General features: G+C 37.9%; 2 protein-coding genes across 4 annotated transcripts; one reads left to right on the plus strand and one right to left on the minus strand.

The window, feature by feature from the left end:
• The first annotated feature begins 65805 nt into the window (after positions 1-65805).
• MCPH1 (microcephalin 1) lies at positions 65806-201287 on the plus strand. Of its 2 annotated transcripts, XM_055810354.1 has the most exons (15): positions 65806-65898; positions 70081-70172; positions 72547-72665; positions 78097-78181; positions 78832-78952; positions 79224-79355; positions 80558-80653; positions 82852-83052; positions 89728-89748; positions 91534-91631; positions 105479-105516; positions 108937-109099; positions 116337-116414; positions 195266-195503; positions 197518-201287. In XM_055810354.1, exons 1-15 carry the CDS (start codon positions 65880-65882, stop codon positions 197571-197573), a joined length of 1557 nt encoding a protein of 518 aa, XP_055666329.1. In that variant the 5' UTR covers positions 65806-65879; the 3' UTR covers positions 197574-201287. The 2 variants fall into 2 exon arrangements, with proteins under 2 accessions (XP_055666329.1, XP_055666328.1); XM_055810353.1 differs by lacking the exon at positions 89728-89748 and having other exon boundaries at positions 82852-83874; positions 91525-91631; positions 195266-201287.
• On the minus strand, positions 117025-163526 carry ANGPT2 (angiopoietin 2). 2 transcript variants are annotated; one of them, XM_005238132.3, is made up of 9 exons: positions 162892-163526; positions 140818-140973; positions 138537-138658; positions 136698-136930; positions 134313-134440; positions 126111-126212; positions 125433-125599; positions 122318-122448; positions 117025-120922 (listed from the first exon to the last, which is right to left on the minus strand). In XM_005238132.3, the coding sequence occupies exons 1-9, from the start codon at positions 163174-163176 to the stop codon at positions 120762-120764; spliced, it is 1485 nt and encodes a 494-aa protein (XP_005238189.1). In that variant the 5' UTR covers positions 163177-163526; the 3' UTR covers positions 117025-120761. The 2 variants fall into 2 exon arrangements, with proteins under 2 accessions (XP_005238189.1, XP_027643605.1); XM_027787804.2 differs by lacking the exon at positions 140818-140973.
• Positions 201288-227485: the final 26198 nt, after the last annotated feature.

Consider the following 227485-nt stretch of genomic DNA (forward strand, 5'->3'; position numbering starts at 1 on the left):
GCACACCATGACAAAGAAGGACTAAATAGGAGGAGTTTTACTGTCTCCCCTCACGGCTCTTTCCTGGTCCAGGGAAGCCACACCTGAAGAACAGCAAATGTTATTGCAATAGCAGAAGAGTCTATCCTACCTGCTTCACCTGTTGTGTAGGAATTAGCACAGTGATATGCCACGTGTTTGTAAATGCTCATAAGATGATTATAAATATAAGAAAGTAAACAGCATGATTATGTGATAAATTACTGTAGTTTGCAGAAAAGGAAGCTGAACTCAGCTAACTTAGGAGTCAATTTTCATGTATGCTTATCCCTGTAAGTACATTGTGTCGCATCTTTCAACTGTTCCTCTGCAGAAGGCTGAAACCTTCGTGAGCAGGTCTAAAAGTTTGGCCTGTTCTGATTATATCATTCCCAAATCTATTGTGCAGCCACTGCTGCTAACTGGCTGACATGATGCATGACCCCACCAGAGGATAATAGCTCAGCATGCTGCATGAAGCCCACTTGAACTGTACTGGCAAGAACAAGTGAGTCATTAATTATCCCACAGTTGAATCTATTGAAGACTTATTAACACTAATTCACAAGAAAGGGGCTTGTTTGATTCCCAGCAGGGATGGAGAAGTTGAATTAGACTGTTATTAAAATGCACCTAATACTAAGGCAGTACCTCCCGAAGTAATACAATTTTAAAGTGATATTAGTAAAATCATCTGAAATATCCTTGACTTCTCTATAAATATTACTATTGTATTACTATGCAATTACTGCTTATTGCCAAACCAAACTTCCCTTAACTATGACATTTAGGATAACCTTTAGAGCACCAAAATTTATCTGAACTTATTCCAGTTGTTCACAGCCAAAAGCTAAATCTTCCTGTTAGGATTTCTTTAATACTTATTTTAGATATTCAAACATTACCATATAGAAATGTGTCGTGAATTTATTCAGAAGGAATTAAAGAACATTTGCAAAGTAATTCAAGGAATAATCAGCTACTCTAAAAAATTACTATCACTGGTAATTTGAAAATTGCTGCCATAGGAAACCAGAAAGCAGAACTGATATTAATTACATTGATGATAGTGAAGAATTCTTCTGGATTATGAAAACCAACAGTAAATAAAAGCTCAAGGTTGAAACTGGAAAAAGAAGCTGGAAAAAATATTTTTTATTCCTTTAGGAAGTTTGAAAATCCAACAAAACACTACAAATGTAGGTTTATTTGTATATTTGCATTACAATAGCAGCTTCCATTCTAGCTGCACCTGTTTCACCTGTGTAAATCTACATGCAGACATTATTTTGCATCATAAAAACATAAAAAGCACCTTTAAATATTTTTTTTCAATCAATAAAAAGGAATCAACAAGAATGATATAGCAACTTGAAAGTCTATAATGAGCTACATTTTCAATTTTTTAAAATACATCTTTAGACCATTAATTTAAAATAAATTTCAAAATATGTAATAATAAAAATAACTTAATTTTACTTTTAAAGTTAGTCATTGCTTAAACAAACTTTGTACTTTTAACTGAAATATTCCTTACCATGATTGTTTAATACAGTTTCGTGCCTGTTGGGATGGTTTGAGAAAAGCTGAAGCATCTAAAATAGTTAGCTGAAAGCTGCAGTCCTGAAAACTGTGTGGATGATGCAGAATCATAAAATTGAAAGTCCTAAAGAAACTGTTAATGCACCTCACTTTTTACTTAAAAGTTTCCCAAATCACTTTTCTGGCCGTAGTCTTTAGTATTCCAGTCTTATGAGCAGCCTGGTACAAAGCTGACACTGCCAATGAAGCATTCCTTTGCTTATATTCATTAACAAAGTATTCTCAGGGTGTCCTTAAATGTTGTTTAGGATAACAGTATCTATCTACATGCAGTGCAGGTTGGGGGTGGGGGTGGGGGTGGGGGGTGTTTCTTTCTCAAAATCCCAAAGTAAAAATAAAAGCCCCCAGAAGAAGATGGGATTCAGACACTTAAACTCTTTTGGTTTCTCCTAGTTCTTGTGCTCCTTCGAACAAGCTGGAAGCATTAGAATACTAAGCACACTATTTCCTGGAATCCTGCCCTGTGATGCCTAACCCCTGCCCTGCTCTGCCTCCATGTCTGACACACGGCTCTGGGGTCCACTTCAGGGAGCAGGCTAAAAGTCCGGCTCTTCAAAACTCACTGACTCAGTTCCTTTTGTTTCTAAATGAGATCGTTTGCCTGACAAAAAGAGAAAATGTTCCTTGTAGGATGAAATGACTTTGTCATTTGAATCACGGGTTTTTTTCACATCCGGATGAAAAGATTTCATAAGGCTCTTAATCATGCCAAAAATGTGGACAAACACTGCAGTTGGCAGCTGGAATGACATAATGCTGTATTATGATATGTGGAGTCAATACTCTGTAACACTCAAAGCACTATTTATACAGTGGAAGGCTGTGGTTCTTTAAGAGAGACAGAATGATCACTTTTAAAATGTGAATATATGGTTAGAGAACAACAAAGCTTTCTCTGAGCTGTTAAAAGCACTTCATAATAAAGTGATTATGTCTGGTTGTCTATTACAAAATCTTCCTGTTACTGAACCACTTTTAACATCCCACACTGAAGCTGCACACTCAGGCTCTGCAAGCATTTCCAAAAGTGGCCATGATTTTCAAACTGATTATAGCACCCTGACAGAAACATTTTTAAAAGCTTGACCCAGCAAAGTGCTAAGCAGTTTTCTAAGGTGTTGGGCAGCCTCAAACCCAATTGGCTTTAGGGAGAGCTGTGGATACTCACTGAATTTTAGAAATACTCAGCGTTTTGCAAGATTTAACTCTGAAGATCCTAATTGAAAGTCAATGAGAGTTAGTTTCCTAAAACTTGGTGTCTCTAAAGAATTTCAGTACTTGAAATCAATGGAGCCAGCTCCCTAAGTGCCTTTGAAGCTCAGTTTTCACCTTGCAGAGCGGCAGTGCCATGATGCCTGGCTCTAACGTAAGTGCCCATAACATCTGAAGGATACACTGATGGATTTCCATGTCTGCCACCTTCTGCAACATTTTTATAAGTGCCAAGGAAACAGTAAATTTGGGGGGGGGGGGGGCCGCAGCTTAGTAATAACTCCAGACAATCTTTTATGTGTGCCACTTGTAGAAGAGATGCCACAATCTTGCAGTCTTAAAGGGAAGTAGAATGGAGAAAAGGAAAAAAAGTTGACATTGGAAGATGACAAAGGAAACCTGGTTTAGCCATCCAAGTGTGTTCGTACTCCTTCTAAAAGCAATACAGATGCATTCCAGTTATTTCATATGGAAATAGTATGCTACTGTTAAAAATATGAGATTTACTTTGAAAAAAAACAAGCATCGCTCCAGTACTTTTTCATAGGTAATACCAGAACTGGGCATTCAGCAGATATCGATCATTGGTCCAAAAGGAGTAAGCATATGAAATCTCTGTACCATTTGGCAGTAGTCAAAACTACCCAAAAAATACCAAAAATACACCATTATCATGTTTGAAGAGCCTGATAAAGCATTCTCTGATGGTCCCAGCTTTGAGTCCCTCATCCTCCATGACTCTCCTCTTCAGCACTTTACCAAGCTGAAGCACTTTACCACTTTACAAAAGGAGAAAAGGAAGAGGCCACCATCAACACGGTATACAATACCTGGAGAAATCTGAAGTCTCTCCAAGATACAGTCTTTAAGGGTCTACTGGGCCAAGCTTTGTCCAGAAGCTTCCTCAAGAACTTCCTCCTCTACTTACACTCCCAGCAGCATAGGCTCCCCCTCACTTCTCTCAAACAAGCGAAAAGGATTCCTTTTCCAAGCATGGGTAACTCCAGCAGTTTCGCCCCCAGGAAGATCGTTATTACTGAGAATATTTTCGAAAATCCTTGTTAGCATGTGCTAATAATCCATGTCATACATGTGCCAAGCCTTAGATAAACAGTTTGTTGTTGCCCCACACTGAGGCACCAAGAGCACTAGCCTTGCTGGAGCTCCAGCGTGGTGGGGCTGCCCTCCTCAGCTTTATCCTTCTGGAGAACCTGTTCAGGAACAAGAAGCACACAGGGAAGCCAGCTGAAGTGATGAGTTTGCAATGCGGTTTTTTTTCTCTACAAAAGCAGAGTTTAGCATTACAGATTTGGACTAATTTGGGGTAGGCGTTTTGTCATGCAATTAAAATACAATTAGACTACTGTCCTCTTGCAACATTGATTTTGTTTATAATCTGCTGCTTAAGTAAAATTGTTTTAATAGGATCTCTCTCTTGACTTTTTCTTCAAATACTACTTTTTATTACCACACATATTTTAGGAAACATTTAATCTCATTTTAAATAAAAGGAAAAGCAACTGCAATACATATAAAAGCAGGCATTAACCATTTACATGGGAAAACCAATCAAGGTACAATCAGGATGACCTCAATAGCTATATTAGGACCATATCAAGGTTTGTCCTACATGGTTAAGTGTGGTTTATTTCTGTCCCATCAATCTTAGCATCTGGACAAAAATGAAAATAGTCTATGCTCTCAGCAGATAAACCCCAGAGCACTCAAAAACAGAAGAAATACTCGGACACCCTAAGCAAAGGAGTGAAGCTATGGTTCCACCTGCCCTACCTCATCAGCCTGCAGAGCATGGGGTTCGCTGTGAAGCGTTCTGGCAGCTGTCAGTGCTCTGTTCTTTCCTTCAAGGACATTGCATTTGATTTCAGATAATGCTTCCATCAGCTGCCACAAGAGCTTCTCTTCACACGATGCATCGCAACCTGGGAAAGTTGTAAAGCTACAATTTATTACTAAGTATTTGTGAGCTTAGGTCTCAGCTGAAGATGATGAGTCAAACGAACCCTAATGGGTGAATCACACCGTTTAATAATTCCAGCCTATATCTAGGTCTGCTGCATATGCTTGGGATTCACCACACAAGCCTCACTAGCTCAAGCCATACCTCATCTTGCAGCCTCATGTGGTTAGAAATTAGGACAAGAAAGAACTCAAATCTTCAGCCTAATTATCTGAAGTTTAATCTCAGCTAGCTTTAGTTCCCTTTCACTTTCAAAACCAGGAACAAATCTTTTCTAACTAATTTAGAGATACTGTTGAGGATTTTCCTTCTCCAGTATAAACAAATCCTGGTGGAACAGGTAGTTTTGTACTGAAGTAATATTTTTAATATGTCCACTATCTTTTTATATGCACAGTTGAAAATATTTATGTAATATAGAGACAATTTAAAAAAATCCAGTTTACCTCTGAACAATATCATCTTTAAATAAGCATACATATTTGTGCATATGCAACTAAGAAAAGCTAAATCTGAAAAGCTTACTGTTTGGGGGGATGACACAGTAATTTTTTATTGCTTTTTCGTATTTTTTGAAATGATTTGAAAAAACAGTTCTCTTGTCAGTATTTATTTACACAGTGCCCAAAACTGTGCTATCTGCTCTTCAGTTGCTTGTCAATATGTTTATTTATTTAAAAATCAATTTTTCACGATTAAATCTACTGATGATGACAGATTTTTGTACATGTAATAGTGTAGTTTGTGTTGCTTACATATTTTTCAGGAAAAAATGGCCATCTCATATTGTTGCAACCATGTTAGTGTCATCTTCTACATAAAGTATTTTTAATAAAACACATTTTAAGGATGGTTTGAATCACATGGGATCAGCAGGTAGTTCATAGTGATGTCTGTGAAGAGATAGCTAGCACACATTGATTTTAACTTCTGCAGTAATAAACATAGTAAAGATCTCGATTGTTAAAAGCCAGGGTACTACAGAAAAAAAGCAAATAAAGTTTAAAAACTATTTACAGATTTTTCAAGGGTAGAGTTCATTGCTTCTGGCGTCAAACACATTTCACCATCCAAAGAAGTTTCACTCCTACTTTACTGTTAGCAAAAATCACGTCTAATAGCCTCTACAGACTGAGGTAACAAATGTAAAACTGCATTCCTAAACAAGTACAGCACATTACAGGAAGGAGTAGTGAACGTTGATTTAGCCGTGACTGAGGCTGAGGTAGGTGCAGAGAAACAGAAAGGAAAAATTCAAGGAAATAACATGCTCATCCCTCTGAAAGTGGAGGTTGGTGTTAAATGAAAGGAGAATACCTTCAGAAATGCCCTTGATAGATGGAGGCCCATGCTTTCAATAAAGCCATAAAACATATTATACAGTGAAAAGTGTTGAGGGGGCATCTGCAAGAGCAAAATATTCCCAGTGTTGCTCATGAGAAATACATTTTCAGAATTGAACACAGAAGGCTCAAAATGTTATACATGCCTTTTTGTACTGGCAAGTGATATCTGGTGTTAGATTTACCCCTATACTATGTCAAGTAATTTCACAGATTTTTGAAGGATTACCTGATAAAATCCTAATTGATAACAAAGACAAATTTTGAAGGGAGCTAGAAGTCACATAGCACAACAGTCTGAAAACCGGTCTAACAGAATATATTTATCTCAGGCATAATATGAGCTGTGGAAGCCGACAATCAGATCACCAAATTAGATGCCAGGGTTAGAGCTGCTGTCAAAGATTGCAAATATTGGCCTTTGTCTGCAGTACCACCTAGTGTCAAAATCTCTTCTCTCTGAGCTGAAAAGAACTGGATTAAACTTCACCTATTGTCCTGTATTTCCTCAGTCCAAAACACCGTCAGACTATGTAGGAAGGGTGCCCCAAGGGCTGCTTCCATGTCGGTGACCCCCAGGAAGTGTCTTTCATACCTTGCTTTATGGAAACAGAATTTAGGGACTAAAAAGGAGTACACAGTTTTGGCACATCAGCTGAAAATTCCCCCAATTCTATGCACAATTTTAAGTATGTTTATATATATATAAGTATGTTTATATATATTAAGTATATTTAATTTTTTCCGCAGTATAAAGCAGAAATGCTGTAGGGCTTCTCTGCACTGTACATGAGAGAAACCCTACAGCGAGCTAGGCTGGGGTGGCACAGTCCACGCACTGCTGTGCATTTCTGGGCAAGCCCCAAAGTGGAATCAGAAAACTTGCAAAGAGCGGCACTCTGCCTGCACACCGGGGGAGTCCTCATGCAGAACAAAACAGAGCCAGAAGCACACTGAAAGTTCATCCTCCTGCTGTCCGCATGGTAATTGCCCTGTGTAAACTTCCTTTCAAAACCAGAATGTTCTCCCAGAGACCCAAGTTCCCAGATTGCCTCGGGAGGTGGCCATGCAAGGAGCCTGCCCATCTGGCAGGGAAGATTGTGCAGCACAGGAGCGGGCAAGCTGGGCCACCCCAGAGCCAAAGCACCTGCCTGCCTGCAAGAACCTGCGTGCCAAAGCTGGGCACCCAGCATTCCCTCTGGAGCAGACAGCTCCCAGGCAGCTGACAGGTTGTGGGAGCAGGGCAGCCCCATGTCCCCAGAACCCTGGGGCTGGAGAAGTGGCAAGTGGAGGGAGCTAGACTTGGTGGCCACCCACTCTGGGGGCTGCCAAGGAGTTGGGCAGCTCCTGAGCCTGGCAGCTGGGAACCAGCCAGGTGGGCAAGGTGGCAGGTTGCACATTAGCCAACCTAACCAGGGCTTTTTGGATCTGTCCCCTCAAACCCTTGCTAGTGGAAAATGGTTTTGCCCCAGAATTTCTTACCTGCTCTGTTTGGGACTTGCCAAAACATGGTATCTAGAAGAAGACAAGATCATGAAGTGACTGTAGGCACAGAAAGCTCACAACGTGAATTCAAATTAAGCTAGAACAGATACAGCAAATGTGAAAGGATACACAGGAGGCACGTTTACTGAACCAGAATGGAGTATGTCGACTGTGAATTCCCTGGAGATGCAGCCAGCCTGTGTACATGGGACTCGTGACTAATGAGTAACTGCCATAGCAGCTCCATGTATAGTTTGTAGAGTTACTTATAAATTTAATACAAGAGCAGTCCAGAGAAACAAGATAAAGATTAAATATATAACAAAAATTTGTAGCAACATCAGCTAATTGCCTAGTTGAGGCAGGAGGTGTTAATTACAATTATAGATGAGCCAGCTAGTAATTCACATTAGTGAGCACAGAGCAATTATCAACCTGCTGGTTTTCTTGCTACTCATAATATACATGTTTTCCCATTTTTGATGGAACATAATTGAACAATGTAGAAGAACAGTAATGGATATAATGCCCATTTAGGTAACTACAGCTGTGATGTGCAATATTATCACAAATATATTCTGTTTCATTTGGAATAAGTCACTACTCAGAAAGCTAAGTATTTCTACTGATAGGCTTGAGTAGAAAAAATGTCATGGGCATTTCACACATGGACAGAAACACTTTGTTTCTTGCATTAAGACTTACAAATACAAATTAACCTTGACTGGACTTGAGGCAAAAGTACAGTTTAAATTATGCACCAGAAAAAAATAAATCTAAGAGTATCAGCATCAGTACATCTGTTTCTAATTGGAAGAATTTCACTAATATTTGATTTAAGAAATACAGTCTCCAAGTCTGGCAAATGTATTATTCCTATGAGCTTCCAACTGACTTGGTTTAACATGGCTCACCCAGGAAAGACCACATCATCGTCGTGTTAGCAGCCTCATCATATAACACATCACTGTATGGGGCACTAGAAAGAAGGCATTAAAGACAAGGTGATCTTCTCAGGAATAGGTCACTTAGTGCTTACAAATCATACCCATATTCTTCACCATGCATCAATTCCATTGTCAAGGCACTGGACACACTGTTAGTGCAGAGCTTCCCAGGGGAAGGCAGAATGTTGGTATAGCCCGAGTCCTATAGATAGAGGACGGGTAAAACTATCCTTTCTCCATTTACAAAGAAACAAGGCTCTGTTTTACTCTACTGAAAGTTTGTGCTTTGTTCTATGTATACACTGCAGTGAAAATCCTTTTCAGTCCAAGGGGAGTTACGCATCTGTAACTAGACTTCTTTGGGATGAACTCTGCACATTTGTACTTACAAGATGCTCCACTGGTATGTTCCTCACAATGCCTTAGACTTGATCACACAAGCCTTAAACATATGGTAAAAAACCAGTATTTGCTTCATACTGAAGCAGAATAAGTCACAATCTGAAGATATAACACTGTAATTTCACATGCTTTTCATATATTTATGCCATTAGTTCAGTCACATTGAAATTCAATACAAGGATTTCAAGCAACTGTGCAATTTTTGTCTGAAAACTAGTATCTTTCTGGGCAGATGTTTATCAATCAACAGGTACAACTGGGATATTATAACTAAGCTACACATTTTCTGCTTGTTTAACAATAATTGAAGCTGAATTGAGTATTGTATGTGCATAGAGAACAAATGAAATCCCTCCTAGGTTCATTTACAAAACAAAACTTCACAGTATTAGCAACATTATTTTCTTACTCGTCATGATTAAGTATTTGTAAACTTCAATGGAAGGAATAATGGCTGGAACCAACAAAATATTTTGAACAAATTTCATAACTATTTGCTCAAATTTTAAAAGAAATTTGTTTTGAGTTGCATCTGTACCACTTCCGTGTTTCATTTCTGGATTATATTCAGCAAAACCACCTGCCCAACAGATTTATGTATTACATAAGTCAACATAGCTGCTATTTTGAGAGCTTAGCTGAGATATAAAGGGAGCATACCCTTTATACTTTCTATGCAGCAATAAATATACCTAGAAATATGATATATCTATGTGTGCTTCTTCCTCCAAGTATATGTAAGTTATCACCCTGTCTTAATCTGGGATTTTCTGATCAGCATGACTGAAAGGAACTGACCAAATAGTTCTGACATTATGTATTGTCCTGGACTTCCTAGATCCCTGAAGGTCTGACAGTGGAATCGGGATCACATTAGTGCCATAAACTGATAAATACTTATGGACAACAGTTAAATATCCAGCAAGACTTTGACACCAAAATTTTCTGTTAACCTGAAAAATAACTGTTCATAGACACACTGTATTTTTCTTAAGAAATTTCCAGATGAGGCACTAGCATTTTCAAACCTTTGAGTCTGAATGTGATTCAAAGCATGTTTCCATCATCCCTGTGCTGAAATTCTCAGTATCTCCGTGATGGCACAGGATTTGTGTGTTGCCAGAGCAGAGGGCAGGACTACAAATGGATTATGATTTTCATCTTTACTTCTTCCTTCTCTAACACTCAGATTTAGCAATGTTTTTACTTTCTTTGTTGTTGTTGAAAGATGTTTTTCTTGACCATAACTCATACATCTCAAGCCTTTCTGATATTACACTCTTAATCCAAGGAATAATTTCAAGTGTAACCTCACTCTATCAACCCACATAAATCAAGCCCCTCTACATTACATTGCACCTCAGATGAGTGATCTGTTAGCAAATGTTAGTGAAATTCAAGTACTGTTGTTGCTAGAAATGATAAAGGCATGGAGACCCTGAGCCACTAAAGCAAAAACTCATCATTGCCTGAGAACCACTTTCCCTGGAGATGGACGAAGGCAGAGGAGTTGTCTTACTCCTAGTTAACCCCAGGTATCTCAAGCTTGCAGTAAGGACAAGTCTAAAGTTTAGAGGAACGTGAGAAGTATCCTGGCTGGCCAGAAGTAAACAAGAAATTTGCCAAATGTAACAACTGCCTTAGGATAACTAAACAGATATTCAATACTCTAAAATACTGAAGAGGACTTTACAGAGTTGAAGTGTGAAGTGCTGTCCCTACACGGGTCACTAGTAAAATCTTCATTGACTTCAGTAGAAGCAATATTTTATCTTCTCTGCTCATGCTTGATATGGACATAACTACATGTCCTATAGAGGCTCATGCACAACTAAAATATAAGGGAACAGTTTCAAATTTAAAATGTCATTGAGACAGAATGAAGTTTTAAAGTAATATTTTGGGCTAGTTATTATTGACAGTCAAGCATAAGAAATGATAAAATATAGTAGAGCTTAGAGATTAGTATTGACTATAGCTCAGATGTAAGTACCTTCCTCTGTAACTAAGCATCAACACTGCCAGTCACTGGAAATCAAACCCCCATCAATATATGTAAGAAAGCAATCATTTATCACTTTTTCCTTAGTGCCTGTTCAGATAGAAGCTACAATTTCCAAGGTATTTAATAGTGAATGAGGTTAACCTTAGCATCCTTGGATGACTCCCTTGATGAAGTTTTGATGTGTATAACTATGCTAAGCTGAGTCCACTCCAGCCATGAGTTCCTTAATGACATTCCCAACAGCTTCTTGTTCCCCTGTCTTTCAGTCCTGTGTAAAATTTTGCCTCTTGTTTCCCTGAAGCTGACAGGCACTTCATATTGCTATGTTCTGTTCCCAGTTCTATTTAGTTTTGCAGACCACCAGATGGTCCTAATTCTGCCCAGCTGAGAATGTGACCCCAAATACAGCTTTTAAGACCACTGCACTCACATACTAGCAGGTACTTGGAAGGGAATAGTCCAAAAGCCATGAGATAGATACACAATTATAAAGCTATCCTAGGACAACAACTAAGTAGATCATCTAATGAGTCCTTAGTTTTGCCACATAGCACAAAGCCTTTGAGGAACTTATGGAGCAAAAAATCAGTAATGGAGCCACTAAAGAAAAGGCAGTTGTCCAGCAATGCATAATAAACAAATTCCTAAAAGCTATCCTGTGATTCAGTTCCAGAAATTCAAGGTGTAAATTCCAGAGCAAGCGTAGATGTCATCAGAGGGTGATGCATGAGAGGCGAGTGGTGCAGAGTCACAGGGAACTTTTCACACAGGCTCTGAGTCATAACACATAGGTATCTTTCACTTGTGAACACACATAAAAACTAGAAAAATTATTTGTGCTTTTTTAAATCAATGCTGCTTTTTGGGAGGTAAGAAGATATCCATTGTTAAGGATAGGTCCAGTGTAATTCTCACGCTGTGAATGATGGATCACCCCAACCTATGTGAGATTATAGAAACCATCTATAGAGACCAGAGAAGACATCTTTGGCATTTTGTTTTTCTGGGCACAGTAGCATTTGGCTTGGCACTGCTAAATGTTACAAAAAGCAGTCGTCCAAGGGCAAAAGCCATACTTGAGGTGATCTGAGGTAGCTGAAACACTGAGCACAACCCACTGCCAAACAGGAATTGCCTGTGTTGAGGAAGTTTTACAGTACCCCTTGAGGCAAACTAAACACATTTGTGCTTAAATATAAAAGAGAAATCTAATGAACAATGCATTGGGCAGAGTCCTACCACAACATGAAGTTCTATGTAGAGTGCAAAGATGCAACACAAGCAGATTCCTTGTATACACTTGCACAAGCACCAACCCCAAGAGTGGTTGCGTGGGGCATTTCAGCCCACGTGGGTACATCCCCAGCACAGCTCTGCCACCCAAAGGTGGCCCCTGAGTTTGGGCCCCTGAGCTTTCCTATTCCAGGATGGCAACAAGATGATGGTGAGGCTATTGCTTATCACCAAGAGAAACTTCACTCCCTTTCGAGGAGTCCTATCTCTGGCATTCCTGCCTCCAGCCAGCCTAACCCCATCTTGCAGTTAGGCCTTCTTCCCGTCCATGCCAGACCATTCCTCAGACAAATTACTACTGCTGAGCAGTTACAATTACTATTTCCCCTTCACCTGAATGTGCCAGGAAAGCACATTCTGAGACACAAAGCAAAACTCTAGGTAGGTTTTAGGTAACCCCTCCTAATTCTGACTCTCTGCTTTATTTAGTTCGTTTGTACTAGCACTCAAATTTAACTTTTCCAGGAGACATCTGTAGATTGAAATCAAGCTCCATGTAAAGATAAAGCATAAAAATATCATACAAAAATTGTCTGTAAATCATCATAGTAGCATTCACTCAAAACAGAAGACCTACTGTCTTCCAAACCTAGAAGACAGAAACAAATGACAAATTAAAGCTGCCCAGAAACCTATATAGCTACAATCAGATCATGCAGAACATGCCTCTTGTTTAAGCATAAAAAGGTTTTGACGTTTTTGAATCCATGTCTTGACAAAGGCATAGTACTGCAAGCACGTATCAGGCAGCACAGCAGTTCAGTGTTGTTTAGATGAACAGAAAAAGAGGAACACAAAATGCGTTAACAGAGAAAATTAGGGCAGACCACACCTGAAAGCTTTTAAATAAATTAGTGGAAAAACCTGATCACAAAACAACAAAAGGGGTAATTTTAAGACTTATTTATACATCCTAGTTACAAAATACATCTCAAACTCAGAGTTACTTACCAGCCTTTTGAAGCCCTTGGTGGTTGAGATTACAAGTGCATCCCTGTAGTGATCCTGCCCAGAAGACCATCGTACCTTGAGGAATTAGTGATCCCACCAACAGTTAATCCAAGTGGGCACCGGCCTGTGCTGTGCTATCATGCAGGTAGAGCCTGACCTTCAGGCCTGTGCTGTGCTGCACATACCCCTTGGCCACAGGATAACTTCATCGTAATAGGGGAGCCTGTGGGCAGCTCCCACGCAGTACCAGCCATTACATCAACTGTGTGACTCTGCCTTTAAAAAGCACAGCAAAACGTTCTCATGTTAACTTTCTTTTTTTTTTTCTGACAGCAGAAATGAATATTTTTTTTTTTTCTTTTAAGAAAGACCTATAAGATCTCAAATGACCAAAAAGGAATGTCCTTTCCACGGATGGCATCTGCACAGTGCGCTGTGCCCTAGCTGGAGACCTGCTTGATGACGTGCAACTAGCAGGTCCCAGCATCAGAAGGGACACTGAAATTATTTACACTATCTTCTTTTCATCTGTAGTGTTAACACCAAAAAATGAGATTTTAAGTAATACTTTAGAGACTCTGAGTGCCTTTCTCAGATCATAAGAAATGAGCGCCTTCTGGTGCAAAAATACCACACTCTCTTTCTATAGCCTGCAGTAGGAAAGTAGGATTGCCTTTCATTTGTTTATGGGGCTTCATTTTGCTTTATTTTCGAACCTTGTAAGATGTATCAGAAGCTAATTCCTGGAATAAGTCAGGTATTAAGGGAGACAGTGGTCCTCAGTGTTTTCTGAGCATCCAAACTTCAGTTTTGTCAGCACTAGGAAATAGAAATCTCATTTTATTTTAGCTCCTTGGCACTTATGATCTCAGCATGTCCAACTGCTGGCAGAAAGACAAGCAACTGAAAAGCCCTGACACGTTGCAGTACAGGCATCCATCATTATGTCACCTTTCACTTTCACCTTTTATTAAAAACTAAATTAGAAGACTGACTTAAATGTTATCAAATTTTGTCAAAAGCTAACCTCTGGCCACAGATCTAGCATGCAAATTTTGAAGTAGAAAGAACAATTTCTAAGGATTTCTTAGGATAGGACATGGAAGGTAGGCTTATAATGAAAAAATACCCCTCTTCAGTAAATGACAGTGGTGTGAAGCATTATTAACAGCTCTATTTATACTATGGGGAAAAAATAGACCAAAAAAAAAAGAAGATGCAGGAAGTTTCAAATAAAAGCTAACATGAGATTTGTACCTAGGATAATTCTATTTCACTCTAAAAGTTTAAAAGTTTAAGTTAAAAGTGGCTGCTAAAATAGGCATTCTTTTGATATAAGACAGGGTGAGAGAAAAGATCTGAAGTAAAACATATTTTCAGATTTTCTGGAGCTTACCATGGTATCATTTTTGCTATTAATAACTATTCAGAGATGCACAGCACAGACACAGAAGCCCTAAGCACTTGACTGAGTGTGCAGAAGAGCATAAACGCCATGTCTCAAGTTATTCTCTTTCCTTCTCTCCTAGTTCATGGGAGAAAGAAAATTAGATTTACTCTGGACCATCATTGGTAGCAGACTATTAGCCCTTTATATTCTTGCTCAGCTGTTCCAGGTAGGACTTAACAGGTAGAGATAAGACTGACTTGTAAGACAGAGCCCCTGCCCCTACCACTGTGCTTACAATACTCACATAAAACTCCGTGATCATTAGCGTAAGTCCAATAGTTTGACCAGGTAGTTTTACAAAGCAGGTCTGAAAAAGCAGCAATTTCATTTTTTTATTTTATCCATTTCCTTTTAGAAAAGTCTGACTATGACATAAAATACTCAAGAGAGGTAAAGAAATGGTTTCCTTCTATCATTAGTGTTTGAAGGGGGGTGGTTTTTTCCAGGTTTTTTTAAATTATTATTTTACATTTTTATATTTATATTTGTATTTATAAATATATTTAAAAATATATTTATATTTAATTTTACTGGTTTTAAAAGAATTTAAAACATTAGAAATCAAAACACTTGTGCTCTTGACTCTTTTGATGCTCTGCAAAATCAGTGAGAGAGGCAGTGACAGAATGGATGCCATCACATGTCTTTGGGGTGTGTGACATCTAACTAAGGGAAGAACAAAGGATCTGCAGTCTGGTTATTTTCCTTGTACTCACGGTGTATTTACATGCTTACCTGTGTGGTTAACTATTACCTTTGACTAACATTAGTTCATCACGCTTTTACATGCAAAGTTACCTGTGCTTTGAAGTGGATTACTGGACCACAGCCTAAGATTCTGTACCTTTAAATGAAAGCAGAGTAGGGACCACATATGCCCTGGAAATGACAGCCATTACCCAGTACCAAGAAATCACTTTGGCTTGCTAGCAATATAAGTTAATAATAAAGAACAGAAAAAATATCTTTTCACTAATATGCTCCTTCCAAATAATGAAATCCACCTTCTTGGGAAAGAAAAATAATGAAATTTTATCTACAAAAATTCAGCCAAATTTTATAGGCACTTATTAGTTTTCCTTAGTCTCTGGAAGCACACAAAGTGTAAGGACCTGTGAAACATTCAGCAACAGGAAAAGTTGAAAGACGAAATCCATAGTCTTCATTACTCCCATCTCCTCAAATATAATGCACACACTTTAGGTAATACAGTTAATAGTTATCTCTTCCTCCAAAGGTCCTAATGACAGCAAGAGAAAATGTGCTATTCCCAGATCTTATGTTGCTATAAGTAACTGTTCAATCACTTAAGCAACTCTAAAATCGGTCTGCTTAAAGAAACTGCTCCTAGCATTTAGTAGTATGTATTACGCACAGGTCCTGCCCCTATCTGAAATGCTACAAATCAGGAATGAGGCTGTGTGCTTTTTTTTTCTAAATTGAGCACAGAAAGCAAAAAAAGTCACTAAAGGCAATCTATATTGTCCCAGTGCTAACACAAACAGCACTTTCAAAATAACCCATTCAGAAAGCTAATGTTCCCTCTAGTACAGGGAAGAGAAAACACAATGAATTGGAACCCTATAAAAAAATCTGATAAATATCTTATTTATTAGACTACTTCAGCAGGATCAATCTTGCCAGAAATCTGAGTGCTTTCAGAATTGGCTGGAACTGCCATTACCTGGCCACCAAGCAGTGAGAAGCAGACCATGTTCGTTAAAGCATGAAGTGCCTATCGGCTTCCCTGTAGTTCACTACAAATATGACCCGAGCTTTCCAAAAGGTCTTCAACCGTTGTTTCACTAAGAAAAACGCAAGCAGATCAGTTCTTAAATGGCTGATGACACTAGTGAAGGGCCTGTTATGTGGCTTGCACTTGACCTGTAATGGGCAATAAGCAGCTGCTTCTTACAGCAGCAATGCCTCCAGATCACGTTTTAGGATAGCTTTTTCTTGCTGAAGGCTGCCCTGTTTTACAGACTCTGTACCATCATAACCATATTGGCACAACAGCATTGGAAACAGATCCCCTTCCAGAGGAGGTGATATAAAAACTATCAGGAAGTCTTTAAGACAAATAGAGGAAGACTGTAGAGTAGAGCGGTTAGTGGTAGGGACTGGATATGTGTGACTTTTGTATTAGAATTGCCTTATACCGGTTCCATAGCCTGCATGCGCCTTTGCAGCTGGACCTCATCTTCCAGGTTTTATTTCATCTAAGCCCAATTCATGTGTACTAAGGACACCCTACAGTGTGAACTGAAGAAAGTAGCTGGGGGATGCCAGGAGGTTAACTTCAGAAGTTCACTCCTGACCTGAAATAAAACACTATGTCCGTATTGTCCATAAAAACAGGTATTTTCCTGATGGTGTAAATTTACTTCCCTTTAAATGATGTAAAGGCCATTATGTTCTTTTCTGCTCAGCTGAGATTTTTCATGCTCATATTCAAAGCCAGCTTGCTTGTACTGGCAGAAGTCTAAGTTTCATAAACCTGGTACATGAGTAGCATCAAAGGCAAATCAGCACAAAGTATTTCTAAACATGAGACAAAGATTCCTTCACGTACATCACTCTTGTAAAAATTATAGATATATTCATCATGTCACAGACAAGCAGAGCTGCTGACATGCAATGCTGTTTCTGTATTTTCTGAATTTATTAACATCATGTAAAATAGAGCATCAACAATTCAATGCATAAAATTTTTATTTGTTGGACATTCAGAAGAAAAAATAGAGAAGACAAAGCCTCTATAGGTATGTGTATGTACATAATTCTTTAAACTATGGCTTGCACAGCAACTATCATTAATTTTAAAGTGATCCTGTCATATTCTTCCACAAAGCTTTAAGAGTGTAAGGGTAAACTCACATTTACACAAGAATGATAAATGTATTCCTCTGCTTCACAGATTTTATATTCACCAGTGCAGTGCCCATTATTTTTATGTAATGCAATGCACTGTAATGACTTCTAAGTAAATAAATACTTTAAAATAAAATAAATCAGAGAACTTCAGGCAATAGCTTGTTGGGATTTTTCAGTTAAACTTTTATTATTTGGGAAAGCCCATTTATCAAAGGTTTTTGTGGGATTAGCAGGAATGATACTGAGAAAGGTTTCTGGTATCTAATATGGACATGCTAAAAATACAGAAAGAATTGTGAGCAACAGAAGCATGAGCAATTGCAGGAGGTCTTTCTATCTACCAGACTCTTAAAAGCCCTTCTTTCTCATGTCTTAAAAGCCCTTCTTTCTCATGATACTTTGTGGTACTTTTCTTACATCTGCAATTAACTATTTATTAGTCCAAAAAGAAAGAAAGGCTACCACACTGTTGTGGCTTAACCCCAGCCAGCAACTGCATACCATACAGCCACCAGCTCAGTGTCCCTCCTCCTGCCTCCAGTGGCATAGGGAGGAAAATCAGAAAAAGGTAAAACCCATGGATGGACAGTAAGAAGGGTTTAATAATTGAAATATAAAAAATAAAAGTAGTAACAGCAACAGCAATAATAATTGTAGTGAAGAGGAGAGGGAGAGGAACAAAACCCAAGGGAAAAAAATAAGTGATGCACAATACAACTGCTCACCACCTGATGACAAATGCCCAGCCAGTCTCTGGTCAGCAACAGGCAGCCCCCAGTCAGCTCCCCCCAGTTTATATAAAGAGCAGGACGATCTACGATATGGAATATCCCTTTGACTAGTCCAGGTCAGTTGTCCTGGGTATGCTCCCTTCAGGCTTCTTGTGCACGTCTTCACTGGCAGAGCATGGGAAATTGAAAAGTCCTTGACTTAGAGTAAGTGTGACTTAGCAACACCTAAAATATCAGTGTTTTTAAATTTAATTTAATTAATTATTTTAATACAGCAATTAACATCATACAATTTAATTAATTGGCTGTTGTCACCCAAAATCAAATTGCATTGAGGTACACATCAGGTTTCTCAGTCCTCCCACATTACCCACCAAGTGCACTCGGGTCCCTGAGCAAAAGCAATCCCACAAATGAGTTTGCCTTTGCCTGAGACAGAAATAACCCAGACTGTTTTCGCCAGCATATCTTTGATGTGCACTACAGGAACTTTAACCCCACTACAGCAGTGGTCTCCAAATTGTCTTGATTGTGCAACCTTATCAGTAAAAAATATATATATATATATATATATATATATACACACACACACACACCCAATATGTGTTTATTTAATCATTTATAGATTATATACATTTACTCCTGTACTAGTATATTACATATATTATAAAACATACACACAAATAGAAATTAAAAAGGATGAGCTAAAGATAAAATAAACATTTTTTACAAAAATATTTTACTTTCTTTATTAATAGTACAAAGTAAGTTTTTTTCCTGCACCCCAATGGGTTGTCTTGAGCACCCCTGAGGTGTGCACACACCCTACTTTGGAGACCACTGAACTAGAGTAACCACCTCGACAACATGAGTCCAGCTCCCTCATCTGAATCTAAAAGAGTGGGGACTTGGTTTCCCACAGAAACTTTTGAGGATTCTTGACTGTGCTATGACACTGAAGATGCTAGTACCACATTCCTTCTGTCCAAATTCTTCTCTCACCACTAGAAGGAACGTGCCTTGTCCTTTCAGCTGTCATGAGTCCCGATCATTTGCAAGACAACTCACTAGATTTTCAGTATTAAATAGTAATGACATGTCTATATTCAGTAAAATGCCATTTTCCAACAGGAGGACTCTAAAAGTTATCTGTCTATACTTCTGTAAGAGCATCAGAATTACTCTCAAATTATTCTTATTACCCAGCCACCATTTACACATATTCAAATAACTCTCAGACACAGATAAAGTTGAACACAAGAGCTTGTTCAGTCTTGTTTAAGCTTAGACATAATTGCTTAATACCCATTTCTAAGCCCCAAACAGAAAGTCCCCAAAAGCATACATGTCTTTCTTCACTGGATGCCTGTCTCTGCTTGCTTGATTTCCTAGACGTGCCATTCAGGTTACTAATACATGTGCAGAGTGCCTTTTTCAAAGAGATATGCACCTCTTTTTTCCTTAATGGGCCACTGCTAACCAGGTTTAGTACGTGGGAACACAACCTCTGTCCATGTTATGAGAAATCTGAAAAATCAGTTGCAGCCAACAATACAATTAATTTCGTCTGCTGTGATGGTAGGTTGTACACCATTTGTATAATGACTAGCTGTTAGATGACTCAGCTAATGGTTAGAAAATAAAGCAGTCTGAGCTCATCCCAGGAGATGTGGGATTACCATCTGGCTTTCGGTTATTGTGAAGTGGAAGATATGCCATCTGCCTTCAGAACTGATCTTCTGAGAAGAGAAAATAGTCAGAAGGTGGGGTAGGCTAGGCTTGCTCTCTAATAGCTAGACAATTCATGGAACAGAAACATTTAAAGCTTTGATTATGGTCTGGACCCATGACTCAAAAGTCTCTTTTTTTTAATAACAAGTGTTCTCACTGCTACAACCAGATTTACCCCTGCTGGGTCTTCATCTGGTTCTGTGATACTTTTCACTACGCAACAGTTCAAGATGCAAGAGAAGACATGGAAAGTTCATTTATTCATATTGGAAAAGAAAATAATGTTACTTTTAGTCACTAAATTTTAAGTCACATAATACTTGAATACAAAAAACTACTGATAAGACCATAGCTATAGCTACCTCTTCAATACATAGTTGTGAAATCCCAGATATGATGCAAAGTCATAATTTAATCACTGCAGTAATAACATTACCTTTTTAATCAATCAACACAATGAATTTTACATTGCTGGTACAAAATCGTTAATATATCTTGTCATTCCAGTGCATCAGCAAATAGTTCATTTTGCTATAGAGTCATCCTACACACCAGCTAAGAGGAAGCTCACACCAGGACTGTATTGTGCACACTGGGTTCTTGCTCCCAACAGAGAGGCTGGTTCCAGGCAGGTATTGAGTACTCTGCCTTCCTCTTAGGTATGTAAACTGTAGAGTTTTCGCTCGAAATACAGAAAAATGGTGCTATTTAGAAATTAAATTCTGCTTCACATAAGTTCACACTGTGTTTACAATTGCCTATGCTAAACATTTGGGTAAGCAAAGCTTCATCTATACAAAGTGTCCACAGACAGCCATTTCTGAATCCATAATATCCAGGTATCTTAGTTTGGTGCCAAAACAATAATTGTCTTAAGTAGAAATCAAAATGGAGACTGGTTATATGCTTCAGAGTGAATCAGAAACAGTAAGATAGGGTTTGGCTGACCAGTCATTGCCTGCATATGATATTTGTGTTCATGAATTCCTAAAAGAAGAAAACACTATTTTTAGTCCTACACAAACTGATCTGATCACATGATCTTTGACCACTCTGAAATACTAAGAATTATGTTGAAAACCACTGGCACGTATAATGGATAAATCATGAACAGGCAAACTGTGCCCTCCCAATAATAAATAATCCAGAATTCACTCTCTGCCACAGAATCTTGTTTAGAATATTATTGTGCAGAAAAACCCTGGAGATATATTTTCAAAATAAGAACTATGGATCACTTTTCTCCCATACCTGACTTCCTGAAGCACCATGAAAGTAAGAGGAGACATGGCCAAAGGCCAGTTGTATCATACAGCTCTTCCAATCCAAAAGCACTTAATAAACATAAATTAATCCCTTCAGACACCATCAGAGTGTAGCAGTGACAGGCCAAAGTCTGGGGTAAGCATTTAAGTGTTTGTGTATTGTCTACCTACAATATTGCAATTAACCACAGTATATTCTTATATATGGATATTTACACAAATTTGCATATGAAGCTATTGCTTATCCTGCTTGCATTGATTCTATGTATTTATTCAATGTAACTCATTTATCATTCACTGAACACTCAGTTTCAATAAATAAAAGCTTTCTTCCACTGACACAATATGTATATATGTTTTCTTGCCACAACTGTCTCTAACTGCTTATCCCATTCACTCCATCTCTCCCATCCACATGTCCCTTGAAGCTAGACTCTGTCTCTGATCTTCCTCACGCCTGTCTCTGATCCTTTTTAAATAATTGAAGTTCTGGTTCCTTCCTACCCAAGGGTTGTGGGGCAGGTGATGAACATGGGATTTACAAATGTTGGAGGTAGAGAAGAGCAGCAAGAAGAAAATAAAAAAAAAAAATAAATGCCAAGGATTTAGAAGATCGCAGGAAGGAAGACAGTCCATCAGGTAAACTGCAAAGTATCAAGGATAATCATGAGTTTATTTTCTAAGCATTCAAATTTTCAGAAATAAAAGTTATGTATTAGTTGCTTTCAGAGTGGATCTCTCAGACTATTGTTCAAAATACATATACATTCCTTTATTCAGGGCAAGAAGCACATTTGCTTTACAGTCTGTGAAGCTCAAAGAAATCCTCAGTGCTGAAAAAAATAAAAGTACCTATTGACACAATCGTGTCTAGTTGATCTCTAGGAATTACCATGACACTTGGTCTCACTGACTGCAGCAGCAGCCTTTATTGAAGAACTAAGAATTCTAAATGTAAGACAAAACCCTGGTTTGTCAAAAATGAGCATGGAGGGAACAGGGGGAAACAGAGCAGGCACAAGCAGCAGACCATTGTTTTAAAACTCTCCTGAGCACTCAGAAATACAGCTAATGACCTTGCCAGTACACACCTCAGGCCTCGACTTGAAAACATCTGAGGCCCCTGTATTGTGTCAGTGCAGATACTGGTGATGTTTTTTTGAACCTGTTCAGGGATATGTCTTCTAATATGGTCTCATCAAACTTTCATGCTTAAAATATCTCATAATACTAAAGTCAGAATATGTTACACGTTATTTCCATTTGTAATGTCACAGTTACACAATAAACCAAAATGACATTTTTCTGTTTTAAAATATTTCTCCAGTAGCAACCCACAGATCTGCAACAGTAACTGGCACTGTGATTTATTTTTAGATCCATTTGCAGAAAATTAACTATGTTTTTTATATCCACTTTTATGCTTAACATAAAGGCAGCTACATCAAAAAGTTAGTACAGCTCTGGTCCAAGCTTTCATACATTAATCTCCAGATGACAGAACCAAGCCCCACAGAAATGTTTTTAAATAAATATAAACATTTATTTAAAGTAGTTACTCACAGGACAGTTTTTTTCCCAGAAATATTACCTGCAGTCTGTTTTTGGAAGCAACATCTTTCCTTTAAGTGGTTTCTGTAGTGTTTGCAAACTCTCCAAACATACAGTCCATTGAGAATACAACTGAAACTGCATGTTGTCTCACCCTACACCAGTTTGTAATATTGCCTACAAAAGTAAAAGTCAGACCAATTATGGCTTGAACACTACCTGTGTCACACTGATAACTGACTACCCTTCTTCATTCTTGTATTTTTCTAACACCTCAAGCATAGGAAATGCTTCCCTTTCAAGCTACAGCCCATTCCCAAGCTAACAGCTCTCATTCAGTTTGACAGTGCTCTCACCCCAATTTGTTCCATGAGTTCCACTGTCCAGTTATTCAATTTTCTAACATTTTCACCTTGTCCCATGCCAAATTCATGTAGAATTTTCACTAAGCATTTGCAAAGACTTTCTCCTCCAAGTCACTTCTTGAAACTTTGAGTTACAGCTAAGATCACTGTCAATCTTACTAATATCTCACTGTGTCTTTATGCTTATCTACTTCAAGCATCCTTCCCCCTGTCCTGTGTATAGATTGTAAACTGCTTGGGAACTAAATTTTTGTACCAGGTTTCTACACTACCTGACACACAGATTATGACTAGCATTGCTATGTGCACATATGAAGATAAAATATGATAAAAAAATAGTAAATTTTGTGAGGAACATTGAGAAGATAGGCATTCATAGAAGAGCAGTACTTCATAATGTCCTACTGAGGCTTTTTATCAGTGTCTACCCAAAAAGAAGAATGCCATCACCTAAGCTGGTAATACAGATGAGTCATTAAAAGCATCCAGGAGTTTTTTAACGGTAGTCATTTGAATTGTCAGGCAAATCTATAGAAGGAGGGGGGGGGGGGGGGGGGGGAGTTCAAGGCAGAAGACACAAAAGGGCGGAGATTTTTGTTGAAAAAAAGAATTCTTTTGTTTATCTAACATAGAGCTACAGCATACAAATCTGAATTCTTCGACAATAGTTATTCTACATTCATATCGAATGACCTGGAACATAAAGAGCTCATTTAATAGTCACTGTTGTTTGCAGTGTTTAAAAATCCATGAGCTCACTGTATAAGCCCACTTGCCGAGATTCATGCTCAATTTTCTTCCCTGAAAACAGTGCCACAGCTGCATGAAAGAAAACTGGGTATAAACTGGGAAAAAAAGGCAAGAAAAATGATGTGCAGAACTATTTCTGTACAATATTTATGTGTCTCAACTTGCACTGAAGAAAATAATTTAATTAAATAACTATGGAGCTTATCAGAGCAATTTATTTTATAACATTAATGTATATCAGACATATGGTGATACATAAGAAGAAGCAGGATGTGCCACAATGCTTATTTCCCATGAGTCTTGGTTAGTATGTATGTTATACAGATTGTTCTGCAGAAAAAATAAAATAGATTCACTGTTTGTTTTCTTCTAAATGGAACACTCCAGATATCAAGCATTCTTTATAGAAAGCACAAAGTTAAAATAATGTTTGAGGGCAGCTCTAGAGTATAATGGTCAATGGGAAGAATAAAAGTTTTTCTCTTTTATTTGTTATTGTAGCATTTGGGGACCCCACACTTGGACAAGAAAATCATTGTGCTTGGAACTGTGCAAGAATATATAAAAAAAAAAAAAAAGAAAGAAAGAGAAGAAAACACTGTTGATCCTGTAACCCCAACTTCATCATTACTTGTTTTTTGATTTTATTAAACATAGATATACTGAGCTTTGGGCTCCACTCAGAATGCAAAGCACAGATGCACTTTGCAGTCAAGTGCAATTTTTTTGCTTTATTCAACCTATAATAGGAAAAGTCTGCTTATATGTACAAGCACTTCCAAAAGGTTCAGATAAAAGCATCTCTCTCAGGTAATTCATAATACTTTTTACACAGCAAGATGAAGATAAAAGAAGTTTGCTTCCTAAAATTGGGACAGAATATCAAGAAAGCATGTAGATTTGGTTCTACATGCAACCCAAACAATTTTTCAGTGTTAAAAGTCACTAAAATCTTTAAAATCTCTGAAACTTTCAAAATATCAGGATACCTCAACACTATTTATTTGGGACATGATAAGAAATTCCAGCCGTGGTAGATCTTCAACTTTGTGATGACATAGCAAAAATATTGAATAAGTAATAGTATGGCACCAACCTCAATGTATTCTTGTCTATGTACAACAAACATTTTAAATACAACTAAGCCTGGGGTTTTCATGATGGCAGAAATATTTGAGAAAAGAAGAATGTAAACAAGATAAGTTCGTCATTGTGTTAGACTGAAAAAGTCCTCCAGAACTTTCATCAGGAATGCTGTTTGCTAAAACGTCTGCCAAAGTGAGAATTTTCATATCCTTGGAGCTTTGCTTACTCTATGCCTGAATGACTCCAGGAAAACAAGATTCTCTGCATATATCTCAGATATCTCAGAATGCAGAAATCATGCAAAAAAGTTATTTTAATTACCATTCCATAAAAATTAATATTCAATTTTGTTGAGGTTTTATTCATGCTCACAATATTCTGATTGCAAATACTGCTCTATCTTACTTACCAAATGTCTCCTTGTCTGTATAAATGCTATTTTCAGTCTGGCCACAAAGAGGAACTGACATTAACTTCAGTAAATAACTTGCCACCAATAAAATAGTTGCTTTCTGGAATTTGGCAGAGCAAAACATTGAAACTATAATCCTCTGCAGTGGTCATAACCTGAATCAGAAAAATCACCATATAGATGTAAACATCCACATGAAATTTATGGCATGTATATCATTTTATTTGCATACTCAGCATAGTAAGCCATGCACTGTTATTAAGTTCCCTTCTTGTATGTGATCAGGCAAAACTATTAACCTGAACTTGTGATATTATACGTTATTTTAATGATCATGTTAACAGAGATATGATTAGGACATTATTTAACTGAATATAATCTGTTCTACTCACTAATTGGGGGAAATGATAAAGGTAATTGTGGTGAAAAGTATCACAGATGAAGAAGAATAGAAGGCTACCTCAAAATCATGGAAGTTCCAATAGTCAAAAGTTATTGCTTCTGAGATACTGATTTCCAAAAGCAGTGTTTGTGTCGCATGATGCTGCAATACTGTCTCCTTAAGGGTTAGGAGAGCGGTAATTATTTTTCTGGTCAAATCAACCAGTCAAGTCTGCAAACCAAATCTTTATTTCTTGCTGCTGGTGTCCCTTGTCACCTTATCTTGGCACATTTCCCTTTCCTTTCCTAGCCAGCAGCTATTTGAATAGCACACTATTGCAAATGCCAATGAGGGTTGTTTTAAACTTTTCCGAAGGTGTTTCTCATTTTTATTTTGCTGGTCAGACAAGTTAATTTGCAAATTTGTAATAAACTATTTAAGTAAGATGGGAGAATAACTGAAAAAGAAATCAAGTGCTAATAGCGTAATTAGCTCTGATACACAGTAATCAAGACAAACCAACTTCTTTCTTCCCACTCTGTGGGACTGATTGGACATTGAGAAGGTTAAGATACTGTTACAGCTGTCTTGTTCACAACTCCTCCTTTGGAGCTGGTAATGATGCTCACTGATACATTCCCAACATCAGCTGGGATGGCTCCCAAGAAATCAGGAAAAAGGTTGCAACACACTCTGTGCTGGCTTCATTCCACTAACAAATGGGAGCTTCTGTCACACACCTTTCTCTCTACTATGAAACCCAAGTGAAGCTGTGCTAGCACTGCTTCTTAGCAAGGTACTTCTCTGGGGTACTGGAAAAGGAAATTTTTGCCTTACGAATGGACTATGTCATCGTTTCCAAACTGAGTTATCTAGGTTTAGCTGAGAAACCCTCCAATGTCTCCCTTATAGATGCCGTGACCCAAGGCAGGGCGAGAAGGCAGGCACATGCACAGCAGAATCCTCTTCTTACCCAGAAAGCCATCTCCAATGGCTCCCCCTTTGCACTTGCATAAAAAGAGGCAGAATGGCTGGGTCACTTATAGTTACATACTTTGACAAAATTATCCAGGCAATGAAATGCAAAAAAATGCCTCTAAGAACTGTGTGGACAACAGTGGGTAAGTTAACATTCTGGATGAATCAAAGCTATGCTTTCTCTGTAAGCTGCTCAGTGAATGCAGGCTGAACACAAGCTGAATACTCAGTAAGAACGTCAGCTAGTTAACTGATGTTTCACTTGAAATGTGTATTCCTTAACTGGTCTATCATTATCAAAGGATTTTGTGAATACTTTTCTTAAATGTCTTGTGAAAGTATCCCTTCCTCTTCTGAATTACTTCTCATCCTTGATTTACATCTTTTGTAGCTGCTAACCAAAATAACTCTGTGATGTTTTAAATATTGCAAAGATATTTTTAAGTCAGGCTTACCGGTGTCTCTCTTTCCTTTCTCCTTTGCCTGTAAGACTCTTTCACTATTATGTATCAAATATCCGTTGTGACCATTTACACAAAACTTGTATTTTTAAATATTTATTAATTTAATAAATTATTTTATTATATATTATATAAAAATATAAAAATAAATTAAATATATTTCAAAATATTTTATAATATTTAAAATTTAAGGAAAAAAACATTTACAAAAAAACCCTGTACTTTATGAATTTACAAAGAAAGATGTGTTAGGCAGCAGACAAAAGCATGTATCTGGCGTATCTATTTCTCTCTAGCTCATGTTAAGAGTGAAGAGCCAGGAACTCAGTGATAAGCATTAGAAGTACTGCATCTGAAATAATTTTGAAAGCAGAAAATTAAAAACTTCAGCTGGAGTTGTGAAGCTTTTAAATTGGTGTCAGAAATCAGACCAGCAGCCCTCACTCGTACTTTGTTTTGTTCTTTTTAAAGATATGCTGCTCAATCCATCTTCCCATGCACAATCACACACACAGAAAAAAAAAATACTCTGCTCCAATGATGGAGTAAATCCCATGGCTAAAAAACCCAATATACAGCTGTGAGCAAGTGCTAAAGCTACCTGCCAGCTCAGCTGTAAAGGCATGTAGGGTGGGTTTTTTTCCCTCCCTCTGGAAAAATGTGAATAGGCTTGTGATTGCTACCTGTGGAGTTTTATCACACAAAGCAAAAAGCCCATGTTGTGTTGCAACATTTCATCAGGGTCTCATCACTCTTTATTGGACATGTAATGACAGTTCAAAACTGCATGGCAACCTTCCTTTGAAATATGATGATGTCAGGAAGCCTGAAACCATGTTGATTCCCTCCCTTTGTTTAAACTGAAAACCCAGTCTGCAGATCTTTCACGGGAAAAACTCTGAATCCAAAGCAAGGGTTTTGTCAAAAAATGTTGATTCACTGAAACAAAAATATTTTGAATGAACATCTTACATTCAGCAATGCATAGCAAAAACATAGACATGCTTTTATTCACAAAAAAGTCTGGTTCTGTTATCCAATCTCTTCCTAGGTAACTTGGAAGGCAACCTTCGGTCACAAGTTTAATGACTTCAAGATGTTAGTAGTATGTGTGTGAAAACTGGAGATCCTAAGGTTTCCAGGCCTGGATCTGAAGAAGGCCCCATTATGTACACAGGACTGGAGTCAGAGATTATGACAATTAATTTCTATTGCAACTGGACTCCTGAAGTCAGTGAGTTCCAATTCACAGCACATAGCTCTATTTTTGTTGCTATTTATTCCGTTTGGTGTTACCAGGCAGGTTTGGATTTACAGAAGACATGTAGGGGATTATACCTGCCCACCTTCTCAGCAGTATGCAGTAAGAGCGAGGCTGCATTGTTGTGTTGATTGTTCTGTCTCATGGGCTGGTAAAGCATCAGCTCTGTCACCAATAGCCCTGATGGATCTGCAGCTTGTCACTGGCAATTATCTTGATTCCTTTTTGTACTTCTTTCAGGGCTGCTAAGGATGCCACTAGCATTAGGACTGCTACCAAGTTTAACAAATATAAAGACTTTCTCTACCCACATTTGTTTATCCACCTGCTTTACAGAATCATAGTCACATGATGCTGGAAAAATAAAGGCAAGAGATTTTACAGCACATTTAATTTTGTATTTTACAACTGTGCAGACGGATACTTTCCGTATCCTTTCAGTTGACATCGTAGTATGGGATTGACTTTTACTCTATTTTCTCTCTGTGCGATACTGTTAATTTGTACTCTAGGTGCTGATTTTTAAATTTAATGTGCATTTCTTTTTGGACTGGGGAGAACACTATCCAAGTTTTATTGCATTCACGTCCTTTTTCTATATTGCAGCCAGAAGAAGGAAAGTCTCATTCTTGCTAACCTCCTCCCTTGTAGGTATTTCCTAACTTTTTGCCTTGTTTATTTTCAACTTTCTCAGTTTCCTTTGTGACACATTTTGTACAGTGTATTGCCCATTTGTGGACTCCGGCAATACCCACCTGAGGTGAAGGGATTGCTTGGAGAAATATTGCAAGAAAACCCTGAAGAGGGATCACAGAATGATTTAGGTTGGAAAAGACCCTTAATATCATAGAGTCCGGTCATCAACCCAGCAGTGCCAAGTCCACCACTAAGCCATGGATGTCCCTAAGTGCCACATCTACATGTCTTTTAAATACCTCCAGGGATGGTGACTCAACCACTTCCATGGGCAGCCTGTTCCAATGCTTGACAGCCCTTTTGGGGAAGAAATTCTTCCTAATATCCAATCTAAACCTGCCCTGGTGCAACTTGAGGCCATTTCTTCATGCCTTATTGCTTGTTCCTTGGAAGAAGAGACTGACGCCCATTTCTGTACAACCAACCACCTTTCAGGTAGTTGTAGAGAGCAATAAGGTCTCCCCTGAACCTCCTTTTCTCCAGGCTAAACAACCCCCGTTCCCTCAGCCACTCCTCGTAAGACTTGTGCTCCAGACCCTTCACCAGCTTCATCGCCCTTCTCTGGACACGCTCCAGCACATCAACGTCTTTCCTGTAGTGAGGGGCTCAAAACTGAGCACATTATTCAAAGTGCGGCCTCACCAGTGCCGAGTACAGGGGGCTGATCGCTTCCTGCTGGCCACACTGTTTCTGACACAAGGCAGGAAGCACCTGGCCTTCTTGGCCACCTGGGCCACTGCTGGCCATCAACCAATACCCCCAGGCCCTTTTCTGCCAGGCAGCTTCCAGCAACTCTTCCCCAAACCTGTAACACTGTCACAGGTTGTGACCCAAGTGCATGACCCAGCATTTCTGCTTGTTGAACCTCATACAGTTGGCCTCAGCCCATCAACCCAGCCTGTCCAGTTCCCTCTGTAGAGCTTTCTGGCCCTCAAGCAGATGAACACTCCCACCCAACTTGGTGTCATCTGCAAACTTACTGAGGGTACACTCAATCCCCTTATCCAGATCATTGATAAAGATATTAAACTGAACTGGCCCCAGTACAGAGCCCTGTGGAATACCACTTGTGATCAGCTGCCAACTGCGTTTAACCCTGTTCACCTGGACTGCTCTTTGGGCCTGGACATCCAGCCAGTTTTATACTCAGCGAACAGTATGCTCGTGTAAGCCATGAGCAGCCAGTTTCTCAAGGAGAATGCTGTAGGAAAATGTGTCAAAGGCTTTACTGAAGTCTAGGTAGACAACACCCACAGCCTTTTCCTCATGCACTAAGCAGGTCACCTTGAAATAGAAGGAGCTCAGGTGAGTCAAGCAGAATCTACCTTTCATAAAGCCATGCTGACTAGGACTGATCACCCGGTTGTCCTGTACATGCTGTGTGATGGCACTAAAGATGACCTGCTCCTTAACATTCCCCAGGACCAAGGTCAGGCTGACAAGCCTGTAGTTCCCCAGGTCTTCCTTCCTGCCCTTCTTGTCAACAGGCATCACATTGGCTAACCTCCAGTCAACTGGGACCTCCCCAGTTAGCCAGAACTGCTCATAAACGATTGAAAGTGGCTCGGTAAGCACTTCCGTCCGCTCCCTCAGGACCCTTGGGTGGATCCCATCCAGTCCCATGGACTTGTGTGTGTTGAGTTGGTGTAGCAGGTCACTGACCATCTCCCCTTGGATTATGGGGGCTTCATTCTGTTCCCTGTCTTCCAGCCTGGGGGGCTGAGTACCTGGAGAACAACTGGTCTTACTATTAGAGACTGAGACAAAGAAGGCATTAAGTACCTCAGCCTTTGTCTCCATGTTTCCCCCTGTGTTGCAGCACAAACAAACTAGTAGACTGCTACAAGGCTTTACCGTCAGTCAAATTCTGCTCTGTGCTGTTTCACCTTCCTCCAGAGGTCAAGCCACACTGCTCCTCGTCCATACAACCCCCTCTCCAACCATCCTCAGGGCTATTTAACTACTTAGCAGGAATGAGCTACAGCTGCACATCATCCATGTCAATCAATCCACTGCCTCTGAGGCAAGGCCACAGCTGTATATCATCAATGCTAATCAACTCACTGCCTTTATTCCTCTACAACCCTGCATCCAATAAAGGATGGAGATTCTCCGTGGCCCTCATTTTGTTGTTCTTTATACTCTCTAGGGATATGGTTAATAATTATCAGTCATGATTGTGCAAGGATAAAGATTTTACAGGGTGGAACCTATCTAAATATAAATAATATGCTGAATTTCATCAGCACAACTGCATATAAAAGTGTACATAGGCCCCAAAGAGAGTAAAATTCATCACGCAGCAGCATACCACCTTATGATGGATACAAATAAATTAATTCTTACACTGTGAATAGGTTGCTTAGCAACAGGCAAACACAAGATAGACTGAGCTGGTATATTATATCCAGTGCTTCAGAAAGGCTGATTTTACAAAGCTCAGGAAAATCTGAACACAAATAGAACTGTTTAAAAGGATTCCAAAAGAGGGTCTCACCTGTGCAGTGAACAATGGCACTAATACTCACCTTTCTCTACTGGAAATACTTTACCAGATACATTCTTGGGTTATGTGCCCTTTTCACAGTGTTGCCCTAATATCACACCCTGGCTGACCCGAATCATTCTCCTTTGTTGTTATTACCAACTGATCAGCCCCGTTTCTGGAAGAAATTCTTGTTATTTGTCCCTAAATGCATGACCTGGCACTTTTCATTATTAAATGTAATCTTATTCTATTACTGCAGTCTTTGAGGTCATCCAATTTTGTCTTTGTATTGATAATACTTCCCAAATCTTGTCAGCAAATTTCATTACCACACTCCTACTATTGCTGCCAAGATCATCAATTAAACTATTATATGAGATCAACCTCCAAAAACAATCCTTGAGGAACTCTACAGGCAATCTCTCTCCATCACAATTCTTTCAACGAATGTGTTGTCATATTGTCTTTAGCCAGTTCTCCTGTTCTATCCATTTTCACTGTTCTTCATTTTAACTATTTTCCCAAATGATGGTGTTGAACGCTCAGATGAAGATCAGATAGCATGTATTGAATTTTCATTACTTTTCAAGTCATCTAAGAGTGATAAAGAGCTTTACATTGGTGTGACTCATAGTCAGGAGTCTTAAACTGGTTAGTTGACAAACCTAGTATGATTTACATTTGTGTAACAAACAAACAGACAGTAGGGAAATTTCAGAAGAATGGATATGTGATCATCTCAGGTAATATCTTTAAGGAAATAAATGGTTTAGACATTTGAATATCTTGGTTGTCATCAAACCCAAGTGAAATAGTGGAGAAACACACAAATTTAAGATAGGAAAACAATTAATGTCTAGAATTTTTATTTTATGGAAAACAGATCGAATGAAACAAAAGTGATTTAATTCTTTCATAAGACTTCTGGATGGTTATATACACTTTATATATACTTGGAAAGCATTTTATGCGCACTGCATTACACTGTGATTAATAAATGAGCATTGTACAGTATCAATAAAGCACATAGCAAACAGGTTAAAAGCTACCATGGATAGTATATATACTGAATCTTAGGCTGACCTTGGAGTCACCCAAAAGGATGTACACTGCCCTCCCTGGTCTGCATTATACATTGTGCTTTTTTATACATATATCATATTCCATGGAGTGGAAACAGAGAGATGAAGTAGGGTGCAAAAATGCCAGAAATCATTGTTACATGGAAACTTTTAATACTCAAAGACTGCATATGCATGTGAGCTTGAAATACCTTTTGAGAATGTATGAACTTATTAAGTACGCAAAGTCAGATTCGTCGTGGCAATTCAAGACAGTCTCTGAAATGGGGTGAACCATCTCTGTGATCAAGCTAAAAGACTGACAGACAAGGCAAAGAGCTTGGCCTCAAGGGTGATATGTTGAGAATATGGTGTAAGATGCTACCTTACTGAAATACCTTCAAGAACTGTCATCACTGAAAAGTTTTCCATTGACTGGGAGTGTTTTTCAGGCACTCCCAAAGGAAGTGGTTCAAAGCCTGATTCTATTCAGCATTTTCATTAGTGAGCTAGTTAAAAATTATTACACATGACCATACAGTTAGCAGAGTAATAAATAATGACGAGGAAAAGGAATAATGCAAAACAATCTGTCTCACTTGCTAAGTCTGGCCTCTATTTAAACAGCATGTAATTTAGCAATACAAAATGCAGAGTTATATTTGTAGAAATCAAGAATAGAGTTAAAACCTACAAGTATAACAGACTGTATCCTGAAAAGCAGTTACTAAAAAGGATCTAAGAATCACAGTAGACTAGCAACCCAACATAAACGCCTGGTGCATTATCACTGTGCTGTATACAGTACTGGTGAGAGTAATCCAAGGAGATTGCATCTAGGTCTAGGAGTTATGTCTAGAAAAAGTTGTTGAAAATTCAGGAGTATAGAAAAAATACAGAATAATTTGACGATTGTAAAAATGCCTTTCAGTGATGGACAATATAGATCCCTCCAGTTTTATCAAAAAGATGAAGCTATGAGATGATTACTGAATATAAGCGCATTTGCAGGGAGAAAACACCAGGTGCTAAGGCTATTTGATTTAGCAGGAGAAAGCAAAGCAGGAACCACTGGCTTGAAGTTCAATCCACAGAAACTCATGTGAAACCTAAGGCACAAAATTTCAGTAATAAGAATGTGTAACCATTGAATTTTCCCATTACTGACAAAAAGCTTCAATTACAGAATTGATCTATTTTCAAAATATGTGCCTTTGAAAAACAATGCAAAATGCAATGACCTGTTATGAGCAAACAGATGATCTAGCAATTTTGGCCTTATATTTATGCACGCCAAGTAAATGACAATGTAATCTCTCTATCATCTGTCAGACATTCTCTGTATTTCTTAGACTTAACCATAAAAGACTATGCAAATATTTTTTGTATTTAAGAAATAATATTAGTGTCATTTTCATCTTACTCCAGCAACAAAATAAATCCTCTAATATCAGGAGTATAACTGTGCAGACTTCTAAAGAAGAGTGAAATGATCACTAACACATTGTAGAAAAGTAATAATTAAATATAACTTGATTTTTCACAAATAATATGACAAGTGCAAGGTCTGATATTTCAGCAATGACATGATTGATAGAAAGTACTGCACACATTCCATTTCCTTTCCAATGATCTGCCCTTCCAATGGTATACAGCTCCCATTTCTACACTGATGGATCACAAAATACTAGATCTTAATCCTGTCACTGGTACATTACAGAATATTGCCTATCCTGGGCTTCAGGCCATATTGAAAGAAATTCAGCATTTGTGGTGGAAGCAGAAAGAATGAAATATTTCTCTAGCAAGATTTTTATTTCCCCTGCTTTTCAAAAGAGAAAGTGCATCTTGAAACTAATCAGTAGCTTAGAATGTTAAAAGAAAACACAGCAGAACTTTATGCATAAAGTGGAGTAACAGAAATAGGTATCAGATGAATATTACAACCACAACATCATCATCTGTGGTATGTAGCAGACTTATGAAAGCATGTGTTTAGACCTTAAAAGAAAGCCTGGGGAGACATCTGAAGTGTAAATGAAGTACAGAATTACTATTGGTTGCAACATTTAGAACAGAACAGAACAGAACAGAATAGAAAAGAATAGAGTAGAATAGAATAGTTTCAGTTGGAAGGAGCCTACAATGATCATTTAGTACCACTGTCTGATTGCCTCAGGGCTGACCAAAAGTTAAAGTATATTTTTAAGGGCATCGTCCAAATGCCTCAGACTCTGACAGGCTTGGGGCATTGACCGCCTCTCTAGGAAGCTTGTTCCAGTGTCTGACCATCCTCGGTAAAGAAATGCTTCCAAATGTCCAGTCTAAACCTCCCCTGGTGCAGCTTTGAACAATTACGTGTCCTATCACTGGATACCAGGGAGAAGAGCTCAGCACCTCGCTCTCCACTTCCCCTCAGGAAGCTGCAGAGACCCATGAGGTCGTACCTCAGCCTCCTTTTCTCCAAACTAGACAAGCCCAAAGTCCTTAGCCACTCCTCACAGGACATTCTTTCCAGCTCTGTCACGGCTTTCTTGCCTTCCTGTGGATGCATTCAGGGACCTTCACATCCTTCTTAAATTGTGGGGCCCAGAACTGCACACACTATTCAAGGTGAAGCCTCACCAGTGCTGAATACAGTGGGATAATCAATTCACCTCTTTTGACTGGCTGATTACACTGTTTGATGCACCCCATCCTACTTGTTAAATGACGCAAAAAATTACACAGATTGTGTGATTTATGCTAGATGCAGGATAAAATCATACAAGTTATTTAAAAAAAAAAAAAGCAACAGATTGTGATGGGATCCACTTCTGAGTGAGATGGCAAACAAACAGTACAAAGGACTGCTTTACTAATCTCTCAAAAATCCTTAGGTCTGTCCTTGACACTGTGCCTGCACGGACAGATAATGTTTGGAAGCAAATGACATTAACGGTTATTTTGCAGCCACTCTAAGAAGCTAGAACTAGTTGTAGAAAGCACTTGCCACTGGTTAGAGAACTTCAGGACTCGTGTTCAAGGAATACTTTATATCAAATATTGATAGTCCACAAAAAAGCATATCGGTCTTGAGCTTGTGTTGGAATAGATTAAAGATGTTAAGACATTGTGAAAATGTATAGGTGTACTTTTATGTTTCTCATGAAAATTCCTCTTCAGTTAAATGCTTTATAATGGGTAAATTAAAGACTATTTTGATTCTTTTTCTAAAGTTAATGTTTGGGGTTTTTTTCTGACAGGTTCACATGTGCAAAGATTAGCAGGGTCTGTATGAAAGGCATATAGCAAAATTAACATCAAAAGTTACTTTTGGGGAACAATGAAAACAAAAAGAGGCACAGGTGAGGCAAAGAGGGGGAAGGGGAAGGGGAAGGGGAAGGGGAAGGGGAAGGGGAAGGGGAAGGGGAAGGGGAAGGGGAAGGGGAAAGGGGAAGGGGAAGGGGAAGGGGAAGGGGAAGGGGAAGGGGAAGGGGAAGGGGAAGGGGAAGGGGAAGGGGAAGGGGAAGGGGAAGGGGAAGGGGAAGGGGAAGGGGAAGGGGAAGGGGAAGGGGAAGGGGAAGGGGAAGGGGAAGGGGAAGGGGAGACTCCCTAGTGGCCAACTGAGAAGTGATGGGAGTTTCCAGGCAACTGTCCTCCCCTAAGAGATGTTCAGCAGCTTGGTTGAAAGTTTACAGAGTTGCAGGCAAAAAGCAGACTATAGAAATGGGAAGAGAAGGCCCTTAGCACTACAGAGGCTAAGGGACCTAAGGCACTGTGCAATATCACCAACACATACCAATATTAAATTATAAAAAAAAAAACTCAGTAATTGTGAGGAGCAACAGAATTTGAACTCAAAGAACGATTCTTGGTTTTATCAATTAATTCAACCATTCCAGTCATGGGGGGAAACGTCTCTTTTCATTTGGCTTCTCAAGGGCTAATCAGTTCTTTAATTGTCCTTAACTGTATTGACTTGCTCCCACTATTTGTGCCATATTAATTTTGTGCCAGATTAATGAATGGCATTCTAAAGAACACAATATCACACTTGGAGAGTGAGGGATTCATGTATTATTCACTCTACATAAATATATACTATTACCCCTTTTTGACCTAAGCAGTTAGCCAGACTTTGGGGCTGGCAGGCAGTTTGTGTGAGGAGATGCTGATGACACAATCTTGTTAATTTACATCAACATTAAAAAATATAAAAACCTTTTATTGTGAACACAGAAAGAAATAAGTCCCTTAATGTACAGCTCTGCTCTGGAGTTCTTGGTCCCAAAAGCTGCCTTTCTCAGGACCACATTCCCAAGACTTGTTCAGGCTATGCCTTGTACTTCATGGGTACTTCCTCTCTTTTCCCCTCTGAGTTTTCTGCCTTAACAACACAGCTCAAAAAACCTCACCAGCCTTTCATCTGCTTTTCTTTCATACCCAGAAATATGTACCCGGGTTTGAGACTGAGGCTTCAGTCTAGTTCTTTGAAGAACTAGCTGGTTGGTTTTTTTCCCCAGTGGTTGTGCTCCTCTCTCTTGATGCAGAAACAATACATTTGGAGGAGGTGAGGGGCTTGAGAGGTCAAAGCACAAAACATAAGAAGGAAAATGCTGTTGTGTAGACAGTGTAGGGAAGAGGACAGAAGGAGTCACTGTAATAAAGAAAAAATATATGCCTCAGGAAAATCCAGGAAAAAAAGAACATAGACTTGAAGAGATGAAACTAAAACTGGAGATTCATTTGAGCACTTACTCATGTTCACAAGCCTTTTCCTCCCATGGTGCCCACAGCCAAGTGCAACAAGCTTGCGGAACACAATTCTTTCTAATATGCTATGCTGAAAAAAAAAAATTCTTAATTTTGCTTGTAGTGCTCAGAAAATGGGGAAGGATATTCTGAATTTGTGCTTTGTTCAGCAGAAGATATAAGTGCCTTTCTGTTTTCTGCAGTCCTTTTTCTAAGCTAAACTAATTTCTCCTGATCAGAGATTGAGTGATTTATTCTGGCTTCTGCCAAATGTCATGGCAGCCAACAATCTGTCAGGGCCTAGCCTCGCTTCTTCCATGCTCTGCTATTCCTATGAGGGCAGCTGGGACAGGTGCTTGGAAAAGGATATTCTGACTCTATGGAAGGAAAAGGTTGAGGTCCTTAAGTCACATTTTTTTCTGCAGCTTTAATGGTTTCATACCAAACAGGAATCTGGCTTCAGAATTATGATGGATGAGTCCTTTGTCTAACTCGCTGATCTGGACAGGAGTGAGGTAAGTGAAAACTGGTCTAGCATTTTAAACCAAGGTCTGTAAAACAAAGAAGCAATTTTTTTTCTGTTGATGTAAATTAAAAAGGTTACATGGAGACACACCAGGTACACAGAATCTTCAGTGATACACCTATAAACGTGCACAGAACGAAAACAACCCCTGCACACAGAAACAAAAAAAAAAACACAACACCATCGTCTAACCTTTATAACTCATTTAGAGCCTGTTTTGATAGATGAGGTGGGATTTGAGTGGGTACTTAAATTCGGTGCATATCCTCTCCTGAGGTCTACTCTAAAAGCGCAGTTACTCTAGTTCTGAGAAGAGTACAAGTGCCGTAACACCTTTCAAAGGCTGCCAGGTAATAATATCGTGCCAGGAGACATGTCACAAATAAAACACTGAATTGAAAGAGCACTTGTAGCATCTTGCTGTATCAAGCATTGATCCAAGTACTTCTCACAGTTTAGAAGTTTAATCCTGAACTGTATATATTTTCAGAATGTAATACTTTCAAAGGGATAAATCCTTCATCAACTGTTGCTTTATTCAAAACCTTGGACTTTTCCAAGGGTAGAAACATATCTTTGTGTGTAGCAACATGAACAGTTTATAAATCCCTCTCCAAAGCAGATATTCTATTCCTTACTATGGATTTTCCAATGTTTTAAGTGTCTTCAGATACTCTGCACCATACAGTCAAATTCCTTACAGGAATATGTCTGCTTATGTAACTTTCTGCATCAGGGTCCATATGCTTGCTATACCTCATGGAAGCAATAATGTACTATTTTAATTCTCTCTCTACTGCTTTCATCTAAAGAACAATATTTTCCCCTTCTGATCCATGGCTAAATACGTAACTAGAGTTACTATAACCTGAACAGAAGTGAAAGCCATGGGGAAGATGAGGATGTGTCCAGCAGAAAACAAGAAGCACGAGGTTCTAACACTCTGCCACTAAGTACAGCATGAGTGGGGGCCTCTATCAAGTGCCTCTACACAAACAGACACAATATGGGAATTAGAACTGCTTGCCTATTTGCAGAGAAGTGATAACACTGGGACAGAGAAATACGGTGGGACAGCTCCCATGACTAAGTGCTGCAACAGCTTTTTGTCCAATTTTTTTGCACCAGAGGACAGACCAACTTGGGTGACATTGTGGTAGGTATCTGTTACATATAACCTGATCAGGAATACAAGAAGATGAAAGCTTCTTTAGACACATCACTTTCATATGCCCTGGGACGCATGGTGCATTGGCAACAAGTTGAGTTCTTCCTGATGAAGAGGACCAACCGACTAGGGGGATGTTCTGCTGGACCTATTACTCTCGTGTAACTAAGAAATGGCCAAGGATGTGAAGGTCAAGGGCATCCTTAGCTGCAGTGACCTTAAGGTCATGGAGTTTAAAATTCATAGGAAAGTGAGTAAAAATCACAACCCTAGACCTAAGGACAGCAAATTTCAGCTTGGCAGGAACCTGCTTGGCAGGATCCCATAGGAAATATTTTCAAACAAAACGCAAAAACTAGGGGAAGCAGCTACTTGCTTTTTTAAATACTTAAAACATTTATGCAACTTCTACTAGGCAATGTCCCTATTTTCATTATAGTGATAAAAGTACAGAGTAGAGATAGAACCATTAATCACAATCTACTCAGCTCTTCAAAAATGTGACCTGAAATTAAAGACTATGCTTGTCTAAATATGAAGATTCAGTGGTTGTTAACATTTGCGTAAGAGATGTAATATAGGCAATATAGACAATATGGATTATATAATGCATATATTTATTATAATGAACAGATATGACATATATAAAATATATATGCCATTTTTAAAAAAATCCATCTATCATACATGGGCCCTAAATGTATATACAATTGTGTATACCAAGGCAGGAAGGCTGTTAAAATTTAACACCTGTAAATGTTCATCAAAGTGAATTTTGGGTTTTCATGATTTCTGAAAGTCTAGCCCTTGTTAAAGTATAGATTAGGAAACACAATCTCAAACAACCAAGAGGGAACAGAAGGTGTGGCAGCCTATACAGAAGTCACAAGAATGTTACTTCTCTAGGCTTGTTGTATACTGTAGAGGGACAACATTTTTCCCTAGAAGTCACCTCACAGCAAACCAAACTAGGCTGCTACTCTGAAGTATTTCATAAAGGGATCTCTACCAAACATTGAGGAAGCCTAGAGAAATTAGCCTCCTGTGTCTGAAGTTAGGCATTGTAAATACCCCCTGATGTCCTGCTTTATACTGTGTCTTTATACAAAAGTAGATCAAATAATTGGACTGTCATAAAATTATGGCAAAGGTACTTGTGCAGATAAGGAAGACTTCTTTGATGTAAATTTGAATTTTGAACTTTAGGAGATGCATGATGAAATCAAACTAAATCAGAAAGAAACCCTGTGGTTGGGAAGACAAAGATAAAAGCAGAGTATGGATTTATTCTGTCTCCATTTCACTCTCTTTGACCATTAGTTGGAATCCTAAACTAATGAGTAAAGGAAAAAAACCTAATGTTAAAATATTAATTCTTTCTTACTTTAAAAAGTGGAGTCTTTTTTTCTTACTTTTATTTACCATTTAATAATTCCATTTGTGTAGGGAACATTCAGACCCTCATTCTAGGATAATTATGAAGACAAGAAATACACATTTAAAATGTGTTTGGGTGCAAACTGCAGGATCCCATTCTTTATGAGTCAGAATTTAAAGTAGAAAAAAAAATTCTGTTGGACTGTAAGACAAGTTATCCAAATGCCTAATGAAACTTGTTTACACAGCACTATAATAAAAATATAGAAGTTATGTATGTGCATACTAAGCACGTCATATCACTAGTCTAAAATACTTTATATCACCCTGAAGGTCCTTTAAACAACGGTTTGAAGCTAAATTTTTGCTTAGTCTGGGTTTTTTCTTAGGTTTTTTTTTTCCTATTTACATGCCTTGAATATGTACAAAGTCAACTTTGAAAGAGGTAATGCATTCCCTCTGTGCTTTCCATATCGGGAAAGATATTTTGGATATGGACCTGTTTTATCTTTATTTGAAAGGATTTCACAAATAGATTGTTTTATACTTCTCTTCATGATCAAAAGAGAAAAAGACCTGGATAAGCCATGATCAAAAGAAATTTAAAAACAATCCCATAATAATTCCTTTGAGCATAAATAAATAAATAAATGCAAGTCAGATAAGACTGAACAGACAAATGGCAAATAAAAATCATAAATAAGTAACAATGAACTTATGCCTGTGCATAAGACCTTTCACGCAGTACAAAGAATCTACAAAGACAAAATCAGCAGCAAATAGTGTTTTTACTTTCTCTATGTAAAATAAAATTTTCTACTTAGAATTGAAAAGATGTTTAGTAAAGATACCTTGTTTCTGCAATTTTGCATGGACTATTGCATATCTATTATAGCTTGATATGCAGAACAATTTTTACAAAGGAAAACCATCAGAATAACCAGCAACTATGTGATAGGGATGTCCTTGGATTCAAAAAAGAAAGGCAAAAAAAGAAATGTTAAAATGTCAGTATCTTTAGTGCAATATTTGGTATAAAATCATTGAAATTAAAATATTGGTAGGTGTTTAAGTTCAGCAATTGTTTCAATATTGAATACTGCTTCAAAGGCTGTGCTTTCTTTGTAGCTTTCTCTGTAGGAAGTATGACAGTGCAGTAGTTTTCAAACCTGTGAAGATTTAGGGATACTTTTTCAGTGAGTAATTGCACAGAATTCCATGGAATTTACAGGATAGAAAAGTTTATTTTACTTACTATGCATGCTCTAAGGCAATTCAATGCTGTAAATATTCTGTAACTTACCACTGGGGCAGAACAATAATTAAGACAACTAATATGAGGTAACAAACTCATTGCCCAGTATTTACTTTCATTTTAAATGATCTCTGATATGCCCTAGAAAACCTATGATGACATAGAAATCACTTAATATCAAATAGGGATGACTTACTCATAAGAGATTAATTTAAAAACTGTGAGAAAAATCCCTATGGATTCTTTCTAAAATCAATAGAGGAAAGAAGTTCTCAAGTGAAAAAACAGAGTAGTTTAATTTGGGTCCAACTCTGAACCATCCATAGAAGGAGGCTTTCAATTAGCTGTAACAAAAGCCTAGGGAAATTAGGGAAAGACACATGTTATGCACACCGTTGTCCTTCAGTACAAAATTGGAACCATGGCTGCTGAATGGTTATTACAGCTTAGGGTATGAAACCTTAAATTATTATTATTAATTACTATAGGTTTGAAAAAGAGAGGGAAAAAAACCCTAAGATTATATCCAAATGGATTAAAGTAGAATGGACAATGAGTGGTTACTCCTACCTTCTAGTCCCAAACTTCAAAATCATGACTAGGGAATGCCTTTCCTGGGATATCCCAAGTGATTTACAAATCATTCTTTTCCAATATTAATATTACCAGCAAACCCTGAGGCCACTGTCAGACAACATCTTCAACGGTTTAAAGACAAGGAAGACAAGTAACATTAGAGTGGGGGTGAAGAAGACTAAAGTCGTATGCTAAATTACTTATCTACATCCGGTGATCTCTTGCATTTTTATAGATAAGATTTGTGGGACTGCCTGTTGTTTGGGTTGGTTGACTCTTCCCATTACAGTGTTCTGCACTTAGCTGCATATAATCTTGCAAAATTGTATTGGTTTCAAATGAAACTTTTTAATTCAGAGGCCAAACTCTTTGGGAAAATCTTTGCTAAACTGATTTAGCTCCTCCTGAGGGTCAATATAGGGTAAGTTATATTGTAAACTCAAAGGAAAAGTACTCTGAGGACTATTTGCCCTGTAAGGATCTGGCAGTCAAATGCTCTGACTTAAAGCATATTTCTAAAACTTGCCTTATCTAACTTCATGCAAATATATCTAAAATTCTCCAGGTCAGAGAACTCGGGATGATGCCATTTACACATTCTTTGTAGAAAAGAAACTTTTGATCTTAACAGGTTTGGCTTGATGTAGATGCTTTTTTTACTGGGTGAGCCTGCTTCAGCCAGTGCACAGTAATACTTTCTATGTAGCTGCCAGTTTGGGTGGCTGCAGGCCACAAGGAGTCCAGGAGCAAATTCTGGACACAGAGGAAATTCTGGACAGAAAGCAGGAGCACTCTCCTCTGCATTCACTGACCACTGAGGAACTGTGAACATTCAAAGCTGGAAAAGAAGCAAGCTGAGCCTAAACAGGTATGAGAGAGTGAATTAGTGTTAAAAAAAGAAAATGCGAGGGAAGGTAGTAAGTAATTGGAACTAGGAGTGCTGTGGGTATCCACTATTGCACAACAGAAACTAGAAAGTGAAACCACAACTGGGTTGGCAAATACACAGCAAGACAGACAGAAAAACAAGAACCAAGGAACAGGATGCAAACAAGTACAAAGAAAGAATCAGAGGGGTTAGTGTCCAAAATTAACTGGCAAGGCATTGGGGATGAGATTGGAAAGGGCATGCGTGAGGCAGTGGCACAGATCTCAGGAAGATCTGGGGTACTGCAGGGAACCAAGGCAAGGTACATACCCTGCTGTGGCTGCAGGAATGCCGGCACGGGAAGAATAGGAAGACTAATTGACAAGCAAAGACACACAGATCTTGGACTAACAAAGAAACTCGGGAACAGATAGGGTCTGACTGCACCAGAAGAGTGGGGTGGAGAGTATAGCAGAAGTCTCGAGTGAGGGGGATAGCTGGATAATGCCCTGCTACATCCTGTCACCATGGAAAAGGCAGAGGAAGAGTTCTGGGTAAAGCCTACCTAGTCAGTTGAATAGTATCCTAGTTATTCAATAAATTACTTAATAAAGAAGTCATTTGATCACCAGGTAATGTAGTCAAGTGGGCAGAGAAGGAATGTCTGTTCTTTATGTGCTAATTTCAAAGCTCTAAGCATAATATCTCAGATCATTAACTTATAAAAAAATGCTGGACCCCAGTGCCAAGATAGGGCTCTATTAAGATTGAAATTAACTTTATTCTCCACATCTGGCAGTGACAAATGACCAGTATGACTAGAAAAACTTAATGTACTACTTAATCACAAATTACTATAAACCATTACTGTGGGGTCACTAAGGAAAAGATGATAGTTTGAGTTTGATTGGTATATGAGCATGATTACTTGACATGGTCATCGGTAAAAACAGGAAGCGCCTTAGTAGCAGCTTGAAAAATTTGCTATTTCTATCTTCTGCTTTTAGTGAATTACACAGAGCTACACTTTTCCTTTGGAAAATAACACACTTCTCAAGCACATGCAGCAACACAGTAGCATTTTCTCATTCTCCTGTTTATACTGGGGACACATTTATCTTTTGGTATGATAAATAACAAATTCTACACAACTGTGCACATTAAATGATGCCAGAGCATAAAAGTGGCAATGCTGCTTCATATTGCAAGAATATAAATAGATAAAATGTACGATACTTCAAAGTATTTTCAGGAACTTTAAATTTTATTATTGATATGTAAATAAGTGGTAAAACATGACAAAGATAAGATAGTGTTCAGTGCTATAAAATTTATACAAACTAAATTATTTTCATGTCAGTGAGAGGAGGAAAAGGCAATGCCTCACAGATCACACGCATTACCATAATTTTCTCCATGCCCTAAGATACCTACACTGACACAGTAACTTTCATTCACTTGCTCAAAACATTTCATCTTTCTGACAAAACAGCTCAGAAATGCATTCCAAATTTCTTTGCAAGATTTCCTTTCTAACCCTGCAAAATACTTTATCTTTCTACTATGAAAAAAGTGGGGTCTGTACATAACTAAGACAATAACGTGAACCTCTGGCCCTTTCTATCAGTCTTCTGCCTTCCATCAGTCTGAGTATCTCTGGTTTTCATCCAGGTGTCCTGGGGTGCATTAGGAGAAGCATGGCCAGCAGGTGGAGGGAGGTGATCCTGCCCCTCTGCTCTGCCCTGGTGAGGCCGCATCTGGGGTGCTGTGTCCAGTGCTGGGCTCCCCAGTTCAAGAGAGACTGGGAACTGCTGGAGAGGGCCCAGCAGAGAACTACAAAGAAGATGAAGGCACTGGAGCACCTCCCTTATGAGGAAAGGCTGAGAGAGCTGGGCCTGCTTAGCTGGGAGAAGAGAAGACTGAGAGGGGATCTGATCAATGTCTACAAATACCTTAAGAACAGGTGTCAAGAGGCTGGGGCTGGGCTCTTTTCAGTGGTGCCCAGAGACAGGAAAAGGGGCAACGGGCACAAACTGCATCACAAGAAGTTCCACCTGAATATGAGGAAAAATTTCTTTACTGAGGGTGACAGAGCACTGGAACAGGCTGCCCAGAGGGGTTGTAGTCTCCTCCTTTCTCTGGAGACATTCAAAACCTGACTGGATGCGATTCTGTGCAACCTGCTCTGGGTGAACCTGCTTTAGCAGGGGGTTGGGCTAGATAATCTCCAGAGGTCCCTCCCAACCCCAACCATTCTGTAATTCTGTGATTCTGTGATCTTGCCTGTTAATGTTGCCACTAAATGCCATGCCTAGCGAAATCTGAGAAAGCAAGCACAACCTCCCAAGTCATAACATATATTTCACATAACATATAACCAGGAGCACATAGTAAATGTTCAGAAAATAGGGAAAAAAAGTTCTCTCATCATACAATGGCCTAGCATTTCAGGAGATACTTGGGAATTGCATAATTTTAAATTGAAATTGTGATTGTCAAGTTAATGGCATACTTTTGCATTTGCTATTTCACTAAAAGATAGTTTAAATTTGGGGCCTTATTCAGATATTGGCACTGTTGCAGGATTTCCCCCCAATTTGTGACTGTCATTGCAACAAGGATTGCTTTATTTGCTAGAACCTGTTAAAGAAAATACTTAAAAGAATGTTTTTAATGTATTTTTAAAAGGAACACTATGAAGTATTATACCTGTGTTCCAATACATATATGTGGGGAGAATTACCCTGCTAAGCACTCAATTTACAATAAGAAAAGGCTGTAACATTTTGCAAAGCAATTATTCTATCTTTGCTAAATTACAATCTTAATTGTAACTCAGCAAATGTTTCTAGGCATCTGTAACAAACATTATAAACAGGATGATTCTTATTACACATTTTTTTTCTAGAGATTATATCTTCCTTCTCTAGTTCACCTGTCTTGCAGCTCTGACAAATTCCAAAGCAGAGGAGCACCATCTAGTTGTTTCTATACCAAAGCTGCTGCCCTTTTCTTTAAAAGAATGTAATGGTTTTGATAGCATTCTTTTCAGACGTTATTAAAAATAAGATGTTAAACAATCATAATTGATTTCAGTATATTTAAGCATGAACTCATTTGCACTGTTTAATATTTATTTCTATATGAATGCAAGAAGACAGTCAAACAAGGAAGAACTTTGCATATTTGATTTGCTTGGCTTCATTGTGTGTGTTTGCAAGTAGGATTTGGTGGATAGACAGAGGTCATCTCAGCATCACACACTGGCAGGAACAATCTCAGGAATTCCTTTGTCCTGTTCTGAGAGATGTGAGCAAGATGTGACCTGCTAGCACAGTCAGCATCTCTCAAAGTCCTCGGCGAAGGGGAAAGTAGCAGATGTCTAACAGCTAGCTAATGTGGGATCCACCCCCATGGCTCTTCAGCCTTTCCTAAAGCAAACACCTATCACTTAGGTAGGTTTACCTTTTTTACTTTTAAATTTAACTGTAATATTTTTTTACAGTGTTTGGGGCAACACAATCAAGATTTTTAGTTCTAATTTTAGCATTATTCTCCTTATTGTACAGCATAGTTATTTTATGCGGACTGCAGAAAAGTACAGTTAAGATCTTTGTTTTAATCAGCTCACCCACAGACTAATACTGCAGACTATCCACTAAAAACTAAAATGGATAATTTTACCTATGAATTTTATAGTTTGCCAGCATGCTTGCATGAAGTATGTGTATTAATACCAGAAGAAAAGAAGGACTTGGCAAAAATGTAATACCTAAAGAGATCTATATAAGTCTGCCTATAAAAGTCCGGCAGGAGAACTAAGAAGGTCATTGTATCATTTTTACAGTTTCCCAAGCGAAAATTATCTTTGTACTGAAAAAATTCCTAAGGCTGCATATCTGAAGGCACCTGGAGACCTACACTATATTCTAGACATTAATTTAAGAAATCCAAAAAGACTGTAATACAGGGAAGAAAAACTGTCTTTTCCTAGGCATATTTCTTTGCCCTTGGTTGTTAAAAAAAAAACCAAACAACAAAAACCAAACAAAAAAAAAACAAACCCACAAAACCAAACATCTCCAAGTTACAAACTAAACAGGCTCAATTGTTGGTCTGGGATGAATAAAATCAGCTATGTACTGACCTATTCTCAGAGACAACAGAATACAAGTAAACCTAAGATAGAGAACTGATCTACAGACTTAATGAGGAAGCTGGTATGGGACAGCAAGGAAAAGCACAAAGCACATTCATGTATGTCTTCAATGTTACAGTAGAGCTTGTAAAGAATCATTGACTGAAGAAAAAAAGGACTAAAGTGCCTGAGAAACAACACTCTAAGTCATTCAAGGTAGAAGTTTGTCTTCACCTGTTACATAATTCACTTTATAAAAGTTGGTACCTTGGGAAACAGATGGATGCTACAAATTCAGTGCTTTGAATGAACTGTTAAAAGCAGCTTTCCATGACTCCTAATGAGATCAAGGCTTACTATGAAATGAGCTAAAGCATTCCAATATTGGAAAAAAACATTTAAAGTTAAAATCTCCAAAAATGTATTTTCTTGAACTAGGGCTAATGACAGGTATGTTGTCCTTCGGCTTTGTTTCTCTAGGAACCACTAAGCTAAAAAGACTGCAGAGACTGAAAGAAAAAAATCCTTTAAAAGAGCAGATGGCATCTCATTTTCTATTCAGACCCTGGAACCCTGCTGAACTTCATAATCTGGATCCTGAAAATTATCCTGACCTGTCAGATAAACATGAATTATAATAAATAAACAAACCAAATAATAATAGTAAGCAAAAATATAGAAGAGTTGGTAATTTCACATTTAGCAAAAGTTTAAACACCCAATACATTTTATAGAACACTATTAGGACCATTATGCCAACACCTACTATGCTTCTCAAATCAAAGCCTGGCAACCCTGAATTAGTTAGAAAGAGCCAGAAAAATAAACAGAGGAAATACTTCAATATCTGTATCAGTCATCTACCCCCACTGAAAGTGGAACAGTGTGTCAGAATATTAAAACAAAGTCACTGGCAAATATCCAAGATAACAGCTGTACCATACCCAGCAAAGTCATACATCATAACAAACAATCTCTGTAGGAACAGAGACCATCCAAATAAAACCTAAAATGGTTCCGATTCTCTGCTTCTTGGGAAGAACACAATGTTAGCCAACACTTTGCTAGATTGCTCTTGACGATCAGCCCAGCCATGGTGCCCCAGATCATGATGTGCTTTCTGTATCCATGCAGCAAGTCCTTTGAACATCTTAAACCCTAAGGAGTGGGGTGTCCTTGTACAAGCAAACTCTTCCACAAAAATCTGTAAGATGCAGCAGGGTCTTCCTACTGCTTTGTCAACGCCTTTTTGTCTTTGCTACACAAATTAGTTGATTCACCTCACTGTCCCAGATGATGCTACCTCTCACCAATTATATCTGACCACATTGTGTCAGTATGTAAAAAGAAGAGGTCATTTGTGAGACTGGGGAAAGTTGAGAGAGTCTGAGCCCCAAGAGAGCTCTAGAGAGAAGCAAAATCCAGCATGGTAATGTCCCATTTCATCCCACTCCAAGTCTTTATTCACAGTGGAAGGTATGAATTGTCCCATGCATCTCCAGTGGGGTGTTAATTCCACATCTACTGTCAAGCTCAGGAATTAATATCAACCTTGTTGCAGGCAAGAGAAGTACCAACACCTCAAGCACTCAGAAATGCCACAGACACTAGAAAAACATTGAAGCCCTCTCTATGGGCAGCAGGTTCTTACCATGGCACAGGGTTGTATTTATTTTGAGGAGGAGAGCTGTCACTCCAGAACTGTGAGACCAGAAAGCCTACTGCTGAGCTGTGCCTATGGCTCCAATTTTTTACCTAAGCTGTGGGCACACCTACCACAAGTGTCTCACTTTTTGTTCACATGACGCAGACTGCTGCAAACTGCTGTTTACTCTTTGGTCCACAGAAGCAGCCTGGGCAAGGAGAATGAATGCTCTAGAACGGACCTCCTCCCTCCCACACCTTCCTCTGACCACCCCCAGTGTGCTGCTGGCCAAGAACCAAGGGACAGGAATCTGCAGAGGAACTGGCATTGCTCCAGCTGCTGTTCCTCATCCAAGATGATGTTTCTGGGCTTTTTTGTTTGCTGGTTTGTTTTTCAGGAGGGAAAAGGCAAGACAATGGTGAGGACAAAAGAGCAGCAAGGGAAATGTTATGAGTGTGTCAAAGGAAAGTAGACACCACATTCTGGCAATGGGGGGTAGTCAGATCTACTCTGTTAGGGAGTAACACTACATTTTTTGGTTGATTTTGGGTTTGGGTAGGGGTTTTTTTCTGGTCTGTACAAATCCTCTGTTAGCTTGGCTTACTGCTACAATGTTTGTTTACAGAAAGATTCAGTTTAGACCTACAGTAGCCGCTATAGCGAGCAGAGACTGATTTCCTTCAGGTGAGAGAGAGAGATGGTGTTGTGGTTGGCAGGAAGCATCAAGGACATCACTGGTGGTGCCAGGCAATATTAGCACGCACAGTTTAACACTTCATTTCCAGTACTGAGGAAAGTCCTTTTTTCTTTCCTTTGTGTAACAGGAATTTAGATGAGAACTCATGCAGTCAGTAAGTAGCGCTGTTGCTTTGTAAATGCAGTTGGCCAATTTGGTAAGTGTACTACACAGCTGATGATTCTAGTAACATACTTTTTTCCCTAAAGATTTTTTTTTTAATGTTTGTGAATAAGCGTGGTAGCCAACAGCCACTGCCAATGACTTGCTTCCTTACTAACAATCTCACCCGGCCTTCAGCCATGTTCCTTCCCTGCTACTCTCTCATTTCCCTGAAACCATCTTGCACTCTCTGTTTCCTTTTTCTCTGTTGCAAATACTGTTGATGAGAGAGGGAAGCATTCTCTCCTTAAAGAATATGTACAACTCCATCCTGTTTACTCCACATTCAGACTGACCTCCTGGTCAAAACAGCAGAGCTGCACCATTTTATCACAATAAATTACAGCCTCTTGAAACAACGAAACTTGAGTTGTAACACTTCTGCTGAGTTTAACAGGACATAAGGGCACCTAGGAAAACAGCAATGAACAACGATTAATTAATTCTTATAGTATTTCTATGCTACAAGGAAGTAGGAATGATTAAATCAGACTGAGAAAACAGATGTATCTCCTGACGTCTTGAAAATATATCATTGCAGATCTCTCACTAAAAAGTAAAAACGTTTACATGAACTCCCCACACACTACTTTGTTGGTACCTGTTTGTATTCAGAAATGAACCCATTTGGTCATTATCTATGAATCACTTTGGTTATCCTTGAATTTAGTAAATAATATCTTTATCTCTGTTGGTCAGATAGCCTGCTTTCAGAGCAGGAGAGCAAAAGCAATACTCCTATGACGTAAAACAAATCTACTGCAAAAATTGCTACCTATGTTTCCTTTTTAGTTTCTAGGTGACTTCCGAAACTCAACTGAAGTTGAAAAGTTATGTAAGAATAGTTTTAAAAAATGAAGAAACTGCGTTCCCTGCAGCATTTCAGATTAATGATGCTCCTGATTTTCTCTTTGCAACCAGAAGCATTGATCAGCTTTGATTCATGTAAAGATCATCTTCTGGCGTGCTTTTTTCTTGTGATGTGATGACTATAACCTAATTCTCTAAGACTCAGTATGCTTGTTTTACTAGCAGAAGGTTTTTTTTCCTTGATTCTTGCTCTTATCCCCCCCAAATTACATACATTTCCTGTCATCACCAATCAAACATAACTTTTGCAGCAATACTTTCTATATCCTGGCTTCATGATCCTGATGTTATGCTCACAGACAGGTCTGCGACAAGAACATGATTTCCCTTTTTATCTCTGGGGCCAGATATGAAAAAGTCCTGAATTTTCTTCCCATACAACCCAGGGTCACAGTCTGGTGAAAGCAAGGATCACCACTGAATAATGCAAAAAAGAGAGGCCATGTATAACGCAGCTGTCAAGAATGAGGCTTTAGTTCATAAAATGCTGTCTTTAACAATTAACACACTTAAGAAGTTTCTCACCCTCAAGAAAAAATGAAGTAACATTGTTCAAGAAATGGGTCTTGGAGGAGAAGACACTACCTTCAACCTGAACACAGCCAACAATGCATCAGGAACATCTAACAGCTTACTGTCACTAAAAGGGGAGAGTAAACAATGGTATTACTGTGTGTGTATGGAAGGGATAATTTCTTAAGCCTGTTTCACCTTCAAAGATATTTTATCATGGATGTACTGCATGAAAATTGTGTGCCCAACTACTTAAGGTCTCTGCATTTAAAACAAGAGGATTCAAATGTTATCCTTGGTGTTGTTCAAAATCCTCCCTGACATTTATCATACTGAGAATTACGATGAGCCTAATTTGTAGTAGATTTGTTAAACTTCTGGAAAACATACATCATCACAGTAATATTTTCTTCTTGCTTCTAATAAGACATACATATACTACATCCAAAGTTCTCCCCTAACTGGGAGACAAAAAGAAGTAGACGTCACTCAAAAAGACATAGACCTCACTCATCCTATTGTTTCTCCTGAGCTTTGCTGCTCCTGAAGTTTCCCTCTGTAAGAACAATTGGCTCTTCCTCAGAATCAAGAGACATGCAAATCCTTTTTACAACCCAATATATTTCCAGTAAGAACTCCTTGTTCCTACAGGAAGGCAAAGCAGATGAATTCCACATCACTGACTATATTCCTAGAGCATGAATCCTTTTACAATCCTATTTCAGACTTTATATACTACTTTTTATTTGAGCAAGTATAGTGATACAACTTCTTTCCTAATAAATACATTCCCTTCCTTTTTGTCTGACACAATTTTGCTGCTATCTGCAAGTCCTACACAACAATGCAATGAACTATTTCTTTGCCTCAATGGTCTGCTATTTTTGAGAATGTTAGGTTTAGACCTATTTTTTCCAAACCAATTAGCAGTTTTAGATGCTGAATCCAAACGTTTCTACAAGTCTTGTTTCAGAGGAAGGCAGATGATATTTTCTAAGATATTAACAACTTATCAAGATAAAAGAAGTGAACATGCAAGAACATGCAATGAATTTGTCATTCCACTGCAACGATTCCTGTACATACTTTGCCTCTTGTAAACATTTTCTCGCTAGTCAGTGAGAAAGGGTTATCAGTTATTCACTTGCTTCTAGGTAAGAGCAGTTACTTTTTGGCAATTATTGGACACGCTGCTGTGCTGTAAATTAACAGATGAATTCCACGGTGACTTCCCTATAAGCCTGTACCTTAACAACAAGAGTGTTCTATACAGTAGCCACACTGAAATTTAGGCACCCAAAATTATCATAAAAAATCTAATCACGGGTCTGGAGCTTACCACTCATGCCCAAAGTGCTTTCACTGCTAGCCATATCCTTGTGAGCCTCAGGCCTTTTTGCTAGACAACAAAAAGTGATGTGAAATTTTCAACAATATGAACGGAAATCAACTTCAGAAAAGTTTAAGGCTGCTGGGCTACATGAAAGAATATCACAGGCATGCAGAAATGTAACATGTGTGGCAAATTAACATGATACAGCAAGAACAAGGTAATCTTTCAGTTTATATGGTGTCTAGCTTTGTGTAACACAATATATCTGAACTGCATTATGTGAAAGAATACAGAAACTAAAGTAGCTAGATAACCACCTCAACATTACCTCATTCTTGGACTTTGTCCAAAACAATCTTTGCTTTAAAACTTTGGGATGCCTTATAAAAGTCAAATTACAGTCCTGTTATCATTCTGTGGCTTTCACTATTTTCCAGTCTGTGTATCACTACAGCTCTTCCAGTAGATCTATATGTCACTTTACATTTTCACATCCATTGGATTATTGCATAACAAATACTGTTCATATTGCAAATCCCTAATAAGTAACCTATGTATCTGTAGTTCACAGGGTAGAAACACTAGCATAATAAACATAGTTCATGTAAGTGTTCTGCAAGCATTACATAATGACACTGATCACTCCTAACTGGGGAGCACGCTTTTAGCTTGTTTTGTTATGTTTTGAACAGTCTGACAAAGTTGCTTGCTCTTCTGATGGTTTTGTTGTATTCTGATGATCCAAATATACTCCACCTCTGCCTTGCTGAAACAGAAATTTGAATCCAACTTCAAAAAGCTGAAAAGCAAATGGGCTAATCTTTAGCCATCCCAAGTCTCCCATCTGCCATTTACCTTCTTCCTTGTAATTAATTTCTGAATTTTATTACATTTAATATTAGATGAGCCATATTATTTACTGGCTTCACTAGAATTGCATAAAAGATTAGTTTGATTCCTGATGACTAAAAACATACAATGAGCAACAGAAAAAACCAAAATGGGTTTGTTCTACTTGAACATAAATGGATGTTTATCTAACATTTTTCATTTGTTCTTTTTCTACTTGCCTAGAGTCTGCTTGCACATGTAACAATACTGAGAGTTATACTTAGTTCTGTTGCACTTCTTCCATCCAATTACTGTGATAACAGATTCACTAAGCAGAGTTAGAGGCATGCAAAACAATTTTGGAGCTCTTATTCTAGATACGGTTTAAACATATTTGAACAGGAGGGGGGAAATGGACAAACAGAATAATAAAATAAAAAAAACAAACCAATAAACCTACCAGATCAATCATTTTATTAGAATCTACATCACGGTAGATGGATTAGATAATGAGTCATATAGACTCCATCAATAATTTCTATAAATACTGCGTTAAAAAGTGTTCCATAATATCCTGGAAGACAGCATTCCCAATGGTGATCTGTTCATGGAAGCACAGAATATCTCAAGTTGGAAGGGACCCATAAGGATCACCAAGTTCAACGCCCTGCTCCTCGCAGGACTACCTAAAACCAAACCATATGACTAAGAGTGTCATTCAGACACTCCATGAACTCTTGACAGGCTTAGTGCTGTGACCACTTCAATGGGGAGCCTGTTCCAGCGACCAACCACTCTCTCAGTGAAGAACCTTTCCAATCTGAGCTTCCCCTGATGCAGCTTCATTCCATTTCCTTGCATCCTATCACTGGTCACCCGAGAGAGGAGATCAGCACCTCCCCCACCACTGTCCCCCTTAAGGAAGCTGTAGACTGCAGTGAGGTCACCCCTCAGCCTTCCCTTCTCCAAGCTGAACAAAGCAAGTGACCTCAGCTGCTGCCTGTAAGTCTTGCCCTTGAGACCTTTCAGTATCCTGGTTGCCCTCCTCTGGACACACTGTAATAGTTTGATGTCACTCTATAGTGAGGTACCCAAAACCACGCACAGTACTCGAGGTGGAGCTGCACCAGTGCAGTGTAGAGTGGGACAACAAAGTCCCTCGACCAGCCAACTGTGCTGTGCTTGATGCACCCCAGGACACGGTTGGCCCTTTTGGCTGCCAGGGCACACTGTTGACTCATATGCAACTTGCCTTCAACCCAAACCCCCAGATGTCTTTCCACGGGGCTGTTTTCCAGCCTCTCATCCCCCAGTTTGTATGTGTAAGTAGGATCACCTCACTGCAGAATCCAGCACTTGCTCTTGTTACATTTTGTGTTTGGTGATTGCTCGGTTCTCTAGTATATCCAGATCTCTCTGTAAAGGCCTCTTTACCCTCAAGGGAGTTCACAGCTCCTCCTAGTTTAGTATTGTTGGAAAACTTACTTAATATACATGCAAATCTTGCATCCAGAGCACTTTATAAAAACATTAAAAGGCACTGGCCCTAAAATTGAGCACTGGGGAACACCATTGGTGACTGGCTGCCAGCCTGATGGTTAACCCCCTTTATAACACCTGTAACACCTTGAGCCTGACCGATCAGTCAATCGCTCACCCAACATATTAGGACTTGTCTAGCTGTTTGCTGGACATTTTATCCAGAAGGATACAGTGTGAGCCACTATGAAAAGCTTTGCTAAAGTCCAAACCACCACATCTACTGGCTTTCCTTGGTCAACTACATGGCTGACATAAAAGGAAATTAATTTGGTTAAGCAGGACTTTCCCCTCATGAACCCATGCTGGCTATGACCAGTGAAGGCATTCTCTCAAGTGTTTTTCAATAACTCCCAGAATAACCTTCTCCATAATTTTACCAGGCACTGAAGTGACACTGCCAAGCCTGTAATTACCAGGGTCTTTCTTCTTTCCCTTCCTGAAAACTGGGACAAGATTTGCCAGCTTCCAGTTGACTGGGACCTCTCCAGACTCCCAAGACCACTGGAAAATAACAGAGATACTCTGCGATAACATCAGCCAGCTCATTTAGTACCCTGGGATGAATCCCATTGGGCCCAATAGATTCATGCACATCCAGCTGGAGCAGCAGGTTTTGAGCAAGTTCAGGGTGAGCTGGGAGTTTATCATCCCCCGAGTCACAGTCTTCTAACACAGGGCTCTGGGGGTCCCAGGGCCCTTCATCAATGTTGAAGACAGAGGCAAAGAAGGCATTAAAATGCTTTGTCTACATTCCTGTTTGTGAGGTGACCAAACCCATCAAGCAACAGACCAATGTTCACCCTGATTCTCCTTTTGCTATTAACGTATCTTGAAAAAGCACTTTTTGTTGTCCTTCACAGTGCTGGCCAGCTTGAACTCTAATTAAGCTTTGGCCACAAGAATTTTCTCCCTAGAGTGGCGAACAGCATCTCTGTAGCTGTCCCATGTCACCTGTCCTTGCTTCCAGTGTCCATACACTCCCCTTTTCTACCTAAGCTCTAGAAGAAAGTCCTTGCTCAGCCAAGCCAGCCTTTTGCACCACTTGCTCTTCCAACACTTTGGAATTGCCTGCTCCTGCACTCTTAAGAGATAGCTGTTAAAAAGTGACCAGCATTCATGGACCCCAATACCTTCAAAAGCAGATTCTAAGGTGGCCTTATTAACTAGCTCCTTCAGCAGCCCCAAGTCCTTTCTCCCCATATCCAGGGTTGAAGTTTTGCTGGCAGTTTTTCTCCTATTGCCAACAATTTGAAACTCAACTACTTCATGGTCACTGTCACCAAGACAGCCACCAACTACCACTTCACCCACAGTCCCTCTCTGTTTACAAACAACAAATATAGGAGGGCACCTTTCCTAGTCAGCTGCCTTAGTACCTGCACCAAGAAGTTACCTTCAACATGCTTCAGAAATTTCCTGGTCCTGTTTGTGTCAGCTGTATATTTCAAGTTGATGTCTGGGAAGTTAAAATCACCCATAAGGACAAGGGCAGTTGATCTAGAGATATCTCTTAATTCCTTGTAGAACAATTCATTGGTGCTGTCATCCTGGCTGAGTGGTCAATAGCAGACTCCCACAACAACATCCACTTTATGTGCTTTCCACTTCACCCTTACCTCAAAGGCTGTGAGCACCATAGAGTCGAACCCCTCCCTCACAGCACCACCCACTTGCCTCGCCTGCTCTGCCCATCCATCCTGAAGAGCCTATAACTATCCATCACAGCACACCAGTCACAGGACTCATCCCACCAAGTTTTGCTTATGCCAGTGATGTCAAATCTCTGGGACTGGGCCAAGGCTTCTAGCTCCTCTTGCTTATTCCTTATGCTGTGTGAATTAGTATAAAGACATTTCAAATGTGCTCCAGTGTACTGAGTACACTATGGACCTCGCTGGCACACCATCCCTCAAACATTGGCATGCCACCCCCAAGGCTTATCTCTAGTGAGCCTGGTTTTATCCCTTTCCCCCTTCAAATCTAGTTTAAAGCCCTTTCAATGAACCCTGCTAACCTCTGTGCAAAGCTGCTTTTCTCCCTTTAAGACAGGTGTACCCCATCTGTTGCCAGCAGGTGTCATGTAAAGCACCCCATGATCAAAAAACCCAAAATTCTGCCAGTGACACCAGGCTTGGAGACAGGTATTGATCTGCTGATTAGATGTGCTTCATCCCCTCCCTCAATCATATGGCTCTGTCCCCTGCTTCGCACAGACTCTGTTGCTCAGAAATCACGTGGTGACCTAGCTCCGGGGGGGATATAGCTCAAAATTCATAGAATTAAAGAATAAATCCACTTGGAAGGGATCTTGGGGGGTTATTTAGTCAGGCGCAACACTGAACCGAGACAATGTTTACTTGGGTCTTTGTTCATTTGGCTCTTGAAAACCTCCAAGAACTGGTATTCCACAACCCCTCTGGGCAACCTGCTCCATTGCTCAGCTGCACAGCTCCCTCAGTCTCTCCTCAAAGGACACATGCTCTAGCCTTCCTAATGGCCCTTAACTGAGCATGCTCCAGTTTACCTATGTCTTTCTTCTACAGAAAGAACCCAAGCCAGCCTTATTACTGCCAGAGATTCTTCCTGTCCAGGTGTAGGACTTTGGATATACCTTGTTGAATTTAATGAGGTTCCCATCAGCCCATTCAGGTCCCTCTGAATGGCAGTCCTACGCTCCAGAATACTACCCCACTCCCCAGTTGGAATAATTCACAAACATAATGGATTCCTTCCTTAACGGCATCAAGGCTCTCACAAACTGGAACTTTAGAAACTAAGTGCTCTGTGTCAGTTTACATAACCCAGTAGCCTGTCTCAGATGGAGTCTCAGCCTATTTATGGCTTCAGGATTTCCTGAACTAGGCATATTTGTGATGCATTTAGCAGCCCCCAGCGTATTTTCCTTCTAGCCTCCATCTGAATTCTGTGACTGCTTCTGTCATTCACAACACCTGGCTGCCAGGAGTTCTACAGTTTAAGTTCTTCTTGTGTGGAAAAAAACCACTTTTGTTATGAATCTGCCTTCTGCTGATTTCTTTTGATGCCCCTACTTCTTTATTGGGGAAAAAAAAAAGAGTAAACAGCCTCTCCCCAGCTGCCCTCTCCAGGCCACTCATCATTTTGCACACCCCTTTTTATAACCCACCCCCCTCAGCTGATTGTTCTCCAATCCATTACGAGGCCCACTTACTTATAAGAATCTGTTGCATACATTTGATCACACCAGTCACACTTGTCTGGACCAGAACTCTACTGTACTCTAATTAACTTGGGAGGCAAGATCTCCTGACAGGATGTGGGCAAACTATAGTCAAAAGTGTAGCAGCATTCTGTGTTTTGCTGTCTATTCCTGAAGAAATAGTAACAGAGAGCTCCTTTCCTGTGTGTACCACTTCATCCTTAATACATGTCAAAAGCTCTGGTCAGCAAGTAAAGCACTTCAGATGCCCTCAAATGAGCTTTGGTCATTCATGTCAGGGAGAGATAAGAAGTTTACACACACCTTTGTTCCCATTGCCACTTGCACTGCTTCAGGAGCTGAGTCAGCTGTAGCAAATGTGATTCAGCACCTTTCTTGCCTAAGTTCACAGCCTAAACTCCAAATTAACCCTACTGTTAACTTTTCCTGAGACTCACATAAACTGTGGAGCTCACAGCAGGAGCCAGAAACTTCTTAAATTGCTCTCACATGTATCACCAAGACCTGCCTGAACACACACAACAGGACACTGTTTATAAACAGTATCTTTTGGGCTGCTTTACCAAGTGAGAATAGGATCATGAAGCAATTTGGACACTATTTCTTCCATAGTCCAGATATGCATCTCCATGAAGAGCTGTATGAAAAGCAAGCAGCCTGTATTCAGTATTCCAGTTCTGCATTGCTTGGGAAAATCACAAATTTTCAGCACAGAATTTTAGTACAGAGGTCAGATAAACTGGCTTTCCCACCCCTCCACAGCTGCAGTCATAGCCCAAACTGCAAGCACTGAAAACTATTCAGAGGGCAGATATATGAACCTTCCGCACCAGCATGAAAAACACAAGACACCTGCTTATTAGCATATTGTCCAGTTATGCTCTCAATTACATGATGGGCTGTTATTTCTCAGCATGGTGCTGAGTTTTTCTTCCGTGATAGGCCTTTGGGGTCAGAGTATGCCAAAGTTATTGTCTTATTGGGTGAGTTAAAACTTAACAAGAGTAAGTCTCTATCCTATTATCAGTGTTTCACAAACTCAAAATAAAGCTACTTCTGTGTCAGCAGATTAGCTGTGGATCTAAACGGTGTGTTTTCTTAAATTACAGGGTAGAAAGAGAAAATAAAATTGGTGTCACTGCCTCAGCTGAAAGAAAAAAATTAACTGCTTTTTCCTTTCCTGAAGAAGGTCTCATAATTACTTCATGTTATTTTCTTGATCATGAACATCAGCATTGGAAAATGAACGGTCATCTCACTGTTGAGAACATTTAACAATTTTGTAAGACTACATGATCCATAATATTATGTTTTCCTTTTGACAAGAAAGAAATGTCCCTCATAATTTTTTCCATATTCCATCAAGCACAAATAGATACTATCAGTAAAGATCATTGACAATGATAAATACACATCCATCTGACAAGTTTATGCAACTTTTTTCCCAATATTGCTAACAATGGCTATTAAAAAAACTCTAATTTTTTTCTTTGCTTGTTTTACTAATATATACTAATAGTCTACGTAACATATACTAAAATAAACAGAGGAAATATGAGATAAGAATTTCCCCTTGTCTCTTTAGAGTGAATTACTCTGCAAAACAGAAGAGCTTTCATTGTTCTGTGGAACAGAAGTAGAAGGCTAAAACATGCCTTTTTAAGCATCAGTCAAAGGAGGAAAACAGAAAAACAAACAAGCCACTGCTAGTAATCTCAGGAGGCATTCTGCTTGTGGAGAAGCAATGAGACTAGAATGCCTCTGAGACTACTGAGGCGTGACTCCTATATCTTATTTACAACAGTTCAACACAAACAACTGCCAGCATGTGTGTCAGATTACTATGTGGCACAAAAAATGGCTGCTTCAGTTTCCTTTAACTAGTATGGTCCCAATTCTGGGCTATATTAGCACCACTTTCAGCTGGTTTCCTGGCCTGTTAATTCCACTGTGTGTCATCAAAATTCAGTTCTAACCAGCTGGAGGTGGCCATTCCTGGCATCAAAGATGGCTTCCTGGTGCTAACTGCTCAGAAACTATTGTGATGACTTTTATACCAACTAGGATAGAAGAAAAGGCATTTAGGGGCAATGTATGGCACAGGGAAAGGACAGTAACTCTCAGTTGCACAAATCAGGATTCCTGAGATCATGCTAGCATATATCTCTTTTTCATTAGAAAACTGTTTTCTAGACAAGGTAGCAAAGATCAAATCTATGTTGCTTTAATAAACCATTTGATATATGTTATTACTGCACATGAAGAAGAAGGGTTTTCTCTAAGAAGTCCTAAGTAGGGAAGGTATATAGGGATAATAAGAGAGGTCACAGCAGAGGGAGAAGTAAGATTCTAATGGAGATCCTGAATGAGCAGTTAAGACCCAGTTGTAGCTCCCGTTAAGTCTCACCCCATCTTACTTGCTATTTTAATTATGAGCTTGGAAATAAAGAAAGTGTGTGCTAATGAAATTTGCAGATTGCCTGAACAGAGGCTCTGTTAAAACAGAGGCAGACCAGAATACAGAAGCAATTGGATGAGCTCACACATTGGAATGCAATGAAATTAGAAACTAATAAACAAGCAGCCACAATGTTAAGAGTGCATCACCTGGAAATACTAGTCTATAGCAGAATAATTATGTAGCTCTGAGAAAAGGCACAAACGATCCTAGGGTGGATTATATTAAAGTATATCTAGAAGTCCACTATTAATGTCATGGTACATGGCAGCTGAAACACTGTACAATTTTCTACGCTAGTTAAGAAAGCAACATTCAAACCGAATCAGGCACAGACAAGAACTGTTAGGGTTACTGGGAAAATGAGAAGTCTACTTTGTCAGAGGAGACTATGATGGTTGACATGGACAATCAGAGCTGCTTTCTGGGGCTTCCTCCATGAACACCACACAAGTCTGCATCTCCTCCAAGCACTTCTTCCCATCTCTACACCTGTAATGGCCAAGTAGCATTGCAGAGAAGATAACTCCAAGTATGTTTTGGTATGTAAGTATTCAGGTGTTAAATACACAGATTGACTGACTGGGATTTACTGCTTGAGGAGAAGTAATGCACCCCAACATTTTAAGTTTAGCTGGGATTCATGGCTCACACTTGGAAATTTAAAAACGAAAAAAAAAATAATACAGAAGGTTAAAACTGTTGTTTGTCCAAACTAGAAATAGGTCCGCAAAGCCAACCAATCAATGACAAACCCAAACATCTACCAATAATCAATACACAAAATTAGACTATACTTAACAACAAACCTCCTTCATTTTTCTAGGTGTCTTCCACATGCTTAGTCAAGTTTGAGGGAGTAATTCATAGCTCACCACCTGAACTCTGTTTCTGAGAAATTAACCTTGCCTCTGTTACAGCCTTACAAAATAGCACCTCAAAGATCCCTTCCATTTTATATGAATCAGTTAAGGATTTCTCTCAGATGGCTGAGAGAAAATCTTTTGTATTGCCAAATAAATACTTGAGAATACAGCTCCTTTTGATATTTACTTAATTTTGGAAAACTACTGCATTGTACAGTTTTTCAAGATTGTTTGGATGACTAGGAAACACTTTGGTGTTCATAGGACTCTTACTTCGTTGGGACAACCACTTCTTTGGGACAATTACTTATTTGGGAGTATTACTTCTTTTTGATTAGGAGGTTAACTGAAATCTAAGTTTCACTGGTCTTCCTTTTTCAACACAATATAACCTTAAAATTCTTTCTTCCCAGTGCAGCACCTGTATTTCCTAGTAAGTACTGACTGTACAGAAACCATGTCAATCTAACAGTTTATGCTATAGTCTTAGCTTTATAGACACCATGAAATTGCGTATCATCAAGCCAAACAACAAGGCTATGAAGAAGGCATTTACATTAAGTTTGCCTCCACCCTATTTGTTGTCATTTACAGCAGTTCATTACGTCACAAAAGTTAAAACAGTATTCAAAATGTATTCAAACTGGTAAAATAGCAGCTGTAAAAATATATTGCTGCTTTCTGCAACTACTACAGGGCAATAAATGCTACAAAGGAACTGACAGCAAGACAATGCTGGCACAAGAACAGACAGTTATTAACTACCATTGGAATGTTGCAGTTTTGTCACCATCTGAGAATTAAGTTCTTGTAAAGCTTGCAGTAACTGTGAGGTCAAAATTCAACAGTTTAAGACAAAATTGTAAATTTATGAGACACTTTTGGTATTGTGTGTATGTCTTTCAGTAATTAAAAAGGTGGGTATCCCAAGTCCAATCTTCTCACGAGCAGTCCTAGTCTGCTCCGATAATGAGCTGTACCATCTTCTTGCAGCTACTACTCAACATTGTCCCTACCAGTGTAGAATCAGAGCACACATGTATAACTGTACATTTAGCATACTTCCTTTTAGTGTCTATAAAATGTGCTACTACTTTTCAGTTAAAGGCTCAAACAGAGCCTGTGGTTTTCTTACTGAAGGTCTTCAGTCTCGTATCCTAGATTAAGTATTATGCCTGGACACGCACGTACAGATTGATGGATTTTAATTATGCTGAAATTTCCCTCTCTCTGGATTTTACTATTATTAGAACCGCTGGCTGCAGGATCCTGTTGTTTTGTGTCAGCTTGGGTGATGTGGATTGAGTTGAATTATCCCACTGACACAGCTGGAAACCATTCACAAAAACATGTAGTTTCCATGGATATGGTGAATATAGCACCACCAATTTCCTATGGTGGTACTATCTTAGCTGTCTCACTTTAGACAGTTTCCTACCCCATACCAAGCCAAAGAGATTGCGCTGAGCAGAATTTGATCTGCTTGCTAATTTCCTGAGCATCCCAGTTTCAGTATGTGTGTTTCCAAACTCCACTGAAAGCTCACAGCTACTTTTTCTACCCATAATCACTAATTTAGAAATGGGTCTGAATCTAAGGAAGCACTAACTCAGTGACAAGACTCCCATTGCAGCGGGGCCAGAGTTTCAGAGATTAAATGCTGCCTCTTCAATGTTACCATTTCTAAATCCCCATACACGACAGAACTCTCACCAAGCAGAAGGTTATCTCCAAGACAGCTGAGAACTGAATCTCTCTGGCAGTATACATTTAAATCTCCTCTTCTCCTCCACCTCTGGAATTGCCTTCAGACCAATGTTCACATGGACACTGAATTAAGGCTAGACTCCCTTTTCCTTGACCCAAGGTTGAGAACCCTTGTAAAAATATTTCCCTATTGCCTACCAATGAGCTGTGTAACACAATGACCGAAATACAAAAGATAAATACATAAAATAATATATATGTAGATTGACTGGTCGCTTTATTCACATAGCAAATACATAAATGATAGGAAGTCTGCCACAGGTTCAGAAGATGGAGGACCCAAGAGCATGTGCTCAACACACTCTAGGGTCATATTAAACTCTGGAAATTAAACAAACTGTATCATTGCTAAAATATTAAATACTATATTAAGATATCTTAAATAGCATTGGTACAGCCATCTACATGGCTATACCAATGGCTCAGTAGACTCCTAGAGGTCAAGACTTAAGTTTCAAGCCTGTACATGAAAGTCAGAATGGGCATAATGGATCACACCAAAGACTTTTAGGTCAGCACTATCTCTGCAGTGGAAGATGACTGAAGAAAGTCTGAAAGAAAATAAAAACTCCAAAGTGTTCGCTATACCTTCACAAGAGCCCAGAAATCTGCAATTCAGGGCTTTACTGAGGTAAAGGTAGATTTCTACATTTTTGACCGTCCTAAGATGAGTTTCCCAAATCTGCAGAATTTGCTTCTAGAAACAATGTGGTTTGCCAGTGCTCAGAACAACTTCCACACCCTGATAAGGCACAATGTGGAAACAGAAAACCCTACCTGCTAGTTTCATTGGTACCCACTAGCTCTCACTGGGAACACACCACCCCACATTCAACTTCTCCACACTCTTGTGATTTTAGAGACCTCTAGCACATCCACTTCTACCATTCCTTTTCCAGGCTGACAAGCCTTTGTCTAAATAGCTAATTCTAATATGGAAATCATGCAGTACCCTTGGTTTGCATCTCTATTGTTTCTCCATTTCTGCTGCATTATTTTTCAGACAAACAAATGAGAATTGCATGTTAGAGATTTCAGAACAGCACTGATTTATATAACCATATAGCAATGCCTGTGTGTCTGAGCTGTGTTGCTGTACTGTATGCAGGTTCATTACCCAGTGCACAGCACCAATTCACACAGAGTCAAGGTATTTCTATTCTTTTATTCCAGTTTGTTAAAATAATAGGGAGCTAGGTGGTAACCCAGAAAAGCCCAGCTCCCCAACTGTCAAAACTTAACAATATGATACAATTTAGCAAGCAAAGACAGCAGCCTTCATTGGTTACAAGTTACATAACTCTTTCATTACTTAGTACTCAGTTTGTTAAGCTATCTGTTAAGCAATTATCTTCCTGCTTCTGTTCATTAGTCCGCATGCTCAGTCTCTGCCTCTCTTTGGGTTAGGTTTGTGTTGTGTTTCTTGAGTCGGTGGCTGTGATCTCCCCCTGCCAGAATTACCTTTCCCCTAGTTAGTGCTCAGTTTTACTGATCTCATTACTTGTGGTAAACAGCCAGTCAGCCGATCTATATTCTAGTGGTATTTCCTTTAAACAAAGGATTTTCTGGTGCTTAACAGAGTATATAAAACTACTTATAACCTGAACGAACTATTAACAGATAGTTTGTCCTGTTTTCCTAAAGATAAGCTACTAACGATCTTTTTAGATGAGTAATAAAGCTGTGCAACATCATTTTACTTTAAAGAAAGATGTGCTCTTTCTTCCTCACTATAGATCTCCTTATACTTACTAATTCCATTATTTTATTATATCTTTTATCAGTGTTTCCTGGGGAAGACACCAAGTTTTCTCTTACTTCCCTCGGGTATTGCATTTGCTACACCCCAGGCTTCTAGCACACAGCTATTTCACATAAAGGTGAGCTTGCTGTAGTTAATACTACAATGGCCCTCAAGTGATTTTCGATGCTTTCGTAAAAGCCACCTGGCTGTGTCCATTTCCCAAGCCCCGTTTTGTGGCTTTCTCTGTTGTCTGGTTTTTTCACTTCAGACACTGCAGTTTGAGCCATTGGAGTTCAGAACACTGGCTCTGAGATGCCTTCCTACAAATTCTTCAGAGAAGCCTCCTGAGGACTCCTCATGGCGAACACTGACCCAGAACACTGACTTATTGTTTGGCTTTTCAAGACCCTCTTCAGCAGTATTCAGCTGCCCCAAGACTCCCCAGCGCTAGGCTCGGCTAGAGCTAGCTAGACAGAGCACATCTACTCCTGAAAAAGGCCTCAAGGCGCCAGAACTGCTTCTACAGCCACGACACCAGCGACGCTCGAGCACCGTGCCTCACGCTTCCCGCCTCACGCCCGGCTCCGCGTGCAGGCTGCCGCCCCCCGCCCGCCACAGCCGCCCAAGCGCCGCACAACCAACGCGCTCCTGCGCCACAGGCGGCGCCCGGGCACAACGCGCAGGCGCGGTGGGGGCCAGGCGCAGCGCGCAGGTCTGACGCTGGTGCGTGGAGGCGGGTTTGAACGGTGGCGGGTACCGGAGCCTCTCTGTGCTGCGCCGCGCCACGCCGCTAATGGAGCCTATCCTGAAAGGTACTGGCTCGTTTGCTGTGCGGGGGTAGGGCTCACAGCCGGGCGTCGCTTCTCCCGGCGCGGCCGAGGGGAGCCACCGAGCTGGAGCCGGCCCTGTTTACAACGCAGCCCCTGCACCCTGTCGCCTTGTGGCCCTTTCCCTGCAGCTTCCTGGCTGGTCCGCCTGCGGAGAGCGGTCGGGCCTGGCGGGTGAGGGGCCGCTGGGAGGTGGCTAGCCCCGGGGGCTGCTCGCCTCCTTCCCGTCCGGTTCTCTCTTCTGAGGGGCGGCCCACCGCCGGGTCTGGCGTGGGGCACGGCGCTCGGGGCGTGTCGGTTTCCAGCTCGATGCGGTGTCCCCGCGGGTGGGAAGCCCTCCGTGGGCGCGGGAGTGGGGCGGGACGAAGCTTGGCTGCGGGGCTGCTCTGGCTAATGGCGAATCCGCTTGAAACGGGTGGTGCGGCCGGGCGGCCCTCGGCCTGCCCTGGCGACAGCTTATGGCCGGCCTCAGGCCCGCCGGCGGCGTGTCACTGCAGCTGGGGCGGGCACGGCTGGAGGCCTCCCTCAGGCAGGGGAGGGAGCCACGGCCCCCCGAGGTGGCTCGGTACGGCCCTGGGCGCTGCCACTGCCGCCGTGCATCGGTGCCCGCTGGGCTCCTGCTTTCCTCGTCAGTCATGGCTTGATCTTGTCTGGTTTCTTCTTAATCATTCTAAATGTCTGCCTTCCTAGGTTGCCCTCTGATGTCTCTTTTTCCCTGTTATCACTGCCTTCTCTGAGACCTGGCATAAGTTGGCCTTTACAAGAATCAAACTTTACTCAGAGCCTTTCTAGTTCAAACAAGCTCCAAACCCTTTCACACTTTCCTTTCCGTCAACTGTTTCAAAACTGCAGAGTGCCTTGTCTTTTATTAGAATATATTTGATTAGCTGAAAATGGCTAATTATTGTAAAATATACCTTAGATCCTACTGCAGGTGCATGCAGCTTTGAATGTTCCTCCGAGTTCGTAATTTGACCTTCACTGAAATCCTCCAACCTGTTTTTCTAAGATAATTATAACTATGGAAGCTCTAAAATATTTGATGTAAGAGGAAAGGTTGTTTTTTGGTGGTGTTTGTTTTTTTTTAATGCAAGTGCAGTATTTTTCACAATAGAACAATCAAGAAAAAAAGCAACTCTGGCAAAAGCTGCCCTGGTCCAGTAGTAGGATGAGCACAATTAAAAGCATGTTGGAGTAGACTTATATTAGGCTCTTATCTGTATCTGAAGTCATAGGACTGTTACTGAAATCTCGGAATGAAACCAACACCAATGTGATGTAGATAAGCAGACACTTCTTTATTGACGGCCGGGTGCATGAGTGAGTCCTCTCACGATCAACGCACACCAAGTTTCAAAATCATACACCTCATATAGAACTTATTCATACATATTCATTAAATATTCATGCATAAACATAGTATTTCCCGAAAATCAAATCATTAACATACTCTCGCTTCGTATGTTAATCAGCTTATCAGTCCTTTGCGCCTGCGCAAACCCTTCCAATAATTGTGGGCAGGGGTCTTTGGGAGGAAGATCGTAGGTCTTCCTCATGGTGTGCTTTTCACCTTTTGTCTGGAATGTGATGGTCTTGCAAGTTTGCAGTGTTCTTACCGTCTGAGCTAATTTATGTCCTTGTCGACCATCTGTGTCTTCTGCTTGTTTCTTTTAGTCGCTCCCTCTAGATAACTTATAAACAGGCCCCCTGTTAGAGAAAGTTAACGAAAGAGAAACAGACTACTTCTTTCATCAGTTATTTCATTAATTATTTCTTTCAAACTATGGTTACATGACCTAATTACTATACTTGCATTCTTTGAGTAAATTTGTGTATTGTGTGTCTACAGACACCTTGTGAGGCTGTGGACATCCTGTTATCTGATGGCATCTTAACACCCAAGGAGGAAAGACAGATAGCAAAAGCTGATTGAAAACAGCCAGCTCAGCATTTTCTGGCAAAAGGTGAAAAGCACACCTTGAGGAAGACCTACGGCCTTCCTCCCAAAGACCACCGCCCACGTCCCGAGGACCCCTGCCCACAATTCTTGGAAGAATTTGGGCAGGCAAAGGACTGATAAGCTAATTAACATACGAAGCGAGAGTAGGCGGGTTTAGGTAATGACTATGTATAGGCGTTAATTGAATAGTCATTGTTTTATGGTATAAATATAAGATAGTTAGTTACTTCAGACATGCACATTAGGCGGAAGGATCCCCCGTGCATCCAGCGCTGCCAGTAAAGGATACTTAGTCACCAAGAAATTTTGACTTCATTCTTTAAATCACAATGCAGAGTTTCATCTGCGCATTCCATTACAAGTCACTGTCATGGTAAAACACACATATTTACATGAGTAGAACTACTACAGAGTGTATTTTATTTTAGAAGCTCAACATTTTAATTAATTGATCATTTTTAACTTTTGGTTTCATTTCCCCTTCTTTAAACGTCTAGATGGTCTAATAAATCTCATCCCAACAAAGATTTTGGTGAATTTGGCATTATTATTTGTTTTGTTAGTTTGTACTTTAAAGGTTTCAGGAGGTTTTCCTGGTGGCCAGCAGTCCCCACAACTGTAACAAGTTCTTTTCACTGAAGTTTTAACACCAAATAAGTTGTTTTTGTATTCACCAACTTTTCTACATCACAATTACCTAGTAACAATCAACTCGAATCTTTATCCAGTCCTATTCACAACCAGCTTTCAAACATCTAAATTTCGCCATCAAAGATTCACCTTTATTCTGCTCAGACCCACTGCCTGCCCTAAAGGGGCCGTTATCGGTCCTGTTGTACTGCAAATGCTGCAGCAATTGGGGTGACGTTGTCAGGTCCTTCTGCTCAATTGTCAGCAACAGCAACCCCCTCCTCACCATCAGGATTGGAGCAGGAGGTGCTCTTCCTGCTCTGTAGGTTACAAATACCTGCCTCTGCAACAGCACTTCTGTTTTAACTCGTTCTTAACCTGAATGCAAATCTGCTACTTGTTGCTTGTTGTTTTGTTTCTTATTCCTCTATATTTCTATTAAAATGATTTTAGCAAATCTGTAACAGGACTGCTAAGATTTTTCCCTGTGGTTTGACTAAGAAGGTGTTTTATGTATCAAGTTTCTCTTTTATGTTAAGAGTATTTCTAGCAATTATGAAAATACGCTAATCTTCATAAAAGTACTACTGTTAAGAGTGTTAGGATTTTCATTTAGAAAGAAGACAGGTGATGCTACATAATAATTAAATGGAAGGACACACGTAGTAACTAAGATAATTAAGCAGTGTTTGCCAAGGATGACCCTCTTAAATTGTTATTTATGAGTTCTGGGAGTTGTCTGGCCTGCAGAGAGTTTGTGTAAAGTTGTTTTTGGTGAAATAGCATTTCTCCACATTTTTGGGACTTTACTGATTCATCATTCAAATTTTGAAATTGTCATAGTGGAGCTGTAGGTCATTTTAGTGCTTGTCCTAAGTAAAATTAATGCAGGAATTGTTACGAGTTTCATTTACTTATCCCTCCTTGTCAATATTTCTGGGTTGGTTTGTTTAAAGACCTTCTCACCCATGGCTGATTTCATTCCTTGGAGAGATTATTAATCTGGTTGGTAAAGGAAGCTACTTAAATGTGATATACCTAGAGTTTCATAAACCACCTGGCATGAGATTGTATTAGCCCCTGTGATATGTATTCAGTTTGGGGTGATTCAGTGTAAATAAAGTGGAATTTGAAGTCAACTGGAAATTGTTAAGTAATATTTCTGCAGTTTTCTGGGGTTTTGGGGAAGGAATAATTCTGTTTATTTCGTTATGTTCTGTAACTTGTGTTACATCAACTTGTCTTAACATTTTTATTAGCCTGAAGATTAGCAGTGATTAAATAATGATAAAGGCAAGCAGTCATGTAAAGATACTGCATTACTTGTAAGCTGGTAGTGTGTTTTAAACTGACAGTAGTTAAACAACTTTTCACTTTGTCTAACTTCTAAGGTTGTTCCACTACAGCAATATAAGGGATAGAAATACTCTAAAAAGAACATCTGATACTCAGTTTATTAAAAGCTGTATTTGCTACTGAATGCAGTATGTATAAAAGCAAAATTTTGCTGGAAAGTCAGTTTAACCAGTTTTACCGTACTATATACTTAATTAGCTGCTTGTTGTTTTCTGATCAAGGTATTTCTGCATTTGTAGAAGTTTGGTCATCTAACAGAACAGAAAATTATTCAAACACATTTGAACAGCAACTTCTTGATATGGGAGCAAAAGTAAGTAAGCTATTTTGAAATAAATACAATAGGAAAGCTATTAGTGCTATTAGTTACGAACTAGCTTGCTTGTTCTGCTTGTCATGCGTATTTGTTCGTAGTATGAGTTTTTAAGGTACAGGAAGGAAGATAAACACAGGCCTGAGAAAAGACAGATATGCTGTAAAATTCATGCTAGTGACAGGTGGAAGATGTATTTAAAGCCTCCTTATATCTCTAAACATCTTTGTATATTAATATGATAGCATGCACTTGTGTATGGGGCTTGCCACATAGTGTGGGCAAGCCAAATCTCAGTGTTAAAAACCTTTGGTGTACAAGTATGTACCTTATGGGTTTTATGTTTTTTTTCTTGAACTTGTAGGCAGCTTAACTTGTAGGCAGCTGCTCTGTTGTTATTACAGTATTTTCTAACCCAGGTACCATGAAATTTTATTCTTCCATTCACTCTGCCACAAATGTGGTTAAACTCCAGAAAGTGTTAGTAGAAATACATCTGTCTTTGTATAAGTATCAGTGATTTTTTTCTGTATCAAGTATAGTTGACTTGTAGGTGCAAAGTATGTTTAATTGCCAGCTGTAAAATTTCCGTCAGAGATGAAAGTCAAACTGGCATCTTCCCTTCTTGTACATTATTACTGGTTAATGGAGATTTTTACAATCCACATCATGCTCTAAACATTTGTGTGAACTCCCAGTGCTTTTTAAGTGGGCATGTGTAGGTCTCCCCAAAGCCTCTTCTTGTATGAATTTAGCTGAGATAGTGTGACAGAACAGTAAATTAACTGTTTTTACTATAAAGCAAATACAGCTCTCACTAAGTACAGCACAAAAGAACAAGAAATATTTCTTACTTGAGTTATTATCAGATCTATGTAATTCTGTTCTGTTGGTACTAGATTTTTCTCACAGAAAATAGGAAAAAGCATAAGGCTCCAAAATACTTCAAGTTGATGAAAAACTAGCTGGATATGGTAGAAGGTGCAGGCAGATGATACAGATGAGCCTATTTAGAAAATCCCTGTGACTGAAAAGGTGTGGTCCTGCCTCTTCACTATTCCAGATGCTTCCCTTTTTATTGCATTGAGCACATGATAATAAGCTGGCTTGGCTCACTGTGTCAGGAAATAAAATTCTAAGTTAGTTTTTCACTAGATTTTTGATTCAGACATCTCAAGTGAGCTGAGCAGCAGAGGACATCCAGGGTAAGGGAGGAGATGTGAGGTTAGAAAGAGGTGTAAGGTAGTGCTCCTGCATCATTTGGAGGCAAAGCTCTATCAAGCATCTGTCTCCTTAGGACATGGGCTGTGAGTGGGATACTAGCATATGTGAGTAAGCAACTGTATCTGGAGTCATAATACCAAAAGAGATTCATTGGTCTCTATACCTAGACACTTAAATATCATGGCTTTTTGTCTTCCAAGAAGTAATAAATCAGCTCACCACCATAAATTTTTGGAAAAGCTGAATAGTTTTCTTAAAGCCAAATACAGATCCAATATGTTGGGTGCCAAGTATAGTGGTGCAATTGAGAGCACAACAGAAAGCTACAGAGCTGTTTCCATTTGCTGTGCTGAGAAGATGCTGCTGTAAAATGAGTTGTATTGATCTCACCATGTCAACAGTCAAAACAGCTGATAAGTTTTATGTGTAGGATGTTGAGTCTTCACAAAAGGAACCTTTGGTTGTGAAGAATGGGGTATCTAGAACTAAAAAATTATTGCTTAGTTGTCAATAGAGGCTGATAACTGAAAATTTGATCAGTTGTACAACATAATGAAAACATTAGGTATGATGTTTGTTGTACTGACTTAAGTTTTCTGTATTTCTCACTTTTTAAAATGTTTCCATGGGGATTTTTTTTTAGTACCTTCAGCCTTACCTCAAAACTAGAAGTGATCATCTTTATTGATGAGAATTAGTTTAAAGGATGAGGTTAATTGTACTCTTTAAGCCTGTGAGTTTTTTGCAAAATAAAAGACGTCATTTGGGCATTTCTTTGAATAGTGGCATCTGCTCTTACTAGCTGTTGCATAAAAAATTAAGTTGGGCTACATAAATAAAAATGTGGTAAGATGAATGATGCAGCTAGAGTAGGGAGATGAAAATGTTAACTTAAGAGAAAAGAAGTTTGAAAACAAAAGGCTAGTCTAGCCTTCTAGCATACTTGCATTGGCTTGATCAATGATCCTTGAGTTTCTATTGCTTGAGGCTTCTTGCAAAGGTGGGAAAGGTCAAAAGAGTCCTTGACATAATGTTTAGAATGTGTTTTTATGCTAATGGTTAATACATTGTAAAAGGACTATGCTAACTAGTTTCATTAGGTTTCTTCTGATTATCAGACTTAAAGATGAGCTCTTTGTGTATTTTGCAGGTTTCAAAAACTTTGAACAAGCATGTGACCCATGTAGTCTTCAAAGATGGACATCTGGCCACATGGAGAAAAGCACAGAAGATGGGTGTAAAAACAGTTTCTGTACTCTGGGTGGAGAAGTGAGTGCTCATGGATATAATGAATGTGACCTGTTCCAGAGAGAATGGATTGTAGTAGTGTTATTTCAAAACTAAAGTACAGTACTTTTTGGGTGGTTTTTTTAATGTACTTGTGATAGTGATTAATCTAAGTAAATGATAACTTTTCTATGACTGTTCCTATTACAAAGAATGTTACTTGCATAAAAAGGTAAAATGTTAACTCTTGAAAAATGAATGTGTTGAAGTAGTTCTGTAGTATATTTGTTAACCATCCAGTGTTCCACTCCTTTGCTCTCAGATGGCATGCATAGGCAAGTGAAGACAAGATATTTATGTTGAATAGAGTTCTTCCATTTTCATATGGAAAAACACATTTCATCAGGGACATTGTACTGTTTCTGTACTTAACTCCTGTAGTCAGAATATCTCCTTTCCAGAAAGAAAAAGATCTATATGTAGTCTGGTTTTGAAGACATTTGGCAGGTTCAGAACAGCACTGCTTGAAGAGTCTCAACTACCATATGGAAAAAGTTAAATTAAAAAAAAAAAAAGAAAAAGAAAAAAAACCCCACAAATTTCAGCTGTGCAGCCAGTCCATAAGAATTTGCTAGTCCATAGCTGCTTCTCTGAGTTTACAAAGTGCTTTTGAGGTCTAACTCAGATTTCAGATGAAGCGCAAAACGCAGTGTTAAGAATATGCATGTGTTATACTTGAACACTCCAACTGATAGATTGCTGTGATGATAGAAATTAGAATATAAGTCAAGAGGTCCTTTCCTATACCAGTTGTAATATACATGGAGAGATAAAGTCTGCTAAGTGCAAAAGTAAAAAAAAAAAAGGGGGGGAGGGGGAGGGGGGGAAGAGGTAAAAACTGAGCTCAGCCACCGCTTCAATGTAAGCCAGTACAACTGCAAAACTTGTGATGCAAGGCTGTTAGCCAGGCAAGAAGTTCATGCAGTTCTGCAGAAGGAGGATTTTTCTTTTTTTTCTTTATTTTTAAAAAGAATGTCGTATATAGAAGTTACCGCTGCACAACCAGCCAGCTTTAATACCAAGGGAGAAATACCTTAACCTCTCAAAAATGAGGGTCATGCAAAATTTTATTCATATAAACAGATCTTTCTGGGACCTGGTGCTATCTGAGTGTCTAGTAATGATGGTCATTTCAGTAGGAATCTTTGGTTATAAAACTAAATATGCTCTTCAGGTGGCTAAGTATATTAATATGGAATTTGAAACCTTAGTCACAGGAACTATAAGCTATTTGAGGACTTGGATGTGCTGTAGTACAAAGGAACCCAGAAAATTCCAGGTGAGTAACATCTGCAATGGAAGAAGAATGAGAGCCTTACAGCGTAGGGTGTAGGACGTTATCATGCAGAAATGCATTGTGATAGCACTTCGACCACAGGAGTCTCTTCTGCAATACTAGAAGGTATTGAGTGAATGAACACAGTGGAAAGCTCAGACAGAGAAACAGCTGGATATGCGATAACGTAGGGGACATCATGGAGCTTTGAGACCCAGGTATAAAAGCCTCAAGAAACTAACGGTTGCTGGATACCAGCAGCAAAGGAAAAGAAAAGAGAAAGGTTTGGGAGGGAGAACTTAAGCTGTTTGGTAGGAAAGAGAAGGCTAGAATCTTCGTGGTATTTTTTTAAAGTGTTCCTAGTGTCATGCTCTGGACAAGGCAAGGTCTTGGTATATGGCTTAGAAGATGAGGTTCGTGGGAACTGTGGGAATCATTTGAAGTAGAGATGTATGTTTTTGCAGAGGGGGACCCAAGCTTCAAGCTTTGGAACAGGCTGCCCAGGGAGATGATGAAATCGTTATCCCTGGAAGTGTAAAAAATGCATAATGTGGTGCTTAGGGACATGGTTTAATGGTGGACTTGGCAGTCCTGGGTTAACGGTTGGACTTGATGATCTCAAAGGTCTTCTCCAACCTAAATGACTCTATGATTCAGAGCTGTGAAGTATGATTGAAGTTCTCTGTAATCTTTTTCTTCTGCCTTTCAGTTTAAAGTTAATGCCAAAAGGTGCACAAGAACATACAACTTAAATTTATGTATACTCTAGGCAGAATTCATAGGAATGTGATATCCTTGAGCAAAGGTCAGGAGCGGGGGAAGCTCTATGTAAGAGATAGTAATGAATAGTCTCACTAGTCATAGGGTTATTCAAATGAGGCACAGACAATACAAAATTGAGTCTGTGCTAGCCTACGTGCTAAAACTTTTTGTAATAAGATGAGGGAACTGGAGTGCCTGACTTTGAATTACAGTATATCAGTATCTCATAGATGTGGCAGGCAGAAGACAGTCTGTTGAACCCTGGAACAATTTAAACCTGAAGGACTGAATAGTATGTGCCATTAAAATAGTGGTTCTGTATGAGTGAAAGCTTAGTTTGAACCCAATAACTGTGGAAGCAAATAATACAGAGTTTGTATGAGTTGAAGTTTTAGAGTTACTAAAACAAGATGGCTTGAATAACCAGCTCCTCCATTCAGTTCAGTAGCAAGTGGAGCATTCTCAGAATGGTCAGAAATGCTGGGAAATGTCATTTCAGGAAATGTAATAGTAAAGGGCAACTTTCTAGTGTAGACTGGGGATTGGGTGACTCTTTCTGGAGTGCAGCGCAAAGCCAAATATTTTAGTTATTTCTTGGTCTTAATTGCTTTGTTGATGGTTGTTCAAACTCATAAAAACTTCTTGTAATTATGGCTACAGTATAAAACCAGCATTCATACTGGAACTCCAGAACCCAAGAAGTTCTGTGACAGTGCTCAAATTGAAAAAGAAGTTTACTTTAAATGGAAGAAGTTCTGTTAAGAAGCTAAGACAGTGAAGGGAGTAAGATTCTTGCAGGTGTCAAGGAGACTGAAGTGTAAGTCTTCTCTAAGTGTATCAGAAAGAAAATTATCATCATACTGCGTGAGGGGAGAATTGAAGATTTGGGGACTTAAGTAACTTTTCATAGCAGTTACCTCAACAGTAGTCAAAAATCAAATTAAATAGAACATAAAGCCTCATGTAGTGGAATGACAGAATTTTATCATGGTTACTTTTGGAATGTTGCCAGAGGATGGCAATGAGCATGACTGAAGTTACTGTTTTCTCACAAGATGTGATTGAAGAGACAAGAATACTTCAGCCTGGAAAAGAAGTGGGAGTGGAGGGGGAGAGACTCTTGTGAACACAAAGTTTGATATGTAAAGGCTGAATAAGGAAGAATGAGTATTTTCCTTTCCAGTAGAAGAATTGGAAAGCATCACATGAATATATCTGAGTGCACTTTCAGAGAAAACAATAAATGATGGTTTTTAGCAAAAGATGGTTAGGCTGTAGAACTGCTTGTTGCAGAATCATAGTCAGCAAAGATTTATGTGGGTTCAAAAAAATGCGGAAGCAATGAAACATGCAGTTTTATCAAAAACCAAATACAGTATTGCACCTGACCATCTCTAAACCAGAAACCTAGGAACATAACAAAGTAAACTGGGAATGTTTGGATGTGTTTTCGTGTGTTATCATTCCCTGAGCAGTGCTTGAGCCTCTGAGGAGCATGGCCTATGATCTGAAAAATGCTGACTTTTCTCCATAAAAGGCAGCACAAATTACAAGGGTTTGTGCAGTATTTAGTGAACATTGCCTTGCTGAACTTTTACTGGATTTCCAGTGTTCTCTCCAATGATCTGCCTCAAACTTTTATTGGAAGCTTCTGTTTTATACTATGAGCATCTATTTTAATGCAGTTCTACAGTTTAATAGGAAGTAATTTGATTGGGAAGAAGACTCTTTAAAAAAAATTACAGTTGAAATTCTAAAAAAGTCATTACTCCATAGTAAATGTATTTTTAATTTTTTAAAAAGTGTTCCTTTTTTTTGTTTTCCAAGAATGGCAGATATGTCTGACTTTAAAAACAGTGCACAAAATTGTGGACTTGCTATAAGATTCATGTAAACAAATTGTAAGTTTAATGCAAAATAAGTGACAACTTTGGGATCACTGAAAAAAAAAATCTTGCTTCTTCAACTCAATTACCTTAGTAAGCAACCCAAAAAAACCCCAACCCAAAACCCAACAACAGAAAGAACCCTGCATAAGACAGAATTGCTACAATCTGTGTCCAAATTACGAACACTTAATGCTTCCAAATGAAACCCAGAATTGGGAAATGCTACCCATATATTCTTGGTACAGTAACTCATGTCACAAATAAGATAGATAGATAATTTACATTCAGATTTGTCTGCAAAGTAAAAAATTCTTGTAGGATATTTAATGGTCAATTTTTTCTCTGTTTAGCTTCTCTGAATGAATGTAAATTTTAATGTCATCTATATCTATGCTGATTATTATCCAGAATTTATATATAATAACAGCCACTGAAGTCCAGTGTGCTGGATATCTCTGTATGCTACTCCAGCGAACTCTAAACTCAGCGGGTTTGGCAAATACATGTAGTAGTTTGGCTCTTTTCTTTGTTAAAACTGAGTAACTAAACAGTTTTTAATTCTCCAGATAAAAACTTTATAGCAGTTAGATCACTAGGTGTCACTAGAATCACAGTTTTGAACGGCTTCTTGGGGAATCTAGTGTAGTCTATTACAGTTCCATACTCTTTCCCAAACTTGGAATGTTTTATTTATTTTCATAGAATCATTTAGGTTGGAAAAGACCTTTAAGATAATTAAGTCCAACTGTTAACCTTAGTGTACACAAGACTGCATCATATTTCAAGATAACTTTAGCTCCACTGTTCTAACATCAGTCTTCGAAATGGAAAGACAGGAAAAACTAGGGGTAAGGTATCAGCTGGATTTTTGGTTTTGTAATTAAAAAAAGTTTGCATAAGTGTAGATTGCTTCTCAATAAGGCGCTGTTTTTAGCATTGTATATACAAAGATAAGGCAGAAAACTGAGACTGATGGGTAAGATGTAAAAGCCAGGTCAGATGAAGCCTTCTTCCTCATTTGCCTGAAGAAAGAATTCTTTGTTGCCCCAACCATGACATTCTGTAGATCGGAGTTAGGAGTTTACTGTGGTTACAGTGATGAAGTTGACCTTAAGTTCATTAGGTAGTGAACAATGAAAGCCTACAGTCCTCACAAAAATCAGGGCAAGATTTGAGATTCGTGAGAATCTGGCCAGAAGGACTTAATGCAGTGATTTTTTTTTAATGTATGAAAAATAATATATGAGTAGGAATATTTGAGTTTCTTAATGGCAATTTAGAGGGCATCATTGGGGAAAAAAAACATCCTATATTTGGTGTGTAATAGAGGTTTTGTGTATTTTTAGCATTACAGTAATTAGGCTAAAGATACATACTTAGGAAGGGTTGGTGCTTCATTATTACAGGGCTCAGGCAACTCTCTTTGCAATAAAGGTTCTTATTCTTAAAAAGAAAAGCACCAGACCTGCTCTAATTTATTATACAGGTGTCAAGAAGCTGGAGTACGTGTTGATGAATCCTTATTCCCTGCAGTAGATGCTGATGAAGCATTACCACTACTGATCAAAAAAGTGAGTATGTGATTATTTGTGTTTGGTTTAGTTTTTTTAAATAGGCCTAGAGTATTAAACTTTAAAGTTTGAACTTGACTTCCTGACCTCAGGCATTTGAACTATTTGTTTTCAGAACGTTCTGTAAATTCTACCTATCCATCTCAGTAGATTTTTAAAGGTAGGCTGTGTCTGTGCTTATGTGACATGTTATCTGAAGAAAGGATAATAAAAATGGTTTATATATATTGGTGAATAAAGAAATGAAGATTTTAATTAAAATGACCTAATGACTAACTAATCAAAAAAGCTTGACTGTCATGTGGCTTATGTTTTGTGGAGTTATGACAAGCCCTCAAATCCTGATATTAAAAAAAAAAAAAAATCCTTCAAATCTTACCTTTGCTGCAAGCAAAAAAGACAAGATAGGAAGTTAATCTCATTTTTACTAAAATGTAACCTAAAAAAAAATATCTGCTACATTCTTTATTATTTCGTGTTAAAGTTCACTTGTAAACTTCTGCAATTACATGTTATTCTCAAGGAGGTGATAAGTAGCATAGAGTTAAACACTGATAATAAATGCTGTCATAAAGTGGTAGGTAAACAGAAAGCGTAGTTACTTCTTGCATTTTTATACCATATAATTAATAGTTTTGTGTGTCTTGTAGCACAAATGTATGCAGCCAAAAGGCTTTGTTGAAAAAAGTCCAGAAAATGATAGAAAGCTGCAGAGAAGACTGGACCAGATGGCTAAAGAATTAGATTTACAAAAGATAGCTGTTAATGCTGGTAAGAACTACTTTGGACTAAGATTCAAATATCTTATTTCTTTAAAGCACTTCATGAGGTTTTTCTGGGGTTTTTTTACTTGTATGCATGTCAGCGTGAAAAATAGCTGACTTTTTATTGCAAGTTTGTGGTATTAAGGCATCTGTAGTGATGTCAGGTATAAGGAACCTATTTTTTACTAGGGTTTTTTTTTGAAAAAGAAACCCAAAACTTCAACTGAAGCTGTTATAGCATGTAAATATTAATGTATGAATGTAATTTCTTTGTGTAGAAACTGATGTGCCAGTTTTACTATTTGAAGACAATGGCTCGCTTGTATACAGCTCTCTTAAGATAAAAGATCAATATAGTGCAATGGAAAGAAGAATAAAGAAGGAAAACGGAGAAAATGTTTCTCCTACGGGTAAGAAGTTAAATTGTGCTTATCCATGAACATGCACAAATGGCTACTATTTTGGAGTGCTTCTCTTGCTCAGGCCTTCAGAATTTATTTCATCACTTACTTGATTGCATGTCCTCTCTTCTCAGGTTTCAAGTAGGTGTGAATGCTTTAGCTTTTAGTTGCTTTGTATTGAAGGTGACCAGAAGTCACGGAAGACAATGATTCTTAAATCACTAGACTGCTCAAGAGGACTAATGTTTAAGCTAGACTTCTGAAGCTTGTAAATTGGTTAAACTTCACAGGAAGGCTTTAGATCTTATTTCCTGTTAACTTTTCATATGAACGCTGTACTTGACAGAGTTTGTAATGTTATTGCTCTGAAGCCAACAGTTTTAAAAAAAAAAAAAAAAAAAAAAAAAGAGTCCAAAATTGATGAGGCATGTGTCCAGGTACTGAAGAACAGGATTAAAAAAAAATAACATTAGAATGACCAAATTGAATAAATCGGTTGATTTCAAAATGCAGATCCTGGTGAACCTGGTGAATTAAATCTAGATTGCAGTTTTCAAATAATTTTTTACTGTTTGATTTACCTTACTATGAAAATACTGAGATCTAAGTCATTACGTTTTGCAAGTGGTTATAAAAACTGTTGAAATGCGGAACATCTTTTGAGGGGAGAGGAATCTGTAGTATTTGCTACATTGACTGCATTGTCAGTTTATAATTTCAAAAATTATTGTGGGGGGGAAGTAAAGAACCAGTGACACATTGATGAAAAATTAAATCTTAATTTATTTTTATATGGCTTGTATTTGTTTTCTCTTTGAGTTTTAAAGTAATACCTTGAACCATTTTGAAAAGCAATGCTGCCATGTCAAGGCTTTGCTGCTAATTGCAGAATTTGACAGATACTTTAGTAAAATGCCTCAACTGCCTTAGAAAGGTCTATAATATTGCCATCATTCTTTAGGTTCAGAAAAAATGTGGTGCTGAGTTATCTAGAAAAAATTGCTTAAAATTGTAGAATATCTAATAGCTTTCTTGTTACTATGTAAATTTGAGATGCTGCTGGGCAGTCTATAATAATTTATATGGATATAGTTAATTGGCAGAGTAATGCGTTTTCTCTTGCAATAGAGCTGTTCTGAAGTATGTATAGATGGTGTGGAAATCTGTATGTTTGCATAGGGCTAACTAGTTTATTATTTACAAATTCCTAGCTTCACAAGCATCTCAAATACCTCCAAGCAGTTCACCAGGAGACTGCCCGCTGTCTACTTGTGTGTTAACTAATTCAGAAGATATATCATTACCAGGTAACTAACACAACTTTTTTTATACATATGCGTGTGTGTGTGTGTGTATACACACACATACTCTAAAACATGGCCTGCTAACTTACTTTGTGAAGTACTGCATACTGAAATGGTAACTGTACATCATCGTTCATATTTAAAGCTGAATTATTTTAGTTTTTCTTAACTGGCAAAGTATGTAGAAGATTTCAAGGAAAATGGAGCATGAGGAATCACATTGGGCGAGTGCTCTGCCTTACTGCTGTGTTGCTTGCCTCACTTCCTCCTCTTTCCTCACACCACTGATGGTTTCTTGTCCTGTCATGGTGTCAGGCTTCTCTGCTCTTACAGTGGTCATGTAAAGAATACAGAGTGAGTGCTAAACAGTGTGATGTGGGAAGCAAAAAAAACCAACATAACTGAGAGAGACAGCTCAGAGAACTGAAATGTCTTCCAAATTTTCAATTGAAAAACTTGCATTTAAAAGGAAACCTAATGTATTTTCCAGCTCAAGTATTCAGGTTTCAAAGAAATTAAGAGTAAAAATAAATCAGCTTTAAAATGTTGTACGGGTGCAGATGAATTCAAGTAGTTTATTATCAAGATTCTTATTCTCATAAAGTTAGGGGTTTGTTCCTGTGTTTTGGCATAGTAGCAGGATATAAGGGAAAAAATTGTGACAGCTGTTGAGCTGTGTCAGTGGGCATCTAAAGAGCATTGATCATGTATGCAATGGGTACGTACTTCAGACCTCATGTCTTCTGTCAGTCACATGAGCAAAAAGCTGAAGTGAGACGCTGGTGTTTGATCTCGGTAGAAAAATAAGGAGAAGATAGTCTTTAGAATTCATAATGAGGGCCACCTGAGCAGTTCTCTGAGTACTCTCTGTTCTACCTCAACAGTAAGCTATACCTCATGCTGTTTACAGGTGTTGTATTTTGTTGACATCCTACAGGAATTCTGTCATGCTGGCTTACTTGAGAACAGGGCCGGTATCTTGTAGGCTGAGACAGCTTAGTATATCTTCATGCAGTGTTAGGGAAAAGTAACAGCTTAATACTGGAATTAGCATAGCTATGCCAATAAACTTTATTTTGGTAAATTACTTCTGTGCCGATGAGATTGAACATCATGATTTGAGAGCTTTGCAACTGCACAGTGTAATCATGTTGAGAATAGACTTCCACATCTCATGACAATATTAGCTTCCATCTGATGCTCTGTGACAGTGGCCCTTATATTTGTGTTTGCAAGATAGTGAATAGAGTATATGGTGTGTATATATGAATATATATATGATAGAATATGTTGGTTAATAATGGTTAATGCTCAAGAATCCAGTTTAATTTGAGGATTTAAGTTAAGACTTTTTCAACTGTCAGTATGGGAGTCTGATTGCATCATGTCATTGTCTTAATTTAGGTAGCTACACCATGTGTTTAAAAATATTTATGTTTACTAAGGAAATAACTTCAAGATTTCCCCTAAAACCTACAGGAGCACTTACAGGAATATTCCTGAAACATTGCACTCAATGTGTATTTAAACAAAAGCATCTATTGCAATAATCAGATTAGAACAGGATTTTTAAAAGTGTATTCTGAAAAATTAGAGATACTAGCCTGTTTCAGAGCGATTTATTGGGAAGAGTTAAGAATAAATTCTGTGTATCACCTCCCCCAAAATAATTTCATAAGAATAGCTACAAGAAATGACATATTTTTCCACATTCTAACTATTTTTAATACATTGTGTAATGTATGTGGTATGATACTGTGATGTTGTATTTAATTTCATCTTAACTGCAGAAACTACAAGGTGGTGATAATGCTGTGGTAGTAAAAATTTTCACTGCATTTCCAGTATTACTACAGCTTGCTTTACCAGTGTAAAATCTTGCTGATTTTCTCCACAAGTGCAAGAGTGAGAGGAAGTTTCTCTGCTGTTTTGTTTCCAGAAAGCAGAACAGGACTTATGGGTACTTACTACCATGTAAGAAGACATGATAGCTAAAGCTTTTGTAGCTTCTTGTCAACACAGAATGTGCTTTGTTTCTAATCTGTTTTCAGTTTAGTTTTTGACGACTTGCCACGTAATATCCAGAGAAGTGGCTAAATCCTTGTTTTCTTCTTTCAGTAATTTCATTCATATTTTTCTAAGAAATTGGTACTCTCTGTTCTGTTAAATACATTAATATTGCCACTCTTTCTATTTTGCAGGAGAGCAAATGGAAGACTGCTTGAACACAAGTTATGATTTTCTTCGGGTAACTGATAAATTAGAGAGACTGCAAGCAGAAGTAGTAAAACACGCCTGTGATACGTGGACTAATATTCATGTATCCATGAGTACATCAGTAAATTCTCCCTCATGTAGCTATGAGCAGAAGAGCTTAACACCAAAAATACGTAGCAGAAGATGCTTAAGAAAGAAAGAGATGTTGCAGCACACTTTGATTGATAAATTGTCTTTAGAAAAGAAAGATCTACAAAACTTTCCAAAGAAAAATCAGAAGGATGAAAATAGCATGACTACTTCAGTTGCAAATGGAAGTTCTCTTCTCCAAATCAAAGGCTTGGGTCATGTTACTTCTTCCAAAAAAAAAGTCAAGTTAAATACTCTTCCTGCTTTGATTGATGATCTCTCTAATTCATCTATGAATAGTGAAGACTTAAATACATGTTCATTGGATAGAAGCTTCCCTGTTCACAGAAATGATTGTATTCTTAAAAACAGGAGGAGGAAGAAACTACAAGCACTACCTAGTCTGAAACTGGCTACCTCAGAACTGTGTTCATCAGGGTCTAAAGAGTTCTTGCAAGCAGTTACTACATATAGCAAGTCTTATTTCACTGAAGAGGCTTCTTACGAAGACTTCTTTTCATCAAATTACTTGAATGAAAATAAAGTACAGGTACGAGTACCAAAGGAATCACAGAATTCTCCTGAGTTTTGTTGCAAAGACTCTCTTACATGCATGGACTCACTTTATTTGAATTTCTGTATGCCACATGCTACTTCCAAAAAAAGGAGGAAAAAGTCTATTTCAGCAAGTGATGTTTCAGTAAAGAAAAACTTCACACCAGCTGAACATCCTGGAAGTGTACCATTAAATTATGTGTCAGATGGTGAACATGCTGACACTGCAGAAGCTCTAGATTCTGATGATGTAAATAAGCTGCCTCAGCATGCTCATGGAAAACCTACAGAAAAAATGGTGAATTATTGTACTCATACTACCGGTAAGTTGCTACACAGAGCTGGAAAATGAAAAGATGTCATACTGTATTGGATATACATACTCACACAACTAAATTGCAAAATGAACTGCAAAAATGAAAAGTATTTCAGAATTACACTAAAAGAAAATGCTGCAGTACTGACTTGATTTCTGAGTAAAATTAATCATAGAATAATAGAATCATTTAATTTTTTACCTTTGAGATCATCAAGGCCAACCATTAACCTGGGACTGCCAAGTACATCACTAGGCCATGTCCCTAAGCACCAGATCTACTCATTTTTTAAACACCTTCAGGGATGGTGATTCCACCACATCCCTGAGCAGCCTGTTCCAACATGTGACCACACTGTCAGTGAAGAAATTTTCCTAATACCTAATCTAAACCTCCCCTGCCATAACTTAAGGCTATTTCCTTTTGTCTCGTTTCTAATTATCTGGGAAAAGAGACCTACCCCCACCTGCCTACAGCCTCCTTTCAGGTAGTTGTAGAGAGCAATAAGATGCCCCTCTGAGTCTCCTTTTCTCCAGACTAAACAACCCCAGTTTCCTCAGCTGCTTCTCATAAGGCTTGCTCTCCAGACCCTTCAACGGCTTAATTGCCCTTCTCTGGACACTCTGCAGCACCTCTGGTAGGGAGTTGCCCAAAATGAACAAAGTATTTGAGGTGCAGCCTCACCACTGCTGAGTATAAGGGGACAATCACTTACCTTGTCCTGCTGGCCACACGGTTTTGGAAACAAGCCAATATGCACTTGGCCTTCTTGGCCACCTGGGCACGCTGCTGGCTCATGTTCAGCTGCTGTCAACCAGCACCCCCAGGCCCTTTCCCACCAGGCAGCTTCCCAGCCACTCTTCCCCAAGCCTGTAGCGTTGCATGGGCTTGTTGTGACCCAAGGGCAGGACCTGGCACTTCTTGTTGGACCTCATACAATTGGCCTCAGACTATTGACCCAGCTTGTCTGGATCCTTCTGTAAAGCCTTCGTCTCCTCAAGCAGGTTAACAGTCCTGCCCAACTTGGTGTCATCTGCAGACTCACTGAGGGAACACTCAATCCCCTCATCCAGATCATTGATAAAGATATTAACCGGAACTGGCCCTGATACTGAGCCCTGAGGAACATCACTTGTGACTGGCTGTCAGCTGGATGTGACTCCATTTACAACCACTCTTTGGGCTTGGCTGTACAGCCAGCTTGTAACCCAGTGTAGAGTACGCCCATCCAAGCTAAAAGCTGCCAGTTTCTCCTAGAGAATGCTGTGGAAGACGGTGTCAAAGGCTTCATCAAAGTCCAAGTAGATGACATCCAGAGCCTTTTCCTCATCCACTTATCAGGTCATCTTGCCATAGGAAGAGATCAGGTTAGTCAACCAGGACCTGCCTTTCATAAAGCCATGCTGGCTTGGCCTGATCCCCCAGCTGTCCTGTATGTGCCGCGTGATGGTGCTCAGGTTAATCTGTTCCATAACCTTCCCTGGTACTGAGGTCAGACACAGGCCTGTAGCTTTCCAGATCCTCCTTCCTGCCCTTCTTGTAGATGGGCATCAAGTGCTTAGGATCCAAAATAATACCCATTTGTTTTCCCCATACGTTACAAACACGAAGTCACCAAGAGATACGGAAAGTGCTCATAAAATGCAACAAAAGTAACGTGAGCCTGCTTTTTCCCTAGTGCTTGGTATTCGTAAACTTTCTGCTGCTATTCAAAATCTGTTAAGAAACCAGGCTTTTTCTGTTTTAAATATTATGGTGCTATTGTAAATTGTTTTATCAGTAACTCATCATCACAGGGTCACTTGTTCAAATACTTTTATTTCACAAGTTAAAATTGCTACTTTAGATTAATTGCAGTTAAGGGCATAAAATCTCTAGTGAAAAAAAATTCAATCAGCAATTTCCAACTTGTGCTATGATGAAGATTGAGTAAGACATTTCACAGCACATGCAAGAGTTGCAATGTAATCATCTTTTTCAATCATTTCTTTTTTGTATGGTACTGATCTTATTTTTTAATAATAATTTTCAGAGTATATTTTGTATTTGAATGTTGGGTTAGCCCAAGTTATTTTGAGGTAAATGCAATAACATATATTATGTACATGTATATTACATTTGCTACAATATAAAATCTCAGGAACTTCCCTGAACAGTTCTCCTAACTTGCATTGCTGTAGTCATTTTCAGATGTTGATATTTTGAGCTCAGTTTGTCAAGCTTTACATAGGATGAAATATTTGTAATTATAATTGTATATTTTAGTCACTTGTTTTCCCTAGAAAATTCTGTAGTAGTCCATCAATGAATTATACAAAATTAATTATTAATTTAAAGGGCTCAACAGACTTAGTATCGTGCTTATGAAATCGTCCAGTGGAAAGAACAGTGACTATGCCTGTATCTGTGGGTAGTCTTGCTGAACTGTGTGCTGTTATCTTGGGTTCACTACATCTGTATTTTAATACCTGGAGTGCCATTAGGATAGCACAATTAAGGAAAAAAAAAGTTGATGCAGGTGAACGTGCTCCAAGTATAAATGTATACCTATAGATGTGTGAACCCTCTCTATGTTTTTTTGCCGTGTTGCAGGGCACCAAAAGATGGTCCTTAAATTATGTGGGTTTTAATGTCAAAGAACAGTATGTTTTTCACTAAATAATAACAAAAACAAATGGGGAAGGAGGAAATGCTTACTACTTGTAAACTTAGGTATGCCAGTTAATTTTAGGGTTAATTCTAACTTAAATTCTAGTGATTAAATTATGATCAGTGTTCTAGCATGTTACGCTTTTATTTTCTTGCTGGAAAACTTAACCAATTTTGAAGCAGGGGAAAAAGGAACAGTATTCAGCAAACAAGTTCTGATGTTTATACTTTTTTACCCTTTTTGTTAGGAACTTCTGTAAGTTTTAGTTTTTGTTTCCAGTGATTTTAATAGTATTTGCAGTTTATCAGTGATGGCCATTTCCCCCCCAAGTTAATGTATTCAGCTTTGTTCATCTATCATATAGTCAAGTAGAACCTCAAGTCTGACAGCTCAAATAAGCTGACTTAGAAATGGAAGGAATCAATAATGAAAGATGCGGTATATTTTCCCTAATGCAAGTTCTGTGGAAGAAAATGAAAATGGAGTTTTAAACTTACTACTGTGACACTGTGTGATGTAATGATTTATTTTTATTAGGTACAGGTTTAACATGTCCTTTTTTTTTTTTTTTTTGCTTGATTGTAAGTTATTTCTTATCCCTGTTAATTATTAAATAAATATGAATGGCTTTGTTTTTCTGTGTGGTGTACATGATTTGAAACCTGGTAAATACAATATATTATTTTTTAAAAGCTAAACAATTTTTTTCACTCATTATATATGTAGTTAGGAGTAATAATATCCACATGAAATTTAATTCTAGCTGTATATTTTTTAATATCGAGCATTTTTCTTGCCCATTTTTTTTCCTTGTGATTTTTAGGTCAATGGTGCTCTTACCCAGTGTCTTTAATGACAAGTGTTAAGATTTGGTAAGATTTCTTTCCACAGACTACTTGGAACATTTGATTTTAAAGTGGAAGTGTAATATGCAGGCTAATCCAAAACTAACTTTTCAAGTTCTAATGCTTGTATTGTAGCAAATGTCAGGTTCATTTCTAGGGTATGATCAAGGCAGCCCAGTTGTTCTGCTGAACAGCAGTCATAAACATGGGTACTTATTTTTCATATTACTCCAAGTCAAAAATAAAGTAGAGAACTGTCACAAGTAACACAGCTGAAATTAATTAGATGTTACAGGAACATTAAAAGATGCTTTCCTATTCAAATTCACTTTTTTCTTTCTCAGCTTTGTTTCTGGAGATTAAGTAAGTTTTCTGTCCTTCTGATTAAACCAGCCATACCTGATAAATTTCATTGGTCTTGTAATCAGTAAGTGCTGTATAACTGAGTTTTGTGTGTCAGTGCCTAAATTTTTAGCAGTTACAAAGTGAGGAAAATGGTGGCTTTTATCTATCATGAATATAAATTTATGGAAATGCAGTAATACTGTCTTTTATGAAAGTTAATGATCCATGTTACTAGGAGAGTCTTAAGAGCTTTGTCATTCATGTTGTAAATTATTTTACTTTGAAATCTTGTCCATCTGCTTACCCTACCATCAGCCCTACTAAAAAAGTTGGCACTTGAACCATATGGTTTAGATAGCCGGTATTTGCTCAGATTTGATGAATACCTATGACTTTTCATCTGAAAGTTTCAATAAATAATACTGGGCAAGGAATGCAAGAGTAAGCTCTTCCAAGCTTTTATCATCCTAAAGTCATTTAGAAATTTCAACTCAGATTTAGCATTATTTCCAGTCTTAAAAATAAATTTAAAGCTTAGCTGAGTGAATTTTAGATATTTATGCTGAATGTGGGAGGCAAATATTATCTTAGTTGGCCAAAAACCCATGATAGTGTAATTAATGTAGTCCAATATTAATACAAGGAATCTGAAATACAGTTATTTGGTGCAAAAACGATTAAGTTTAATTTAGATTAATGTCTCTTACCTAGGTGCTAGGTGCTTAATGCTGCTAAAATAGATCATAGAATTATTTAGGTTGGAAAAGACCTTTGAGATCATCAAGTCTAACCATTAAATAAATACTTTTTATGTCTTCAAAAGCACACGTGAAAACTTCCTTTGATGTGCTACCCCCACCCCTTAAGTTTTCAAAAAAGACAAGCTCACTAAAAATAATGTATGATGCCCTGTATTGATATTTTATATTGTCCTTTTAAAAAACAATTGAGGAATGAAAGAGACCTATTTTTTCCTTGATTCCTTGTTTATGTATTCAAAAAGTTTAATTGTAACTAATTATTAAAACAAAAAAAGAAGTATTTCTGAATAGAAGAAAAGGTTAAGGATAATTTTGATGTAATCAAATTTATGAAGCCTGATGACACTTGTCCTGGAGTGCGTAACAAACTAGGTAAAATTGTTCTAAGCCATTAATAGGTCCTTTGAGAACCTGGTGGGCACATAAGCTTTCAGAAGACTTGAAAAAACTGTTGTCAATAGCAAAAACTTAGTATTTGCCCATGGTAAAATAATAACTACAATAATAACACAAGTTATTAAATATTCAGTGCATATGCACCTAAAGGATTACTAATGATGAGAAATTCAGACTGACTTCATAGCTGGGATAAATAACTCTGTGGGTAAGTACAAAATAGTAGATACAGTACAGCTTAATTTCAGTGACACTTCATTATAGTACTACAGATAAAATCTTTATTAGATAGACATGACTGATTTGTTCAATCAAAACTAGCTCATTGTGCCTAATCATTACTTTGTTTTTAACTCAAAGGAAATATCAAATGGGATTTTGAAGATAATACTCTGTTTCAAAACTGCTTACTGGTGATTAATGATCATGAATGAGTAGAAGCTTAAATTCCAAATTAAGATCACTCTAATTTGTTCTAGTACTTCAGAGGGCTATCAGAGTTGTTGATTTTTATACCAGTCATTGAGCAATGTTTTAGAAGAGAATTTAGGGGATCTAATGGACCACAGTGACATGAGTTATTTGCGTATTTGAACTAAATTTAGGGGTGGAATTGCTTCAGAAAATTCTGTTGACTTATCTGAAATAGCCTAGAAAAAACTACTAAAGATGAAAACTTTTTACTTGTGACTGAGCAACTGCTATAAAAAGAAGCAGTTGGGAAAAACAGACAATAGGCAGTGAAGCTTGAGACCTACAGGATGGAAAAGCTGGAAAGTGCTTGAGAAGTCCTGATAGAGAAGCAGCAGGAACTGGATTGCAAAGAGTAGTCCTTATTTATGTAATACATAAGATCCCCAAGCTGATAGAGATGATGGACATCGTCCCCTGCTTCTGCTTTCCTATAAATATGAAGAACCAATGGGGGTGAACCCAAACTTGAAAGAAGTCCAAGAATACAGGTCTTGAGACTAATTCCAAGTGGAACAAGAGCTGTGGAGCTTGACCACTCAAGCCAAGACTGGCAAAAGGAGTATTACACCACTTCTCACTGCCCTCCACAAGCCACCCCTCCAAAAAAACCTAAAACAGTGGATCATCCTTTTATAGTGACTGAAACAACTTACTGGAAATTAACACAGACATACCTTGCTTTACCCTCATCTGCTTGGGTTAAAGCAATAGAGTAGATGATCTCCTGACATCTTTTGCAGTCCTCTGGTGGTTGGGTTTTTTTGAGATTGAAAATACATGTTTAAAAATCCTGTTTTCTATGTAAAGGGAGTTAAATTTAATAGCTTTATCGTGTGGCAAGATCTTTCCTCCTACTTGCTATCAGTCTTGCTCAGCGATTGAAGATGAGGGGCCTCAGTTACTTAACATAAGTAACTAGTTCTCCCTTTGTTAAATGACACTTTGTATTTAAATATTGAGTTTATATTAACAATTATACCTGAAAGCTGAGTCTTCTTGTATTACACAAAAATTACTGTAATACTGTGTAAATTCACATGAAACTTGAAACTTTAGCGTGAAGTGATCAAGTTTAAGGGTTATAATTTTAAAATAAGTAATCAGTAATGGTAAATGGTTGTCACTTTTTTGTGTTGTAATTTGAGTTGTTCTGTCACCTCAGAGATTAATAGTCTAAGTAACTGATGGAGGAAGAAAAAATGCTTCTTAGTTATATGTGTAGTTGGATTAGTAAATACGGATAGTACCCTATAAGTATTTTCCAAAAGTAATCAGAAAAAGCTTATTTGGGAGGAGCTGAATTTAGGCCACTTCAATTACTAATCATTAAACTTTCTTTAACTGGTCTCATGTATTTCTTTAAAATGCAGAATTAATGAATGTCCTAAAGTAGACTTCATTGAATTAAATGTGGGGGGAAATGATCTAACTAAATCTTCAGTATGAAAACTTCATTGATCAAAAGATGGATCAAAGCTTTTCATCTTATGAAAGCAAGCTAATTCCTCAAATTATTCAAAAGTTTATTATTCAGTGCTTAGAAAAATCATCCTGACCGTGTTGAAGAATAAAATACATGTTAATTCACAAAATACACGATGAAAAATCCTGCTTTTTGGCAGGCCACATTAAGAGTACATTCTTACGGATGGTGCTTTCTTATAAATAATAGGACTGATATTCCTGCATGCATATGCAATTCCTGGCTTCTAACAGCTTGCTAGATTTGCTTGCAAAGTGTTTGAAGACATTTCAGACCTTCAGGTCATTTCAGATAAAACACAGTGTGTACTAAGAGTATCGACATTTCATTAAGAAAGGAAAAATCTAGCCAGCACTGCTTGAAACTCTCAAATATCTCTGTATTCAGAGAAACTGCAAATTTTGTAACAAATAGAAAGCAATGTAGCTGATTCTTTTCTTGTAGTTAATATATGGTTTTCAAAATGTTGGGAGTTTTACAACTAGGTCATTTACAAGATCAGATGCTGAACGATGAAGTCAGATGCTTGAGTGTCATTCTTTATTTCATAACTGAAATACAATGGAAAAACAACTGGTACAAATGTTTATCTTTGGTATCTTAATACATACACACAATGTACTGCATGCTATAATAAAACAATAGCAGTTTCACTTCACAAGATTGAATTTTTCATTTCAAGTTTCTAAATTTGGTTTCTAGGTGATGAAGTTTCAGAGTGTCATGTTACTGATGTCTCTTGCAAAGTTTTTAATGAACAAAAGAATAAGCACAATGGGGGGTTAAGAAAAACTAGAAGACTCCAAAAGGTCAGGTTAACTGGACATACTGTTTTTTAATCTCTTTTTCTTGGAGAATCACAAAATGCCTTTGTATGTACCAAAAAGAAATGTATTCTCTTGCACTATCAATTTAAAAACTTTCCTGAATCTCACTTTCCTTGAAATGTCGTGCAAATGATGCTCAAAAACAACACGAATAACCATGGAACTCAGCTTTCTGATAACCTGTGGTGGCAGAATCTGAGCCAAGTTGACATCATAAAGGAGGTTGGCAAGCCAGCTCAAGTTGAAAAGCTGCTGAAGTAACCTGAAAAGATGCCTATCCTTTTTGGAGGTGTTACTAAAAAGAGTAGGGGGGGTTGTTTGTTTTATAGTGGATCATCCCCAGTATTTGTTTCTGGAGGATAAAGATTTATGCAGTATTTTCTTCTAGGTTCAGGTAAAGAAAAATTTCTAAAGTTGAGCTCAGTTTGGATGTAAGAAAAGAAGATTGGGTCAGCACTGAATCTTTATTCAACGTTTTTTCCTTGTAAAAGCTTTTTCTAAGTAAATCTAAAATTGATCAGGAAAATAAGTAGTACTTTTTATGAGTAACTAGCACTTCATACAATTTAAATGAGCACTGAATTGTTTTCAGAATGGGAGGTCCTAAAGCATTAAAAGATGTCTGAGTTAATTACATGAAATAAAATGGGTGTTTTACTGGTAGCTATTGGTGGAGTTTCAAAGAGATTGTTCACAGATTTTGATCTTGTTTTATGTAAGAGCTCTTAGCAGGTGCAATTACTAGGCTGTTTAACCTTTTAAATGTGCTGAAGATGAGATAATAATCTCCATGGACCAGTGATCTTCTCTGGGTTAAAATTATTATTTGATGTCTTGCCTGTATCTTGCTGGATGTTACTTTTTTAAAGTACTTGTTTGCTTTCTGTTCATATATATATGTATATAATTTGTATAACTACTTTTTAGGCTAAAGTATCTATCCAGAACAGTTTCATTTTCTGCCACAGAAATCTGACTAAAGCTGCTAAATATTTATCCACAAACAACAGTCCGTGGCTCTTCCTAAAGCCATCTGCTGAAATGGTGCTTGGAAATCTATCAGATTTGTTGGCACTGATTCCTTCTGTATGATTACACTGCAAGAACATTATACAGTAGTGAGAGTTATGATTCATTCCTCTTAAGAAAAGATTCTAACTTAACTATTATGTTATGTTTTATATATATGTATACTGAAGAGGAAAAAAAAAACCAATATGAAGTTCTTTTTTATTGTTCCCCTTTTTCAGACCTGGCCTTGCAGTCTTTGGTGCAAAGATGGTGTCTTTGAATGGTTCTGCTTGGTATCTGCTTGCTGAGCATGCTCTGTAGGGTGTTTAACAGTAGCAAAAGCTAAGCAGTAGCTGGGGATAATTCCTAGTCAGTGGTTAGAGATGGCTTCTTTCATCCATCCTTTTCAGCCAGGTGATACTACAGTTTGACTCAACTATCAGTACAATAGCAGCACGTGCCTGCTTTCATGTCATGAATTTTTAATAATTGAAAATGTTTCCAGTTGCAGATTCACTGCGCAAATTCATATAGAGACAATGTTGTGGGGTTTTTTTGACTGAACAGTAAAAAGAACTTAACCAAATATTTTAGGTGGTTTAACCAGACATAATTAACAACCATACTGTTGCACTGAAAAGTATTACTCCATATTTTTGTCAAGCAATTGTCTGTTAATACATCATATAAGTTTATGAATATGTCTATTTAAGATTGATTTTCCATTGTTTGTATGCATACATACATGCAAAATTTATAAAGCCAATGTTGGAGATCCCTAGGAAATTCTTAGTGAAGCAATTTTAAGAGAATATTGTTTTGAACAAATTAGACTGTCTAAATTTTTGTAAAGAATTAAGTTGCAGTGCTTCTCTAGTGCCAGTCACAATATGTTCTTGAAGCTTTGTAAACCAACCAAACTTTATACATATTTTTATTATTTTTTTTCTTTTTTCTAATGGCTGCAGCTTAAGCATTGTAACATTTTGCTGTTTGACAACATGAAAGTGAAGCTAAGTTATAAAATTTACATTTGTTTCCTCCGTCCAAAGCAAAAAGTGTATGAGAGGAAATGGCACAAATCATTTGTCAAAAATATTATTTTATTGAATCATACCATTATGAATAATATTCTAATGTTTACTTAAATCTTAAAGGAAAGTTTGTTAAAAATACAAGTACAAAAGAAATGTCATTTCCTAGGTATTTTAATGGACTAATGTTTCCAGAAACATGGCTATGTGAATCTCCAGACCTTTTATATCTCATTTAAAAATAATAATTAAAAAAAAAAAAGCACCTTTAAATTATAGTCACTGTAGAACATGCGTGGGTTTGTCCTGAATAGCTCCAATATGAGGCTTCAGATGGTATTGCTGGTGTTCTGGGAATCTGTTGTAAGTGTAAGCTGTTAATTTCATTACTTAGCAGGAAGTCTCTTAGTTTGGGAAGCGATGTAAATTGCAGTTAGTTTTCCTCATAGAAAAAGAGTTTGAAGTCTAATACCTCTCTAAAAAAGATTTTTATGTGTTCACTGAATATAATTCCTACACAATGCCCGAACTGAATCTTTTTAGAGTACTTCAGTTATAACTCATTCACTACAGTGAATGTGTGTCAGTAAGCATTTCAGGTTCGTTATGTGATGGTAAATATTTAAAAAGCCATACAAAAATTTCTTGATGAAACATGACCAGGCATAAGTGTTAACATTATTTACTTCTGTGGTTTTTTCAATTTGTCATTTGTAGTTCCTTTAATATAAATCAAACTGTAGATCTGTACTTCTCTGCTGTGTTACTGTGTTACCGATTTGCTTTCTTCAAAACCTAATGCAGGTTGAGTTTTTTGTATTTTGTTTTAGCTGAATAAGAATGACTTTGTTCAGGAACTTTTATATCACAATTTTCAAGTACAAGTACTCGTATTATCTTTATCTTTATATAAGCATGCTTACCGTACTCTTAACAGGAAAGACTTCTAATCAAAGTTATCTAAAATGATACTGTCAACTAACAAAAGCCATGAAGACAGAGCACTTTATAATGGCAGCTGCAGGCACGTAGTGGGAAGATAAGTAAGATTTTTCAGGAATCTTTACTGGCTTCAGGAACAAGCTTTTTGATTGAAAACGCTACCACCACACCAGAAACCCCAGCAGTTTTTGTGTGTTGCACATATTTAAGTGTAGCGCATAAAGATAGATTTATAAAACCATCCTATAGGTTTGAACTTCTTGGTTTTGAGACATGACAACTCATAACTGAGGATAGTTCCAGATTCTTCTCATACAGAGTTGGTAAGGATAAGCACTGTGGATTAATGCCTATGAATGTCAGCAGGTGGCTTCCCTGGTCTAGAAATCTAAAGTTCATGATACTGGATTGCAGGGATAAAATAAAGCTTTCATGTATTATGATGCATTCTTCAATTATTTCATGGAATTCAATACATAATTCTTCGTTGCTTTGCATAAGGAGGATAAATTAAATAACTAAAAATCATGAAGCCAAAAATGTATTCAAACAACTTGATTACAGTGGTGTTAGTCTGTTGGTATGAGGGTTGATAGCTCATTCAATTGGTTAATGTCACAAAAATGTTTACATTTATCACAACACCTCTTCTGTGTCACAAGTGTAAACATTTTGTACTTTAGAGAAGGACTCATTGTGAGTAACCAGTTAACTGCCACTGTTATTCAAAGAACAAGTTTTTTCATATTTTTAGAGGCATATGAGAGGTGATACATTTTTTTAAAGGATCTAATAGTATCCCATCACTAAAAATGCAATTGGAATGAACTTTGCACTCAAAAAAAACTTAAAATACAGTCTTCTGACTAAATAGAAGAAACTGTTCAATGATGTGAAAAAAAAACAGTTAAGCATCATGAGGCATGATTAAAACCATATTTTCACAGGGAAGACAATATGGATGTAATTGAAATTTCTTCAGTTTTTGTTTTTAAACAAATTCATCTTGGCTTGTATTTCTATAGCTTTTGGATTTGGATGAAGGTAAAGTTATCAACACTGAATTTAAGAGATTTTTGAGAGAACAGAAATTTTTTACAAAGAATCTAAGGTCATGCTGTGGAATGATTAGTGTGAAGCAGGTCATCATTAGATCCCGTTACCAAAATCCTTCTCTGAGAAGATTTTATTCATGACAAAACAAATTTTAACATCCTGAAAAATCTGTAACTATAAAACATGAAGCATCTTGCCAGATACTCAGGAAAGTAACTTTATGTCTATATTTGATATGTGCATTTGTAGAGTGTCTTAAACAGATTGTATCTGTTTAGGAGACAATATCTTTTTATGTTTTCCTTCCAATTTTGATTTTGCAGTTTCTATGAATAGGTACATATTTTAAACACTTACTTGAAATGTTACTGACTTCAAGCCAAAAAATAATATTAAACTAGTGTGACTTAGACAAGGTGGAAGCATGCAAGCTCATTGACAGTTAACACTGAAGAAACTGCAACTACCTACATGTTTATGGTCTGGGGAAAATACTTGGTGTAATTAGGGTGGTGGACAAATGGTCACTGAAAATTATTCAGATTGCTTCTGGGTGTACTAATGAGACGAGTGACTGAAGCTACAAATTCTTAAGAGTGCTTGCATGGTACCATTGAGAAACGTTTATGGTATTGACCAAATGTCTGGTGGTGTGATTTTATGCATATCTGATTTGTAAACAAGAAACATTGTAGGACCAAGATGTTTCATCATACATGAAGTAATCCTGAAAGTGTCTGACCAGCTCTAGCCAATGACAGCTGAATAGTTGATTACAGTTAAACTGTAGCGATCTAGCTGACTCAACATTAAGTTGAAGAAACAAGTTGTTGGGAAACAAGATTTTGAGCAGACTGCATTGTAGGACAAGTAACTTTGAAAGTGTCAGTGATAAAAGGATCTAATGTTACACATCACTGCAGAAAATTTGCTTCATTGGAGTTTCTGAAATATGCCACTGAATGGGACATTGAAATCTAACAAGAAAGTTTATTTTTACTGGCAACACACAGTTTATGCTCTTGCTATATCCCAAATATAGCTGTGGTCATTTGTTCCAAGTGTCCAGGTTTTGTAATAATATTAGTATTTGAGAACAAAATGTTCTATCAATAAGTAGTATTAGTATTTGTTTCATGTAAGTGGAATATGTAGATACTCATTTGCTAAAATACTACTTTTTCTTTTGGTAAAATTAAGTAATGAAAAAATCTAAGCACTACATATTGGCCTAATGGATTTTTAAAATATTGAGTAAGTGTGATGTATAGCAAAAGCCGAATGAGTATCAGCAAGGTTAGTATGAGATAGCAAAAATCACTGAAACATGTTCTCAGTCAATATTTAAAAAGCAGAGTCTCAAAATACTGCCTGTGACTTAGTACTTTCTGGTTGTGCTCAAGGTCTTCAGAGGATAGCACTGGAAGGGATGCCTGTGTATCACATGGTTTGAGAGTTTTGTAAGTCCTCTTGTCTATGTTTAATCCCATGAGTATTTTCACTCAACCTTTGCAAGGCAGTTCTGGTTCTGGACTTGGTCCAGCTAGTGAATTTGTCCCTCACACTTTTCCCACATCTAATTAAGGGCTTCCAGAACAGAAGCCATGTTCTTGGCATTTGCTGCTGTGCCTTACAGTGCATGCTTTGGGCCATGTCCTAGTGGCAGCAGCTTTGTTATCACCGCTTCAGGATGCTGCTGTTCCTGCCAGTAAAATCTCTTAAGTGGACCTCGTGGGCTGATTCATGGTCTTCAGGCCCTAGAAATCACTCTCTTTATGGTAGGTTTCATGCTCGCTATTCTGGACTACCTACTGAAGTTCTGTGGTCTGTTTCTTAACTTTAAAAGTTGTCTTTTCAAGTCATTACTTTTCTATGTCAAAAGGCACAGCCTTCTCTCAACTCAAGCTTAGGGTGTTTCCTGTTGTTAACATTTAACACTAAGGTCATAACTGCCATGCTAGAAAACTAAACAATCTGGACTGCAGTTGGTTTGGCAAAGAAATCGGTGTAAAACTGAAACTATTTTCCCTCTTGGCATCAGAAACTACCAAGAGGAAAAGCAGCTCCTGGTTAGGTCCTTTTTGGGGGTGGAAATTTAACTCTTGGAAAAATGAATGCCCTGTGTAAACCTACTGGTATCTGGCACGACTCTACAGGCCAGAAATCCTTTAGTTGATGGAACTGCTTTCTAAATGATAGCCACACAGCTCTTGAAAATTGTTGAAATTCAATCGTAACTAGACTGCCTAAACTCCATTTCATCAGCATTTGACATGTCTTCATTAACAATTTTTTTTTAACTAAACCCACCGTTCTTTTCTACACTGAAATTAAGCATTTTAATTTCATTTAAAATTAGTGGTGTGATCTTTGTAGAATTGAATTATGAGCTCAAAACAAGTCTGCATGAAACGGGAATATAAATATACAATCAGTTAAATAGGAAAAAATCTTGCACTGCATTACTTCTTAATAGATGTACTACATCCTACTAGTATAAAGAATCAGAAATGCTGAAAACAGTGGCTGTTGATCATAGGTACCACTACAGAAAATCTTTTTTGAAAAATTTGTGTGCATGTATGTTTAATTCATTATTCTTCAAGATCCTAAAAATAAAAAAAATCTGGGTTTATTTGGGTTTTTATTATTATTCTACCCATCATAATATTGCTGTTGCACTTCAAAACCTGAAATAAGTATTGTTTGGCTGTCTACCATATTGTCTAGAGGGCCGTAAAGCTTTAACTCAGGTTGTTAACTGTCATCAACAAATGGGTTACAATCTTGTCAGCAGGGCATTTACTGAATTTTACAGTTTTGCATCTTAACACAAACTTAACATAAATCTAGGCTTGACTTTTTTGGACTGCAGACATGTTCAGGAGTATCTTCACCTGAAATTACACCCATTGCTTCATAGTTGACAATCTCCAGAAGATTTCAATTATCAAAATTAACATCAAGATGCTAATAATTGTCCAAACCCAGTATTTAACAGTTGGGGTGATGGAAAATGGTTCTTTCCCTCTTAATATGGTTCCATGCCAACAGCCTGTGCAATGGAAGTGTGTCTCTGCCTCAGTTGCTTCTGCCCAATGTGTGACCCATTGTGAGCAGTGTTAACTGAGGCACTGACATCTGCAATGAAGTAGTTGAGACATTATTTCTAACGAACCTTCCATGATGGGTAGCAACCACCTTTACCAAAAATTGAATGTATGACTGATGAGGGCTTAAAAATCAAATCATTAATTTCACTGAAGCTACTCTACTGTTGCCCACTACTTTTGTGGCTTGATTTTTATTTTACAGTTAGGGCTTAGGCGCAGGGGTCCTCAAACTACGGCCCACAGGCCAGATATGGCCCCCCAGGGTCCTTAGTGTGGCCCCTGGTATTTACAGAACCCCCCACCGGGGGCTGGGGGGGAAACCAAGCAGCCGCAGATGACTGCCTGCCACTTCATCCGCGCGCCGGCCCCCTGGTTAGAAAGTTTGAGGACCCCTGGCTTAGGATATCTCAGCTGAAGGTTTATAAAGTGCTTTTAGTTGGTCATAAGTCAGCTGTCCAAATAAATTGTTCACTTCATTGGATAATTATGAAAGCATGAACAGTTCTTAATGTCTGAACAGATGAAACAGATTCACTTCTACATCATGCTTAAGTTTTGCTTAAATTATTCACAGGAAAGTACAAACTTTTTGTTAACCTTGGTTAAGCTGGGAGGTAGGGGGAGAAGTTCATGTTACTTAAAATTTCAGCAGAAGAAAAGTTAACTGTGCCTTTCTCACAGATCATTTGGGAAGGTGAGTATACCCTGGTATACATTATTTGGTGCTAATGACAGAATTAACTGATGCCTTAGTGTGGTCTTTAAAGTTTTTCTGCTTGCATGTATGAGTTTTCTCTGTAATGTAGTGTTGCCCCACAATAGTCCTTGTTCCTCTTTCTCCTGTCTTGTGACTTTTTTGAGGTGAGGGAGTGTCCTTCCTTCACCTGAGCTTTCATTTTCTGTTAGAATCTGAACTATAAAGAAGCTTTGTCCTCCCCTTAGCATCCCACTTCTTGAGATTTGCTTCTGTCACATTGGCAGTCTCTCCCTGTCTCCCTGGGTTTCACATCATAGGGTCTAGAGGTGAAACTCTCCTAGTAAAAGACAGTTGAGAACTGGGTTGCTTCTTTTCCTGAGTGATACTGACCTGGAAGCCAACCCCTAATTTGTACCTGTTGGAAAGGCTTGAGCTTTCCATCAGAATGGGAATTGCTGCTGCCTGTGCTTGCAGAAATGATAATCTTGCTTCTTGGCTGTTTTTTTCACATTATGTTGATTGACTTGGAAATTTCTGGTTGTATTCAAAGGCGTGGGAAGGAGCATCTGCTCTCCCCTTAATCTTTGTCCTATCAGAAAAAGTCTGTCTCTAGTTTTGGTAATAGTCACAGGTAGATAAGCCTGTCTTTTAAAGTTGCAGAATGCCATGAAAGCTGTCCCTTGCTATAGAGTTCTGTATCCCTCATGGTTGATATTATTACTTTAATATAGTTGTTAGCTATAATGGTCTATAATGGTTGCATGTGGAAAACTGAAAATTTTAAACTGACACTGCTAGTCAGAAAAGTCTGAAGCTATTCATCATTCTTAACCTTGCCAACAAGTTCTAGGGGTTCCTATGTCTGTAATTACAGGATTTCTCATTTTTTCTCATCTTTGGCGGTAAAGGAAAGCTGATGTCCAGGCACCTGTCATGTCATCTTATTTTTCTGTCTTATAGCCTACTTTGTTTTTTCACCTTTCCCCATGGTTGTATTGATTTAGTTAGGATGGGTGCACTTTTTACATCTTTCTAGGACCAAAGCAGAGGTACTAATTTGGGCAGGAAATCACAGTCAAAATTGAGTTTGCAGCCAGAGGAAACTGGAAAAATATCAGTATCAAAGGACTGATAAGAGGAGAAAGGCCAGCCAGAATGTAAATTATAGTTTTAAATAATTGCTGTTTAAAACTACTGAATAGTAATCATTCATTACAATTACCAATTATTTTCAGCTATAAGCTACAATTACTTGAATAGAATAAATTAATGTAGCACAATATATAGATTGTTTCTAAAAACAGCCTTGAAGTTTTGGATCCTCATTACAACCTTCCTAGATAAAAGCAGAGAAATTAACCTGATTCTTGAATGTTCCCATGCTATATAAGGCTCTGGTTTTTGGCTCGTGTACTAGTAGGACTGAAGATTGTTACTTGTGAAATACAGCTGTAAAGATCAAAAGTGAGTCTATGAGTTGGAAGCAACTTCAGAACCATCTGATGGCCCTACAATAGCCTGAGAAAAAAGGGACCGGAATAGTACAAAACAGATAGCATAATAATATTGTACTCTCCCTTACACTTCATTTGCACATGCATGCACTGCTTTCCCCTGCCTCCCTCCCACCCCCCAAAAAACATCCTATATCCCTTCTATATTGGCCAGGCCACAAAGGGTAAGTATCTTGTTGAGTCCTAAGTGAAGGTCTTTTTTTACTCTATCACAGCATACATACAGGTTTGAAAGTACACTGAAGCTTATTCCTTTCAGAACTTCTGTCAACTCTTAAGGCATAGGAGCATTCGGACTAAGTAACATACAACTCAAAAGCGGTATTTATTGGTTGAAATCCTTTCTTGAAAAGTATCTAAGGCCTGGATTCTAGACCCAAAGACAAAATGAGAGCTAATATACTTAGGCTGGAATTTAACCAGTTGCAAATGTAAAACTGTTCCTATCGAGTCAATTCTTAGCATGAATGCACTTTATTCTTGAAAACTAGCCTGGAAAAACATATTTTATCGTCACATTTTAAATAATGTGTCACAACATTCTTAGGAAAACAAAGTCTGAGTTCACTTACTTGAAAAGCAGCTCATACAAAACAGGACTTTGCTCTTACTGTCCTTCAGCTCCAAGAAGCACCTGCTCAAACTTAGAAGAAAGAATATGTTTTGAGGTTGGATGCCTCTTTTACGGTGTAGTTCAGTTAATGTACAGGAAGTATCATGTCTTTAAAGTACCGGGAATATTTACAAATACTATTTCCTTTGAGTTACCGAAATACATGTTTTATATTTCAGATTACTTAGAAAAATCTTATTGGCAGACTATAAAGAAATACTTAATGCAACTGGGCTCCTAAAAATATATGTATAGGAACACTGAAGCATGTCATTTATAACACAGCCTGTATTCCAGACCTAAAAAAAGTTCAGAAAGTGTGTTCTATTTTAGAGCACAGCTATGCAACTCTTCAGGATTCAGAGATTAATGATAAATAAAAGGACCAGTTAACTTAATACCACCTTTCCCAGTGTTTTATTAATAATAATGCTGCTGCAAATGTGTATTAGAACTCACACTGATGCTCACCAGATGTCTTTTTGCTGGTCAGAAAAGAAAACGCTAACTCAAAAAGATTTTTTGCAATAAAAGCAACCTGTAAAATAAAACAGGCACAAAAAGCATAGAAGAAAAATTGCACAGCAAGGAGGGGAGGCAATTAACTTGAAAAATGTACAATTGAAAATTAAAACATAGTTTGGCTGTTTTCTGCTTGGTAACGGTAATTAAAGAGGACTGCTTGTCTTACTGAAGCAATAAAACAAAATATTGTCTGCTTAGCAAATGATCTCTAACTTGCAAAACTATGCAGTTCTGAATGCAAATGAAATACATTTAATTTCTCCCAAACTATTTTTTTCAGTTTCTACATTTTGTACGCATCCTTCTGCATTCTTGAGTCTTTGAATCTCTTTGAAGTGCATGGACAGAACATTTGCCCAGAATACTCACTGGACCATCTTGTATGCTATGTGTTGCACCATAAAAGCTACAATTCAAAAGCTGGCTTTGCAGGGTAATATCAGGACAAGCTGCAGGTTTCCCAGTTTGTGTGGATCCAGTATTTTCACTTCTTTATAGATAAGGTATTAAGGAACTGTTAACAACATTTCTGATCTGAAGCTGAAGAAGCAGTAGGATCTTAGGTTTCTTTGGCCTTGGTTTACAGTAAGTTTTTTTTCTTAACCCAACTTTGGCAAAAGTAGTGGTCTGATTAGTTTTTGTATTAAAAATTATAATTTTTTTAATAAAAAATCGTGAGGAAGGGTAATTTTCTGCACATTCTGAACAGGAAAATCAGGATCTGGCTTTGGATCTAGTACGATACAAGGACCCAAAAAATATAGTGCAATTCTTTTGTGTGGATTTGACTCCAGACTTTTAGCCAAAGAGCTTAATTCTGATGGCAGTGAGGCTTGGCTTCAGATACTGGAGAACATCATGACCATGCTGAAGCATACATATTTGACATAGATGAGGTTTTCTGCCCAGGGAGTTTGGACTGAAAAGAGTACAACCTTGCTTTTAAAGGATGTTTTGTGCCTTCCCAGGGTGTCACATCCCAGGGTCTTTAATGTTCAGAAATTTATGCAAATCCAGCAAACTGTATCAAAACAGTACGAGGTATGTCCTCACTGTTGTGAGGCCACATACAATGTGGGCCCATGTCTGATTTCAATCATCCAACATAACCTGCACAGTAGAGTGCCTAATAGTGGTGTCCTTCCACCATGAGAACCCTTACTGAATGTCTTACTAAATGTTTTTTTGAGTCAATGTACTCAACTTTTGAGTTTATATTACTTTAATAATAAATCTATTCATGTTATGGTAGTTATATTTAATAAATCTTGTGTTGTTACTATTTTTGCTCAAACTCTGTGTATAAAACTCAAATGTAGAATTGAAGCTGTGAAGTTCTTGGAACTTCCAAGAGCAATTAAGTGTGACTGCTTATTTGGAGTTGAAAATAATGCAGTAGAAAGTCTTTTGGCTAAGAATACAACAAATTTTGATTACAGATAAGGGCATGTTATCTTCTTTTCAACTGTAAGGCTAGCAGTAGGCTTAGGCATAGAATTTCTCTCGGATAAATGTTTCAATATAAAAATTTCATCCTTTCCTCATTTGAAGTAATGCAATTCTATTATTGATTGGTTATGTATTCACATTGTGTATATCTTCTATTCCAAAGTATTACATAGCTTATATAATGTTGTCTGAGTGTATCTTCATCATGAATTTTAAAAATTATTGAATATGCTACATTACGTTGCTTCTGAAGACTAAAATAGTAGCTGGGTTTTAAGTTTTTCAAATTTACCCAGATACAGACTGCTTCTTGTTATCTTTGATATCTAGCTTGTCAATGGTATCTAAATTGTGTTTTATTTATACAAAGATTGTTCATATAATGAACAGTCATGGGTCTTTTAGTCTAATAGTCTACACTCTACAGAGACAATTCCAAGGAACTCCATTCTTAAATGTGATTAATTGCTTGAACACTTAATGGAGAACAGTTCTGTACTGATAAGAGAGGACAGATGGAGTTGCATCAGAGTATGTTCTCTCTTCTGTTCTATGATTCATTACTGAATCATTACTGAATGAGTTACTCTTGGGTCTTCTTTGGCCAGTGCTACCAGCTGTAATCCAATTCAAAATGTTTTTGTGGCCTTAGCTCAGCACATTACTCAAAGGAAACTGAATTTTAGCAGACTTTGTGAGCTTACCACTTGTGGTTATGGTAATATATTGGAGGGGCAGAAATGGGAATGATTATTTCTTAGGAGCTGTAGGTGTCTAGAGAAATAATTAGAAATTCATATGCTGATTTTGAAAATCAGGAGGAGTTAAAAATAATGTATAAAAGTCATTCAGTCTACTTTTTCTACAAAATTGAATTCCTTATGTATACATACTTGTCCATGTTTGTGTAGCTACAGGTAATTCTCAGCTAAGATTTTTCCAACCCTCTTTTTACATGTATTTTTTTATGACCATGTTATGTTACGTATTTGTCTGATATTGCTAAAATTCATGTTCAGTCCTACCTTTGTGCATGCTGGAGGCTTTCACAGTCATTGCTGATAAGCAAAGGATACTTCTTCCTCTTCTAACTTCTGTCATACTAATTCTCAAAAAGCTTGTTTAAATTCTGTATGGGGCAGACACTCATACTTTGCACATAAGCTGTGGAGGGTATTGCAGGGGAATGGAGGGGTGCTTTTTTAAGGTATCTCAAAATTGCTGGTTTGAGGACTGCTGTACTTTTTGAGTATACCTTGTGTGTTACGTTACTCGGACAACTTCTTTTCACTAGACAAGATTTAAGAGTAAAAGAATGTTTAATTAAAAACCTGGACTTAAAATACTGAAATTGTTCCCAAAAAAAAAGCTACACTATCAAAATAAAATTATTAAAGTTATACTTTACAATAAATATACCCTTATTTTGTCAGCATTTCAGCTAGTTTCTGCCTTTCGTTTGGAAGAAACTGGAATAATTTTAAATTACAGTTTTTCTTTGCTGCAGGTAAGCTGCAATTTCCTTTCTACCTGATCAGAAGGAAAAGGCAAAAGACAAGTACTATCCTTTTTTCTGTGGCGTCCTCGATTGCAAATCCTTTCCTTTTCATTTTTAAAATGAAAACTTACATTCCTGTCTTCTGTTATATTGGATGCTTTGATATCAGACATGATGAAGGCATTTCCTTGCTTCCTTGTCCTCAAAGTTTAATATTTCTAGTATATGTGTTAATTAGTACAGCCTTTTCCCTGGTGATACTGTAATTATGAAGTTGTTTAGTCCTTTTAATGGAACAGTTTCTAATTTAAGGGTATTTTCAAAGGGAAAAAACTTTTCTAATCTTTGATGTTTTCTTCTCTCTTCCACATTTCTAGCCCACAAGGACACTAGTTATGACGAGCATGTCTTCTGGGTAAGTATTAAATATTTTGATTCTGTAGTCAGCACACCATTGAAACCTGAATGTTAATAATCATTTTATGCCTATACAAAATGAAATTTATCTTGGGGTCATGTGTTAAAATATTTTATTACATTCTGTATCCTAGGTAGGAACACACGCATACATATGTATGTCATGGCTATTTACACTGTATGTGTATATTTGTGTTGTTCCATAGGTGAGCTTAACCTGGATTCAGAGCAATAAAACTAAAATCTTAAGCAAGTTTTGAATTTTTTTGAAAGAAGCGTAAAAAGTAGTTTTATTTAGTGAATTGTTCAGACTTTCAGCACAAGACAGCTTTTTTTCCCCATACACTTTAATAATTTCGGTTTAAAAAGTCATAATCTGAAACATCAGTTTAAAATGTTTTCTTTCATACAAATAGTTGCTGAATAAATATCAGTTGTAGGTCTTTTTAGCCACTTAGTTTCAAAGCATTAGAAGCAGCTGCCACTGCATATTTTGGGAGAGAGTTTATAAATTTTTGGCATGCTTTTATCATTCTCTTTAAAGTCTTACAGCATAAAGAACATCCAACAAAAACACAATTCCATATTTTATGCTACACTCGCTTACAGTTTTTTAATTCTTTTGCAAAACTCAAGATATTTTTACTACCTACAAATCTGTTTCAGGTTTAAAGGAATTAAATCTTGACAGTTACATAGATAAAAGTAGTCAGAAACAGCACTTAGTGGCTATCCCTTTAGAAGTTCTTTGTAAATGGTTGTCAATAGCTATTAAGTATGCTAATACATGTCAGAGACATAAAATAGAATTAATACTTTTCTTGTATTTAATATGACTGGATGCTAGTAACACCAAGACTACAAAATGTACTTCGCAAATCATATAATACAGGATCACTGTGGGGGAGGTAAAGATAATAGCTAAAGTGTAGATAGCAGTAGCAGAAAACAGAGGCTGTGATCTGCCTAAAAGAGAACAAATCCTGGCAGAGCTGGGGAATAAGTTATTTTACTGAAAGAGGTAATTCATATATTATTTCTTTTATGTTGCTTGTATGTTGATTTTTTCCGACTAGCCAATTACTAATTCGTTAGATAAACAATATATTGTGACAACAATTGCTTTTCATCAGAACTTCATCAAGATTGTGCTTTTGTCTCTCTACAATTGTAAAAGGATGAAGGGAAAGGGACTGCTTCTGAAAGAACCAAAGCACTGAAAACAGTCCTCCTAAATACAACCCAATGGCCAAAAAGCCAATTCTACTACCCAGTAGCTACAGCCTCAAAAAGTGGTTCATTAGAATTTAAATTTTAAGATATATGATTTCAGTGGGTTTATGGCATCGGGATTTGAGATTGTATTAAATGCTGCTCACAGATTCACAGCCAGCAACTACCTTTTTTTCTGAATCACAAATTCAGTGAAATTTTGCTGTAAATTTGCATTTGTCACTTTTTACAGCTGACTGGAGTATAAATTAGCGAGTTTTCACTGCAATTTATAATATATCTTAGAATCAGTTTTTTCTTGTACAACAGGACTTTTTTTTTTGGACGGAATTTTGTGTAGACACAAGAAAGAACTAAGAAAAGGTTCAGGTAGAGCATGGAAATGCATCCCCTGAGCATGCAGTCTAGGCAGGGCCAGCCCATATGGGTTGCAATGTTACAAAAACATTCACTTGTAGGCTATATATAAAGCTTATAAAATACAAAGGGAATACTAAATATTCTAGTAACATTCAAAGCCATATAGCCAAGGCCATGATTCATACTGAAGTGAGGGTCAGTGGTTTGGGGTTTTTTAAGTGTCTCCACACACAATATCACCTTTTGAGTTAAGTGTGAAGTTAACTTGCTATATATACTTGTTTTATATATATATATAAAATATATATATATATAACTTGTTATATATGCATAATGATCTGTTTTTATTATTCATTTATTTGTTAGAAAATTATTAAAAATAGATTGCTGCATTCTCTGTGAAGAATTTTTTGCAATTTTGTTAGAGTTCCTGTGACTAGTATTTGTTTTAGATGGGATATTTTGGGAGTTTTAATTCAGTTACTTTCTGCGGAGTGAAAGATACTGAGAACGAAGTAGCCCCAGAGACTTCTGAGGATGCTTTGAGTGTGCTCACATTATGTCAGTGATTAACTTAAATGTTTTACCCAAGAGAATCCAGGGAGACCTTATAGCAGCCTTCCAGTACCTAAAGAGGGCCTACAGGAAAGCTAAAGAGGGACTTTCTACAAGGGCATGGAGTGATAAAACAAGGGGCAATGGCTTTAAACTGAAAGAGGGTAGAATGAGATTAGATATTAGGAAGAAATTCTTTACTATGAGGGTGGTAAGACACTGGAACAGGTTGCCCAGAGAAGCTGTAGATGCCCCATCCCTGGGAGTGTTCAAGGCCAGGCTGGATGGGGCTTTGAGCAACTGGTCTAGTGGAAGGTGTCCCTGCCCATGGCAGGGGGGTTGGAACTAGATGATCTTTGAAGGTCCCTTCCAACCCAAACCATTTTACGATATTCTATGTGACTGTGTTCAACATTCTGCTTCTTTTATCTTGTGTAGCATGTCATGGACATTTCCAAGTCAGCCAGGGGAGCAGAGAAGGCACTGGAACTGAGCTTTCATTTACAGATCTTTAATGATCATTTATAATAATGATATATAAAAATAATCATTAATAAGAACAGTAAATTGTTCTCATGCAATAGCTTTTCTCTAGAGATACCAAGATCTCACTGTTTTCACAATGATGTATTTATGTACTTCAGCGTAGCCATGTTGAGAACTCAAGTTAGAATTCCAGTTATAGGTGGCCATTCTGGATTTTATATTTAATTTCATATATTCAACTATAATTATATTTAAGGGTAAGTGAATTTTTAATTGAAACATTGGCTCAGATATATAGGTAGCAAGCCACAACTTTAGGACTTCTCTCAAATTTAGACACAGCATTTTATTCAGATGCCAAAAAAATGGTTCTTCCTAGTGAAAACCTCTTAAGGGTGTTGTGTCTAAATGTTTACGTTTCCTGGTAATACTTTTTTGATAGTACTACAAAAACAACAAAGAATGAGGCTCTACTGTACTAGGCATTGTACACAAACAGTATGATAGATAATTCCTGACTCCAAAGCTTCTATTTAAAAATATAACATAGATGTTGGGGGACAAAAGAGGTTTGATGCGCAAGTAGATATGATCATGTGCTGTTTGGACTCTGTGGGAAGGCTGAGTTTAGCGCTAGCAAGTGGGTAGAGGTTCAGTGAGGAAAAGATAAATTATAGTGAGGAAAGAAATGAGATGAATTTGTGTTGTGCATATATGCTTTTATAATTCTGCATAGTCATTCAACATTGTATGGTGGGGTTTTTTTTCCTTTTCTTCTTGTTAGGGAGCAAAATACGGTAATTCAGGTGGTGAATAAACTTGGAAACTTTTTATTCTCAGATGACGTATGTGAAACAACAAGTCAAGTAGTTACAGGGAGTCCTCGTCGTACCTTGAATGTTATGCTGGGAATTGCTTGTGGGTGTTGGATTGTTTCTTATGAATGGGTAAGAAATATTTTTTTAATTTCACTACCCGGTAAATTAAACTTTTTTTGTATAGCTGAAATATCAACCATATAACCGTGTCTGTGTCCATGGTATATACAATTGTACAATGTGCAGATATTCAGGCTTACCTAGAGTTAGTTCAATTAGAGGAAGTTTGTCTGTGTGAAGCTGTTACCATGACTTTGTCTTTTAGTATTTAATCTAACCAAAGTATTCCTATATTTTACCTTCGTATGTACTTCAGAAGTGTCTGAAGTCTCATCTCGTGGATGAGAAATTCATGTCACATGCATTGGGTTTGGACAGATTGAAAGCTAAACAAACCGTTTCTGCTCAATGTTAGCCAAGCTGCATTAATCGGTTTGAATTTTTTAATATATGATTCTGTTCTGAAACATGTATTGTGTTCAGCATTGGTAAAAATGAAGGGGAGTTGTTACGTATTTTGCTACATAGTGCGAAAACTGTAAAATAGAAAAAAAAATACGTAAAGCTATTTGTAACATTTGGAGACTTTGTAATTTACAGAAATGGTTCCCAAACATCCAAATCAAATAATCACTGTATATCCTCAAAATTTCTTGTGGACTAGCATATAGAGTTAAAAGGCTGTTACCATAAAGATAAGATAATCATGAACTGCTGTACTGAACCCAGATGGGATGGAGTTAATTTTCTTCATCATAGCCTGGATGGTGCTTAGACTGGTGACCAAAAGAGTGGTGGTAAGCCACTCGTGTTTTAGCTGTTGTTCAACATTGCTTACACAGTATCGTTATTCTCTTTTTTTGTCAGCCCCCTGCAGCAAGTAGGCTGGGGATGCACAAGAAGTTGGGAGGGGACTCAGCTGGGACAGTTGACCCCAACTGATCCAAGATTTTCCATACCGTATGATATCACATTCAGCTATAAAACTGGGAGGGTTTTTTTCCAAAGCAGCCATTGCTTGTAGACTGGCTGAGCATTAGTCTGCTGGTGGGAATGATTACTTTTACATTACTTGGGGGTGTTAGAACTTTTTTCTTCCCCCTTCACTTATTAGTGGCCTTTATCTTAACCCACAAGGTGGGGCGGGGAGTGGGGGAGGGGGGAGTTGTTCTTGCTTTTGCCTATCCAGTTCTCTCCCCAATCCTGCTGGGGTAGGGAGTGAGTAGTGACCAGGTAAAGATTTTACCTGTCAGCCCAGGATTAAACACCTCAGTTGTTCACTGTGATAATACAGATTAACTACTTGATCTGACAGTGCAAATGACAGTTTTTCAGCTTTCCTCATGTTTCCAGAGCTCTAAAACATAGCTGGAATTTATATGGAAATAGCTCTTCATTTTATACTGAAAAGGGTTGTAGAATAACTTTAAATTTCATGGTTTCCTTTTTCTTATAAATACTTCAGAATTTAGTTATTGGGCTGAAAACAAACTCTTTTTGCTTGTTTGTTTTCAAGCTGTCTGGCACTTAACCAGTGTGAAGCTTGTCCTACATGATGTACATGTTGTTATCTGAAGATGCTATTATGGTACACTTTGGGGGTTTCAGAAGTTCATGGGGATTAATTTCCCTTGGAATAAAGGGCTTTGCATCTTTAGTCACATTAACGGTCCAGTAATGTGTCTTTGTGGCAAAAAAAAAAAACCAACCGAAAAACAATAGCACCCTTGGCTGCATTAAGAGGAACATATTTGAGGAGGGGCTTTGGACAAGACAAACTGCACAGATCTATTCCAGCCTCGACTATTACATGATTCTTTGTGTCTGTGAATGAAATACATGGAAATATCTGTCTCACACTTAGTTTTGTATGCAGTTTTAAACAAGTAATAACATATTTGGTGTAAGTTCCTTTCCCCTAATATTGTAGGTAAACACAAAAGCTGTATAATTCCTTGAGAAGAAGCTTCAAATAACTACTAAAATAGCTAAAGATGTAGACAGCTAGTACAAAAGTCCAGTAAAATAGTTTCCTATCTTTGTTCATAAGGCAGTATTTGGATAATCAGTATTCTGACAATTGCTGTCCTGAAATTTCATTGCCCATGTTACGCGCTGCACTTTTATGAACCAATCCATGGTGAAAACATCAACACATACTCTTTATAGACCAGTACTGACTAGTAGCAATGCCAGATTTTCTTGCTGCCTTACAGTCTACCTTTTAGACTTATCACAGGATCATATCTATCCCTCTTATAATACCAGTAAGTTAAATGGAATTGTTCCAAGGATTAGTTAGTTCTTGTAAATATTATTGGATCAAATGCTGAAGTTGTCTTCACTCATTTTATTGAGCCGCTGCTTAGACAAAGTTCTGAAGTTACTAGGAGAGCTGCATGAGAAGGAACTAGAGAAAAATTTCAGAATTCAGTTCTCCAAATCAAAGTTTGTTCAGTGTTATAATATCTGTTTCTCTGTGAATATTGCTATTTTTAATTTTTTTTAGAACTGTGCCTAAACCTTTCATGAGGCTGGATATAGCTTTGTCCATAAATGTCTAATTCCTCAAGTAATTAAGTAATCTGTTGCACTGAAATAAAATAGTGCTTTGACCTTCTTACAAAAATATTTCTTGATCTGGTTAAATGTATGTATTTTATCACATAGGCGCATTATTGTCTTACTTCTAATTGTGCCACTGGCATAATTTTGCCATCTTTTTACTCAGTTTTTTTAACTGAATAATTTAACTAGAGAAGAGAAAGCTGAAGCCTTACTTAACCATCATGAGGAATTTCATAGAAGATTAGTCTGGAGAATTTCATTTAAGCAAAATAATCTTTTCCTTTTATTAATGCTACAATACTGAGTCTTTTAAATGCCTTTCTATATGGTAGTCAATCCTGCCATAGTACTTTCATTGGTAAAATACCAATGGTATTGATTTTGAGCAGTGATAATTGTCTTTTGGAAGATATTTCTTAATGTTTTAAAAAGCTAAAATATCACTTACCTCTACCTTTTTGCTTGTAACTTGGAGAGATAATTTAGGCTGCAATGGTTTTTTTTCTTCTTCTGACAAAAGGGTAAAACTTACAAAGATAGATGTTGGAGAAATATCAAACTTACTGTTTAAGGTTTAATCTTCATAGCACTCTGTTTATATATTTCAGGATGAGTTAGTCAAGCATAAATCCCGTATGATCAGTATGCTAGCTGGATGGGTAAGAGGCCTTAAATTATGTCTAGTCAAGGACTGTGTTTTCAGACCCTTGAGAACTTGATGTGTGACATAAATTTTCCTATATGGTGTGAATAAAAGAACACAACTAATATGGATATGCAAAGGAAAACTTTGCACACAGGCTAACCTTATATAGCTGTATAATCTGCAGGACACTTGTTGGAGCTCCATGCCATACAGGTTGCCTGCTGCTGAATTAGATAAAATAGTCCATACTTTGGAACTATTATATAGTAACATAAGATCGATCGACTTGAATCTTGAGTTCAAACCCAAAGGAAAACATTCTTTAAGGCTGTAAGAATGCCACAGAAAAACTATGCATTTCTCTCTTCTCTTCCCTCTTCCTATTTCCTCCTTTCTTGGTCCTCCATGACCAGCAAGACTGCATCCTACTAGAACTGGATACATTCTTAATATCTCAGTGTTATCAGTTGTATTTTGCCAACTTCTGATACTCCTATACTCAGTATTCATGCTTGATCCATACTGTACTGCTTTATCACAACATTTTAAGCTAGATCTTTTGTAACTGCACATTTGAAAACTTCTAGATAGCTCTTCTCAATATGAACACATATTCTGAAGTATTTCAGCTTTTCGTAGCCCTTTTTCACATTCTAAGGAACTGTTGAATATGAAGATATTACTGACAACAATAAAACATAGTTTACTCAAGGATAATATTGCAAATCATAACTTGTTTTCGTCCTAGATTAATTTGAACCATTTTGTTAGTGTTGCTATGAAAATATACTGGTTGAAAATTTGTCTCTGCCAAAGTCAGAAGCAAAATTTCAGTTACTTAGAATGGAGAGCTTTTGCCTTTCTGTTCATGAAAACTGAATGTTTTGGTGACTGGTAACCTAATTATTTACTGCAGGACCTGTTCATGAACTCTGTATCTAATTTTCTTTTTATGTAGGAAAGTAGATATGATGCCTTTGTACTCAATTCCAGAACCATGATGGACAAGCATTAATCCATCTTTTGTGAAGATAAACAAAATTAAATTCTAAACAAAATTCTGTAAATACTACAAGGATTAACAGAGGCTGTTACCATATAATTGGCCTGGAAAATGCAATGGGATTGCTTAAACCCAAGAGATTAGTTATGATTATGTCTTAATAATTTGCATTGTTTGCCTGCTACTCTTGGTACAAACATCATTTTGGTACTATAAGGACATGATGTACACATTTTACAGCATGGTACATCTGTTCCTCCTCAAAGTTATTTACAAAGAAGTTATTTTCATGCAGCTTGTGTCTAATAATTGTATTAGGCATTACAGTTTTCTTGGTTCAGTTAAAGTCAGTTCATACTGTCATTAAAAGAAAAATGGCTTGGATTTACACGTTTCTTTTATTTGCAATAAATATATACGACTATAAGTATAAAGCTAACAGATTTCAGTATTCTTGTAAAAAGTAACTATTTTAAGGTACTACCTTAAAATCCTAAGCTGCAGTCTTAACTATGTTTTTAAGAAGTTACTATGCTTTTCTTCACTAAACACAGCAATGCATTACTATGTTTTGAATAGTTTTTAAAGGTCATTGACTTATTAATGTGCTTATCTCTTATTTTTAGATTTAATATGATAGAATTATTTTCTCCTTTTTGTACAGCTGTTGCATTTTCAAATATTTGGTTGTGTGTTTTCTGAAAGTAAACATAATATTCTTTGGATTTTAGTCAAAGTTCAACAGTAAGTTTGAAGATGTGCTGGTTTTCATTATTAACAAATAAAAATGATCACTGTTCACTTCCAATAGCCTGCAAAACTGGACACCTCCCCTCCCACGTAAAACACCACTTGCCACATCATGCAAAGCACCACCTTTTGTATCAGTTGATACTACAGGTTGCTAGCTCCTCTGAAAGTCATCAAGCATAAACTACTTTGCACTAAAGACTATAGAACTTGTTTTTAATAACAAAATTACTTTCTAAATTCAGTTTGCATTTGCTTCTTGCAGCAACAGGTTCAGCGCAAAACAGCCCTTTGCAGAAAGTTTTTTTTTTTCCTAAATACAATTAGGCCATTTTATAAGATTTACTTTACTAGTTTATCATCAGACTGTTCAGTTTAGAACCTTGTTTAGTTAGTGAGCTGTAACAGTGTAAAGGATAACTTTATCATGCTTGATACCTATTATGCCAGTTTTTGCCTAAGGGGAACATTTCATAGCACTGGTTCCCAAATTTCATGAGGTAAAGTTTTATAATGTACATTAAAACTAGGCATATATGGATTTGTACGGCATCTTCCAAAAGAATAAAAAAATACAGAATATTTCAGTTAATTGTGAGTCAAGCATGGTAATAATTTCATGCACTGATGAAATTCAGCTTGTTCCAAGGTGAGTAATGACAACAATTTAATGGTGCATGGCTGTGCTAACAGTAAGAAACAGACATCATCTATTTGAAATGGCTAGAGAACTATGTAGGGAAAATGTGACTGCCAGGGGTAGAAGAATTATCCTGAACACAGGGATTTACTTTCTAATAAATTCCATATATCTCATTTTGGGGGTATAGGTACACTCCTCGTTCACTTACTACCTGTTGCTGTAGGAGCAGCCAAGGTATTGAGGGTTGCTGTGCTTTTTAAGGTTGCATGTATGAATCGTGCTGTCTCTCACTAGTGGGTAACAATGCTTTTTGGAACTCATGTTTAAGGTGTGCCAGATGGCACCTACAGAAAGGATGCTGTGAAGCTCAGTTATCTGTAAAAGGGGAAAGTTGTTGAACTGTGTGACAGTGGACAAACATGGTAAAGAACTTGCCAGCCAATGTGAGAGGCTTTATTGCTCCAATCACATTGATGAAGCCAATGAGAAGAATAAACCCCTCTTCCACCAGTGTGCTTCAGAATTTAGACTGTGTGGAAATTAGTAGCAAAATGTCCTTTGTACAACTCAAGGGCAGAGCCATGGTAGGAGCTTCAGTCTTTTTCCATTTTCCCATAAAGATGATGCTTTTACCACTTGAGGCATAGTCTCTGAACACTGTGAGGCTTTTAGTATTGGAGTCTTAACAGTTGCAACTTATAATGATAAATTGTTTTGAAGAATGGTTCAGAAAATCAGCCCAGGAAAAATACTGGATAGAGTAGTTTGGGGAAAGTTTTATATATAAAAAAAAAAAAAATAAAACCAGCATATTTAGAAATTGAAAATATAACCATTTCAAGTAGGTTTATTTCTGTTAACCGTTTTGTGGTGGCCCTGATGGGAACAGAAGTCTGGAAGTAATCTGAAGTGTTAGGATTGCTAGTCTCCAAGAATCATATTGATCCAATGTTTCAGAGCTCAGTTGAACACAACGGATTATGTATTTTCCAGACAGTTGGTACTCTGCACTGTTAGCATCCTTTTTTTGTACTCTACCACATGTCATTGACAAAGGAGGATAATAAAGAGAATGAAATTGAACTTTTCTTCTTTGCAAGCTATTTATATATGTAATTTGGATTATATACAATAGTTGCATAATCCCAGTCAGTAGAAGGGATTGATACTGGTCCGTTATTTTTTAACATCTTCATATGTGATTTGGATGATGGGGAGGAGTGCAACCTCAGCAAGTTTGTGGATGTTACAAAACTGTGAGGAGCGTTTGATACACCAGATAGGTGTTCCCATTCAGAGGGACCTTGACAGGCTGGAGAAATGGGTCAACAGAAACTTCATGAAGTTCAATGATTAACTGAACCAAGAGAACAGAACTTATACAGTGTGACTTCCCTTTTCAAATCTTTAATTTTATGTATCATGATGCAGAAAGTTGAATTTTCTAACATTCTCACAAGGTTTTCAAATTTAATGTAGCCATGCATAGAAACAGGACTTCGGTATTTTAATGATTTCTTTCACTTGTAAAATTTTTATCTTTCTGATTGCTTGATTTTTCAGTGAATCATTTGATTTGGGTAAATGAAATATCAAACCAACTATTACAACTGCACTGTTACTTCTAATTACACATTCAAAGAGTTTGCTATTTTAGAAATTGGAAGACTTCTAGTTACCTCTTAATTTATTTTAGGTTCTGTCGTCTTTGGAATTGGGCCATTGGATCTCAGAGGAACCGTATGAGCTTTCATCCAGCTTCCCTGCAGCTCCTGTAAGTTTAATGGCCCTTTAAGCCTGTGACCTTTCTATTGTTTATCTGGGAAATGACTGGCCCTTTAAATAGGCTTTGTCAACAAGGCAGCGTACTAGAAAAAATATTTTTCTAAAGCAAATTACTGTAAGGTGTTATTTTCTCCTTTCTCCACTACTTTTTTAAATGCATGCAAAAACTTTTGGTTTGCATGGAAAATGCAAAAAATTGATTCACCAGTTAGCTTCTGAATAAACTAGCTTTTTTTTTAAAGTATAAACATCCTTTTATTTCTTTGTGGTGTATTTTATATCTGTGTTTGTATATAAGCTGGAGAGACACATTATCACCTAACAGAAAGAATATTCAGATCATGGATTCAGTATTTTCAGTCCAGAAATTACTTTGGCAAAGGAAAATTTATGTGGGCTTCTAAAACTACTATGTGGATAAAATGAAGCATTTTTCTTGCCTTTAGTGATCATTCCCAAGTACTGAATTGTGCATTTGTGTGAAAGTGTGTATGTAGGGGCATGGTGTGTCTGTGCCCTAGTGTATCTGCACTCCATGTGTTGTAATTGATTAAACAGTAATTTTATTTTGGTTTTAAAACAAGTAGAACTCCAGCAGGTTACTAGTCAATAATAGTTTTAATAGTTTTTCCAAAAAAGGTTTCACAATTTCTCTTACACATTGTAGCAGCTAGTTAAATATATTATCATCTGCTACTTGGTTCTCAAAGTTTCATATAAGCTTTGAGGAAAGAACATTTAAAGGGGTTTGAACTTTACTATAATATTAACTGTTAATTTTAACATTCTTTCTAAATCTGTATGTAAGTTTATGTGTTCAAGGTGAAGATTTTATTTCATGAGTATATGCTGTATGTTCTCAAAGTGTAGGAAAACTGTAGTAGTTATTCTGAAATAAGCCCAAAGAACCAAATCATCCACTGTAATGTAGTATTTTTTCTAAAAGGAGAAACTCATTTTTTTATATATAGCAAATACATTAAGAATGGTAAAAACGCGAAAAATAAGCAGCATGCTTTTTTCCCCTCTTTTCTGTTATTTGTACGAAAAAAGAACACAGTACTTCAGATTAAGCTGGTTTGAATTTTGTTTCTTCTTAGACTACTTTGTTTAATAACCAAGTGTACCATCAGTAACAACATACATAACATTCTTTGAAAGTCGTTCCTGCTGGGGTTGTAGATTCCGTTTACAGTCTTTATTCCTAAAGCAGAAATATGGAGGAGGAGGATGAGATTGAGAGATGGTGACAAGATAAAATTAAGGGACATTATGGTTGTGCTGAGAACCTAAATCACTTGTTTTGCCATGTGCTCCTCTTGCAGAGGAACGTAGTGTCCAAGGTGGTATTTCCATCACTTTTCCAATCATTCCCTGAGTCATTCTGGTTTCTTACTGTAACAGATACCATATTTTTAAAGATATAATAATTATTTGAGCATGAATTATGTTCATATTCCTTTCCTTGTGTATTTAGAGAAAATGGAAGTGCATTCCACTTTTAAATACTGTTTATTTGATTACAGGAGGGAATTAAAAGAAGGGACTATCTTGCTGTTACATTTTAATTGTTTGTGTCAGGTCCAAAGCAGTTGTTGCAGCCTTCTTTTTCCAGTAATGGCATTCCTTCTGAAACGTCCTCTCACTTCACTTTGATGGTTGCAGTTTAAGCCATGCAATCTCATTTAAAACGTCATTTAAAAGCATTCACTTTGAAATTCTACATTCCTGTTGATGAGTTACTCCATTTTCCCAAAAAATGAAAAAGTGTCATTAAACAATTGATCCATTCAATGTCTACACCACTATCTTTGATCACTTTCCCAGAATAGTCATCAAAAGGCCTTAAGCCTCATAAAGACTTTTTTTCAGCAAATCAAAACTAACCATGCAATATGTAACTATTCCTGTCATATAGTGTTTTCTTACTAAAATAATGAAAGGTAAAGTCAACCAAAACTTAGCACTATTTTCCTTTGCCAGGTTGAGCATTCATACTGTCCCAGATTCAATCATGGTTTTTAAGAAGCTTTTCTTGGTTTTGGTTTTGGGTTTTTTTAGACTATTGGGCTGGATATGCATACAATCTCAAATATTGGGGGTATTTTCTTTAGTTGCCTAATTAAATGCAATGAAACACTACAGTAATCTAGACTCAGAATTTCTATTAAATTTCATAGAATCACAAAGTATTTTAGATCAGAAGGGACCTCTGAAGGTTGTCTGGTTCAGTGCTGTGCTCCAAGGGATTCTCCGGTCCACCCTCATGGTCATAAATGAATAAATTAAAAAGAAAATGCATTTCCCCAATTCCAACTTGTGTTTGCTGCCTCTTGTTCCATTGCAGCGCACCGCCAAGAAGGTCTGTCTCCATCTTCTCTGTGTCCTCAGTCAGGTAGTTGTAGACAGCAGTAAGGTCTCCCCTTCCCCTTCCCTTCTCCAGGCCGAGAAAAGCCAGCTCTCTAGGCCTCTCTTGGTATGTCATGTGCTTCTTGGTTTGTCTAGCTTGTTTACTAGCTTGCTGGCCACCTGCTAGACTTGCTCTTTAAGACATTTCTTAGAAATTCATGAAAGCAATTTTTGAACTACTTTTTTTAGTTTGGGATAAGTATATCCTTACAAGTTTTTGAGGAGAAAGAATAAAATATTAAATAGTAATCTTTAAATACATTATTTTATGCTCTTCAGATGATGACTGTTAATTTACATTTGTTAGGTTTATTTAACATCAGATCATGAAGTAATATAAGAAGTATTTCTTGTCTCTGCTACCCTTTAGTAATGCTGACACATTTTCAGTGAAAAAGAGTAGTGGTGGGGTACTCTGACCAGCTTTAATGACTGTCTGTATAAAATGAAGAGTTTCTTCCATCTTTCTCAAAATCTTTTACTGTTTTTAAGATGGAATACCTTTAGTTAAGTAAGCCTCCAGAAACATTGTGTCTGGGGTTTTCGTTCTGATATGAGAGATGCTCTTGCCTTGTAACTAATTCAGTCATCCACTGAAATTAAAAGTTTACAAAAATATTACTTCAAGGCAAAGACTAAGCATGAGAATTAAAACCTAAAGTTAATTTGGGGAAAAATCTCCACAAAACTATTTTGTGTGATTTATGAAGAAATATCTTCTTAATGTGAACTTTAGTGTACAGTACACAATTTTAAAGCATACAGTACTTAAATTTAAAAAAAAGTAAACATCACCTAGTAGAGTAATTTACTCACATTGTTGCATACGTTAAGGGCCCACCTAGGGAGAAGTCCTAACCTTACTGAAAAAAGCCAACAGAATTAATTTAGATAAATTTCAGATTCTTTTTTTACTGTTTTTAACATGTAGTAATTTGCATCTTAAGTCATAAGCATGAATTTAATGGTATCAAAGAACCTGCATATGTTTTTCAGTTAGGTCATTTTTACAAAACTTATAGATGTACTACAGCACCAGGTGATAACAGATTGTCATAGACAACCGGACACCTGGTGGTAATGCCGTTGTCTCAGTTTATAAAATACAGATCAGTTATTTTACAGGTAAATAACAAGGAAAGAAAAAAAGTGCAATCTTCACAAAAATACAAAGAAATACACACTATATTGTAATTTGCAGGGATTTTTGTAACTTAAAGATCGTGACAGCAGTACGTACAAACTGAAAGAAATGGTGATTTTCGTACATGGTATTTCCCAAGAATAAATGCAAAGTACTTAAATGTTATTTGTCATCTGTTAAATAAAGTAATACAGGCTATTGGAAAAAAATCCCTGAATAAGTGTAAGAACTTGTTTAGGACACTATGAGGGGAAAGAACATATTCATTAACTACAGTATTGAGCTAATTACAGGACAGTAGTTTTTTATGTACACAGAAGGCAAACATGACACAGAGAGATAAATAGTTACTGGTTAAGTGTTTTATATTAGAGTAATGTTTAATGTTCAGTGATGAGGCAAAATGCGTATTTCTAAAACTATTTTAGGTATTTTTCACAGTTCCAGTTATTTACTAACACATACGTAACATAAATGATCAGTAAAACAGTCCTTAATGTGTCTTGACAGTTTCTTGGATGTTCTTTTTATTCAGTCATTTCACCAAATCACTATTATATCAATCAGGTTGATGCTTTAGACTTTGTGTCTGGTTGAATAATATGAGCTTTAGCTGATCAAGGCTACTGCAATTCAGGAATTGTACTGAACTGATCCCTTCAGAACACTAGCGTATTTTTCTGGACTTGAAAATGAGACAAGTTGCAGATGTGTGTTTATAAGCTCAGCAAATGAAGTCTTTGAAGACTATACAAATACATAATTCACATAATGCAAAAGCATTTAGAAATCTGCTGGTCGAATCATCATAGTCGTGGCTTTGAGAGAGTATCCGGAGCCTTTCCAATAGTACCACTTGATACCGTTGAACTTGTTGTTGTTTTGTCGTAATGGGTAATACATTCCGTTGAGGTTAGAAGGGCCACATGCATCAAACCACCATCCTGCAAGACAGAAAACAAAGAAAAACATCAGCAGAGGTGATTTTCAAAATAGTGTATGAGCACACTTCGTTGTCCTGAAATGAGAAAGAAATCTAAACCCAGTTTTTCATTCTTATAATTTGGAAGTGTCAGTATAAAATACTTCCCTCATACTCAGAAAAGAAACATATTTATGTATTAACTACATATTTTTGAAGCTTATTTAATACATTGTAGTTTGAGAAGGGAAGGTCTTCAATCAAGCTTAACTTATTGATATAAAATGTTATTGTTGACAGTCTGAGGGCAGAACTTGACTTGAGCTATAATGATACTGAGTTGTCTTTGGTTTTCATCTGCTCTTTGGTAAATTATTGTTCTTCACAGATCTGAGTTCCTTTCTTAATTCTTCTTAGAGTATTAATTCAGTTATCTGTTTCAGTTCTCTGTGCAGATCAGTTTGAAACCTCCGTGCTGAAACTTGGTAAGAAAGAAAAGGAGAAGAAAAGCAGCCCAAACTTATTTTGTATCCTTGTGGTCCTGACCTGTTAGTGGGTCATAAGGAAAATTTATTTTTATTAAGAAGATAATATTTTTCTACTTTTGTTACGGTGGTGATAATGTGTGTGTTCTGTTTTGCAGGGCAGTAATCCAATTATCCTTTTGGATAAACTGAAGCTGTTTGTCTTGCAACTTGTGCTATAGGGAAACAAACCATTGCTTAAGAGGTAACAGGAACAGAAGTCAAATTTACAAAGCAGTTGCCCACATTTCAGAATGTGGAATTCTAGACTAACAAATTACAGAATGGCTTGTGTGGTTCAAGGTAAAAATACCACCTAAAACTCCACTACTGAACAATCATGAGAAAACTACAGCTATCTCATATATGTGGTGTATTTTTGCCATTTCATAATAATATCGAAATATGGAATTAAATACTCATACCTTTCTGTGACATGTATGGTATACAACAGTTTTGGGGGGCTTTCTTCTCCTCAGTAGTTGGGGAAAGAATTTGTGCCTAAAGAATCAGGAGCCATTTCACTAACTAACTGAATCTCTACAAGGGTAGAGGGTTTTTTTGGGGGGAGTTAAGTGTTTTGACCTCTGAATGTTATTTCTTTCCTTGGAAGAAGACTCTGCTCTCTCTGATTAGATCCACAATTACAGGCTTATTGTACCCCAACTTCAGAGACTTTTTTCCTCCAGTTTTAACTTCTCATGTTTTACTTTAACTAACTTCTGTCAAATGTTAAAATATTTCATTTGGAGTCACTGTACTAGTGTTTCTATCTGTGAGTTTTGGACTTCTTCAATAGTCAAAATTTACCAAGTTGAAATTATAATTTATCTCCTAGACAATTTCAGTGCCAATAAAAATAGGAAGACGGAGAAACAAAAAAACATTCCTACCTCCTGTTAGCATTTGTGAACATTTGCAAATACATTTGTCATTGTCTGCATCCTTTGTGCTAAAATCATTTCCTGGTTGGCTTATACTACTTATTTTGCCCGCTGTCCCAGTAAGTCCTTTAAGGTAGATCCTGTAGAAAGTGAGGAATGGAAAAACAATTATTACATGGAAGTTAGTGGTAGTTGATCTGCAAAATAATAATGGAATCATTTGCAATAAATATCCTGTTCAAACAGTTAAGTTCTCTTCTGGCCAATGTACTGTTGTGAGCTGTTTTGCAGCATGGTGTTTTCATATGAGCAGAAATGGTGAGCGTAATATTCTAATGAATAGCCTCTACATTTGTAGAAATGACTGTTTTGTTCATGTCATATTAGAAGAAAAAAATTTCAAATACATCATGCATTTCTTAGTACTGTAAGTATATTGTGTGCAGTTATTTTTTTAATCAAGTTCAAAAGTTTAAACCAGAACTTTTTTGATTCCTATTTTGTTGTTAGCACAACATGGCAAGGTAGTGTTACAACTTTGCATCTACAAGACATAATAGCATGACCTGGATTACTAATTACCTACTAGTATCTGGTACTTTAGGAGTTGCTCATTATTTCCCTTTCCACTTTCCTAATTACTTCTCCTTTTCACACCCTCATAGATTTATTTTTGTTAAATCGTCGCAGGTATTTAAGTGTACTTCAATTTCCTGGCAAGATAAGCTTTCAGCGAGGCTGGTGTTGTTTGGATGGGCTTACACAGGTGCAGATGCAGTCTCAGTGGGGAGACGCACAGGGCACCAAACTGGAGAGGCAATTACACAGCTATTACTGTGTTACCCTGAATTGGAAGGACTTGAGCCCTCTGCTCCCACAGTCTCTCTTTGGTGATTTCATTTCTGTATCAAATAGTTCATCCTTCTCAGAAGCGTTCTGTTTGTTTAAGGAAGAGATCTGACTCTGTGTGGAGAAGTAATTTGTCCCCAGATCAGTCTTCCTCTTTCACGTAATCCTCTGCTTATGATAGATGCTGTCTTTGGTAGTTTAACAGATAATTTTAACCCATTTTATATGTTCTATTTGAAAATATTATTAATAAATGAATTTTTATTCATTTAGGTTTTAAAAGATCTGTTCGTTACAGATTTTCTCAAAAATCTCTTTCACAAAGTTAAATATTCTGTCTTTTCTTCAGATGATTTCAAAATTCTGTCAGCCAGTTTCTAACAAAAATGGTATTAAAGGTTCCAAATATAATGTGTGAGCCTAGGTTTGATTTTCAATTATCATTTGAAGTCTAATGTAAGCAGACTTTTGGTCTATTATGATTATTATTATTATTATTATTGTTATTGTTGTTGTTGCTATTATTATTATTATTAAATTTTTTAAAGTATGGCTTAGTATATCAGTTGGTGTGAGGCAGTGGATGTAAATTGTTCTGACTGGGTAACAGGAAAACCTTCTTCACCATGAGGACAGATAAGCAGTGGAACAGGTTGCACAGTCTCCACCTTTGGAAGGTTATCAAGACCCAGCCAGATAAAGCCTTGAGCATCCCGGTCTGACCTCAGACCTTTGAAATCAGGAATTTTGACTCAAAGTCCATTCTTATCTCAATTTTTCTATGAATCTATGAAATTTGAGTTTTATGGCCCAACTCGTAATCCTTCCAGCATTAAGAATATATTGTCATTTTTAATGCAATGGAAGACGCTCTTAATTGATACTTTGCAAGGTTTTTTCTTTTTTATAATATAATTATTAATGTAAATATATTTAAACCACTGCATTTTATGATGCATTCCATGTTTGGTTGCATATTAAAGTATGTATTTGCAGTCAATCATCTTAGTTTTCAGTAATTAATTTTTAATACTTTAAATGAACAAAGGTAATGAGCCGTTTTGCAAAGGTTGCCTTATAAGTATTTTAAAGCATTACTTACAAAATTCTCTGCTGTAGATTCTAACTGTTTCCAGATGAAAAAATATTTGCTTTGGAGTTCAGACAACTGTATACTGCTAAGGCAGTAAGATCTAATGGGAGAGATGCTGATAGTTTTGGATTGCTTTGCATATAAGACCTGAGTTGAAATAACAGCATCAGTTCTCTCAGGTGTCAGACTGACTTGTTTACAACAAATAGTTGCTAGAAAACTTGGAAAAATTCATCTAAATTTAGACAATTTTTCTGTCCAGTCACCTGAAGCTCCGTGAATCTTTAAGACTCTTAGATAAAAATTTCATGGGCCATGTAGTAGGAAAGTATCTGTTATACACTGCAGAGTCTCTAGTTTCTTCTATAATCAACAATATCTATCTACTGCATTTACAGAGAGCCTGGAGACTATAGTATGAACTGCCTGTATATTTCACGCAGCTGATACTATTTCAAAATGTGTGATACTATACTATTTAAAATGTATAATACTATGATATTTATTTATATATAAAGTACTTATTTAAAATATATATTATTTCCTATTTAAACCACATATGTAAGAAGAAATTGAGAAGCTTTACATTTTACAGAATGATGGGAGCGTAAGTAATAGGTTCATTAAAATCTTGTGTTTAAATTTACAAGTTTGACAGTGTGTGAGACTGGACATCTGCTCTTAACTTCATTTTCACAGGTAGTGGGTCACAAGCCAGTGGGTCACAGAAAGTGGCAGCATTACCTCAGTGTGCTCTTCATGACATCAGACCAGCTCATACTAGCCACTGACTTAAGGGGAATCTCCTTGTAGTATTATTCTTAGTCATCTACCTTCCGGAAATCTATTTCTTGCATGGAATCAAGATGTGGTAGCAATTGCAGACAGGTTGATGTTGTCTGAAGACTGTGCACTGCCAGCTGCTGTACTGGCACCTATCCTATACCATACCATCTCTTCATCTTTGCACATCTTGTGTGTTACATTCACCATATGCACTAGTAAACTACACGTTTTCTCCCTTGCAAAAAAAAATTGTTTCAGGCAATAGGTGAAAAATGGAGCAACTGTTATGAGTGAACTGAAAAACCATCATCATTTTATGAAATGAGATCATGCATGTACACAATCTAGAATGCTTATTATCAGATTTTTTTATTCAGATCTGATTTTTCTGCTTACCTGTATTTTAGTTCTTCACTTGCTAGAGAGAAGTGATCATACAATGAATATGCCTCACTTCCTTCCCAGTCTTTCAGGTGTATTTTAAGAACGTAACGCTTCTGATTAGTCAGTTGAGAAACGAACTCATTTCCCAGCCAGTACTCCCCAGCAGGATCACCAAATCCCTGTAATTCAAGTTGTTTATTTAAATAGCTTTGCTTTGTTTTTTGAAGTGATTACTTTATCAGTTTTTAAGTTTAAAAGTTTTCAGTCTGTCAACTAAAATTTTACTGTGTCTGTTAGGGTTATTGATCTGTGATATTTCAAGAAGTTAATTTCAGCAAAGGCAAACTCGGGAATCTGAAATGTGAATCAACATTACTCAGTAGATTTGGAGCAGCTTCTACTGTTGCCACTAGAAACACAAATATAAATAACTGAAAAAATGTGGACGTATCACAGAACAGTTGATTAAAGAGATATGAAGCTTCTCTTTAAAAGCAAACATCACACTTTGCAAGTCTGCTTAGGCAAACAATTATACTACTCTGACGCTTTCTAAATGAACATCTAAGGACAAAGCCAACTTTTAAAACCTGCTTACATTCTAAGTATGATATTAATGTTACTTTACTATATTAGATTTCAGACAATAATGACTAATAATAAGACTTCAAAACAAAAGACATTGTTTACCATCTTGTACTCTTTCCATGTCCGGTGAAAGTCCACACTGCCATCTTCACGTCTCTGAATGACTGTCCAACCTCCCCCACCAGTTTCCATGTCACAGTAGGCCTACCAGAGTAAGCATGTTAACAGTGTAAGTGCATGTAGTCATGCCAAAAAAAAAAAAAAGACATATCATGTATTCTGCATAGTTCTACATAGTGGCAAGTTTTAAAGTGTACAAATGCAAAATGTGTATTAACCTAAAAACGCTTTTTTCATAGCTTTCATACAAAGCAGCTGTGACTGTCCACACATAAATGTGATTCCTCAGTATATATCATGCTTAACAGAATACAAATGTTGCCTTAAAAACAGCTGATTGCTGGTGTTAAAGGAAGAAAAAAGAAATCATTGTAGCTTGTGATTCTGTACTTCCCTCTTGCACTGATATTTTTGTGACTTTCCTGATGACAAATTTCTCCTTAAAGATGTTTTCACTTCTCCATCTTTTTTGTGAGAGATTAATTCAAATTGCCCATGGCTTGTCAGAGTATACATACTGTTAAATTCAGGCAGTGAGCAAAGTGAAACGTTTTTATTTCCACTGTCATTGTTCAATGTCTTTGCAGATGGTCTGACCCCAAAACTAAATCTAAGTGTAGAAAAATTATTATCTGAAAGTTAAATCTTGAAGCCATGTTATTATACAGACCACAATGAATAAATATCTTACATTCTAGAACAAAAAAGTAAGAACTGTAAGACATTTCCAAATATTCACACACCATCTTTAATTTTACCATGTTATTGCTTAACATTTGAAAGGATTGACACATAACAGGCAGTTCACTGAACTGTTTTAGAATGCCAATAAATGCACAGTAAAATTCAAGTTTATAGGTGACTTGTTCAGTCAGTCTCCTTCTAGATTAAAATAGAAAGTGACTGAGTTACACAGAATTCTGGCGCATGTGCACTGCAGTGTCAGAGACAAAAGGTATTACTGAAGGTGCCAATATACTGGGGAGATACTGATGCAAAAAAATCTTTTGAAAATTTAGAGGTAATTTTGGATTCATGTTTGGGAGAAATAGGGGATACATTAAGAAGAAAATCTGGTGAATATATGAATATTTAGGACCATTTCTCTTGAGAAAGAATTTTAAATTGTTGCATCTAATTCTGGTTTTCTGAAACTAGCAGAACTTAAAAGTAGATGTGTGAAGTCAGTGGAGTTAAGCTGGTGTAGAACAGCATAATGAAAGTCAAACTGAAATCAGTATCTATTTAAATCACATGTTATTACCAGTATTTAAGGAAAATCTTAAATTTCTTGTACAAGTATTTCTGTTAGGAGAGTTCACAGTTAGTGCTCTAGGCAGTCTCATTTGGAAGTTTAGTATTTTTGTTTGCCACTTTCTGCCAAGATACTGAAACTCGTGAGTCTTCATAATTGTTTCACATCTTTGAAAAGTTTTGAAATTATAGTTTCAGTACTAAACTACTTCATTTCTAGTCTATATTCGAGAGCTTTCATCAATTAAGTGAAGTTGTACCTTCCCATTTATAGTAGTGGAGCCAAGATTTGGCTTCTTACACTTTGATAGGATATTAATTACAAAGAAATAAAAATCCCACCACCTAGACCCGAGCATTTCATTATGAATCTGCATGTTTCCTTCTTTGTTTAAAAAAGTCTCTCAGTGGTCTTCCTTCTCACCTAACTTATTACTGCTGCTTGTCACGGTGTGCCTATAAATGCCCCAAATCATGACTGAATGACACTGAAGCTGTGTATCTGTTTCATCCTCTTCTATGGAAGGCTGTCTAATCGGTGTTAGCAGTTAGCAGATTTGAGTTCTTTGAACTGTTAAACATCCTGGAAATTCACTGAAAAAGCATTACTTCAGAGAAGCCAGATTTTCCTTCTGTCTTGTGGCAGTGTTTTGTCTGTCATCTTAGGAAGTAAAAGTGTGTTCCTTACCAAGTTGTCAATATAGCTGGCTCTTTTAGGGTATTATGTATTACATGTATGTTCTACACACACGTTTATATAAAGCAAAGAGTATTTACAGTGCAAGCAGTAGCATACATACTGTTCAAAGGCATCAGACCTCAAGGGAACAAAAGCCTTTAGAGCTGCAAATAGTAGTGTTTCAATAGGCTGTAACACATTGGAAATCCAAAGCAGATACTGTATTTTAAGTTTCTATCTAGACTCTTTGTTCAACATCTGAGGTTCACGAGATGCTGGATTTTTAGGAAAACTGGAGATTTTTAGGAAAGATAAGAGAAATAAGGGAAAAGAGTTGGATTAGGGATTACTTGTTAAAAGTATGTCAACGTGAATGGAATTTAACTGAAAGCAGCAACTTTAATTTGTACTGATGTATGCAATTCCTTGTATCTCAAAGCCTGTTTTTTGTTTGTTTTTACTAGCCTGGGTATTTAATGACTGCAAAAATTCAGTAATATTATATAAATTAAATCTAGTAAAAATTAAAATTGCCTTGAAAAGGAAAGGCTGAAGATAAGGTATTATAAAATATGATAAATCTCTTTTAGAAAGCTAACTCATGTAACATGTAATGCCTGTGTGAAAACTTATTTCCACAGGAGGCTATGAAGAGGGACACTGGGCATCGGCTAAAGCAGACACAGATACTTTTATTGAGCTTCGATATGACTCAAAATGCTGATTTAACAGCAGTCAAAAAATCATTGGTTGTAGAGAAGGTTGTTGACTCTGTAGTTTCACCCCACTGAAAGGACAGTATAAGCAGCCAGACTGAGAACAGAACTCTTTCACTCTTCCCTGAAACATGTAGTTTTTAACTACTTACAGAAGGAGGCTGGGTATGAATTTACATGGGCCATTGGTCCAGTCTGATACTGCTATTGTAAATGTCAACTGATGGTTTTGAATGCTACATGCAATTTCCTTGATGCCTGCCACCTAAACTTCTATTCACCTGGAATTAGTACTCTGAAGACATAAATGCCTTAAAATAACACTTCATTCAGTTCTAGTGAGATTAAAATATTCTCAAACAGTAATGACTGAATGTTTTACATAAAATATTCCTGTTACAGACAGTATCCATTAAGACAACTAGCTTTACAGACACTGTTAGACTCTTCAGGATAAATACTGGTGTACTTCAAATTTCTTCCAAAAGCCAGAAGCAGTTTCAGCAGAACTGAAACACATAATGAAAAATTAAAGAAGTAAGTCCATAAAAACTGCATGTAGATTTTTCTTACCAGTAACAATTTTATTAACTTTATGTAAATTTGGGGTCATAATTTTTCCATACCAAAAAATCTCATGTCAGTCATCTGTAAGTGCTTCTAAAAGATGCCAGTTTTATGGCCTTGAATAAAGGGAAAATCCTTTTCTTTCTTGAGTAGGAAGTGTCACACAGGCAAAGGGAATGTACTGGTTACATCACCTCCTTCTAGTATTACAGTAACTATTAAAAGCTGAGAAGATGATTGCTGTTTTAGATTTCAGTTTGTGGTTTCTTAACTGCTGTATAACATGGTTGCACACTTGCTCCCTTGAACTAGCTATAAAGTGAAAATTCTTTGTACCATCTATTAAGTAAGCATCATACAGGGAAATGTTTTGCTTTCAGCCTTGACTGGCAACCCAGAGCCCTGTCTTTCAAGCCCTCACATAGGCAGCTTTGCTTACAAAACCATTGCTTTGTTTTCCTGATCATATCCCTAGAAATCAAATCCCTGACTAAAGATGAAAATACTTACTGTAAAACTTGGAACTTCAAATTTACATACACACTTGTTTGGCAAAAAAATGAAGCCAATGAAGAGAAATGGTAGTAAAGATTGCAGAAAGAAAATTAATGAAATAAGTTGGATCTATTTTTATTACTTTTTACTATGAATACCTAAGTGAATGATGTATATTCATAAGTAATTTTAAGGATGGAGATAGGCTATCCAGTAAAAGGAAGACTGAGGAAAGGATTTGCCTAGTTTAAAGTAAACACAATAAATTGCTGTATCAGTCTGCAGAGGGAACAATTTCTTCATGATGTATGTGAAAGATGAAGGGAAAGGAAGCATTTATTTGGATTATAACTTCTTTTTTAAAAAAAATCTTCATTCTCCAGTAAAATGATATGTGTATGAGGCTTTCTCTAACACTCGTTACTAGAAGAGAACTCTTCTGACCTTTCAGCCTAGCCTAGGTTTTATATTCAAAAGGAAGAAATGTAACCTTTCGTAAAACTAGTAAAAACAGATACCAAGATTAGGCAGGCAGCAGGAGTCTTCAAGCAGATGCCAAAAAGAATAAAGAGTTTAGCCTCTCAAATTACAACAAATTGGCAGGGGGAATATTTGATTTATCTTATTAACTGTTTCAGTACTTAAAAGTTCTAGCAGCTGTAGCGCTGGGAGAGGTAAGATCAGCTGTTTGTGCTTTTCACCTTCAGCTAAAGAGCAGTGCTGTATTTTTGAAAATGCTGTAATATATGTGTAACCAGAAGTAGTCCCCTTTCCAAAGATGATAAGCATGTAAACTGTGAGAAGTCAACTGGATGCCTTCACTGTCTAGGAAGCTGACTTTCAGAGAAAGTAGGTTTTCTTCCTTTTTAATTGTACATTAGGAGATTTTGGGTGTAAGTGTTTTCAGACCTACTTTCTGAGGTAAGGCTCTGGCTGGGTCATCAGGATGAAGATCCACTACAGTTTTAATGCTTATAAAGCAAGTGCAGTTGCCACATCTGCGCAGTGTCCCTTTGCATCACTTTTGGCTGTTGTCTGAACACTTTTGAGTCATGATGCTCAATGATGTTCTATTCTGCTTTCTCTAACTCCTAGAGATGTGACTAGGTAAGAGCTGCAGTCTTAGTTTCCTTGTTCTGGAAAAAATAACTGCATGCATAGTTTATAATGTAATTTAACTTAGTAACAGTTCCCTGTGAAAAAGATGGATGATGGCACTTCTAAAATTATGAAAAAACAATCCCATCTGACCTCTTACTGTATCAGAGAAGCTACACATACATCTTTTTTAATGCTTGTGGTTGGAAACAACTTGTGTATGTGTATTTCAGATGTAAGGTCCATGGCATGGGCTCCTTTTGAAAAGGCTAGTTAGTTGTCTGGATGATCATTTTTTAGGAGTTACGCAAAACCATTTTGTTGGTAAATTCATACTTGCCCAAATCACCTTCTGCTAGGAAGTTCTGGTTAAAAAGGCCTTGGCTTGGAATATGTGTCAGTTCTAGGATGAAAATTCAGCTCAACAGAGGTCAAAATGGGGAACATCTCAGCCACTGCTTCAATAGGTGTGGTAAACCATTGAGCTAATACATAAGGATCATCCAGACTCAACTATTCTGCCTGGTTAAGACCAGGAGGTTAACTGGTTCAGGTGACTGCCGTAAACATGAAGCTACTAGCTTTCCATGACCTTGCCTCTCCCATTTTTCCTTGTGTCAGCAGACTTCTGCTGTTTTTCCTCCGTGTTTTTAAAAGAACTTAGCTTTTGTCCTGGTGCAGAACAGGAAAGCTTGAAAGCTTGAAAATATTAATGTAATGAAATAATTGTTTTCCTCTCAGCTCTTGTATGCAGTTCTATAGTTTTGGATTATAACGGGAGACAAATTAGTAAAGTGGGATCAGTTACAGATTACACAGAAGTTGTTTATAAGCCTGTTGGGAGGTCAGAAGGTGTTACAAGAGGAAAAGATGAAAACATAAACAGCAGTGCAGCACTTTTGGCAAATAAAAAAGGTCATTCTGTTTCCTGGTCTGAGTGGCCATCCACATCATAAACAGTTGAAAATGGTGTAACGTGTTGATTATCCCTAAACGTTCACTTCCCTTGACAACTCTTCTTCTGCATTTGTATTTATATAAAGAAAATACGCTTCAGAATAAAATTTTTTAGTCTCTTATTCTTCATGTCATATAGTAAGTAAAACTTTGGCTGTCTCTTTCAGTGTCTTTTTCACTCTCTCTGAAGTGGGCAGATTAAGATTAAAACATAATATTATTATATTCATTACTAATTTAATTGTATTATTACATTTTAACTACTTTTTTTAACCTAGTCAATTACCACAATGGGTATTTTTGTTAAGTGTTTTAAGCCTCCATGTTCAGACCTAAAGCATTTAATAATTTATAGTCTAGGAAATTTGTGATTGTACTTTTATTTCAAGGACAGAATATTTTAGTGGGTTTTAATTTTGTAGAAATGTGCATTACTCTGGCTCTTCAGATCATATAAATTGCCTAAACATTTGTAGCTTTCAAAATGCAGTGTTAAAAGCTTATGACAGAAATTTTCATTCCGTAATATGGCATGGACTTGTGTCTGCTTTTAGGAAATATGCATGCTCTGTATATTTGATAGTAAAATTATAACCAAAGGTAAAACTCGAGACAAGTAATACTAAGAGACTTAAGGAATGTAACCCTTCCTGAGATATCTAACAAAGACTGATGCAATCTATGACTTTAGTGATGCAGTAGCTTGCATCTCCTTTAGCATTAAAAATTGTGATTGCAGATATCTATGCTATTTAAACACTCTTCTGCTTCATGTGTAATAAAACACTTTATTGTACCTTATGTAACTAATTTTCCTGTGAAACAGATGTATTGACTATAGACTAGACTATTTCAAAGGAAAAACAGTCTTTTTCTTCCTTTTTTATCTTTTTACTCTCCAAGACAAGCAGACCACAGATAAAATTTCACTAGATGATCTCTGCAAAAATTGCAGGTTTGATGTGTTGTATTTTATAGGTTTTACCCAAACAAATTGGATATTTCCTTTAGTTGAGAGCTTTTTAAGTGTAAAGATCACAAAGTCTGGCTTGGGCTAGATGAAGTTCTAGCATTTCAAAGACTAGTCACTCGTGAACTTAACTTCTAAATCTTTTCTATGAAAACTTTGGGGAAAAAAAATGCTTTCTCTGGCAGAGTTTTACTCGTTGCTTTTCCACATGTGCCCTCATTTTCCTCTGTTTTTGTACATTTTCTGTTAGGGTTTTTTTTCCCCAAGTATTTCTGATATTATTAGTAGAGCTTTAGGAATTCCATAAAATACTTCCTTCTTGTAAGGAAATGTCTACAATATGAAATTATAGAATTTGTACTTATATTTATAAGATTAGAAAATTATTTAGTGTTTGTCTAAGAAATATATTAAGCATTTTTATTTATATTCAGATGTCCCTTAGCTGCCTCAGACTGCTGTGTCTGAAAATTTGGAAACAAACGTTCATCATTTGAGCCCCTCTCCTCAGAATGCTCACTGGAATTTTTTATTCGTTATCCTCACAATCCACCTGGGACTTTTCTCCCTTTCAGAGTCTATTGATTGTTTCAACTGAATTACAATATCTGAAGCTTTATCATTTTATTTACTTCAGTAGATGGAGCATCTCCATCAGACATCGTGTTTCATCCACTGAGGGCCATTTTTAGCTCAAGGTCTCTTCTACTGAGGTATGGTGTATTACGGTAATTTAAATTGACATTGAAGTTCATTTCAGTTGGACACACAGGGGAAAAAGATATCCATAAAGAATTCAAACTGATCTAGTGAAACCACTGCAAACTCTCAACTTTTATTTAAATCTGGGCAGTATTTTCCAGGAAAGTCCTCTGTTACCCAGTGTCAGCTGTGCTGATGTAAGTGCTAATCTAATTGTTACATAAATGCCCTTAAAACTCTGTGTAACAAAGCACTGGCACCCACACATGAGTCCAGTACTAGTAGACTGCTTACGTGAGTACACATCCATGAGTACTCTTCTATGGCCCTGATTATACATCCTTGCACCACCTGAAGGGACTTGGGCATATGGAGGAACTATGAACTTAGAGGAGACAGGAGACTGCTGATCATGCAGAGCAACTGTGTTGGAGTTACGAGATTTTATAAAGAAATTGCAGTACTATATTGCTTTAATTGAGTTAATTATGTGGAAATAAAGAATGAAATTCTGGCATGCTGAAATGAACAATAAATGCTCATTCATTTCAACTGAGTCAAGATTTCACCTTTAGGACTTTCTTCTTCTTGTGAGATACTCAGGTCTGTAAGTGATGAAAAGCTTATAAAAAAACATGGTAAGTAATAAACTTCACTATTAACTAGCTTTTAAAATAGCCTATTTACCAGATCAAATAACTGTTTAACACACGCTATGCCTAGGTAGCACTTTATAGCTATCCTACCTTCTTTTCTTGCACAGTGTTGGGAACTGTTAAAGTATAGATTCCACTCGTCGTCAGTCCAGATTTGTAAGCTTCAGCACAGTCTTTGAAGCTGATTTGCTCCTCTTTAGCTATGAAGTTGTTCTTAGCTGTTAAAAATGTAACAGAAATTGAAGGCATTAATAGTGCAATCAGCTTAAAGCTTTGCGGTTCTGAAAAATATGCCTGGGTCTGAAAAAAATGACAAATCAAGGTATTAATTATGTGTGTTGTTACTTTATATTATTTAGAGACATTATTCTGATACGACTGTGGCTGCTTGACAGGTTGAAAAGTGCTGACACTTATTAATATGTTGAATAAGAAAACTTAGGCTATAGCACTTCATCCAGTTGAACAGTTTCTGCTTTCATTCATTTCGTGGCCTTTGGTATGCTCCTACGTGCATCACAACCTCTGCATGCATTAACTACTATTACAAACATCTAACTAGCAACTGATTATATTAATAATGACCTTTTGCCAGAATTATGGAATCTTTTACAATACAGCTGACTGGAATAACTACTCTTACGAAGTTCTGGGTAGGTTTTTTTTCCCCTGTGTTGAGCAGGAACAGTTTTGTATATATCAGCCTGAAGCCTGGTATCTCAGCCCGACCCACTAAGGATATATCCCTTCTGGAATTCATTTGTGTAAAAAGTGTATTTTAATATGGCTAAGCCTTCTTATTTTACAGAACAATCTGAGGCTCATCTTTTTGTTCAGTTCTTTATTAACTATGGAGATTGGAATTTCCTGGCATTTTGCCTGCTGACTGATATTTCATATTTGACCCTTTTGGGGTTGGTCCTGTGTATTTTCCCTTTTAATTTAATCTAACAAGCACAGCCAGTTAGTACAAAGTTCTAGGTGCCATATAAATACATGCTTATATTACAGTTGCTTATTATGTTCTTTTTAGCTTGCTTATTCATGATTTACCTGTTTACGTGCTTTGCCTTAAATATAAAAATAACACATTCAGTGTTTTAATTGCTTTTCCACACTCTATTGTTTGTATACTGTCTTAGAAGCTTTCCCTGCTAATTTTGTCTTTTTGGCAAACACTCATTATTTTTTCCACTCTGGGTTTAACAGTGTTGTAGCCAACATTACTTTGACTTGTTTACTTATTTGTGCACTAGCATAGCAGATAACATCAGCAGGAACATGTACAGCCTTGGTAATGGTATTTAAGGGGGTAGTGTCAGTTACTAAGACAAAAAACTTGGGATTTGCTTTGTTTAGAAAAACCTACATTGTATTATTTAGGACACTCCTGAAAGTGAGGACTTCCAAACACCCTTTTCCTTTTCTGTGATCCAACACATTATAGTGATGTAGCATAGTCCGTCTATACTGTCTTTTCAGTTGTAATGACAACTATTTTTAAATTCTCCTAGTATTTAATTTTAAAACCTTTATTAGATGTTCCATATGCTTGTGCATTTCCAGCCCTGAGAATTTTATAGGCAAACATGGCAGATTCTTTACTCTTTTATAAAGAGTAGCCATACCTTCTTACTTCGTCAGAGTTCTGTATCAGACATGAAATTCAAGATAAGGAATTTGTTCATTTGTTGAAATCCTGTTTAGCCATAACTTTCAGTTTATGGTTTGTGTGGATTTTTTTATGGAGCATGTGAATCTGCATAAATTTGGAAGCTATGCTCCGTGGCTATGATTTGTTGCAGGGCTGTCAGGCATTTAGGGGTGAGATTATTGCCTATAAAATTTGCTAGGCTGAAGGATATTTAAGATGAACAGGGAAGCTTCAGTGAAAGACTGGAGGACTTTGGGGACTACCTGCTGCCCTGCGCTGGTGCTTTGTGTTGTTTAGGGCTGCTGAAAACTGGGCTGGTACTGATTCCTTTGCCTTTAATAGCCACTATGATTTGTCCTTTCTTTGATCAACTCTGTGTGCATAGAGCAATTAAGAGGCAGCAGAAGCAACCTCTGCAAGCCAGGAAGAAAAGCTACAGGCCTACATCATGCAGTCTAACCTAGACATATGGTCAAGGGAATGTGTATTGCCAGATGAATGAATGCCACGTGAGACGAATGATTCTTGGCATCTCTGTGTTTTGTTGAACCACTGGACAAGTGGGCAGGCAAGCCAATACAAACCACAGAATATGAATAAAATGTGGAAAAGAAATGACATAGATGTTGCGGTTGTTCTCCCCCACCCCTGAAAACCAGGTTAATTAACTCGTATGCAGAATTTAAGGCAAAAAAAATATATTTATACAGTTTTGGAAAAGCAGAAGTGTGGCGAAACTGGTTCTAAGACTTTATAGGTAATAATGTACACAAGTTAGGGAATGTCACTTAAATGATATAAGCACGTCTGCTTTTACTTACAGTTTGGTGTAGATATCATAGTAAGCAAGTTATGAACAGTCTCCATCAGATCATGTTGCTGTTTTTGCAGAACTGAGTTGTTTACTGTAGCTGTAACTAACTGTTTTTCTAGTTCTTCTATTATAGAATTCTGTCTGGCTACCAGGACTTGAAGCTGATCTTTTTCATCTTTTATTGACTTCAGCTGAAGTGTGTGCTTGTCTTCCATCTCAAGAACTCTTTTCTCTAGAAAGCTAAATAAAAGATTACCATTAGGCTCCCCATAAACAATTTTGAGCTGATGTAAAGACAGTCATGACTGTTACAGAAGTTTCTTTCTTCATAAGTACTCAACTGCATTCTCTGATGCCGTGCATGCAGTAGAAAGCTAAACAAAAGATGAGTTTAGTTTGATACATATGCTTTAATTTATGTTATTAATACATTAATTAACTTTATTTACTATAGTCTGTATTGCAGGCTTTTAAAGCATAACAGTTGGGTGGTTTAAAATTCAGCATTATGAAAGGAAACATATTGTGGAAGATTTCATGGTTTTATCCTATTAAAAAATGAAACTTATTTAAAGATGAGCCTATGAACTTTTCAAATGTCTTGTAATTATAGTAAAATACACACTTAAATAAATGTTATGGCCATAAGACAGGGAAACATGCAAATAGTTCCTTGAAGATGTGTTACCCATCTCCAGTTCTGGAGCTGGAGTAAGTAGGTGGCTGCCTGGAGCACTGTTTCATTGGTAATTATTCTGATGTAGACTCTGAGAAAGCTGATTAAAAGGTGCATGGCCAGAAGGGAGAAGTTCACCTCAAATCCACTGCTGTTATTGAAAAAAAAATCTTGAACTTTATAATTAAGTCTCAAGCAGATTAGCTCGATTTCAGATTGTCTTTTGTTAGGTGAAGAAACAATGCTTTGTATTTATGTTGGTTTTACAAGGGTAGTCTAATGTTTGCTGAGTTCAACACAAAAAATAGTGGTATTTTAAAATTCAGTATTTGCTTTTTGATAAGGATGCTTGTTCTTATTAAGCTGGCAGATAAAACCTTTAGGGAGCATGTATAAACGTAGTAGAGTAGTGAACAAAAATGTCAAAACATGTCTCCTGGGTTTAAGATAATTCTTTCAAAATAAAAAGCACTTTGCACATATGGTTCTCATTGGAAAACACGGCTTTGAAGGAGAAAACTTACTGTTATTGTTGCTTTTAGATTTCTCTGTAAATTATTTATTGCCAGAAGTAAAATAAGACCCCTGTGATACAAAAATGAAACTAGCTGAAAAAAAGGTATGAGCCTTTGGACAACAGCTGAGTACAGAAACGGACAGGAGTAATAGCTGAATATCGGTCTGAATTTCAAAAGATTGACTAGTAAGGAACATTGAGTATTGAGTAGATTTGACTTTTCTCACCAGAAAAAACTGTGGCAATGACCTGATTATGTATTAGGATAGCTATGTACTATGTGGAAATAAAAGTTTTACAGATGTGGTCGCACTGGATTAGTTTGAGTCAGATTACATAATCCGTAACTTCATCTGGATAAACCTGAAGAAGACGATAAATGGGCTACAATTGAAGTATTTCAGGTTTAAGCTGAAGTTCATCATATAAAGGAGAACTTTCAGTAGCGAAGAATGTATATGAATAGAACACAAGAAGAATAAGCCTGCATGATTCTAGGCCTTAAATAATACATGACCTTCGTAATGAGCACAGCTGGGTGTGTGGAGCTTCTGTACAAGGCCTTTTTTTCCTACTCGAGTACATTTGTTTCTAAAACCTTTAGAAGACTCCTTCAGGGAATAGCATTTTATCAGGTTGATTGGCAAACTTACCTGTTTTTTTCTTGTAATTTAGTTATCTCATTGGTCTGATCTGAAATCTGTCTTTCTAGTTTGTTTGTTGAAAGAGAGTGTTCCAAAAGCTGAAGTTCAAGTCTGGTTGTCTGGTTTAATACCTAAATAAAATTGATAAAAATATTTTAAAATTGTGATACTTCTTTTAAATAGATTGTAATTTATGTTATGACATCATGCAAATCTCTACTCAAGCCTGTAACGAAGAAAATATCTTTGCTTAATTTGGGCACAAATGCTCATAGAGTTAGAATGGAGAAGAATACACAGAGTTGTAATGACTGTTGTTACACCACCATATATCATTGGGAAAATTTCAGTAGTATGTTATCTTTCTCATCAATGTCTGAGAGTTACTGTGTACTTTAGTTTTTCTGTCATACATTCCCCTCTGTTATGACATGCTTATTTCATTACTGGAAATCTTATGGTGGTTATTCAAAGAATAATTTGAGTTGTTTTCTCAGTCTGGTGTAGAAACAACCATATCTCTCAGTGGTTGAAATCTTGGCCCAGTCCTGGAATTATTAGATAGTTCTGTCTTTGGCCCAGTCCTGGAATTATTAGATAGTTCTGTTTTAGCTATTTTCCTTAATCCCAAATTGTATTTTAAAGCGTTTATCATGTGAACCACACTTTTATTGATTCATTCCTTACATTTTAATGTTACCTCTTCTATATGTACTGTTTACAGTCTAAATTTATTTGCATCCTTAAATGAAGAAATGCAGGTATTAGGAAGCATGAAAGATATTTTTTTTTGTTTGTATCGGATTACATTACTTTGAGGCATGTTTTCTAGAAATATTTTCTCATTGTTTTAGAACAGGTTTTTTTAATTCAGCAGAATTTGGCTTTTCTTGGCAGGAAGAATTGATTACTCATGTCCTTCACGTTAAACAGTCATTCAGGACATGATTTCACACTTAAGTGTAATTGAAAACTATTGCCAAAAGTAAGTGTCCTTGAGAGAGCAATTGTTTGGTTAATTTCCTTATGTTGTTAATTAAGCCCTTAACCCAGTCACCAGTAATTTCAAGCAGAGAAAGAAAGTTACAGTGATGATTTTCCTTTAAGCGGAAAATAATTGAATAATTTCCATAAAGACATTACTGTGAATGAATAAATACATTTTCTCAGCATGTGCAAAATACTGGGCTCCTGAATAATGCAGTCAGAGAGCTGAATTCAGTACATCTGTGAGCTATGAACTATCACTTTATTAAAGAGTTCACAAAGGCTTGGTTTAGATTAAAAAATGTAATTTAATTCATTGGATGAATTCTACAGCTAGTAAAACGTTTACCAAAGATTTTAGGGTTTGCATGCTATTTACATTATATAAAATGTTATGTGCTGCATGCTATGTTCATTATTTGTTTTGGCAATTATATATCTGAATTTTCCTACCAAGTCAGCAAAACTACAAATACATACCATTCTACATTGATTGGGCTTGCCCTTATAACATACTAAAATCTGCATTCTGTTTTCACAGAATGTCTTGTAGTTAACGCTTTTTAATTCAAGCAGTAATAAAAGGTAAACACATTAAATTTTTTGTTTGAAATAATTTAGAGAATAATAGCAATGGTAGACAAGTTTACATCTGTATGGATATACTTTTCTAGCCTCTTCCTAATTCCTTTTTTCTCAATTCACCTCTGATGTGTTTACTTATACCTCTGTTAAATAACAGTAATACAGTGCATTGCACTGGAACTTAATTGTTATCCCACTTACAGTATATGTGAAAACATTCATTAAAAAGACACATTTTTCTTGATAAGTTATAAAAAATACAAAAGAAAATGTAAATGTAAAAAAGCAATTAGACTGGTAAATGGAACAAAGGTAGTCTGAAGGAACTCTCTTTTTAGCAAAGATCTGGTGGTGACATGTGAATAATCAACAGAGATACACAACCAGGGTTGTATAAAAGCACACTAGTACCCAACTGATGCTTGGATATAGTATAGTAGTTTTAAGTACATTATCTTTAAAGATTAATGTAACAATTGCCCTGCTAGACATACTTCAAATCCTGCTGTAATGGAAATCTTTCAAGTGACAACAGTGGGCTTGACATGGAACTATGTATTACCAAATAGTAGTGTTTCCTTAAGCTGGGTAGAGCTGTTGATTGTAATGATTGATTTCTAATTGTTGAACTGAATAATGTAACACTAAACTGTGTTAAACGTATAGTCGCAAATGTTTAGGAAGCAGAAGCATTTTTAGGTTGAAATTCATTACTTACTTGTGCTTCAACATCTGTTAATTTGCGGGTCTGTTCAGCTGTTTGATTTAGTAAGTTTGTGCCTATTTCAATCATTACTGCAGTCTGGTTCTGCACTGCAGTTTGCTGGATCTCTACCATTTCTTTCTTCATACTGTCTTGGATGTAATTCTCAAGCTACATGGGAAAGGAAAGAGAAGATAGTTGCATTCTTTAAATGGGGGGGGTGGGGGGTGGTAGTACAGCAAGCCTGCTGGCTGCCTTGCTAAACAAATTTGTTCCTTGTCTGTTATGCATTTAAGTGAGGTTTCCCAATGTTAAGCTCTGTGAAAGGAAGGACAAATACGATAAGGAATGTGTGCCCATGCATTTTCTGAGGCACAAACACAGATTTGCAGGAGGTAGGTAGAAGGCACGGTGGCAAGAATGCTTGCAAGGGTTTGGAAGCTTTCCTGCCTTAGTGCTCTCAGTACTGTAACCATCAGAGGAGCTTCACCAGCTTTGGCAGTGATGGGAATTTTTTAGAAGACAAAACTTTAGGATTTTAGTCATCTAGAAGTCAGAGATGAGATCAGATACCATTTTACACTGTCATATGTGCATTTTTATCAGAGAGAATTTCAAATAAAGACATGAAACAGTAAGAAAACTTATAAATACTTCAAACGCTTAATATTTAGGAATGCAAAAACTTTTAAATACTTGATTCTGAAGTAATTTCTGTGTTTAATAAGGCTTTTTTTGTTAGTCATTTTATAAGAGTACACTGCTTTCAAGGAAAGCAAGGGGAAGATAAGTAGCATGGAGAAAATTCAAGTAACCTTCCATGAAGTCTGTCTTTCCATGTGTCTGGATTATCCAAAAGTAGTCTGACTCTTCTCCATGCTCCTTTAATATCATTTTCTCAATAAGTCTGCAAATATTTCATATTTCTTTCATGAGTCACTGCTCATGTTTGAACTCTTAAAAATCCAGGCCACTTGGATTTCTTGTTTTTTCATTGACTGGAGAAATTTCTAGAATCAAACTTCTACTTCACTCCAACACTGTTGTAGCAAAAGAACAATTATCATTTCTGATCTTCATGCTGTACCTACAAAAAGGATACTAGCTAGTAACAAATAGCTAGTGTCATTGGGCACAAATTATAAAACGTCACAAATTCCTGATCTATGGAAAATGGTCAAACAGGTTGCTATCTTTTTTCTTTTTAAAAAAAAAAAAGTATTATTTTGCTAATGCTATCTTGATATGAATAATGGCTTGGAGTGAGGAGGAGCTTTGAACATTATTGTATGGCTCCTTTCTGTATCAGTGAGGAAAAAGCAGCTTATTATTTAATACTCTCATCAAACCACTGTTCAGATGGAGCCATTCCACTTCTGACCAGCTAAAGATCAAGCAGCAGATCCACCAGCTTGGAATGTCTCCCCCTTAAATATTACTTAGGCAAGGACTGGATTTTTTTTTTCTTTCTGATTTCACAGTTGTTTTTTTACAGTGGTAAGTGAAGAAAACAGGATGTATTAGGAAGTTAGAACCTTTAAAACTGGAAGTATATCCTTAGTTTGAGGCAAGCATCACTTCTTTTTGTCCAGCGTGACCAAACTTTCAAAGCAGTATTTGTTTGTTCATTCCATTCTCCCCATGCAGCTGGTGAACTGCAATGCACAACAGAGATCGCAGCCTGGCACGAGCTTTGACTATCTACTATACCGCTGCATAAGTGTACTTACTTCTCAGATGTACCACAAGGATTTAACAGTAGCCTTTAGACAGCCTTGCCATGCTCTTTGCCTAATAACCTTTTTGAATACTAAAAGTAAACATACAATCAGCTGGGTTTTGGCATGATAATTTAACATGGGTATCTTTGATCGCCATCACACCGTGGCAGACTTGTTCCCTATTCACAGGATCAGTTCTCAAGTGATACCTTTTGCTTCTGGATTTTTCTCACTTTCAAAAGCTTCCTCACACATAGATAAATCTACTTCGACCAAACATGTTGGAATTTTTTTAAAACTTTGGTGACATCTTTTAGGTCAGCTGCTTCTTTTCTGCTGACCTAAGATCAGTGGCTTTTAATTGTGTCCTTGATGATTAGGATATGAGATGTTGGAGTATAGTGATAATTAATTTAAAAAGCAGTGCAAGATGGTATTTAGTACACCATGGTCCAAGGAGATGTGCAAAATTCTGAAGGCTTGTATATAGACAAAAATAAGTAATTTTTCACTAAAGTTAGATGCTGCTCCATGAAGGCTGAGAACAGCAATTAAAATGTGTCCCTCTGAAAACATCTGCATCTGGGGATTAAACAATTTGAGTCCAAATTAACTTTAGCTACTGAAACTGGAGAACTGAACATCATTATAGACAACCTGGAAAAGACCTTTGCTGAAATGCACCTCTGTTAAAAGAAAACGGAGATCTTCAGAAAGCATTTTGCCTCAGTATCACAGTCAAGCATGGTAATACCTTTATAAAGATCAAGGATATGGCCTCGCCTGGTGGACTCAGTGTGTATCTGCATTTCGAAGGGACATTGCGGGGGGGAAGGACATATACAAAAAGAAAAATAAGTGTGACATCTCAGGTATCAGACAGGTACCATGTAAGAAAGCATGGAAAATATTGCGTCTCCTTGAATTCAGAAAAAAAGGCCCACAAATGAAAGAAAGAAGGCAATAAATAGATGAACAAAGAAAGATTCGTCAAGAACTTTGATCTTTCATAAAATAACTGTGGATATAAAACCCTCATTCTTCAAGGTTGGTTCCTTGTTCGCTAGAGAGAGATCAGAATGAGAATCTCAGCAAGGTAATCTCTGCAAGTAAGATCAAAGAACTGCATGATTTCTTTGAGAATGTTATCACTGGGTTATTCCAAAACACACTACTAGAAAATTAGTTAATTCTGGGCTTAAAGGTAAGGTAAACATTTTACAGTAGGCTTAGGCAATTGCTCAGTTAAAACACAGAGCTGTTAAGGTTGCTCTGATTATGGTATGCAAAACCTGTGATTACAGCTTCAGGCATCTGGTGGTTCTGGTTGCCAGATTTTTATACCCCTTGTCACTGTGCTTGCAACCTTAGAAAGCAGTTTTGTTTGGACACACAGACCTGCAGTTTCATAATTTTTCTTATTTGAATAGCTGTAAATGTAAGCCTATCTCCAAGTATCTAACCTCTTTCCAATAATCTCATTTATGGGATGTATTCTAAATTATTGAAATATTCTCTTGACTCTGGTTTAACAGTTTGTCTTCACATCTGTTTTTCAACTTAAAAATATTAAATAAGTAACTTAGGGAATATGGTATTTGTTCTTCCTTGAAAGCATGATACGAACATGAAAAAGGATTTATTTTAAGATCAAAAGCCAGTTTCATAACCTGGCTCATTTATTCTAATTTAGAGCAACACGAAGCATCAAAATGATACTGACCTATTAAGTGGCTTTGGAGCTTCTTGTGGGTTTTTTTGTTCCCTAAAAACCCTACAAAGCATGATTACATAAACCCCTTCTGTTCCTTCCGTAGTATTCACTAATCCTCTGCCACTTTTGTGCATTCTCTGCGTGTACACATCATGAAATCCTTTTTCCTGACCTGAACCAAGATACACACGCATCCCGCTTTGCTTATATATCGTACAATGCAAAACCATAGAAAGTAGGCCTTTTTACAACTACTTTTTTTCCTCCCCCCACCCCGCCCTAGTGGCAGGTGCTTACTCTCTTAAACAAAATAATTACTTTCAATCCAAAACGCCTATCGTCTCCCACTAAGCTTAGCAAGAGCAGAACGTATTCCCATTACATACTTTGAGAAAGCAAGGCCCGTGGGTCTCCCTGAGGGAGAGGTGGAAGAACTTGATTTCAATACAGGCTCCAGTTAAGGCAGCCAAGGCTGAGCTTCATCGACAACACTGAGGATTAGCAGCCATTTCGCAGGACTGCCGTTCTTTGTGGCACGCTTTGTAGCGTACTATTCATCAGTTCCTGCCAAGGAGCCTCCTTCCTTTATAAGCAGTAGCACACTCAGAATTTCTGAAGAGGGGAGAATAGCTTGCATCATTTACAAGAGGGAAGGGCACAGGAATGAAATACTTCAGTCCCCGTCCATGAGTTCAGAAGCTTGGCAGTTTAAGCAATATGTCTATCTTCTCCAGTACTTTGTTCAAAAGCGGAAGGTCCAGCAGGGATTATTTGCCACCATTTCTCCTTTGCACATGCCTAGTTATGGGAAGATAATTTTTAATCTCTTTTTTGAAAATCAATTAATAGCTGGCATATAAGACTTGTGTTGATAAATGTTAACCTTGATCACATGATGGTTATTTTGGACAAAGTAATTGTCAAAACCTGATAGCTGACTATTAGTGATGCATTTTCTTTCAGAAATTCTGCTTTTGAGGAGTCAGCCAATCAATCTGAAGAAAATTGCAGGGGAGAGGGAAAGAGGTATTAATACGTTCAGATTTGAAAAAAGAAATAATTGATAGCATTTCAGTGATTCTTCGTGGGATGTTATCATGACATGTTCTATTTTTTGTGTAAGACTTTGCCTGGCATATATTCCTGAAGAAAGTAAATATAAAAATGAAAGCACAGATGGGAAGAAGCATGTCTCTTAAAGTACGCTTAAACTGCAAAAACAGCTGGGAAAATTAAAAAAATTACAATTAAGGTTTGTAATATGGTGATGCGTTTTTAGAGACAAAATTCTCTAAGGTCATCAGTTTAGGGCTGTCATGCTTTATTACTTAAAATCATGTAAAATAATAAAATCTGATGAAAATGCTTTAAGTTGCCAAAAGAATGAGGACAGATCAATCATATTGGAGCACATTCTAAAATATTGCTTTTATAGCCAAGATTGTCTTTTTTTAAGCAAGCTTAAAACTGGCAAGAAATAAAAGTCAAAATGTAAAGTATTTGTTAAAAGAAATTTGTTTTCTAACCATTGGCAGATAATAGTATTAATCCTTTTTGAAGGGTTGCCAATACTTATTTAAACGAAGAGCCTTCCTGATTGCTATTGTATAGTTCTGTAATATGGCCACAACAATTTTCCAAAGTATCAGTAACTTATTTGTGCATTTTGTAGACACTTCAACTCAACACCTTAACCATTTTTTCATTTAAAGTTATAAATGAGGTCTTGCTTTTATTCTTTGCTGCCAAATGGTTAGTCTATACAAATTGAACGGTCATGTTCCTGGCAGCACTTATAGCTATATGAATACATACATCCCTTCTTTGCCAAATGCTACCCCATATAAATACTACAAATAGTACTGGCTGCTAGTTTCATTTTACAGAATTTGTCAGTTATTGGAGCAGTCCTTCCAAGTAAAGTTTGGTGATTTTCTTTATGTTTATAATCTGATTCTGTCAACTGTAAAACTGGAATGTTAATTTTCAGAGAGAGCTAATGTTAATTGTGAGTTTCTATGTAGTGCTGTGTCCCCTAGAAGAAGTAGGTAGATGGCTGGAGTACGCACGATCCTTTGTATTCACCCCTAAGATCATCAAACTCTATCAGGATCTTTTTCCTTGAATCAAATACGGATTCCTAGACTAAGCAATTTACCAGTTTCAGGGAATTCATCTATAAGTTTGAGAAAATCCCAAAATCACTCTCTTTAGGCTTTCTTACAACTTGTCTACTGAAATCTGAAGATAATCTTTATTCTTACAATAAAGCATCCATTCTAAAACTGTACCTGCTAGGAGAAATAGCAAAGAGGTCAAAGTTTATCTGCAGTCGTATCTCTATAGCCCTGTATTTAGATCAGCAGATTCATTGCATGAAAAATGTCACTAGCTCCATGGACTCAGCAACTGCTATGTGATATACTGTATGAAGCTCAGCTGCATTTGGGTTGGTCATTCCATCTAACAGCTGACCGCTAGCCAAATGGAGAGGTCATACGCCTCCATGCCCCAGCCACATCTTCCTGCTGCTGTCCTTGCACCAGCTCTCTGTTGTTGGATTATTGACCAAACCTGAAGGCACTAACCTAAAAGAAAACAAGGGGCAATTTCTTGTTAAGTTTGAGGATTGTGGATCTCTTCTAGATGTCAAAACTTACTAAGATAACTGGTGGCTGCTGATAGCATAGAAAAGTTATTTTAAGAAGTAACATGACTTAAAATTATATGCTAAAGTTTTAAATACAGACTTTGCCTAATGTTCTCCTAAAGATATCTGTGCATATGAGGGTCATTAGCTTCCTGATTGCAGTGACAAGTGATTGTTTTCCTGCCATTAATTTGAAGTTACAGATCCTTCATATTCTTGGCAGCAGCAGGCTGATAAATAGGGAATGATTTAACTAAAACTATTTTCAAGGGGGAAAACCAAAGAATATGCATAAGGTCCCCATGAGAAACAGCTATTTCTATTCAGACCTTGACTGTGCTTAGGAGTTAATTTACAAAATAGTTCAAAAGAACTTGCAGAAATATTGAACAGGTGGTATTACAACACATATTGCATGCTCAGTCATCTAATATAGATACGGTGAAAATTGCAGGGATAATGACATGCCTGTAGTGCTCTTCCACTATTTTTTGTTTTGAATTTCTGAAAGTGGAGTAGATACAGCAGAAAACCTAGCAACAGAAAATACAACATTTACAGCTAGGCATTTTTTAAATATGCATTGAAGCTACAGCGTTTGACATATTGAGCTGTCAAAAGCTTTCTGAATTACTGTTCTTGCATCCCTACTAAAAATGTCTTGTGCTTTATTCAAAACCTATCTTTGTGAATTTAAAATTAATTTAATCAGCCCTTTCAGCACTTGTGACCATCACCCTGACATTTTGTTCCCCAAGATGTTTATTTTATACAGAAAAGTGAGCAAGATGGAAAATGAACTTAAGCATCCGTAATCCATTTTGCTTTGTTCTAGTGACAGGGCAAAGTAAGAAATTCGCTGATGAGTCTCATCAGTTCTTTTTCTGAATGCTTTTCCAGAGTACAGATGAGACCTTCCTACTTCGCATACTCCCTGAGTTATCTTTAAGCCAGTAGTGCTTGGTCTTGGCTGCCTTTACCCTTGTTTCAGACGTGGCAGTGTTCTTTGGATTGTGGCCATGTCTGTTTTCTTCATGAGTTGTCTGAAGTAGAATTTAGCCCATAATTTGAAACATTTTTTTCAAAATCCATCCCAATGTGCAACTGTCTCACTGTAGGAAGTCATAGATATATGCCACATAATCCTTAAATTTCTGATTCACAGATGTATTTTTGTACAGAAAGACAGAAAGTACAGTTTTATCAGAGTATTTTAAAAGACTTCACTTTCAATTAAAATACTAAATATGTAAATTGTTTATTTGAAGTGTAAATTGTCTGAACACTAGGGTTTATTGGGAACTTTTTTTGGATCCTACTGAACATGGATAACAGTGAAATGTAATGTAAGCTTTATAAAAAGAAGAAAACACTGTCATGATTTCATCACAGCACTTCATATAGGCAATATAAACTATTTTACCTACCTATCTATATACGCCACACATGCTGCTTAATGTGCATATATGTAATGAAAGGAGTACCGTATTGCTAGGTGCTCCAGGTATGCTTGTATTTGTATTTCCACATCACTGCAACATACTGGTGTTATGAAGACAAAATACTAAAAATTTGAGTTTTGCAGACAGTTTTATTCTCTTTAAAATATTTTTCTTACTTGTTTTCACAGTCTATCAGTGTTGCTACTGCCTAAGGTTAGAATAAAAATGGAAAAATGACTATCCCTTCCAAGATCCATTTATCCTGACAGACCTAAAGGAACACATTTTTAAGGGCACTGCATCAATCTCTATCAATCAGACGTTAAGCTATTTTAAATCGGCTTTTAATAAAATATTTCTCTCTGTTTTCTGAAGGTCAGTTATCAATTTCAGTAGCTTGCAACTTCTGGAAAAAAAAATTACTACACTGCAGAAGAAAAAAGTGATCATGTCTGGAGAGACATATTGCTGATGCCTTTTATTTTTTTTCCCCCTTTTCGTGGGGCAGGAAGTCCCGATGGACTATGTGTTGTTTCTCAAGGGAGAGGAAAAAATCTTTGGGGAATGTACATGGGAATGCTTGAGATGTCTCTATGCTATTAGGTTCTTACATGCTCCATCGAGCATGTCTGCCTGTCCAGACCTCCAGCTAAGATTTTTCTCTTATCTCATTTTCCTGTCAGCAAACACAAGGTGAAAGTAACATAAATGAATACTAGCTGAAAGTGAGCTGTGATTTATTGGAAAATATTCAAGCTAAAATTGTGTAATAAATTGCTGAATGTTTAAATGCTAACTCTTAAAATAGTAAATACAGACTTTAAAGTAAATTATATGCGGGAGATGATTCAGTTAATGGCACCTGTGCACTAAATGAAAGCTTACCAACTTATTTTCATGTCTGATTACACCTCATTTAGAGGAAGCTGTTTGTTATAGCTTTATAATTTATACTTTCTAATAGAAGGAAAAAACTCCCCCCCTTCCTTCACTGAAAGTAATCTACTTGAATAAAAAACAAATACTTCATTAATATAACATGAAATTAAATGCATGAAATGCCCTCATTGTCTGGGCAAGTATTTATGAAGAATTACTTTCACTCTTTCTTCTTGACTGGAAGTATTTTGTACCTAACACTAAAAGGTATTACAGCATGATAATACTTTCTACCATACATTTTGAACCAACTACAAAAGTTACCATCAAAATGTGATGACCTAGAAAAAGCAGAAAAGTGCACAGGAAAATGGAAGAGACTTACAGCTGAAACTGTCCTGAAGGAAATCTTAGAGCTGAGCTCCCACTGTTCCAGACACTGAGCTTGTTTTGTACACGTGACATTGCTTTCCTAACTGTGTGCATTTTCACGTAGTTTGTTACTTGGAGGACGACATATGTTCATTATACTATATATGATACATATATGTTTTATGGTGCATTTTTTTAGGAGATGTAAATAAAATTGCGAATGAAAAATATTCTTGAAATTTAAAAAAAACCTGTTAAATAGAAACTAGTCAACTTGACAAACCTTTTAACAGTGTGAATTTTTGTATGGGTGAAGAAATAATTTACAATCAGAATTTAACAACAGTATCTTCAGAACTAAAATCAACTATTTGGTGATTAACTGTTCTCATTAAGAGTTAAGGATATTCATTAAGGCAGTAATCTAAGATTCTGAATCACTGTTTTTCAGGATCACAGCTAAGTGGTATTTGTCTTAGAAATCAGGGAAGGAATTCATAAAGTTCCCATTAGTCTAAAAATAAAGAATAAATAAATAAATAGTGTGAGTCATGAATGGCATTTTGCCGAAGTTCAGTAGCACTGAAGCCAGGAAGACAAGAAGCCAACGATGCTTCTACCATTCACTGAAATGACTATACATATTCCTTGTTTTGTGCAACCAGCCACCAATATTCAAAATTAGGATTCCTTATTTATTAACGGTATAAGAAATACTGCCAATCAATATTTAGTGTTTAAATTCCAGGTTGTAGCAGTGGGCTATAATTTCACAAATTGAATATTCAAACTTTTTGGAGACAAGCCTACATGTTTTCAGTTGTACTTTGTACTTCCATGCCACCATCAGGAAACTGGGACTTCACCGCACTGCTGTAAAAATGAGATTCTGCACTAAAAAGCCCACATCTGAATAAACACTTCCTATCCCAGATCTAAAGTGATCCTTTCCCATTTGCCTATTTTTTCCATTCCACTAAGCAATAGGCAGCTGAAATAAACTTACTATTAGGTATGCTGGTGGGTGTACTTACGATGTTTTTCATGAAAGACATTGGCTATGTAGCCTTACAAACGTTATGACATTTTTAGCGAATTTTTATGTCACGGATTTTTCACAATATAAAACCATTTATTATTACCTCAACTTACAATATCAAGTGAACTTTGTTATGAATTTCTCTATCAACACAAAAGCCTATTTTAGCGAACAGCTCACGATTTAGTGGAGCAAATCATACTGCAATTTTTTGAGGAGATATGAAGCAAATTCCTCTTTTCAAAATACGTCATTGGGAAAGTGAAAAAGAGCTAGGCATTCACAGTTCATTCTCTGCATTGCTTTCTAGGGAAGCAGTCATCTTGCATTCCACTTCCAACCAGAAGGAAGAATGATTCGGAGTTCAAGGATCAAACTAGTTAGGAAGCTGTGGAATACAATTAGTCCCTTTTGTAAGCTATAAAACTGGGTGTCTCCTGTTTCAAAGCTGTGTTCACAGAGCATCTTTCAGCATGAAAAATCATTAGATTTTTTTAAAAAAAACTTCACAGATAAAGGAGACTGAAAGCATTTTGAGTAGTTCTTAAACTTTGCAACATAGTGGTTTCTAAATATAGTTTATGGAACTTTTATAAGATTTCTTTTCTTGAAGAAGAAGCCTCAATGATGATGCTACCAAGATAGACCCAGTCATTTGAGCTGAAGGCCTGCCAATTTCTGAATGCTCAAGACTTTGAGACAGTACACGTCAGCTGCTGATTTCAGTTTTGAAGGACTATGTTTCTCTACTAAGAACTTGCACTGATTTTCCTGTACATTTGCAGGGGGAGGGAGGTGATTTCCCCTCTGAAGTGCTGTAGTTCTTTTTTTTTTTAAGACACACTGCATCTTTCTGTCCTCTGTTTCTGTTGCTAATATGCTAGATGGACAGTGGAGGTGGTGTGTCTGAAGAGCTGCTACATCTTCACCGGACTGAAAATTCCTCCCTTGCCAGACCAGACCTGTCAGAGAGCTTCCCTGAGGTTTCCGAAACACTGGGCAGGGGAAACAGGACCCCAACACCAAAATGGACTTGACTGATTACAGAAAGCACTAAGGGCCACCCTGAGTAAGGGAAGCTCAGGTGGTCACCTCTGCTTAGTTTAAAAAAAATCGAGCATCTTTGTATGTTCTTGTCAAATGCCATTTATTTATTTCCTTTTGCTGTTCCGTTAGCAGTTAAGAGTGTTTAAAGCAAAAGCTTCTGAGGAATTCCATGCTTGAAAGATAACAGGAAGCTACTGTGTTAAGAGTGGACAAACACAAATATTTGGAAGTAAGATCAGCACATATAGACAGCATACTGCAGAAACAACATGTAGCATGTGATGCAGACAAAAAAAAGTATTTAAAATCAGGTAATCCTGATTAGAAAAAATACATTTTTTGCCTCAATAGCCAGGATTATCCCTTCAAAAGCAGGCAGTTTAGTCTGTTGGCACAGAATGAAGAAGCAAAGTCTATCTATCCATTGCTTCCAAAAGTTCGTCTCTGGTGCCCCACTGAGCACTCAGGCAGTGATGGAAAGTCACCTCTTGAGCTGAGCTCGTCAGTGCTCCTGGAAGCCTCTGAAGCCTTGCAGCTGCTAGTTGGTGCCCTTCTATGAAGACCAGAAACTGGAGCCAGATCCTCTGGAAACAAATGATGCTGTTGGCATTGATTATAATAGAAGAGGAGGAACTCTCAGCAAAAACAGCTAAGAACCAAAGCTATGCGCTACAGGATAGACATTTTATGAGGAAACTGTCCCTGTCTGTCAAGATCTGATGGGATGGGCCACTGAAGAGGGAGACTTAAATGCACTTTCCAGAGACTCCCTTGGATTCAAAATTCTGCTCTGAAGATGACTAACCAAAGTACCGTGACACTGATACTGCATGCAGCTAGCCAGACACAGAAGCTATCTGTCTTAATACCCAGGAAAGTATGCATGCACGTGAGGGTTAAGAAATTTAACGAGGACTGAGCTGAGAATCCAGAGCTGAGAATCCTGAATGACAAGGGATGCACAGAAAAGGGATTTCAGACTGGACAGCTGGGAAGCTGAATGGTCTTAGCAAAGGGAAAGAAGGAGAAAAAAAGAAAAAAGGAATTGAATCTGTGTGAGCAGAATTTTAAAAATTGATATGGCAGGGATAGGAATTCATAAAGGTAATGGAAAAAAAGGGCCTGGAAATATGATCTTAAAAGCAGCTGAGGGAAGGAATTGACTAGTTGGCTTGAAGGTTAAAAAACATTGTGAAATTGAAAGGAAACTTCACTGAGGAAAATGGTGAGTGTGATAGACTTGACTGGATGAGACTCTTGGGAAATGTTACTCCCACATGAACTTGAGAGGGACAAGCAAAGGAAAATGTATATCTCCATGTCACTAAAATTATCACTCTCTTTTTCTAGTCCAGTAACATCCCAACTGGTCAGAGGTGGTCCACAGGAAGTAAGCCTTAAAGCACATGTATGATTTACTGGTTTACACCATTATCAACTTCAAATAATTAAAAAAAAAAAAGTTTCACCTTTTGAGTCAAATGAGTTTTTAGATACATCAGATGAAATCTCAGTTTCACTAAGAAGTCAGTAGGAATTTTTCTATTAGCTTAAGAGCAGAACTAGGTTTTTGTATACTGTCCTCTGAGCCTTTTTAAACTAATAAAAGTTTACCATAACAAAGAAGCTGAACTCAAGACATGGATAAGTTTTCTCTAGATTCAAGTCAAATAAACTTATGTGTCAGGGGAAAAAAATCAGGGTATTGTTAACTATATTTAAACTTTCTTCCATAGCTGGTAAACTGTAGTTGTCAGAATCCTTGCTTGCATGTGGTAAGATTTTATATTTGTTGCAGTTTATATTCTTTCTAAGGGTTAGGTTATTAGTCTTGGGGTTTACCTTCTAGTTATTTGAACTTTCATCATGTCAAGAGTAGTTTTCAGAAAACATTCCCAGTAAGGCTCCAGTAGCAGTTACGACAGGATTTTTTAATTTACTATTACTTTATAGGCAATCATTGTATCTAACAGAAAACCTGGCATCAGCATAAAAGTTTAACATAAGTGAGAACACAGGGATAGTTAATATATTCAAAGTTCAGACCTCATGCAAGGAAGCTTAGTTTTATTTAAGTTGATTCCTTAGAAGCAGAAAAATACAAGATTTTGTCTGGGTTTACTCATTCACTTAAGCAGTCTTTTGCCTATGTTATCCATTTTTTTAAAGTTGTATTAAGCAACTGGAAGCTGGTGTTCCCTTTGAATAGCTGAATTACCCTGTTTATAGAAAAGCTTTCTGGAAAGAAAAGCAGAAACATGGAAATTGTTTCATTAAGTCTTCACTAGGGAATTTTCTTGAGTATTGAACTGTCTGAACGGACAGGATATTTGTTAATGCGATAGGAAATTATGGCAAGCGTGTTTTCCATTGCTACATATATTTCAGTCCTGATCTGCAGCTTTTTTGATGTTTGGATGTTGACTTTTTGCACATCTGAGATTGTCAGCTGACAGACGATACTCTGGAAAAATGAGGCGACTGCTTCTTGACTGATTGGCACCTTCTCCTTAAGGGGCTGGTTTATATTTTGACTTTGAAACTGGGGGTTTGAACTGGTATCTCGCAGTTGCTTACACCTAGCAAATGGAAAACGGAGAAGAAAATTGTTGCACAGAACATAATGTTGTAGTCCAAAGGAAGGGACCTAAAGCAAGTATATGAAGCAACATAGTAGGATGTCTACAATTCTGTGGAGGAAGACAAAACTAACATGATTTTTAGGTACCAGCTATCAAAATTTGATCTCTCAGCTTACTCAAATACCTCTAGTGTAAGACATCAGGTCATATGATGACCAGCATGCCTCCAGCACGCTGATGTCACATCACATGCAGGGGAGCTGCTGGTGGGGCAGGGGCTATAGCTACTGCCCAGGAAATGTCCTTTCCACTGAGCTGGGTGTCTCCTCATTCCCACACCCTGACAGAATGGAACAAAAAGGCTTTTTCCTTCCAGGATCAGACACGTCAGGTGCAGGCCCAAACTAAAAAGCAAGCATAGCGATGAAGCCGATACCGTGGGTGCATGAGGTGAATGACTCTTAATGCTCGCGGTGTGAGAATGAACAGGTCTGCCGGGCTGTTGTTTGGATGGGGTTTAATACACTGCTCAGTCAATTTTATACTAGAGATTTGAGGAAGATCCTACCATTTCTAAACAGATACCATTCTTTCTCCAAAGATGAGAAGTTTTAGATTTTCTCCCTGTCAGAAAGTTCTGTTATGCAGAGCAATAACTAAAGATCAAACATTTGCCTACTGTGTTTTCATGTGCTTTTGACAAACACTTTATTCAAAAAGCATACTAAAGCATTGCTTCTGAAGTATCTCAAATGATGACAGTTGTGCGACTGATTATGCTGCAGCACACCAGAATGCTCTAATTATGCTAGTTTTGACTTTATACTGAGTTACTCTGGTCCTCATGTATGCTTTAGCACAGCTTTTGCAATGCACGTAGCTATTTTCAACTTCTTGGTAATTACATTATTAAAAGGTACTACAGAGTCTAAAAATTGAATATGTTTTAAAGAATTTCAGTTCCTAACATTGAGAAACATGATGTCATGTATCAAGCAAGGGGTTTTTTTTCCCCAGAAACTTAAAACAATAAGATGTCATAGCTAGCTATTCAATAACATAGTCTGTTAAACAATCAGCTGTTACCACAACATGATTTTAATCCCTGACCAAAATCAGTGATAGAAAGTTGGTATGTTGCTCCTCAGAGGGTGAAGGAACCCTATATAGTTTCCTTTTTTCTTAAGCTCTATCATGATGCTTGAGACCTGAATACCAATACAAAACTGAAAAGGTGGGGGTTTTTTTCCCTACAGCATTAAAGGGAGTTTGAGCAAAGTTAGGACACTATATGCCACTTGGGTTTAACAGGAATCTCCAGAGACAGCTGAATTGGAAAGAAAGTTGCTGCCATCTAAGAATTCTGAAGTATTTGCTCATCTGGAGACGGAAATGTTTCACTCCTTACAGCTTCTGTGAAGAATACCAGATTTCCATCCATACTTTTAGTAAGAGAAAAAGGCTAATAGAGAGAAGGTTGCATATTCTAGTTTACTTTTTAGCAGTAAAATCTTGTTACAACCTTAGTAAGCTCCTGGAAGATTATTAAATAAACTGATAAAGCTTCATATGGGCAGTATAAAGACAGCAGAAAAGTTCCTGCAGCTTCCCTCTTTCTGTCCAGGCTAAGACATAATGTGCTGCAATTTGGAATGAGAACAGACAGGTATCTCCATATCATACAAACTGCAGGATACATTTGCTGAGCTTTGTAAACAACATCTTAATTTTAGGGTTAACCTTTTCCACAAACAGATAAGTACTGAAAATCCTTTTCATTTTTATTTGGAACATAAGCTTTTTTTTTTTTCTTTTTTTAAGGAATTTAAGGAGTAGTAATGTATTTTTCTAGGCAGCTTGAAAACTGACACAGTGAGTGTTTGCAGAACTATTTAGGTGTGGGATTTTTTTTATACAAAACATGGATCTGGCTTTTGTAACTTAAAGAATTCTTTAACATTTCCTCTGAGCTTGGTTTACTCGGAATACACTTTAGGTTCACCAAACAGTATTTCGCTTATTCTCAGTAAAGAATAACTACAATTCTTTTTTCCTCTGTACCATTTCCTAGAGATATGTCTGTTAAAGGAAATTAAATTATCACATATTTCCAGTTGTAGAGCACTTTTTAACCTTTTGTTTGTGTGTGAGGTTATTTGGCTCAACACTGTGGAATGTGCCATATCTCTAAGGCATTTCTAAGTATTAAATTACTGTGCCATCCCTTTTTTTTTTCCCCCAGATGCTTTGCCCTATGAAATTACCTGATGCTCCTATTATTTTTTTCACCTGTAATTTGTATGTGGCTAGTCTGAGAAATTCAAAGAATAAAACAGCAAATAGAATTGTGTGTGCTTATTTCTGAAACTTCTTATTCAGTGCCATAGAAACTCTCCTTTTCTTGAAGGTTATATTGGTCTTATGGACTTATGTCAGCAGACTTGTGCTCCACTCACAAATTGTTTTCTCAGTGGTTTAGCTGTTATTACCAGTAAGAGATTTCCTAGGATGCATTTGGACCACCAAAATGTTTTCTCTGTGTGACATCCTTGTTTCATATACCAGTAAATACATGAAATACTATTTTATTCAAGAGCCATCTTATCCCATCTTCCCTTCTGTAGTCTGTACGGGCATCCTTAAGGTTCCCATCAGTATTTTATTGCTAACTAGATGCCAGAACCCTTTTTTTCTGAAGTAAAACTTGCCTCTTCTGTTCCAGGAATATTTTATTTTTTTTTTTATTGTAAGAGTGAGACACTGGAACAGGCTGCCTAGAGAAGTTGTGGATGCCCAGTTACTGGAAGTTTTCAAGGCCAGGTTAGATGGGGCTTTGACCTTGTCTAGTGGATCCCAGTGGCAGGGAGGTTGGACATGATGATCTTTGAAGGTCCCTTCCAACCCAAACCATTCTGTATTTCAGTGATTCTGTCAGAATATGGGAATGGGGACACAAACTCCATGGAAAGGCCATCAGTCCTCATTTGACTTTTGTACCTAAGCTGTTTTAACAAGTGGGAAGTGGGAAATAGGCTTATGTATATATATATATATGTATCTTATTTGCAGCCTAGTCCACTTTTCTACTTTCTACCTATTGTCTCTTGATTCTGAGGCTTACAAAGTTCAGTGCCAAAGTAGCATGCCAGGATGAGGACCGTGTAGCATGCTACCTTCTGCACCTTCTTCAGCAATGCTGACACATCTGCCAATTCAAGGAGGATTTCTCCCAAGCTTTCCATTCCTCTATTTCTCTCTTCCAGGCTGAAGAGACAGGCTGAACTTAATCTAGGGAGATAATTAAGATGGACAGAGTCATCTGATGAAACTTTGGGTTTGCTAAGCTCCAGAGAAGGATCCAAGAGTGGCACCTCTCTTCTGTAGACCCTAATCTAAGATATCACACTGTTTTCTTACTCAGTCGGCATCATTTTGCATGTCTAGCCCTATAATACTGGTAATGGTGGGCTGCCCTCTATAGTAATGGCAATAGTGGAGGGAGACAGTCTTACTTTGCCCACATCCTGGCTTTCAGCTGAAGCTATGTAAAATCCCATGAAGCAACATATGCAACAGCAGGTTCTTGCATTAAAGTATGTAAAAAGTTGTTAAATAAATAGTGGTTTACTAAGCTGCCTTAGTTTACTGTAAGAAGTATTATGAATCAATTAATTTTATATTTTTAATATAAATATTGTATATTTTTAGAAACACAAATACTGCAGTATAAAAAAAGACAGTATAATACAGTCACTGAACATACTAGATGTCATATCTTAAAGATTAGAAATGGGTATCTTTGTCTTCTAGCCAAAATTCTGTCTAGGCAAAACATGCATGATTGCTTGGTTCCCAATCACAAGAAACAAGCTCACTACGTCAGCTGTTTCCCTTGGTAAATTATGGGGAGATGCTCATTATTGAATTTATTCATAATTAACAACAGAAAAGGAGCAATAACAAGATAATTGTCTGTAAAAGAAAGATCACTCTGAACCTCAGTCTCTTTCTGTAAAAGTTTCAAAGAAATTCTAAAGGTTATGCTGTTAATTGGGTATGTAAAACAAAAAGGACTGGCAACTGTTAATTCAGGCAAGAAAGAGAAAAAAAGAAGAAAAATAACGTACTTGATGGTAATAATTAGTGGATTAAGTCTCCCAATTTGCTGTTTGGACCAGTCAAAGATGATAAGTTTATGATCATACTAGTAACAAACAAAGCACATGAAAATATATCTTGAATGCTAGCAAGAGACTGGTTCAGTAAAACAAGCCTCTGTTTATCACAGTTTTTACTGATAACATCTTGGACATGGTGAGCCCTCAACTTTGTTTTTTTCTTGTAGTTCTGTACAAGAAAATCTCTAATTGTCTTTGTCGACTTGGTACGATTTCATACCTGTATCACCAATTTGCTATTTGTGGAATGATGCAGAAAATAGTCTTTACAACATAGTTTTTAAACACGTGCAAAAATTTCATTTCAAATGCTTTCACAGAAATTTACCTACAGGAGATATAACAATAAACAGCATAGTCATATCATTTAAGTAGCACCGAAACTTTATCTGGTGACACATACTAATCTGAAAGTAAAAAAAGTATTTTCTTCTGGGTCCTGCCACTACTTTTTTGCTTAGCAAATACATAGCTGATAGACAGAAACAAGCACTTTCCACAATAAGTAAAAACAGATGCATTACTTAAGAAAGGAATGTAGCTCTTGATTCAGAGTCAGAATCATCGCTTGCGTACTTCTACTTCAAAATCTAACACTACACAAGGTATTTGTCCTTGTCCATTGTGTGCAGATGTTTTTGGATGATGGCATGTCAGAGTATCTTTTCATATTTGAGATAGGAAGTTCAGTATGACAACAATTATAACATTTCATTGGTAATTACTTATCAAAAGTTGCAAGCATTCATCTGATTTTGTGGTGCTTAAGGAAGAAGAAATGACAAAGTTACAAGTGACAAGGGGTTTTTAACTTCCAGGATATCACAACAAGGAAAAAGAAATCTCAGTTCAGAGTACCCAAAGATACTGCATCTCTGTCAGCAAAGTGTCCCCCGCCTAGTCTGCTGGGTGGTTCAGCATGAAGTTCTCATCTTAAGTTTAAATGTTGATTCCTGCCACAGGTTTTTATTTTCTAGTCTTCTGATCTGCTGACAGACTACAAATAAATTATCTGTGTTCCACATGCTACAATCAATTTGGTCATACGTGGTTTTCAGCTGTTTATAACAGGGAAGACTAAGAAAATATGACCTGTTTCTTTTACAGTATTGCTTTGGAGAGAGTCATACCTCCTATGTCATAGGATCTAGTTTCTGTACAAAGAAGTAAATTCAAGTCAGCATTCAGTTATTTCAATGTCTTAATACCTGAAAAAATTCCGTTCCATCAGTAGAAGTGCCATGACCCAAATGGTAACATTGCCATTTATTCAGATAGAGATTTAATTGTGGGACTTAAGGGAACTGCCTGTCTTCTAAGACTATCTGAAAATGTTATGTTGGTTTTATATTTTAAAAAATCCAAAGTATAATGGGCAACATGTATGTCTACATTTAAAATTTCCAGTCTTGTATCTCAGCTGTATACCAATCTGCTATCCTCTCAAATTAATTTAGGATCTTGTTATTGAGAGGTTTCTCCCTGCAGGCTCTCCCTGCCCACACACCTATTAGAAAAAATCCTGCATTTCAATATACAAACTGACCCCAAGGTAGGGAAAGTCAAGGAAGAAAGTCCATTTCAGGTATATTGCTGCACAGCTGATCTAGAGTTTTGGCCTTTGCTCTACAGCATTGCTTACCGGCTTACTGCTAAACACTGGATTAGGTGGAATAGCTGTTTGTTCTAGTATGTCATCTGGACACCTAATCTACTTTTGAAAAGATGCTCTCCAGTTTTATGTATGGTACGTACAGTGGTGGCATAAGGCACTAATACAGTGCAGACCACAAAGAAATGTGTTTTCATGAAGCACCAATTTGTAGCAATTGTAGGAATAAAGTCTTCTGCTCTCCACGTAGGAGCAGATCAGAAAAGAACATGGACCTACGTAACTCATTTTCTTCCCATTGTGTTTGTCCATCAGCCAGATGAAGCGCGCACTTCCCATGCTGTTCCATTCATACAGCCTCGTGTTCATTCAGAAACAGAATGTTTCCTTTAGTTGATGGATTAAAGGCAGGAGGGGGGAGGAGTGTAAAAATGTTTTGGGATGTGCAGTACTTCAGGAACAACGTTTCACACCAAAAATTTGTGATTTTTTTTTTTTTTACACAACTTCAAAACAAAACAGGTACTGCCTCTTAAATGAGCAAAAATAACTTTTTACAAAAAGCAAGACCTAAAGCAGTTTTTTGTGCAGTTGCTGAGATGTTAATGTCAGGTTATTTTTAAAATCAATCTTCTATTACACCTTCAATATGGTGTAAAAACTAAGTGAACAATTTTTTTTTTCCCCCTGCCTTGACTAATCTAGCATTATATTTTGGTAGGCTGAAATATGAACCTAGAAATGGGTATGTGACCTTAAAAAAAACCAGCAAGTAAACTCTGTAAGCAACTTTACAGGTTATTGTTTGTTTTCATCTTCACTTGCAGACCAGGTGTCTCTAGCAAAGCAAATCTGAGGAAAAGCTACTTTTGTTGGAATCTCTTTGTGAACACAACAGATGACATAAAGAGCAGGTGTTAAAAAAGTGAAAAAGACAAACAGCAGTTATTTTACAGGATGTTTAGCTGCGGAACAGCTTGGGGGTGAGGGGAAATCAGGCTATTCTAAAGCATCTTATCTGGAAATATTTGCTCAAATAAAAGAAACATTTCTGTGTCTTGTAAAACATGATCTGCCTTTTCTTCCCCAAAGAATGGCTTAGATATACTTATCCCATTCCTCTTGTAACTGATTTCCCAGGGACTGACAGGAAAAAGCACAGTTTTTACTAAATAAGGATGCTGGAATTCTGTTTACTGGTTTCTGTTTACCTGATGCCACTTCTGTTACTGTGTTTGCCTACTTAAGTGGCATTTAGCACTGGAGTCTTGTGTGTTATTTTACTATTTGTGTTAGGAAATTACTTAGCAGCTGGGTAGATTAGACTGGTTTACTTTGTGTGTTTTTCATCCTGCACTGCACATCTGTTCATGTTGGTCTTAACATTACAATAGTGAGCACTGTAAATTAGTAAGTAGAAAGGTAAGTATGTAGAGGCAAGTATGTTTGCCTATGAGATTAAAAACCCAAAAGCTACTGACATTTCTTGGGTGTCTAAACTGAGCACCCTAAACACCAGAAAGAGTGATTTAGAGGCCCATGCTGCACCCTTCAAGTGCATGCATTTTGGATTTAAGCTTCAAGGTCCATTTTCAGGTAGATGAAAACACTGCTTTCTGCTTTGAAGTGTGACTTCTGTTTCTTACACACACAAACCTGCCAGCAGATACCTTTAGGTGTATCATGCTAGTTCTGTAACTTTGTGACTGATGAGAGAAGTGAACCCTAATGCAAATTTTTTTTATAGTCATGTAAGAAGCAGCTATTCATTGTAGCGAACTGCAAATTCTCTCCATTTGCAACAAGTACTTCTTTAAACCCATATGACACCACTGGAATACTAACTTGAAGATGTAATGTCAACTGCTCAGTTAAGTCCTCAAAATACTGCTTAGAAGACAGGCATCTCGGTATGAAACATAAACACTCATAAATTTACTAAGCAACTATCACACTTTTTCAGGTACCAGTCAAATAAAGGTTTGTTCAAAATCTATTGAACTGTATAGCATTTAGAATCAAATGAGTTTCTATGAAAATGTGGAACAATGATCAGGTTTATTCTCCGGTAATACTAAGAATGTACACAGTTTGCATTTTTTTCTTCTGCTTCAGGTATAATTTTACAAATGTTGCCACTTTGGCAATAAACATGTCATTTTCCTTTTATTGCAATGGAGTTGCATTAAAGGAAGCTATGTGGCATCTGCAGCACCTTTTCCAGAACAGTTTTCCCTTTGAATATTGTATATTTGAGTGGAAATGTTACAGGATGCAAAGGACATCCGCTAATGAACTTTCTTGAAATTCTATCACCTCACTAGGCTAATTTTGCTGCAAGTGAGACTCCCAGTCTTTGCTCAGAATTACAGTTCTTGATCAGCAGAGCTTAATATGATAAATTTTGCACGAAAGTTTTGAAATCATGTTTCAAATAACATTTTTCAAACATGCCTTGGATAAGGTACATTCTATATTCTTTGAACAGAGATAAAATAGCCCTTGTCAGTGAATTCTGAATTAGTAGCTGAGTCTTTCATGTCAAAAATGTCAGGCACGCTGGCAGTCTGCCTGCACATGGAATTATTGTTTGTCCAAGCAACTCAGATGTGGTGACAAACTTTAAAGCACGAGCCCTGCAGGACAGTGCAGTTGTCTGTTCTAGTCAGTAGAGTTACGGTTAGACTTCAAAACAACTCTGTGATTGAAAGGTAACGCAGAAATTTGGTTCAGCTAATGCATTTTGTGAATTTAGAAGGAGAAAATAAACCCAAACAAACAAAACAACCACAATGAAACAGATAACAGGATGTTGTAAACAAGACTTTTAGAATAGAAATGGTATTAGCCTACCTTCATTAGCCACTGAGTGTTGTTTTCCATGATGTTTTCAAGCAGTTGCAGTCTCTGAACAGAATCATCGTAGTCTAGAGGTGCATCCCTTTGCACCGCGTTGGACACGTAGGACGCCGAGGAGCGGCAGTTGTCCGCCTCGGGCAGGAGGAAGGTGTAGCTGCAGGACCCGTGCTGGACCTGGTACTGCTTCTTGCCTATCGTCTCCATGCTCTTGCTAAAGGAGTCGTATCCTGAAGCTAAGAAGATACTGCAGCCCAAAAAGAAGCCAACAGTCAGCTGCATTTTTAATTCCTGCGGTAAGGCGGCAAGCCTGGAGTGCCGGACTGCGCTAGGAGAGCCCAGACCTAGTTAACCTGCGCCGAACCCCGGCGCCCTGCTGCCATGTGCCGTCAGGACGAGGGCTGGGCTCTCTCACTGTCCCAGCCGCAAACTGGAAACGTGCCGTGCTCTCCCCCGCGCCGTGCCCTGAGCTGTCAGCCGCGGAAAGCACCAGCAGTCCCCTCGCAGCCGGGGGATCCGGCCCCGCCGGGCCCACCAGCCGCCAGGCTTCCTCCCCCGCCTCGCCCCTGCCAAGAGACGCGGCCCGGCCGCCCGAATCGATCGCTTCCCCCCCCTTATAGCGAAGGCGACCAGCGCCGGCAGCATGTGGAGCGGGGCCGGCCCGCCCTCCGGCTCGGCCAGCGCCTTCCTGCGGGGCGGGGGGGAACCCCAGGGAGGAGCCAGCGGCGGCGGGACCCCCGCGAGGGCCTGCAGCACGGTTCTCCTTACGACTTTCCTAGACAGAGCAATCGGTTCCGATGGCCTCCAACCATGCTTGGAAATTGCTGGCGGTGGTAGTCATTTTTACACGCTGTCCAAAAAGAAAGAAAGAAAGAAAAAAAAAAAAAAGGGGGGGGGGGGGGGAGTTCCAGGGCTTGTTTGTTCGTCTTAAAGGATTTATTTATTTAAAATGTACCGCACCAAGATGTCATTCCGTTTGTGCCTAACGCATTGTGCGGCCCCAGAGAAGGGCACTGGCCGGAGCACACAAAAGCAGGCTTGGGCACGTCCCCGGCAGAGAACGAGGGGGTGGTAATTAAACGTTTCACTTGAGCACAGACTTTGTATTTCACTTCATCTCCCAGACAAATACCCATTTTCAAGTGTGTCTTTCAAGCGTTAAGCGTTTTCGAGCTGCTTTTTTTTTTTTTTTCTTTCCTTTTCCCCCCAGGCTTTTTTGCCTGTATGAAGGGTTAGCTGCGGGAGCGGCGGGGCGCACGGGCGCTGCAGACCCCGACCCGCTGGGCGGGCAGAGGGCAGCCCAGTCCTGTGCCCTTGGAGGTGGGAAATACTCGGGAACGGTGAGGGCAAGTCTAGTATAAAGTATTGGAAACGTATATGTAAGAGTAAAAAGGAGCATCCCCCTACTTCCCACGCCCGTGTTCTCTGCAATGGTCACTGGTCTTGAAAAAGCGGAGAATCACAAACCAACTTAACGAACCCTGGGAAAGAGTTGATTCCACTGAAATTTTGAAAAAGTTTACTTCTGCTTTAGAAAATGTCTTCTTGAAACCAGCAGGCTAGCATACTGACTCCTGCAGACAAAACTGTGTGAGAGTTTTGCTGGGTCTGGATCTGGAAGCTATAGATTTTTCTTCATTAAAATAAACAAAGGTAATGCCATGCTAGTCAAACTAACATGAATTACAGATCAAAGTTTCTCTTCTATGAGAAAAATCCTGGCATGCCTCAGGATCTCTTAGGACAGACTTTCTTACACAACTTGCTGTATTTCATGTAGCGTGTTAATGTGGCTTTTACTTTTTAAATCATGGAAGCTGTGTTCAGGGGTTGTCAAAAATAGTCGTAGCATCTGAAATGCATGCCTTACATTGTTGGAGGCTTTTGGGATTTCTTCATAGACTACATAGTTACCTCTGGAAGGGAAAATCTCTAGAATTAAATTCTGGAGACTTCCAGAAAGGTTCTAGTTATACTTGGACTGTGACCTGCAGAACCATTTGTCAGATATTTTTTTTCCTGTGGAATACTCATCTGCCGTTGCTCATCCTTCCAGCCAGAGGAAATGGAGCAATGTGTTTGGAACTTGGGATACAGTCAAGATTACTTTCTACAAAATTTCTACAAATTTGGGGGGGTTGGCATATAAATTATGCGTTCTCCATCCCTTCAACTTTGTATTGCAACAGCAAGGCAAGTTAATGTGACAGCTACCTGCATTGTTAATGAAGTTTCAAAAAGCTTTTTGTATACTGATTTCTACTTTTCAATGCATTGAAGTCTTTGAAAGAATGTTTCATTCCATGTGAATAACAATCTTTTGCAATGTAGTTGAGAAGCCTACTGTTATCTAATGAAGACAGCGTGTAGGATTAGATTTATACACTAGACTGTGTGAAGCATTTCTAGGTATCGAACCAGACATTCATATTCAGTATTTTCTGTTATTTGAGGTTTTTTGATTAATTTGCTAAGTGAGAATTTCCTAGTGTGACTTGTACTTGTCCTTAAATTGGTCTGTTCTCTGCTTTCTTTTCCTCTCACGGCTAGCCCAAAGAAAATATAGGGCCCTCAGTAGAGCAGTGCTGACAGTAAGATTGCTCCAGCCCTTAAAGTATCTGTTTCCTAATGAGGAACAACTAGAGGGTAATGATTAATTTTCTGATTACATTTTTATGTATTTTTTATTGCTTTAGTTGGACAAGAAAGGTAAAGATGACACTGACCAGTGTAGTCTTTTAGAAGATTTCTTTTTAATTATTAGACCTATCTCAAGGAACTGTACATATATAAAAGATTTAAGGGATGCTGAGGATTCATTACACGGGATCTCCATGAGAGGCTTGATTAAATCAATAGTTTCTGAGTTGTTATAAAGCCTGCCATCTGTATGCCACACTAGTGAGTCAGATCACCAACATAATCTGGCAGCTCAGTTTAGCTGGGTTTTTGAGGAGAGACTGGAGTGTCTCTAAAGGTTTGAACCGTAGTCTGTTTTCCTTTAGGAAAGGCTGATGCATGACCCCAGGAGGCCCTGGAACAGAACTGAACTTGGGAGTCTGCCTAGCAAGGCTTGCTGTATCTTGGACCTCCACTAGGGAGAACTGTGGTTGTAGGAATACTGGAGGTAGAAACTGGTTCATCTTTTACTGTTTTTTTGGCTGGGTTTGGGTTTTTGTGGGGGTTTTTGTTTTGGTTTTGGGGTTTGGGGTTTTTTTTTTGGAATGAATGAGTGAATGGCCAGTTGCTGTGGCAGCTGTCAGCAGTTCAGGGAAAAGGTATGGAAAGTGGAGGTGTTAGTCTGAGAAGTGACGATGACTTACTAATGGCATACCCTTACCAGCACAGCAGGCACCACCAGTTAGCTGCTTCGTTGTGCTTCTCATCTAGCTCTTGGAGCAACACCCTGAGGTTCACCATGGGAATGTTTTCCTCAACATTTCCTTGATACTTCCAGGCTGTAGGGTTGATAACTGGAATACAACTCCCAACGCAAACACGCATTTGAGGGAGGATTTTGCTATTTCCCCATCTGGGTCCAATGGACTCATACTGCTTTAACAAAGCACTCTTTCCCACTGCCCGGGAAAGTCAGCGAGTGTTCACCTTGCCAACAAAATAAATATACATCCCTTTAACCCTTCACTACAGGATAGTGCTGTATTTGGTGCATCTTTTGGAGCACTTGATTGTGATCCTTCACCCTTTCTGTTCCTTTGGGAGCAGCTTTCCCAGCTGTGGAGGAGGAAGTGGTCTTCTCTGCCTCCCCAGGGAGTCAAGCCAGTCATAGTTCAGGGGGGAAGAAAGTAGTAACAGCTAAATTTAGAAAACTGGTGTGAAAAGTAAAGGCAAGTTAAATACCTTTTTGTCCTTGAAAACTGAGCAGGAGGAAGGAAGATGCCTGAATACAGCCTTTTTACTGAGCCTCAGAAGCTGCTTGCAGGGCAGGGCTGGGCTTAGTACCGAAAAGCTGAATGACGGAGATCTGTCTCCCATCAGTTATGAGAAGGAACATCTCACTGTTAGATATGTCCAAGTAGGAAAGAATTTAAATAATTTGGCATGGAATCTTACATATGACAGTATGAAATTGAATAAAAAGTTGTAATTCAGAGCAGTTGCTTCCTCTGTGTTTTGGTTTGGTTTTTTTTCATGTTCAGTATTCTCTTCATCTTTTATTTCTGCTGTCGATATGGAGTGGCATGTTTGCATTCGTAGTACATTTATTCTGCAGACTGAAATATAGCTGCTTAGCCTGTGATTTCCTGCTTGGGTTATAGCTGGAGTGTACATAGTATTTGACATAAAATAGCAAATAGTGGCTTAGTATGTTTAAAGTACAAATTAGATCTTTCCCTTTTTAGAAAGAAGATACCCACTTGACAGAAGTCACCTTATAAGAGCTGAAATGTATATTTTGTTAAAACTAAACGTTTAGAACATTTTGCCAGATGTGTTGCAGGCAATTTCCTTCCCTGGGAAACAGTAAATTCCCTTACTCAGCCAAACCTGGTTTTATTCCATACAGCATATGACTAAGCTGCTTTGAGAAAGATGCCTGTTAGTTACTACTAACATTATCTTTCCAACTATCATTTTACTTACAGCTGCACAGCTTCTGTTTGACAGGCAAATACAGAGATTGTGTGAGATCTGTGATAGAAAAGAAAGCATAAAAGTTTTTGGGGTAATGAAAGAAAATGTTGACTTGGCTTTAGTCTGCTATATGCAGACTTTGCCACCTAAAACTTTCAAGATGTTGATTTAGTAGATAAGTGAGTTCTCATTTCAGCAGTTTTCTTGTTTTAGCAAGGGAAAAATACGTAATAAGATATGTGCAAAACAAAGGCAGAACAATGTAAGCAAGTAGGTTTTGGTGCTGCATTCTTCCAGGGATATTTGATCTACATACATAAATGAAAATGCTGTAGTGTGAGAATATGTAACCTCGAAATCAAATGCGATGAAAAATTATCTGAAACTTGGAATAAATTAATGAAGTATTTTATATATTTCTGGTATTTACATTCCTCACATTTTGACACTCAGTGTTAAGTCCCCACCTTTGGTTCCTGGTCCTTTAATATTAGTTTATGGTAGTTCTATTTGCTGGCTTCAAAATATTTTCTTTCACTGGGAGTATTTTAGCATGTTTCTCAGGAACAAATGTCAACAAGGACAAGACTCATGAACTTGTAACTTTAAAAACAGGGAACAGGATCTTGGACCTTACTAGATTTTTAGTCTGCTGAAAATCTTATCTGTTTTGAGATCTTACTCTCTTTGAAAGAGAGGAGTGCCAGGTTATTATGTTTTCCGATAAGCAAAAACAAGTTGTTTTCAACAAGACCCATAGTTCAGTTCTTTAGCGCTTCTAAAATTATCTTACCAATAGTTCCTCCTTCCCTCACCATTTGCCTATTATCCTTTTTATGCAATCTGAACTTCTCCACCAGTCTCCCACAACATCTTTAACAAAATCTCTGAATTACGCTCACTTTCTCAGCTGCTGCTTATTTCTAGTCAGTCAGAACATCTGGTGTAACATCTTGTGAATTCCTGGTCATCTTTATGTTCCTTCTCTGACATTCCCTGGCGTCTCCTTTGAGTGTTCTTCCTTTCAAGGGAAGGCATTTACCCAGTAATTCTCATATTGTATTTTTGCTGAAGGGACACGAGGTCAATAATCGGATCCCCTGAAAATTTCAGTTACCACTCTGTCTTGGTGACTCAGTCTGTCTGTTCCCATCTTGCCTTGTAGCATCCAATCCATCATTTCAGTACATGGTATTTTTCTGAGATGTCATGCCATTAGCGGAAGCATAATGCGGCCAAAACCAGACTTGGTGTCTTCCCTCGGAAATGCTTGCGTGCTAGCCCCTTTTTCTCTTTCACAGTTGATACTGCCTCCATCCTTCAATGCATTTGAATCTATAATCTATGAGCTATGTTTATATCCCTTTGTTTCTTTGGTATTTTATTCTCTCCCTTTTTTGATGCTATGCATTCATTAATGTCTCAAACTCCTGTGTTGATCCTCATGAGCAGCACATTGAATTTTGTTTCATATTCTGACTCCTCCATAACATTTGAAATGTGATTTGCTTATGAATCTTATGTTAGTTCTGCCTCTTTTAGTAAATTACATTCAACTTTATTTTCATAAGAATTGTTAGACAGCTGTGAGAGCTTCATGCAAGTAGACTATCCACTTCATTCCATCTAATTTGTTTTCATTTCTGGAAGCTCTAAATTCAGCACCTCTTCTACCAAATGTGTCAGCTTCATTGCTTACTTCGTAGGCACTGACAGAAGTGGCTTTCTTGGACCATCTTGATTAAATTTGGGATCTTTTTCTCAGTTAACATGACCATATTTTCCACTTCTAGACTCATTTTTATATCCCACTGATGTTATACAACATCTGCTTAGGGCTTTTTGCCTGAGATTATATTAACATTAAAAAATATATCTTTTTATATATACATAGTTATATCTGTAGATATGTACATGCTTAGTATGTTGTAGATGCCACTGTACCCAAAATATCATTGGTCATGTTAATTTAGTTTGGGACATTATGATATCCCATCTTGAGCAGTAAAAGTAATATGCATGTTTGTTGAAATTCCTGTCATTATGACTTCCACAATCCAAAAACCTTCTTAAATGCAAAATTCTTCTTGGTTTTTACTGTTTCCTTACTTTTGTAGTGATTTCCTTTATCAATCCAAATTTTCAAGGGATATATAAAGTAGAATAGTAGAATACACTAATATCTATAAAACTGTAATCTATACAAATAAAGTATGTGGATATCTAAGAAGATTCTCAGTACATTAATGAAGTTCCTATTTGTAGGACAGGTGGTAGTTTCTTTCACTGTGAGCATTTTTTAATAATGACTATTATTTTAATCTTTGAAGGATGAGTCATCCACATACAGAAGTAGGAAGTGAGTCCCAGGATTAGGAAGATTACTTGCTACATGTCCTTCCTCCTTAGTTTTTTTATATTGTTTGGCTATAGGGCCCAAAGGCTATGCTCATTCTCATCAGTTACGTGATGACAGCAAACTTTAGCTGGTAACAAGTGTAATGGCATCTTAAACTCAAATAGCACGACTTCAAAATTTACATGGAAATTACAGCTAATGTTAAGGATCTTACAACTGGACTGCTGAATATCTTTGACAGCATGAAGTGCCATGCCCCATCTATCTCCTGCACTGGGCAAAACATACTACAGCACTTGTTTAAACAGCTTACCCTTGGTTTGAAACTGAATGAAGTAAGTTGTGTGCTAATGCATAGGAACTAGCTCTAGTAAGGCCTTTAAAACTTACTTTCAAAAATTTTTGTAGCACATGCATATTTACTCTTCATTATTGAACTAAATGTGAAAAAACTAACAGGTATTCTTACTCTATATGCTCATATACTGTTTATATGCTCTTTGAAAAATGTCTTTTTAATTACAGTTTTGTGCATTTGGGCCATTTAAACCAAAAATCTTTATGTAAGGTTTTGACTTTTATTGCGTTATGTGAATGTCATATTATGTTGATGTGAAAAGGCAGCAGACTGTGAAAGAATCCAGAAGGCTTTTGGAAAATGAGAAACCTGCCTTACTGACATCTTAAAGAAAAATGTATATGCTGTTTGTTTAAAGGAATGTATTTTTAAAACGTCTAAGCAGTTGACAGTAATCTAGCCTTACAAATCACCCCACTCCCTTTGATTTAAGCCCTTCCTCTTGTAAGCAGTCATTCAGGTTAGCGGAAGGTTCTCTCATCTGGTAACAGGACACTTACTTGATAATAACAGCGTGCCACACTTCCGAAGAGCATGTTCAAGTTAAGAATCTGAATTCAAAGATAAACTGATGTCAAAGAGAGAATGAAAAGGAAGTGAGAAACTGTGTAAGAGGAATAAACAACGCTTTCAGAGAGAGAGAGGACATTTATGGCAACAGTAAGGTACCTAGTTCCTGACATCTGTTTCCCTCAAGAAAAAAAAATACAGCGCATATGCTAACCTTTTTGTGGAGAGCGCAAGAAAAATATTTGCAGCGTATTTTCATATATTCATATTTGTTGAACTGTTATGGATATGTAATTTGAAGAGGACAGAACAACTGCAAACTATTTTTGCAATCTGTAAAGATAAATCTTGGTTTTTTCAGTACTAATAAACATAGTTCAGTAATTGTTCTCAAAAACAGTGCCCACCCTCTTGCTGATTCTGCCATAAAAACTGGGCATTCTCTTTATCCTTGGCTATACTGCTGTACGAGCAAAGGAAGGAACTGACTTTTTTTTTTCCCTGGTTAGTGAGGCATCAGGACTTGTGATGGGACAGGAGAAAGATTACCTGCATACTGATACTAAGATTAGGGCTCCTTTGAGCTCAGACTCCTTGCCTCCATCCAACCATCTAATGAAACTCCTATTGCTGTGTAAATATTAACATAAGCACCTCACAGGCCGAGTAACAGTCCGTTCTTCATCTCTCCAAATAAATAAATTGCTGAGAAGATAATCCTCCATCTCCAGTGGAATGTGTACAAAAGATCAAATCTCTTATGAGTATCCTATCATCAAAAAGTTATATTTTCTTTCCAACACAAACCAATTAGAAAGTCCTTTTACCAGCCTGAATTATTACCCGAGTAGTTTCACTACACAGAGGAAATTCAAATCTTTGAAAATCTTTAATTTGTCCCACTATAAATACATGTATAAGAAATTTGGAGACTATCATTGGTGATGTCCGTAGTGTTTGAAAGTGAACCCCCATTCAGGCTAGCCACAGCCAAACTGACTTATATTTACAAAACCCCATCAAATAGTTCCATCTTAGCTTACTAGCTTTGGTTTAAACTTGACTATAGAAGGTCTTGCTTGTAGTTGTATGTTCTGACTTGATTTTTAAGTCAATATCTTCAGTCAAATCTGTGATCAAAATCTATTTTAAATAATAAGGCTTCACCTTTAGTGTTAGATGATATGTTATCAGTTGGTACTGCTTCAGCCATAGCCTGTGGGATGTTACTAAGAGCAACATCCAGTGAATAGCATTTTCTTGAACATAAATAATTATTTATCTAATTCACCAAACTAACAATCAGTTGATGGTATTCTGCTAATTTCTGCCTGCCTTTACCTTTTTGCCTATCACAGCACTCTCCAAACTAGCCAGTTGCAACAAGGTCTTTACCATCACATACCACCATGCTCTTCAGGCCAGTCCCTCTGCCGCCTTCTCCTCGTCCTGCCTCATCCAGGGCACACACATGGGCACACACCCACCGTCTTCCTTTTTCCTCCTCTCTCTCCCTCGGCTGCTCTCTCTTCATTGGCTCTCAACCCCTTAACAGAACCAGCCACAGCTGCACCTTGTCTACACCAGCCAACCCGCCGCACCTGAAGCCAGCCCACAGCTGTATGTTATCAACAATAATTAACCCAGCTTCATTTCTCTATATTTGCCCACTCAAGTATCATTTTTAAGAACAAAAATGCATACATTAAAGTTAAAATATTTACTAGATGATGCCATGACAATTAGAAGAATATCTCCTAACTTGGCCAGCTTAGAATATTTTCCTTTTCTATTAGTGAAGAGTGTATCCTTGCATAGGGTGTGAAGGTGGCTGCCTTTGGTTAAACACAAAGATCAGGTCACCCAAGACTTCTTTGTAGAGCCAGAGAGATTGCTTTCTGTTGAGCAGAAGGGGACTTTTGAGTAACAGGCTCAGATGGATGCACTTGAAGTCAGGGAAAATGAAAATCATGACGTTCACTAGACAGTACAAATGCTGGCTTCATTATTCTTCTAAAAACCTCCTTGCTGTAAACTGTATGGGAAGGCCAGGAGCCTTTTCAAAACCACTTTTCTGCAGAAGGTGATGAGAACTGAGGATAAAACCACCTGATTTCTTGTCTTTTGCTGAAAGTTCTCATTTGACTTACTGAAAGAAGTGATGGTTATTTCAGATTTCAGATGTGTTTCATTGTCTCAACTTAAAGTGTTGTTGTTAGTATATTATCAGTATTTTTTTCATTTTATTACAATTTTCAGACTATTATATCCAAACTTTATTGCTTCCACTCTCCTCTCTTTTAGTAACGCATTCAACTGGACTATGAATTAATTAAAAAGCAGTCCACAAAGAAATTTGGTCTAAATACATTATTCACCCTAGAAAGATAATTCTTTTACACTGTAGGTACATTTTTCAAGTTTAAGAGCCCTATACCTTTGGTAAATGTCAGCTGAAATGTTTAAGCAGTGCCTGTTCTGGCCCCCACTGCAGCCCATGGCAAGGAAGGGTGGTCTAGCAAGGGACTGAGTTTTGGAAGGGTGAGCTAGCAAGGAACTAAGTTTTGGAAGGGTGGGCTAGGAAGACACTGAGTTTTGGAAGGGTGGGCTAGCAAGGGACTGGGTTTTGGAAGGGTGGGCTAGGAAGGGATAGAGTTTTCAGCCAGCTGTGAAGTGTTCCAGGCAGCGCGACAGTAGGCAGGGAAACAGTTAGGAGTCACGGCCTAAACTTTGCTTTAATTTCATACCAAGTATAAAGAAATATTTTCTGAGGTGAAGATCTATGAGGCTGTAGAAAAGCCTCTCATGAGAAGCGGTGGAATCCCTGTTGCATGAGTAATTTAATATAGATGGGCAAAACACTGAAATATGTAAAGGAAAATCCTGTACTGGCAGCAGTAAGAATTCAGTGACCTAATAAGCTTTTTCATCTTTTAATTTCTCTCATTAAACCTCATCGCTTTGCTGAAAAGAAGAAAAATGTTTATGTTGGACTTCCATGTGAAAAGTGCTTATAGAAAAAAGTACCCCTCTTCAGATGATAAAAATATAATTAATATATATGAAATAATTCTTACATTTTCTCACAGCCATAAAATTAAACCTGTCAGCCACAGGCTAATATTAATGCCTGCAAACTGCTAAACACAATTATTGCAATGTAATGCAGCAGTGGTTTTAATTTTGGAAATGATTATGTTTTTAGATTTCATTGCAATATTAGAGCAACTTCATTTTATATTATTCATTCTACCTGTGACATGTGAAAGTATATAGTTACTCCTGTTACTAAAAGCATCAGAGTGGTGCTCCATAGGCTATTATTGCCCACATGCGAACCTGCTTGGCTAACTGAGAAGTTTACAACCAGCTAAATTATTCTCAGCTATCAATAGCTTAATTGCTACTTTTGTTTTCAGATTTTTTTTAAAATACTTCTTTAAACATGTTTACAATGAATAATTTAAAAAATGCACTTCATAGACATCATGAACATAACAAGCCAGAAATTTTCCATCAAAATCAGACTGCTCTTCATTTTTATTAACTTGAGACAGATTTGTTTCTGACTTAAAACCTCTAATTTGGAACATTTTTTCTATGTGAAGCAGGCTCCTTTGTATTCGTGTTTTTTACCTTGCTGGTTCTGCAATGGAGTGGAGAACATCTGCACTCACCTACCTCTTACCTCACTCTGCTGGCCCACAATTTTAGACTGCAGTACACCCAATAAAGAAAAATAACACATACTTTCAAAATAACAATTTCAGTAAACTGATAGCCTGGAGGAGTAAGAAAAAAGTGATGCTTTAAGGGCGAACTGTGGGCCTCTCGTTTAGAAGGCTTTTCTAGTATCAGTCAGAGCCTTTCTCTGACATGTCTAGCATGCACAGTGGTCAGAAGCTGCTGAAGTAAACAAAATGTGGGTCTGTTCTCCATTATTATAATTTGCAGATACCCTGTGTCTGCTCACAGAGGATGGCCCAAGGCTTTTAAAGCTGTTAATGACATGAACAGTGGCCAAGAACTGTCTTTATTTGAAATACAAGTGTATTTTAAAAGTAAACCAGAACATGTGAATCCTCCATCAGTTGCCATTTGCATTAACTTTAAACAGTGAGGATTTTTTTTGAAGATACAGACTTCTCACCAAATATTCACTGGACTAGTTAAAACAATTAGAAGTATTTTCAAGAGGTGTCGTTACTTACTAGTTAAAATATTGGCTTTCATGGCTGAATGAGAATCAGGCTTTACAGTAAGTGATACTTGGTTCCCTCTCATTGTTTTTTCAATGTTCATAAATTCATTAAATGCTCATTCATCAAATTCCATCTCTTTGCTGGCTCCTCCATGTCAGAATAAGGCATCTTCTTCCAAAAACTGAAGTGGCAGATGGTTTAATAAGTATTGCCTCATATTACAGCTGGGGGAATGAAGTAATTTCAATGAACAGAAGACGAACAGAAATGTAAGTGTTCAGTTTTAGAAATAAGGGAGAGATGGTTTCTTATCTTGTCGTTGTGTCCCCGTCCTATGTCACCATTCCCTGTCCCCCATTCGCATTAATCCTTTCTTATAAAAGTAGAGTTGCGGCTCCTAGATAACTAAATGTTGAAATTCAGCACGGTTTGGGACTGTGTAACAGCTCTGCAGATGGACATCAGATACACTGTAGTTGGTACTGCATCTGTGGTACATGCAGGTATTACCCATGTATGCACCGTGTCATTTTTCCAGTCTACAGAGCAGCTGAAAAACAGCCCGGTTTCTGTAAAAGTATGTGGAAAGCCATGTCCCATATGCTTTTCATATGAGACACGAGACTTGACTGTGTACTACAGGACATCCCCTGCTATGTGGGACATCTGCCAAGCCCAGCAGGAAAAAAAAAAAAAAAGATAGAGGCAAGAGAACAAATCAGAGGAATAAATTATTACTAAATCCTTGTTCTGTTTTTAATGTTTATATTCTGCTCTGGTCTCAGCTGTTATAATCCACTTTTAACAACATCTCTGAGCTGGAATAGTCATGTATTCTGTACTTTCTCGTCTGTTTAATGCTTTATGGTTACAACTCTAAAATGTTGTTTTCTTAAGTGAATGACAGATTTTCAATGGTAATAATATAGGCTTTGAGTCTTCAAAAAAATCCTAGTATGCCCCTCTTTTCATCTTCAGGTAACAAAGCATCTTTGATCCATAAGCAGGGAAAAGCATAAAAGCCTTTTAATATGTTACGGGCATGAGTACTTTAGGTTATATTTGAAAGCTGAACTGCAGCCGTTACAAATTTTATCAACAGTTTTGGGGCAAAAAGAAATGTTACCTTGATTTGGGGCATACCAGTCGTGACAGTGATTATGTTACTCAGCTATTTTGGTCTGTTACATCTTGGATTGTGAACTATTTAGATTAAGAAAAAACAGTAATTTAACTTTAGGGTAAATAATGCTTTTATTATTACAGAAGCATCAAAATGTTACTCTGCAAAATGGCAATAGAGGGCAACAAATAAAGAAACATAATTTTGGTTTTAGCATGATTTTGAAAGCCAGTATCCTGATTTCTGGGTAGTTCAGTTAGCAGTCCTGGACATGTAAATTCTGCCGAAAGTCTCACTGTAAGCCTTTTCTTTCACATTTCCAAAATGTGAAAGTAAAACCTGATAATATTCTACAGATTTGACGTTGCTTTTGAGACTTCTTTTCTTATATCTGTTTATACATCTACTGTTGACATCTACTGTTGTTCAGCCCCTCTTTTATTGGCACGTGTGTGTTTATTATACCTAACGAGAAGCAAGTCCTCTCAGTACCTTTGAAACTGTTGAAAACTTTGAATTAAACTGGAATTGGGTGTCCTGCCTACAGGAGCACAATACAATCCACAGCTGAATGCAGGTTCCACTGACTAAAACTTACTCTTGTGGCTGCAGGTAGAAATGTTATGATGTGCAACCTAAGGCATATGGAGGTTTTTCTAAGTATATCAACTGCCAGTCTAACAGAAGGAATCCTGAGAATATTTACCTTCATTTATCACGTTTGCAGCAGAGGTGGCAGAAACCACCTGCCTGGCATCGTCTTGCTTTGAATACTAGGTCAAAGAAGGCGCTACCAGGCCATTGCTTTCTGCAATTCATATACTGCTTCTCTGTCTTATATTCTACTGCTATTAGTTTGTCTGTTACATCTGTGAAAGTTGGAATAATCCCTATATTCATTTGATACATTGCTACAGACAAGAAAGGAACTTCTATATATTCAGGATGAGAATGCAAATGACTATTTTTATTTAATAAAGACAGATTGTTGAGCCTGGCACTAATTTTATCCTTTATTACCAGTGAAGACATGAGAACTTGAAGTACATCCTGCTTCCATACCAGGGAAATTGGCTCAAACTGAAGGAGGAAGACAGCGTGTAGTTTTTTGTGGACTGTGTCCTTTAAATGTTAGTTTACAAAGGCATTCTGAGTCAAAAGGCCAATTTTATCCAAAAGATGTTTTTTAAGACATACATAGCATACTCAGACATACATAGCATTTTCAGACAAAACAGCCAAGATGAGACAGTTTCAGAAACCTGTTGGACTTTATGGATCCATGTGATTATTGCTCAGGAACACATTCTGGGAAGGATGCCCACCTGCCTGTGTGGCTTCTCTGGCTGATGGACTTGATTTATGCACTTGCGACATGATTATGTCCTGTAATGATTTACAAGTAGCTTGTGACACCCCAACTAGCTGCTAAAAAGAGCTGTTTTAGCTACATAGCTAATTCTCCAGGATAAAGCCCAGTGTCTGTAATTCCTTTTTACCACTTTGTAGTCCTTGCTTGCAGCACAATGGACTCATATGTCTCACTAATAGGATCCCAATGCCTTGCTACACTATGTTCACAAAAACTTTTCATCGGTTACTTTGCTTCTAATTTTAATGTATCTGCATTCAACTGGTGTGGACTAACATGGAAATGAAAAATGAGAAAATGTAAATTTTTTGCTAAATGAAGGCGCTAAGTGTTGACAGGATGGCCCATTCCAGCCCAGAATTTTCTCTGCATATAAACATAGAATACATTTTGTAAATGAAAACTGCATTTTATGTTTGATTGCCTTTGGGTTTTGTTCCAAGTTTCTTGAGAGGACATGATCCTTAAATGAGAAGAAACACTAGCATGTGTTTCCATAAACTTAGATGGGAAATACTGTGATAACAAGGCATCAGAAGAGCAAGCAAAACCTGGAATGAGGAAGCTGACATTAACATACAGATATTAAGAAGAACAGAGCCAGGCCTAGTCATCTTTGCAGCCAGTATTGCTAGGCAGAAATAGAGGTTTATATCATTCTATTTATACAATGTTGGTATATTTCTGGCTTGCTGCAATTTTAACACTTTCTACTTTCACATTATTGTCTGAACTGTAACCTCGCACTTCCAGAAAATCAGCATCTGGGGAAGCTGTGTTGCCATATAAAAAGGCAATCAAAGTTTTATTCTGTTTTTTCTTCCACAGTAGCAGAAGCCTGGTTAATTTTATGTGCCTTTGTCTGTTTTTTTCTTCTCTGTGGTGTTGCACTGTGATTGTGTTTGCCTGTATGAATCATTACAAGCTAGCTGGCAGATGGTCACGTACACTTCGCCAGAGTGCTTGATGCTAATAACAGGCAGCTTTTAGCTTTTATATAATTTTTCCTAGAGTAAGTAATGTGTGTTATCCTAATGACTAGAAAATCATGCTTGTTTTCAGTCACTGCCATCTAAATACTTTTATCCTTCAGTAAAAAAGGTTTCTCTGTGCATGTTCAGCATTTCATGAGTGAAAGTTAAGTTGCATGGATGGATGGTAGTGACAGAAGAATTAGTGTTCCGTCTTCTTTATATGAACAAAGTGGAAGTATAAGGGTTTCATGAGACCACTATGTGCTAGAAAATCTCCTGGCTCCAGCATATGAATGATTTTTTGTTGGTTAAGCCATTGGAACCCCACAGGGGCTATATAGCTAAAGCTTCAGAAATCCTGCTTTGTCTCGCTTGATCCCCACACTTGTTACGGTACAAGGAAATTGTCCATGTATATTTTATTGCATAACAGTAAATCACACTTATATGCCAGCGTTTATCTGTAATGGTTAAAATGCTATCGGTCCAAAATACATTCCATTTATTTAAATGGTGAAATTGTAAAGAACTACTTCTGTGTAGAGCAGTAAAATGTGTATATCAAGTAACATTGTTTTATAAGAGGAAAAATGTGTTGAATTATGTGCTCTTATCATTATAATATGCCATAGACACATTTCATCATTTCATGTTTTTTTTAATACCAAGACTAACGTTTATTTAACAGTAGGTCTAGATGAAATAGCTGAAGAAGCCAAAATATGGTGGAAGAACTTTGTGGGGACGTTTATAGCTATCTTTATGTTGGAATAGGAAAATTTCTAGTCTAACGGTTTTAGTGGAGACAGCTGTTGAGATGCTCTTGTTGGCTTTTCCTTATCATAATTGCAGTACACTATATCCAGGCAATAAAATTAGTTATAAATCTGACTCCTTCAAAATTCAATGTCATGCAATGGTTCCAGCAGTAGTGAATCTTAGTAATTTAATTAAAGTTTCCTTATTTTTAACTAATTCCTTGCTCTGCTTCTCTATTTAGTCATAATCAAAAGATTATATTGCAACTCCACTTATGTTTTTGCAGGAGCATATGACACTAAAGTCCATGACAAGGTCTCTAGAGTGTAGGATCATGGCCTACAGACCTGATAAGATTTTTTTTCTGAATGTATTTCTGAGTTACAAAGTCTTACTCATCTCCTGAGAATATTAGAATGTACATTTTAGCTGATACAGCTCCTCTTCTCAGACTCTTTCATAAGCATGTCTTAGGTTCTTAGGTACAGTCTTAACTGCTGCATTCTGTCCTCCAAAATCAAGGCTGAATTTACAGCTAATATGAAGAAAATACTCCATGAGCCTGTGCCAAATTCTGTCATGCTAGTCTTAGTTGCACTGATATAGAAGTTGTAACAGACTGCTTTGATTCCTAACCCCTATACCTTTTGCTCCAACCACATGGGGAAAAAAAAATCACTTTTAAAATTTATTTGTAAGATAGTTGCAGAACCAAATTCCAGCTTCAGCTGATTTATTTTGCATTGTTTTTGATTTATTGGGCTTATGATTGTATGCATTTATATAGACATACTTCTGTTCTTGTTCTTACTAGTTTGTGATTTATTATGTGTTGATGAGATTCTGTTGTAGACCTTGGAGGCTTTTTCAAAGACAAGAAGTTCCATTGTCATGCTTTTCTTACAATGATTTATGTCTTATGTATTGAAGTTATTTATCAGAATTATTTAAAATATTGCCTAAATTCATAATTTTTAAAAACATTGTTATTTGATATTTGCCTAAAGTTGGTCCCAGAGGCTGAAATCAAAAAAGGGCCTCACTTTGATAGTCAGTATATTATTATTATAAAGGTAGGTTTTCTTTGTTATTTTCCTCTGAACAGAAAACTGGACTTTGGATCTTAATGAATTGTACAAATCCAAAACAAAAGATGGAGTCTGCCCCAGGGACCTTTTGATCTACAGAAGAATATTTCCATCCTTTTTTTTCCCCAATCTGGCTGAAAGGTCACACTTTACACATATTCTATTTTACCAGATTTATTTGTGGCCCGGAGGCTTTATCAGCTTCATCTCAAGTGAAAGGCTGGAAATAGTTGACATGAGGGACTTTTACCTGTGGAGCTGATTCCAGGCATCCTGATTCGGCTGACTTTCAATAGTCTTTGCTGCATGGCATGACTATTTTTAAAGCTATTGTAGAGAGAGAAGTTTAATGGGAGTATGTTTGCCCGAGGGAGGGGAGTTTTATGGGTAGTCTGAACATGGTAGAATTTTGTTGGCTGTTTTAACAGTAACTGTTAATTAGTATCTTTTAAACTAATGCATTTTGGACAATCTGGGGAAAAAGTGTAAAAATTCTGTTTAATACTAACTTCCTAAAATCAAAGGAAATAAACATTGAAGAATCAGCTTAAAAGGGTCCTCACTAGCATGTTAAAACTGAAAAACTTGTCCTTAATCTTCAGTGGTCTACCAAAAGTTTTGCCTCGCCTCAGAGTTTCCTGCCTGAATCAAGGTAAGTTTTAAGGGCCTGAAAGAGCTGCAGCTTCCACGCAAGGAAGGTCAGACTCTCCATGTTTGTTATTATTGTGTTATTATTGACATTCTGGGTTTAGTCTAACATGAAGGAAATAAACACCGATGATGCTGATTAAGAAGTTTTGCACAAAACTTTGTCATATGAAATTATACAGCTGAATTGAAGGTGGCTTAGAAGAAAAACTATATAATAGGAATGGCATAAATAATTGAAAGCTCTGTTTGTCCCATCCCACTGAGTTTTCAGTGTGCCTTACACACACAGCTTAAAAAACAAAAGGTGTGCCTTCTTGAAGCTGTAGCACAGTGTGATCACGTTGTCATCTCTATGCTGTGTGGATCAGGCTGGTTGCTGCTTACTTATGTAGAAGATGCCTGAAGGAAATACATTTGTTCATCTGACTTGCAATTAAATTATGTTTTTTCTTGATTTTTTGGGTTGCTTTTTTCTGGAGGTTAGTGAAATCACTTCTCAAATTTTGGATTTTTTCAGGATTAACTGGACCATTTCTATTTTAATGCTGTCTTTGGAGGATGTTGCAGACATGGTAGTGGCCATTTCTGTTATCAGAAATCTTCAACACCCTCTACTAGCTTCAACCATTTACAGTGCATGTTTCTTCCACTGCATTCTGGATTTGTCTAGAACACAGCCCGGAGTAGCCGACTGGGGTTGTAACTAAATTTGCCTGAGAAATTACCTTTGGTTTATAAGTGAAAGAAGCAACACTCTCCACAAAGATACAGTGTGCATATGGACACCTTTTAGCAATATTTACTTTACTTATCCAAAATGGCATTTGTCTGAGTAATTATCCTGTTGTAATGTCATTTTAAGTTGGAATTTCTGCCTTGGTGAATCAGCACTTCCAATTCCGCAGTTAAATAAATTTAGAAATAAATAAATTTAGAAAAGAAACCACATATGTTGTAAAATATAGACTGTATTGTACTTAACCAGACAATTACGTTATGTTATGTTTGCAGGTCTGGTGTTTAACTTCTCATGGGAAGTTGTCTTTCTCATGGTAACTGCAAATGAAATAAAGGTCTTTCATCTGGAATCTAAACATTTTAAAAAGTGTGGAAATTAAGAAAAGAGGGCATTGTAAATGATTCTTATTACTCTGATCTCATAGATCATGCTGAGGAAAACACGGAATCATTTCCAATTAAAAAAGATATTTTCCAATGATATGTTAAAGGAGCTAGCAAGTTATAATAGTAGGTGAATTTTGCTGTACAGAATAGTGTACTTCGAGTATTCTGGTGTTCTTCACAGCGATGGTATTATGTTTGTGCAGCAGCAGGGGATTTGATTACTACTTTTAATAGCTTTCATGAGGCACTATTAGTGAAAACCCTGTAACCTGTGTTTCATCTCAGAGAACTGCATGCCATAAGTAAGTGCACTTCAAAAGCCAAATTGAACTGAATGAACAAAGTAACCAGTAAGGATGTTCTCTTGAGCATTCATTCTTACCATGATGAATGATGCTTGTTTTTCTCTTCTCTTTAATTAGAATGTTTCTACATTTGCCAAAGAAAATGTTGGAATGCGGACAAAAACTGGAATTATAGGAACAGGGCTTGATGTAATAGCTTATTTGTAAAGGAAACACAACTTGTTTGGTATTTTATTGAAACAGGAAGTTCAGAACCTCAGTACACACAAGCACAACAAATTCTCAGGTGCTAGTTGAGTCATCTGTTGTTGGAAGTAGTCTCATAGAAGGCTTCCCCTTTATTTAGTTTTAATCTTCAATTAACAAAGGGAAGGAAATTACATACAGATTTAGTTTTAGATTATGTGCAAAGCTCTCTGTTGCTTTTTGGCTGTCACCCTGATGTGCACGCTTTGTGAGTATACCATGTTGACTCAACAGGAGTGTGTCTCAGTGAATGTATTCAGCTTATAACAAGCATAAGAAACCTGATGTATTGATTTCATTTATGAAATAATGTAAAGCTTGCTTAATCAAAATATTCTGATTTTTCCTTCTTCTAATACCTGATTTCAGCTTTACTGCAAACTGTGGAAGTAATCATCTGTGACAAGGTGATAATTGATGAAACTACTGTTTTAAGTTTAGCATGGGATTATTTATTTTTTAATTGTCATGTTTATTGGTAATGAGAGGTCTGTTAGAAAGCAGAGAAGAGCATGACAGTACCGTGTAGTTTTGTTTAGCTGTGAAGTCTTTAAAAGGCACTTGGAAATGTGTATGTGTTTCTTCTCTGTGGAAGACTGCTTTTCCCTTCCTTCAAGGTCTGTATGACACTTGCCTGCTTTGAATGAGAAGGATTTTATTGAATTCCCTCCAAATCCCATCATTACTGTTCCTCTGTTTAACCCCAGGAGTACTCCAGTGTTGTGCAGTGAGTTCTCCTTTCCTCCATCAACAGTCTGAGCAGTGATGGCTTTGTAGCTCTCCCAGTACCAGTCCATAGCGTAAGGATAAATGCATTAGCACTGTAATTGGTAATGTCATTTAAAAAAAAAAATAGCATTAGAGCTATGACATCAGCTCCTAAATTCTAAAATTAATATAATTTTAAAACAAATGTAGACTTTTTTTTTCCTGCAGCATTTGATAAGGTTACTGACAGTGTCCACTTCACCTCCTGTAGACTCAGGAGAAGAAAGCAGTGAGGTGATAGGCTGCAAATGTGTTCAGTGTGTTAGTTCACATGCTGGTAAGCGTCACCTCCTCAAAACAGACACTGGAATCAGTTATTTTTAGAATGGTTTAATTTGGTACCACACACAAATTGTCATTGTGGTTTGTAAATTATTTTTTCACCTTATTAAAATAAGTCTGTTTCAAGTGCTTATCATTAACCTGAAAAATGCTGGTTTGTTTTGGTTTTTTTTTTTAAGAAAGAAGTAGAGCAAAAAAGAATAAATTTAGCCTTTGCCCTACCAACTTTCATATCTTTAAAATTACTCTGTATTCACAACATAAATTGTTCTCCCTCAGCTATAGAGAAGACCATCCCAGCTTGCTGTCACAATATAGTCAAAGTTCTTTCTTCTATAATCTTATATTATTGTCATGCTAAAAGGTACAAGAGGTCATGAGAAGAGCCTTCAAATAGAACATGTTAATCATGTCCTTTGTTTAGCACCTATGAAGAAAATGGTGCTCCCAAAGAAAATTTTTGAGTAATTGTAATTCAAAAATATGATTGATGAAAAGCACCTGCTCAAATATTTAAACACCTGGAGGTTTGGTTTTTTTTTACTGTGTGTGTTGGCAGCTCCACTGGCTACTCTTGGTGCTGGAGGATTAAATGTCTTTGCTCTCCATACTTCACATAGTGTCTTTTCTTCTAATTTGTGACATAGATGAAGTGAAGAAGCGATGTTGTTACACATAAAGTACAGCTGCCAAGGAGTACTAATGAGGGAAATTGTAGACCAGAGGTGATTGTAATAGTAGTTCTGTCAGGAGTTTCTGAAAGCAATATGGTCTACTTTTGCAGCTGGCAGTGTCCAACAGCAGTGGCGTCCAGTTGTGTGATACCAGCTAATCTCTTTGAGTGGGCTTATTTCAGTAGTTCTCAGACAGTTTTAAAGACTTTTCTCTGTTGAACATTGATGTAATTTCAACGGACCCTTTAGTTCATATATTTAAGAACCAAGTGTTCCCTGCTAATTCTTGTTGTGATGCACATTTCACAGTTTGCATATAAGTACAGAGGTTTGCATGTAACTTCTGAATGCAGCTCTCTGGGTTTCTGCTGTGCTCAGTCATTAGCATGCATCTTTTTTAAAAAAAAATTTAAGAAAAAAACAGCTTTTAATTATAAATCACTTTTTCATTAATATGTGGTCTGTTACGTTGTAATAGACTGGGTGCTGAACAGAAGCTTTTTATATTTTTATTGACAAGGGAATACTTTAGGCTGCTCTACTTAGAGGGTGCATTTTTCCTCTGTTGATTAAAAAAAATAAATTAAAAGAACAAAGAAACTTTTTTTAAGTAATTTGCTGATGCCTGTTATTTTAAAGCCAAGTCAAGTTTTATTTGTCTCGCTGAAGCATATAAAAAAAAAGATTGAGAAAAGTCAATCCTAAGAAATTTGAAGGAAAACAAACTCACTGTGTTCAAGCTTTGACATATTTCATAAAGCTGTTGAAAACCAAGCCATGAAAGCCAGATTTATGAGCTTTTTTAAAGTTATTTGTAGATTCCCAAGACGATTGTGTTCCCATCACTTACTGTAGCCTTTAAAACTCAAATGACGCTTAAAAATATTCATGTTTGGCACACACTGAGTTACTGCTGGGCGTTGCAATGGCATTCAGCTAAAACTGAAGCATAGAGAGAAGAGTAGAAGAAGCCTTCACTTAATTAATTTCAGTTTGTTGAAATAGAGCAAAAGGCCTCACATATTCACATTTTAAGATAAAATTAGGAAGTATTTCTAATGTTAAGATTACTTTTAATGTGGATTAATACAACTGTTTGGGGAACAAGCCTTTTGGGAGCATCTGTGTAACCCTTCACATTTGCCAGGCTTTTCCTTTCAACAAGACCACTCACTTTGTTATTACTGGAATAGAAAACTCTTTTATTTATCAAAGCATTATACAACTGCACTTTGCCAGGTATAGCAAATCTGTTGACAGCACTGGATTTATCATTTACTGTTAAAGGAGAATGGAAGGATTCCCCACGTCCCTAATCCAGCAAAACAAATATCATTCTTTAAGCTTGCTGCACAATATCCTGTGTTGATTAAAAATGTAAGTTGGACTATCCAAAATGATTCAGTATCTAAAAAGTCCAAGGTAGTTGAAATGAGCTTATAACTTTTTATGTATTTTATGCAAATGCTAGGCTTCCATGCCATGTATCTTCATTATGTGTAGTATTTAACCAGGGGGGATATCAAGTATTTTTCCATGAACTGCAGCACGTTATTAGCTCATGGAATTTTTGTTTCAGTGTGTCCTTTCATCGGTGAAATATACTTAGCTGGAAATTTATTCAGTCTGAGTAAATGCAGATGTGTTTTCTCCCATATGATTAAACATTGCTATTTACTTCATTAATACTTCATTCCTTAAGCCACTCTGCTGACATTAATGACCTATTTCATACTACTTCTGCAATAGGTATTAGTCTGCTCAAAAAAACCCAACAAACAATTGGCCTTATGTGAGTTCAGTAAGCCTAGAGGATACTATATATAAAATATGGCTAAATGGTTGCAATATGAGGGGATAAACGCCAAGATGCAACTAATGTTCCTCCTTCTTTTTGCCATGTGAGAATGCACTATGAGATAACAATAAGGGCAAGCTGCAACTGTTATAAAAATCATAGGCTAGATTTAGTTAAGGTCATTATTTTTGTGCAGGTAATAATTAGGTTTGAAAGAAGCACCCCATACCTATATCACTACCCCACTACAACCGCCAGAAGTCACTCCATGTTCCCTTGTGCCTACTGATCTGAAGAGTGTGTGAGCTAGTGCCGAGAGGTCTGGGCTCGGCCCAACCCAGCTCCCTGAACTGAGCACATCTTCCAACGCTATTTCATCCAAATGGAGTACAGTCTGTGCCCTTGATGGCTGCTCCACAGTGGGAACCAAAAGTACACTCAGTAGGAATGGCCAAGAGATTAGCTTCAAAAGTGTACTAAACTAAATTAGTAAGGATGTAAGTGACTTTTTTGCCACAGGTCTTGTGAGGATATATCCAGAAAGACTAGATCTTTGTCAGCTGTGAGGAGAAACATGTCCATGTATATATATTACATACCTTTTGAAGTCATGGCTGGTTGTCTGAAGCAAATTGTTTGGAATCTGAGATGTTCTTGGTGTGTACATTGGCTCAGTTGCATTTATTCAAGTCAGCAGAGGTAAGGGAAAATACTTTCTGAATTTACTTCCCTTCCCTTGTGTTTTTGAGACATCAACTTGCATGCATTTAAAAACTGAGTTAGATGGAGAGTCCTACCGATAATGCCAGATACAAAATGGTGGATTCAACATGACTCGCTTAGTTCTGCTCCACAGAGGACCCATATATAGTCAGATCAGCTCTTTGTCATACACATAACGAGGCCACCACACCAGCACACATAGGGATTGTTGACATAAAATGTACAGCTATCCCATCCATACATTGCACTTGTGCTAAGCTACCAGGCTGGAAAACCTGATCAATCATGACCTAAAGGAGTAGAACTATAGGCTGACTGTCAGTTTTTTAATTACTAAACTGTCTTCATCTCAACCCATGATTTTTCTTGCTTTCACCCTTCTGAATTTTCCCTCCATCCTGCTGAGGAGGGTGCAGGCGGCTGTGTGGTGCTTAGCTGCCTACCAGGACTAAATCACAGTAGACTGGAATTGAAATAACCTCGAGACATATAAGGAATGATCAGAAATAAGTATGATGGAGTTCAGTAAGGACAAGTGCAAAGGAGAGAGAAATAATCACCTGTAGATTAACAATGCAATATTTCTGCCAAAAGAGCAGTTCAATATTTTAGAGAATCCAAACCAATATACGTCACCTATGTCATACTCTGATAACAGAAGCAGGTGTACTAGGATGTGTTAACAGGCATGTTGTGCATAAAATGCATTAATTGTCTGCAGTGTGCAGAGCAGTGGTGGGGCCTGAGCTGGAACACTCTGTCTGGCTTTGGGCACTGCACTTCAGGAAAGATGTGGATCCATTGGAGAGAATCCAGGGAAGAATAACAAAATGATCAGAGGTCTAAAAAATATGACCCATGAGCAAAGAAAGACTGAAAGAACTGTGTTTGTTTAGTCTAGAGAAGAGAAGACTGAGGGGAGACATGATAACTGTCTTCAAGTATTTAAAAGGTTGCTGCAAATAGGAAGAGAAGTGGCACTAGGACAAGAAGTAATGGGCTGAAAATGCAGCAGAGGCAGTTTAGGTTATATTATTAAGAAAAGCTTTCTAACTGCAAGAGAAGATAAGCATTGGACTAGCTTGTGTACAGGGATGGAGAATGTCTGTCTTTGAATTTTACTGGGATTCTTGGGGGCTTGTCACATGTAGCATATGTACCCCTCACGGTATACCAGTGATGCAGGGCTCAGAGTCCTATGTGCCACAGTTGCATACTGCTTTGAAGTGATGCGTGGCACAGTGCTGCTTTATTGGTATTCAGGTAAGGAAGACACTTCCCAATTGTAATTGGTAATTATTTGCAGAATTTTGACATGAATTTGCAATTGCAGTTTGCAGTCTTATCACTGCTTCATAGTCACTTGAGTTTAACTCTCCTGAAATAAGACAAGAATAAGGATGGACAGGTTCTTGAGGTATTTCTGAAGCAAGGTTTAAGTTTCTAATCCTGAAAAACCCTTCCTTTGCTAGCAAATTTTTAATGGAAGGATTTTTTTAAATTTCAAAAATAATTAGTTTGTGTTGAAACCAAATATGTTTAATTCAGAATCTTTTTGAAGTTATTAATAAATAGTTACAGTAAAGTGACCACATCATACAATCTTAGCAGAGTGGTTTTAAGCGATGTATATTAGAAAAACAGCTCCTTGATTTAGAAATCATACTTACTCTCAAAAAGCGAAAAGACTTATTGTTTTACCCTAATTTCAGTTTTATTAATCTATAGTTGATAATGTTGATATTAAATAGTATTTAAAAATAGTCCTACCTCTGGAAAATAAGGAAATTAAACTAAAAATAAGTGAATTTGTTATCTTTTTTCCTGCAAAAATTTGCTATGCCGGAAAAAATGGTTCAAACGTCTTCCAGCATAATTTTGAATATCCGCCAAACAGTAGATTTATTTGCCAAACATTTTAATACAATATTCCCATTGGGACTCAGTCTTTCAGAGAATAAATTGGTGAAATTAACTTTTCTTATCAGTCTACGGGATTTGAGAGAAGCAAGGTTGTCTGCCAACACGCAGTGGAAAGAAACAATATCAGCTAAATTGTCTGGATTCAAGTGTTCTTCCCTTCGCCCTCATCTTGGCCAGGAAACACATGAAGGACTATAAAGAGGAGGGGAAGAAACTGTGTTTTGAAGAATTTTCCAGATAATATAATCTTGACTGTATGCCATTTCTGCTTCTTTTACTTTCTTTTTCATTTTTCAAGACCAGACACTGAAGGTTTCTTTTTTTCTAAACCAAATTTTCCACTCTACCTTCCTCCACTTCTGGCTCCTGGCTTTGTGCACCAGTTGTCTTCTACCACACAAACATATACAAAGTGTGCTTGTATGTAATCTCCATTTGTGTGCGTGTGCTTGGGTGCTAATGTAGCCTTATCAAGCATTCAAAAAGTATGTTCTCACTCCTGTCTGTCTGAAGGCCTATGCTTCTGTAATTTGGCAGAAAGAGAGCTTCTGTTTTAGCCAAATTATATTGATTGCCAATGAGAAAGTGCTGTTTCAATAAATATTCAAAAATAAGGATGCAATATTTGTAAATAAATCGCATGAATGTAGCAATCTGAGTTTTGCTCTGAGAATGAAAAACATCGCTAGCAATAACAAATGCATCTCATGCCAAAGGGTGGAATAAGGTTCTGGGTGCTGTTAAAATAATAGTATGATGGTACAGCTGGAACCACCGGGGGTCTTGCATCTACGTGATGTTCCATTCACTTAGGTAAGATTCTTCAAAGCTGAGGATCTATTTCTTTGTGAATCACACTGCTGAAGGAAGTTGTTTCCAGCTTTTAACGTGCTCTTTTATAAAGGAGAGCACCAATTTATTTCTGTAGTACAGCATTCCAATGTGATTTTTAAGTGGTTAGTGAATACTATTTCAATTCCAGTATTCTCAAGGTATTAAAAAAATCAGAAAACTACTAAAATAAATCATAAGGAATCAAACTAAAACTATGAGCTTTTAATTGAAGTAGAAAATACATGTCACACATTGTTCCTACAAAAATAGAATTGCTGTTTGGTTGGTTTCTTCTGTTCTCCTATTAAACCTGGTATTTAGAAAGATGAAAAAGAAAGAATTTCTTCTTTGTCCTGCAGGAATACTGCATTGTTAACACAAACTTCCTTGATCCCTGTAAACTTTTGCAGATTCTGCAGATTCCTCACCGCAGGATAACTGTACTGTCAGAAGCCTGCACACTGCAACACTCTCCTCTTTATCAGAAGCAGGCTGATGTTCCACTTGTGTGGATGTGTGTGAGCCCTTGATCTTTACGTGTACATGGGGTTCCACATATGTATTTTTCTTTTAAATTGTTACTAAATGATGGACTGTCTGAAAATGCATATAACCATGCAAGTGTAGTATTTCCTTACAGTGTTGTAGTTTTGAGTGTGTTCTTCACAAAGTCTTTGTACAGAATTACAGTAACTGAAAATGTAAATATTGCTTGGCCATTTATCCATACTGAAATCATATGAATATTAAAATCTTAGAGCTTAATGTTTCCCCAGCAACGTCACCCAACTATATTAAATGAATGTGCTATTTTATGTGTCTCTTTTTGTTAAACTTGTACATTATCAAACCATAAAGTCGGAGTTGGGGTGGGGTGAGGTGTGTTTTATCAGTTTTATGGTTTTCTGTCATTTAATAGTTGCAGAGTGATGAACTAATTCATGGGACTTCAACAATCAGATCCTTTTCTTTTTAGTGAAAATGAGCAATTTCTCATCAACTGCAAATAAAACAATACTTGGGTTTTGGATGGATATAAACTATAAAATATACAATCTTCTCTCTTCAAAATGTTATGTTCAGTTTTTCCTTCTGCTGTTTGCATTTAATAAAATGTATTTATTATTTTTGCAAGTAACAATAACCAAGATATTATTACAGCTTTCCGTAAGTTCAGTAAATACTTCATTAAATATAGCCTTTTCATATATGTGTTGGTAAGTTTTCCAATCCTATATTAAATGTTCAAATAGTAATGATAAAATAAATAGTAAGTTTATTTTTTTAGATTTATTTATCTCTGGTGAATGAATGAAATTAAGATTAAAGATTTACCGTAATGCATACGCTGATTGTGTAATGCAAGCACAAATATTCAAACATGTATAATTATTACAGATGGCTACATTTTATATATTTTTGAAGCTAGTACTTCACATTTTCAATTCTAGCCTAGAAATACATCAATTGTAATAACTCATAACCATATTCTGCATTTAGTTTTTGTGAAGTATTATTATTCTAATAGCATTTTAGACTGGAAATTTCTTCATGTCATTATCTGGAAGTACACTGAAAATTGTGTGCTGTATAAAGGACATTAGTAGTTTCAATGCTGAAAAATTTCCAAGTACATCCAGAAAAATTATTTTCTTACATTTTCTATTGCATGAATTCAGGTATCCATTCAGAGATTATACTTTTGTGGGACTTGATGGCTCTCTCCTAAGCCTCATGAAAAGATCACATTTTTGCACTTTTATGGGGTTTTGTGTTTGTTCCCGCACCCCACCCAGCATGAGCTATTTTAATAATGTTCTAGGCAAAGATACAAAGTTTTGGATTTTTTTATAATATATGTTTTTTTGGATTGTGGGGCTTGAAAATCAGTCACAGGAGGGACAATAGTTGGTGAAATGTTTTTTTTGGGGGGGGGGGAAATGTGTGCGTATAATGAAGAAAGGCTCTATTTCTTTATCATACATTCTCCCTAAGTTTTACTTCTGTCAAGACTGATTTTTCTTTCCCTTTCAAAACTTAGGTTTAAACAAATGGTCCATTTATGAGAAATGCATACGTATAAGAGGCATCTTCCTGCCGTCCATTCAGCTAGTGAAAGAATGGAGTACTTAGGATCTCACCAAGAAGGGTACATAGATGCTTTTACAACATTCTGTTCTTCTGTCCATCTGCTAATGAATATAATTTGAAAGGAAAACTGGTGCTGTCTGTTATAATAGAGACTGACACAATTGTAACCGTAACTACTGATACATACACAATTTGTGGAAACAGTCACTTTTGGGGTCTGATATTTTCCCAGGCTTGGTCTCTGCTGAGGAATTATTTATTTATTTGTAAAAGCTTACACGAAATGTGTATGGTTTCAAAGGGCTGGGAGCACCCCTGGAGTGCCTTGAAGGCTTTGATGTTGCAAAGGCAGCTGAGTCAATTCAGGGCTAATAGCTAGATTGTGCCCTCTCATCCCACCGCCAAAGCCTCCGTGGTCAGCGAGCTACCTTTTCAGCAGCTGGCTAGTGGTGGTTCTTTCAGGTTAGTGGGCTGGAAAGCAATGTTAGCCTTTCAGACTACTCCCTGAGCTCTGAGCATAAATGCTGTGGTTTTTCGCTGTCTCTAAGACCTGTGCATGGACCCAGTGTGCTTGAGCAAATCCAAGCACAGCCTGTCGGGAAAGCTGCGGTGGTGGTGGTGGTGATCCAGACAAAAGCTCGTACATAAATGTGGCATTCCATGCTGAAGCATTCCTTTGATGATACCACCGAGACGTACTGTGTTCTTACCCTGTCCTCCTCTCAAATGCACCAAGCTGGAATTCTAAAGGCAGTTTAAGGAAATCCTTTCTATAGCATGTCAGCTTTTCACTTGCCTGGGTTCTCTTAATATGTACTAAATGTATAGAATGAACCATGCTGTTTATGGACATCAGCTGAATTGAGTGCTGTTGGGTCCTTAAAATTTCCATTTCCTGATCTAACGATTAGCTGTGTACACATTTGCTTTTGATATTAATTTAATCCAACAATTATTTCTATAGGCGGATATATCATATAAATGAGTTTCCATTACAGTGGCAGCAAATCCTTTCAAGGGAAACATTTGAAGAAGGGGGTATACAATAAGCCCTTTTAAATCATATTCCCTAAAATGTGTGAAATAGCAGATTGCAACAATTTATATTTGGTGTTTTCTATCTAACACAAGTCCTATTGCATTTTTTAAATAAAATCTTCTCAATCCTAGTAATTTTCATTTTTAAAATCCTAGAGTTCCGGGTTTACAAAAACAGTATAAATTCTGTCTTTTCTAGTTAAATCTTATTTATTTTAGATAAACTAGCATTAAAGTCTCATGATAATTCTCTCTCTTCTGTCAGTTGCAACTTATTTGTGCTAATAAACCATTAGAGAGCACTCTGTGTCAGATCATCAAGATGGCATTGCATCTGTCATGAGGCTGTTCTGAGGTTGATTGTTATTTTTCACTGTAGTGCATTCTTTAATTTGCTGACCTTGCTTACTACAAGCACTTCTGTAGTTTCACAATTGCAGTTTTTTAATTCATTAAAATGAATGATTGCCATCCAAGTAATACCAAAATCACGACACTGCTCTGTACATCGGAGATTGCAAAGTACTCGGTTTACATTCTTGAGCTAGTCCCATTTTAAGACACCGATCATGGCCTCTAAGCCTCACAAGATCCATCAGCAAGTGGGACTCTTAGAAAATTCCAAATCTGATACCATATATTAAAACTGTGCAATGATTAGTTTTCTGGTTTTCATGACATCAAGATGCCCAGCAGACAGATATTCATAGAAGAGAATTCTGCTCAGGTGGAGGTAGGGAGTATTCTGCTGAGTCCAAAACCAGATCTTCTGCATGTGTAAAGTATCAGGTGCCAACTTAAGTACAAGAAGGGACATAAAATATATTTAATGAGTTTGGGTCCTCCAAAACCTGCAATATAGCTCTGCTTTGATACTGTGATCAACAAAATTATTTAGCAGCTGTTTTGACTTCCGTGAGACAGGATTAGGTACTCTGTCATTCATAAACCTAAATTCACAGAAGAATAGAAAATAAAGGGTATTTCTTAGATTGTGCTTGAGTCTTTTTGGCCTGCTTCATCCATAACAGTCACTGTCTTTATAACTTGCCAAATTCAGAACACAAAGAGTCAACTTCATTTTATTCTCAGGAGAGCAGCCATGGAATTAACTGTCAGAGAAAGGTGAATTATTTATTGATGGAGGAGATATCAAAATTCAGATTGCGATTGACTTGTCCAATAATAGCAGAGGGCAGGGGCACAGAATCAGAGCTATGAAGTGTCATGTCAGCGTGGGCTTCACACTTTTCAGGTGCTTCATTTAGCTAATTGATCAGAAGTGCTAAGGCAGTTCACTTTATCTAGGGATCTGTGAACATGCTGTGGAACTGTTTGGTTTTAGAAAGCCCTGTAAACCAGGGGAAGACTCTTACTTTGGCTGCACATCTGCCAAGCACATATATTATTGTATTAAATTCTTAAGTGCCTATGGTTTCACAGCAGGTTTGTGGCAGGACTGGAGGAAAGAATCCACTCAGCAAGCGATTTCTTCCCCTGTTCCTCCTCACTGACTACAGTTTCACATTCAGACGTCTCATATAAACCAGATATATACCGAGCGACCTTTCCTTTATGGAATGTGCTCATGTTGATCATCTGTAATATGAAACATTTATTCTTGTTCTCATCTTACTGTTAACTCCGGTCTCATTATAAATTTTCCAAACTTTTACAAGAGATACGGAATCAGACTTGTTACATACATGAATTTGGCAGGTCAATAGCAACCTCGCTCTAAGAAACAGAAGATCAGTTGGGGTTTTTTATTATTTTAGTGTTAAAACTTTGTATTGCATATTTTGATGCGTACACTTGTATGCACTACTTTTATGCACATTATAGCTAAAGGACGTGGCTTTAAGTGCTGAACCACTGTCCTGCCTGTTATATACGGAGAAGAAAATTTGCCTCATATAGATCACACAGGTTTTTATTATAGTGATGCAGTGCTACAGGCTGCACAGCCTTCACACAGGATTTATTTTTATGTTTTTGTGGAGACAAAAGGGTTTCTATGAAATGCTTTGCTCTGACTTCTGATGTATTTGTGTCACTTCATACATCTGCGAGAAAATGCAGTTTGTGTCTGTGAAGCACAGGAGGGAAAGAAGAGGTTCTAAAGCAGTTTAAACTCTGAATTAGATACATTTGTAAAGCTCCCCAATACAAACTGATGAACACTATTTATTGTGAAGGCTTTCACAGTTTGTATTTGTGCTGCAAGTCTATAATTATTTATAATACCCTTTAATATATCGGTGTGATGGCCAGTGTTATAAATGTAATAGAGGTGAAAAATAATATTGTCACGTGCTTTGAGAAGTTTTGTAGATAAACCATCTGAGCTATAACAAAATAGTCTCAGTTCTGGTTTGGGAATTATATTGGTCAAGTACAGCAAACTGTTTTTATAGTTTACCCAAGAGTTTCTGATACACCTGAAAAAGTCAAGTTCATACTCATATACTATAATTCTTCTTTTCTGAATTAAAGAATACAAGGATTTGTTTTACTTTGGGTAGAAATGCAACATATTGGTTAATTAATTTCCTTGTTTCCTCAAACACAGATCTGCAGACTTCAGCGTCACTTATCAAGAGGAAAATACCAACAGAATGTCTTTTCCAATCAGCCTGTCATGTTTGTGTCTCCTACCAGTCAGCCACCCTGCAAAAAGCTAATTGAACTTATACAGCTGTCAGGAGGGAAAACATGCAAAGCCTTACATCAGGCAAAAATCTGTATAGGACAAAATACAGGAAAGAAGTACCGGGAAATAAAATGTTTATCAGAAAAATGGGTATTAGGTAAGACACTGAATTTCAAGTCATATAAAATATTGTGTAATATGTATTAAAAATTGACTGTAAATAGTTCACTAAACTGAGGTTATGGAGAGAAGAAAATGGAACAGACTGCTACGGTTAGGTTTTCAGGAAGGTTATCTCCATGGTGAAGGCTTTCTCTTACAACTGAGAGTGCTTCATGGTGGTCCTGGTACTCACCATTGTAATTTTACCAAGGACAAATTTCATGCAAAGATTTTCAAATTTATCTTTTTTATGATTGTTTCATTTAAGAGCAAACTAAATTGTGGGGAAATCCCCATAGAATAATTTCTTTTCTAAATAGCGTTTCAATTTTAGATGTAGTGAGGAAGATTTTTAACTGGTATAAACTGGCACACCAGTACTGAAATATGGTACTTGGCGCCCTCTGATAATCTGTCCTGAATTATATTATTTATCTTATGTCTGAAAGTCAGTTTTCTGCAGTCACTATTTCACTTGTGAAAAGTTTCTTTTTAAAATCTGCTGTTAATTTTCTAAGGGTTGTTAGTCCATTGCCTTTCCATTATGGACACCACCGTGCTAACAGTTACCTGTCTGCAGGGAATCAGACGTAAAACTGCAATGTCCACACCCTCAGAGAAAAGCTTTTGATAATCCATGTAGGATTCACAGCTTCCAGGCTGACACTCAGTCTCTCTTTCAGACAAGATAAGGATGTTTTTCAAAAAGGGACCTTTTACATGCTGGAAGTAGAAAGATTACATTTTCAGCACACGCTATGTCAAACTCCTCTCGATAGTGTCTCACCCAAACTCCAGCAATAAATGTACTACATGAATTGATATTACATGGGACTAGCCAAGCAAGTCCTAATCTCTTGACCATTAATGCTATCAGATCATAACAACTTAAAACCTGAAAGAAAATACTACTAAAGAAAGGAAAAGTGAGCCATAAAGGAGAAATACTCATCTAAATGCAACGGCTGTTTGATACTTTCTTAAAGTATAAGATAAAATGTGAGGATTTGAGAGAGGGGCGTAAGAAGGCAGCACTGTTATTGTGCCTTTCTGTGGCTTCAAAGAAGACTGAAAGAGCAAGTGTGGCCCAAAAAATGTAACCAGATGAGGAAAAGAGAGGTTTGTGCAAGACGTAAAATATGAGGTAGTAAATGAAACACAAAAGGCTCACATAGTAGTACTCCAGTCATAAATTCCAGATGGACAAAGGTAATGATCTAAAGTGGTATGCAACTTATGTGGCACGTCCCACTCTTTTACTGGTCTCACCGAGTTCTGCCTCAACCCAGCTCCAGCATCTCATGAGGTACCTGCAGCTGGACAGGCCACGCACAGCCTGTATCTTGTGTATCTGGCTGCTAATGAAAAAGGACTTTGAATTCTTGGTGCCCTTTACAAATTTCTCAGTTCTCTTTTGCAGTCTGATGGTGCCTTTTCTGATTGTTATGTCCTGCTCATGAGGCACAGTTAAGCAAGCTCCAGGTAATTTTACTGATTAATATTAAAATGAAGGATTTTATCATCAAAACTCAGAGAAAAAGAAGTATTTCTATATGGTACTTTAAAGGAAGGATACAGGCCTTTGAAGCTCAGCCCCTTTCTCAGCAACTCTTTATGTAACAGTATGAACAGTGTCACCTATAAATTGCCATCATAATCAAATAAATCAAACCAGATCTGAAATTTTGTCTGTTCTTTGACAATTCACTGTTGCAACCCAGTTGGTTTGTGGCTGCTTTCTGCTGCTAATACCAGCTGCCAATTAATTTTCTCAAAGCTGACCACAATAAAAAGCATATAGGCAGACACTACAGCACCTTTGTTAAACCTATGTAAACGGTAAGTGCTTGCGGTAATATCATTTGACTGCATGTATTGTCTCTTTCTCTGGGTTCTCAGCTTCACCAATTCTGTTTTATACCAGAAAATGCTCTGAAGTATATTGTTGCTTTATAATCTGTTTCTTTTACATTTTATCTTAAATAATCCTGGTTTTCTATTTCTTGTAGATTCAATCACTCAGCATACAATATGTCCCACAGAAAACTACATTTTTCAGCTGTGAGATAACTCAGGAGCTTCCATATGGTTGTAAGGCAACAAGCCTAGTTTGGAGTCAACAAAAAAAAATAAGCTGCGAACAAAATTTTGAAGAAAATGCAAGTTAGATATTTATAAATACAGGGAAATGTTTTCTACATTTTTATTATTTGTACAAGTGTTCACCTTGTGAAATCTTAAAGCTTTTTTAATAATGCATTTCCCTAATAAAAGTCATCTTGGTTTTATTTATTTGGTGAAGACCTTTGGACCTAAAAGTTGATTGAATTATTCACTGGGAAGAGATGGAAAAATATTTTCTAGTCTCTAAGCAAAGTTGATTGTGTTGCAGTGCAATTAAAAGATGTGGATTCAGTGTGGCTGAGGGTGCCTGAGCTAGATCTGGTGTAGCCAGCAGGAGCTGTGATACCAGTGCAGATGCAGGGATCCTGTCTTGGAGGGCAGCTGAAGGCCCATGTTGCCACATCTTCATGACCATTGCTAATTACGTTTCTTTGGTAAAAGGATAAGGTTGTCCATCATGCTCAACTCATCTCCTGGTGTAAACTTGCACTTCTAAATTGGGTTTTCAAAGGTAATTGAAGCTCAGTAATTATGCTCAGATGCATAGTTAAGGTATTTATTTCAATGCCTTTAATTGAATTTCAGTCCGTGTCTACCTTACATCTAGGCTGATACCATAAACAGTTACTGATTCTGACTCAAATGAATTAAGACAGCACATCACTTAAGTGGTAAAATCTGTTGAAAATGAAACATCTAATTAAATCCTTTAGGTATGCTTGAAAAATGTATGCAAATGTCTTCAATGTTAAATTCCTCTTCAACCTCTGGTTTTGTTTTTAGCAGGTACCAAGTAAGATTTGTATGTAAAGTATGTTGTGTAACACTTGTTCATCTATAAATGTACAACCTACTTTAAATATCTGCAAGGTCCATCAAAATGATGTGTCATCCTCATAGAGATTAACATATTATCATGTAACTTAGTGGCAGCACGTAACTCACACCTTTCAAACTCAGTGCTCCCCTCAGAGTAGTGTCAGTGTAAGGCAATGGAAACTCTACTAAAAATAATGACTTCAAGTTAATATTATGGCACAATCAAGGTACAATGGTTTATAAATATTGCCGTTCTGTTGCATTGTTCTAACTCTTGGGCTTTTAGGGATTTGGATGTACTATTTCTGTAAACTTGAGGTTTATACAAATCTTTTCCTCAAAACAAGTTCAGCAATATCTGGGTGGCAGGCTTGTTTCAGGCATGCATTGCATTTGTATAGTTGCTCTGTAAAATGTTAAACGTACTTAATGGAAAAGCTCCAAGTTATGGTTATTTTATGGAAAATTAACTGAGCTTATTTTCAGAAATATGAGCACCTGTGACTCAAAAGCTTAAGATCTCATTCTCAATATCTAAGTGCTATATACCTGGTTTTAGTATATTAATTAGAAAATATAATTTACTGAGGTCTTTTCCTTGCTTAGTTTTCTGACATGCACATTTTTAACAGCTTCTTGGCTAGAAAAAGTATGTTTGATACAAAAATTTTTATGTTTGTAGAAAAGTTGGTAATCAGGTCTATCTACAAATTGTACAGTTTATAATTGAAATTATTTACCTATTTACTGCAGAGCACTGGTAACATGGTATCACTCTTCATCCTTAACCTCATGAGCCCTTTTATTAAGAAACTGGTTTCCAAGTAGTATGGACTAAAATATAAATACTTAAATAGGTTGTGACATGTGAACATATGCTTCTCAGTAGATAACAGAGTAATTTATTTGCCTTATATTTCTTAACTTTGAATATTACAGCCTCCTAGTTTCTTTTGTAGTCATTTCCTAAGCGTACTACCCATAAAAATCTGTCATTATTGATTTATATAATATAAGACTCCAAATCAGCTTTCTCATAAAGCTTCTTAAAATTAATCTCAGCTATTAAAATTGCAAAATCTTGGATCAACTTGTTGGTCTTTATTAGTCACACGTGTAACAGACTTGAAAATGAAAAGTCTAATATACGTTTTTCTAAATTAAAATGTTTCAGACAAAAGAATCTGTCAGTTTAGGTAATTTCATCTGAAATTATATGGTTTGATAGAAATCCCTGTCTATCGGCTGTTCTTGCAAAATTTATAATACACAGGTAGATACAGCCAGCAGGAAATTAAATGCCTAATTTTGGTCTGAGATTAAGGGCAATAGGAGCGCTGTCCATCCGTACTGCCTGTTGCTTTGTAATAGTACATAGTGAATACAGGAGAGGTTAAAACGAAATCCAAAGCCTAGCATGTTATACAGGCAGCAAAAAAGAAATACTATTTCAGGTTTATAGCCTGGAGTCTTTCACATGAACAGCTTCTGACCTACGTACCCTAGTGCAGGTTCTCAGCCCCCTCGGCTCGGAAGTTGGAAGGCACCTTTCTACCCAAGACCTCAACAGGAAAAGGCGCCAGCTCTGGTCATCCCCTCAGTAAACCAGCACCAGGGGGAGAAGGATGAAAAGTCATCAAATGATTCATTTGTCGGAAGAAATGTGCCAACCAAAAAAACACTTGTACTTGATACGAAGGTCCTAAGGACAGGAACACTCAGAAGAAAATGCAGAACACTCAGCAACATGAAGCATCAGTGATTCGTGGGTAGTTTCAAGTCAATCAGCGCTAAGATCTTTGCAACATACAGCGCTTCACAGGTGTTCTGCCACAGAACAGCAGAGCCGCGTGCTCTCTCCTCTGCAAAACAGTACTTTGCTCACCTTATCAGGAATCTACGTTTTTTATTAATTCCTTTTTTTCTCTTAATCTTTTTTTTGTGGAGGAGAGATTGTCTTAACCTTACCTTTTTTATCCTGCGTAAATATTTTTGCCACTCATTTGTAAAAATTACTTACCTTAGCTGCTGTCTCTCCTTTTCAGACTGCTCCTGCACCCCTGCTAAAGGCTACCTCTAACAAAATCACATTAGCATGATCTTTCTAAATTAGCTTCATTTGATTAGGGATCTGTTTAAACCAAAATAAATTGAGATCCCCAAATAAGTATCATTCCTTCCTTAGATTCACATTAGCTGAGTTACTTTTCAAAAGCCATTTAACTCCCAGTGCACATCCTATTTTAACTCATTTTACTTGCATCAGCAGTATAGGTGATATCGCTCGGATGCCCAGACCACCAATATCCTTCCCCTCTTTCCTCTCCCAGAGATAAGAAGAGGTTTTACCACCCTCTGCATAATTTACTGGGGATTCACATTAGCAAATGCAGAAATACTGAGGACAAATGCAAGCATGACCTTGGAGAATATGTTGCTTAAGCTGTGTCAGAATGGTGGCAGAATTGGTGTCCTCTTCAAGGGGTATATCCTTAAAAATAAAATGGGATCCCAAATAATTTCTGTATAGTGACTAATAATGTGAGATTGGCTAAGGATGTGTTGGAAAGCAAGACTGCCAGAAACTTGTAAGTGCGTGAATCTCTTTTTTTGCCCTTTCTCTGCTTTTGTAATCACTTTTGGATTGCAGCTGCATTTGGGGTGTGTACACCTAGTGAGTAAAAAGCCTCTAAAACTTTACAGTGATTCTAGTATATCAGCCACCTGGTATTGAATTTTTAAACTATAGATTTCTTGAGCTGGTTTTATATTTCTGGATATTCTCCTGACTCAACTATAGGCAACTTTTTGGAGATTGTTACTTTTTAAATAAAAATAACTGGTAAAAAGTATTGCATCACTTGATTTTTTGTGTTTATAATTCCACTATAATAAACTTGTGTTATCTTAATTGATCTGTATAGAATGTAATTTAGGCATGACTGCATTATGTGGTAAAGTGTTATCAGCACACACAGCACTGGGAAGCTGCTAGCACACATGCATTTTTTTGGTGAAAACTATAATCAGCTAAGGGATGGTAAGGCAAAGGTGCTTTAAATTAGTATTTCTGAGCAGGAACTGTAGCTATGTGGAGCTATGTTTCTAATACCTCTAGAGCAAAAAATGGAGGTATCCCAGAAACAATGTCTAGAAAGCTGATTAAACTAATTTTGTGCTCAAGAATGCCATACAACCCTGGGAAAAAAAAGTGAGTATTTGCTCAGACTGAAAACTGAAAAGCATAAAGAAGCCTGTGTTTGTGCCAGCAGTCTGAACTTCTTTAATGACACATCTAATAACAGAAAACCAAATAGATGTAGTCCTACTGCATTAAGCAGCTTTACCTCCCATCTCCTTTTATTTCTGATCTCCTTTTATTGCTGTATTTCAGAATGAGCTCTTTGCTTGATACAACCAAATAGTGGGCTCTGGAACAGCATCACCTTTACTACAGCATCATACAGCAGCTGACAATAAGGTAGTTTAAAACTGCCAGTAGTAAATAAATAACAGCTGGTGTTGAGGTTATCAGCACAAGTGCTTGCTATGAGCTTTTGCTGGGAGCTAGCAAAGCAGTTTTTCTTCTGTTGATACAGATGTTAAGCAACCCTTTAAGCACCCAGGAGTGGCTCAAACTCCTGTGCAGGGCTGAGGTGTTGATAGGTAGCAGCCAGGTATGGTGCAGGACTGCAACTTTCTTTGAACCGCCTGAGTCAGCATCCTTCAGAGGGTGATTTGTGGCATAGTGCTGAATGCAAACCTCTCCCAGCCTGCCGACATGCCCACCCCTTCCTCGCCCCTGGGAATCACGAGGTCATGCTAGCTGAACCTTCCTACGACTTTTCCGTGCCAGCTTGTCTTGTTTGCCTAGTTGCTTCTGTTGTCTGGAAAGCACCAACTATCACTACAGACAGAACCACCCTGGCAGGTTTATTTCCCAAGGGGATTTATCAGTGCCCACAATGTCTTTCATGTTGTTCTTCGATACTAAAAAAAAAAAGTGCAGCTACATGTGAGGCGGGGAAAGGATTGATACTACCAGTCCAGGCAGGTTTGGGGTTTGCTTGGGGTTTGCTTTTTCCTTCTTCATGACCGATTTTATGGAACTATGTAAGGCTTTTAAGAAAAAGAAAACTAGGTCTTTAGGGAGGAGTGTGCAAAGGAAGGTGGTTTCACAATATTATTGCTGTGACACAATCTTTTGGTAACAGGCAAAGCAGCTGAAGCTGAAACCTGGAAAGTCTTTTGTAAGTGGTTACTTTCTGCAGTACATAGGTCTCTCTTAAGACCCTAATAGTTCAAAACATTGGATAATTAAATAAATATACTTTAAAAATTGCAGGAGGAGATAGCTTTACAATTGAAAACTGTTACAGACATTATCTCATGTCTAAATTACAATGCAGGATGTTTACACACAAAAATCAAAAGCATGCAGCCTGGAGCGTGGTGTAAGTAAGGATGAAATAGCCTTGTCAAAGATGGAAAAAATTTCCTTGATAAGGACCTTGCTACTAGGCAGTAAAGTACTGTCTTCTGATGAACAGAAACAAGAAAAATCCCTTCATTCATCAAGAAGCAGCACACCTTTCATAATACACAGTGACTGGGCATCATCTTTTCCTCTTTCCTAGTCTTCAGAAATAACTATTTCTTATATAGTGCCTACAGATTCCTTAGTCTTATGTCAATCAAGTTCATAAAACATTGTCTGTCTAACAGAAACTTCAAGATGTATCCTTCCCTCTCTGCCGGAACTGCTGCCCAAGCCCAGAATTAGTTTTCATCTTGACTGCTGTTAACCTTCCCTCAGTCAACACTTGCAATATCAGTTCCTCTTATCCACCAAACTCCTTTCCGAAGATTATTTGTGCAGTTCTTTGTCATCTTTCCTATTTCATTCCCCTCGTTTCCCGCCCCTTGTTTCATTCTTCCAGTTCATCAACCAAAACCTTCCTTTCTCTTCTGAGCAATCATCACTGTAATCCCAGCTTCCCTATCAGATCTGACATGTACCTGCTTTTTTATTCTAACTCTTTTTTAATTAAAGGATACCAGCCTTAAACATTAAATCTTGGGAGAAGACAATGGGATGGGATGGGTAATAACCATTTCATGTTTCTTTTTTTCAGACATCCCTTTTACAAGTTACTGTAGGTATCCATTGTGCAGTCCTTCATCCTCTGCTTGTCCTACTTCAAAGCTCTCCTTTACCACATGTAGTACACTGCAACTACCTGGCTAGGGCTAGGCAGGTAGAAAGCTATACTATGAGCTTCTGATGGGTCAAGAACTGTATATTTGCTGTTGTATTTAGATGATGTTACATCTGTTCCAGCCCTCTGGTTCATCTGCCTCCTTCACATCTTCCCAGAGGAAGCTCTCCAGCACACTGATGTATTTGTGACCGGACAAGTGCCTGGGACCACCAGGCTCTGCCTTGCCATCAAAATGGAAGAAGAGTCATAACAGAAGTGATTCCCATCATATTAAGGTAAGACACAGGATACGTACTTTGCACAGCCCTGTGCCTCTTTTCAACAAACAGCAAACACTACGTGTTATGCCAGAAAGACTATGTAGACTCAAGCTGTATGCAACATACATTACATGCTTGAGCCTTAAGTTACTTTTCAGGCTTTCTTTCAATTCAGGTAAGGCTGTTTTTTTCTTTAGATAATTTTTAGTTGTTAACTTGGCTACAAGTATGGGGAGAAGTAAAGAAAAAACACTTTCCAGATTTTCTGATCTGGGGTAAAGCATTCCAGCTCATTCACTCACAAACCAGAAGTTCAGTCAGGAAAAGTTTTGCTAAGTAAGTAGTCCCTGAGATCTGGAGGTAAGCCTAAAGCCAAGGTGGCAGTATGGAAGGTGGCATGAACTTAAATGTTCTGTGCAACACGTGGGTAAAAATAAACCAGCATCCGAAGTGCTGCATTATACCCTTTAAATGTTAATTGAGCAAACCCAGGGTTTTTCATTTTAACAGCTGCAGGGAGGATAAAGGTTTTAGTTCAATAAATGAGAAAATATGGACCTGCTCTGATTATAGCCTAATTTGTCAATTCATATGAAAATTCAGGCACTTGGAAACAGTACTACAAGCTCGCAGATACTTGACCTCTGTGAAGAGTCTGACTGGTCCCTCTGCCACTTTTAATGTGCACTTGAAATCTGGTGCTCCTCTTCCCCCCCCCCCCCCCCCCACTGATGACTGGATATTTCTGAATAACTTGAAATTCACACCCACTTGAAATGCTGACTTGGGAATACACTTTTTTGGACACATGCTTCATCATATTTCAGCTGTACACAAAGATAAGCATTTTAGAAGTTTGGAGGCAGAGCATTTCCTCCTACAGAAGAGAATTTATATTTTCCCTGACATTGCCCAGGCAACACAGGCTTGAATAAAAAATTGACGCTAAAAGCAGAGTTCTCTAGTCTGGGAATCAACACTGTTGTTTTATTCCCAGCTACATTCAGTATCCTACTTGACGAAGAGAAGAATGTCCTTCATAACTGCAGGGATGTTGAATATATTTTGATGACCCATACAAATGCTAGTAGAGGGCATGAAGATGCAAATTAAAGAATCTGGAGTTACAGAGCGATCCAACTTGAGATTCACTTTTCCCTGACTTTATCCAGCCTTTTCTCCTTCTGTGCATTCTTGTCCTCCCCACCTCACACCCACCCCGACACACACCCGCACCCCCTGCTCTGTTATGAGTAGTGGCATTTCATGTCTATTATATTAAAAAATTGTATGAGAGACTGGAACTCACAGTCTCTAAACAGTACTGTCCTGAACAGTATCATGGTCACTTAGCTACAGAATCAGATCTCCTCTTCTGCCTTCCCATTTGAAATCTTTTGTATACATAGAACAGCAGTGATGAGCCACACACAAACTACAAAGCTATAGAAATCTCATGGGAGATATAAGCTTGAATCTGCCCAGGCTAACAAGGGCTTTGTACCCCAGCCTTCAGTTCTTAGATGCCTTTATGAGAGTTACTCATACCATCTACTTTGCTATCTGACGTGCAATTTAGAGCACCTAAATTAAAAGCCTAGGTGAGCATGAAGACAGAAGAAGCAGGAAGACTCCTAATAAAGGTTGTCTGAATATCCAACTGAAGTTTTCCAGGAGATTATACCAATGAAGAGAAGTGTGTATCTCTGAAAGCTTCCCCATAGTGTGTATCTCTGAAAGCTTCCCCATGTGCCTAAGTTAGAGAGCTAAAGGTACAAGTAACCCAAAAGGTATCTGCCCATAGAATTCAAGAAAAGTTCTTTACTTCCTGTCGGACCAGCAGCAGCTTCCTTTGCATTTCCAAGCATGCAGATATGCAGTTCTGATCTCCCTGTATCTTAAATGGGTACAATACATGTTGAAAAGGCTTAGAGAGGGGCAGCAAAGTCAAACACACAAAGTGGTCTCTGTATGAGAAGTGATTGCATAGACTGGGATTCTCCTGCCTTGAAAAGAGATGGCTGAGAGGGTGATGCTGCTCTTCACACAAAATATAATCAAGCTACGGAACATACTGGCTGTTAAAGGTTTATACAGATTTAAAAACAACTGGTCACATTTAAATCAAAATATTCTAGCTCAGGAAGTTCCTGAGTTAGGATTTGTTGGAGGGTGAACAACTCTGATGAATGGCATGGTGACTCCCTTGATCTTGATGGGACCAGTTCCAGGTGCAGCAGCTATACAAGATATTATGCACCTTCCAAAACTAGTTGGAAGCGATGCATATGATGAGCTACAATGGTTTGCAATACTGCAGAAAGACAATATCCTTCCTGATTATGAAGCATTACATCTGGTCAGGGCAGCGATGTATTGTGCATCTGTGACTATGACACAGTTCAAGGAAGCTAATGATTGCTAAGTCTGCTATGGCTTTGTTTGTGACTGTCACCCTGAAATAGCACGGGTAGAATCTTATGAATGTCATACTACCAACCCTGGATGTGGAAGTCAGCATCCAAATAATCTTTGCAAGCTATATTTGTGGTCTTATCATTACTGCATGAAGTAAGGGGTGCCTTCCCTTTCTTGCAGTTCTTCCCACACTGCTGAAAGACCATGCCTTCTCATATCCCGGGCACAAACCTGTCACCCTTCATGGACCAGAGACTAATGCAATGGGTGTATAACCATAGGAAATGACTAGCAAAGTAGTCACCTCTGCCTCCTCTAACTCTCCCGGCACAGATGCCATGAGCTGTTCTTTGTGGCATACAATGAGTAGGAAAGCTTGCTCACTTACAAGGACTCCCAATACAGTTGCCAACCATCTCCATGTCTTTAGTCAGAAAGGGGTATGTGCTGCTGCTGCAACTACAGCTGTCCCAGGGAAAGCGGAAAATGGCATATTGCTCTCACTGTGCTCAGAGGCAAACGGCAGCCTGGCACATTCTGCAATGCTGTTCCTTGCAGTGGCTGATTTTAGCCCAGACTTACCTGTAGTGTAAGCCATTCCACAGCACACGGGCTCAGGCTGAGCACATGTGCAGTCCTGCAACACGAGCAAGAAGCATCTGGCTGAGAAATCACTATCAGGTGCTTTTTTGATTTGCTGCTGTTCACTGGTAGTGTTTCCCTTATAGCTGAGCCTCTGCTATGAAGTGCTCAGATTCAGTGCTACAGCTTGAGGAATTGCACCCACAATGAATCAGCTTTGGAAAGAACAGTTTTCCTGTCTACATGGCTTCTTAGTTATTTACACATTCCTAGTAATGGCTAGGAACCATTCAGTGCTTGAATTACAGTTCTTCACCACACCACCCACCACCCCCAGAGCCATTTTCTCAGTAGTTAATGGTAGCTACTGATTAATACTGCTCCTTATATCTAAAATAGTATCAGAATTCTTTCCAATTAATCGAAGAATATTGTTCTAGGTACCTTTAGGCAGCAGAAATGCTTGAACTTATCAATAAATAACTGAAGCCAGGTTTATCAACTTGATAACTTTTTGCTTTTGTATTTTTGGCAGAATTAGCTTCAGTTACTGAGGTAAGAAAATCCTTTCTTTTTGCAAATCAGGATCAAGTGCTCAGTGGCCTTAATTGTTTTTCCAATTCTATCTTAGTAGCTGGGCTCTGTAAAACCAGCAATTCACTGAGGTGGTTACTACTTTACTCCCTAGTAAGACAGGATAGATATTCTTAAGCTACACTCCGAATGCAGACTTTCAACTTCCAATGCAGAGAAAAAATTGTGTACAAATGTATGATCCCAAGTTATACAAGGAAAGTACAAATACAGGGGTCTCTCTGGAAGTCTGGATCGTGCAAATCAAGTGTGGGAAAATGCTAAGAGCTTCAGGTCATGGCTGACATTTAAACTCAACACCTCTGCTTCTGTGCTGCTATTACTGGTAGTCAGTGACGTAAAACACTGCTTTGCTGTGGGCTTGATATTGAGATAATTTGTAAAATGAGCTATGAATATAGCTATATTTACAGACTTAATAAACTCTGCAGAATATCAATATGAGTACCTAGAAGCAATGTTTCTTTCAAACTAGCAGAGCTGTGCTTTTTTGTATGACTTGCGCAAGGGAAGTTCTAATACCTGCCTCTTCACAGGTATGTTCTATCCCATTGTTACTGCTCATGGTTCAGGTAACTGAACATAGCTACATTTTTCAAGTCAGAAAGTTCCAAAATAAATTTGTGAGGTGACTTCCCTCCATACTTTATTTTGTTGCACCAGAGAGGGTCAGACATGCTTCATCCTCGGCCATTGCCTATGGTCTCCTTACTAAGGGGAAAGACCAACATCTGAACTGGATCAGCACAGGCTCTGTCAGTCCACAGCTCCTGCAAAACAGGCTGGTGGTCGGCTTATGGACAAATGATGCTATTTATTGTCCATTCTGTTTTTTAAATATGTTGCTGTAAAACATTTTTCTGTCTTTTCAGGGGGAAAAAAATGATCTCAACTCTTGATGAATTTAAAGTTTCAAAAAAAGGAGGCACACTGCAATAGGAGAAATGAGTTTGAAAATACCCTTTAAAAACACCTAGCGTTGTCTTAGAGAATGCTTGGAGTAATATACATATGGCTGCTAATAAGACTGTAAATGGCTGCATTACTGCCAATAAAAGATGCCATCTGGTAGGTCTGCTTATTAAAACAGGTTTGTCTGCAACCTTTTAAGTCTGTTTTTTCTTGCTGTGGGAGGTTGCTGAATCATTTAAAGAATCATGGCAGTGTTAATAAAATTATTTATGAAGTTATCAAAAGGCCAGTTGTGATAGATTAGATCCTAAACTCAAGCCACTCCTAAACTGGGCTTTGACTTTGTCAAACTTTCACCCCAGCTTTGGTCACCAGCCCTTCATACCATGAAGGGTAGTAGAAGCATGAATGCATCAAGTCAGGCTCTGATGGCTTTCTTCTTCCAACAGTGAAGGCTGGGGTCTGACCTGGGGGAGTTATTCTGTGCATACATCAGCATGTGATTGCAATTGCATCTGTGAAGCCTGTTATACCTGAAGAAGGGGAAGGTGGGGGGGAAAAAGGATACCTTACTTCAAAGAGTACTTTTTACCCCAGGAAACCTCTTTGTCCACTCCAGTGTGGGTTGCTACAGAAATATAGCCAAGTTGTGGGAAGTAAGGTAAGATAACAGAGAAAGAGGCAGGTAGTTTGTACATGCACATACCCACCCCATGTTGCTATTCAAAAAGATTGCAAGCACAAGGTAAGACAATCTTGACACCCAGTGCAAACATGCTTCTACCAAAGGCTGGAAGGACCCACAAAAGCACCAGCAAGCAAAAATCCATTTTAAGTAAGAGATTATCACTTACCTGAGTAGTGGCATCACCATGCAGCAGCTCTTTGCTGACGCTAAAACCATGGCAAACTGCAAATCATACAACATTTAAAGACACTTGCACAAATTTCAGTATTAGGCAGGACCAAGGAGAAGCTTGGCCTACAGCAAAAATAATAGACAACTCTCATTTGAAACAAGACATTTAAATCCACTATTCAAAGGACAAAAAGTGAGTATTTCTGAAGATTTAACTAAAAGATAGCTCTTTCAATACTTGAAATAATCCATTTTTCAGTGATATTAATTGGAAGATATTCTAGTCAGGCAGAGTAATAAGTGTTGGAAGATAGCAAAGGGGGTTTTAATAATAATAGTAATACTTTATGAGGTTTGGGTTTGGGGATTTTTAAAGAGACAGAGTTGATTTTGCACACTGACTTCATCAATGAAGCACAGCAGTGGGAAAGCATGCATCACAGTGATTTCATGTTTGACATTTTGCAGGTTACAGTAGGAAAAGCTTCCCCTTAAATGTTTACTTACATTGTGTTCTTTGATATGATGTTTTTGTAGTAATGAGCTGCATTTCATTGACTTTCTCAGGTTGTAGAGGACCTTTATGTTTAGATGTCAGCTTGCATCTGCTGGTTGTGTTCAACTGTCAGTAGATTGGTAAAGAGACGTAGCAGTGATCTTTAATTACTATGGCAAATCCAGGCTTGTTCCAGACAATTTTGACAAAAGCATGAAAAGCTTTAGACATGATTTATTTCTGAAATGTTAGTCACACAGGTGCTGTGAGGATAGGGGGTGCCAGCCCATCCAAGGAACCACCACTGCAACCCAGCCCACTGCTATCCACGTGCAGTCAATCCCAGCTGCTGGAGCTTCAGGGGAATCCCTGCCACAAAGCACAGCTGGGAATGTACAAAATAACACTCCTGGTGATACCCGGCTCCTGCTGATGCCTAGGGGAGCTCACTGAAGAAAAGGCTCATGCACAGACTTCCAAGGAGTGAAAGTGTAAAAAGGCTCGATACACCAAAACAGGTAAAGATATGGCTCTAACACAGTGGCAGCTGGTGTGGGTTTCCTCTAACAGCCAGTATGGATAAGCCTCTGTGGAAGACACTAACTCGCTGTCAACATCCACAGCTGAAGAGCAAGCGTGCGGGGCCTGACCACCCTCTGGCATCAGGAGAAGTCGGCAGGTGCTAAGGGGCAGCCTCGGCTGCCACAGGGCCCCGCACGGGAGGCCTTTCCTGCTCGCACAACACGGCACGTGAATTTTGCCCAGTAAGTGTCTTTACCTCGTCTTTGACTTCACCAATCTCAGCTAGCTCCATCCCACACCCAAAAGTCACGTTTAATGTAACCAAAGGATAAAAAGCGTATGTAACTTTTTCAATAAGATTTCTGACTTCACCCTTTTAACCCAAAGAATAACTATAAATAGTTTATAATGTCTGGGATTTCCACAGCCTAAGTGCAGCTATAAATAGTTCTAAACATTTTCCCACTTCATGCTTTTGAAAAGAACATTCTCCACTTCCTTTCTTGGAGAACCCCTGGGAATAAGGCTAGATCACAGCTCAGAAAATATGTATATTAGGAGAGTTTAGCAAAACAGAGCTAACAAAGTTGCTAACGGCAGCTCTCAAACTAATTTCGCATAAGGAAAGGGTCAGGCGTCCTTTGCAGCAAGTTCATATTCATAATTCACCCCAGGGCGCTCAAGCCAGCCATTTGTGGTATGTCTCTATTCACTCAGCCCATCAGGGTATTTTGAGGGGTTGTTTGTTTTTGCAAGGAATTCGTTGTTCTCCAAGCCTCGCAAGCAATGGCAGGATTTATTTGTATTTACTTGAAGTACGTGTGTGTTCAGCGTTTGGTATTTCAGACGCTAAAAGCAGGACACGTCCCTTCGGCTTATTTTTACGCACGACTTCAGCAGCCCCCCGCAGACGCCTGCCTGCTCGGCGCGGCGCGGCCCGAGCCCCACGGCCCGGCAAGGGCCGGTACCAGCCGATCGCGGCTCCGCGGAGCCTTTCCCAGGGCGGCCGCGGGCGGGCGGCGGTGGCAGCGCTCCGCGGGGCAGGGCCGGCTGCCCGCGCTGCGCCCCCCGCCCGCGCTGCGCCCCCCGCCCGCGCTGCGCCCCCTGCCCGCGCTGCGCCCCCTGCCCGCGCTGCCCGCGCTGCGCCCCCCGCCCGTGCTGCGCCCCCCCGCCCGCGCTGCCCGCGCTGAGCCCCCCGCCCGCGCTGCGCCCCCCGCCCGCGCTGCGCCCCCTGCCCGCGCTGCCCGCGCTGCGCCCCCCGCCCGCGCTGCGCCCCCAGCCCGCTCTGCGCCCCCAGCCCGCGCTGCCCGCGCTGCGCCCCCCGCCCGCGCTGCGCCCCCCGCCCGCGCTGCGCCCCCAGCCCGCTCTGCGCCCCCAGCCCGCGCTGCCCGCGCTGCGCCCCCCGCCCGCGCTGCGCCCCCCGCCCGCGCTGCGCCCCCCGCCCGCGCTGCGCCCCCTGCTGGCGCGCCGCGGCGGCCCCCGGCCTGCAAGGCTGCCGATCCGGGGCCGCTGCACCCGGCCAAGCCGCTGCACCGAGGGGCGGCGAGAACGAATAGGAATCCCCTTTTTGCGAAGAGTAAGGCAGTTCTGGAACGAGCTAGGAGCGGGAAAGCCGGTCAGCCTGCAGCTCGGGAGCGGAGGTTTCCGAAGGAGAAGGAAAAAAGGAGAAAAAAAAGGGCCTGACCTAGTGGCAAATTATGTCCTTCTGCCAGTCTGTCCTTCGTTTCTGCCATGTTGCCTTTTTTATCTTGCCTTAAGTCCCCACAGTCCTTTCCCTTAGAAAGCTCTAAAACCTCAGATATCTATTTTACCCTTGATGTGAGGATCGTTGAAGTTGATGATCAGAAAAGACTGGAAGTTGTCACTACCAAGGATAACAAGTTACTTGCTCAGGGGCAGCAGATCATGTGTCTCCTAATGAGCAGGTATTTGCAAGATGCAGCTACAGGGAATGGCTTCACACAAGAAATTTAGGAAGCACAGACCAGTCGAACACTCAGTTCAGAGACCCAGACCATTCATTCTGAGTAGCACAGAAAAATGTTTGTGTAAAACCAGAAAAATCCCATTACAGCATTGTATCTTTCCAAAATACAGAGCGGTTTGTTGAGACCATTTTATGCATGGCTTACACATATACCAAAATCTAGATGAGCAGTAATGAAAGACCTGATTCAAAACAAACATTTTTAAATCGGGCCTAGGAACTGGCAGGGATGCTGAGTTCCTAATATTAGATGGCAATGACTTCTGTAAACAAGGAGCATGAGAAGAGAAAGTCCTAACCCCATAGGACTCCAGCAACTCAGAGAACCTTGTAGTGTAAGGTGTAAAGCGTGGGATGGCTAATACTAAGAGCAGGTTTAGCATAGATAAAATCAAGCTGAGATGCCTCCAGGAATTCAAACTTGCTTTATTTTGATGCTTTAAATCAAAATAGTTTTGAATGTCTATCAATGCAGTGGAAAAGTTGTATACAAAATAAATGCAAATTGTCTGTGATGTAAGCAAAACCAAGATGCTGATTCCTTAAAAAGAGCCAAAGCTTCCACAAGTGTTACTACCGCAGCCTATTCACTGGTTTGTTACATGGTATGCATGTATGCAAAATGGTGTGCAAACTCTGCACCCACTTACATGCTCAAGCACTGAACAAAGTAAGGCTCACTTCAAAAATACCTCCTTTTTTCATTGACTCACTTTTAGTTGGCCCAGATAAAAAAAAATGTTGAGATAATGAAAAATTCCTCATAATGGAGGAGATCTGACTGCACGCAGGAGCAGAGAGCTCTCCGCATGGCCACCTTTCACAACATTGTTGAAGACTTTGGCAATTGCACATTGTGGAGGGGACTGGATATTTCTTTCTTTAATCCATTGCTGATAGAACATAGGAACATAACAAACCTTTCTGTCACAGCTGATCAACCAAAAAGAAATCATCCAGTCACTGAGTGCTCGGTAGTGCACTTAGAAACACTCTGCTCATCACAGATTACCTCTATATTAAGCTAATTGTGAGAAAAAAGAAGCAACAGCTCCATGGCTAATGATGAAAGACAAGCCTGATCTCTTGATCAGGGAGAGTAGGTGATGGCCAGGATATACACTCATTCAGGGTATTTTTGAATCAGAAATGAGATGCCTATACCAGCAGACCAGTAAAATTATTCTACTGTTATGACAGCAGAACCGTAAGCCCCAAACAAAGCTAGAGAAATAGCCACAACTTTGATACACAACACTCGTTTCTTCTCGGAAAGAGCACTGAGAATGCACCAAGCAGCATGTTGCACTTGCAGTTACATGGAATAATCCCAGTAATTTCTTTAAATATTTTTTTTTAAAAAAAAGAAATGTTATAGCTCTGTCTTATTGTCACAAAGTACTCTGTAAACACTCATGTTCCTTAGCCCAGTTTCTTTTCCTTCCAATCCTGTTTTTCAAGTGGAACTCCTTTACTAGTAAGCATTCATTTAAATAGTCATAGTATGAGCCATGGCCTCTGAACTAGCAATTTCATTCATCTCCCTTCTGTGCAGTGTTTTTCTTTTGCATGTCCCTATCTCTGTAGGGTACAATGCAATTCACTTTAATGGATTCAATCCAAAATACTGCTCCCGTTTGGCATGGAATAAGTTCTTACAGAACCCGAAAGCCAAACACATGTTTTTGGAAGAGAAGTAATATGCTGGAAGGGCTTGGTTCGAGGTTTAAGCCTTAACACTATTCTAGGTAAGCTCTGCTATGCAACTGAATGAGCTAGGAAAGTGTTAAATGATCAAGCTGAAATGTTATTTAAATATCATGAATTAAAAGTTCCAGCCTAGCTGCAAAGAATAAAAAAGGGCACAAGCTTGGCAATGTTCCTAAGGCAGTAAAAGCAATGTTTAGAGAGAAAGAAATCTTTGTCTGAATGCAAAAAGGAAACTCAAATTGGCAAAATGGGGCAAGGAAAATGAATCTGGGTGATAGCAAACTGACGGAATACAAATTTCCCTTAATACAAGGAGAATCTCCATGAATTTCAGCATGGGCACTGTCAAAGATCTCATCTTACAATACAGTCAAGGTGAAACCCCAGCAATTTCATAGGATTTTTTTAAAATTGCTGTAATTTGTATTCATTTTTTATTTAATTTGTAATGCTTTCTGTCACGTCTCACTCTCCTGTTTCGCACTCCAAGGGAGGAAGGTCAGTCACTTCTTCCTCACTCATCTGTGTTATAAGAAATGCTGTCTGAGAACTCAAATCCTTTCCTATCGTCACCAGTGGGGATTTTGTTGATGCTTTCATTAAAATGGGAACATGGACACCAGCCTCCCTGGAAAATCTGCAGCAAGTGGGAAGGAACCTAAACCTCTTGCCTCTTCAAAGGAAACCATGAACCAGAGGAATGAGACTACACCAAGCTGCTGTGATTGCTGACTGTTGCCAAAAAGGGCGACTCCACCACCTCCTCCGCAGGGGACCCAAACCAGCATGGGCACACTGAGATGGATCAGTTTGCTGATTTGGGAGAATGATTACCCTGTGTTTCTTGCTTCGATGGGTTAGTTTGCTGTAGAGTCATCTGCTTGATCAAGTTCAACTTCTTGTCACACAACATCTAAATCCCACCTCAAGGGAAGCAGTGTGTGAGCATAGGGCTGTGAGGAGTGGGCGCGCTCCACGCCCCAGTGAGCTATGCTGTGAATTTGTCCTGTAAGTAAAGTGTGATCAGAAGCCTCAGCACTAGACTGTGAAGGACTAGGGTGGGAGTTTCTATGGGGTGCAGTTAATGACACCACTGAACATCCTTTCTCCTAAGTGGCAAGCCTGCTATTGAAAACTGGATGGGGAAAATTAATTCAATTTCTTGGAGGTTTGTATTGCTTCAGAGTGCATTTGTCCTCCCACCTCACCTTGGCAGTGAGAAAGTCTCCATGAAAGACTCTGGAGGAGGGATGTGTGCTGGCTGCCCTGGAGCTGCAAAGTTCTTGAAACCTGCCAGACTGGGTAGACCAGGCAGGGAGGCAAGGTAAGCCTTCTCAGTCAGCATGGTGGCTGACATGATGATCCATCTGACTCCACAAAACCCACGGAAAGGTTGCTCTGTCTGCATTTTTTCAATGAGTTTACTCGACCTGCCACATCCTTGCCACCCAGCTCACATGGAGGACTAATAAGTGAACTACAGCAAATGCCACCACTTCCCACTGCCACTTCCCCTCTGAGCCAGGCATTCAGAGCTTCAGCCCACCAGGGGGAAAAGGGGCATTCCTCACCCAGTGTGAACACAATCAAAACATGTCACAGTACTTCTAACCAAATCCTTCTTACAATGATTGCCTCCATAGAATTGCTTGCAAGGAAACCCCCCAGAATAACTCAGTCAACATCTAGTTCAATTCATCATCGGTGTCTGTGACAGCGCCAAACACATCCGAGAAAAGGCCATCACTGACATAAATTCCTGCAATCATATGAACAAGTAGAAGTGTCTTCCTGACTGTACATGGGATTTGGCCAAAAATACGTTAATAGCCTTTGTCATTTTCTCGTAGCTAGTGTAACCACAGAGGCTCTCTACACTGAAATAATTAGGACTTTGGAGATTCCCTAAACAAGTTCCCCACGAGAAAAGGGTTTCTGGGTAAGGTTTCAGGACTCGTAAATTGTTCAGGCTGGAATATGATGACAATATTCCTTGCAGTGACAGAAAGTAAGAAATCACAAGATAATACTGGAAATGGATCCTTCCAGCTGGAAACGTGATATTACGTTATCTGCAAATATTTGTTTCTTTCTTTATATTTTCAAAGCAAAGTTGGATGAATTGTACCTATCTGCTGTGCTAGCACTGACGAAACATTTTGGAAATTATCTGCTTGTATACCTATATGCTTACTGCAAGAGAAGGATAGAAATTTAACTGTGTTCAGACTTATATAGCCATTCTGTTTCTTATGATTCTAACTTTAGTTTTACAGGACTGTGTTCTGTGAAACTAAGGAGTACACTTGTGCTGCTGCATGGGAAATGTCTTGTTTTTAATGAGTTGCCAACTTAATGACCTGTGGGATTTCAAAGTTCCTTTTTGGTTTTAAAGGAAATGATTAATATATATTCTGTCTTTAATTACGGTGCTATAATTGTGTGAAAGGAATTCCATTCATTCTTTTCTTCATTTAAATGTTTTACATTTGTGAATGTTAGGCAATGTATTCTCCTAAAAGGTCTGTCTGTAAAAGAGATATATAATACTATTCGCTTTCAAATGGGAGAGTGAGAGTTATAGTATTCCTCAGTTTTGAGGCAGAGTATTTTGATTCTTACTTTAAAAGGATACCCAAGTTGTTTAAATGATTGCTTGACTAAAATAAGGTGGATTTATATGGAAATAAATGCCTGGCTTCAGATATCTATTAATGTAATACTGTCCTTTATTTTTTACATCAAAAAATATTTTATAAAACAGGAAATCTCATGTGTATATTTTTGTTGATACTGTAGTTGGCTATGACAGCCCACTAGCAAATGTCCTAGGATAAATTTGGATAAATGGTGGTTATACTTCAGAAAGCAGATCTTAATCCTACTGTTCTGTCTGCATGTTAGGATTTTCTAGTTCTGAATGTGATTCCTGACTTCCTTCTCCTGTTTTTGCCCCAAGTAATTAGGAGATTGAGTTTCTGGGTTTTTAAGAGCTTATATATGTGCCACATACAACTCCCATCCCTGTGACCCAGACATTTTGATCCCTTGGTTGTCACTCAGACATTTTTTAACTACCTGTGTATCTCTGGAAATAGACTCTTTGATCTCACTATCCCTTTTACCTAAGGAGAGCCTGATTTTGCAAAAACTTGATTTAGAAAAACCTTTAAGTGTGCACAACACCACAGAGATGCAGAACACCGTTCTCCCACTACCCACTCAGCTTTCCTGTAGCAAGCACCACACCAGGTGCTCATCACCAAGGATCGCTAATTTGCTTTCCCAGATAGTTTGGCCTAAGGACCAAGACCCACTCCTTAACATGGGTCACAAGCACAACATAGACCTAATTTATAAGACTGGAAAGCTTTTCTTTCGCATGTCTGAAAACTTTGTTTCTTTGAGGTTTTGAGTAGTCCCCAGTCCTTTAGAAAAACATGTGAAACCTGTATTTGCTAGTGTAATTTGCAGCTTCCCATATGCACCTCTCCATCTTACTGGAGCCAACTGGCTCTTCCCTCAGCAGCAGCAGCACCAAAAAAGGAGCACAGACTAGGACAGGACTACCTGGGTCATCAAATCCCAGTCATCTGCTATCTCAGAACCATGTCATGTAATCCATTTATAAAGTTATCAAGCTCCATCTTAAAATGACTTGGGCTTTGTTGCCTCTGTACACCTGTTGGGAAGCTCTCATTTCCAAGAGATAAACTTCTGTCATCTAACAGAATTACCTAGTATTAATCCTTCAGCACATTGACTTGCATTTTGCACAATCACATTTAATCCCACTTCAGTTTCTTCTTTTCTTACCTGCTCTATTAACCTTCCATGTTTTGCCTTTACAGACTACATTGGGAATTATGTAAGTTTATTTGATACGCAAGAACTGCATTATTCTGCTGATAAACAGAAAATGCGCTACTATCCTAGCAAGATTACAGTGATCTTGCTTTTTAGTTCAAAAAGGAAAATATGCACATTCATTCCATTAAGTGAGTGTGTCGGCATCTTCTGCTAGAAGTGAAGTGGAAAGTTAAACTGCAATAATACATCACTACAGAATTACAAAAGGAGTGTTAAGATAATTTTCACAAATGTAATTGCATAGCCAAAGAGAATTGCACTATATTAAGTGATATAATTATAACCTATATATTAATGTAAGAATCAGTATGTTTATGAAATACTTAGAAGAAGAACTGGCAAGGCAGATAACAGATAAAAACATAAGTAAGGCTAATTTTCTGCAGCCTTCCCTCTGCCATGTTTCTGGAACATCTGCCTCTAGCTTAACTGTCAGCCATGTGAAAATGAACAAGGTAAGCAACTTAGAAAAACAGGAGTAGTAACTTTATTTCCTTTTAAGTAGGCCTGTAGCGTTGATAATAATTTCATCATGTCCACACGTGAACCAGCACACCCCAGGCACTAGTCCCATGGGCCGTTGCCATCACTGGCAGATGTTCCTACCTCCTGTCCTCACCCAGATACTCATCATAGTGTCGTTAAGAAATGACAATACCACAGACCTACTTTTTGTGGCAGTCATTACAGAAAACATTTAACAGTATCAGACTCAAGACCAGTCCTTGGGGAACTCCAGTTTCATGCTAGTTCTCTTTTCTTTTTAGCCAGTTCCTCACCTTGCCTACTGTTTTAATGCTAATCTTCAGGTTCTCCACCTTAATTAATAATTTTCCATTTGGCGCTGTATCAGGCCTCTACAGCAACTGACAACACTATTGCATTTTTTCAGTTACCTTATTAAAGAAAGAACCCAAGTTTGTCTGGCATGAGCTAGTGCTGCCAAATACAATTTGCATTTTGTCCTCTTTTACAGCAACTTTAGTCTCTTTAATATTTTTTTCAATCAAAAATAGATTTTAAAGTCCTGTGAAGTCAGACTGAAGGACTATCTAGAATACCTTTCCTAAATATAGCACCATGTATTGATATACTTGAAACCTTGCAAGCTGCAGAATCACTGTTATCTGTTTTCTTCATGCAAGCAGCACATTTTGCCTAACCCCAGTAGACCATGAAAGCACTGCTTGTAGATGAGCAGTAATTTAAAAAGTCAATAAATTCCTCCATCAGGCATTTCAAGTAGGTTAATGAGAAATTAATAAATTTTATATTGCCCAAAGTAGTATTGGATGACTTATTTGCATTTACTCTGGGTTATACTAGCCATCCCTGTCGCAACAGTGTGGCAGATCCCCACAGGCCCCTGTGGAGTAAGAATGTAATTTCTGCAGTCTGTGATGTTGATTCCCAGCTACATTTCTAATGTCTCTTCTCCCGAACTTTGAACAGATACTTGAAATTATTACGGCTGAGAAGAGGAGCTATGTGTATCTCACAAAGAGCAGCTCTATGGCATATTATGTCCCCAGTTTTACAGTCCCCAGTACATATGGGAGATTATGATTATACTGCCATCACCTTTAAGAGAACATCACTGCTCCTTTTTTTTTTTTTTTTTACATGCTGTTCCTTTGAGAATGTCTTCTCAGGTAGAATACCAGTGGTCCTTGGTGCTCACACATGGTTTATAATTTTGATTCTCCCTTTCTGGTTGCTTGGTTCTTACCTCTGCAAGCAAAAGCATTTGTAAAACATGAAATAATTATTCTGTTCTGTTCTGCTCTGCTCTGCTCTGCTCTGCTCTGCTCTGCTCTGCTCTGTTCTGTTCTGTTCTGTTCTGTTCTGTTCTGTTTAGGGGAGGTTTTCAAACCTGAGCTTTAAGAAGAACTTTACAAAACACAGAGAGTCAAGAAAAAAACTAGTAATAGGAGAAGAGATTTAGAAATTGTGGCATAGAAACAAAAGATTGAAGAAAGTAGATTCGTTTGCTCCATGGTAAAGACTGAGGAGACTTCAGGGAAGAAGTCTGGTAATAACCTTTGATGTAAAAGACTAACTAGGTATGTTTGAGCTTTTCTTAATGGGGACTGAAGTTGATAATCTCTTGAGATGTGTCAGTTTTGCATTTCTATACTTTTGTCTCAAGACACAAGGTCTAATGTCACCAACAGACATTTTGGGCCTGACAGTTTCACCATCAGTGCCTTTGAGCATTGAGATTGTTGTTTTCATGCATATATGTGTATATAAACTGTTTTGTTTTTCTTTTCTTGAGTAATTCTTTTCAGGATACAGAGATAAAGATGGCCTGTAGCCAAAGAGAAGGCAAACCTCTACCCTGTTACATCTATTCATTCACAAATTACAGGTGAACATACATAGAATTGTGATTGCATGTGTGCATCTCCTGTGAAGTCTTTGACTACTGTACGTCTAAGATTATTCCTTTGCTGATGAACAGAGGTTAACAGATGCTGGATATAATATTAAAACATTATGTATACTATCTTTTTTCTTTGGTGTTAAAATTTCAGGTAAGGATATCACTTGCCCTTTACATGAAGAGGGAGTAGGTAGAGTGAAGATCAGCCAACTACTTCCAGCTCTGTTCTTACACCAGGGTCCCATCCGTAGGTGAATGGCTTCAACAATGTGTCTAGTGTTCTGAGATGGGAAACTGTGATGAAAGCTTTGTGGGAGGCAGTGAAAGGACTAACTGTAACTGCTGTGTTGGGCTTCTTTCTACATGGTTTATTGCTTCATAAACAGGGGGCTGTACTTCTCCTTGTCTTATGCAACGCATGAGTATTAAAGCAACAGACAGTCCTGCTCTGAAAAGCTGAACAGAGAAGGGTAACTATGTTTTGCAGAAGACTGTGTTATTTCAGAATATGGTTTCTTTCTGTTGGGAACAATACCCTATTTAGAAAAAAAAAGGCGTGAAACTGCAGCTCCAGGGAACTGGAGGTGGACTGCCCCAGAACCATGAGCCATGGGAGTCCCCACGCAGCAGGCTGCCCCACAGCTGTGGATGCTGAGAGCTCCAACTATCAAGGAAGAATGAGCCTGGAAGCCCTGAGAGCCACGGCTCCCAGCACTTCCCAGATCTCTGCCAAGGAACCAGGTCAGCAAGCCGCCAGGAAGCTGGGTAGGGTTCTCATTGAAACACTAGATTTTGATGAGTCAGCAAAAGCTCAATTAAAAACATGTTAGAATTTTTCCAACCAGCTCTGCTCACAATCTAAACAAATAAAGGGTGTGGGGAGGAAATACTGTCCTTATTTTACACCAGAGGGACCGAGGCACAGATACGAAGTAACTTATGCCAGGTGCTACAGAAAGTCAGCAGTCAGGAGGCAAACTTAGATTCCATGCTGTCCCTTAATCACAAGAGTATCCTTCCTCTAAACTTAATTAATTTGCCATTACAATGACCTTGTGAGATAAGTATTACTTTCATTTTATAAACGGGAAACCAAAATACCTTGTACAACAGCAGATAGGAAGCCTGTATCTGAGCCAGGACTTGAACCCGATGTTCCTCAATCTGCTAAACTTTAGTAGCAAGCCTACCTGTTTCTTTCATGGACAAGGTACACAGACAAGATACAGTCAGTATTGGATGACCTTACTCACCTAATCATAGTAATTGCAGCAATGGTATAGATTCCTACTGCTACAGTCTTGTTATACTGAAGCCATTCTGTCCCTACAAAAGTGCTGGTTTACTACGAATAAAGCCCTCATATGTGGTTGTGGGTAGTACAGAACTAAAACTTTAGATAGAAGGAGGTAACTAATGCTTCCCTAAACATTCATATATACAGTTCAACTGGCTTTCCTGGTTCTGCTAAACATGAGCAGCTATAACTATACCTAGGCACACCACACAGGCTCTTTTCCAAAGTCTTTTATGATCCCAGGTTTCTGAGGCTTCTGTATTTAAATACTAACTTGTCCTTCAGCTAGATTTCCACTTTGAACAGAGCCCTAATTGTAGACAAGAACTGTAGCATCAGCTAGTATTAAAGTCAGTTCAGGTTTTGGTAATAGATTTTCATTTCAAATGTCAGAGGTCTTTTCTTTGTTGTTGTGTCTTTGTCTGTTTTAAAATCTGGGGTTGAAATGTCCTAAACTACATTATTTTAGGGAACATAGCTATGGAAAATATGTTATTCTACTGGTGTTGATATCCTCATAACCTTTCCCTCTTCTACTACTTTTGGCCTTTGAACAGGAATTTCAGATTTGATAAGACAGCAAGTTGCATTTAAGCTATGAACGTGTCTTCTGCTGCTACTGTGAAAATCAGCTCAAATTCAGCAAAGTCACAGACCTTTGATAAGTCTGTTTGCAAGTGCATAATAAAGAACCCAGAGTTTGCCTACTTAAACGCACAAATTCTGTTCTCACTGAACAGGCTGTATAGATGCTGTCCTCTCTGAGAGACAGCATGCTTTGTCCCTTTGGGCTCTCCAAGGACCAGCTGGAGGGCCACGGTACCTTATTTCTGCCATTTGCTCCGTGCCCTCTCTGCCTGCACCCAAGTGCCCTGGAGGAAAAGGCCACCTAAGTTACATACAGAGGGAATGAGCTTGACCAATGGAAGGGAAACAGGCAAAGCTGGAACTGCTGGTTGAGGGTGAAGCTGTGGCTGAGAATTGTTGAGGAAAGACTGGACTGTGACCAAGTAGGCAGGAAGTAAAAATTGGAATCGCTCGAGCAAGGAGACTTTGACATACAGAAGACTGGATAACAGGATTAGGAGCTCTCATGGGAAATCAAGAGCAAACTAGGATTTGGTAGGAAAAAAAGAGACTGACATTGTGTGAGAAATGTGAATGGGATGCACAGGAGTCATGGGAGTAGAATTAGCTAGGTTTGCCTGGGAAGGAGATTGGAAAAAAACATGTAGAGACAAGAGCAGAGCTGAGAACAAAGAACGCATTTTGGAAACTAGACTGAGTTTGGTGGGTGAAGGCTGGAAATGGGAAGGAGAAAACTTGGAGGCAGATGAAAGGTGATAAGGATCCATCTTGATGCAAAAGAGTCTGTGTTCACTAAAACACTCCTTCCTCCACAGTATGTAAAGTGTCTTGAGAACCACCGTTTCTCTAGAGTCATCAAATATGTTTAACCATTAACAAAGTGCGTTTCTCCTCCTTTACTATTTTCGTTTATTAAATGGTGACATATACTAAAACTGTATATATAGTTATACAACAGAGAATATGAATGTTAGTTTTATGGATAAATCCTATGAGAATGAACATAATGTTAGGATTTATTTTTTGTAAAGGAAGAATCACTTGTGAAGTGAAAGTTTAAAAATTAACAAATGTCATAGGTAATGCTGGCTATGCCTGCAAGACCAAAGTTACAGAACAGCTTTCATACAGGTCAAAACTGAGTAAAAGTCAGTCTGGAAAACAGACTGCCTAGAGGGGTTATTATAGAGATCTGTAAAAATCATGAGTGGCAGAAATAAGAGAGTGGAAAGGGATTTTCTGTCTCTTTCAAGACAAACTCTAAGGTACATACAATGAAACTACAATGAGGCATGTTCAAAACAAAAGGAGACGATTCTACTGCTTGCCAAAGGATGTTGTGGAGGCTAAAAGCCAATATGGATAAAGGGAAGAATGGATAGGTACATGTAGGATTAATCTGTCTGTGATTACCTGGCTCTAGACCCTGAGCCACAAATGGGAGGCTTGGAGAAGGCTGGGAGAGCATGGGAGAAGTTTGCCCTGTCCTCACTACTTCTGTTTCTGTCATTCTTACTGACTTGTAGAGATTAAAATTATAGCCAAATCCTCAAGAAGAAATTTCATAGGAGGCAGAGAAGAACTGAAACCTGCCTCAATTAATGCACACTTGAACCCGAGTTTCCCTTTCACTGCAAAGGTATGATGTAGAAGACTGTATAAATCACACCATAAGCACATCCATGCCCACTGCCACCCAGGGACATAAGATGGAAAATCCTCTTATGGCACACGGAATTAGCTCAGAACACTGGTCCACTGGTGTTCCTCATCATTTTCAGGTAGTAAGAGAGACACAGTCTATGGACAGGACATAAGAATGAGGAATGAAACAAGCAAAGCACAGGCAGGCAGATGTGTTTCTGAGGTGGACTAGCTAGATGTTGTACAGCCTTATATTCTGTATGAGGGGCAAGCAAGGAGTCCAATGGGAGAGACACAAGAAGGAACCCTGCAAGGCCAGAGTCAGAAAGGGACAGGAATTATTACAGGTCTCACCTGAGGTTGGAGAGGATTGCACGATTCAAGGAAGCCTTTACCTCCTAGAGAAAACACAGTGAGATGCAGAAGGTTATGGCTGCTGCTAGAGAAAAGGCACAAGCTAGAAGACCTGTAATCTAAACTAGCCTACTTGTCTAAACTAGTCTGCTATCTAAACTAATCTACCAGTAATCTAATCTGATTATTTTTATATGTTACATTAAACAATCGCTAAGTGAATGAATCGTCAGCATGAGAGATGCTCACTACTCTTGCTCTGCAGGTCACCCACCTTGGTGATGGGACGTATGACTCTGATGCCCTCAACAAACTGAATCCATGTCTAATACAGTTCTCTGCAGTAGGAGGTGATGATGGTGTCTTCTCTGAACACATTTTAAAAAATGTGTTATCAAACTCAGAGAGATATCCGTGAGTTGTGAATCTCAAGTTGACAGACGTGTTTCTGAAATCCAGAATAAGGTCCTGCAAGACCATACGTAGGCCACAACACCATCCTCAGCATTTCCTTTCACCCGACCTTACACAAATACACATTCAGCCTGCTAATTTTAATCAAGTTCCTGCTCAGACCGATGAATGCTGTGGATCCTGTTCTGCACTGCTTAGCTCTGTGTACGATATGCACTGCATAGAAAGCCTAGGCATCCACTCAGAGTCCTGGACTCCAGGAATTCAGTTGCTTAAATCCTTATTTAATCTAGTCCTTTGGCCTTAATATCGGTGCCTCATTTCTCAACGTATATAAACAGAAGTAATAGCAATAATCATCTCCCAGGATATTGTTGAAGATAAGACCATCTGTAAAAGGTTTAGATTCTAAACCTCAAGGCAGTTTGATTCGCATCTAATGTTATTTGGGTTTGCTTAGTCTAACTGATAATTACAGTGACTGGGTGACAGAATTGTGAAACACCATTTTGTGACTAGCAGTATGAGAAAATCCCTTAAGGTTCACTGTTGGTGCTCAGCAACACAGTTTGTGGTTCCTTCTAGAGGTACAGTCACTGGTATTTTTCAGTAAAAGATGAAAATCTAATACTTTTCCAGATTTTGGTGAGTTTGGCCACTTTAGAGGTTACAGCCACTGGCAGAAGAACCTAACAATAGCATAAGCAGGTTCACACCAAATAATTATGCTCACATCAAACAGACTGAGCTTCTTAGGCATGGCAGACTGATGCTTTTTTATTCTTTTAAATTCCAAGTCTGTTCTATAGAAGAAAACAATACCTTAACAGGTTTAAAGTTTTAATTTCCTAAATGGTGTCCCAATTGCCCTAGATGGGGTGATTTTGCTTCTTCCAGCTGAAAGTAAAATGTCTAGGAAGCAATTCTGCTGATGTATCAGTTAAAGGAGGTGTAATTAGGGCCTGTGCTTTCATAGGACTAGAAATTACAAATTGTAGCAAAGATAGAGCATTTTTCTTAGTTTTCCTCTGTAGTCTAGAGTGTGAAAGACCAATATTCAAATTTCTGCAGCACAATTAACAATAATGTAGGATTAAAAGTGCCTATAAATCAAGAGAAGCTGAAACTCTGTGGCATTGTCCCAGATCTGATCACTGTGGCATACTCATTTCTTGAATTGAAAAGTTTGAGCTTCAGTTGCAGACATTTCAACACCATATTACCATATCATACTGATAGAATTATACTACTAAATTAAGACCTAAGCCATACTACACTAGACTCTGTTCCTTCCGTGTGACTAAAAACTAAAGCAGTATCTATACATTTGATAACATATACTTAACAAAGTGAAGAAATTTATTAAAAGAGCCTGTTGAAAATAACAAATTATCAAATACAGAAACAAAGTATGTGAACATGTGCATGTCTGTGTGGTGTGGGATGGTAACAGATTAAGAATGTGAAAAAGCATCAAATGGAAGAAAAAACTATAATTCAAATATTAGAATAATAAAAGAGGGGTTCTTAAAAATGTGGAATGTAGAATACATATTTTTTTAATTATTTAATGTGCAGGTTCTTCAAAAGTATGAGTGAATTCATAGTCCTGTAAGGAACGATACAGTTTTATCAGAGGCCTCAGGTTCATTCCTTGATATCTTTTATTCCCTTCACATTCTTTCCATTGCAACTCCTCTTGAGGCCGTTGACTGAGTCTTTACCCTCATCCCACAAGCTCACACTCTGCCCTTAGATCCAGTCAGCTTAGTTTTGCTGTATTTTCCCCAATCCGCTGCCATTTCCCATTCCCCATTCACAGTTTATTTTACAGACTGCTGACCTACACTCCCCGCTGCTGGTGGCAGTCCCACTAGCCAAGCACACCGAGCTGCTGTGAATCCCAGCCTCTCACTGCAGTCGCCTGTGCGGAGCAGCAGGTCTCGATCCGCTCTCCAGCTCGTCCCGATGTTCCAGCCACAGCAGAGCGCTGGTTCCTGCATACCTGGCTCTGCTCTGCTGGCACCAGTTTTACCTTCTCTGTGTTGTGTTGGGCTGCTTTCTCCTGCCTGTATCATGGTGAATGAATTGCTTTTCCATGTGGCCATGTCATAGGCATCACAAAACAAAGCTTCCTCCCCAGTTTTCTGTCCAACCTAGCTTTGCCTGGTTTAGAGCAGAAAAATTCACTGCTGAAAGGGGCCACGGTGGGGAAAGTGCCTCTGTGCTGGTAGTCCTGAGCTGAGGGCAGCGTATGCAGCTACTCAGCGAGGACAGAAGTATGGGATCAGGATCAGGATGGGGGAAGCCCTGACAGAAGAGCTGCTGTGACATCTCCTGCCCCCCTCCTTCATGGAGGGGGAAAGGAAACAACAACCATTGAGTCTCATTGGGGACACAGAAGCTATGATGCATGTCAAAAGTGAGTTCTCATTGCAGAGCTCAGGCCCCCCGAGGGGGCTGGAGGAGAACATGGCTACAGTACTGCAGCACAGTGTCACTCCCCAGCCTTATTGTGCTGAACTATTCAGGATACAATTATTTTCAGCACACGTTTAGAAAGAGATAGCACAAGGTAACAACAGCAAAGGACAAAGCTCATCCCAGTTAAAGCCTGGCAAAGGAAACAGAACTTAGCCGAAGGTACCGAGCATCCGCTTCTTTTAAAACAATGAGCTCTTCACAGGCTTCAGGATACAACTTTTTTAAAAACAAGGAATGGATGTTTCACTATGGGCTCAAGCTCAATAAGCAGCTCCCTCTGGGAAGGTTGTTACGCTGCTGTTTTCTACAAGACTTCTCACGTTTTCCTCAAAAGCAGCTGGAGCAGCTGCTGCTGTCACCAAGTCACGGGGGGCGGGGGAGGGGGGGGGGGGGGCGGCTGCCTTTGGGAACCTGGGGGAGTCACCTCGCAGTGTG

The sequence above is a fragment of the Falco peregrinus genome, chromosome 7 (genome assembly GCF_023634155.1).
Source record: "Falco peregrinus isolate bFalPer1 chromosome 7, bFalPer1.pri, whole genome shotgun sequence".
Lineage (NCBI taxonomy): Eukaryota > Metazoa > Chordata > Aves > Falconiformes > Falconidae > Falco > Falco peregrinus.

Bases quoted from the DNA above. Each gene is read 5' to 3' on its own strand.
- MCPH1 (XM_055810353.1), top strand. The intron at 78,953-79,223 runs GTAAGAACTACT...TTCTTTGTGTAG, and splicing joins AAAGATAGCTGTTAATGCTG to AAACTGATGTGCCAGTTTTA. The intron at 79,356-80,557 runs GTAAGAAGTTAA...ACAAATTCCTAG, and splicing joins AGAAAATGTTTCTCCTACGG to CTTCACAAGCATCTCAAATA.
- ANGPT2 (XM_005238132.3), bottom strand. From the start codon at position 163,176: ATGCAGCTGACTGTTGGCTTCTTTTTGGGCTGCAGTATCTTCTTAGCT. The intron at 126,213-134,312 runs GTAGGATAGCTA...TTACTCTGGTAG, and splicing joins ACACTGTGCAAGAAAAGAAG to GCCTACTGTGACATGGAAAC. The intron at 125,600-126,110 runs GTAAACAATGTC...CTTGAATTACAG, and splicing joins CATGGAAAGAGTACAAGATG to GGATTTGGTGATCCTGCTGG.